At 43.6% G+C, this 288,358-nt stretch overlaps 6 protein-coding genes across 7 annotated transcripts; 3 read left to right on the top strand and 3 right to left on the bottom strand.

Annotated features, from left to right (window-relative positions):
• Positions 1 to 37,327: 37,327 nt before the first annotated feature.
• il21 (interleukin 21) lies at positions 37,328 to 41,340 on the bottom strand. Its single transcript, XM_039011921.1, has 6 exons — positions 41,212 to 41,340; positions 40,871 to 40,912; positions 38,401 to 38,511; positions 37,773 to 37,811; positions 37,456 to 37,539; positions 37,328 to 37,348 (listed from the first exon to the last, which is right to left on the bottom strand). Exons 1-6 carry the CDS (start codon positions 41,338 to 41,340, stop codon positions 37,328 to 37,330), a joined length of 426 nt encoding a protein of 141 aa, XP_038867849.1.
• Positions 41,341 to 51,362: 10,022 nt separating this feature from the next.
• On the bottom strand, positions 51,363 to 55,559 carry LOC120061995 (caltractin-like). Its single transcript, XM_039011784.1, has 5 exons — positions 55,445 to 55,559; positions 52,262 to 52,417; positions 51,991 to 52,119; positions 51,734 to 51,871; positions 51,363 to 51,633 (listed from the first exon to the last, which is right to left on the bottom strand). Exons 1-5 carry the CDS (start codon positions 55,445 to 55,447, stop codon positions 51,544 to 51,546), a joined length of 516 nt encoding a protein of 171 aa, XP_038867712.1. The 5' UTR covers positions 55,448 to 55,559; the 3' UTR covers positions 51,363 to 51,543.
• A 12,948-nt stretch (positions 55,560 to 68,507) lies between these two features.
• On the top strand, positions 68,508 to 80,545 carry LOC120062265 (fibroblast growth factor 2-like). Its single transcript, XM_039012097.1, has 3 exons — positions 68,508 to 69,175; positions 72,048 to 72,151; positions 77,850 to 80,545. Exons 1-3 carry the CDS (start codon positions 68,998 to 69,000, stop codon positions 78,033 to 78,035), a joined length of 468 nt encoding a protein of 155 aa, XP_038868025.1. The 5' UTR covers positions 68,508 to 68,997; the 3' UTR covers positions 78,036 to 80,545.
• On the bottom strand, positions 77,618 to 93,737 carry LOC120062264 (nucleoside diphosphate-linked moiety X motif 6-like). Of its 2 annotated transcripts, none has more exons than XM_039012096.1 (5): positions 93,184 to 93,737; positions 92,557 to 92,760; positions 82,559 to 82,614; positions 80,023 to 80,077; positions 77,618 to 79,522 (listed from the first exon to the last, which is right to left on the bottom strand). In XM_039012096.1, exons 1-5 carry the CDS (start codon positions 93,449 to 93,451, stop codon positions 79,134 to 79,136), a joined length of 972 nt encoding a protein of 323 aa, XP_038868024.1. In that variant the 5' UTR covers positions 93,452 to 93,737; the 3' UTR covers positions 77,618 to 79,133. The 2 variants fall into 2 exon arrangements, with proteins under 2 accessions (XP_038868024.1, XP_038868023.1); XM_039012095.1 differs by having other exon boundaries at positions 92,548 to 92,760.
• Positions 93,738 to 93,792: 55 nt separating this feature from the next.
• On the top strand, positions 93,793 to 221,336 carry spata5 (spermatogenesis associated 5). The gene is made up of 17 exons (XM_039012098.1): positions 93,793 to 94,030; positions 95,320 to 95,444; positions 95,635 to 95,792; positions 96,205 to 96,263; positions 96,376 to 97,047; positions 97,192 to 97,321; positions 97,462 to 97,518; positions 97,664 to 97,787; positions 98,772 to 98,873; positions 100,002 to 100,155; positions 113,790 to 113,944; positions 116,305 to 116,514; positions 119,087 to 119,140; positions 119,521 to 119,600; positions 122,654 to 122,780; positions 197,516 to 197,680; positions 220,631 to 221,336. The coding sequence occupies exons 1-17, from the start codon at positions 93,862 to 93,864 to the stop codon at positions 220,805 to 220,807; spliced, it is 2,718 nt and encodes a 905-aa protein (XP_038868026.1). The 5' UTR covers positions 93,793 to 93,861; the 3' UTR covers positions 220,808 to 221,336.
• Positions 221,337 to 222,872: 1,536 nt separating this feature from the next.
• LOC120062267 (protein sprouty homolog 1-like) lies at positions 222,873 to 227,129 on the top strand. The gene is made up of 2 exons (XM_039012099.1): positions 222,873 to 223,411; positions 225,066 to 227,129. Exon 2 carries the CDS (start codon positions 225,121 to 225,123, stop codon positions 226,168 to 226,170), a length of 1,050 nt encoding a protein of 349 aa, XP_038868027.1. The 5' UTR covers positions 222,873 to 223,411; positions 225,066 to 225,120; the 3' UTR covers positions 226,171 to 227,129.
• Positions 227,130 to 288,358: the final 61,229 nt, after the last annotated feature.

Below are 288,358 nucleotides of genomic sequence, written 5' to 3' on the forward strand. Positions count from 1 at the left end.
TTAAACTCTCAAATCGTTTTTAGCCACTGTCCCCGCTGTTTTCCTCAGGGCGTACGGACGCTGGGTACGCATATGCTGTAGCTTCTACACTGACGACCACCTACACTACGGGCTACACTATGAGCTCTCGTGTTCAGGGTGCCCGGTGGCTTGGGACTCCTCCCTGGCAATCGGGATCTACGCAGCCTTCTCCCCAGCCGATTTCTGCGGATCCTGTCGCTGATCGGAGATACGGTAGCGGGGGGATCCGACCGGCGCTCATCATTGGAAGTTCAATGGTAAGGAACATCTCCTTGCCAGCAATTAAAACGCTATGCTATCCGGGTGCAAAAGTTAAGGATATCACTACGCCACTTCCTGAAGCCATAAACCAAAATCCACAGACGGCTACTGTTATAGTACATGTGGGATTTAATGACACTAAGTTGGCCAGCTCTGAACTGCTTAAACGTTACTTAATGGAACTAATTGCAAAACTGAAATAACTAAACAAGCGCCTCATTATATCGGGTCCCATAACCACGATGAGACGTGGATACGGTAGATACAGTAGGTTGCTATCACTTCAGGTCTGGCTAAAGAGTTATTGTAACTCTGTCAATGTGGTCTTTATTGATACAGAGAAAATGCGGAGGGGTGCTGATGTATGTGAAATCCACTTTTGTAGCATCATGTGCTCTTAATGTCACTATACCACAGAAATTTGAAATCCTGGTTTTAGATGTGACCATGAGCCAAAATGTGCATGTATTTGTTGCTGGAGTGTGTAGGCCTCCTGCTGCTTTAGTTGATGCGATTAGTACCATAGCTGAGCATTTAGAACAATCATCTATCTATCATCTGAACTGATGGTCTTAGGTGACTTTAACCTGGACTGGCTGACACATCTCGGATAACTTACTTCCTACCCAAGCAAGTTATACTGAACTCTGACATAATTATACTTTTTTTTATGAGATAGGTCATGCTTTTAATCAACATTCTATGTCCTCTGTTTTTTTGTTTGAAAGAAATCTTGGTTTAATAGATCCAGGTCAGTCAGTATACTGCTCATCCCTCTCCCAGCCGCTAGTCGACTTGAAAGAGGACCAGACAACCCCCAGTGAATCATTGTACTCTCTGGAGCAACTGTCTACTTCTGATGTATTGGAACAACTACTTATGATTGATGTTAAAAAAAATATGATATGCTTGATTCCTTATTACAGCTTTCTGCTCCATTGATTGTGGAAGCATTAACACATATGTTTAACTTGACAATTATATCCAGTACTATCCCTAGAGTTTGGGAGGCAGCCCATGTGCTTCTTCTACGTAAAGGTGGTGACCCTAGTGATCTAAATTATTATCGTCCCATTTCCAAACTCTCTTGCCTAGCAAAAATCCTGGAATCATTGTTTAATACTCAGCTTAGATCCCTTTTAACTGCTACATCTTTTCTGTAAAACAGTCAGAGTTCAGACCAGGTCATAGTACCATCTCTGCTACTTCTATGGTTTTATATTATGTTATAAATAGTTTGGATATGAAGAAACACTGTGCTGTCCTCTTCATTGACCTGTCCAAGTTATTCGACTCTGTGGATCACACTTTACTTATTCAGAAACTCTCTATGATTGGCTTCGATCAGGCTGCTTGTAGCTGGGTTGAGAATTTTTTTTTAATACAGAATACAGTGTGTACTTACTGATGCCGTTAAATCAGGATTTCTACATACATATACATAACAAAAGGTGTCGCACATGGTTCGAATCTTGGTCCAGTTCTTTTCACTATTTCTATTAACAGCATTGGTTTATGTGTACAAAACTGTAACTTTCATCTGTAGCATATGACACTGTTATATACGCTACTGCCCCCACAGCAGCTCAGGCTCTGTTGACTCTTCAATCTGCTTTTACTACCTTGCAGAAAGCCTTGGTTGACCTGAAGTTAGTACTAAATGCTGGTATAACCAAGTACATGTTATTTTCCAAATCATGTAGTAAGTAAAAGTAATTTAGATGGTGCCCCCATTGATTGTGTCCGCGCCTATAAATATCTGGACATCTGGATTGACGAAAAGCTTTAAAAAGCACGTTGACGAGTTAGTCAAGAAATTAAGAATTAGGTTGGGCTTCTTCTATAGGAATAGGGCTTGCCTTTCATTAAATAGTAGAAAACAGATCATTCAGTCCACATTTATTCCTGTTCTAGATTATGGCGATATTATATACATAAATGCAGCTACCAGTGTTTTGAAGCCCTTGGACACAATTTATCGTAGCGCACTTCGTTTTATAACATCTGATAGTTTTGACACTCACCACTGCATCGTTTATCATCAAGTTGTGGCCTCCCGGGTGGCGCAGTGGTCTAGGGCACTGCATCGCAGTGCTAGCTGCGCCACCAGAGTCTCTGGGTTCGCGCCCAGGCTCTGTCGCAGCCGGCCGCAACCGGGAGGTCCGTGGGGCGACGCACAATTGGCATAGCGTCGTCCGGGTTAGGGAGGGTTTGGCCGGTAGGGATATCCTTGTCTCAGTATGTAAAATGTAATGAAATGTAAAAAAAAATGTAATAAAATGTATGCACTCTACTGTAAGTCGCTCTGGATAAGAGCGTCTGCTAAATGACTAAAATGTAAATGTAAAAGTTGGTTGGACCTCGCTAAACACATGTAGGTCACTTCATCATTCTGTTTTTGTTTATAAAGCCTTACTCTATAAACTACCAATTTACTTAACTTCATTGTTGAAATATAGAAACTGGGGTTACAACACTAGATCACAGGGTTGGTTAACTTCTTGACGGAAACTTCACATGTATCCACAGAGTTCGGTAAATCTGCCTTTTCCTACCAGGTCCCTGTCATGTGGAATAATCTCCAAGTAAACTTTCATTTGGATGGGAGACCACATGCTGCTGGAAGTGGTGTTGCAGGGCCAGCAGGAGGCATTCTTTCCTCTGGTCTAAAAATATCCCAATGCCCCAGGGCAGTGATTGGGGACATTGCCCTGTGTAGGGTGCTGTCTTTTGGATGGGATGTTAAACGGGTGTCCTGACTCTCTGAGGTCATTAAAGATCCCATGGCACTTATTGTAAGTGTAGGGGTGTTAACCCCGGTGTCCTGGCTAATTCCCAAGCTGTACCTCATACCGTCACGGTCACCTAATCATCCCCAGCTTCCAATTGGCTCATTCATCCCCCTCCTCTCCCCTGTAACTATTCCCCAGGTTGTTGCTGTAAATGAGAATGTGTTCTCAGTCAACTTAACTGGTTAATATAAAAATAAATGTGTTTGATTGTGTATATAATATTTGCTATTTATTTTGTGTTTTAAATTGTGTATAATTTTATTTTCTGTAATGTTCCCAGGACACATTTGCAAATGAGACCTAGGTCTCAATGTGTTTTTCCCTAGTTAAATAAAGTGAATAAAACATATCTGTATTGCCAGTCATGAGAAATCCATAGATTAGCGCCTAATGAATTTATTTGACTGATTTCCTGATATGAACTGTAACTCCACAAAATCTTTGAAATTGTTGCATGTTGCGTTTATATTTTTGTAGATTACTAATGCATTAATTCAACGGATAGAGGACATTATTCTGGTCAGCACTACTTTATTTAGTCTTCTGAGGCAACAAGTTATGACAGAAGAGAAGTTGTATGTATCAAACTGTTGTTGACAAACAAATGTCATACCAAATGTCGGAAATTATAATATAGCCTAACAAATGTCTGAAATTATAAGTAAATGTATTACAATTTTAGTAAATTAATAATAGTAGGTTAAATTATAATGGAATTATTATGGCGGATTGAACTGCGACAATTTTTTGAAGTGATTTGTTTGCCAATCAGATGAAAACATCACACAACACTCATGATATGCGAAACAGCCTACGCAGACCGCAAAAATAACAGTAAACGGGATAAAATGTTTACATGCCACAGTATCCCGTTTTAGAACTGCATATCCCAGGCATCTAATATGGGTTTCTTATAACTGGGATACAAGTTTTTTGGGGTTATTGTAAATGGGATGTGATGTTTATATGCATCAACTCAAAAACAGAATACTTGACTTTACCGAATAATAGAGGGATATTGGTGTGCATGTAAACATTGTCAGTGTTCATATATACTGAACAAAAATATAAACACAACATGCAACAATTCCAAATATTTTACTGAGTTACAGTTCATACAGTGTAAGGAAATCATTCAATTTAAATAAATTACTTTGGCCCTAATTTATGGATTTCACATGACTGGGAATACAGATATGCATCAATTGGTCACAGATAACTTTTTTTTTAAGTAGGGGCGTGTATCAGAAAACCAGTCCAGTATCTGTTGTGACCACAATTTGCTTCATGCAGCGCGACACGTCTCCTTTGCATAGACTTGATCAGGCTGTTGATTGTGGCCTGTGGAATGTTTTCCCGCTCTTCGAAGGCTGTGCAAAGTTGCTGGATATTGGCGTAAACTCAATCACGCTGTTGATCCAGAGCATTCCAGACTTGTTCTCGGAGACATGTCTGGTAAGTATGCAGGCCTTGGAAGAATTGGGACATTTTCAGCTTCCAGGAATTGTGTACAGATCCTTACGACATGGGGCTGTGCTTAATCATGCTGAAACATGAGGTGATGGCGGCGGATGAATTGTATGACAATGAGCTTCAGGATCTCGTCACAGTAGATCAAATGCAATTGTGTTTGTTGTCCGTAGTTTATGCCTGCCCATACCATAACCCCACCGCTACCATGGGGCATTCTGTTCACAACTTTGAAATCAGCAAACCACTCGCCCACACAACTCCATACACATGGTCTAAGGTTATGAGGCCGGTTGGATGTACTGTAAAATTCTATAAAATGAAGTTGGCGGTGGCGTCGAGAAATTACCATTATATTATCTGGCAACATCTCTGGTGTACATTCCTGCAGTCAGCATGACAATTGCACACTGCCTCAAAACTTGAGACATTTGTGGTGTTGTGTGACAAAACTGCACATTTAAGAGTGGCCTTTTATTGTCCCCAGCACAAGGTGCGCCTGTGCAATAATCATGCTGTTTAATCAGCTTCTTGATATGCCACACCTGTCAGGTGGATGGATTATCTTGGCAAAGTTTACATGCTCACTAACAGGGATGTAAACAAATTTGTGTGCCAAATTTCAGAGAAATAAGCTTTTGTATGTATGGAACATTTCTGGGATCTTTTATTTCAGCTCATGAAACATGGGACCAACACTTTACATATTGCATTTATATTTTTGTCAGTGTAAATCAGGGCTCTCCAACCCTGTTCCTGGAGAGCTACCATCCTGTAGGTTTTATCTCCACACCTAATCTAGCGCACCTGGTTCTAATAATTTGCTGATTGATAAGCTGAATTAGGTTAGTTATAACTGGGGTTTGCGCAAAAACCTACAGGTTAGTTCTCCAGGAACAGGGTTGGAGAGCAGGCCTTCATTGTAAATAAGAATTAGCGCTTAACTGGCACGCCTGGATAAAAAAAAATATATATATAGTTGAATAAGCTAACATTTCTGAAAATACATGTGTTGAATTAGTCAGCTAAGTTGGCCATAAATGTAATATATATGTAGTTTCCCTTCAGGCAAAGGTGAGAGTCAGGGGTGTTCAGCTTTGTCATAGTGAAAAAATCTTCCTGCATGGTTACCACCACGTTTGACCACTCATAATGGGTGGACTACTTCATTTGTGTAGGTGTTGTCATTTGGATTGAACATAAAACTGAAAGGTCAGTGTGCGGTGTCCAACCTTCAGTGGACAGTTGATGTTCAATTGAATACAAGAAAAACAGATCTAATTCCAACTGTCTTTAATTTTCTGTTCTTGATAGTGAGGCTTGAGAGGAAGAGTTGAGGGAAGCTTCAAACCACAGACCACTGCACAGTCACATACTCAGGTGGTGACTTTGTCGCAGCTACTATGTATGTGTCATTAAAGAACACCACATCATGAATTAAAGTGTGGGCTGTTGGGTGGATGCTTCACTCCACGATTTTGTTCAAGGTGCCCACACATTTGCGTCAATCAGTTGTACCTGAAACTTTGTGTAGGTCAGCTATCTTGTCCCTTTTGGGGCCTTTACTTGAAGTGTGGAAGGGTTTATAATGCCACCAAATTTCACACACAGCTAGGTCAAAACCTTAGAAGTGTTTCTAGCTATAGTGCCATTTCAGATGTGTTATATTCCCCTTCTAATATGGCCGCCAATTAGCGCCATTGGGCCATATTAGACAAGTGTCACATGGCCATATTTCCATAAATAATAGATACATACAGCCTAATGAGGGCTTAAAATGTTTGAGGGTGTCTAGTGAACACAATAAGATGGCCCAAATATGCCATTTATATATCCTTTAAAATTTTAGTAGAAGAGTGATGATAAAGTGCCCAAAATACATTTAAAAATATATATATATTCAATACAATAGTTCAATATTTTACATGTAAACACTGTGTTCCCTGAAGTCTGCTGATTACAATGATACATAATATGATAATGCATTCCTATGGGATTTTATGTAATATGTCCAGCAGGGAGACGGGTAACCCATTTTAACCAAAGGCCTTTGACACCATTCAACCTTTACAAAAAGCAATTAAAAGGTCCAAATAAAGATGTCTAGCAATAGTGCCATTGCAGATTTAGCCCATTATAGTCTAAAGAACCATTTTTCTAGAATGTCTGGATTCACATTGCCGTATCTCCATAAATAATTGGTACATTCAGCCCAATGATGGATAAAAATACTGGTGTTGGAAAATGTATAATGTCCTAAGTATGCCAGATATATGTATCCTTTAAAATATATGCACAATAGTGGTCAAAAGCTGCCATCAAATTGCTGTTTTGTCATTTTCAACTGACCGTAACTTCGTCAATAAGTGGTACATTAAGTCTATTGATGGCCACACCAGTAGAAATCCACTTTTTAGAGCTCAAAGGTGGTCAGAGCTTAACCATGATGTTGCACAACAATGTAAGACAAGTTATCACTTTAGTCAAAGTATGATATATTTTGGCTTGAAGTGCCAAATCCGAATGTGTCACTTCTGATGTTTCCGTGAGTCTTGCGTGTCTTTTCCTATAACATGACGTACAAAATCTTTTCATCCTATGTTTAGTTTCAGGGCTGGGTTTTATTTAAATGTTAACACCCACCGGAATGGCAATGTTTATTAATCAGAAACACCTGCTGCAAAGTTCTTCCTATTCGTGAGTCGTCTGAGAGCCATGGAGCAAATTAAAACAGGGGTTGCAAGTGCAAGCTGTTTTTGCACATTTTAGTACCCTACTCCCAGCATTGGTGAGGTCGGGCACTGATATTGAGCGATTAGGCCTGGCTCGCAGTCGGTGTTCCAATTCAGCCCAAAAGATGTTCAGTGGGGTTGAGGTCAGGGCTCTGTTCTTCCACACCGATCTCGACAAACCATTACTGTATAGACCAGAGAACCATTACTGTCACTCCAGAGAAAGCGTTTCCACTGCTCCAGAGTCCAATGGAGGCGAGCTTTATACCACTCCAGCCGATGCTTTGCATTGCTCATGGTGATCTTAGGCTTGTGTGTGGCTGGTCAGCCATGGAAACCCATTTCATGAAGCTCCCGACAAACAGTTTGTGTGCTGACGTTGCTTCCAGAGGCAGTTTGGAACTCGGTAGTGAGTGTTGCAAACGAGGACAGACGTTTTTTACGCGCTTCAACACTCAGTGGTCCCAATCTGTGGGCTTGTGGCCTACCACTTTGCCGTTGCTCCTCAACATTTCCACTTCACAATAACAGCACATACAGTTGACCGGGGCAGTTCCAGCAAGGCAGAAATTTGACGAACCGACGTGTTGGAAAGGTGGCATCCTATGACATTGCCACGTTGAAAGTCACTGAGATCTTCAGTATGGGCCATTCTACTGCCAATGTCTATGGAGATTTCATGGCTGTGTGCTCAATTTTATACACCTGTCAGCAATGGGAGTGGCTGAAATAGCCGAATCCACAAATTTGAAGGGGTGTCTAGAAACCTTTGGCCATGTAATATACACTGCTCAAAAAAATAAAGGGAACACTTAAACAACACAATGTAACTCCAAGTCAATCACACTTCTGTGAAATCAAACTGTCAGGGTTTACCAAAATTGGACCCAGAAGCAGACCAGGACAAGGTGAGTATGAAGATGGTGAGTATTTATTAATAAATGAGAACGTGGAGGTAGATAGTTCCAGGTGGTGGAGCGGGCAGCGGAGGTGTGTTGATGGGATTGGATAGGCAGATCCAAGGGATAAACAAAAACTGGTGACGAGCAGACAGGGATGGGATATGGGTTCCGGGTGAATGGTGTTCATGGCTAACGATCCGGCAGGGAATGGATGTCAGGTCCGGGCTTAAGAAGAGGAGAGATGATGATCAGGACCAGGTGTGCAGATAGCTGATGGGATACAGGTGCGGGTAATCAGAACTCTCCCAACTGGCTACATTGCCCGGCAACCAGACAGGGTGCGTTCCAGGACGCCGGAAAAAACACTCCAGGACAGAACACAGGCAAAAAACAGACTCAGGAAACGGGATTCGTGACAGTACCCCCCCTCAGACGAACGCCACCGGGCGGACTACCCGGAGCGCCAGGGTGGAGGCGGTAAAAGTCACGAAGCAGGTCATCGTCAAGGATCTGACGCCGAGGAATCCAACTCCTCTCCTCTGGACCATATCCTTCCCAATCCACTAAATACTGGAACCCTCGACCCCGCCGTCTGGAGTCCATGATACGGCGCACCGTGTAGGCAGGACCACCTCCGATCATCCGAGGAGGAGGAGGACGAGGAGGAGGGGGCAACAGAGGACTGAGAAGAACCGGCTTGAGGCAGGAGACATGAAAGGTGGGGTGTACTCTAAGCGTTGCCGGCAATTTGAGTCGGACCACAACAGGGTTAATGATTCTCTCCACCACAAACGGACCAATGAACCTTGGTGACAGTTTCCTCGACTCAGTCCGTAGAGGAAGATCCCGTGTAGCCAACCAAACCTTATCTCCGATGGTAGAAGCGGGAGCAGGAATACGGCGACGATTCACCTGGATCTGATACCGGTCAGAAACTCTAAGGAGGACCTTCCTGGCCCGATGCCAGGTCCGGTGGCAACGACGAATGTGGGCCTGGACAGAAGGAACCGAGAGATCCCTCTCCTGAGAAGGAAACAAGGGAGGTTGGTATCCGTACAGGCATTGGAAGGGGGACATCCCAGTGGCAGATGAAGGAAGGGTATTATGGGCATACTCGACCCAGGGTAATTGAGATGACCAAGAGGTGGGATCAGAGGAGACAAGACAACGTAGCGTAGACTCCATCTTCTGGTTGGCTCTCTCCGCCTGACCATTAGATTGTGGGTGAAATCCAGAAGTGAGACTGACTGTAGCTCCAATGGCCAAACAGAAGGATCTCCAGACAGCAGAGGTAAACTGAGGACCACGGTCAGAAACAATGTCACTGGGCAACCCGTGGACCCTGAAAACCTCCCTAACAAGGATCTCGGACGTCTCCGTGGCAGATGGAAGCTTGGAGAGAGGGACAAAATGAGCAAACTTGCTGAATCTGTCCACAATGGTCAGAATGACCGTGTTCCCAACAGAAGAGGGCAATCCCGTGACAAAATCCAGGGCCAGATGCGACCAAGGTCGCCAAGGAATAGGTAGGGGGTGAAGAAGCCCAGAGCTGGGCCGATTGGTACTCTTGTTCTGCGCACAAACAGGACATGCGGCAACAAACCTCCGGGTATCTTCTCCCATGGCAGGCCACCAAAATCGTCTGCGCAGTAGCGCCATAGTCCGAGCAACGCCAGGGTGACAAGCTATCTTGCTGGCGTGGGACCACTGAAGGACAGCAGAACGGACCGACTCAGGCACGAACAACCGACCGGGTGGACCGTTACCGGGGCCGGGCTGCGTCCGAAGGGCCGCCATCACATCCTCCTCAATCCTCCATGTAACGGCTCCCATGACAAGGTTCTGGGGAAGAATCGTCTCAGTCTTGGCCCCACTCTCATCCGTCTTGGAGAACATCCGGGACAAGGCGTCCGCTTTGCCGTTCTTCGACCCAGGTCGGAACGTCAGGGAAAAATTGAAACGTCCAAAAAAACAACGCCCACCTGGCCTGACGGGAGTTGAGACGTTTAGCCGATTGCACGTAAGCCAGATTCTTGTGGTCCGTCCAGACCACAAACGGTTGCTCCGCTCCCTCCAACCAGTGACGCCACTCCTCCAAGGCAAGCTTCACAGCGAGAAGCTCCCGGTTACCCACATCGTAGTTTCTCTCAGCTGGTGAAAGACGACAAGAGTAGAAGGCGCAGGGATGGAGTTTACCGTCAGTAGAGCTACGCTGGGACAGGATGGCGCCCACCCCCACATCAGACGCGTCCACCTCAACAACAAACTGACGGGAAGTGTCAGGTTGAGAGAGAATCGGGGCGTTGGTGAATCGGCTCTTCAAGTCCAGAAATGCTCGGTCTGCCTCAGGAGTCCAACAGAAATTCCTGGTACAAGACGTCAAGGCAGTAAGAGGAGCGGCCACCCGGCTGTAATCCCGGATAAACCTCCGATAGAAGTTCGCAAATCCCAGGAATCTCTGGAGCTGCAATCTCGTACCGGGCTGGCCCCAATCCCGAACCGCCCGAACCTTCTCTTGGTCCATCTTGATCTCTCCCCTGGAGATGATGTACCCGAGGAAGGACGTAGTGTGGGCGTGAAAATCACACTTCTCAGCCTTCACGAACAGACGGTTCTCCAAGAACCGCTGCAGGACCTGCTTGACATGCTGGACGTGGCTAGAAAGCTCCCTCGAGAAGATGAGGATATCATCCAGGTAAACGAACACAAAAATACCAATCATATCTCTCAGCACGTCATTCACCATACTTTGGAACACAGCAGGAGCGTTGGTCAGTTCAAACGGCATCACCTGGTACTCGAAATGTCCCATAGGTGTATTGAACCCAGTCAACCACTCGTCCCCCTCTTTGATCCGAACCAAATGATAAGCATTGCGTAGGTCAAGCTTCGTAAACACCGTAGCACCCTGTAATGAGTCGAACGCAGAGCTCATCAAGGGCAGGGGATACTTGTTTTTGACCGTAATATCATATCATTCAAACCCCGATAATCAATACACGGTCGAAGTGAGCCATCCTTCTTGCTCACAAAAAAGAATCCTGCTCCCAGAGGTGATGACGAGGGGCGAATGAGACCTGCAGCTAGAGACTCCTTGATGTAGGTCTCCAAGGCCTCACGCTCAGGTCGAGAGATACTGTATAATCGTCCCTTGGGAAAGGCAGCTCCAGGGAACAGCTTAATCGCACAGTCATAAGGTCGGTGGGGAGGAAGTGACAGAGCCTTCTGCTTACTGAATACTTCACCCAAATCGTGATATATTTCTGGAACCAGGGACAAATCAGGGGGAGCAGACTCACTGCCCTGACTGGGGATAGCATGAGAACAGGCAGTCCTAAGGCAGTTAGCATGACACTCAATGCTCCAACTAGTTACCCTACCCGTCACCCAATCAACCGAGGGATTGTGTTCTCTCAGCCAGGGGTAACCAAGAACCAGGGGAACATGGGGCGAGGACAAAATGAAGAAGGAGATAACCTCTGAATGATTCCCCGACAACAACATCTTAACCAGTTCAGTCCTCATAGTGATCCGTGCCAGACTACTGCCGTTCAGAGTGGTAGCTTCAATGGCTTCCGGCAATTGCTCCTTGGAAAGCCCCAGCTGTTCCACCAAATCGGCATCAATAAAGCTGCCATCGGCACCTGAATCGATAAAAGCGTTCATCGCTAAACTCTGATTCTTATTCATGAGGGTCGCAGGAAAACAGGGTCTGACAGGGTTCTTGAGAGGTTGAAACTGGCTCGCTAAAAGACCTCCCAAAACTAGCGAGCCGGGCAGTTTAACGGGTGCTGAGGACAAGCGGAGATGTAATGTCCCGAGCTACCACAGTAGAGGCAGCTGTTGGTCTCACGTCTACGTTGGCGCTCCACCTTAGTTAACCCGTGTCGCCCTATAAGCATGGGTTCAGGATCTGACGGCAAGACCCCTCCACTAATCCTGTGTGGGGAATAATGATCAACACGTTCTGGTCCACTTCCTGACCCGAATGGTAACCGAGTCTCAGATTGATTAGACGGACACCACTGCTTCTCCCTCCTTCTCTCTCGGACTCTATTATCTACCCGAATAGCTAAGGTGACCAAACTGTCTAGGTCACTAGGCTCTGGATAGGAGATCAGCTCGTCCTTGAGTTGCTCCGACAACCCCTGCTAAAAAGCCGCTTGTAGTGATTCCTCATTCCAACCACTCTCCACAGCCAATGTCCTGAATTCAATCACAAAGTCTGCCACACTGCGAGCTCCTTGGCGAAGAGAGAACAAACGTTTAGCTGCGTCCTTACCTCGGACTGGATGGTCAAAAAGCTTTCTCATCTCTGCCGTGAAACCCTGGTATGACGTCATGCAGGTGTCCCGTCGTTCCCAAACGGCTGAAGCCCATTCCAGAGCTCTACCACGCAGCAGCTCAATAACAAAAGCTATCCTAGCCTTATCTGTGGCGTAAGAGTAGGGCTGCAGATCAAAAACTAACCCACACTGCAAAAGAAATGAACGGCATCCTCCCAAATCTCCCTCGTACTTATCCGGTGTCGGAACCTTGGGCTCACGGAAGGAACCCGCTCCCGAATCGGCAGGTGATATGGGTGAAACAGGTGGTGGATGATCCGCCGGCAAACTGAGCTGATCCTGGATACTCGTTAAGCTAGCCGATAAGTTCCGGATTGAACCCGCTATCTCGTGTAGCGCCGTGTTGTGTTGTCCCAACATCTTCTCCTGCTGGGTAATTGCATGGCAAACGGAGTCCAGGTCCGCTGGGTTCATCGCTGGCCGGATCGTTCTGTCAGGGTTTACCAAATTGGACCCAGAAGCAGACCAGGACAAGGTGAGTATGAAGATGGTGAGTATTTATTAATAAATGAGAACGTGGAGGTAGATAGTTCCAGGTGGTGGAGCGGGCAGCGGAGGTGTGTTGATGGGATTGGATAGGCAGATCCAAGGGATAAACAAAAACTGGCGACGAGCAGACAGGGATGGGATATGGGTTCCGGGTGAATGGTGTTCATGGCTAACGATCCGGCAGGGAATGGATGTCAGGTCCGGGCTTAAGAAGAGGAGAGATGATGATCAGGACCAGGTGTGCAGATCGCTGATGGGATACAGGTGCGGGTAATCAGAACTCTCCCAACTGGCTACATTGCCCGGCAACCAGACAGGGTGCGTTCCAGGATGCCGGAAAAAACACTCCAGGACAGAACACAGGCAAAAAACAGACTCAGGAAACGGGATTCGTGACACAAACTGTCCACTTAGGAAGCAACACTGATTGACAATACATTTCACATGCTGTTGTGCAAATGGAATAGACAAAAGGTGGAAATTATAGGCAATTAGCAAGACACCCCCAATAAAGGAATGGTTCTGCAGGTGGTGACCACAGACCACTTCTCAGTTCCTATGCTTCCTGGCTGATGTTTTGGTCACTTTTGAATGCTGGCGGTGCTTTCACTCTAGTGGTAGCATGAGACGGAGTCTACAACCCACACAAGTGGCTCAGGTAGTGCAGTTCATCCAGGATGGCACATCAATGCGAGCTGTGGCAAAAAGGTTTGCTGTGTCTGTCAGCGTAGTGTCCAGAGCATGGAGGCGCTACCAGGAGACAGGCCAGTACATCAGGAGACGTGGAGGAGGCCGTAGGAGGGCAACAACCCAGCAGCAGGACCGCTACCTTCGCCTTTGTGCAAGGAGGTGCACTGCCAGAGCCCTGCAAAATGACCTCCAGCAGGCCACAAATGTGCATGTGTCAGCATATGGTCTCACAAGGGGTCTGAGGATCTCATCTCTGTACCTAATGGCAGTCAGGCTACCTCTAGCGAGCACATGGAGGGCTGTGCGGCCCCACAAAGAAATGCCACCCCACACCATGACTGACCCATCGCCAAACCGGTCATGCTGGAGGATGTTGCAGGCAGCAGAACGTTCTCCACGGCGTCTCCAGACTCTGTCACGTCTGTCACATGTGCTCATGTGCTCAGTGTGAACCTGCTTTCATCTGTGAAGAGCACAGGGCACCAGTGGCGAATTTGCCAATCTTGGTGTTCTCTGGCAAATGCCAAACGTCCTGCACGGTGTTGGGCTGTAAGCACAACCCCCACCTGTGGACGTCGGGCCCTCATACCACCCTCATGGAGTCTGTTTCTGACCGTTTGAGCAGACACATGCACATTTGTGGCCTGCTGGAGGTCATTTTGCAGGGCTCTGGCAGTGCTCCCCCTTGCACAAAGGCGGAGGTAGCGGTCCTGCTGCTGGGTTGTTGCCCTCCTACGGCCTCCTCCACGTCTCTTGATGTACTGGCCTGTCTCCTGGTAGCGCCTCCATGCTCTGGACACTACGCTGACAGACACAGCAAACCTTCTTGCCACAGCTCGCATTGATGTGCCATCCTGGATGAGCTGCACTACCTGAGCCACTTGTGTGGGTTGTAGACTCCGTCTCATGCTACCACTAGAGTGAAAGCACCGCCAGCATTCAAAAGTGACCAAAACATCAGCCAGGAAGCATAGGAACTGAGAAGTGGTCTGTGGTCACCACCTGCAGAATCACTCCTTTATTGGGGGTGTCTTGCTAATTGCCTATAATTTCCACCTTTTGTCTATTCCATTTGCACAACAGCATGTGAAATTTATTGTCAATCAGTGTTGCTTCCTAAGTGGACAGTTTGATTTCACAGAAGTGTGATTGACTTGGAGTTACATTGTGTTGTTTAAGTGTTCCCTTTATTTTTTTGAGCAGTGTATATAGCTAGCTAGCTTGCTGGAATGATAACAGAGAACATACCTATTTGATCATATCCGTGTGCATGTCCAAATATGAATGATGTATGGAATCGGACACAGTTTCCTGGAATTATCAAATGGCAAGAGTCAGACAAATGTCAACATGTCAACAGCTCGTATAGGCAAGGTTTAGCTGACTCATCTCTGGGCAGGTAGGCTGGTAGTCATTTTCGGAAATAATCATTTTCACCTGACTTAGTCTGTGTTAAAGCAGAATTCCGGAGGGCGTGGGTGACACTATGCCGCCCCACTTGTGTAGTGTTTTCACTTTGAACGAAAACAATGGGTTAGAGCCCTGAGCCGCCTTCGGCTGGCCTTCTGGGCTAGGTGTGTCTTTGCACTAATCCCGCCTACTCGAGTGACCCCGCTGCCCCATAGCTGGAGAGGAAGTGAAAGTAATTTGCAACCTAACATTACAGCCGCCAGAAACAAAAAGAGCAGACGAAGCCAACAAGCATCATTCTCTGTTCTTGGATCTGAATCAACTTGACCCTAAAAGAGGAAAAGAAGAAAGAAAAAGACTGCTCATGACCAATCCGTAAATCGGACAAACATTGGAATTCATTTTGAAAGGTGGAAGAGTGACACAGAAATGGCCACCGTTCTCATGGACTGGTAACGTTAGGTAAGAGTTGGGTTGCGCTTTTAACCTGCTAACTACGTTAGCTGCTAAACTTAGTGTGTTCAATGTTCAAGCCATCTAACATGGCTACTTAGCTAGCTAGCTAATGGTTAGATTAATTTGAGTACAAAACAGTCCGAATGCAGAAGATGTTAGCTAGCTAAGTAGCCTTGTTAGGGAATGAACATTATTTATACTCTGAGAAAAACTATAAATGCAAGATGTAAAGTGTTGGTCCCATGTTTCATGAGCTGAAATAAACATCCCAGAAATATTCCATAAGCACAAACAACTTGTCTCTCAAATTCTGTGCTGAAATTTGTTTACATCCCTGTTAGTGAGCATTTATCCTTTGCCCTAATCCATCCACCTGACAGGTGTGGCATATCAAGAAGCTGACTAAACTGCATGATCATTACACAGATGCACCTTGTGCTGGGGATAATAAAAGGCCACTCTAAAATGTGCTGTTTTGTCACACAACACAATGCCACAGATGTCTCAAGGTTTGAGGGAGCGTGCAATTGGTATGCTGACTGCAGGAATGTTCACCAGAGCTTTTGCCAGAGAATTTAATGTTAATATATCTACCATAAGCCACCTCCAACGTTGTTTTAGAGAATTTGGCAGTACGTCCAACCGGCCTCACAACCTCTGACCACGTGTAACCACACAAGCCCAGGATCTCCACATCCGGCTTCTTCACCTGCGGGATCGTCTGAGACAGCTGAGGAAACTGTAGGTTTGCACAACTGAAGAATATCTGCACAAGCTGTCAAAAACCATCTCAGAGCTCATCTGAGTTCGGCATTGTAACCAACTTCAGTGGGCAAATGCTACTTTCAATGGCTACTGGCACGCTGGAACACGGTACCGGGCAGTTGGCTGACAGCGAAAATGGCGTCGTGTGGGCGAGCGGTTTGCTGATGTCAACTTTGTGAACAGAGTGCCCCAGAGTTGCGGTGGGGTTATGGTATGGGCAGGTATCAGCTATGGACAAGGAACACAATTGCATTTTATAGCAATTTGAATGCACAGATACAGTACATTCGGAAAGTATTCAGGCCCCTTCCCTTTTTCCACATTTTGTTAGGTTATAGACTAAATCTAAAATGAATTAAATATAAAAAATACTCATCAATCTACACACAATATCCCAGTTTTTTATAAATGTTTGCAAAAAACAGAAATACCTTATTTACACAAGTTTTTTTTTTTAAAGACCCATTGCTATGAGACTCGAAATTGAGCTCAGGTGCATCCTGTTTCCATTGATCATCCTTGAGATGTTTCTCCAACTTGATCGGAGTCCACCTGTGGTAAATTCAATGGATTTGGAAAGGCACACCTGTCTATATAAGGTCCCACGGTTGACAGTGCATGTCAGAGCAAAAACCAAACCATGGCATCAAAGTTATTGTTCGTAGAGCTCCGAGACAGGATTGTGTCAAGGCACAGATCTGGGGAAGGGTACCAAAAAATGTCTGCAGCATTGAAGGTCCCCAAGAACACAGTGGCCTCCATCATTCTCCATCATTCTTCCTAGAGCTGGCCGCCCTGCAATTGGGGGATGGCCTTTGACAGGGAGTTGATCAAGAACCCGATGGTCACTCTGACAGCTCCAGTGTTCCTCTGTGGAGATGGAAGAACCTTCCAGGACAACCATCTCTGCAGCACTCCACCAATCAGGCGTTTATGGTAGAGTGGCCAGACGGAAGCCACTCCTCAGTAAAAGGCACATGACAGCCCGCTTGGAGTTTGCCGAAAGGCACCTAAAGGACTCTCAGTCCATGAGAAACAAGATTCTCTGGTCTGATGAAACCAAGATTGAACTTTGACCTGAATGCAAAGCGTCACGTCTGGAGGAAACCTGCCACCATCTCTACGGTGAAGCATGGTGGTGGCAGCATCATGCTGTGAGGATGTTTATCTGCGTCAGGGACTGGGATACTAGTAAGGATCATGGGAAAGATGAACGGAGCAAAGTACAGAGAGATCCTTGATGAAAACCTGATCCAGAGCTCTCAGGACCTCAGACTGGGATGAAGGTTCACATTCCAACAGGACAACGACCCTAAGCACACAATCAAGACAATGCAGGAGAGGCTTCGGGACAGGTCTCTGAATCTCTGGAGAGACCTGAAAATAGCTGTGCAGCGATGCTCCCCATCCATCCTGGCAGAACTTTGATAGGATCTGCGGAGAAGAATGGGAGAAACTACCCAAATACAGGTGTGCCAAGCTTGTAGCGTCATACCCAAGAAGACTCGAGGCTGTAATCGCTGCCAAAGGTGTTTCAACAAAGTACTGAGTAAAGCGTCTGAATTCTTATGTAAATGTGATCTTTCAGTTTTCAATTTCAATTTCTAAAAACCTGTTTTTGCTTTGTGATTATTGGGTACTGTGTGTAGATTGTTGAAGGGGGAAAAAAACTATTTAATCAATTTTAAAATAAGGCTGTAACGTAACAAAAAAATTGAAAAATGTCAAGGGGTCTGAATACTTTCCGAATGCACTGTATTGTAGGCTACAATATGAGGAGGAAATCATAGTCCTAAACGTGCTTTCCAGTTTCACTGACACGCCCAATGATGTGCAGCTCACTCGCCGGTGATGGTTGATGCTTTCCTGCCAAAAAACGTATCTCGCTCTTTGAAAAACTTCCAAATATTGTTTTACAAAGTTAATAAAATATTTTGTTAGCTTACAGCAGACAGATTAGAGTCTTCTATTTTCAACAGGAGCCATTTGGTTTTCAAGTTGTGTTTTCCCGTGATTGCATTTGAAATATTGCGAAAGGCCTGTTTTGTCTGCATGCTGTTGTTCACTGACAGACTTGCCGCACGTTCCCGACTGTAGGCCGTGCCATGTTATTGGGCTACACACAATCCACAGCTAGTACATTTTTTAAAAAGAAGCTATGTTCTTCTGTGGATAAATGATGGGCATTTTCATGGTGTAGTAGGCTATTCTGAATTATTACATTTCTTTCTGAACAGACAGTAGTTATTCTATAACTTTGGCAAATGTATTTCAATTCATCAGGCGTGCCACATCTCCTCCAGAACCCTTCGCGTGGCTATGATTCTACAAAGAAATAAATGATGAAGTGCAATGCGGGAGAGATTAGTTACAGGCTCATGTCCATCAGAGCAGATAGAGGGAGAGAGATCATAGAAAGTGAATCTCATTCTAGTTCTGTGAGAGATAAAGGCATGCTACTCACACAGCCATGGTCACGCATTGGTCTCAAACATACAGTTGAAGTCGGACGTTTACCTACACTTAGGTTGGAGTAATTAAAACTCGTTTTTCAACCACTCCACAAATTTCTTGTCAACAAACTATAGTTTTGGCAAGTCGGTTAGGACATCTACTTTGTGCATGACACAAGTCATTTTTACAACAATTGTTTACAGACAGATTATTTCACTTATAATTCACTGTATCACAATTCCAGTGGGTCAGATGTTTACATACACTAAGTTGACTGTGCCTTTAAAGAGCTTGGAAAATTCAGTGCCTTTTTACTTGACATCATTGGAAAATCAAAAGAAATCAGCCGAGACCTAAGAATTTTTTTTGTAAACCTCCACCAGTCTGGTTCATCCTTGGGAGCAATTTCCAAACGCCTGACGGTACCAAGTTCATCTGTACAAACAATAGTATGCAAGTATAAACACCATGGGACCACACAGCCGTCATACCGCTCTGGAAGGAGACGCGTTCTGTCTCCTAGAGATGAACGTACTTTGGTGCCTGAAAAGTGCAAAACAATCCCAGAACAACAGCAAAGGACCTTGTGAAGATGCTGGAGGAAACAGGTACAAAAGTATCTATATCCACAGTAAAACGAGTCCTATATCGACATAACCTGAAAGGCCGCTCAGCAAGGAAGTAGCCACTGCTCCAAAACCGCCATAAACAAGCCAAACAGATCGTACTTTTTGGAGAAATGCCCTCTGGTCTGATGAAACAGAAATTGAACTGTTTGGCCATAATGACCATCGATATGTTTGGAGGAAAAAGGGGGAGGCTTGCAAGCCAAAGAAGTGGCAGCATCATGTTCAAATCAGTTCACAGGGTTCAATTCTCGGGCCGACTCTCTTCTCTGTATACATCAATGATGTCGCTCTCGCTGCTGGTGATTCTTTGATCCACCTCTACGCAGACGACACCATTCTGTATACCTCTGGCCCTTCGTTGGACACTGTATTAACTAACCTCCAGATGAGCTTCAATGCCATACAACTCTCCTTCCGTGGCCTCCAACTGCTCTTAAATGCAAATAAAACTAAATGCATGCTCTTCAACCGATCGCTGCCTGCACCTGCACACCCCGTCCAGCATCACTACTCTGGACGGTTCTGACTTAGAATATGTGGACAACTATAAATACCTAGGTGTCTGGTTAGACTGTGAACTCTCCTTCCAGACTCACATTAAACATCTCCAATCCAAAATTAGATCTAGAATCAGCTTCCTATTTTGCAACAAAGCATTCTTCACTCATGCTGCCAAACATACCCTCGTAAAACTGACCACCCTACCGATCCTCGACTTCGGCGATGTCATTTACAAAATAGCCTCCAACACTCTACTCAACAAATTGGATGCAGTCTATCACAGTGCCATCCGTTTTGTCACCAAAGCCCCATATACTACCCACCACTGCGACCTGTATGATCTCGTTGGCTGTCCCTCGCTTCATACTCGTCGCCAGACCCACTGGCTCCAGGTCATCTATAAGTCTCTGCTAGGTAAAGCCCCGCCTTATCTCAGCTCACTGGTCACCATAGCAGCACCCACCCGTAGCACGCACTCCAGCAAGTATATCTCACTGGTCACCCCCAAAGCCAATTCTTCCTTTGTCCGCCTCTCCTTCCAGTTCTCTGCTGCCAATGACTGGAACGAACTGCAAAAATATCTGAAGCTGGAGACTCTTACCTCCCTCACTAGCTTTAAGCACCAGCTGTCAGAGCAGCTCACAGATCACTGCACCTGTACATAGCTCATCTGTAAGTAGCCCATCCAATCTACCTCATCCCCATACTGTATGTATTTATTTATTTATTTACTTATCTTGGTCCTTTGCACCCCAGTATCTCAACTTGCACATTCATCTTCTGCACATGCTACCATTCCAGTGTTTAATTGCTATATTGTAATTACTTTGCCACCATGGCCTATTTCTTGCCTTACCTCTCTTATCCTACCTCATTTGCACATGCTGTATATATATTTTTCTACAGTATTATTGTAACGGATTTCCTCCTCCTCTTCATCCGAAGAGGAGGAGCAAGGATTCGACCAAAATGCAGCGTTGGAATAGGACATAATGAATTTATTTAAACAAGACAAAAACGAACTATACTTGAATAACTAACAAAATAACAAACGACGTAGACAGACCTGGACATGCGAACTTACATGTAACGAAGAACTCACGAACAGGAAAATGACTACACAAAAGAACGAACGTACAAACAAACCGAGACAGTCCCGTGTGGCGCGACAAACACAGACACAGGAGACAACCACCCACAACAATCAATGTGAAAACACCTACCTTAATATGGCTCTCAATCAGAGGAAATGAAAACCACCTGCCTCTAATTGAGAGCCATATCAGGTCACCCTTTAACCAACATAGAAACACATAACATAGACTACCCACCCAAACTCACGCCCTGACCGTCAAACACATACAAAATAACAGAAAACCGGTCAGGAACGTGACATAACCCCCCCCTCAAGGTGCGTACTCCGAACGCACCACCAAAAAGTCTAGGGGAGGGTCTGGGTGGGCGTCTGACCACGGTGGTGGCTCAGGCTCTGGGCGAGGTCCCCACCCCACCATAGTCAATCCCAGCTTACGTCTCCCCCTTAGAATGACCACCCTCATCTTACACCCACTTAATTTAAATGTTAACCTTAAGATAAGGGGCAGCACCGGGACAAGGGGCAGCCCCGGGATAAGGTAGCTCAGGACAGAGATATAGCTCAGGACAGAGAGGTAGGTCAGGATAGAGAGGTAGCTCAGGATAGAGGGGCAACTCCGGACTGAAGGGCAGCTCCGGACAGAGAGACAGCTCTGGACTGAGGGGCAGTTCTGGATAAATGACCGCTCTGGGCTGAGGGGCAGCTCATGACTGGCTGACGGTTCTGGACGCTCATGGCTAGCTGACGGCTCTGGACGCTCATGGCTAGCTGACGGCTCTGGACGCTCATGGCTGGCTGACGGCTCTGGACGCTCATGGCTGGCTGACGGCTCTGGACGCTCATGGCTGGCTGACGGCTCTGGACGCTCATGGCTGGCTGACGGCTCTGGACGCTCATGGCTGGCTGACGGCTCTGGACGCTCATGGCTGGCTGACGGCTCTGGACGCTCATGGCTGGCTGACGGCTCTGGACGCTCATGGCTGGTTGGCGGCTCTGGACGCTCATGGCTGGTTGGCGGCTCTGGCAGATCCTGTCTGGTTGGCGGCTCTGGCAGATCCTGTCTGGTTGGCGGCTCTGGCAGATCCTGTCTGGTTGGCGGCTCTGGCAGATCCTGTCTGATTGGCGGCTCTGGCAGATCCTGTCTGGTTGGCGGCTCTGGCAGATCCTGTCTGGTTGGCGGCTCTGGCAGATCCTGTCTGGTTGGCGGCTCTGGCAGATCCTGTCTGGTTGGCGGCTCTGGCAGATCCTGTCTGGTTGGCGGCTCTGGCAGATCCTGACTGACGAATGGCTCTAGCGGCTCCTGACTGACTAACGGCTCTGACGGCTCGGGACAGACGGGCGGCTCTGACGGCTCGGGACAGACGGGCGGCTCTAATGGCTCGGGACAGACGGATGGCTCAGACGGCACTGGGCAGACGGATGGCTCAGATAGCGCTGGGGAGACGGATGGCTCAGATGGCGCTGGGGAGACGGATGGCTCAGATGGCGCTGGGGAGACGGATGGCTCAGATGGCGCTGGGGAGACGGATGGCTCAGATGGCGCTGGGGAGACGGATGGCTCTGGCCGGATGAGGCGCACTGTAGGCCTGGTGCGTGGTGCCGGAACTGGAGGCACCGGGCTAAGGACACGCACCTTCAGGCTAGTGCGGGGAGCAGGGACAGGGCACACTGACCTCTCGAAGCGCACTATAGGCCTGGTGCGTGGTACCGGCACTGGTGGTACCGGGCTAAGGGCACGCACCTCAGGGCGAGTGCGGGGAGAAGGAACAGTGCGTACAGGGCTCTGGAGACGCACAGGTGGCTTAGTGCGTGGTGCCGGAACTGGAGGCACTGGGCTGGAGACACGCACCATAGGGAGAGTGCGTGGAGGAGGAACAGGGCTCTGGAGACGCACAGGAAGCCTGGTGCGTGGTGTAGGCACTGGTGGTACTGGGCTGGGGCGGGGAGGTGGCGCCGGAAATACCGGACCGTGCAGGCGTACTGGCTCCCTTGAGCATTGAGCCTGCCCAACCTTACCTGGCTGAATGCTCCCCGTCGCCCGACCAGTGCGGGGAGGTGGAATAACCCGCACCGGGCTATGTAGGCGAACCGGGGACACCATGCGTAAGGCTGGTGCCATGTAAGCCGGCCCGAGGAGACGTACTGGTGGCCAGATATGTAGGGCCGGCTTCATGACATCCGGCTCAACGCTCAATCTAGCCCTACCAGTGCGGGGAGGTGGAATAACCAGCACCGGGCTATGCACACGTACAGGAGACACCGTGCGCTCTACTGCGTAACACGGTGTCTGCCCGTACTCCCGCTCTCCACGGTTAGCCTGAGAAGTGGGCGCAGGTCTCCTACCTGCCCTTGGCCCACTACCTCTTAGCCCCCCCCCCCCCCCCAAGAAATTTTTGGGGTTTCTTCACGGGCTTCCGTGCTAGCCGCGTACCTTCATAACTCCGGTCTTGAGCTTGATTCTCCGGCTTCCAGCCACGTCTCCTTGCTGCCTCCTCATACCACCGCTCCTGGGCTCTCGCTGCTTCCATCTCCTCACGAGCGCGGCGATATTCCCCAATATGAGCCCAGTGTCCTTTTCCCTCCAATACTTCTTCCCATGTCCAGGATTCCTGTTTCCTAGGCCACTGCTCGAACTCACGCTGCTTGGTTCTGGTTCGGTGGGTGGTTCTGTAACGGCTTTCCTCTTCCTCTTCATCCGAAGAGGAGGAGCAAGGATTCGACCAAAATGCAGCGTTGGAATAGGACATAATTTATTTATTTAAACAAGACAAAAACGAACTATACTTGAATAACTAACAAAATAACAAACGACGTAGACAGACCTGGACATGCGAACTTACATGTAACGAAGAACTCACGAACAGGAAAATGACTACACAAAAGAACGAACGTACAAACAAACCGAGACAGTCCCGTGTGGCGCGACAAACACAGACACAGGAGACAACCACCCACAACAATCAATGTGAAAACACCTACCTTAATATGGCTCTCAATCAGAGGAAATGAAAACCACCTGCCTCTAATTGAGAGCCATATCAGGTCACCCTTTAACCAACATAGAAACACATAACATAGACTACCCACCCAAACTCACGCCCTGACCGTCAAACACATACAAAATAACAGAAAACCGGTCAGGAACGTGACAATTATTGATTGTATGTTTGTTTATTCCATGTGTAACTCTGTGTTATTGTATGTGTCGAACTGCTTTGCTTTATCTTGGCCAGGTCGCAGTTGCAAATGAGAACTTGTTCTCAACTAGCCTACCTGGTTAAATAAAGGTGAAATAAAAATACTGTGGGGGTGCTTTTCTGCAGGAGGGACTGGTGCACTTCACAAAACAGATGGCATCATGAGGATGGAAAATGATGTGGATATATTGAACTAACATCTCAAGACATCAGTCAGGAAGTTAAAGCTTGGTTGCAAAAAGGGTCTTCCAAATGGATAATGACCACAAGCATACTTCCAAAGTTGTGGCAAAATGGCTTAAGGACAACAAAGTCAAGGTACTGGAGTGGGCATCACAAAGCCCTGACCTCAATCCTATAGAAAATGTGTGAGCAGAACTGAAAAAGCGTGTGCGAGCAAGGAGGCCTACAAACCTGACTCAGTTACACCAGCTCTGTCAGGAGGAATGGGCGAAAATTCACCCAACTTATTGTAGGTAGCTTGTGGAAGGCTACCTGAAACGTTTGACCCAAGTTAAACAATTTAAAGGAAATGCTACCAAATACTAATTGAGTGTATGTAAACTTCTGACACACTGGGAATGTGATGAAAGAAATAAAAGCTGAAATAAATCATTATCTCTACTATTATTCTGACGTTTCACTTTCTTAAAATAAAGTGGTGATCCTATCTGACCTAATACAGGAAATCTTTACTCAGATTAAATGTCAGGAATTGTGAAAAACGGAGTTTAAATGTATTTGGCAAAGATGTATGTAAACTTCCGACTTCAACTGTAGGTGACAATGTTATGCAAACCATAAGCCCGGGGGGGGGGGGGGTGACAATTAACAAAGATGCATTTTTTCATGCCATGAGTGGTACCGGATCCGGATAGATTCCAGAACAAAACAGTCCCAAACAGAGAAGTGCAGGATCCTGTTCCGGCAAGATCCGGCTCAAATTAAGCACTGGGTTTATAGGGCTCGAATTTCTTGGGAAAATGAATATTTTTGTCACGCATCCCGCTTCCTGAGTCTGTTTTTGCCTGTGTTCTGTCCTGGAGTGTTTTTCCGGTGTCCTGGAACGCACCCTGTCTGGTTGCCGGGCGACGTAGCTAGTTGGGAGATCTCTGATTACCCGCACCTGTATCCCATCAGCTATCTGCACACCTGGTCCTGATCATCACCCCTCCACTTCATAAGCACTGACCTGACATCCATTCCCTGCCGGATCGTTAGCCATGAACAGTATGTTGTGCCAGCGTATCAGCCTCCAGTTTGATAGAGTTTGTTTTGTAGTTTTGTACGTCTTGCTTGCCTTGAACTTACCTCCGTTTGTTCTGTCTACAGTCATTCACCCGGAACACTCACCCCATCCCTGCCTGGTCGTCGGTGGCTTCTGTTACTCCCTTGGATCTGCCTATTCACTCCCATCAACTCACCTCCGCTGCCCGCTCCGCCACCTGGATCTTTCTACCTCTACGTTTAAACTTGTAAATAAATACTCACCTTCGTCCTACTCTCCTTGTCCTGGTCTGCTTCTGGGTTCTACTTTAGAAAACCGTGACAATTTTAAGATTGGGATGCCATGAAATAAAATTTTACATACGGTAATAGTCCTCCTTTCTGTAATCTGTTACATCTAAATACATTATCATAATAATTTTCTTCAATGTCTTTATCCGAGACAGAACCATTTAGCCATGTTTTCCGAGAGAACCAGAATGTCTGGACACATGTCCTATACCCAAATGTCAATTGTGTCCATTTTTTTTGTTATCATACTTGGCACATTTAGATGCATTAGCTCAAGCCCCCTACAAGATTTAAAGTCAGATGGGGTATTCCGCTCATTCCCATAAGACCTAACAGGCATACAGTACGGTCATCTGCAGCTATTTGTTGAGTGAGCTGAGACTTTGCCAAGGTCCCTAGCCAACCACGTGAGAGCCGAGCAGACTGAGCATTCGACAGACCTCCCTTAAAGTCGCTGGATGCAGGGGCTGGGGCGGGAACTAGGTGAGCAATGTTGGCAGAGCTCAGTCCACCCGGATGAAGCTCCCTCCAAAGGAGTGGAGCTGCTGCAGTGGACCGGAGTGGCTGCCAATGCTCCATTCTGGGTGTGCACAGGAGGCCTTGGTGTGGCTCCTGTTGCATGGTTGGGGCAGGAGTGTCTCAGGCCTGTCCTGGGGATGGGAGTAGGGAGGGTAACCAAAACTAGCCTGAGAGGGAGGTTGTGGGAGGAATTGAGGAGGGTGGTGTGGAGGGCAGTGTAGCTGGAAAAGCTCCGAACTCAGAATATGAGGGCTGATGATGTGAGTGATCCATGGTGTGGACTGCATCATGTGGTGCACTACCCTCAACAGTGTTTTGGTCTGGTAGAGCTCTAATGTGCAGGGTCTGGTTGTGCTGTGCTGTGATGGGCCGGGTCTGGTTGTGCTGTGATGTGATGGCTCGGGTTTAGTAGAGCTGTGGTGGGCCTGGTCTGGTCGTGCTGTGCTGAGGCGGGCTCGGTCTGGTAACATGGGAGGGAGGTTGTGGGAGGAATTGAATTGAGTGGTGTGGATGTCAGTGTGGCCGGCTGTTCTCCAGTCTCTGTGAGGCACCACCACATGCAGATCTATTGGAGCATCTGATTTGTCTCAGGGAGTTGCTGGCTGGTCTGCTGATCCTGTGGGGTGAGGTGGACTAGCCACCCAGAGAAACATTCTTTAACGTCCTGGCAAAGTGTACATTATCATACAGACAGTCCAGACTAATGGTGGGCCAATTTTACATTTTGCTATTTAGCACAGTCCCAGAAGAGGCTCGCATTTATCCTCTCGATTGTGGCAGGGTGAAAATCTCTCCTCTGAAGCAGGGTGGACATGGACCCTGGCATCTGGGAAGGTGGTAGAGGCCCTCTCCATCACCCTCCTAAGTGATGTGGCCACCTTTTCCTGTTGAGCATGCAAGTCATTGTTTCCAGCATGTAAAATGATAAGGCTTGGTGAGCCAAGCTGGGCCGCAGTCAGAAGCTCCATGGCTCTCTCAGATGGGGGGCACCATTAACACTAGAACTGCTAAAGCAGTAATTTTGACTGCTCTGGATTTTTATTTTTTTATTACTCTTACTCTCATTTAAGTCATGCCCCACACTGTCCTTGACGTTTTTTAAATAAATCTATATAGCACACCGCCATTGTCAGAATCTTAATATCACAAACAGAACTGTAGTTATAACCAGTTTTAGGAAGGCAGGTTTACCCCCATTGCCCCCCCTTCTCCCAACAGTAGGGCCTGCTCTGCTCCTTCTTCAGACAGTTGAAAGTGCAGTGCCCAGCTGATAATCACCCTGACAATTGCCCCTTAATTGAACCTAAACTATACCTAACAAATATAAACACAACATGTAAAGTGTTGGTCCCATGTTTCATGACAGTACATCCAACCAGCCTCACAACCTCAGACCATGTGTAACCACGCCAGCCCAGGACCTCCACATCCGGAGTCTACACCTGTGGGATCGTCAGAAACCAGCCACCCGGACAGTTGATGAAACTGAGGAGTATTTTTGTCTGTATTAAAGCCCTTAAAAAAATAAAATTAAAATAAAGCCCTTTTGTAGGGAAAAAACTAATTCTGATTGGCTAGGCCTTGCCCTCCCAGGCCCACCCCGTGGCTGTGCCCCTGCTCAGTAATGTGAAATCCATAGATTAAGGCCTAATGAATTTATTTCAATTGACTGATTTCCTTACATGAACTGTAACACTGTAACTGTAAGTAAAATCGTTGAAATTGTTGCACGTTGCGTTTATATTCTTGTTCAGTATAACTTCACACAACAGATTCAATAAAGTATGTATAGGATGATGGGGAGAATGGGGGAGTTGATGAGCAGGGGAAGCGAACGATGCATAATGTAATCACGAATTGTGAATAAAGAACAGGCGGCTATTCTATTGTATTGATCCATTCTAATTATAGGCCTAATCTTAAAATGGTATGTTACCTATATCAGTTCACCGAATCAAAGCACTCCTATCAGTCTCCTCTGGCTTACTTGGAGTAGGCTACACAATGAGAGCGGGGTAATTGTACATGCTGAACAGCTTTCAATATCGGGCAGCAGGCGAGAGTGTCGGGGGATGTGGTGATGAGGCTTGTGGTATCTTACCTTGACAAGGGGAGCAATGCAACTTGAACAAAGTGAGACATCTGCACAGCTGCGGAAGAATGACAAGACAACGCGACCAGTGGAGATTTTAGCATGTAAATCTTGGTAGGGCAAACCCATTTTTTTTTTTAGATGCATGCCAGCAAAGCCACTACACAACACATTAATTGCACTATAATGGTGACAAACGGTGCTCACAAACTGTTAGGGCCTACATAAAGCTGTCCCAACACCTTACCACTGCTACACCTGGCTATCAGCGGAGCCTTGTCTGGCAGCTAAACAGTTAATTCAGCCTCATTTAATGCCTTTTTAAAAAACAGCTGATATAGCTGACTTGCTTAAACAAATGTGGTTTATAGTTACAATTGAGATATACAAATTATGCAGTGGTGATTTTAGCATGTAAATCTTGGTGGGGCAAAAAATATATATATTTGGGATGCATGCCAGCAAAGCCACTACACAACACTAAACAATACATTAATATCACTATAATGGTGACAAACGGTGCCCACATACTGTTAGAGCCTATATAAAGCTGTCCCAACAGCAGAGTCCCAACAGCAGTCCCAACACCTTACCACTGCTACACCTGGCTAGCAGTGGAGCCTTGTCGGGCAGCGAAACAGTTCATTCAGCCTCATTTACTGCCTTTAAAAAAAACATAGCTGATATGGCTGAGTTGCTTAAACAAATGTGGTTTCTACTGACAATTGAGATGTACAAACTATAGCATATGGGGGCGACAAGTGGATAAGAGGCAATCCGTAATTTCGTTAGAGACATTAATGAGCGAGATAGGACGGACGTAGTCAATATAACTGTTTGTCCAACACTTTTGAAATGTACAGCGACATAATTCAGAACATGGGCCATTCTTACAGTATTCTCCCTTTACACCAAGTCAGAACCGTAAGATAAATAAAGGGGGCATATTTTTATTTTACCTTTATATAACTAGGCAAGTCAGTTATGAACAAATTCTTATTTTCAATGACAGCCTGGGAAAAGTGGGTTAACTGCCTTGTTCAGGGTGCAGAACGACAGATTTTTACCTTGTCAGCTCCGGGATTCAATCTAGCAACCTTTTGGGTTACTGGTCCAACCCTCTAACCACTATGCTACCTGCAGGCAATGAATATTACAATATTCTATGATTAAATTTCTCTAATAAAGGTTATAGGCTGCATGTGCACCACCAAGTCAGAACAGTAGGCGAAATTAAGAGGGGAAAATAGACCAATGACCTTGAGCCTTCTTGGATGGGCACTGCTAATGTAACTCTATGGCAGCACCCAAAGGGCTTGAATTTTCTAGTTCTACTCTTAGATTTGGTGGTGACGTAGTGTCCCCATGAGTGACACTTTGATTTGTTTAGCACCTTTTTGGTTACTACATGATTCCATATGTGTTATTTCATAGTTTTGATGTCTTCACTATTATTCTACAATGTAGAAAATAGTAAAAAGAAAGAAAAACCCTTGAATGAGTAGGTGTGTCCAAACTTTTGACTGGTACTGTATACTAACTGCAAAATAGCTGGTTATAAAGTGGTGGAATTGTCCTTTAAGTATGTAGTGATATCTGACCACAGTGGGAATTCTGCAAAAACCAACAAGGGAAAACCCACCATCTCCAACCACCACTGGAGAGACCGCTAGGGGTTTACCAAAACCACTTGTAACATGTTGTGGCATGTCAGGCTCAGGCATACTTCTGTGGTCGAATGGATAATGTTTTTCATTGCTGTGAACTGAAACAATTTGTTAAGTCACGTGTACTGTGATATGACAGGAAAATGAGGCCAGAGATGATGCTTGTGCAAGTTGACCTGCTTCTGCTCATCACAGGACCCTCAGTTGCCACTGAAGATCCCCTTCTATTGACCACTGTAGTATGTTTGAAAAGCCACGTTGGTCTAAGTGTTTCAAGTATTTGAGCTAGCAGATGTGGTATGGTGCACACCTCGTAGAGGTTGAAGACGTTTTGGCTGCCTTGAAAACATGAAACTTGAAATCCCCTCCATGGCTGCTGGGAAGTCCACCGTGCTGTTGTTGTCATCATAGTTCAAAAAAATGCTGCACCTGTTAACTTGAGAACTGACAGGGTGACCTGGGTTAACCTCGTTGCATGATTTTGCAAAGAAAAGTCAAGTTCATGTTTACTCCCATGTCATGTGTAAATGCATACATTGGAAACCTTGGAGCATGTTTAAAATAGTACATTGGCTAAATAAGGAGCAGCTACCACTCAGATGTCGCTGTTTTCAAAGATTCCAGTCATCTTTACATTTTCTGTCAAATTTATTGAGACTTTTTAATATTGTTCTTTTCATTATTTATTTTTTATATTAACTTACAGGAGGAGCTCCTATGGCCTCTGCATTTTGCTCCCCATGCTGTTGGAGAGTTGAACCCTGTTCAACACCCAGACTCAGGTCTTTCTACCGTTCCTCTCAGCGCAACAGTTTGCACTTAAGTTCACTGGGTTTAGAAATTATAGCTCAAACGAATGCTGGAAAGAGAAACAAACGTCATTTAGGCAATTCAATGCATAAATTCAATAGGCAACTTGGGCTATTTCAAAAGCACAGTTAGAGTTTATACCTATTTTTACTCTAATTTAGGACTATAGAACACAGTAGCGGTGCGTGGGTAAAATCACCAGGGCAGCCAATCCAGAAAAATAAACATATTACAACCTATGTGTTGTGATAATTGCGTTGTTTGCTCCATAACCTGTTAGTTCATATGCCTCTATAACCTGTTAGTTCATATGCCTTGACACCATGATATATGGGCCTAAAGTCGAGACAATAAGAAGACACAGTGGCAGAATAAATTCAACCATACATTTGTTTCATTACAAAACCGGAGAGCAACATCTGTCCGGTGAAGTCCACAAAACATATTTCATGTAACAAACAGTTACATTACCTACAGCATTGTCAAGCGAGGTAATGTTCCCGACATTTTCAGACTACTAAACAACTATTGATTTCGAGAGTTACTGCAAGTAGCAAAGAAAACAGGAGCTGCCTCCACTGTTCATGCACCATTTCAGCTTCAACATTTCAACATCATCTATGTCACGCCCTGACCTTAGAGAGACTTTTTATGTCTCTATTTGATTTGGTCAGGGTGTGATTTGGGGTGGGCATTCTATGTTTTGTTTTCTATGAGTTTGTGCTTCTATGTTTTGGCCGGGTATGGTTCTCAATCAGGGACAGCTGTCTATCGTTGTCTCTGATTGGGAACCATACTTAGGTAGCCCTTTTTCCCTCCTTTCATTGTGGGTAGTTGTCTTTGTTTGTGGCACTATAGCCCTTCAGCTTCACGGTAGTTTTGTATGGTTTATTGTTTTTGTTGGCGTCCTTTTAAATAAAGGGAAAATGTATGCTCACCACGCTGCGCTTTGGTCCAGTTCTTTCGACGGCCGTGACAATCTAATCATCTATGCTTAGTCTAATACAGTGATAACTAAAAGATAACAAAACAAATTTAGTCCAATCAACATAAGCTAAATATGATGTGGCTGTCCATGGTACGGATGTTGACTCACCCTACTTGTAAAGAAATGCCAATGTCATCCTCCTCTCTTTCATGTTGCCTAAACGGTCTATGACTCTGTCATACAGTACACACTTTTAGTTTTTGTTGTCCTAGGCTACCTGGCAAAAATTCTTGCTCGCTAGCCTAACTTCCTGTCATGGACAACGATACACCAGGCCAGCTAGTTAACATTAGCATACATCCTATGTTGAACTTCCATCCTCTCAGGCCATGGCACAATATATGAATTCATGGTTAGATCAGAATCGCTGTTATAATCATTGGCCAGTATGGAGAATTAAGTAAAACCATAAGTCCAAATCCCTATCTCTAGAGGGACAATTTTAGCTAACTAGCTAGCTAGCCACCGGAGGACAACAGCACAACGAGATGCAACAATTCAAGTTTTTTCCTGTCAATAATGACATTTGGCTTATTATGTAATTGGTCAGAAGCCAAATCCAAACTGGCTTCCCTTGACACTTTTTTTTTTGGTGCGCCAGGACCATTCCCAGCTGAGCTCACTCAGTTTAGCTAAATACTGATTGGCTATTATTTTTTAAATTATTATCAATGGAGGCCAAATGCTGGCTGGATCCCCTTGCATTCTATGCTACGGGCGGTAACAATGTCATGCTCTTTCTGACCAGACGGTATCAGATAGATACGCTACACATACAGAGACAGAGGGTTTCGCTCGCTCGGATGCTTTAACCGGAGAGATACAGCCTCTCGCAAATTGAAGGACGTGTGAAACACAGAGAGACGAAATATACATTATTTTGTATTTTCTTGGTCAGTTTTTGGGTGAAGCCTGGCTTCCATTGGCCTCCATGAATACAAGCAACTGGTCGAACGTGTTTTAACCCTCAGCTGCTGCTGGGGAATGAATGGCATAAATCAGGGGTGTCAAACATGCATATATACAGTATATACAGTTGCAGCCAAATAAACTCGGCAAAAAAAGAAACGTCCCTTTTTTAGGACCCTGTCTTTCAAAGATAATTCATAACAATCAACATAACTTCACAGATCTTCATTGTAAAGGGTTTAAACACTGTTTCCCATGCTTGTTCAAAGAACCATAAACAATTAATGAACATGCACCTGTGGAACGGTCGTTAAGACACTAACAGCTTACAGACGGTAGGCAATTAAGGTCACAGTTATGAAAACTTAGGACACTAAAGAGGCCTTTCTACTGACTCTGAAAAACACCAAAAGAAAGATTCCCAGGGTCTCTGCTCATCTGCGTGAACATGCCTTAGGCATGCTGCAAGGAGGCATAAGGACTGCAGATGTGGCCAGGGCAATAAATTGCAATGTCCGTACTGTGAGATGCCTAAGACAGCACTACAGGGAGACAGGACAGACAGCTGATCGTCCTGACAGTGGCAGACCACGTGTAACAACACCTGCACAGGATCGGTACATCCGAACATCACACCTGCGGGACAGGTACAGGATGGCAACAACAACTGCCCGAGTTACACCAGGAACGCACAATCCCTCCATCAGTGCTCAGACTGGTCGGGGTGACTTGTAAGGATCCGATGGCGAGTGAGTAATCCCCCTCTACCATCAGTCCTATTAGCCAACGTCCAATCATTGGATAATAAAATGGATGAGCTCCGATCAAGACTATCCTACCAAGGGGACATTAAAAACTGTAATATCTTATGTTTCATCAGCAAGACAGAACAGCTGCCTCCGGTAAGACAAGGGCTGGCGGTCTGGGTCTATTTGTAACTAACAGCTGGTGCTCAAATTCTCGAGGTTTTCCTCGCCTGAGGTAGAGTATCTCATAATAAGCTGTAGACCACACTATTTACAAAGAGATTTTTCATCTATATATATTTCGTAGCTGTTTATTTACCACCGTAAACCAATGCTGGCACTAAGACAGCACTCAAAGAGCTGTATAAGGCCATAAGCAAACAAGAAAAATGCTCGTCCAGGGGCGGCGCTCCTAGTGGCCGGGGACATTAATGCAGGGAAACTTAAATCCGTTTTACCTCATTTCTACCAGCATGTTAAATGTGCAACCAGAGGGAAAAAAACTCTAGACCACCTTTACTCCACAGACAGAGACGTGTACAAAGCTCTCCCTCGCCCTTCATTTGGCAAACCTTACCTTAACTCTATCCTCCTGATTCCTGCTTTCAAGCTAAAATGTAAGCAGGAAGTACCAGTGACTCGCTCAATAAGGAAGTGGTCAGATGACGCAGATGCTAAGCTACAGGACTGTTTTGCTACCACAGACTGGAATATGTTCTGGGATTCATCCGATGGCAATGAGGAGTACACCACATCAGTCACTGGCTTCATCAATAAGTGCATCGATGATGTCGTCCCCACAGTGACCAAACGTACCCCAACCAGAAGCCATGGATTACAGACAACATCCGCACTGAGCTAAAGGGTAGAGCTGCCGCTTTCAAGGATTGGGACTCGAACCCGGATGCTTATAAGAAATCCCGCTATGCCCTCAGATGAACCATCAAACAGGCAAAGTGTCAATACAGGACTAAGATTGAATTGTACTACACCGGTTCCGGCGCTCGTCGGATTTGGCAAGGCTTACAAACTATTATAGACACAAGCCTCTAGATGAGATAAATAACTTCCATGCTCGCTTTGAGGAAAGAAACACGGAAGCATGCATGAGAACATCAGCTGCTACAAACGACTGTGTGGTCACAGTAAGTAAGACCTTTAAACAGGTCAACATTCACAAAGCTCCAGGGCCAGACGGATTACCAGGATGTGTACTCTGAGCATGCGCTGACCAACTGGCAAGTGTCTTCACTGACATTTTTAACCTGTCCCTGACCGAGTCTGTAATACCAACATGCTTCAAGCAGACCACCATATTCCCTGTGCCCAAGAACACCAAGGTAACCTGCCTAAACGACTACCGACCCGTAGGACTCACGTCTGTAGCCATGAAGTGCATTGAAAGGCTGGTCATGGCTCACATCAACACCATTATTTCAGAAACCATAGACCCAATTTGCATACCGCCCCAACAGATCCACAGATGATGCAATCTCTATTGCACTCCACACTGCCCTTTCACACCTGGACAAAAGGAACACCTACGTGACTACAGCTCAGTGTTCAACACCATAGTGCCCTCAAAGTATATCAATAAGCTAAGGACCCTGGGACTAAACACCTCCCTCTGGAACTGGATCCCGGACTTCCTGACAGGCTGCCCCCAGGTGGTAAGGGTAGGTAACAACACATCTGCCATAATGATCCTCAACACGGGGCCCCTCAGGGGTGTGTGCTCAGTCCCCTCCTGTACTCCCTGTTCACCTATGACTGCATGGCCAAGCACGAATCCAACACCATCATTAAGTTTTCCGACAACATAACAGTGGTAGGCCTGATCACCGACAACGATGAGACAGCCTATAAGGAGGAGGTCAGAAACCTGGCAGTGTGGTGCCAGGATAACAACCTCTCTCTCAACGTGATCAAGATAAAGGAGCTGATTGTGGACAAGAAAAGGAGGACCGAGCACGCCCCCATTCTCATCAACGGGGCTGTAGTGGAGCAGGTTGAGAGCTTCCTTGGTGTCCACATCCCCAACAAACTACCATTGTCCAAGCACACCAAGACAGTCATGAAGAGGGAACGACAAAGCCTATTCCCCCTCAGGAAACTGAAAAGATTTGGCATGGGTCCTCAGATCCTCAACAAGTTCTACAGCTGCGCCATCGAGAGCATCCTGACTGGTTGCATCACCGCCTGGTATGGCAACTGCTCAGCCTCCAACCGCAAGGCACTACAGAGGGTAGTGTGTATGGCCCAGTACATCACTGGGGCCAAGCTTCCTGCCATCCAGGACCTCTATACCAGGCGGTGTCAGAGGAAGGCCCAAAAAATTGCCAGACTCCAGCCACCCTAGTCAAGGACTGTTCTCTCTGTTCTCTCTGCTACCGCACAGTAAGCAGTACCGGAGTGCCGGTACCTGTACCAGTAAGCAGTACCTGTAACACTACGGACCCCACCCGTTTACCTCTCAACGGTTTCACGCCCTCTTGAACTCTCTCTTCAAAGTTCTTTTCAACTTTCCCTCAGAGTACCGGAGTGCCAAGTCTATGTCCTGTTCATAACAGCTTCTACCTCCAAGCCGTTAGATTCCTGAACAGCTAGTCAAATGGCTACCTGGACTATTTGCATTGCACCCCCCCCCCCACACACACACACACACTGCTGCTACTTTCTGTTTATTATCCATGCATAGTCACTTTACCTCTATCTTCATGTACATATTACCTCAATTACCTGGACTAACTGGTTCCCCCACACATTGACTCTGTACCGGTACCCCCTGTATATAGCCTCGCTACTGTTATTTTATTGTTGCTCCTTAATTATTTGCGCAACGCTGTCATCAAGGGAAAGGGTGGCTACTTTGAAGAATCTCAAATAAAAAATATATTTTGATTTGTTTTACACTTTTTTGGTTACTACATTATTCCATATTTGTTATTTCATAGTTTTGATGTCTTCACTATTATTCTACAATGTAGAAAATAGTAAAAAATAAATTAAAACCCTTGAATGTATAGGTGTGTCCAGACACAAGAAATAAAATATATTTTAAGTGCGACACTCCAGACCTCAGTGAGGACCGAATGTGTTTGCAGGGGAACATTTATGGACACCCCTGGCCTAAATTGTCTTTGTTATTCAAATGGACTCAAAATAATCATTGTCAGAACACAAATACAGTATTAGTTATTTAATATTCTCACATTCAATGAAATGTTTTTGATAAAATACAAATACAAAAAGCAACAGTAATTTCATTACCTTTTCAAGCGATTTAATCTCATTGTGAGATACTTAATTTTGATATAATAAAATGCATAGTTTGGCGTATAGCTTTGAGAGCTAACAATGTTAAATATATAGTATACAAACATACAAATAGGTTCATGTGAATAAATAAAGAAATATTAAAACGTCAATGATAAACTGCATGGATGTCTTTTTTACACTAGGTGGCACCAAGGCAGCTTTCTTGTGGGAATTAAATAATTATTTAGCTCTTGAGTAGGATAACACCATTTCATAAATAAATATTAAATAAATATTATTATTAAATATAATTATAACTTAATCAATATGATCATTTCTCTGTCTGTATTTCTTACTTTTGTTTTTCTTTTGAGGGGCAGTCCACGGGTACATGTGATATGAAATTATATATGATTTGATATAAATATTGTACCTGTAACCCCCCCAACAAAATAATGACAAAACAAATATAATCTTGGCCACAAAAATAAAATAACAAATGACATAGAATAGTAGGATGGCCAGAATGGCCATAGCCATGTCTCTGATGTGTTCACAGAGTAGTGTCTTCTACACATTCCCATGTCACGGTTTGTTCCAGTCATATCCTCACACCAGTCTATTCATAGCCTGAAAATCATATTTTTGTAGTTAGCACACTGCACACTACCACCATTTTCTCTCATTGAAGTGTAGATTGTTGTTAAAAGTCTGACTTATTCATAATAACCTGTTACCTTTTGAAGAAGAGATTCCAACTGTTGTACAAATTCCCTGCTGTCCTTCATTGGGTAGGAATCACATCCTTGGCAGACTTTGTTCTGAGGGAATAAAGGAACACCGAAAATGTTAACATAGTTGGCCCACACAATTTAACTTTTAAAAGTTAAAATACAAATTTCAAGTTACTCTTAGATTTGGACTGAACATAGGCCTAGTAAAGTAACTACTACCCCTAACTTACTTTCCACATTCCCTCACATAATTCTTATGTGATTATGTTTAATAATGATAACGCTATTAATGTCATTTGGAAAATAATGGCAAGGCTCACCTCTCTCTCCTCCTGACTGCAGGAGTCCACACCTCTAAACTAAAACCAGAACAAAGCAACATGTTAATATTTTACCACAATCTTGCTATGTACATTTCTAAACATTAAGAACACCGGTGCTTGACCATGACATAGACTGATCAGGTGACTCGAGATGAACACTATGATCCCTTATTGATGTAACAAGTTAAATAAGGATTTTTAAGCCTTGAGAAAATTGTGACATGGATTGTGTATGTGTGCCATTCAGAGGGTGAATGGGCAAGACAAGACTTAAGTGTCTTTGAACAGGGTATGGTAGTAGGTGCCAGGCGCACCGGTTTGTGTCACGAACTGCAACGCTGCTGGGTTTTTCACGCTCAACAGTTTCCCATGTGTATCAAGAATGGTCCAGCACCCAAAGGACACCCAACCAAATTCACACAACTGTGGGAAGCATTGGAGTCAAATGGGCCAGCATCCCTGTGGAACGCTTTCGACACCTTGTAGAGTCCAGTCCATGCCCGCATGAATTGTGAATTGAAGCTGTTCTGAGGGCAAACGGAGGGGGGTGCAACTCAATATTAGGAAGGTGTTAATGTTTTGTTCAACTCAGTGTACATTATTCTTGTTTTCTGAAGTGACTCACAGTCAGTGGGCTGAGGTTTTTGATAACTTTACGCTGCAATTTCTTTAGTTTGGCGTTGAGACGAGGTACCATCTTCTGGAAGCACTCCAAGGCAGATAGGAAACAGCACTCCTGTAAAAAGCAAAATGACACACTAAATGATGGATGTTGGATAAAACAAGACTGCTTATTTTCCACTAATGAAACAAGTTGAGGCAAATCATTTGAATGTCTTTTGATACTTTTTTACACACACATCAAAACGTTGTAATGTGGAATGAGAACCACTGGAAAGAGCTGCTGTATAGTAAATTAACCCACATACTATCTTCAAGATGAGTTAGACATTTGACACACTTCTACATTTGAGCATATTTCATTAACCTGAACCTCAACCAGAATATATACAATATTTTCCAGTTCATACCAGCCAAATGTATTCTATTGAGCCACATACAACACCTGATTCCCATATAATAACATGAGCCGCTCTCAAGTATGATACTCCTCTCAGAGACATAGTTAAGTTGTAGTAATTTTAATTACAATTTATATAACTTTTTAAAAAACATTTTAGTAATTTAGCAGATGCTCTTATCCAGAGTGACTTGCAGGACCAATTAGGGTGCCTTGCTCAAGGGCACATCGACAGATTTTTCACCTAGTCGGCTCTGGGATTCGAACCAGCAACTATTTGGTTACTGGCCCAACGCACTTAACCGCTAGGCTACCCTCCACCCTATACTGATGGTCTTATCATTTCCTATAAAACTGTGACTCACAAGTCATATTCTGTTTATCAGAGTAAGACTTTCTCATTCTACACACTAGCACGTCCAAACTCCGACAAAGCCAAAGCGATCAAGAAACAATGTTTCCACCAACGTATCTCATACAGAAACATGTCTTTCCCAGCTTCACTGAGATTAAGTAGACATTTTCACTGTTTTAACTTGCTGCCTGTTTCCAGTTTCCCCACTTTGGCTGGGCGTTTCACAGAATAGATAGAAAATAGCTCTCTCTTTGACATGAAAACACATTTTCCAGGTTGAGGCTTTCGTTTGTCTCTACCATTAGGCAATGATATTTTCCCCATGCTGTGGGCCTCAAACTCTTGAGTTGTCAAACAATAACTGACCAACGTTAGTTAGACAGCTAGTGTAAAAACGAGAGCATGGCAACCTTTGATCAAGCGTTCACCCGTGGAATATTGGTAACAGACTGGTTCCATGGTATACTAATGAATTATTTGGTCCAGTTTAGGACAACCATGTTCAACTAACTTCAAGATATAGTCAAACATTTTCTAAAGCAGTAGCACAGTTTGTCTCTCGGGTAAAAGCCACAGAGACGTGAGTGCGATTACTCATCACATTTCTCCTAAATGTGCACAAGTAACTCCAAGAGACATGGAGATCACTCTCACATTGACTCATTCATGCACAGAACTCTGACAAAAACACATGCCAAACTGGATTGACTGTTAGTGCAACTGAAAAATAGCTGAAAGAAATACTGATCTCTTATCAAGTGGATGTTTTCTTAAGTTACATCCATAGTGTTGTTTTTTGGACGAAAGAGTGATTCTGACGAGTGTGTGTCCCTCTACTCGCTACAATCATCTTATGTTAACACTGTAAATGTACTCCACCTACTAAGATAAAACAAACATTTGTAATTAGGTAGACTGTCCATTAAAGTAATTGTCCAGTGTTTCCAGATTTCTATGAAATATGACCTATAATTAATTACAATGAGTGAAATAGTTTTCCTTCCCCCCCTTTTTTTAATTAGGTATGCTAAAAGCAGTTTTTCTGTGTTGGAATGGTGGTGAGTGTATACATGTCATTACAAATATTCATGTGAGTAGATCGCTGGTTGGCCAGCTAACAACATTATTTGGGTATGAGTTAGTAGAATATGAACTTTTAAAAGTGACATTTTCACCAGACGGTTACTTTAATACCGTCAGTTAGTTTATTTGGTTAAGTTTCAAGTAATTCACATATTGTCAAATCAATCGGCCCTACCCATGCTAGTAATTTACCTGAAACTATTTCTAGTTCAACAAATTCATTTTGCGTAAAAATAAGTAATACTGTGCACCTTTCCTTTCTTTAATGACAAAAGGATTACTGAACATATTAATACAAATTAGACTATATGAAACTAAGTATTTACTAATTATTGGTGATATAAACAATTAACTATACACATCATTTATGCAACTCTATTACAAATGTAATTGCTTTATACTATTGATGATTATAATTTTTACCATAAGATCATTATTTCTTGACCTCACAAGACCACATTCGCCGGCTATAGAACTAGCGTGCTACATTATGCGATATACAGTACAGTAGGTGTGAGAGCAAGACTAATAGCAATCACAATAACAGAGGTCATTCCTTGTCTGCGAGTTTTCTGACAATGTTTTGCTTGTAAAGTAAATAAGGTATAGTAGATTTTCTTGAGAAAAAGGGCTTACCTCTATATCCAGGGTAGGAGTGTTCAACTTCACGCCGTTGTGCTGCAAGAACACCAAAAAACAGAGGTGTTGGTACTGAGGTTGCATCTTATACATATCAACCCCCCAAAAATAGAGGGGTGAGAAATTGTGGTAATACTTTCTATGAACCATTTACAGCCTTTATAAATGTAAAAAGGCAATAGATGCATTCCATCACACAGTTAGTATAATGCATAATAAAACGTGCTATGATCATTAGTAAAAGCTCATGGTTTCTTGCAAGAATCCATGAAATACATAAGTGCTGACAACGCATAAGCTTCGAGAAAAGGTGTTCGATAAATTGCAGATTGACCTACCTCCACACTTTTGTTCAGATGTCTTAACTCCTTTAGTACTTCAGTCAGCTTCATTATTCTCTCGACCTTGTCTACATTCGCCAAAACACAACAGGTGATGGCTAGGAGGCAACAAACAAGCAGCTTCATCCTTTCTTAACCTGCTTTAACGATGGCACAAATTACCCAAAGGATGCTGTTCAAAACGTTTACTGGTAATGTGGACAGGTGTTTAACTTACCTATATATTTGTCCATCAGGACACAGGAAAACCACATTTGAGAGATTGGAAAACTGCTGAAAGTATGAATGAATGAGTAATGACTTTTTCTTTTCCACTGGCCACTACGTGAGCTCAGAGTTGTGCATGCGTGGGGCGTAGGGATGCAAGTGCGTGAACGAAAACATACTTTCTGCACACAAGGCAGGAAACTACAGAGCACCGTTAGTTCACATTTTCACTTTGAATCAGAGGACCTATAGCTGGCTATACAGTATGTATCATTGGTGACAACCTGAACGTACAAAACATTATGAACACCTGCACTTTCCTTGACTAACCAGGTGAATCCAGGTGAAAGCTATGAAACCTTATTGATGTCACTTTTTAAATCCACTTCAATCAGTGTAGATGAAGTGGAAGGGACAGGTTAAAGAGGGATTTTGAAGCCTTGAGACAATTGAGACATGGATTGTGTATGTGTGCCATTCAGAGGGTGAAAGGGCGAGACATAAAATTGAAGTGCCTTTGAAGGGAGTATGGTAGTAGGTGCCAGGCGCACCGGTTTATGTCAAGAACTGAAACGCTGCTAGATTTTTTTTATGCTCAAGTTTTTGGTGTTTATCAAGAATGGTCCACCACCCAAAGGACATTCAGCCAACTTCGACACAACTGTGGGAAGCATTGGAGTCAACAAGGGCCAGCATCCCTGTGGAACGCTTTTGACGCCTTGTAGAGATGCCCTGACAGATTGAGGCTGTTCTGAGGGGAAAAGGAGGGGTGGGGGGGTGCAACTCAATATTAGGAAGGTGTCCTTAATGTTTTGTACACTCAGTGTATCTACAGACACACCAAAGAGATATTTGTGTGTGTTTGTGTGTGTGTGTGTGTGTGTGTGTGTGTGTGTGTGTGTGTGTGTGTGTGTGTGTGTGTGTGTGTGTGTGTGTGTGTGTGTGTGTGTGTGTGTGTGTGGTTGGCTTCCTACACGAACATAACCTGTAAGAACAACAGGAAATTCTTTGAAGGACTACAGCAATGACAGTACAAAGGCCAAGGGCACTTCGCAATATTTCCTTCTTCTGGGAGGATATCCTTTTGCACCAAAACAGAAAGGAAGCCTTGAAACCGAATTCCGGTGACTCCCACCTGAAACCTATCCCGAGACTGAGGCCGGCTGTTTATTACTCCTGAAACCTAATTCAAATTAAACTTATATGAATTCAGTTTCTGTCCTTATAGTATTGCTCATTTTGGGAATTGTACAATATTTGTGAATTTTGGGAAATTCTGCATCAGTCTCAAACAAACAATTGAATAGGTACCAGTCAAAACTGGAGACAGAGCTTTGCAGGAGACTGTTGATTTCAATTAAAGACAGTGGGTGTGGGTGATGGGGATGGGTGTGTAACGTCCGTCGTTAAATGAAGACCAAGGTGCAGCGTGGTAGGCGTACATTTTTTTTCATTTTAAATGTTCCACCAAAAACAATAAACAACTCAACGAACGTAAAGCTAGGAGTGCAACACCTGCAACAAACAAAGACAAGATCCCACAACAGAAGGTGGGAAAAAGGGCTGCCTAAGTATGATCCCCAATCAGAGACGATAGACAGCTGCCTCTGATTGGGAACCATACTCGGCCAACAAAGAAATATAAACATAGATTTCCCACCCTAGTCACACCCTGACCTACCAAATAGAGAATTTAAAGGATCTCTAAGGTCAGGGCGTGACAGTGTGTGGGTGATGTTACCAGTGTGTGTAGGTCCCTAGCTAAAGTTCAGCAGCAACAATATTTTTGCTATGTATTGTTGTGTGTAATGATTGCATCTTTAGGTTGGTGTGTGGGTCGCTGAATCATAGACTCACTAGTCAATGAAGATGAATAGCAAGTAATGAAAGTAGTCTTAAAACATCTGCGGTGGCTGAGTGTATGGCAAAACTGTGATCATAATCTATTTATGGCACTTAACTCATACATTTGAAATGGAACAAATACACAGAGTATACAAAACATTAGGAACACCTGCTCTTTCCATGACATAGACTGACCAGGTGAAATCCAGGTGAAAAGCTATGATCTGTTATTGATGTCACTTGTTAGATCCACTTCAATCGGTGTAGATGAAGGAGAGGAGACAGGTTAAAGAAGGATTTATAAGCCTAGAGACAATTGAGACATGGACTGTGTATTTGTGCCATTCAGAGGGAGAATGTGCGAGACAAAATATTTAAGTGCCTTTGAACAGGGTATGGTAGTAGGTGCCAGGCGCACCGGTTTAAGTGTGTCAAGAATTGCAAAGCTGCTGGGGTTCCCCCGCTCAACAGTTTCCCGTGTGTATCAAGAATGGTCCACCACTCAAAGGACATCCAGCCAACTTGACACAACTGTGGGAAGCATTGGAGTCAACATACAGTAGGCCAGCATCCCTGTGGAACGCTTTTGACACCTTGTAGAGTCCATGCCCCGACGAATTGAGGCTGTTCTGAGGGCTTAAAGGGGTGCAACTTGTCTGGTCACAAATCATACCTTTTCATTTGATAATCAAAATGGGAAAAGTATTTTTAATTAACACTATTTGCCATTATCTTAGCGCTCCTTTTAACACTTCACGTGTTCTTTTTAACCTCTGTGTCATCTTATTTAATTATTTTATTCCAAACAGTGTCATAATAATTCCCTGTTGGGGGGGAATCCTCCCCATGATTTCATTTGATATAACCTCTCGTGTTAGTCAGACAGGAAGCAGTGTAGTGTCCAAGTGTACTTAACCCAGTTTCTGCAGCGTCAGCATTCTTAGTTTACCAAAGGAGTTCCATCCTCTCACGGAGCGGAAGCTATACTACTGGCTGCTATCTTGAGAGGAGGAAGTGAGCTTGTGACAGATTAGAGAGAACCCCTCCTTCTCTGTCTCCCTGGTCATTGTTTCAGCATAAAGGAAATAGTGGGTGGGGACTGTGCCTACGAGCTGTGAAGCAACAAACACTAGTACTACACATAGTGACACCGTATAGGGGAAAGGCCCTCACGAGCCTCCCTTATCATCCTGCGGTAAGGTGTATCTCTGTGGAACTGGCTATTCCATTACTAAAGGAGTCTGAGAGTTGGTTATGACACATGGAAGGGATTTGTGTCCTCAGGTAGATATGAGACGAATCAGAACTTTCCTTGTCCAGTCATATACCAATACGACCTGGTGTGATAGTGTGGGATATGCCTGTGCGAGCCATTTGGCATTGAGTAAAGGTGGGTGTCGGGGAGAACTCTGTCACTCTGAAATCAGAAAGGGAGAGTTGTTTGGCTAAATTACAGCCGTACAGATATTGTTCCTTAACTGTGATAATGAACTAAATAATGATCTACTTTTATTTTGTAACATTTTATTTTCTGATTGTTTATTGAACGTGAACTATCAAAATTAGGGGCTTAGTATACAGTGCATTCGGAAAGTATTCCGACCCCTTTACTTTTTCCACATTTTGTTACGTTACAGCCTTATTGTAAAATGTATTTTAAAAATCCTTATCAAGCTATATACACCATAATGACAAAGCGAAAACAGGTTTTTTGAATTTTTTTGTAAATGTATAAAACTTAAAAAAACAGAAATAGCTTATTTACATAAGTATTCAGACCCTTTGCTATGAGACTCGAATTTGAGCTCAGGTGCATCCTGTTTCCATTGATCATCCTTGAGATGTTTCTACAACTTGATTGGAGTCCACCTGTGGTAATTTCAATTGATTGCACATGATTTGGAAAGGCGCACACCTGTCTATATAAGGCCCCACAGTTGACAAGTCATGTCAGAGCAAAAACCAAGCCACGAGGTCGAAGGAATTGTCGTAGAGTCCGAGACAGGAAGCCGGAAGCCACTCCTCAGTAAAATGCACGACAGCCTGCTTGGAGTTTGCCGAAAGGCACCTAAAGACTCTCAGACCATAAGAAACTAAATTCTCTGGTCTGATGAAACCAAGATTGAACTCTTTGGCCTGAATGCCAAGCGTCACGTCTGGAGGAAACCTGGCACCATCCCTACTACGGTGAAGCATGGTGGTGGCAGCATCATTCTGTGGGGATGTTTTTCAGTGGCAGGGACTTTGAGACTAGAGCAAAGTACAGAGAAATATCCTTGATGAAAACCTGCTCCAGAGTGCTCAGGACCTCAGACTGGGGCGAAGGTTGACCTTCCAACATGACAACGACCCTAAGCACACAGCCAAAACAATGCAGGAGTGACTTTGGGACAAGTGTCTGAATGTCATTGTGGCCCAACCAGAGCCTATATTTGAACCCGATCGAACATCTCTGGAGAGACCTGAAAATAGCTGTGCAGTGATGCTCCCCATCTAACCTGACAGAGCTTGAGAGGATCTGCAGAGAAGAATGGGCACCCCAAATACAGGTCTGCTAAGCTTGTAGCGTCCTATCCAAGAAGACTCGAGGCTATAATCGCTGCCAAAGATGCTTCAACAAAGTACTGAGTATAGGGTCTGAATACTTATGTAAATGTGATATTTACATTTTAAATTTGTACTGTTTTTGCTTTGTCATTATGGGGTATTGTGTATAGATTGGTGAGGAAAAACATATATTCAATCAATTTCATAATAAGGCCGTAACGTATCAAAATGTGGGAAAAGTCAAGGGGTCTGAATACTTTACGAATGCACTGTACCCTTTTTTTCACAAGAATACCGAAAGAATACCATCATGTCTGTGTATTGACAAATGACAAATTAATTCAAAATACAACTGTATGGTTCTTTCTCCAGGGATAACATGTTTTGTCATCTGTTATTATCAGGTGCTTTTCTGTAATCTGCTGGGGACTACAGATGGAAATGAGCGGTTAGCTAAATCTGGTTCAACGCATAATATCTCTCTGAGACTTATGTTTTAGTTGTATACAATTTTATCCCTGAAGGGAGGGTATAAAATAAGTGACCTGCTACTGAGAAATATTATGTACCACTTTCTTGACAATCAACCCTTTGATGGTAAAATAATTGTAAATGTTATTTATTATTTGAGCTTTATATCAACTAAAGTTTATGGTAGATTTAAGCAACCTTAAACAGAATACAATCTAACAGCTAAAATCAAACTGTGGAATTCACTGCAATTCTTTATTTTTTTTATGTATATCGGTTGCATTGGATAATCATATCATCATTGGACGAGGACAGGCTGTTTCATTATGTTATAAATAATGATCATTCATGAAATACAAAACACTCAATTGTGACAGATACTCTGTACACCCACTTACAGTGTTGATATTTCCAACACTGCGGTCTCCTCGCTGTAGAGTGTTAATGAGCATTTCCGGAGGGGCTGACGATAACGCTCAACACACTGGGCATGTAGCCAAGTTGATTGTTCAAGATTGTTTATTTGTTTCTTTTGTTATGAATATTCTGAAAAGAGAAAATTGTCACAGTTTGAAACATATGGTTAAATTAAATAACAGGACTATGCAATCTGGAACAATTACATTTACATTTTTTACATTTTAGTCATTTAGCAGACGCTCTTATCCAGAGCGACTTACAGTAGAGTTCATACATTTTATTACATTTACATACTGAGACAAGGATATCCCTACCGGCCAAACCCTCCCTAACCCGGACGACGCTATGCCAATTGTGCGTCGCCCCACGGACCTGGGTTGGTTAAAGGTGGTGTACCTGCTTTTAGGATGATTCAAAATGAGAAAACAGAACAACAAATTGACAATAATACGGTAAGTATACATGCAGGAAGAAGAAATGCCGTGGGTGGGGGATCGCCTCTGTTGGTCCTCCACATCAAAAGGAAGCCATTGATTCAACCTATTGTTGTAACAATGCCAACCTGTTACTGTAAAATTTAACTCAGTAACATACATTTATTGACATAATAGGCACATATGAGTTCCCCCAAAAAGGTTATCAAGATGAAGGCATGCTTGACTGAGATCAAATCTAAAAGGCAAACATATCGAAAATATTTTTGTTATTGACCTGAAACAAATTGTATTACTTTCAATAAGTAGGAGTAACACATTCTACTCCAGCCTACTTTGTTTGATCACATATTGTTGTTATTTTCCTTTATGCTCAACAGTGTCAACTTCTTTTGACCCTAAACTGAACATTCATAAATTACACGTATAGAATATTTGTGATGATTTGTGATATTATAAAAAATATTATATGAACATATGTGTTCTTACATTTTTTTATGCTTCCCTTTACTTACTGTAATCTGATTTTTCTTATGTTTTATTGTGAAAGGAAAGGGTGAAATTCACACGGTTTAAACAACAACATCCATAAGAAATCCATCATGGGAGACTCTTTTTTAAAGATGGATCATGTTGTATGTTTTAATTCTGTAATGTATTGATTGTTGCTGCCTTCTTGGCCAGGTCTCAATGGGATTTTTCCTGGTTAAATAAAGGTTAAATAAAATATTAATGAAACATGATACTTTGATACACCTTTATTGATTAAAGATTCATATTAATAAAATATTTCATAATTGTTCAACCTCTTGCAAAAGTGGTTTGATAAACACCTCAAACTACACTGAATTCTACCACTTTACAATTCCAAATCTGTTTCTAAATACTTTAATTCAGCAATTGTAATATATTCCGAATAACGATAAATCTCCAATGTCTTAATACAGAGCTTGATTAAAATCACCTGGTGCCCTTCAAGAATGTCACATTCAGTACTTTCTATTCAAAAGACTTCATTCAGCTACTCTAGGAGGTTCAAATAAAGATGTACATACCATTAAGGTAATCAACCTTCGTAAACCTCAACCAAGACCAATGTGATCTCTTTCACTTTAACTTATGCTTAGACCACTGATTAAATAATGGCACCTTCTAAATAGTCATAAGAATGACACATACTTGACCTTTGGAGTCAACGGTTACCATCTTTAACAAGTAAAGATGAAAGGGCATTAAGAGCTTTGGTAATTGGTCGATTTATGGGAATAGAGCAAAAGCAGCCTGGGTGTGGGAGTATTTCAACAAATGAAGACAAGTTTTCTGAACAGATCTTCAACCACAAGAATAGGGGAATAACACTCAATGGGGGGCTGAATTCAACCAGTCTTGTGTATCGACAGTACAATGGTTCTCGTCAGGGGCGTTAAAAGGCTGCCTTCAAGATGTTTACCGTCTAATACTAGCTATTAGGCCTATATTTCCATTTATCCACTAACTAGACATTATTATGGGATAACAACAAGATATGGCTGAGGCCATGGTGACTGTTCACTAAACACTAAACAGTGATGTTTCCTTTCTCAATCTCACTTTGGTCAAGTTGAGAAAGTGGACTGACTAATTTGACTCATGGACCTATTCTCAAAATGTGATATTCTCTGCTGGTTTGTTATACACTTAGGTTACTTGATTAATACACATCTGTAATTACAAACATAATTAGATCCTAGGTACATTTCCTAAGACATACTACAGTGCCTCAGAAAGTATTCATACCCCTCAACTTATTCCACATTTTGTTGTTTCAAAATAGATTTAAAAAACATTTTCTCTCACCCATCTACACACAATACCCCATAACGACAAAGTGAAAACGTGTTTTTAGAAATGTTTGCAAATTTATTAAATAGTCAATACTTTGTAGAAGCATATTTGGCAGTGATTACAGCTGTGAGTCTTTCTGGATAAGTCTCAAAGAGTTTTCCACACCCATTATTATTTTCTAAATTATTCACACTCTGTCAAATTGGTTGTTCATCATTGATAGACAGCCACAGCCATTGTCAGGTCTTACCATAGATGTTCAAGTAGATTTAAGTCAAAACTGTAACTACGCCACTCAGAAACATTCACATTCTTCTTGGTAAGCAACTCCAGTGTAGATTGGCCTAGTTCTTTAGGTTATTGTCCTGCTGAAAGGTGAATCCATCTCCCAGTGTCTAGTGTAAAGCAGACTGAACCAGGTTTTACTCTTTTGCTTGTGCTTAGCTCCATTCGGTTTCTTTTTTATCCTGGAAAACTCCTTAACGATTACAAGCATACCCATAACATGATGCAGCCACCACTATGCTTGAAAATATGGAGAGTGGTACACAGTAATGTGTTGTATTGGATTTTCCCCAAACATAACACTGTATTCAGGACAAATAAATGTATTCCTTTGCCACATTTTTTGCAGTATAACTTTAGTGCCTTGTGGCAAAGGATGATTCCAAATCAGGATGCATGTTTTTGAATATTTGTATTCTGTACAGACTGCGTTCTTTTCACTCTGTCAGTTAGGTTAGTATTGTGGAGTAACTACAATTTTGTTGATCCATCCTTAGTTTTCTCATATCACAGCCATTAAACTCTGTAAATATTTTAAAGTCACCATTGGCCTCAGATTGAAATCCCTGAGCCGTTCCTTGCTCTCCGACAACTGAGTTAGGAAGGACGCCTGTATCTTTGTAGTGACTGGGTGTATTGCTACACCATCCAAAGTGTAATTAATAATTACAACACCATCCAAAGTGTAATTAATAATTACAACATGCTCTAAGGGATATTCAATGTCGTTTTTTATATATATATTATTTGCAAGGCATTGGAAAACCTCCCTGGTCTTTGTGGTTGAATCTGTGTTGGAAATTCACGGCTCGACTGAGGGACCTTACAGAAATTGTATGTGTGGAGTACAGAGATGAGGTAGTCATTACAAAAATCTTGTCAAACACTATTATTGCACACAGAGTGAGTCCATGCAACTTATTATGTGACTTGTTAAGAAAATGTTTACTTTAGGCTTGTCATAAATTATTTGATTACTTTTTGACTCAAGACATTTAAGCTTTATCTTAATTCATTAATAAAAATGTCAAAATACATAATTTGACACTTTGACATTATGGGCTATTGTGTGCAGGCCAGGGACCCCAAAAAATCTAATGTATGTAATGTAAATGTAATAAATATTATATTTAGGCTGTAACACAACAAAACTTGGGAAAAGGGATGTGAATACTTTCTGAAGGCACTGGATGTTTACTAATGCAATAACATGTTAGAAGCTTGAGGCACATTTAATATAAATTGCTTCCATTCATGTTTTCCATCTGATTCTCTCTGAATCAGGTTATCAGAACTTTGACGATAAGAAGCATCGTCAAAATAATACAGTTGTACGAGGCTCGGAAAAATACGTCAGCATTATATCCTGTTTATTAGGGCAGAGCAGAATGGTACATTTTCTTAGACTCCTACGTGTCATGCTTTATCTGAGTGCCTGATCATCTCATCTCTCGTCTCTGTGTTACCATACTTGTATTCATGTCATTCAAACTTTGTTGTCCATGTTTCGGTTTTAATACTACCGTCGTGTTTTTGGCTTGAATGTTTACATAAGTCAAAAGGCCAAGACCCTGTAAATGTTCAAGTCATGGTGATGTTATGCGGTCAATACACGAGGAAGCAGGATGGCAGTCTGCCATTGGCAGAATAAGCCAGATCAAATGAATTATGGTTACTGACTCACCAAGTGATCACTTTTACTGACAGTTAGTCATCTTAAATTCAACCCAGTCATTTCTTATACCGTGCATTGAGTTATCCGAGAGTGACTTAGTCATAACTAATTCAGCCAGTCTTAGCATATGTTCATCCAATTTCTTGGATTCAGAGCAGTGAGTTTGTCTCTAGATAAGGCGAAGGGTATAATCAAAATATATTTGGATGATCGAACTGTTACACTGAGCTTGAGAAAAAGGCAAAATCATGTAAGTCTAAGTCAAGACAATTATAGCTGCACTTCATTTTATGTGTCACAAGAGGGAACTAAATAGCCATACAGTAATGTTAGGTGCAAGGGTGTTTGAATAAACTTGATAATTTCACTTCCATGGTAAATAGGAGACATTAACTTAGATAAAAGCTATGATTTAATTGAAAAAGTCTAGATACATTTGAAATTATTAAATATGTTTTATTTTTTCTCAAATATCATACAATCGGTGTATTGAGCTGTTAAAATAATTTACAACCCATATGAAAAAAGCCACTATATCATAAAGTACCCTTAAAAGAATCAAAGACATATAAGTGAGAGCGTTCCAGCAGTGGAAAATAAACGTTGGGAAACATAAGACATTCAATATAGACTTGTCTTTTTCATTATCCTTAGAAACTCCTGCTCGTTGATCTCTCCATCTCCATCTCGGTCTGCTTCGTCAATCATTTCCTTTGAAAGATACATTGTTTTAACAGTAGGATTGCTGCATTGAATATGTTTAGGAGGTGAAACGGAAGATCAACAAGTTACAAGTTAGGATATAACATACCTGCAATTCCTCATCTGTCAGGTTTTCGCCTAGCTCCTTGGCAACTCTCTTTAGATTTTTGAAGGAGATTTTGCCCGTGCCGTCATCATCAAATAAGCGGAAAGCCTTCAGAATTTCTTCTTTTGAGTCTTTTTCACTCTAACAAAAAAAAAAGAATAAAAATCTAATGAACTCTATCAAGATCATGTAGGAGAGACCAAGTCCAACCAAAGATCTGCAAAAGATTTCATCTCTTCTCGACTAAAAGAAATACATACCATTTTCTGTGTCATCATACAGAGAAAGTCATTAAAATCAATGGTCCCAGAGCCCTCCTTGTCAATGTCTGCAATCATCTTCTTGATCTCTTCTTTCTTTGGTTCAAAGCCAAGGGCACGCATGGCAACCTGGAGCAGCAGAAATAAATGAATTGGTTATATTCAATAAAAGAAAGAAAAACGTTTTCACAAAAAAATGAAGCATACTCTGAACCAGTAGATGGCATTATGGTGACTAGTTGAGTGTGCTGTTCATATTGGTATAGCCTACCTTGAGTTCCTTCACGTCAATTGTGCCCGACCCATCTGTATCAAACAAGTCAAAGGCCTCTCTGATCTCCTGCTTTTGGTCCTCTGTCAAGTCTGGTTTAGGACCTGCCTTTTTCCTCTGGTTGGAAGTGGTGTTGGGTTTTCTGTAGCCTGAAGCCTGTAACATAACAACAAGCCGACAGTTTAACTTTGTAAAGCTGAACATGAGACAAACATGAACTAGAATCACTATTACCTCCACAGTTCATTGTAGATGGCTAGCTGTTGTTATACCCTAGCTGTAGATAAGGTGCAGGTCCTGAAATTAGTCTAGTGGTAACTGGTCAGATTTAGCCAACACCGTTTATTCATAGCAGATTTAGCTTGATGCACTGTTTACAGCATTTATGAAGTGCATATACATTTCCATTAATAAAATATATGTTAGCTACCTATTTAGCTAAATGCCCTGTGGCTGGTCAAAATGTATGGATGGTTCGTTTTGGGCCCTGCTCAGTGAGATGTAACACATTCTTCTTCCTAGCTAAAACTGAAGATAGCGCATGGAGCAGGGGGACATTTTTGATTTTTGATTTAACCTTTATTTAATTAGGCAAGTCAGTTAAGAACAAAATCTTATTTACAATGACGGCCTACACCGGCCAAACCCGGACGACGCTGGGCCAATTGTGCTCCGCCCTATGGGACTCCCAATCATGACCGGTTGTGATACAGCCTGGAAATCAGCCATTGTAATCCTTGGGTGGGCCGCCTTAGCGTTTTTTCGGGTCGCCTAAATTCAAACGGTGTAAATATACAGTACCAGTCAAAGGTTTGGACACACCTACTCATTTTTCTTTATTTTTTATTATTTTCTTCATTGTAGAATAATAGTGAAGACATCAAAACTATGAAATAACATATATGGAATCATGTAGTATTTTGTAGTGTTAAACAAATCAAAATATATTTGAGATTTTTCAAAGTAGCCACCCTTTGCCTTGATGACAGCTTTGCCTACTCTTGGCATTCTCTCAACCAGCTTCACCTGGAATGCTTTTCCAACAGTCTTGGAGTTCGCACCTATGCTGAGCACTTGTTAGCTGCTTTTCCCTCCCTCTGTGGTCCAACTTATCCCAAACCATCTCAATTAGGTTGAGGTCGGGTGATTGTGGAGGCCAGGTCATCTGATGCAGCCCTCCATCACTCTCCTTTCTCAAATAGCCCTTACACAGCCTAGGTCATTGTCCTGTTGAAAAACTAATGATAGTCCTACTAAGCGCAAACCAGATGGGATGTCTTCACTATTATTCTACAATGTAGAAAATAGTACATATGAAGAAAATCCCTGGAATGAGTAGGTGTGTCCAAACTTTTGACTGGTATTGTATATAATTAATTGTATACATTTTCGAGAGGGAAAAACGCTTTAAGTGTAAACCTATACAACTAAAACCAGATAACGTATGCAGAAAAGATAATGGACCTATATATCTTTTTATTATATAATCTTTGAGAACTAATAATTACCAAAAAAAAGCTTGACAGTCAGGGAGAATTACAAATTCCAAAACAATACATTTAGCAGTATTAATTTTTGTTATTATGTTTAAGCAAACGAACACGGCATTATCCATGGCAGAATACGTCAAATTGCAGGAAATTTGCTTTAACAATGCAACACTGTCTCTCAGCTGCATGGCAAAATGTGTAGCATTGCAGGAAATTAGCTTTAAAAAAAGCTCCATGGAGAAATTGGCTTTAAAATGCTACAATTTCTCTACAGAGCACCAAGATGGGGGGGCTCTAAAATGTTCTCTAAAATGTAGCCGCGCCAAAGGCCGACCCCACACATTGCCACGCCCCCTACCACACCCACCACCTAAGCCCCTTTTTGATCCAGAAATTAACCTGGAAATATCAAGGAATGAATACCATGACCTAGCCCAAGTCAATGAAGCTAACACAATATAAGTCAACTTAGATACATAGAAAAGTTAAGCAAGCAGAAACATCGTAGCTGGGTCATTCCACCAATTAGGTGCCTTTTGAGTAGTGTAACTTTGTGAAAAAAACTTTCACCTAATTTTAACATTCTGTCACAAAGAGCACATGTTCAACTTAATAAAAAACATATTTCCCATCTCAGTAGGTTAAATTTAAAAAATACTATATATTTTTTGTATGGTCATTAGCAAAGTATACATGATCCCAATTTTAGGGCAATTTGAATACCGGAAAAATGTATTGTGCTGATTTATTGGAACATTGAACCATATCGTGCGCCATAGTTTTAAAACTCAGTGGATAGAGTTTAAACAATTATGTCATATCTGAATTCTGCAATCCTTATGCACGTCTGCCATTGAATGCAAGCTCACCCCCAAAAATATTTGTGGAAACATTGACCAGATCAGTTTTCCACCATGAAACACCAGATTTTTTATTTTTTTTAACCAGTAGAACCACCTCACCTGCTTTTACACCATGATTTGACTATTAGATGTTCAATGTTTCTCGAGGAAAAATATATTTAAAAGGGAATAGTTTCACCATATTAAAAGGAGAGTTCAGTTCATGTAGCTGGGTTGACCTCAAAATGAGGGACAGGTTAAAAAAAAAATACAATTAATCACATTAAATGAATAATAATCTTCAAAAATTACTCTGTCAAAGCAAAAAATTACTTTACAACGATGGTGTAAACTTGGAGAAATGCTGGGGTTAAGAGTGTTAAAATCGTACTTGAAGTCAGAGGATGCACAGAGTGACATATCAAAAAGCTGAATTTTGGTACTTCTTTAGCAAGTCTTTCTTCAATCAGATGTATTGAATTTTCCATGTGGTCTACCATCATAATTAAAGGGCACTACATTTAATATAGAATTCAATATGTGCACAATTTCTAAATAAAATATCAAAGCGACGCAAAAGGTACTCATTTCGTGGAACGACCCAGCTAAACCCTGTGAATGTGATCTTGAAAAGCTACAGCTATATTCCAGCTACGTCCGCTAGCTAGACAGATGAGTTTCTAGCTAACGTTAGTAACTTAGCGAAAGTAGCTGTTTACTAAGATAGGTACTGTAGCTAGGTAACGAGCTAACGTTAGCTACCTTGAAATCCATCTAGCTAGCTCAACTGAAAAAATATGAAACTGACTAGAAAGCTATAGACATTAGTTAGTAAAGCAGAGTTTACATACCATCTCGAAATATCAACCCTGCCACGAACAAAATAGATGTATTGCAACTTGAATTCAACAAGGTAAAGCTAGAACAGTATCAGGCGGCAGGTAAACAAAGGTTGCCTGAAACTACAGTAGGAGAGTATTTTAAATTACAAGGGAACAGTCCAATAGAAAATGAGTAAATCTTCACGAAAATACGGAATGGCTTGCCTTGACCAATAGTGGAGTACGTGGGTGGAACATAAGTGCTGGCCAGTTCGTATGGCTCTTTTCCTGTCTCCTAGCAACAAACGTGCAAACTGGCGTTTGTTTGCGCACGCGCTCACACATAACTGGAACAGAGCGTGAGCTGCCCGGGACTGCTGAATACAAACAAGTTGTTAGAAAACATTTCATCGTTGTGTCGTGCAATTATTTGCGATTTGCAAATTCATATCATCTTCCATTGAATGTAAGTTTCCCTTCAATATACATTATCTGATGTTTTAGTGCAGCAGAACCCGATTTTCATGCGAATATTCTAAAATCCACATAAAAACAATATGCGCATTTTCCCAACAGAGATGTTTATATCAAATCGACGTCTAATAACAGTCTGCGTGATGATGTGGTGCAAATATAAATAACTTTTACGGTTAAATTCCCATGTACTGAATAAAAAAGTTAAACGGGTTTCCATTGTATTTTCAACACCAAGAAGATGTTGCATTATAAGCGAATACGTTATTGTATCACGTGCCCTCTAGCCAACAGCTCACAGATAAAATACGGGTATACATGATGAGAGAGATTTACATTTATTTGTCAAACGGCAGCCAAGCATCGATCATCACCACATAAGACCCTCGATATTTATTGGAAAGGAGCATCAAGTTCATCACAGTGCAGTTTCACTACCCTGTGAAGTTCATCATCATTTATTTAATCTAGCCTAATAAACTGCATGCTTTCCCGAGTCATAGTGGGAAGACCAAACAATATCATCATGTGACTCCAAGTTCACTTTCATATGATGGTTATTATATCAATATTTGCACTTAAAGGCATTTCCACCGACATTTCTTGCATAATTAATTTTAGACACAAAAAGATCCCACCATGTCTAGCGTATTTTGTTTTCTCGACATTTGGAAAGTTTACCAACAAATTTACTGTTTCCATCAGGCCTGTCTTCAAATGTTTTTATCAGACATGTACTTTACTTGCATAAAAAGGTTGGATGGAAACCTGTTTTATGATACTAATTCTTGGTATACAGTCTGAACAAAACTGCAAAAACTTGAAAAGTTTCCTTACTAGCCAAAATATTTAATAAAATTACATTATCTGTATGGTTGGTGCTTCAGCTGGTTGAATTAAGAGCCTAAATATCCACAGCAATGTACTTCCATCTTTTACAAGTGCCAAACACATCTTGATTGCCACACACAGTGACCCGCGTTTTAAAGACGGGTTTAATAACACTTTCCTGTGGATATTTTGGCTAAAATATTGACCAGTTGAAGAACCAACCCCACAGCCAATCGGCAGAGTAAGTAAAACAATTATTGTATTCAACATTCATGACAGACGAGATGTTTAGGGTTTTGTTTGATGTCAATGTGTGTGACTATGCTGTACACAATGGAACGCTTCGCCACATTCAGGACTAGCTAGCTACTAGACAACTACACTGCAGAACTAGCTACACCAAAGGTATTCATTGCTGTAGCTCTCACTGTATTTTGACAGAATGAATTATCCTTCTGGTAAATAGTTTGGACAGGTGTTCTATTTTCCCCCAGAATTACCCTAACATCAAAATCCAATCTTACTGGTATTACAGGAAATGGGAATTACAGTAATTAATCAGAGACTTCATAATGGACTGCAGCAGCTCACAGGTTTGGCGGCTGTCACACATTCCTTTTTGGGCCCCAATAAAACATTTTTTTAAGACGAGTCAACAGGCGAGTCGTCCTTGGTGTGCACATGTTTCCACGTCAAGGAGCTCTTAAACCTGACCTGCTTCATAGGTCATCTGGCCAATGAGACAATCCAAGCTCACCAGAAGGTCTTCCACTCAGGCACAGGATGCCTGCTGTTTCTGGCTGGCGTCTGGAGCAAGGCTGCTCTCTGGATAGACCTGAAAATAGCTGTGCAGCAGCGCTCCCCATCCAACCTGGCAGAGCTTGAGAATATCTGCAGAGAAGAATGGGAGAAACTCCCCAAATACAGTGATATTTCTGTTTTTTATTTTGAATGAATTTGCACAAGTTTAAATTTGCTTTGTCATTATGGGGTATTATGTGTAGATTGATGAGGAAAAAATGATGTAATCTGATGTAATTCATTTTAGAACAAGGCTGTCACGTAATAAAATGTGTAAAAAGTCAAGGGGTCTGAATACTTTCCGAATCTACTGTATGTTGGGACGTCTGCAGGTCAAACAGTGTGTCGATTGAAGATGTTAGAGCGGTTGCTTCTTATAGTGGCACATCAGTATTTCAGGGTTCTCCATACACAGTGTTACAGAAACCTGTCGCGGTCCCTTCACCTTTGTCCAGTCATAGAATAGTGATAAGCTCTAGCCATGGGGCCTTCGACAACAAGTCTTCCCTTGTTCATCACATGAAAGAGCAGAGGTGGCAAGTTGTTCTCATTTATAGAGATCTCTGTGAAAAATACCACCATCTTGGTTTCAATAATAAAACTGACATCAGCCATAAGACTGACAAGTTGGACTTGAACAGTCTCAGCAAAGAAGATGATTGGCAAAAGAAAGTTTTAACAACTCTGTTGAAAAACAATGTGAATCTAGTTTTGGTCAATGGTGAGGCAAGTGAAAGACTAACCCAGCGCTGCTTAAGACACTATACTTGTGGAGACAAAATGGCGCCGTGGAGACAAAATGGCGCCGTAGAGAGAACACTGTGTTTCAGCGAGCTCCCGTGGCATTTGTAAATTTATATTTTTACATTAATCTCCTAGCTTGAAAAAGTGGTAGAATTGGCTAAATAAGTTATCCTACAATGAGTCTTGACGGATATTTCTCAAAAATCTCTGACAACATGCCCAACAGAACTACTAAGAACTCGACCAAAACCACCATCCCTGTAGATGTGCAGGAGGAGCTAGCTAACGTTAGCGAAGCTAACACCATTGCGGATCCAGGCACAATGGACCTGGTGATTCAAAAGATGACGGATAACATTACTAAAGTGATCAATGTTAAGATAAGAACGGTCTTGGAAGCAATAGCAGGCCATTCAGCTGAACTACAGAGGGTTGTCAAAGGTGTTGATGAGGCGGAAGGAAGAATTGCTACAGTGGAAACTTCAACTACATCTATGGACACTAAGATAAAAGCACTTGAGAAACAGGTGCGTGAAATGGCGGAGCACATTGACGACTTGGATAATCGAGGACGCAGACGCAATATTCGTGTTGTGGGACTCCCGGAAAATTCTGAAGGGACAGGTTCAGTATTTTTTTTTTAGGAATGGATCCCTGACTACCTACAAATGGACACTAAGGCTGGTCGTGTGAAGCTGGACAGAGCCCATCGCTCTCAAGCACCGATACCCGGTCCCAACCAGCACCCATAGCCAGTGGTTATAAAGTTCCACAACTTCACCGACAAGCAGCGCGTCATGGATGCGGCTAGAAACATCGGTTCTGACGGTAGTCAACGTATAGGTCCAAAGGTCTCCTTCTTCAATGATCATTCCACAGCGGTTGTGCGAAGACGCAAAGGGTTTGATGAGGCGAAGGCTCGACTCAAGAGAATGAAGATGGACTACGCACTGCTGTACCCGGCCACATTGAAGATTATGGTCAACGGATCGCCTAAAAAACTCTACACACCTGAAGAGGCTGCTGCGTTTATTGACTCTCTCGGGTAAATAACTTTAAGCTGCACCTCTGCAGCATTGGATAACTTTTTTTTATTTGAATCTGATCATGAAACAGTGGTGTGAGTTCTCACGTACTCCGGTTCAGTAATATTCGTATCTTTATTATTTTTCTTGCTAAAGTAACTGCCGCTATAGCTCAGGCTGAGATATGTGTGAATCTATATTGGTGCCCAGGCTTGGTTTTAGGTGGAAGAGCCTCAATCTTCTTCTATTGATTTTCATTTCCATATATATAAAGGATGAGGCTATTGAGTGGCATTGCGGACTTAAGAGTCTACATTGGAAAGTTGAAATCCCCTGCATGTTAGCTAGTGGGAAAACCCCCTTTTGGATCTTTACATGTTTAATTTTTGTGTTTAGTATAGTTCGAGTTCAGGGTTCATATCGTTTGTTTATGCTCGGTGAGATAGAAGAGAGTTCAACACATGGAAAAAGGTACCACCCCACTTTTACAATAAGATTCAGTCTGGATATTGAATGGTCAAAGTGCAATGGCAGGTAACAGACTGCGTGTATGTACATGGAACATTAGAGGGAGCCATAACCCCATTAAAAGGAAGAAGGTACTGTCTTTTTTGATAAAATAAAATATTGATATTGCCCTGTTGCAAGAAACTCATTTGGATGATAAGGAGCATCTGAAATTACAACAAGGGGGGTTTGGTCAAGTGTTTTTCTCATCATCTACATCCAGAAGTAGAGGTGTAGCAATTCTTGTGAAAAAGAACTTACCACTTAAGGTCTTGAATTGTGTGAAAGATACATTTGGTCGCTTTGTTATAATTAATGGTACTTTACAAGGGCAGAACATTTCCATAATGAATATTTACTTCCCCCCTTCCCACCCCCCTGATTTCCTCACTAAGGTATTTCTAGACTTTTCAGAATTAAACTCAGACACTGCAGTGGTTGGAGGAGATTTTAATTGTTTGTTGAACCCCCTTATTGATAAGTTTCCCAGTGGTATAGCTTCACTCTCTCCTCAAGCTAAGTCACTTAAAGCTATTTGTGATGATCTGGGGTATGCTGATGTTTGGAGAACTTTTCATCCCTCTAACAGAGAGTTCACTTTTTTCTCTGCACCTCATGGATGTCAGACTAGAATAGATTACTTTTTTATGCCCAGGACGTCTTTGCAGTCTGTTTTATCCGCTAGGATAGGAAGCATAGTCATATCTGATCATGCAGAGGTGATCCTGGACATAAAACTCAACGGGGCATTCAATCTGTCAAGACATTGGAGGTTGAATACAACCATCCTTAAAGACCATACATTCACATCATATTTTATTACAGGGTTTAAAGCATTTTTCCTCTATTAACTCTCAATCAACAGATAACCCCTCGCTCCTTTGGGAAACCTGTAAAGCGTACGCCAGGGGTCTGATTATGTCATACACAGCCACTAAGAGGTGGAAAAAGCGTGAAAAGCAAAAAACGTTACAGGGTGAATTAGGAACTAAAGAGAAGGACTATATTAAAACTCCCACTCCTGCCCTATTAAAGGAAATATCAGTCCTTAGATCAACGTTGGACTCTCCTAACACAGGACGCTGAAAATAAAATTAGATGTGTCAGGCAAAAGCTATATGAACATGGCGATAAGCCAGGAAAGTACTTGGCGTACCTAGCTAAAAAGAGAGCTGACTCAAAGTCAATTGCTACTATTACTGATTCTGATGACAATCATTTATATGAAAATAAATTGATAAATTACTAATTTAAGAAATTTTATGCAAATCTTTATGCCTCAGAACTGCCAAATGATGCACCCAAATTAATGGAGAACTTATTTTCTAAGATTGAGCTCCCTACTATCTCCGAAGAACAGAGGTCTCTCCTTAATGCCCCTATTACAGAGGAAGAGATAATGTTCGCAATTAAGAATCTGCAAAATGGTAAGGCCCCAGGACCAGACGGGTTTTGTAGTGAGTTCTATAAAGAGTTCCATGGCCTGATCCTTGAGCCATTGCGTGATATGTTTAACCACTCATTTTCAAATGACCAGCTCCCTCAAACGCTGAGAGAAGCCAATTCTCAAAAAGGGAAAAGGTCCAGAGTCTTGTTCCTCGTACAGACCAATTTCCCTTCTGAATGTGGATAGAAAATTGCTTTCTAAAATACTTCCACTAATTGTGAAAGGAGACCAAACTGGCTTCATTAAGGGCCGTAAGTCATGCAACAATGTAAGGCGGCTTCTTAATGTAATTCAAGCCTACCAACAAAGTGCTATGGATGGTCTTGTGCTCTCCCTAGATGCTGAGAAAGCATTTGATCGTGTGGGGTGGTCTTACCTATTCTTTGCTCTAAATAAATTTGGTCTAGGGGACAACTTTATAAAATGGGTGAAAGTTTTATATGATGATCCTCAGGCTGCTGTCCTTACTAATGGGCTAAGGTCAAATAGCTTCTCTATATACAGAGGTACCAGACAGGGCTGTCCTTTGTCCCCTCTCCTATTTGCACTCGTTATGGAACCACTGGCCGAGGCCATCAGGGTAACACCTGCTATACAGGGGTTGCTCATTGGTGATGTTCACCATAAAATAAGCTTGTATGCTGATGATGTCCTGATATTCATCTCTAGTCCCGAGACTTCAATTACATCTCTTATTAATATTATTGAATTATTCAGTGAATTCTCAGGCTACAAGATTAACTTAACTAAATCAGAGGCTATGCCACTTGGTAACCTTCACTCTGTACCTAATACTTCTCCCCCTTCCCTTTTAAATGGTCTCCCTCAGGTTTTACGTATCTGGGTATATTTGTAACTCCTAAATTCCAGCAAATGTACAAAGCCAATTTTGTTCCCTTGTTTGATACAATAAGACAGGATCTGGATCTCTGGAACTCTCTCCCGATTTCTTGGTTGGGTAGAATATCCCTCTTGAAAATGAACATTTTACCTAGACTACTTTACCCAATCCAAATGATCCCAGTATTACTCCAATACGGTAATAAAGGATGTAAATGGATGGCTAAGTTCCTTTATATGGAGTAAACTCAAGCCAAGTTCTATGGGTGGCTTGGATATCAGGTTCTATCAGTGGTGTGCCCACCTATGTTATATTTCTGACTGGATCACAAAGGATGACTCCTCTATTTGGTTAGACATTGTGACTTCTCTTTCAAAATACCCCTTACAGGATCTTTTGTTTCAGAAGTTTCAAGTCTGTAGAAGATCACTGCAATAATCCACTTAACACACTCAAAGTATGGAGGTCAGTTCAACGCTTCCTGGGAAGGTCCAAACTAACCTCTGCTCTTACCCCAATTCTTAACAACCCAGATTTTGGTCCAGGATTGCTGGATGCTGGCTTTAACTTTTGGCTTAAGGGCATACGCAGACTAAATGACTTATTTGCGGATAAGATTTTATTGTCATTTGAGCAGATGGTCGAGAAATATCGACTCCCAAAGCAGGACTTTTTCCGCTTCCTACAAGTAAGACATTATATTCTGAAGAGCACCACCTTAATTGGTAACCCTGATATGTCTGTCATTGAAATAATGTTTTTTTTCCCACAAAGGAAAATGTCTGTAAGTCTGTTTTATGATGCTTCAAGGTCCTTTTCTGCTGTCGACACACAGAGGGTGAAACAAGTGTGGGAGAAATAATTGTCTGTTACTATTGACGAAGAGATGTGGGAGGACATTTGGAGATATGCAAAAACAATATCTATATGTAATCGTACTAGAGCAATCCAATTAAGAATAATACACAGATTGCATATATCCCCAAATCGCACACATGCTTTTAGCCCCTCTTCCTCTTCTCCTCAGTGTCTTAACTGTAAAACTGATACAGGCACCCTAACACATTGTTTATGGTCATGTACCAAAATACAAAGATACTGGTCTGGTATTCTGCAAGAAATTGAAAAGATCCTAGGGGTTGATCTATAATTGGACCCAGTTTCTTTACTGTTGGGTCTCCCTAGTAGGCATGTTACTTCTGTGGGTAAGAGGAGGCTTTACAACATCCTTACCTTCGCAGTGAGGAAAAACATCCTTTTACAGTGGATTAGTGATAAGGTTCCTTCTATTAAAGATTGGCATAAGATACTATTTGAATGGGTGCCTCTGGAATATCTGACATGTACATTGCATTCTAAAACAGATCAGTTCTACAAAGTATGGGAACCTTATCTAAATTACATAGAACCTGAGGTATCAGCTATTATGCTGCAAGGATTCTCTTAGAATGGTGGTGATCTATGTATTTCAGAATTACACTGTACGTTCCATGTGTGGAACCTAACTTGGTTTAAACTGAGCTTTTTTGGTTTAATTTCTGTTTGTAAGTTTGTTTAAAATGTATGTATTGAGAGATGCAATGATGGGGATGGGGTGAGAGAAGCGCCGAGCAGGGAGAGTAAAATGGTGTACGTATGTATGTGTATGTATATATATATACGCAGGTATGTGTAAGTGAATGCTGTTTTTTTTGTTGCTTTGTCTCTGTTGTTGTATCTCTTAATATGGGTGAAAATTGTGAAATTCCAATAAAAATACTGTTACAAAAAAAAAGACACTATACTTGTGGTTGACAGGGTGAAGCCCGCCATTTTGAAGGACTTAGCAGAAACAACAAGAGCTGTCCCTGTCACCTATGCCACACAATTGAGTAAGCACTGCGTCGGCACCGGAGTAGAAGTCTCCATGTGAAGAGACTGCAGTGGCAACGGAAGGAGAGCATCAATGGCTGTGAACATTTTTGCTGATTGCATTGCGCTAGTCACAGTGGTCCTCACAAGCTCTTTGCACGGCAAGCTGCAGGCCTTGGACTGGTTCTGGGGCTGTGCATATCGTCTATACACCACACAATGAAAGACAGGAATCTGCTCCCCGGTGCTGGAACAACTGAATTTCTTTGCGTCCATCACCTTCAAAAGCAATTTTTTTGTAAAAATGTTATTTCACCTTTATTTAACCAGGTAGGCTAGTTGAGAAAAAGTTCTCATTTGCAACTGCGACCTGGCCAAGATAAAGCATAGCAATTCGACACATACAACAACACAGAGTTACACATGGAATAAACAAAACATACAGTCAATAATACAGTAGAAATAAGTCTATATACAATGTGAGCAAATGAGGTGAGATAAGGGAGGTAAAGGCAAAAAAAAAGGCCATAGTGGCGAGGTAAATAATATATAGCAAGTAAAACACTGGAATGGTAGATTTGCTGTGGAAGAATGTGCAAAGTAGAAATAGAAATAATGGGGTGCAAAGGAGCAAAATAAATACAGTAGGGGAAGAGGTAGTTGTTTGGGCTAAATTATAGATGGGCTATGTACAGGTGCTGTAATCTGTGAGCTGCTCTGACACCTGGTGCTTAAAGCTAGTGAGGGAGATAAGTGTTTCCAGCTTCAGAGACTTTTGCAGTTCGTTCCAATCATTGGCAGCAGAGAACTGGAAGGAAAGATGACCAAAGGAGGAATTGGCTTTGGGGGTGACCAGTGAGATATACCTGCTGGAGCGCGTGCTACGAGTGGGTGCTGCTATGGTGACCAGTGAGCTGAGATAAGGCGGGGCTTTACCTAGCAGAGACTTGTAGATAACCTGTAGCCAGTGGGTTTGGCGACGAGTATGAAGCGAGTGCCAACCAACGAGAGCGTACAGGTCGCAATGGTGGGTAGTGTATGGGGCTTTGGTGACAAAACGGATGGCACTGTGATAGACTGCATCCAGTTTGTTGAGTAGAGTGTTGGAGGCTATTTTATAGATGACTTCCCCGAAGTCGAGGATCGGTAGGATGGTCAGTTTTACGAGGGTATGTTTGGCAGCATGAGTGAAGGATGCTTTGTTGCGATATAGGAAGCCGATTCTAGATTTAATTTTGTATTGGAGATGCTTAATGTGAGTCTGGAAGGAGAGTTTTCAGTCTAACCAGACACCTAGGTATTTGTAGTTGTCCACGTATTCTAAGTCAGAGCCATCCAGAGTAGTGATGCTGGATGGGCGAGCAGGTGTGGGCAGTGATCGGTTGAATAGCATGCATTTAGTTTTACTTGCGTTTAAGAGCAGTTGGAGTCCACGGAAGGAGAGTTGTATGGCATTGAAGCTCGTCTGGAGGTTAGTTAACACAGTGTCCAAAGAGGGGCCAGAAGTATACAGAATGGTGTTGTTTGCGTAGAGGTGTATCAGATAATCACCAGCAGCAAGAGCAACATCATTGATGTATACAGAGAAGAGAATCAGCCCGAGGATTGAACCCTGTGGCACCCCCATAGAGACTGCCAGAGGTCCGGACAACAGGCCCTCCGATTTGACACACTGAACTCTATCAGAGAAGTAGTTGGTAAACCAGGCGAGGCAATCATTTGAGAAACCAAGGCTGTCGAGTCTGCTAAAAAGAATGTGGTGATTGACAGAGTCGAAAGCCTTGGCCAGGTCGATGAGTACGGCTGCGCAGTAATGTCTCTTATCGATGGCGGTTATGATGTCGTTTAGGACCTTGAGCGTGGCTGAGGTGCACCCGTGACCAGCTCTGAAACCAGATTGCATAGCGGAGAAGGTACGGTGGGATTCGAAATGGTCGGTAATCTGTTTGTTAACTTGGCTTTCAAAGACCTTAGAAAGACAGGGTAGGATAGATATAGGTCTGTAGCAGTTTGGGTCTAGAGTGTCACCCCCTTTGAAGAGGGGGATGACCGCAGCAGCTTTCCAATCTTTGGGAATCTCAGACGATACGAAAGAGAGGTTGAACAGGCTACTAATAGGGGTTGCAACAATTTCGGCAGATAATTTTAGAGAGGGTCCAGATTGTCTAGCCCGGGCTGATTTGTAGGGGTCCAGATTTTGCAGCTCTTTCAGAACATCAGCTATCTGGATTTGTGTGAAGGAGAAATGGTGGGGGCTTTGGCGGGTTGCTGTGGAGGGTGCCATTGAAGATAATGGTGAGTAAACAACAGGAAAAGATGGAGCCTCTGTCCCACAAGATTGACAAGGAAGAGCAGGAAACCCATACAGGGCTGATGTGCTTGAACTCATGGCACTTGGACTACAATCAATTAGCACCTGAAAGATTTGAATGAAGGATCATCTCTAGATGCTAATTTCTCAAGACTGCTATTGAGAGATGACACCGAGGATGGGTTGATGTCCCAAGATATGAAGCACAGTGCTGGGAAAGTCTATGACAATGTGACGTTGAAGTTGGAAGCATGGAGGAAAGCCCTGGATTTTGTCTTCCTTGTGTTGCAGACAGACAGAGATCATTACTGGTATAGATCCTAAACAAGTGGAAGGGCAATAGAATGTTATGGCGATATGATGGTTTTTAGTTGAACACAGTTTTGTGTACTATAATTTTTTTTATATTGAAAATAGTGTGATGTAATGCATATATAATGTTTTATTCTTTGAATCCAAATATGCTGAAAACTTTATAAACTGTTGCGATTTCAGAGATATTAAGTTATTAGAGCTTGTTAGATGGCCCGGCAGAATTTTACCACATGGGGGAGACAAAGGATATGAACATTGCGCTCTGTCACTTCATGGTTTCCTTGTGTGTTGAGCTCAGTAAATGTTTTCATGATTATCCCCATCCTAGAATTACATGTTGATCGTCTCACATCACACCTCATGCACATTGTATATGATACATTCCACCCAGAGCCAAAGTTACAGAACAAGCATAGAATGTGTGACATCATTTTATCAACCTCATCACTGACTACAAAGTGAGCATTATAGGCTATTGAGGTGATGCTCGCGGTATTCAACATGGAAGATTAAACACGAGAGTCCAGTCTCGACCCTTTAACATCTTGCCACCAATGACATGTAACAGGCTACTTCACAGATGAGCTCATCTTCTAAAACCCAATGAATAATGTACTGTTGAAGTGTCACTGATGGGCCAAAGGAAAATGTCATTTTTTTTTGTCAGTGTTTACCTGAGTCTCGATTTGCTTCCTATGTGTCTCAACTTTGGACACTGCCTAAGTCCCAGCCAACAGGGCATGGTTTCATGACTTGCTTGGTCCTGTTTGTCATAACATAGGAAGAGTTTGCAGAAAAGGACATTTCCTAGACAAAGTAAATGTCTCTCAGGTCTGACTAATCCAAAACCCTGCTAAAAAGGTTAAAGAAATATCAAAATGTCTCACTAGGTCCCAGAAGCTGTCTTGTTTTTATGTAACAATGAACTTAATTATGAACTAGAACTTACCATATTTATTTCCATTGGTCATATTCTAACAGACTGTGATGGCTGTATTTTGGAATCCAAGTTATTTTAACTGTAGCATCACTCAGTGTTTGTGTTTCTGTGAATTGGTTGGGGTGTGATGATGACCAATGAAAACATGACAACTGAGATGGAAACGGGTAAGGTCAAACTAGTGACACATTTTGAAGGTCAAACTAGACAATTTTTTTTATTTTTTATGTCTGCTCACAACCCAACTTATGTTTGAGGAGTGTCTGGAGGAATCCAAGGCCTAATACTTCGTCAAGGCAAACAGAGTTAGACAGTGTACCTGGAATTAGATGAAAGCATTTGTATTTGAAGTACTGTCTGAAAATGATGTCCATGGCACACAAAGCCCACACAAGACCTACTGTTTTAACTCAGTATGATTCTAAAATTATCATCAGTCCGTGTGAGGATAGTCAAGTGAACAGGAAGTATTATTTTGTGCTGAGTCATTGTTGTCTGGCTGTGGTTACATTTTTCATTGATATTCATGCATCCAAATACGGTGGTATTATCAACCATAATCTGAGTTTTAGATGTGTGAAGCTCTGTTCTTTCTAGTCTGTGTCCAGTGGTTACTTTGAAAACAGACATTCATGGCTTTGAATCAGGTTAAAATTGATTAGACAAAATATCTAAATGGCATACTTTATAGAAACAGCTTTTATGCAATTCACGACTTAACGCAGAGTTTCTGTTTGAAGGGGCCATTCAAATAGTCAATTTCCTTTCGTTAAATTAGACAAGCCATTGTAATTTACTGTTGCACTTTCTGCTGCATTTTTGTTGTTGTTCTTCAATAGCATAGCACAGAATCACTGATTCTGCTCAAAAGTTCTTCCAAGCTGTGGTGCTAAGCTGAAGCCTCTACTGGTCTCAGGTTGCACCAGCCCAGGGTCTTTTATGACGCAGGTCTGTCAGTAAGCCCAGTCTTTTCTCTGCTAGTGCTGTGTAGGGTTGGCTGGTTCAGTTAGAACGTCAAAGTGGGCTTGTGCAAGTGTCAGTGTGTCTGTACTCGCATTGGAGGGCGCATGTTATCTGAGGCCCACAGGGGAAGCCTCCAGATTTCAGCCAGCTGCCCTGCTATAAACATTTCAGAGTGGAGGAAGAAGACTATGGAGGGGGGAACACGCAAATCTCCATTCAAACTACCTTCGAATATCAACTCTTAGGCTTTCTTAAAGGAACGAGAAGAGGCCAGAGAGGGGTGGACCTTGCCGTGGAGGATAACAAGCACCTTTCCAAGTGTTGTTCGCGCTTCATTTCCTCTCGGCTTGGGAGTAGAGGGCATGCTGCACCAGAGGGGGGGGGTTCTCAAACAAACTATCTGACCCTGGTGGTTAACTAAAATCAGGCTCTGTGAGGCTTGCTGGAGGAGGGAGGGAACAGCAGTTAGCGTGAGGCCACCGTAGGGCTGCTGCACTGCTAACACACAGCAGCAGCAGGGAAAAAGGGAAGAGATGGCCACAGGAGAAATCACCACTCTACCTGCCACACCTGACGATGGAGGCAGTGGCGGCTTCCCTCCAGGAAACTTTAAGGAGCCCAAGAGGCTGTACTGTAAAAACGGGGGCTACTTCTTGAGGATAAACTCTAATGGAAGCGTGGACGGGATCCGAGAGAAGAACGACCCCCACAGTAAGTGGTTCCAGTCCATTGCACGGCAGACAAAGCTTCTTTATGCTTTATAAGGGCGACAGGGAAGTAACCGGGAAATCATGGAGGACTAAAGTGAATTTAACTGCATGCGTTTATGGCTTCTCCAACATTCAAATCAAATAAGTTTGTCTAGTTCTTGTACATTAGCCTTTGCAAGTGCATTCATGAATGTGGTAAGTGTATATTTTGATCTCATTCAAGTCACCTGGGTGTGTAACACTGCCATACATTAAAAAGGCACTGCTATTACGTCACTTGTAATTCAAATGTCCAGAAATAAAATATGACATAGCTTTCGTGTGAAATGTGTATTAATACATAGACCAACTCTTGAGTTCACATAAGTAAAGGCCATTGATAGTAATTGAGGATCTAGGTTTGTGTTTTTATCACTTCAGTATAATATATATTGGAGTGTCATTGATTAGCTTTATAACATGCAACAAGTAATATGTAAGGTTTGCCCTTGACACATTTAAACCACCTCATCACTCACGATCTAGTTGTTTTTTTCTTCAATGTATGTATCTCAGATTGCATCAGTAATTGGTAGGAGGAGAAGGGGCCCATGTCGAAGAGGGGGTTTTCATCACAGGAAGCACTGCTCAGTAGATCCTTGGGTGATAAGGGATGGGACTTGGAACAGGTGCACTCAAACAGCTGTCCAAAATCACAAGCAATTAACTACTAAGAGTGGAGACGAGAGACAGACATTAGTCATTTCAATTACTGCCCAAAAATTGGCATCATGTGCTTTACCACTTATCTTTAATCAATAAGGCATATATTCTATAAGTGTATGTAATAACAAATACACTAAACTGGAAGAGAAGCTCATTTTCTGTTATGACCATTCATTCAAATAGAACACTGTTGACGTGCCCATTTGCATTCTCCGTATGATTTAAAGCAAGGGATGATGAAATTAACCATGGCTGAAAGAGAAAGTTTCACTTAGAGATGTGATCACGAGACCTATTGCACAGATGTTCAGTAAACTTTCATGCTCCCTTGCACGTAACAACTACTAATTATGTATTCATTCAGAGAGGAATGGATCTTCATGACATTAGTCATTACACAAACCCTAAGTGCATACAGATGCCTCTGATATATATATATATATACATATATATATATATATATATATATATATATATATATATATATACACACACACGTTTACAATGTACTGTCTTGCCATTTTGCCTTATGAGGCCTGTTTGATAGGAACTCATTTAGTTTTTTGAACTATGCGAAAAAATATGTTATTGAAATATGCTCCGTTGGCACAGCACATGTAGGCTTATCTGACTACAAAAAGTATTATAATCTGGGTGCTTCTACTCAACCAAATACTTGACTTACAATAAACCACTACTGCAATATAAAAATATTGTTACATCGTAATTTCATTTTCATATTTTGAGTATCTTGCTTATTTGATGCTTTATAAAAATATTTTCTCAATATATTTTTGGACCTCTGATATAATATTTGTCTGCTATATCCGTCTCTTTTCAACACCATTAATAACATACACTGACTGTACCAAACATTAAGAACATCTTACTAATATTGAGTTGCACCCCCCCCTTTTGCCCCCAGAACAGCCTCAATTTGTCAGGGCATGGACTCTACAAGGTGTCAAACGTTCCACAGGGATGCTGGCCTATGTTAACTCCAACGCTTCCCACAATTGTGTCAAGGTGGCTGGATGTCCTTTGGGAGATGGAGTATTCTTAATACACACGGGAAACCCAGTTCTTGGCACAAACCGCTGCGCCTGGCACGTACTACCATCGCCGTTCAAAGGCACTGAAATATTTTGTCTTGCCTATTCACCCTCTGAATGGCACACATACACAATCTATGTCTCAAGGCTTAAAAATACTTATTTAACCTGTCTCCTCTCCTTCATCTACACTGATTGAAGTGGATTGAACAAGTGGCATCAATAATGGATCATAGTTATCACCTGGTCAGTCTGTCATGGAAATAGCAGGCGTTCTTAATGTTTTCTACACTCAGTGTATAAGATCTATTCTATACTGAACAAAAATGTAAACACAACATGTAAAGTGTTGGTCCCATGTTTCATGAACTGAAATAAAAGATCGCAGAAATGTTCCATATGCACAAAAAGCTTATTTCTCCTAAATTTTGTGCACAAACTTATTTATATCCCTGTTAGTAAGAATTTATAATTTTCCAAGATAATCCATCCACCTGACAGGTGTGGCATATCAAGAAGCTGATTAAACAGCATGATCATTATACAGGTGCACCTTCTACTGGGGACAATGAAGGCCACTCGACACAATGCCACAGACGTTTTCAAGATTTGAGGGAGCGTGCAATTGGCATGCTGACTGCAGGAACGTCCACCAGAGCTGTTGCCAGTGAATTGAATGTTCATTTCTCTACCATAAGCCGCCTCCAACGTCGTTTTAGAGAATTTGGCAGTATGTCCAACCGGCCTCATAACCGCAGACCACGTGTGACTACGCCAGCCCAGGACCTCCACATCCGGCTTCTTCATCTACGGGATCGTCTGAAACAAGCCACCCGGACAGCTGATGAAACTGAGGAGTATTTCTGTCTGTAATAAAGCTCTTTTGTGGGGAAAAACTCATTCTGATTGGCAGGTCCTGGCTACCATGGCTGCGCCCCTGCCCAGTTGTGAAATCCATAGATTAAGGCCTAATGAATTTATTTCAATTGACTGATTTCCTTATATGAGCTGTATCTCAGTAAAATCGTTGAAATTGTTGCATGCTGCGTTTATATTTTTGTTCAGTATAGAATCAATGGAGTTTACTGTGACACTAAAACATTTTCCCCTCCTCAGTCAAGCTTCAACTCCAGGCGACCTCAGTGGGGGAGGTAGTGATCAAGGGGGTCTCAGCCAACCGTTATCTGGCCATGAATGGAGATGGAAGACTGTTTGGAACGGTGAGTGAGCCTCACCTTCCTTTAAGCAGCACCGTTCACAAGGAAACTCCATTCCATTTGCTTTGATATTGTCATGGTCAACAACTCATGCTTTATTATAACAGGGACAGTATCATGCCTAAGATAAAGTGTTTTAATTAAGTTATGCTGAAAGCAAATATTATGTTGTCATACTGTTACAGGTTTTGGTTTTTCCATTTATGTTATGAGGTTTGACTTTTAGCACATTAGCACGTAGGACGCATCGATTGGTGTCACCTCACTAGTCAGCACGTGTTACACCTGTGCTGGCTTGTCCATCTTGTTAGAGGGAAGGTGTTTCACCTATGCTGTCCCAGGTGCTATTTAACAGTGGCTGGCCCAGTGCTCCAGTTGTCTTGAGAGATGTGTAGGGTTAACACCTTTAGTTTGCGCTTCTGATTTGATTTCTAGACAAACAATCCTTTACCTGATCTTTCCTGTTTTTGTTTTGCTCTACTTTTTGGTTTGCTTCCTGTCTTTAAGCTTGGTGTGGGCTTTAATGTTAGCCTGTTCTTGGGCAAATTTAGTGGACACTCACAATTGGTCTTTTAGGTCCCAGTTGTTGTTGCTAGTCAACTTTCAGTGGACACCCCCATGAGTGTCTTTTGTTTTAGTTTTTGTCAGTGACTCTTTGTTCGTTTCTCTTTCTGTTTGAGCAACAATTTTTGGTTTTCTTACTGGGGAACGTAACAAAATAGGGGTTAGTCCGGAATTTGAACCCAGGACCTCTCGCACCCGAAGCGAGAATTATAGTCCTAGACACCCTGTGTCTGTGGGACGGCTGAGTAATTTAGAGATTCTGTCTTTTTGGCACACTTGTCTCCGGCGAAAAAGCAGGGCAACAATGTTGCCTTTTTAGAATACCAGGGTTTATTCTCAATGTGCCAATTCAGTAGTGGTGGAAAAAGTACCCAATTGTCATACTTGAGTAAAAGTAAAGATACCTTAATAGAAAAGTCACCTAGTAAAATACTACTTGAGTAAAAGTCAAAAAGTATTTGGTTTAAAATATACTTAAGTATCAAAAGTAAATGTAATTTCAAAAATATAGTTAAGTATGAAATAATACATTATTTCAAGTTTCTTATATTAAGCAAACCAGACAGCACCATTTTCCCCCCCAAAATTAATTTACGGATAGCCAGGGGCACACTCCAACACTTGTTGGAGTGTGTTTAGTGAGTCCGCCAGATCAGTGGCAGTAGGGATGACCAGGGATGTTCTGTTGATAAGTGTGTGAATTGGACCATTTTCCTGTCCTGCTAAGCATTCAAAATATAACAAGTACTTTTAGGTGTCAGGGAAAATGTATGGAGTAAAAAGTACAATATTTTCTCTAGGAATGTAGTGAAGTAAATGTAGATGCCTATCGAGTGAATCCTGAAAAGAGAAAGAAACTCCGCAGTGAGGTACAGTATATTCTTGAGCACGGCATTGCACAATATGGTAACAGTCCGTGGAGTTTGCCCTGTATATTAGTACCTAAGGCGGATGGGTCCCTTCGGTTTTGTTCTGATTTTCGGAAACTCCACGCCGTTACAAAGTCGGACTCGTACCCTTTGCTCAGGGTCGACGTGTGGACCGTGTTGGCGCTGCTAAGTACGTTAGCAAGTTGGATCGGCTGAAGGAATATTGGCAGGCCCCAGCACCCTCAGGATATTGAGTCTGTTCAGGCGTTTCGCAGCTGCCAACCTGACAGTTATCCTGTCAAAGAGCAAAATTGCCTGAGCAACAGTTAAATATCTCGGGAAGGTGGTGGGGCAAGGGAAAGTCCGACCGGTCCTGGTAAAAGTGGAGACCATCAATAACTTCCCAGTGCCAGCTTCTTGCCAGGAACTGTGCTGATTCTTGGGAATGCCTGGCTACGACCAGGCTTTTTGCAAGAACTTTGCCAAGGTTGTTGCGCCACTTACAAATTTGACCAGTCCGAAAGTCGTTTTCTGTTGTAGCCCCGACTGTTAGGAGGCTTTTGAGAAGACAAAGACCCTTTTGGTCTCTGTTCCGGTGCTATCTGCTTGCTCCGGATTTCCAGCTTCTGTTTTGTCTGTACACTGATGTAGGTGCAGGGTCTGTGCTCCGAGAGAAAGACAATAACAATGTTGAGCAGCCTGCGGGGTACTTTTCAAAGAAATTGGCCTCATATCAAAAACACTACTAATGAGAAGGACTTACGAGAAGGAGACGCTCGCTTTGGTACAGGCTCTTCAGCACTTTGAGGTTTATGTATCGGTCTCTGCACCTCTGGTGTATACCAATTATAACCCTTTCGTTTTCCTGAAAATATTATCTATCTTTGTGTAGAATAACATTAATCGACCAATCAATACAAAAACACAGAAATTGAAACAAACAATTCTGAAAATCAACCTGCAATAGAGCATGCTGGGAAATATGATAATGATGGGCATGGTTTTGAGTGTTTTACTCTATCACACTCAACTCTGCTTACTAAGACCAAGACTGGAGTAGAAAATAGTACAAATAAAGAAAACCCCTTGAATGAGTAGGTGTTTTTAAACTTTTGACTGGTAGTGTACGTAAATAAGGTTTTTCTGTTTTTAATAAATTTGGAAAACAAAAAAAAAGTTTTTGCTTTGTCATTATGGGGTATTGTGTGTAGATTGAGGATCTTTTTAGAATAAGGCTGTAATGTAACAAAATGTGGAAAAAGTGAATGGGGTCTGAGTACTTTCCGAATGCACTGTATATACAAAAGTATGTGGACACCCCTTCAAATTAGTGGATTTGGCTATTTTAGCCATACCTGTTGCTGACAAGTGTTTAAAATGGAGCACACCGCCATGTAATCTCCATAGACACACATTGGCAGTAGAATGTCCTTACTGAAGAGCTCAGTGACTTTCAAAGTGGCACTGTCATAGGATGCCACCTTTCCAACAAGTCAGTTTGTCAAATTTCTGCCTTGGTCAACTGTAAGTGCTGTTATTGGAAACGTCTAGGAGCAACAACGGCTCAGCCACGAAGTGGTAGGCCACACAAGCTCACAGAATGGGACCACTGAGTGCTGAACCGCGTCCTCGGTTGCAACACACTACCGAGTTCCAAACTGCCTCTGGAAGCAACGTCAACACAACAACTGTTCGTCGGGAGCTTTAGGAAATTAGTTTCCATGGCCGTGCAGCCGCTCACAAGCCTAAGATCACCATGCTGAAGTGGTGTAAAGCTCGCCACCATTGAACTCTGGAGCAGTGGAAACACGTCTCTGGAGTGATGAATCATGCTTCACCATCTGGCAGTCCGACAGACTAATCTGGGTTTTGTGAATGCCAGGAGAACGCTACCTGCCCGAACACATAGTCCCAATTGTAAAGTTTGGTGGAGGAGAAATAATGATCTGGGTCTGTTTTTCATGGTTCAGGCTAGGCCCCTTAGTTCCATTGAAGATAAATCTTAACACTATATTATTGACACAATGACATTCCAGACGATTCTGTGCTTCCAACTTTTCCCCAACAGTTTGGGGAAGGCCCTTTCCTGTTTCAGCATGACAATGCCCCGTGCACAAAGCGATGTCCATACAGAAATGGTTTGTCGGGATCGGTGTGGAAGAACTTGACTTGCCTGCACAGAGCCCTGACCTCAACCCCATCAAACACATTTGGGATGAATTGGAACGCCGACTGTGAGCCAGGCCTAATCTCCCAACATCAGTGCCCGACATCACTAATGCTCTTGTGGCTGAATGGAAGCAAGTCTCAGCAGCAATGTTTCAACATTGAGTGGAAAGCCTTCCCAGAAGAGTGGAGGCTGTTATAGCAGCAAAGACCAACTCCATATTAATGCCCATTATTTTGGAATGAGATGTTCGAGCAGGTGTCCACATACTTTTGGTCATGTAGTGTACATGCACAAATATTCCAATAATATAGGTACAGTTTCAAACATTCTCACACCTACCGTTTTAAACTTATCAGATTAGCTAAACTGCTGATGTTAAAATGTAAACACTAATACTCAGGTACTATTTAAAAGGGGGGGGGGGGGGACTCTTACAGAGAACCCTCTTTTTCCAAAAAGTGTTCTTCAGATAAAAATGCTTTTGTTAGAAAAACGTTTGGAACCCTTTTTTTCTCCAAGTGTGTGTTAGCAGTGAATGTAGGTACTTCTGGACTACTGTAGAAGTGTGAGCAGCGATGACTGACTTATGTGGTTTCGTGGTTCAGAGGGCTCCTCCACAGTGTATTTAAACCCCAGGAAGTGTTTCCTGTCACTTCCTAATGAGTAACCAGGCTAGCCGCTGGGCACTCACTGGTAGACACATTACAGGCACTGCACCGTCACTGATGTGGTCAATCACTCAGAAGCTGCTCGCAGGGTGAGGGAAAGCTCCAGTTTAGTTGTAGCCTGCTGGAAGTAGGTTGTTATGTGTTTGGGGATTGTATTATTCGTCCTTACTTAGTCCCGCTCACCAGTCTTATGTACAGGGTCACAAGCTGCTGTACAAGCATTGTTCTTTTCACCTCAAATCTCTTTCCCCTAATAATATATCTATTCCCGAGCAAAGTTTCCATGATATCACTGTCATATGTCAATGTTTGGATAGACTATATTCATACAATATATTTAGAAAATATTAGGTCATGGGGATTGATTTGAGTTAAATATAAATTAATACAGTTACTGTATCCCTAACCTCTGAATTGAACTTCCTATTGGGTTCTCCCATGCCTGTTGTAAGTGCCAGGAAATGCTTCCATGTCAGGTTAGTTAAGGCCATAACAGTTCTCCTTTATAGGTAGCCATGGTTGAATGGAAAACAGGCCCCCTCTTGTTGGATAGGACATGGGCAGAGAATTCAGCTGGCAACATAGATTTGAGACCGATGTGATTGATGTCATCAGGTCTTCCACATTGTGGAAACAGTGTGAGTTTTCCCATTCATACTCATGTAATGAAAAAACGTACATACAGGAAATCTATTATTGAACACGGAATACGGATTTGTCCACTTGAAATTAAGTTACTTCAAAAAGAAATTCACACCTCTTTGGCTTGGCAGAATTTCTGTTGAACTACTGAAGAATATCTTCATTAGTGTGTGACATTAAACAGCAGTTGACTGCTCTGGAGTCTCCACTGAAACAATGGGGGGTATTGAGGTCTGAGGTGTTTTACAGAGTGAATCAACATCAATAAAATGTCAACATTACAAGCTTTTTCTCTTTCTCCACAGAGCATGTAAAAAGGAACTATATTAAATGCTGTCAACATTAAATGGCTTATTTTCATTAAATGTCATAAGGACCGAGACAGAGCTTTGATTAAACATTTTGTTAACATTACAACTGTTAGTATTTCCACGTCCCCCCCTGGTAGCTAGGACCTAGGCTAAGTTATGTACATGACATGAGTTATTGTTTAATATTATGAATAAACATCATTGCCCAAAGCTTGGCACTGGTGAACATTTCCTATTGAACATGGTTTTTAATCCAGGAGTAGATTTATTAATCTGGGTCTGGGAAACCGGACCATTGTGTTTCATTGCATAAGACAAACACAAACAGTGTTTCATTGACATTCATCATTGGTTCAGTATACAATATGAAACTGGATCAAGCGTATCCAAGAATAACACAACTGGACCAACAAGTGTATTAAATGAACCTCTAGATATTAAATTCATGTTTTTCCTTCGTTCTCTCTCTCTCTTCAGAGACGGACAACAGATGAATGCTACTTCATGGAGAGGTTGGAGAGTAACAACTACAACACCTACCGCTCTCGGAAGTACCCTGACATGTATGTGGCGTTGAAAAGGACTGGCCAGTACAAGTCAGGATCCAAAACTGGACCGGGCCAAAAAGCCATTCTCTTTCTCCCCATGTCAGCCAGACGCTGAGCTGAGCTCACCTTGTCTTACTCATCTTAAAACTCAGCGAGATATGAAAAAGACAGAGCTCACTCATCCTCAGTGACATCATCCCTGTAGTTGGGTTCTTCAACGGCAGGCATTTCAATCAATGGTGAAGGTGCATAAAGTTGGTGGCCCCCATGTATTTTTACATTATTTTTTGCTGGCCCTCCGTGTACTTACAAACACCTAATATGCTAAATTCGCCGTATTGTACAGTGCTCTCCATTTACTATTTTTTTTATATTGGCATTAGTACAGTATACATGATACCAATTCTAGCTCCAAGAAGGCGGCAATTTGAAAAAACTAAAAAGTAGATTGTGCTGATTTATTGGTGCGTTGAACCATGTCACGCACCGTAGTTTAAAAACTCTGGATAGTGCTCAAACAATGTCATATCTGAATTCCTCCATCTTTATGCACCTTCGCCATTCAGCTATATAAATGTGAGTTTAACTAAGGCTGCTTCAAATATTGTATTGTACTTTGATAATTTGCTTATTTTTCCTCTTAACAATTTTGAAATACATCATTTTAGACAAAAGTGAAATGCCACTTAGTAGTTCTGGGCTTTAAAAAGTAAAGTTTTACTGCACGGCAGTAAAGGTCAGCTTTTATGCCCAGAACTTTACTTGATAAAACCTTCAAATAGAACATTGGGTTGGCAAAGCTAAATCGAGCACACCATTACACTAAACTCATTGCAAGACAAACAGTAGACCTAGTACATATTTTACCTCTCTATCTTAAAATATAAATGAGTTGTTTGATTTTAGAACTTAGTGGCCCTGAGGTTCTTCCCAAACAGAGTTGCCAATTTCTTCAAATTGTGTATTTTTATTAGATTTTTTACAGACGAGGAACATCTTGTGATTTGTGCAAAATGTCCTTTACAGTGGTCATCATCGGTACCATTTGCTACACCCTCCTTCCCTAGTAACAGTTTATAAAAACATATTCCAGTCTGCCATAAATATACACTTCCTAGTATTATGGTAGAACACCATCCACACACTAATATGACAAGCACTGACGTGCTAGTGCAATTAGCATCGTTGTGCTAAGTAAGGCCGGACCCTGTCCTCAGGCCTTGTGTTTTAGCACCTGCGGCAGCTCCCTGTGGTACAGCTGGTAGAACCTCCCTGAGTAGACAGCTGGCAGCTCCTCCATAGCCAGATCAATCTTGTCAAAGCCCTGGTTTAGGCCGTGAAGCAGGAGGCTGGCTAGGCGGCTAGTGATGGGTGTTGTGGCGTGTGTCTTGGCCAGCTCGGTTAGCTCCAGCCACTCGCAGCGCAGGCACTCCTGGGTGCAGAAGTTGATGTCATGAGTGAGAGGGCTGAGGCGGCAGATGATGTACATGTCGGACATACCAAAAGCACCCGGGTGGTTGTGCTGCTGCCGGATGCTCAGAAGGGACTTGAACTCAGAGCGGACTCCAGTCTCCTCAAAGACCTCTCGGACCGCAGTGGTGCCTTGAAGAGAATGAAGGAAAGGGGAAAAAAAGATGAGGATACATGGATTTTATGTTTGTACTGTTCTTTAAAAAATCTTTGTCAAGAAAACTCCAGTACTGTATATCTATCTGACTGTATGATAATGCTCACAGAATAACTGACCTTTCATTATCAACATTTTTTGTACGATACGCATGCAAGTACAAAAATGGAACATTAAGTCATGAAAATGAAATGGTTAAAAAAATCTATTTTATGTATTTTAGTCACATACGCTGCTTCAGAGGGTGGGTCTATGTATCAAAGCTGCTTCAAAAAGTTAAACAAGTTGAACTTGTAACTAGTAAAAGTTTTATTTGAAGTCGTTGTTTTAAGTAAAATTGTTTAGATACTGTTATACTTGAGTGTAGCTCACATGAAGGTCTGAGATGGCTGTTTCTCTGTGTATGGTATACCTTAATGTATTGTGTACAGTCAGTTACTATACAGGATTATGAAGTTGTGGTTGCATCACTCACCAACGTTTTCTCCTGGATCGGAGAGCCCTCCAGGGAACTTCCATGCATTTACTGTCTGAAATAAAGTCACAACAATACATTTTGTATTAGGACTCAAATTTGGGCTGCATTCAAGTATTTTATTTGTGAAAGTGTCCTTCAGCATTAATAAGTATTTTACAACTGTATGTGCATAGGGCCAAATCCAAACTTAAATCCACACTTTCGTAAAATGTGTGCATTGATGTTATAAGTTAGGCACTCAGATCTTCCCTATGAGTTTAATATTCATTTTGATGTGATTGTATGCTATTCTTGAAAAAAATAGAAGCAATTAAGTTTGGTGTTTTCACCACTCTTTAAATATATTTAAAGACAGATCGCTGCTGGTTAAATTATGTAGTTATTGAATACATTTATTGTAGTTTTTGATACATTTTTTATTCAAAATATACTTTTGCTATTGAAAAACAATTGTTTTATTTTTGGAGCTACTTGTTTTACAACAATGTAGGAAAATGTAAGAATAAACTTATCATTTAACAATATACACCATGTTTTGTGTGGTTTACCTAATTGTGCTCTGGCAATGTGGCTGTGATTCTATATATGGGTAATCTGATACAGTCTAGGTATTGAATTCATGTGGAGAGCGTGGCTATGAGCAGATAAGTAAAAAAAGAATAACAACAAATGGACCGATTAGCAAATAAGAACCATGACTAACTTGCACTCGTAATTCTTAATCGTAAACAACCAATGACTCCTATTGTTCTAAAAACATACATCAACCCATTACACATTACTTCATCAGATTTCAACACGGCAAATTGTATCTTGTTTCAGCCACAAGTCACCTAGCTACAATGCAATTACCCAGCATCCCTTTCATTTGCTGTCTTGGTGCAGGAGTCAGTGATAATGAACCAGAGGGGTTCACTTTCAGGAAACACAACCCCAGAGCGGCTCTGGATGGGCTTAGCCTGCCAAACTTTGCTGATGGCCAAAGGCCAGACAGAGTGCATGAGGCCCTCTTCCAGTAAATGACGAGGAGGAGAGAGGAGATTAAAAAAACACTCCTCTCACTTCCCAAACACTAACTGCTCGCTGCTGTTTCCTAAAATAACTAACACGCAAGCACCACTCTTGATATCTATTGTAGTGATTGGGAACACAGATAAATATTCAACCAAAGAGTTGCCATTGAGTGAGGTTTTGATTCTTCCACACTGCAAATTGCTTTAGAAATACAGGGGAATTCTTTGCGTCCACACTTTATTGTAATGTATGAAATGTTGTGTGGCGTACTCGGCATGGGTTAAGAATGTTTGCTTGAGGTTGCGTAATGTTGTGAGGAGCTATGCTAAGTGAGATGGTGCCGCAGCAGAAGTCAAGGTAAAGTCTGAGAGGAGAATAACTCTCCCCATGGAGAGGGACAGACAGAGGGGCAGCAGACGCCAGGAAAACCGCCTAAATAAAGACATAACGAGACCAATTCATAGCAGTGGGAAGGAAGGAAACAACTACTGCCATTCACCCCTCTGTGTCGATTGGGGATTATGAGACTTAGATGAAGCACATTGAGGTCCAGAGGTTGGACTGTGACTGAAAAGTTGTATTTTTCCATAATATATCTTACAATGGTTTAGCTTTGCTTCCCTAGATAGACACCATTTAGATCACTAGAATACAAGTCGATTTTTCTTCTGCAATGGTGAACTAAAAAACTAAAACTTTTTTTGTTGCCTTATATGGACATTTTAAAAGCAACTGAAGGCAATAAATAATTTATCTGGTAGAAAACGGATTATCTAGAGTCCAAATTTAGAACAAAGTGTAAATAGGATATTTTTGGTCATAAAGTCAGTCTCGTCAGTCTTTGCGAGATAACTAGGAAAAAAATGGGATACCGTAACAGTTTTCCTTGGGTTGGGTTTATTTCATCCTGCCCAAAGTAATAATCAATTCGGAGCGCAGCTGCACACGACCCAATTATAATGCCCACGGTCAATTTGGTTTGACATTCAATATCCCTATGGGGGCTAGTTAGGGACCATCAAGTAAATTACACAATGTACATGGGAAAATATTTCTAAATGTCAATAGCTCTAAATTTCAATGATTTAAAAACCTCAAACACACTATAAATTGTAGAAATTCACATACAGATATTAAAAGCACTTAATGAGACAACTAAAAGGTGTGCAACATGAAAATATTGTCCCATTTACAAAGTGTAATTTATTGATGGTCCCTAACTAGTCCCGTAGATAGGCTATCCAAAGTCAAACCAACAAAAGACCTGGTTAGACTGTTTCAAGTTATCTAGAAGGGTGAGTGACTAACTGTGTACTGTTTTGGCTGAGAGAATGTACAAACGCTTGCCACATGTGAACATACACACAAGAGACACCCACATTAAACCACACACCCAAGACAACTCGTTTGGCTTCAGTCATGGCCGCTGCATTTCATCATGAGAAAGCTAAGTAAAAACGAGGCCAATCAGGAAGTTCAGTCCCCCTTTATGATAAAATACAGAGAAGCAGTACAATACCTTGTTTTTGTCTTGAACAACGAGAACCTTTCCATTTGACTCATCAACGACTGCACCTTTATAGACAAAATTAAATAAGTTACTAGCCAGGTACACTACAGTAAATACCAACATAACAGCATGATAATGAAAGTGTTATTAAGCAAATTATTCAATCATTGCTGGTGTGTAAGCCAAAGAACTTTGAAGACAGCTTCCAGAAAACTGACTAGAAACCAGTTGGCATTGAGTTGAGCGGTAATTATTGGGTTTGAGAGAACATGAAAGGTTTCATTAAACTGACCCATGTGGAGTGAGCAGTGAGTGGCCTGAGGCTGGACTTTAGCTATGCTGCCAGAGAGAGGGGCCACCACCACAACTCAAAAAACAATCGGAGACTTGAGAGAAATGTTGACTGTATTCTGAGGCTACATTTTTAGAAATTTAGACAACAAGAAACCTGCAATAATCATGAAATGATTGCTCTTGCTGTGAATGTGTTATGCTGTACCAACTCTCGCTCTAATTTGGCAAGGAGGACAATCCATTCCCCTATAGTGAGGTAGTACACCGATAATTCTGGACCATCATAAACCACCTTGGCTTGTGATTACAGACTAAAAGGTCTCAATTGTAAAATGGATTTTCCTGATTAAATAAAAGGTGAGATACAGTTTGTGTGACCAAGTTTTCCAAACATCTACTCTGAATTAAGATTAAAAGATGTCTGCAGAAAGAATGGGGTATCAGCTATGACATGAAACCTTGAGTTAGATTTTTTTTAAATTGTGGTTAATGAATTACAGTAAGTGAAGTGAATTAACACCCAGTAACAGAATGACATCATGGGTCTCTGATCTGTACTATACAGAAATGCATAATTATAAATGTCATTATCTTCATGGTGATTTATCCTAAATAATCTCAGCAAAAAAACAAACGTCCTCTCACTTTCAACTGCGTTCATTTTCAGCAAACTTAACATGTGTAAATATTTGTATGAACGTAACAAGATTCAACAACAGTAACATAAACTGAACATGTTCCACAGACATGTGACTAACAGAAATGGAATAATGTGTCCCTGAACAAAGGGGAGGTCAAAATCAAAAGTAACAGTCAGTATCTGCTGTGGCCACCAGCTGCATTAAGTACTGCAGTGCATCTCCTCCTCATGGACTGCACCAGATTTGCCAGTTCTTGCTGTGAGATGTTACCCCACTCTTCCACCAAGGCACCTGCAAGTTCCCGGACATTTCTGGGGGGAATGCCCCTAGCCCTCACCCTCCGTTCCAACAGGTCTCAGACGTGCTCAATGGGATTGATATCTGGGCTCTTCGCTGGCCATGGCAGGACACTGACATTCCTGTCTTGCATGAAATCATGCACAGAACAAGGAGTATGGCTGGTGGCATTGTCATGCTGGAGGGTCATGTCAGGATGAACCTGCAGGAAGGGTACCACATGAGGGAGGAGGATGTCTTCCCTGTAACACACAGCGTTGAGATTGCCTGCAATGACAACAAGCTCAGTCCGATGATGCTGTGACACACCACCCCAGACCATGACGGATCCTCCACCTCCAAATCGATCCCGCTCCAGAGTACAGGCCTCGGTGTAACGCTCATTCCATCGACGATAAACTCAAATCCGACCATCGTCCCTGGTGAGACAAAACCGCGACTCATCAGTGAAGAGCACTTTTTGCCAGTCCTGTCTGGTCCAGCGACGGTGGGTTTGTGCCCATAGGCGATGTTGTTGCCGGTGAAGTCTGGTGAGGACCTGCCTTACAACAGGCCTACAAGGCCTCAGTCCAGCCTCTCTCAGCCTATTACTGACAGTCTGAGCACTGATGGAGGGATTGTGCGTTCGTGGTGTAACTTGGGCAGTTGTTGCCATCCTGTACCTGTCCCGCAGGTGTGATGTTCGGATGTACCGATCCTGTGCAGGTGTTGTTACATTGTGGTCTGCCACTGCGAGGACAATCAGCTGTCCGTCCTGTCTCCCTATAGCGCTGTCTTAGGCGTCTCACAGTACGGACATGGCAATTTATTGCCCTGGCCACATCTGCAGTCCTCATGCCTCCTTGCAGCATGCCTAAGGCACATTCACGCAGATGAGCAGGGACCCTGGGCATCTTGCTTTTGGTGTTTTTCAGAGTCAGTAGAAAGGCCTCTTTAGTGTCCTAAGTTTTCATAACTGTGACCTTAATTGCCTACCGTCTGTAAGCTGTTAGTGTCTTAACGACCGTTCCACAGGTGCATGTTCATTAATTGTTTATGGTTCATTGAACAAGCATGGGAAACGGTGTTTAAACCCTTTACAATGAAGATCTGTGAAGTTGTTTGGATTTTTACGAATTATCTTTGAAAGACAGGGTCCTGAAAAAGGGACGTTTCTTTTTTTGCCGAGTTTAGGTACAGGTAGAAAAATGTATTATTCTACACCCCGGTTATTATTTTAATGAGCTCCACCCCCAAACAAGATCAAATCTGTGCCATTCACAGACTTACATGTTTCACAAGTTTGGACATCAAATTAAATCAAATTTTATTAGTCACATGCGCCGAATACAACAGGTAGACCTTACAGTGAAATGCTTACTTACGAGCCCCTAACCAACAATGCAGTTTAAAAAAATAAAGATAAGAATAAGAAATAAAAGTAACAAGTAATTAAAGAGCAGCAGTAAAATAACAATAGCTAGACTATATACAAGGGGGTACTGGTACAGAGTCAATGTGTGGGGGCACCGGTTAGTTGAGGTAATATGTACATGTAGATAGAGTTTTACAAGTGACTATGCATAGATGATAACAACAGAGAGTAGCAGCAGTGTAAAAGAGGGGCGGGCAAGGCAAATATAGAGGTCCTGGAGGGCAGGAAGCTTGGCCCCAGTGATGTACTGGGCCATTCGCACTACCCTCTGTAGTGCCTTGCGGTCGGAGGCCGAGCAGTTGCCACACCAGGCAGTGATGCAACCAGTTAGGATGCTCTCGATGGTGCAGCTGTAGTAGAGTAGAGTTCAAAGTAGAGTAGAGTTCAATACAGTACACTACAGTAAGTTATACTGTACTGACCTATATTTTACTTTTCTGTATTGTACTGTGCTGTCCAAACTTATGAAATAGACGTCTAAGATTGGTTCAGATTTGGACTGACCAAATTGCAATGGTCTGTGAGGGGACTGGTTACAGTAAATGGAAAGAGGGGACTCGTGGGTAGGTGTCAGTAATAGCCGGGAGAGGTGACATAAACTGGAGAGAGCGGGGTAGGGGTTTCCAGACTGTTTTCACACTCTTGCTTTGACCACTAGACGACAGAAAGAAAACCGTTATGAGCTGAGCATAACAGTATGCCAGTGGAAGGGAAGACAGTAACAACAGTGGACCAAACTGTGATTTGTGACTACTATGATTTCCCATTGTAGCCAATTCAGTTGCAGTCATTTTGTCACAGATTTTTTGGTAACTCTGATGCCAATTATTTTATAAAGACTTCCTCATATGCACTCTCCTGTTCTATTGGTTTTAAACTTTAATGAATTGCCTAGCAGCCAAAGGCATTATCCTAGTCATATTAGCAACCCGTGATAGTTGTTGCATCTTTAGATCTCCCCCTTTCTACATTTCTAACCGATATTTCCATCTCTGTCCATGAATCTGCTCGCATGTGCAGTGTGCATTTTAGAACGGTGTTTCCTGCAAATTGTATTTTTGAACACTTGCGCATAGGCCTGCGCCGTATCCCTGGGGACTTTCATTCCTGTCCTGCAGCTCAGTTCAGAAGGACAACTGTATATTTGATGTGTCTGGGTGGTTTAATACATTATCCACAGCATAATTATTAACTTGGACATGCTTAAAGAGATGTTCAATGACTGATTTGTTATTGTTACCCATCTACCATGTTAACCTTCAAAGTTCCCTGGTCTTTGAATCTGTGCTTGATTTTCAATACTTGACTGAAGGACCTTACAGATGGAAAGGGGACAGAAGAAGGGTGTCATTCCAAAATCATGCCTACCCCTATTATTTCACACATAGTGCGTCCATGATTTGTTAAGCCACATTCTATTCCTGAACTAATTTAGGCTTGCCTAAACAAAGGGTCTGAATACTTATGCAATGACTATATTTTAGTTATGTATTTTTTAAAGATAAATAAAAAATGAATATCCTAAAATGTATTCCACTTTGACATTAGGAGTATTTTGTTTAGATTGTTGACCGAAATGACAATTAAATCCATTTTAATCCCACTTTGTAACAACATTTTATGAAATCCAAGGGGTCTGAATGCTTTTGCAAGGCACTGTATGTGGGTTTTTGGTAAGAGAATGACACTAGGCAATAATTCTTAAATGTACAGAAGGCAAATAATTTCAGCAAAAAACAAAATATAAAATGTTGATATTAGTTGGCAGGGGTCTTTACCTTGATGTATTTCTAATACCTTTTAAGACTGTTGCTGCTAGATGTCGTCTAAGACCCCCTTTCCATCTCTTTGACCAGCAATCAAAGCCTTTGCTTGTATGTATGCCTCACTTTCTCAAAAATATAGCTATCAATTTGACACCAAATTTGATGTGCTCCTACGAACTTCACAGTGCCTTTTACAAGGAATTAACAAGTATAGTCTATAGTGAAACAGAAAGGGTGACTCAGCAATAGTTGTGGAATGTTTGCCATCCCATTCGGCCTAGTGGGAGCAGTCTTTTTTTGACAACTAAATAACTTTTTTTCCAACAGGTTGTGACTAAGACGGCCAACTATTTGCTTCTGTTGACAGCTCCGGGGGGAAGGAAATGGGCCCTTATTTTTCCGTCTGGCGTCTCACCAGGACACCATCTAGTCCTTGAATGAATTTCCCAGATGTGTGGCGAGGGATGGGTTGTCTAATCCTCAACTTGGCCTTCCGTGTGGAAATTGATGTCATCCCCAGCCAACCACATCACAAGAGATTTCCCGGGTACCAGACTGAAAAGTCATCATTAGGTTAGCCTGTGGAGGGGAAAAGTTTCCTCCAAATGCAGACTGGGTCCGTCCGTAAGCTCGGGAATGAGGCAGCAAACCAAGTAATCAACAGAGGGGAATTGTGGGTCATGTAAAATTATTGGCTGCTGCAGTTGACAGCTTGGATACTGATATACTCTATGGGTGAGACTGTTCTTCCGTAGGGTAGGTTGGTGTGGAGTCACTGCACATGCGGGGTGTGTGTGCTACGCCTACGATGAACAAGTGGTCTGACATACAGTTCCGACCAATTATATGGGCACCCTTGTACCTTTATTGAATAATTCCCCATTTCTTCTAAAAAAAAAAAAAAAAACTTTTGGTCACTGCTGTGTTATTGGATTTTTAACACCGAAGAACCAATTTTATTTTGGTAAACTTAAGTTCACAATTTTAATTGATAAAATAAAGACAAATGGCACGGACAAAATTATAGTTACCCCAGAGCAAGCACTTGGTTACACAGCCTTTGGCCAAGATAGCTGCAGACAAATGCTTCTTGTAGCCATCAATGAGCTTGCTGCACCTTTCTACTGGAAGTTTGGCCCACTTTTCATCAGCAAACTGCTTTAATTCTTCAATGTTTGTCGGGTGCCCTCCAACTGCTGTTCTCAGCTCTCTCCATAGGTTATGGATGTGATTCAGATCTGTAATCTTGGCTGGTCACTCCAGAACAGTCCAGTATTTCTTCTTGAATCTTTCCTGGGTGGTTTTTGATGTGGGTTTGAGGTCGTTGTCCTGCTGGATGACCCACAGCCTTCAATGGAAACAGTTTTTGGACACTGGGTTGAACATTGGACTCCAAAACACCTGATAATCTGCTGATATCATGATGCCTTGCACATATACACAGGCAGTTAGGAAAGCTAAGGCTAGCTTTTTCAAACAGAAATTTGCATCCTGTAGCACAAACTCAAAAAAGTTCTGGGACACTGTAAAGTCCATGGAGAATAAGAGCACCTTCTCCCAGCTGCCCACTGCACTGAGCCTAGGAAACAATGTCACCACCGATAAATCCACTATAATTGAGAATTTACATTTACATTTAAGTCATTTAGCAGACACTCTTATCCAGAGCGACTTACAAGTACATACATTTTTTTTTTTGTAATTTCAATTAGCATTTTTCTACGGCTGCCCATGCTTTCCACCTGGCTATCCCTACCCCGGTCAACTGCCCTGCACCCCCCACAGCAACTCGCCCAAGCCTCCCCATTTCTCCTTCACCAAAATCCAGATAGCTGATGATCCGAAAGAGCTGCAAAATCTGGACCCCTACAAATCAGCCGGGCTAGACAATCTGAACCCTCTCTTTCTAAAATGATCTGCCGAAATTGTTGCAACCCCTATTACTAGCCTGTTCAACCTCTCTTTCGTATCGTCTGAGATTCCCATAGATTGGAAGGTTGCCGCGGTCATCCCCCTCTTCAAAGGGGGGGGGGGACACTCTAGACCCAAACTGCTACAGACCTATATCTATCCTACCCTGCCTTTCTAAGGTCTTCGAAAGCCAAGTTAACAAACAGATTACCGACCATTTAGAATCCCAGAGTACCTTCTCCGCTATGCAATCTGGTATCAGAGCTGGTTATGGGTGCACCTCAGCCATGCTCAAGGTCCTAAACGATATCATAACCGCCATCGATAAGAGACAATACTGTGCAGCGGTATTCATCGACCTGGCCAAGGCTTTCGACTCTGTCAATCACCACATTCTTATCGGCAGACTCAACAGCCTTGGTTTCTCAAATGACTGCCTCGCCTGGTTCACCAACTACTTCTCTGATAGAGTCCAGTGTGTCAAATCGGAGGGCCTGTTGTTCGGACCTCTGGCAGTCTCTATGGGGGTGCCACAGGGTTCAATTCTCGGGCCGACTTTCTTCTCTGTATTTATTTTTTATATTTTTTTATTTCACCTTTATTTAACCAGGTAGGCAAGTTGAGAACAAGTTCTCATTTACAACTGCGACCTGGCCAAGATAAAGCAAAGCAGTTCGACACATAACAACACAGAGTTACACATGGAGTAAAACAAACATACAGTCAATAATACAGTAGAAAAATAAGTCTATATACAATGTGAGCAAATGAGGTGAGATAAGGGAGGTAAAGGCAATAAATAGGCCATGGTGGTGAAGTAAATACAATATAGCAATTAAAACACTGGAATGGTAGATTTGACAGTAGATGATGAGTGTGCAAAGTAGAAATACTGGGGTGCAAAGTAGAAAAATAAATAAATAAATACATTAGGGGAAGAGGTAGTTGTTTGGGCTATTTATAGATGGGCTATGTACAGGTGCAGTGATCTGTGAGCTGCTCTGACAGCTGGTGCTTAAAGCTAGTGAGGAGATAAGTGTTTCCAGTTTCAGAGATTTTTGTAGTTCGTTCCAGTCATTGGCAGCAGAGAACTGGAAGGAAAGGCGGCCAAAAGAGAAATTGGCTTTGGGGGTGACAAGTGAGATATACCTGCTGGAACGCGTGCTACGGGTGGGTGCAGCTAAGGTGACCAGCGAGCAGAGATAAGGCGGGACTTTACCTAGCAGGCCAACGTGAGCGTACAGGTCGCAGTGGTGGGTAGTATATGGGGCTTTGGTGACAAAATGGATGGCACTGTGATAGACTGCATCCAATTTGTTGAGTAGGGTGTTGGAGGCTATTTTGTAAATGACATCGCCAAAGTCGAGGATCGGTAAGATGGTCAGTTTTACGAGCGTATGTTTGGCAGCATGAGTGAAGAATGCTTTGTTGCGAAATAGGAAGCCAATTCTAGATTTAACTTTGGATTGGAGATGTTTTATGTGAGTCTGGAAGAAGAGTTTACAGTCTAACCAGACACCTAGGTATTTGTAGTTGTCCACATATTCTAAGTCAGAGTCCAGAGTAGTGATGCTGGACGGGCATGCAGGTGCAGGCAGCGATCGGTTGAAGAGCATGTCTCGGTTCAACCCAGTGTCCAAAAACAGTCTTGGTTTTCCAGCAGGACAAAGACAGAAAACCTACATAACATTCCTGGGTGCTTTTTTCAAGAACAAGACTGTTCTGGAGTGGCCAGAGAAGAGTCCCGATCTGAATCACATCCATATGGCGAGAGCTGAATTTTTTTAATTGAACCTTTATTTAACGAGGCAAGTCAGTTAAGAACAAATTCTTATTTAGAATGACAGCCTACCGGGGAACTGCCTTGTTCAGGGGCAGAACGACAGATTTTTTAACTTGTCAGCTCTGGGATTCGATCCAGCAACCTTTCGGTTACTGGTCCAACGCTCTAACCACTAGGCTACCTGCTGCCCCACAGCAGATGGTGGGGAGCACCCCTCAAACATTGAAAATTTAGAGCAGTTTGGTGCTGAAGAGTGGGCCAAATTGCCAGTAGAAAGGTATATGATTTCATGTAGCCCCATGAAATTAGTCTCAATAACTCAATGCATGCACACACTCCTATTGAATATGCATTGACCTGTATTGTGGATAGGCCTAGGCTACATCTTGATTTACCCAGTTTATAAAAGAGATTTACCATTCAAGTAAATTACCATTATTTTGTTATGTAGTTAGATTGTTTTTACCAAAGTCAAATTGATTGTATGACTGTATAATTGATTCACTAATGCATACATGGCTGTCTCAGAACATTTTTGAGGTAAAACAATTAAAATGCAAGGATATTAAACTCAAAAGATTCCCAACGATTGAAAAGAGCAGTAGCACTGCATCAAGTGCCATTGTGACTTTGGCTAATATGCCTTTCTTTCGCCGTGGTATCGTTTTAGTATAGAGTATCGTGATGGTATCGCGTATTGTGATAGTAAACCTGTATTCGGTGTTAAAGTCAAAATTCTGGTATCATGAGAACACTAACACACAATAGGCGGATCTTCTCACGGTTCAATTGCTGTTTAAGTGAGGTAACGAAGGAACCATCAAAGTACTTAAGTAAAAATACTTGAAAGTACTAAAGTTGTTTTTAGGGGTTATTTGTACTTTACTATTTATATTTTATACAACTTTTACTTCACTACATCCCTAAAGAAAATAATGTACTTTTTACTCCATACATTTTCCCTGACACCCAAAAGTATTCATTACATTTTGAATGCTTAGCAGGACAGGAAAATGGTCTAATTCATACACTTAACAAGAGAACATCCCTGGTCATCCCTACTGCCTCTGATCTGGCGGACTCACTAAAACACATGGTTCGTTTGTAAATTATATCTGAGTGTTGGAGCGTGCCCCTGGCTATCCGTAAATTAAACAAAACAAGAAAATTGTGCAGTCGGGTTTGCTTAATAAGGAATTTGAAATGATTTATACGTGTACTTTTGATCAAGTATATTTTTAGCAATTACATTTACTTTTGATACTTAAGTATATTTAAAACCAAATACTTTTAGACTTTTACTCAGGTAGTATTTTACTGGGTGACTTTCATTTGAGTCATTTTCTATTAAGGTATCTTTACTTGTACTCAAATAAGACAATTAGTTACTTTTTCCACCACTGGGAACTATGTGCGTTGTGTTGGTACAAATACTCTTCATCAAGTACAAAAACTCTTCAATTTGTGGAAGAAATAAATGGTGGGGTATTCAAAGTCACTGTTGGAAACATGCCATCAGACCATGTGCACCAGGTTTTGGCCATCCTCTTTCCACAGACATGTTCTGACATGCTTGCGTCCACTTTTGGGGAGGAATAAAGTCAACAGCATGCCACCTGGTGGTTGACTGGTGGTGATTTAAAAAAATCTGCCATCAAAATGTTCTCTATCACAGACATTGTTTGCAACTCAAACACAAACTAGATTTGTAGTGCATCCAGTGACAAGTGAAAATAACTGATGGTTTGCCTTACCTGTATTTTTACACAAGTAAGGCATGAGAGTGTGTGCAGAAGGCTTCAAGAAACCTGAAGCACACCGTACCTAGAGGTCTGAACCTAACACCTGATCCTGAGCAGTATGAATCTGTGATATAGGTCAGGACAGTAGACCTGGGGTACCTGCCACTCCAATCTGATGAGTAGCAAACCCAGGCAGCCTGCTCTGCCCATCTCCCAGCCACAGAGCCAGAATGGCTTGGTCCTGTTTGGCGTGATGGTAGGTGAAGCCATGAGCAGAAGCTGCCGCGGCACAGCGGCTCAAAGAGATGGGCACATGAAGCCAGACTGCCACCCGGCCCTCTGTCCTCCACTGAGCCAAAGAGTCTGAAAAACAAACAAAACATCAGTCGGAGGGTGTCAATGAGCATGTCTGACTAGATTCATCATTCAATGTCCGTGTAGATTTATCAAAGTCTAATATTAATTAGAATTAATCTGATTCAGAATTATTTGTATTAGTTTTTAACAAGTGCCACTGAGTCATTGATTGTTTCCCCTACTGCTGGTACTGTGCATCATGACTTATTAACCAGGATGTGTGCCCTCTTTGGCCCTCAAACTAGCTGGGCTATAAGGCAATATGCATTGTTTCATGCATTTTCAAGGTTCTTGCATGTCATGCATGTTTGCTTCTTTTCTGTCCAAGTCAAGAAGGTGCCTGCATGCAATGTCTAACGTTACACATTCAGTGTCTACACCAATGACCTATCTATCTATCTATCTATCTATCTATCTATCTATACTAACCTCGCAGTAGATTACTAAATACTCCTTCGCTGATATCCGACGGGAAATCACTGTCACCGATGTTCACTGTCACTCCGCCGAATCTGTCCACTTTCCCAGTCAAAACATGGGCATTTGTCCCATGCTCATTCTGTAGTTGTAACACGCTTGCTGAGCATGTGAATGCTCGAACATCCCTCATTGACCCTGTATGTGCGTATGCGAGGCGCGTTTGATTTGAAAGCGCGTTTCTTACAAGAGGTAATAGTTTGCGAGTAAGCGTTGCCATGTTACCAAAGCCTTTAAATATATTTAAATGAAAACGCGTCCGTGAAATATGAATTTACTCGCCGGTTACATAAAAGTCAACACTGAAGTTGCATAAACACCGTAATACACTAGTACTTCGAATTTATTTGGACATATTTGCTACATGCTGTGTTTTTGTAAGTAGCTAACAACTAAAAGCATACCATACATAGCTATATAATATATATTTCAATACATCGTTCGTTTTTTCGCAAAATTGTAAACAGAGTGGCTAAGCAGCATTTACTACGTCATTTAGCTATACGCTTTACGGTAAAAGAGGAGGAACTGAACTTTCACCAGGAAGTGTATATTAGCGGATTCACCCATGCTTGTGATGAAAGTTATGTTATACATGTAGCTATGGTATTGCAAAATTGAATTAGAGAAATGTCTTCAAAGAAAAACAAAAGCAAAGTTAGGAGAGTCATTGAAGGTGACAACTCAAGCGGACTGAGAGATGGCTCCAGTGACTCAACTAGCTTGGAAAGTTCGGGGCACGAGGGGGGAGGCATCAAGAATCTCAACTCATTCACTGTCATTGAATTCATTGAGAAAGGTAGCTAGCTACTGTATCTTGTTAGCTGGTTTTGCTGCACTTATGATACTATCATGATAACATGTCTGAATACAATGTAAATGTCATTTACCATAAAGATTTCATGAATTATACACACCATTGAACAAGAGCTCTAGCACTGCGTATGCACTTACCTGATGGTTGCATGGTGTAGCTCAGGGCTCGCTAACCCTATTCCTGGAGAGCTAACGTCCTGTAGGTTTTCTCTCCAACCCAAATCTAGCGCCCCATATTCTAATAATTAGCTGGTTTATAAACTGAATCAGGTTAGTTACAACTGGGATTTAAACGAAAGCCCACAGGAGGGTAGTGCTCCAGGAACAAGGTTAGAGGGCCCTGGTGTAGCTTGATACACAGACCCATCTTGGTTAAGTTGCATATGGGTACACATAGCCCAATAATGAACTAAAGGAGCCTAACGTTACTCCTAATAGTCCAAGGACCATACCTGTTCTGTTTGAAGGCGAATTGGCTCTGAAAGCCAAATACTCAATCTAAACTAGAATCATTTCTTAAGTTTGGTATATTCTAGAAACATAAATCCCTCTACTTTCATATCAGGTCAAAATAATTTAACAAATGGAAAATACACGCTTACTGTAAACCACAGGAGGTTGGTGGCACCTTAATTGGGGAGGATGGGCTTGTGGTAATGGCTGGAACAGAATTAGGGGAATGATATCAAATACATCACACACACAGTTGCCATGTGTTTGATGCCATTCAATTTGCTCCGTTCCGGCCATTATTATGAGCCGTCCTCCCCTCAGCAGACTCCTGTACAGGACACTGTTTTAACCGGTTTAAACACAGTTGTAGCCAACAATATTCTTCAGTGACATCAAGTTTGTGGTGACCGTTTTCCATTTACACACGTGTTAGGAAACACAGAGAGCTATATAATTAGCACAGGTAGTCAACATTGTTTTCTGTAAACACGCGCTGTAACTTGGAGATATGGCCGTGTGGGAACACAAACCGTGTAAAGGTGTGCATCAATTTAATCTTTTGTTTAAAAAAAATAAGGATTTCTCGCTCATATGAAAGATAAGGTCCTTATGTTTCCTAAACCGTACCACAGGTGATGCGTGTTAATGTTCAGACTGAGCGTCGGGGCGCTTAACAGAACTCCCCTGTACAAAAGACGTCTTCGTCCAATGACTTATGTGTAATGTGGTGGAACTAAGAGTCATGATCACACAGCTTTTGCCATGCGTGTTACCCTCTATTGTCTTACATGTCACCCCCATGTCAACGTTTGTATACAGCGGATGATAAGCTTTCCAAAAGATGCAGAGCATTCCTTGTCCAGCTGAGCATAAATGCAATGAAGTCTGGTAACATTTGCATTGGAAGACCAGTCCTATTGTCGAGCAATACTGGGCAACAAGAGGTATGTCAACAATGTGTTCATCAACGTAATAGAATATTGTATATGTGCATGTACTTATTGACTATGAATTGAACAATCGGGAGACAATATCAGCAGTTGACCCAGAAACAGTCGATCTTGAATAATATTAGACTAACACAAATGCTGTCGGGTAATTTCCAGGCCAAGTTTATATGCTGTTTTTTTCCAGGTGTGTCTGGCCTGGCCGGCAGCGTCTTTCCCTGGCGGTAAAGTTGGCCTACTGAAAAGTACTCAGAACAGCCTGAAAGTGAAGCCTGGGGATGGAGTTACTGTTCATCCCCTGACAGGACCTGTGCTACAGGCAGAAGAGGTGCTTCTCTCCACCAGGTAAAGCAGTAGAGCTAAAGCTACTTGTGAATCCATAAATATGATGAACAATGATGTATTAGTCTGCCATTGCTGTCATATTCCCCTTGGGTTTTTAGAAGTGTTGGTACATTGGGAGGAAGGACAACTTCACGACAGGAAATATTTGTTTTTGATACTCCCATTAAGTCAAAGATGTCTGAATCCTGCTTACAAAAGACACATACACCCATGGCAGCACAAAGTATAACAGTTTCCTTGCTGTCAGGTGATGAAGTTTTATACTATAGGTTAATGTCGCCATCTGCTGTTGAGGCACTTCCAAGAACAGTTTTATAGTCAATTCAGTGAAGAGTCAGAAATTCCTTCACAGTTATGTTAATTGCATGATGAATATTACATTTTGTCTTTTGCTTTTCATTTATCAATGCAGACTAAAGGATGATGCGCTCAATTCGGAGGAATTCAGTAACTTCTTCCTCCGATCTTTGGGTAAGCCAGTTTATTTTTCATGGGGCTATATAGCAAGGGATATGCAACTTTTCAATGTAAAACTTTACATGGCATTACCTTCATAGTAAGAGTCCAAATGTTTATATTTTAGATGGAAAGATCCCACTCCCTGGAAACTCCCTATCCCTGACGTACTTTGGGCGAGCGTGCAGTCTGCGGGTGGAGCGGGTGACAGGGGTGGACGGCCTCTCCCTGGAGAGACCCCCGCCTTCCCCAGGACTGGAGCCTGACCCGAAGGACACCTCTCTGATGAGCTCTGCACTGCGCTTTACCTCCGCCCTGGGCTCCACCTCCATGGACCTGTCCCTGCAGCTCAGCTTCCTGACCATGGAGGAGCAGGCCGGGGATCCGGGGGAGCCTGGTCCTGCAGCCAGTACCCCCTGCAGGCCCTTTTGTGTGCCATGTGTCCCCCCAACTCCCCCCTGCAACCCCCAGACTTCCACTGAGCCCAAGGAGGGCAGCCTCAGTCTGGAGATGGAGGATAGGAGTGCCCTCAGCCCAGAGCCGACCAACACAGACAAACAGTTCACTACTCCCCCTGGTGGAGCTCTGAGCACTGACACCTTCTACTGCCTCTCCTTTTCCACTAAGGTGAAGTTCAGAGACAGATACAAAAAGGCTCAAGAGGAGCAGATGGAGGATACAGCGGCCCAGAGGTCAAAGGTCACATATAGTATGATTGGGGGCCTCAGCAGCCAGTTGAACGTCATCCGAGAGACCATTGAACTGCCTCTCAAACACCCAGAGCTCTTCTCCAACTACGGTACACAGATATGTTATTCCTTTCAAGGTGGCACTCTGTACCGAGTTGAATTGGAAAATTCTTAATTGAAAACAATTTGCTGTAGCTCAAACTCATGAAAACTCAACTCTGATTGTATGCATTTTTGTGCTTTTGATGAAACAGGAATCACACCTCCTAGGGGAGTTCTCCTTTATGGCCCCCCAGGAACAGGAAAGACTATGATTGGACGAGCCATAGCCAATGAGGTCGGGGCACACATGACTGTAATCAACGGTCCAGAAATCATGAGCAAGTATGGTCACATTATTCCTACCTAATGAAATGTGGTCGGGTACCAAGTATAAGTTAAAGATCATATATTGAGGGTTAGTGATGCTCGTACAGCCAAACCAAGTGACCTTTGTTTATTTTGTGTTCAACCTGTCTTTACAGGTTTTATGGCGAAACAGAGGCCAGACTGAGACAGATATTCACAGAAGCCTCTCAAAGGTAAATAATGAAAACAAGTGTCCCGCATTTGTGCCCTTTTTGTATGTGTCTTTCTAAATCCTATCATCAATATACATTTCACTGCACAAAAAGTAGAGTATTCTAAGAAGTGTTCAACAACTAAGGCTTTGCATTGTTTACACAGGCAACCTGCAATCATTTTCATCGATGAGTTAGATGCGCTGTGTCCCAAACGAGAGGGGGCTCAGAACGAGGTGGAGAAGCGCGTTGTGGCCTCCCTCCTCACTCTCATGGATGGGATTGGTTCAGTGAGTACAATTACAGGGTATACGCACAATCTTTACAGTGCTACTTTTATTTTATAAACACATCAACCTTGAAAGTGCAGACTGACATCCAAAACCTCCCGCTCTCTCCTGGTCATCCTTCAGACATTCTCTCTCTTTCTGTATCGCCTGAGTGTCTGCTGAATCTTGAGTGTTCTGTCAGCGAACCATGCTAATGAGAAAAAGAGAGCTCAGGCCCACGATCAGAGATGGCTCGACAGCCGCCCTCCTCCCCCTTAGAGAACACAGGGAGCCTGGGAAACCCATCACCGCCGGTCTCCATGACGTGCCAAATTAGCAGCACGTTATCGCCAAGTACATATTCATCTCCCCAGCCCAGCTCCTTGGTGCAGATGGTGCACTGAAGCAGCTGCTCTCCCTCCTGCTGTCTGTTTTCCAGACCGATGCTAAGGCTTGTTGTATAATCCAACCACCATGGGCCTGCTGCTGTGGAATGTGGAGAAAGCACTTCCTGCACCCACACGGAATTCCTCTCTCACTGTAATCTATTTGTGTTTTGGCCCCCCTGATAGCCCTGTGGTATTGGAGGGAGGCGGCGGGGAAGGTGGAAATGGAATCAATTCTCCTCTCTCAGCCGGACCACCCTCAGAAAACACAGCAGCGTGTAAACTAGCTAGGGACGTTCATTTTCGCATATAGCACAAGGAACTCTGTTAAAGTATTAATGTTTCATTGCCAGATAATGCCTGATGGTTTCAGAAGATGTAAACTAGTAAGTTATTAAGCCTTAGACACATTTACAGTCTGAAAATGTTTATGTTTGATGAACTTTTAGTGTCGGTGTCATCGGTTAGGGCTATGATTAATGATTTATTACACCTACTGTTCCAATCCCTCTCTTACATTCAAACGCCTCGTTTATTGATTATCAATCTATATTATTATTTATATTATATCATCTAATATTATTAGTTATTCCCTGACCTGGTTTGTCTCTTCCTCCAGGAGGGCCACTCAGGCCAACTGCTGGTCCTAGGGGCCACCAACCGGCCCCACGCCCTGGACCCCGCCCTCCGCCGGCCCGGACGCTTCGACAAGGAACTGGAGGTGGGTAATTCAGCTTAGCCAGAGTGAAGGGGTTATGCAGGGGTCAAAGTTCTCAGTCACTGCGACATATTTCTGTCACATGGATTCTGGTGAGGTTGTTTTTGAGATCATTGTAGAATCGCTATGAGAGCGTAATATTCCTCTCGAGGCGCATTCAAGTTGGGAGAGCCATGGGAGGAAACATGTATTCTGACAAGCAGTCAATGCACAACAATTCTTAATGCAATCGCGGGGGGGAAACACTTTTGAAAACAGTTTTGGCAAATGTATTTTGAAAGTAGTTTTGGCCTCTGTTAAAAAAGAGGGGGATCCCAGTTTTCCATTGATACCATGTTTATTTCTCTACTCCTTCAATTGCGCACGTGGCATCGTTTTCACAAATGCAGATTTGTGCAGCCGCACAACAGAGCTCTTAAAGGGGCAATGGCGTCTTAAAAGGGCAACGACTTACTTTGCAAGAGAAACAAAAAAAGTCTATATTATTTTAGTAAATAAGTATTAATAATAACAATCAGGATGTTGTGTCCAATGGGGTATTTATATCTACTATTCTCATCAGTTAGGCTACAGGTGATAATGCTTATTGCTAATAGCACATCTGATAATATAGACCATGCATAGGCTAGGCTATATGCATGGTCCAATATGTTATTGTGTCCATTTCTGGAGGTGAAAGTTATATTTTAGATGGTATCAGCATGATTTTATTTTCATACATTTTGGAGTAGAATATCCTTTTTAAAAAAGTCACCAGAACTGAGCTTCTCCGTCCTTCTACATAAAAATATTCCCAGGGAGGACCCTGCACCCCCTAAGCACGGGGACTGGAATTGGTCAAACTCGCAGTTTAATACATGTACAAAATGATCCTCTTTCCATAAAAGCTTGATGGTCATGACTTTCTTGCATGAAATGGGGAGGTTAACTTGGCCTCTGAAAGCAGAATCCGCCTCATCAGTAGTCTGACATCATTGAAGCATCTGTTGACAGAGAAACCCAACCTCCATTTTTGTTACTACGCAAGCTGGCTGTTAGTAGTTGTTCTTTCTTAACAACACTTCCTTGTATTTCAATCAGGATTAGCTAGCTGATGCACTATAAACTCGCTAAACTAGTGTACGGTTACAGGTGGGCGTACCAAGCGCGGAGGAGCGAGCGGACATCCTACGGAAGCTGCTGACCTCTGTGCCCTGTAGGCTGACCCCCGACGAGGTAACCCAGCTAGCGGACGCCGCTCATGGATATGTCGGGGCAGACCTGGCCGCCGTCTGCAATGAGGCAGGCAAGTAACGCTAGGCTAACCGCAAGCAAAGGCTACGTGATGTTTCTGTATGCTTGGCCCAATCCAGGAGCAACTTCTAGCCCACTATAGCCAATGGGAGGCCTAAGAATTGAGGTGAGGGATTGGTATATGATACAGTAGCTTATTCGTTATACTAATGTCCACCAATGTAGCTATCACCATTTAGCTGGTTACGCTATGAAAAAGCCATTTGTCTCACCACCGTATTGTAGCTTCTCATTATCTGAAACTGAGTGGCTCACCACACCAACCCTTTGAGACTCTCCTGACCTAAGGATGTGGGCTTTTACTTTGGCTTGTGGATCCCATTGAGAAAACTCTTTTTATAGTAAAAAACAAACTTGTTGTGAAATTCCTCATGGCCCACATAGCCTTAACCCTGCAACCCAATCCCCCTAGCCAGTAAACAGTGTCAGGATAACAGGATGTTGGGGTGATTCTGTGGCCGTTGGTTAAGAGGCCCTGTTGTGTGTGTGTGTGGTGTGTGTGACCCTCAGAGCCTCTTGGGTGGTCTCGGGGACGTGGCGTATTGCATTTCCAGTTGAGGAGGGCTACTACTTCGGCTCACGGAAGCGCTCTGGTGAAGAGAGTGATTTACTGTCCGCAGAGGCCAGACGTGACTGGCAGTGTTTTCAGAGAAAAGCCCTGGAGGGAAGATTCCTCCCCCCTCTCTCTCCGATGCTGAAACCCAAAGCACTAGACAAACACAGAACCTCACATGTGCACCACAGGAAAAACTAACCGTCTCCAGAGAAGATTGGATCTCTCTATCCGACCGTATCAAGGCTATCAATGCTATGGATCCATACATAATGGTAGTTCAGATACAGTATCGGTCACAAAAACCCATTTCAACCCATTCCACATTTTTCTCCACTGTCCACACAGTGTGTGTGTGTGTGTGTGTGTGTGTGTGTTTATGTTTGAGTTAAGGGACAGTCAACTCTAATAGACCCTGTCCAACACCACAATGTTGATGTGTGTTTTTTCCTCTGTTGCTGTCTGCGACAACAACATACGGTCATGAAAACTTCTCAAGGAACCCCAGTTGTTTCCCCCAATTCCCAGTCCTCTTCAGGTAACAATGACCTGCGAGGGGGAACGTGGCTCGCTGCATCGTCTCTTCCTGTAAATAGAAGGGCAGTGAGGGTGTCATGCACACGACCGGACCGACCTCACGACCAGCTGCTCACCCCCCCCCCCTCCCCCTGCCTTTCCCTTCTCACCCCAGGACAGGGTCAGGGGCTTCTGACATCCTTCCCCCAGTCCCCAGCAGTACAATGGTGCCCTGCTTGCTGTAGGCTAGACCTGACCCGGCTGCAGAAGGCTATTTGTAGCTTCTCCTGGTCTCTCTCTCTCTCTCTCTTTCTCTCTCTCTTTCCTTTTTTAAAATTCTTTCTTTCTTTTTCGCACCTGAGACGGACACTCTGTAGACAAAGGGAAAGATGGCAAGGCCAAGACGGCCGTCTGCACATTTGTGTGCTCTGTGTTAGGTTAGCATGAAAAGCAGATGTGAATAGGGAAGTGAGTTATTTTTGTGTGCATCGAGTTCAATATGTTTTTGTCTAATTTAACGCGGCAATCAGCAGTTGCTACATCAATTTTGATATGTCTCATGACCTTAGGTCAACTGTCGTACCCCATCGGAACCCAAAATATAAGCTTGTTTTACGCCAATGTTTCTAAACAAATTAAATGTAAACAAACACCATATAGCCTCAACATGGTTAAAATTAGACTTTTTTGATATCATGGAAGATCAGTCCTTGCAGTCAAGTGTGATCAAACCCACATCCTTTAAGTGGGGTGGTGAAAAAAAGTCAGTATAAACGAAATAGAGGCCGCACACTCAGAAGCTCTACCACATACTTTCATGAATATATAAACAACGTTTCCACCCTGCAGGGATCTTCGTCAGGTCATTTCACCGGGAGTGTACCACACCCATATTTATAGACATAAGACAAACACCAATTAGAGCGGTCTATACATATTCTCTTTGCAATACAAGTCTATCGATGTCCCCCCTTCACCTCAGGACTTTGATATACTCGATACCCATGTACTTTAATGAGGCAGCATTGTGTCTGGCAGTCATAAAGTGCATAGCGACTGGACTTTTGGGGTCTTGGTATCTGATTCTACTCCCATGTTCGGATATGTGTTTCTTGAGTGCCCGGTGTGTCTTGCCCACATAGGCCAGGCCACAAGTGTATTTCAATAGGTAGACTACATGATTCTTATGACATTGTCAGCAGTTAGGTTTGAGTTACATTTCCATAACGACAAGGGCTGGAGCTTTCAAATGATATGTCACTTTTTATTTTGTGACCAAATATTTTTCTGGGGGTACCCTTAAAACCTTAGCTCAGAGTTTAACAGGTTTTAAAAACGCGTAAAGGGAGAAATCAATGATGGCGAAGAGTTAATTATGTATAGTCATTTAAAAGGGCAGTGCATTTAAGTGTTTTTTCACACTATAAGGTCAAATTAACACTCAAAATGATGATAATGTCCTTTTTGTGTAAGGGCTGTTTTTTTTTTTTTTTTTTTTAATTGCTTGGAATTTCAGCCTGTTCAGGTGGGGTGGAACTTTTGGCCCACATCATGACATCACAATATGATCTGATTATAATAGATCAATGACTGTTCATCTAGGTAAGGGGGAAGGTCTAGACCATCCTGTCATCCAATCAAAATGTATTTCCTAACGCCCACTTGATCAGACTGAGCATGTCAAGGGCCAAAGGAAGTGTGATTACAAATATATTTTGGAGTTATTTTTGTATTAATGAAATAACCACAGTGATTTATTAGATGTTTTAAGAATTCAATTACAAAGGTGGCCTATTGTAGACCTTTTAATGTAAGTTTCTATAAATATTACTCTATTGTCTCCATCTGTGATCAACCCTAGGTGTTTTTCACTGTTTTGAATGGAGACCTGTCGGCCTGTCCCGGCATGCTGTCTCTCCCAGGGTTTTTAGGCGTCTTTATGTTGTCGTTATGATGGTGAACTGATCCTAGTGGTGGCAGATGAGTCATTTCCTCAGTCTAAACAGTGTAAATTGCTGTGTGCCACATCCGGACCAACTATTTACAAAGCCTTCTAAACAGGGGAAGCCCTTTGGAAAATGCAGGAGAATAGGAAGCCTGTACTGTTCTTAAAATGTTGGTTTTTAAGATATATTTTTTTATTGCCATGTATGCATTTTTTTTCTCTCCAAAAAGTAGTTACATTTTGTATTAAGCTTCATGTATGACTAGCTAGCTTGGTTGATGCCTCAATGTAATCCATTTTAGAATAAGGCTGTAACATAACAAAATGTGGAAAAGGGGAAGGGGTCTGAATACTTTCCGAATCCACTGTAGATTTGATGTGCTATGAGTATTATTTTTGTAACTCTAGACCTTTTAGTTCTAAAATTTGGAATTCATTCTTTGAAGATAGTTCATTTGAAACTTGCTGACCAAAGAGAGATGGCGCCAACAGACAAGGACGCCCTGGTTTTAGCTCCTAGCCAGCTTTGTAGTATTTTGGTTTTTTCCAGTGTTATTTCTTACATTATTTGCTCAGAACGTTTCTTGTATTATTATCTACAGACGTAAATAACTTTTGGATATTAGATTGGCGGTCACTCACCAGAAATTCAAGCAGAAATTAGACTTCCCTGACCTGGATCCTTTGTTTGAACTTCCGAGGCAGCTCTATTCATCCCGGGGGCTGCACCGAAACGCAAATGCTGGATAACAGGTAGGAAGGAGTAGGGCCCTAGTTAAACTTGGGCAGTGTGCATACCATCCATCGCTTCAGAGTATAGTATTCGCTAACGCTCAGTCCCTGGACAATAAAGTAGACGAGCTCAGAGCGAGGATCTCCTTCCAGAGAGACATCGGGGACTGTAACATAGTTTTACAGAATCTTAGCTTTCTCTGGATATATTGTCCCTGTCCATTCAGCCAGCGGGGCTCTCCATCCATCGCACGAACAGGAAGAAAGAACTCTATGGAAATAAGAAAGGCGGAGGGGTTTGTTTCATGGTTAACAACTCATGGTGTGATTGTGGTTACATTTAGGAACTCAAGTCCTTTTGTTCTCCCGATCTGGAATACCTCACCATCAAATGCCGACGGTATTACCTCCCGGAAATCTGGGGGAAAAGCTACCGAAATTCTAGGAACACATCTGCTGTGCTACACGCGCAACACAGACCCTGGTTCATTGCTACTCTCCTTTCCGGGATGGCTACAAGGCCCTCCCCTGCCTCCATTCTGCTCCTCCCCACCTATAGGCAAAATCTTAAACAGGACGCTCTCGTGGTAAGGACTGTTCAATGTTGGTCTGACCAATCGGAATCTATGCTTCAAGATTGTTTTGATTAAGCGGACAGGGAAATGTTCCGGGTCGCCTCTCAGAATAGTATCGATGTATACACTGACTCGTTGACTGGGTTCATCAGGAAGTGCATAGAGGATGTTGTTCCCACTGTGACGATTAGAATTTATCCAAACCAGAAGACGTGGATAGATGGCGTCATTCGCGCTAAACAGAAAGCGCGAACCACCACATTTAACCATGGCAAGGTGACTGGGAACATGGAGGTTTACAAACAGACCAGCTAGGACCTCCATAAGGCAATCAAAGAGGTAAAACGACAATACAGGAACAAAGTGGAGTAGTAATTCAACGGCTCAGACACAAGATGTATGTGGCAGAGACTCCAGATAATCACAGATTACAAAGGGAAAGCCAGCCACGTCGCGGTCACCGACGCCTCACTCCTGGATGATCTAAACACCTTCACCCTCTTCGAGTAAAACAACATCGAGCCGCCGACTGTCATGAGGACTGTGGGCTCTCGTTCTCCATGGCTGACATGAGTAAGTAATTTAAGTGCGTTAACCCTTGCAAGGCTGCCGGCCCAGATGGCATCCCAAGCCGCATCATCAGAGCATATGCAGACCAGCTGGCTGGAGTGTTTACTGACATAATCAATCTCTGCATATCCCAGTCTGTCCCCACTTGCTTCAAGATGTCCGCCATTGTTCCTTTACCCAGGAAAGTAAAGTTAACTAACGAAATGACTAGCGCCCCGTAGCACTCACTTTTGTCATCATAAAGTGCTTTGAGAGGCTAGTTATTGATCATATCACCTCCATCTTGCCCGACACCTTAGACCCACTACAATTCACATATCACCCCAACAGATCCACGGATGACGCAATCGCCATTATACTGCACACTGCCTTATCCCACCTGGACAAGAGAAATACCTATGTAAGAATGTTGTTCATCGACTACAGCTCAGTTTTCAACACAGAAGTGCCCTCCAAGCTCATCACTAAGCTCATGGGCCCTGGGTCTGAACACCTTCATGTGCAACTGGGTACTGGACTTGCTGAGGAGTCGACATCAAGTGGTGACGGTAGGCAACAACACCTCCGCCCCTATGATCCTCAACACAGGGGCACCTAGTGGTTAGAGCGTTGGGCCACTAACCGAAACGTTGCTGGATCGAATCCCCGAGCTGACAAGGTAACAATCTGTCATTCTTAACCCACTGTTCCCCGGGCCCCAAAGACGTGGATGTTGATTAAGGCAGCTCCCCGCACCTCTCCGATTCAGAGGGGTTGGGTTAAATGTGGAAGACACATTTCAGTTCAAGGAATTCAGTTGTACAACTGACTAGGTATTCCCCTTTCCCTTTCCCACAGGGGTGTGGGCTCAATCCCATCCTGTACTCCCTGTTCACCAATGACTGCATGTCCATGCATATCTCCAACTCAATCATCAAGTTTGCTGATGACACAATAGGGGTAGCCCAACTGCCTACAGGGAGGAGGTGAGAGCCCTAGCGGAGTGAAAATAACCTCTCCCTCAACGTCAACAAAACAACAAAGCTGATTGTGGATTACAAGAGAGCAGAGAGAGCACGCCCCCCCCAAAAGTTTAAAGTTCCCCAAGGACCTTGTGAAGATGCTGGAGGAAGCAGGTACAAAAGTATCTATATCCACAGTAAAACGAGTCCTATATCGACATAACCTGAAAGGCCGCTCAGCAAGGAAGAAGCCACTGCTCCAAAACCAGCATAAAAAAGCCAGACTACGGTTTGCAACTGCACATGGGTACAAAGATCGTACTTTTTGGAGAAATGTCCTCTGGTCTGATGAAACCAAAATATAACTTTTTGGACATAATGACCATCGTTATGTTTGGAGGAAAAAGGGGGAGGCTTGCAAGCCGAAGAACACCATCCCAACCATGAAGCACGGGGGTGGCAGCATCATGTTGTGGTGCTTTACTGCCTGGAGGGACTGATGCACTTCACAAAATAGATGGCATCATGAGGAAGACAATTATGTGGATATATTGATGCAACATCTCAAGACATCAGTCGGGAAGATAATGCTTGGTCGCAAATGGGTCTTCCAAATGGACAATGACCCAGAGCACACTTCCAAAGTTGTGGCAAAATGGCTTAAGGACAACAAAGTCAAGGTATTGGAGTGTGCTTCACGAAGCCCTGACCTCAATCCTATAGAAAATGTGTGGGCAGAACTGAAAGTGTGTGTGCGAGCAAGGAGGCCTACAAACCTGACTCAGTTACACCAGCTCTGTCAGGAGGAATGGGCCAACTTATTGTGGGAAGCTTGTGGAAGTCTACCCAAAACGTTTGACCCAAGTTAAACAATTTAAAGGCAATGCTACCAAATACTAATTGAGTGTATGTAAACTTCTGACCCACTGGGAATGTGATGAAAGAAATAAAAGCTGAAATAAATAATTCCCTCTACTATTATTCTGACATTTCACATTCTTAAAATAAAGTAATGATCCCAACTGACCTAAAACTGAATTTTTACTACGATTAAATGTCAGGAATTGTGAAAAACTGAGTTCAAATGTATTTGGCTAAGGTGTATGTAAACTTCCAACTTCAACTGTTCATACATACATACAGTACCAGTCAAAAGTTTGGACACACCTACTCATTCAAGTATTTTTCTTTTCTTTTTACAATTTTCTACATTGTAGACTATTAGTGAAGACATCAAAACAATGATATAACAAATATAGAATCATGTAGTAACCAAAAATGTGTTAAACAAATATATTTTATTTTAGATTCCTCATAGTAGCCACCCTTTGCCTTGATGACAGCTTTGCACACTCTTGGCATTCTCTCAACCAGCTTCATGAGGAATACTTTTCCAACAGTCTTGAAGGAGTTCCCACATGCTGAGCACTTGTTGGCTCCTTTTCCTTCATTCTGCGGTCCAACTCATCCCAAACCATCTCAATTGGGTTGAGGTCGGGTGATTGTGGAGGCCAGGTCATCTGATGCAGCACTTCATCACTCTCCTTCTTGTTCAAATGCCCTTACACAGCCTGGAGGTGTGTTTAGGGTCATTGTCCTGTTGAAAAACAAATGATAATCCCACTAAGCGCAAACCAGATGGGATTGCGTATCGCTGCAGAATGCTGTGGTAGCCATGCTGGTTAAGTGTGCCTTGAATTCTAAATAAATCACAGACAGTGTCACCAGCAAAGCACCATCACACCTCCTCTTCCATGCTTCACGGTGGGAACCACACATGTGGAGATCATCCGTTCACCTACTCTGTGTCTCACAAAGACACGGTGGTTGGAACCAAAAATCTCAAATTTGGACTCATCATACCAAAGGACAGATTTCCACCAGTCTAATGTTCATTGCTCGCGTTTCTTGGCCCAAGCAAATATCTTCTTCTTATGGGTGTCCTTTAGTAGTGGTTTCTTTGCAGCAATTTGACCATGGAAGGCCTGATTCACGCAGTCTCCTCTGAACAGTTGATGTTGAGATATGTCTGTTACTTGTTCTGTGAAGCATTTATTTGGGCTGCATTCGGAGGTGCAGTTTACTCTAATGAACTTATCCTCTGCAGCAGAGGTAACTCTGGGGCTTCCTTTCCTGTGTCGGTCCTCATGAGAGCCAGTTTCATCATAGAGCTTGATCAGTTTTGCGACTGCACTTGAAGAAACTTTCAAAGTTCTTGAAATGTTCTGGATTCACTGACCTTCATGTCTTTAAAGTAGTGATGGACTGTTGTTTCTCTTTGCTTTTTTGAGCTGTTCTTGCCATAATAGGGTCTTTTACCAAATAGGGCTGGAAACCTGGCACCATCCCTACCGTGAAGCATGGTGGTGGCAGCATCATGCTGTGCGGATGTTTTTCAGTGGCAGGGACTGGGAGACTAGTCAGGATCGAGGCAAAGATGAACGGAGCAAAGTACAGAGAGATCCTTGATGAAAACCTGCTCCAGAGTGCTCAGGACCTCAGACTGGGGCGAAGGTTCACTTTCCAACAGGACAATGACCCTAAGCACACTGACAGGGCAGGAGTGGCTTCGGACAAGTCTCTGAATGTCCTTGAGTGGCCCAGCCAGAGCCCGGACTCTGATCGAACATCTCTGGAGAGACCTGAAGAGCTGTGCAGCAACTCTGGAGAGCTGTGCAGCAACTCTCCCCATCCAACCTGACAGAGCTTGAGAGGATCTGCAGAGAAGATTGGGAGAAACTCCCTATATACAGGTTTGCCAAGCTTATAGTGTCATACCTAAGAAGACTCGATGCTGTTATCGCTGCCAAAGGTGCTTCAACAAGTACTGAGTAAAGGGTCTGAATACTTATGTAAATGTGATATTTCAGCTAAAAAAATATCTAAATCATCAAAACAGTTCTAAAACCTGTTTTTGCTTTGTCATTGTGTGGGAATTTGTGTCGATTGATGAGGAGACAACATTTGAATCAATTTTAGAATAAAGCTGTAACATAACAAAATATGGAAAAAGTCAAAGAGTCTGAATACTTTCCCGAAGGCACTGTATGTGTATGTATGTATTTATTTATATACTCTGGTTTCTGACTTTGCTCGTTGTGATATTTCTTAATTTCTTTATTTTGTAAATTAGTGTATTTTATTTGTATTGCTTGGTATTACTGCACTGTTGGAGCTAGAAACACAAGTATAACACAAGTAGTACCTGACCATTTTATTTATTTTAACATTTTTTATTTAACCTTTATATTATTAGGCAAGTCAGTTAAGAACAAATTCTTATTTACAGTGACGGCCTACACTGGCCAAACCCAGACGACGCTGGGCAAATTTTGCGTCACCCTATGGGACTCCCAATCACAGACGGTTGTGATACAGCCTGGAATCGAACCAGGGTGTCTGTAGTGACGTCTCTAGCACTGAGATGCAGTGCCTTAGACCACTACACCACTCGGGAACCCAAACCTTAAAGTTTGATTTAGTTTTTGGAATGCCGATTTATTTTATTGCGTAAGTATGAGTGGAAAAAATGGCAGGGAAAAATGAGGCGAGTATTGTTTGACATAAATCTTGCTGCAAAGACATGAATGAGATCAACAGTGGTAAATGCATGATGTGTGTTTACAGAGGAAGCCTTCCATATAAAGCACTTTTCCTGACTCCACAGTCCTTTTAAAGGCACTTTTGGAATTTTAGGACAGGCTACATAAATATTGCCAGATCAGTATGTGACGTTTATTTGCCGGCTCTGTTTATAAAATCCGGAAATGTTCGCCTTGTACTATTTATCCTCGGTCCTTACCTTTATTAATGGCAGCTTGCGCGCTCGCTCGCTCGTTCCTTCCCTCCCTTTCCCAGTGTGTGTGTTTAAGAGCACATATTATTGCAGCCTTTCAGTGCTGGAACAGATGTTGGGTATTGTAAATACAGGTGCAAAGAGCGTTCCGGAAGCCCCTCAGAGTAATGAAAATGTTCCTGTTTTTTTTATGGTGTAGAGCCAAAAGTATTTCACAATTCATTTGAGGACAACGTCGCTCGAGACCCACACAGCTCTGCTGACAAGTGCCCCGGGTCGGGGGGGTGAAGGTGTTACGGAAGGGTTTTTCTTGTTTAAATAAGTTTTGGAACATGTTGTAGGAGTGCAGATGGATCACAGATGGAGTTCCATAAATTACCTACTGTTGTTGTCGTATCAAGACAATAGAGCTGTATAAGAAGCCCATGAATTCGGCAGGGGGAACTTTTACTTTACCTCTACTAGAGTTACCTCAGTGTCCTCTGCCTGTCTTTGTAGCAAAGTTGAAAACTGCCCAAATTCATCCAAGCTAGTCGTTTTTGAAGGTAGTTATAGTAGAACGCACCGGTGTCTTAGATATGTTGATCTGTGGACTTGGCTCACATTCTCTTACAGATCCGGGCTGGTGGAGGTGGCCCTGGAAAAAGGGCCTCGAGTCGGGGAGGGCCTGTTTTGGTGCCAGATAATTGTGAACATCCCTTCTTCTTTTTACCAGCCCACAGTCCCCTGCTTTCACCTTGTCTCTTCCTCCCCAAGCCAGGGGCACCCCATTCTCAATTTCCCGCAGATTGCTGGTAAATTTGAAGCATTCGGGAAAGAACAAGTGGAAAAAAAGAGAATCCACATAAGGTTCAGATTAAACCTTGTTGTGTCGCTTCTTTTTCCTCTTCTAACAGTGCATCGGATGTTTTCATAACTAAACCAAATGTGTGCTCGGATCGAGCCAAGCCTAGCCAGGGGATATAATCCCTGAAGCGGAAATGCTGGAGTCGCATTGTTGAATTACATTTCCTTTTGCCTTTGGGCTATCCAGATTCCAGGCTGGATACTACATTAATCTGCTTCATGAATGTACTTGCTAACTAAGCATTTGTTTAGGTTGTGTAGACACCCATCAGTTGCTCATACTGACAATGGGTAGTGAGTTGGTCTGACTTTCATTAGGTCAATTTTGTTCTGTAGGTTATTCCTCAGCAACTGTAGTATGTTGTATCCAGCGATTGGTTAGAGAAAGATCCTTAGCTGGACGAAACGTTTGTCGATCCAGGAAGACAGCATTTCTGGGCTTTTTGAGCTCTTCAGCGTTATGAGTGCAGACTTTTTTCTTTCTTATACTGTCTAGAATTGCGGGTTAACGCACCACAGACAAACATCGTTTTTTACGATGCACTGGAACAGGTAAGATGCTTTCATGGTCACCCGACTGTCAAGTGGGCTTCTTTTTCAAAGGTAAATAGACTAGGGCTGGGAATTCACCAGGGACCTCACGGTACGATATTATCACAATACTTAGTTGCCGACACTATATGTATCGCGATTCTCACGATTCTGTATGTATGCGATTCGATACTGTGATTTTGTTGGGATTCCATGGTCCTAAATAATTGCTCATATTGCCCACCATATGTCTGCTGCAGAGGGACAAGAGAGAGCCATGAGAAAACGAGTTTTGTTCAGTCAGGGAACGAAAAGTGCAGGAAACAAATTGTTTCCCTATTTAAAAAGAAGATTCAGGACAAGCTATGAAGGAAATATACTGGAGTTTTTGTACAGGTACAGCCACCTAGCGCAAAAATAATATTGCGATTTTGTCAAAACTATACGATATATAATCAAAAATAATATCCAGATATTTAACTATATAGATTTTCTTCTCCCCCATCACTGAAGTAGACAATGCCTGATGAACCAAGCCCTAACCTCCATTACCCTTTGAACATCCCTCTATCCCTCTTAATGCGATGAGGCTGAGCAGTGGAGAAGAGGAGGAGGAGTAAAGAGTCCCCCTGGTAGCACATGTGGTAGCCCCCGTTTCCCCCCTCTCCCCAGAAAAATATGCTTGCCCCCTCCCCTCCTTCCTACCCTGTGCATGGTCTCAGGCTCCAGGCTGAGGCAGATGTTTTTGTACTGCTAGTCGAAGAGCCCTGGAGCTTTGAATGGAGAAGAGATGGCCATGTCATCGGGCAGGGCCAGGTCAGGCGGGATTGATGTGATGTGGGGGGACTCTGGGGAGGGGAGACGGGACACAGCGAGAGCAGAGCCCAGGACCTGGAACACACTGACCTTGGCCTGATCCGCTCACGGACGCTCTCTCTCTCCACATTGTGCTTTTCTTTTTTCCTCTGTCCCTTTTTTCAGTCTTCTCGAATCCTGGAAAATATAAACAGGATGGAGTCTTGTCTGATCGTAAATCCCCTCTTGTCTGCCCTGGCCCACAGCCCCAACCCCCCCAGTCCCTGGCCCCAGCTCGGAGGAGAGGTGGAAGCCTCCAGTAATCATGCGCTCAGCCACTGTATCATTTGTTCATCAAATGCCTGTTATCCTACATGCATGGCTTGAATCTATACAACTGGATATGAGCGGTGGCTACTCTAGTCGAGTGCAGGTTTTTCTGCAATGTCATGCGGTAGGGTTCTTTAAAAATGAGGCTGATTTACTCCTAGCACCAGCTTTTCATTCAGGATTTTCCCGTTCATTTTTGTATCTACTATCTATTGCACAGAGTTCAACCAGCCTTATTCAGAATTTTCTTTGCCCTTGATCCTTACACATAATTTGACTTATCTTGTATTGACTGGACACGTGACATGTTTATCTAGTCTCAGAGATTTATCTATTTCCTTTTGTATGATGTATTTGACATAGACTGTTTAAGACAAATTACACATGACAAATATGCCACAGCCCACACGAAGCCCAATTTCTCCTTTGTATTAGACACGCACTGTGAGGACTTTTGTTTTATTTTCCCGAAACCATGTTCAAGAAAAGCCAGTTCAGAATTCTAATGCCACAGTATTCCAAGAGACACTCTTGGAAAACAAGGCTTTATCCTTGTTCTAATCCTTCCCTGTCGGTGATACTGATGTAGGCCGTAATCCCTATTCTCGCTCCCTTCCTCCTGTTGTTACGCCTTCTAGCGTGCTCCCTGTCCCTTCACCAGCGCCGATGTGGCCTATTCATGAGCTATCATCACCCCGGCCCCTTGGAATGCTGATTGTACACGGGCCTATTTCTCTCCGTGGCTCACTCTTTTGTGGCCCTGCTCTGCAAGGCCCAACACGAACTCAAAATCCAACCCCAATTTTAATGCACAGATTACGTTATTTGTACCGTTGTCCTTTTTATACTCGGCAGGTAACAGAATCGCCTCTAGTCACGAGAGAGTTAATCTCAAACATAACGCGTCAATCACAGTTCCTCTGCAGCTTTTCTTCTTGGCTATGCGTGTCCAATGTTCCCTGTTGAATTGAAAGAGTGAAGGGAACTAGTGTTCATTTGGAGATTAGGCATTCGTTAGGGATTCGTCATCACGACATGTAGGAGCCTGAGAGGTGAGGTGAAAGTAAGTGTGTGTTTGGAGTCGTGGAGCGGCTGCCAAGGACTTATGGGAAACTGTCCATCACTGTATGGCCTGTCGTTTTGAAAAAGGAGGAAAGTGAGGCTTAGCCTATTGTTGACATTTTGACAATGGCGTGTTGCTGAACGACAATGTATTGATTTTCAGAAAACATGACTTGTTTTGCAGCTTGGGGCATCTTTCCTCCTAGTAACTGTACACGTCATCAACTCATCTTAGACTTGCTAAATGTCCATCCTGTGTGAATTTTGCATTTCTCTAACGTGACAATGTTATTTTTCAGAATGTTCTACCTCTTATTACCCACCATGCACTATTTGCCAAAATATCACCCAACAGGAAATTGCCAACTAAACCTAGACATTTTGAAAACCTGTACGTTTAACAAATATGTTTATCAATCTGGTCTTTTTTACAGGGCTGCATGCGTTAAGGCGTGCTCTCGGCAGTAGCTCCCAGCCATCAGACCTCCAATTGATGGGGACAGTGACGGTCACTCTCCAGGACCTTCAGTGGGCCATGTCAGAGGTCAAACCAAGTGCCATGAGGGAGGTCGCCATCGATGTCCCCAAGGTATGTCTGGATTATAGCCCCTTGGACTCTTTTTGAAGGTCGGCATGAAAATTGTCGGCATATAAGGTCGGCATATAAACTGTAATTCGATCTATCGGGTACCACCAAAGATGGAACAACAGTTCTGCTGATGTCACCGGCACAACGGAAAGTGTCTTCTAGTCTCATGTTCTGAAACGTCAACAAATCTTCTCAGGAGCGCAAATCGCTTAATTACTCATTGGACTACCAGTCAATGTATTATGTCAACAGTACGGTGAGTAATCAAGTGAGGCATTAAGTATTTTGGAGAAGATACTTTCAGATCCCCAGTTACTTTTGTTGACGTGCGGTTTTCACCGAGGGTTCAAACCGAGGAAGCGTCGGATGGAAATGACCCCCAGCCATACTGCTGCCCTCCCTGAAACGGAGATGAATCACACACTCAGTGGAGGGGGAGGTGGGGGGGACAGTGGTGAGACTGCAGGATGTTTTGGAGTTTGCATGTGCAAGACATAACGGACAGGAAGAGGCTAACATCATCTCCAGCACTAATTGGAAGCAGATCGGGTCGACATCGGTTCCTGCGAGAGAGAGAGAGAGAAAAAAATAGAAAAAAGTCCGTTCTCCTTCCTCCTAATGCTCCTCTGCACTGAGCTCACCCCGAGACATTCAGTTCTTGCGGCCAGTTCCTGGAAACAAAAGATGGGCTTGAGTTTTTTTCCTTCCCTCAGTGCACTGCAGCTGAAGGGTCGGCCACAGAGCTCCGACTTGATTATATCCATATGAGTGCAAAACATTTGTTTCTAATCCATTTATATAAGAAACCTTCAGTGGAGCCAGGCCCGGCGAGAGCAAGAGCAGAGCACACCTCTCTCTCAGGCCGACCGGACCTTTTAATATTTGGATCTGGCTGCTGCAGCCGAGAGCTCCGTTCCCCTTTTTCGACTTCCTCTCCTCCAAGTTCTTGTCTGGAGAAGTACCCACCACAACTACTGTCGCACCCATCCTCCTCTCCCACATCCCAGGCAACCCCATCAAAGCCTGGGCCCTAAGAGGTCCCTTGTAAACTTCAGACAACAACAGTAAAAGATAATAACTGGGTTCCGGAGAGAGAAAAAGAGGCATGGGGAGTAAAATCAACGCAGCAAGGTGTGACTCAAACTGCACCCTCTAATTCCACATCCGCCGTGTTCGTGACAAAAGCACCTTGCAATTAATGATGCCTTTGTTTACTGTCATTCACGCCAGCACCATGTTCATTTTGTCTGCAGAAAACTTGAACAGAAACACAACAAAATAGGTTCAGGGGGAGAAAAGGGATATAATACTTTGCTGTGCACATCTGCTGCTAGCCTGGTAGGGTAGAGGCACCTGAAACTGCCTGATTGATTTACACCCCATAGATTCTGGCAAGGGGAAGCTGTGCCTCTCTCTTTCTCTCGCTTTCTCTTGTCTCATGCTCTCTTCCCATCTCCCTTTCACCGTCTTTCTCTCTCTCTCTCTTTCCTCACCCACCATCCTCTCTCTATCTATCTATCTATCTATAAATTGTTCAACGTGTGGTATTTACAGTATGTGGCCGGACGCCAAGTTTCCATTAGGTGCTCTGTTCCCGGGAGACGGCGCCGCTGGCCTGGGATGTGTTACTTCGGGCAGAGAAAGGAGGAGGGAGGTGGAGATGGAAGGAGAAAGAGAAGGAGAGCGAGAGAGGAAAAGTCATGCTGATGTAGTGAAAGGTGGAGGAAAGGGGGGCTATTGCTCTGTCCAACCCCTGCTCTCCTTATCGGTTTTATCTCCTGGAGTCGCGCGCCTCTGCCCATTATCCGTCAAAGTGACAGCTGCTGTCCGACTCTCTGTGTTGTCTGCCGAGTCACTCTCCGCCCAGATCTGGCACAATGCTTTTCCTGTCGTGTATCTCAACTTTTTCTTGTACTGTATTATTACAAATCATTTGCCCAGATCAAAAATACAAACAGTATTTCAGTGATTGATTGATTAATTACAGCTGTAGAGAGAAATAATCACTGGACACACAGAACCCACAACTTTGTTGCCCCACAATAAGGATATTACTTTTGACTTGAAAACATTTTATCCTCTCAAACCTGGGTTTTCTTGAAGCTACCATAACACCGCTAGATACCAAGCCCCATTGAAACTGCCATCCTATACAGCCCATTGGGGACATCTCTCTTTCCATTGTCTATAAAACTTCTGTATCTAGGAACACATATTCTTCTCTGTTACCAGTTGTGTCCAAATGGTTTGACTGTCTCCCTTGCAGACTGTCTCCCTTGCAGATTCTCTCCCTTGCAGATTCTCTCCCTTGCAGATTCTCTCCCTTGCTGACTCTCCCTTGCTGACTGTTTCCCTTGCAGGTTCGTTGGTCGGACGTGGGAGGCATGGAGCAGGTGAAGCTGAAACTGAAGCAGGCGGTGGAGTGGCCCCTCAGGCACCCTGAGGCCTTCACCCGCATGGGCATCCAGCCCCCTAAAGGGGTGCTCCTCTACGGACCCCCAGGCTGCTCCAAGACCATGATCGCCAAGGCTCTGGCCAATGAGAGCGGACTCAACTTTCTCGCCATCAAGGTGATGATCATTTAACATTTGATTGTTGCCTGCATTCTCTCCAAATAGTCAATGTATGGGCAGGGAGGTGTCCTTTTTACACCTACAAGTTTCCCTAAATCCAACCCTGTGATGCATACTTTTGTAATGCATCAGTTTTGCAGCTGCATCGCCTTTAAGCACAGTTCCTTTAGTTATGGCTGACCCTAGCATGGACCTTTGTCGTTTCCACAACATTAAGTAAATAATGCTACAACTATAGCTAGTAACACTATCACCACATTTTTCTGTTGTCCCAAAAATACTTTGCGGGTCTCCCGAGTGTCGCAGCGGTCTAAGGCACTGCATTGCAGTGGGGTTGGATCCCAGGCTGTGTCACAACCGGCTGTGAACGGGAGTCCCATAGGGCGGCGCACAATTGGCCCAGCGTCTTCTGGGTTAGGGGAGGGTTTGGCAGGGGGGGCTTTACTTGGCTCATCGTGCTCTACTGACTCCTTGTGGTGGGCCGGGCACCTGCAGGCTGACTTCGGTCATCAGTTCAACGGTGTTTCCTCCGACACATTGGTGCAGCTGGCTTCCAGGTTAAGCGAGTTGGTGTTAAGAAGCATGGCTTGGCGGGTCATGTTTCGGAGGACGCTTGACTCGATCTTTGCCTCTCCCTAACCCGTTGGGGATTTGCAGCAATGAGACAAGATCGTAATCACAAAATTGGTGAGAAATATTTAGCCATGCCTATTTACATATACCAGCAGCTATTCCCTTGGCTTTAACCCAGTTAAAAAACAAAGGGATATGTCCCTGATTATCTCAAGGACCTCAGACTCTCTGGCTTCCTTGGCGGCAGACCTACAGGCCTCCTCACTTGACCCCTCCAACCCTGTCTTTGTCCTCTTCATTCATCACCCCATCCCCTCTACCCCCCTCTCCCTCCACCCCAATTCAACACTCGCCCCTACACCTTCCTTCTTCCTACCCCTCGCCCTGCTCTCTCCAGGCCTCTTGATGGAGATTGATTGATCAGCTCAGCAATCGTTGATTGGCGCTTATTTTGGAAGCTGTTGCCGGGTGCAATGGGGCCGTGACAGAAGCTGTCAGCCAGCCTGATTTAGAGGGGGCCAGTGGTAAAAGATGGTGGATAGGCTGTTATATTAGAAAGAAAAGACAGAAAGACTGTGTAAAAGTCTCTCAAAAGAGGCAATTTTTCTCGTAGATGTTGTTTGGGAATAAAGTCCAGGCTAGTACTTTTACAATTACAAAATCATGATGTATTTTCCCCTAGTGTGTTGGTAGCTTTGACTCTGATACATTATCCGTGCTTTACTATACTTTGTACTACTTCTGTCATGTACAGTAAAACCCTAACACTACATTATCATGTTGTCTCACACACACCAATTTTTTATTTAACCTTTATTTAACTAGGCAAGTCAGTTAAGAGCAAAATCTTATTTTCAATGACGGCCTACCCTGGCCAAAGCTGGAAGACGCTGGGCCAATTGTGCTCCGCCCTATGTTGTGATACAGGATCGAACCAGGGTCTGTAGTGACGCCTCTAGCACTGAGATGCAGCGCCTTAGACCGCTACGCCACTCGGGAGCCAATAGAAGCATTTATCTAATACATAACTACATAGAAATGTACCTACACTAATCAAAAAATAAACGCAACATGTAAAGTGTTGGTTTCATGAGCTGAAATAAAAAAAATCCCTGACAATTTCCATATGCACAAACATCTTATTTATCTCCAATATTGTGCACAAATTTGTTGACATCCCTGTTAGTGAGCAATTCTCCTTTGCCAAGATAATCTATCCAATCCACTTGACAGGTGTGGCATATCAAGAAGCTGATTGTATTTATTTATTTTATTTAACCTTTATTTAACTTAAACAGCATGATCATTACACAGGTGCACCTTGTGCTGTGGGCAATAAAAGGACACTTTAAAATGTGCTGTTTTAGCTGGTCAAATAAATACACTTCATACATTATCAAGCCCAGACCCGGCCTGGCCACACCACCACAGAGGAACTGGGGATAAATGAGTCAGTCTCCACAACGCTGTCGTGTTCTGAGGAGACAAAAGGGCTGCCGTTTAAGTGTTGTGTCCCTGCCAACTCAGAGGTGTTGAAAAGGGTGGATTGCAGGGGAAGGAAGTGCGTCCTGACGGCCTGAGTGGATGTTTATCTGCCTCGGATGGAGGGTGCAGAGTGTCCACAGCAGCTTTACTTACCCTACCTCCTTGGTCCTCTTTGCCTTCCTTCTCAATTATTGTTTTTCTTTTTTTTTCCTCCCTTCCCCTCTATCCCTTAAATAACTATCCCTTTCATGTCTGAAAGATTTCTTGGCGGGCTGTTAATAACTTCTCAGTGGTTTGTTCATTGTTGTTTTGGTGTGTTCCTGTCAGAAATTAGTGGTGAGGCTAGCTTGTAGCTAGGTAAACAGTGTTATTAGGTGTATCATTAGTGTTTATATTGATATTAATAGTTGTACTGTATAATTACGGTAAAAAGTGTTCCCTCGTACGGAACACTCCTGGTCCTATAATGAATCACTGGACAGGAGAACCAACTTCCCTCTGTCTCTTTCAGGGTCCAGAGTTACTGAGTAAATATGTAGGGGAGTCTGAGAGAGCTGTCAGAGAGGTGAGTACCAGGCCAACTTTCATTGTCTGTCATACAGTATACCCAATACACTGAATATGTGGACTACTTCCATTTAAAATAAATGTATTTAATATCCTACAGCAGTGGTGTCAAACTCATTCCACAGAGGGCCGAGTGTCCGCAGGTTTTGTGTTTTTCCTTTCAATTCAGACCTAGACAACCAGGTGAGGGGAGATTCCTACTAATTAGTGACCTTAATTCATCAATCAAGAACAAGGGTGGAGCGAAAACCCGCGGACACTCGGCCCTCCGTGGAATGAGTTTGACACATGTTCTACAGTACAATGTATATGCAGAATCGGGGTCGACTATATATTAATGCGTGTCTCTCTCTATATATTGGCATATGTCAATACCAGTTGTTTAGGAAGGCCAGAGCTGTTGCACCCTCCATTGTGTTCTTCGATGAGATTGACGCTCTTGCTGGAGAAAGAGGAAGGTAGGTATTTCTTCTCAGAAATGAGAACAATGACTCTTTGAATGACTGACTGTCTATAGTCCCCATGTCTGTACAATAATTACACTGATAAAGCCGGCTGTGGAGTTCCCATGGAGACAGTTCACTAGCGCACGCACACCCGCATGCACACACAGGCATGCACGTACACACTGACAAACAGAAGAGCCAGTCTGTCCGGAGGCAGTGCCAGTGCCATCAATGGGATGGCACTGGGAACATCTGTGGCTTCAGGAAGAAGAAGAAATGGACAGAGAGAGGACACAGGCCGCGGCAGACAAGCGCTTCATTGTGCACGCCACAGCAGATGGGGGAAGCTAAATATGAGGCGTACTTCCCGATAAACCCCCACTGAAAGTCAATGGTTTAGGACCAGACAAAAGACCACTCCAGATATGGTTCAAACATGGCCTTCTCTCAAGCCTAATTGGACAGAGCCTGGGATGGGTCACAGTGTCTATTCTTTCCAAAACCATTTTGCCATTTAGTGCATGTAGGGTGACATTTTGTGTCTGCTGAAGTACATGCAATACTTGAAGTGGGATTTAGCTCCAAACTTCTCTTATGATGTCCATGACATCACAAAACTAAACAGTGTGCATAACTCATACATGCGATTCAACTGCGACCTGCAGTGTCATATGGCCCAAGGGTACAGGCTACAGTTGAAGTCGGAAGTTTACACACACCTTAGCCAAATACATTTAAACTCAGTTTTTCACAATTCCTGACATTTAATCCAAGTAAAAATTCCCTGTCTTAGGTCAGTTAGGATCACCACTTTTTTTTAAGAATGTGAAATGTCAGAATAATAGTTGAGAGAATGATTTATTTAAGCTTTTATTTCTTTCATCACATTCCCAGTGGGTCAGAAGTTTACATACACTCAATTAGTATTTGGTAGCATTGCCTTTAAATTGTTTAATTTGGGTCAAACATTTTGGGTAGCCTTCCACAAGCTTCCCACAATAAGTTGGGTGAATTTTGGCCCATTCCTCCTGACAGAGCTGGTGTAACTGAGTCAGGTTTGTAGGCCTCCTTGCTCGCACATGCTTTTTCAGTTCTGCCCACAAATTTTCTATGGGATTGAGGTCAGGGCTTTGTGATGGCCACTCTAATATCTTGACTTTGTTGTCCTTAAGCCATTTTGCCACAACTTTGTAAGTATGCTTGGGGTCATTGTCCATTTGGAAGACCCATTTGCGACCAAGCTTTAACTTCCTGACTGATGTCTTGAGATGTTGCTTCAATATATCTACATAATTTTCCTGCCTCATGATGCCATCTATTTTGTGAAGTGCACCAGTCCCTCCTGCAGCAAAGCAGCCACACAACATGATGATGCCACCCCCGTGCTTCACGGTTGGGATGGTGTTCTTCGGCTTGCAAGCCTCCCCCTTTTTCCTCCAAACATAACGATGGTCATTATGGCCAAACAGTTCGATTTTGGTTTCCTCAGACCAGAGGAAATTTCTCCAAAAAGTACGTGTTTGTCCACATGTGCAGTTGCAAACCGTAGTCTGGCTTTCTTATGGCGGTTTTGGCGCAGTGGCTTGCGGCCTTTCAGGTTATGTCGATATAGGACTCGTTTTACTATGGATATAGATCATTTTGTACCTGTTTCCTCCAGCATCTTCACAAGGTCCTTTGCTGTTCTGGGATTAATTTGCACTTTTCGGCACCAAAGTACGTTCATCTCTAGGAGACAGAACGCGTCTCCTTCCTGAGCGGTATGACGTCTGCGTGGTCCCATGGTGTTTATACTTGCGTACTATTGTTTGTACAGATGAACGTGGTAACTTCAGGCGTTTGGAAATTGCTCCCAAGGATGAACCAGACTTGTGGAGGTCTAAACATTTTTTTTCTGAGGTCTTGGCTGATTTCTTTTCATTTTCCCATGATGTCAAACAAAGAGTTTGAAGGTAGGCCTTGAAATACATCCACAGGTACACCTCCAATTGACTCAAATTATGTCAATTAGCTTATCAGAAGCTTCTAAAGCATTGCCATCATTTTCTGGAATTTTCCAAGCTGTTTAAAGGCACAGTCAACTTAGTGTATGTAAACGTCTGACCCACTGGAATTGTGATACAGTGAATTATAAGTGAAATAATCTGTCTGTAAACAATTGTTGGAAAAATTACATGTGTCATGCACGAAGTAGATGTCCTAACCGACTTTCTGACTTTCGAGTTTGTTAACAAGAAATTTGTGGAGTGGTTGAAAAACGAGTTTTAATGACTCCAACCTAAGTCTATGTAAACTTCCAATTTCAACTGTATGTATCAGTTCGGGGGTCAACTTAAGTCAACTCAGGAATGGACTGGATATGGTATTCGACCTGACAAAATGACAAAATGCCCCACTTACACTAGAGATTTTCTAATTTAACTGCATGCCCGAATTGACCGGATTTTATGCAATTCTTTGACCCCTGCCTTTCAAATTTGCTTGATGCAGGGGCGTCTGTCGGAATGAGTTTTCTGATACTGAGACAGAGACAGAGAAAAGAAGAGAGAGAGAGGCCGAGAGACCGTTGGAGACAGGCGCATAAAGAGAAAGGGGAGAGAGGAAAAGATGGGAGGCATTGGGTCCATAGGGAATGAAAGAGAAAGGAACAGACCTTGGATGAAAGGTGGAAGCAGCATGGCAGATTTCTCTCTTAGTCGCAAGGCCTTTTTTCTCTTCCTCCCAGGGTCATAACACAGTGACAGGTCTCTTTTGTGTTCCTCTGAGTCCTTGTCTGTGGTAATGACGTGTGGCACTTCCGCTGGCCCTGTGAACAGAGACAGAGAGAGAGTGTGTGCGTGTGTCTGACAGAGGTGGGGAGTGGAAACGGGAGGGAAAGACACTACACTGTGCTATGGAAAATAAACACCTTATTACTTCTCAGTGCAGGGACTGGGACATGACAACTTGAACAGACACATTTTTGGTTAAAGGTCTTTTCATATCTCCTCTCTCCTCCCTCTATCACCCCCCACCCACCTCTCCGTTTGTACTCCCCCTCCTCTCTCTCCCTTTCGCTCTCTCAGCTCCTCGGGGTCTGGTGGCGTAGGGGACCGGGTCCTGGCCCAGCTCCTGACAGAGATGGACGGCATCGAGCAACTCAGGGACGTCACCGTGCTGGCCGCCACCAACCGGCCCGACATGATAGATAAGGTAGATCCAGCAGAGTTCCTGCTCCCTCTCCCTCCCTCTCTTTCTTTCTGCTTCCCATCCTCTTTATCCTCCATCTATCTCTTAATGAAACTTCATGAGTGCTGATCAAAGACAGAGCCTGGGCCCTGTCAAAACACACCCAGGAAAAAATGGCCTGGCGCTACACAGGCACTATGGGCTTTTACAGCTCGCTCTTCCTCATTCTTGCTCTCTGTAGCCTTCCCTCATCTCCCTCTTTTCCGTCTTCCTCTCTCCTCCATTTATGTATGCACTTGCTCTTTATGAACATACTCTGCTTTCTGAAATGTAATCGTCTCTGCTCTTATCAGAAAGTAGAGTGATTAGGAGGGGAAAAACTTAAAACTGAAGATATCCTTTAGTCCAGTGCCTAGGGGGAACTTCCTCCTGCTCCCACTTTGCCAGGTGTCTGTTGAGGCCCCATGGTGGGATAAACCCTCACAGTGCTTCCTTATGGACAGCTGAACAGCTGGAAGTCTCCTCCAGGGCCACTGGTGGAGAATTGACACATCCCTGGCCTGCCTAGCAACTGAAGACCATTTCCTTCCTTCCTCCTCCCCTGCTACTGCCTGGCCTGCCACTCCAAGCTCTGTTAGCAGTTGGGGTTCGAGCCCCTGGGAGAGGTGCATGAGAAACCCCAGGCATCCTCAGCAGCCCCATCAAGCCAACCATGCTGCTGCTGTCAGGAAGCAGGGGTCCCAGACAGCTGAGAAATCAGATTAGCCTGCCCCCCTACCAAGGGGGTAGTAGGGGGTGCTATTTGAATGCGAAACACATTAGGCGTGATGGGAAACGCAAGCCGCCAAATGGAGTGGCACTTTCTATGGTCCCCCTTCCCTTGGTCTGGCACCCTACTTACACACCACCACCCCCAAACTGTCAACACACAGGAGTAGGCGGCCATTTCCATGAGAATGGCAGGATATGATGAGACAAATGAAGATTAATGGGATGTTTGGGTGTCAATGAGGCACATTGTCGGCAGATTGATGGAGCACAGGGACTTCTTAGTTTGATGGACCGAGTGGGGGGAGAGAGAAGGACATGGAAAGACAGGGAGTATGCATGTACTTATGGGGCATAATGTAGTTTGGGTGGGTCTGCTTTTGTCTCTCAGCCACTAACAGAGTCAAGTGTCTACTTCCTACTTATCTACCTCCTTAAGCCAGCTTTTAGAACTGGCTCCACCGTGGACAGGGAGCAAAACATTTGACCTATAAAATGCATGTTGTCTTTCTCTCACAAATAATTCCAACAAATACAGCTTAGACTGTTTACACAACCTGTTTGTGTTAAATAACTATGACTTTCATACCGAAAATAATCATACAAAATTCCCACAGTTCAACAGGCCTTTGTATTGCACAATTCGCCCCATCCCGCCTTTTGACCCATTTTGAGTCTCCTGTGACGATTGATGAGTGGCACTATTCTATTTACCCAGCCTGCTTTGGAGGAGAGCCCCCTAGCCTTGTGTCAGTCTGTTTTTGTAGCAGCTGTCCATCTAAAACAGCCCCCCCCCCCGACCCACCCCTTCACACACACGTGCACACTTTTTCCTCGAGGAAGGATAATGTTGGTTTGTTGTTCCACTGAATAGCCTATTTATTGAACACAATATGTGTCGAGCTCCCACCCTTCTATCAGGAGGTGGGAATGCTACAGTATATGTGATTACTGCCAGATGGAGTTTGTTTTTAACCAGACGTTACCAACTGGGCTCTTATCAGGTCTGTGGATAACAGATGTGTGGTGTTTCATGCTTCTTTTAATAATCCCCTCCCTCCACTCAACACAGGGCTTGTGTAGTTTATTTTGTGAACAGGAGATGGCGCCACATCAGGTGCTGTTCCGCCATAAACAAGTATGTCGAGGTAGTCCTGTGGACTTTTGTTTTACATATTTTATTCTAAACGTGTTAGTGTTTTGCTGGTTCCATTGGCTATTAGGTTGTTCTACACAATGCCATTTAGCATTCTACGATGGCAAGAGTGAAGGCTAAGGCCTATGAGTGCAAAAATAAAGGCACACATGCAGGAGATTGCAACGTTATTCTGGAGGTTGGAACCCCAACACATACTGCCCTCAGACGCATTTAGTTCTCTCTGAACACTGTACTTTTACACAGTCTACATGTCACCATTGGTAATTGGTATGCCTCCCTTGTGTATCTTGAAAGAGTCCTTATCAGCGTTTTAATCTGTGGCCTAATACTTGCAGCTTCCCAAAGAGCAGTGTTTAAACCTCCTAAATGGACCAAACTACCTCCCCCCAGTAATTTAAAATTTGCCACACAAGATTGCAAAATTACGGAATCTGACCCCCCTCACCTTTTCTTCTCAGAATTTTGTTAATAACCGTAGGGTGGAAAAAAGGTTTATATCTAATATAAGGTTTATATCTACCTCCTAGTGTCTTTAAGGGGGAACAAAAAAACAGAAATAAAAGCAAAGGTTTTTAATTTGAAAACTCCACCACCACATCTCAACATTAGTCATGCCTTGTGTTTGTTAATGTTTTAGAGGAGCTGGACTTGGGCTGTTGATTTATATGCAAACAGACACACGACAGCAGAATATGAGCTCACTGAACATCTGTCAGTATTTTTCAAGCCAATGGTCAACGTTGGACATTTCTAATCGTAATCAGAGTCTAATTGCCCTAGTCTGTAATTTGTGGGCCAGTTTGTAAATATCTGAATACTAGCCTTTATTTATAGCTTCAGATTCCCAAGCCTATAAAAAGCCCTTAGCCATAAATGTGCCTTGACGTTTTTTATAAATTTTCTTGTAGTCTTTGGTGTATCTGTGAAAAGGATTGTATCACAGAGTTGCCTGCTGACGTCAATTTTGTTTTGCCTTGGAAACCTACCACATCGCCAATCACCATTCAACCAGATGGCATTCCCAGACATCCCATCATAGACTTTGCTTTTAAGTGCCATTGTTTTGGGCGACAGCAGTGCATTTAGTCTTTGAAACAAGAACAGTCTGTTGTGAAAATGTGTCTTCAACTCTTCATTGACCTTTGACCAGACGTAAACATTCTCACGTTTTATAAATGTGTCTCCTTTGGCTCTTCACCCCAACATGGGGAACTATCAACTATATCCACCTAGCAGACACTGGTCATGGGCGACTCTCACAGTTTGAATGATGCACTCCCGTGTTGCCACTCATCCAACAGAAGCCTACCTGGGCCCAACCTTGACCTGGCAAGAAATGTAATATTAGCCAAAAGAGCGCGGTAATAAGCCCTTCAGTCAAAACAGGCCATATTTTATTGTGTTTTGGTTATCTTCTCCGAGCTTTACCTATTTTCTATCCATTTCTCTTTCTTGTTCTATCTCTGCCTCACTGCCTCTCTCTCACTCTCTCTCTGTCTCTCACTCAAGGTGAGCCAACCATGATGGAATTTCTATTTGTGCTGTCTTAAAGGATTAGAGTTCATTCACTGTTTTCCTGACTGTACACTTCTCAATAGGGTGGTGCTGCACAGCACAGGATGTCTCTCTGAAAGCTTGGCTGTCAATGTTATTTCAAAGTATTAGTATCTCTGTTTACTGGTAAATGATACAGCATTTTACCCCAGTTCTCACTCTTTCGCCCGTCGAAATCAGTTACGTGAAAAGACACCAGCTACAGATGTAGCTCAGTGGCAAACGAAAACAAATGGGAGATTTTGTGTGTGTCTGTGTGTGTGTGTGTGTACACCCAGGCAATGGGATACCAGCAGGGGAGGGATGAGCTCTAGGAGGAGATGGGGGGGGGGGGGGGGGGGGGTTATGATCCCCAGGCAAGTATCAAACTTCAAGGGCTGTATTAGTGTCAGATTACACAGTGTACGTCTTAGAATACCATCAAGCAAATCAACAGAACCCGAGCAAATCAGTATTTCCACTGTAATAGAACTGACAACATCAGTCAAGCCCCCCCCCCCCCCCAGGATACCAAAAACTGATCACGCATGCACCAGATTACGCTGATTTAAATTTATAATTATGAGGACAGTTTAATGTGATTCATCACATTTTTGCTCCTTTTCATGCGGTGGCAGTGTATTAAACATAGTCCTGGTCGTTGCATGCTTCTTTTCAACTTGAAAGGCGGTTGATAATGTGCTCTCCACATTGGGAGTAGCAGAGCATGCATAGATAATACAAAATAATAAATGACAATGAACTAATGCGCACATTCCACTTTCACCGGCTGCTCCTCTGTTTTTGTGAGCGAGCGAGAGAGGGAGGGTGAGGGAGACATCTCCAGCGTGTGTCGTCTTGCCTCTTGGCGAGCAGAGACCACCAGGGCCTTGGAATGCTTTCAGTTCAGGAAATCTCGTTTATTCTCATAAATGCTGTGCCTAAACCCCTCCACAATCCCACTGGAGAGCTTCTCTTCCCCGCTCTCTCATTGGAGCTTTGTCGAGTCTAACGGGAAATGTGTAAATCAATGTACTCATTGAGGTGTAGGTTTTTAGGTTTAAAGTACATATACCACGGTACATGTTGAGGTGAAGGTCTACTTCTTTTGGTGTGAAGTCTTGAGGTGACGAGTGGAGAGCACGGTAGGTTGGTGTAGCATTTAGTGCTAAGACTGTGGTAACATTGAGCGAACCTTTCCTCCTCTTGCATTTGGTGTATTTGTGCATAGAAGAGAAAGCGTTTTGTTGTCACATTTAATTCACTTCACTTTAAGCCTCAGTAGTGCAGTGGAAGTTTGGGCTTGATATTTTCAAGAGGGCAGGGACCTTATTTGACATGTGCAAAGACAAAAACACCTAAACGACCCCACTCTTCTCTACTTCCCAGTGCTCCCCACACTAACAGCCAGGGAGCTGGGAGCTGCATGAATCATCAGTGCTCACCTCCATCATACAGCCATACATCCAGGTCCACAGCAGCCCAACAGGGGACCTGGGAGGGGCTACCTCCTAATAATACCCACTTTGTGTTTCTCCAAAAAAAAAAAAGAATAGATCACCCTGGCCGGGGGATCCCGACACCACATTAAGAGTCGCTTACAGGTGGATTAGGTGTAAGTTTAGGGGATTTAAATGGGAGCGGAGTATAGTAACATGCTACTGAGGGTATTGCTGTCCATTCATAAACGGGACAGGTTTTTTTTTATTCAACAAGGGCTAGTGCTGTTTGGGCAGCTAACAAATGAGCTATTATCTGAGCGACGATTTGGAGGCGCTGCCGGAGAGATGGTAACGGTATCCCAAAGTATATCCTCAATCAGCCCAGTCATCTTCGTCAAGTTTTAAGTTACCCATTGTAAGTGAAATGAAATCAAACCAAGCCTCTTCTGCTAGGCCCATTTGGCTGTCAGAGCGGGAGTAATGTTTCCATGTTCTGGAGCTGTATATATCTTAACTACACTCTCCTTCATATGTATTTGGACAGTCACCTTTTATTTGAGGTTATTTTAATCTGTTTTACCATTTAGAAATGAAAACACTTTATGTATCTAGTCCCCCCATTTGAAGAAGTCCTAAGTATTTGGACAAATTCACTTAGTGTATTAAAGTAGTCAAACGTTTTGTATTTGGTCCCATATCCCTAAATCAAGCGTGTAACTCTACAAACTTGTTGGATGCGTTTGCGGTTTGTTTTGGTTGTGTTAGGGATTATGTTTTGCCCAAAAGGAACCGAATAGGGAATAGTGTGTTTTTATTGTAAGTAGAAGATGTTTCTGAACACTTTTATATTCATGTGGATGCTACCATGATTATGGATAAGCATACAGAGGCACAAAGATACTCCTCAAAAAATGCTAACCTGCCCTGTTATTGGTAATGGTGAGTGGTTAACATGTTTTGTTGTAGCCTCTGAATGGTATCTCACTCATCATCATTCATGATTAATTCATGATTTTTCTTAGTCATGGTATTATCAAGATTAATTTAGAAGTGTTTAGAAACATCTTATCTACTCACTTAGAAAGAAAATTACTTCATTCACCATTCAGTTAATATTGGGCAAAACATAACACAAGCAAAAATCTAGCCTTTTGGGGTCCTAAGTGAGATTTGGTTGGGGGGAGGGTGGTTAGTTGTCCCCCTCTTGACAGTGGAGAAAAATTAAAGGTTTAAAGTTATTTTCATGCAATTCTACACATTTTGCCATGGGCTGTAGAGAAAATGGAGCCATTTTAAAGCAAGTTTGCTGCAATTCTACAAATTTTCCCATGGGGAGGAGAGAAGAAATGTTCAGTTTTACAGCTTGATGTAGTCATTGCGTGCTAGGAATATGGGACCAAATACAAAACCTTTCGCTACTTTGATACACTATAAGTGCATTTGTCCAAATACTTATGACTTCTTCACATGGGGGGGACCAGATACATAAAGTACTTTCATTTCTAAATAATAAAACGAATATGTATGTAGATACCCTCAAATAAAAGGTGACATTCTGTACTATCACCTCGTATGAAACATTAGATCTCAAATCCATAATGCTGGAATATAAAGCCACATTTTTATGTTAGTTTCACTGTGCAAATACATAAAAAAAACATATATTGGGGTTCTATGTGTTTTAACATGTTTGCAGAGGAAATGGGGACAGTTGTGTTGCTTTTCTGAAGTGAGGTTAAATCCATGTTCTGACATGGGTTGTTCTTGTAGTGCAATTATTGCACAAACTGCTTAGTGACTTTTTCAAGTGGGGATTTTCCTGAACGTTTCGTATGAGGCAATTTGACATCAATTTGAGATTGGATCCTGTGGTCATAGATTGCTTAAGGGTAGTTTTCATTATCCTAGGTTTCAAGAAAGAAACCCATTCCTTTAAAGGCTTTCTAACAAATGAAATGCAATGTGCTTACGTAGCTTAGCATTGTAATTCATTATTTCCTTGAGTCTTAAAACAACAGACTAGTTGTATCCACTTTTTCTTTTTTTAAAGGAACATTTCTTTCCATGAAATTCCTCAATTCGGTGCTAGTGTCCACTGGCAGTGGCTTGTGAAAGTGGAATCATCATTAAATCACCTTCAAAGTAGGGGAACCCTGGGGTCAGGCGTGGCAAGGGCCGGTAATAAACCACGGAACAAATATGTTGGAGGTCTGTTGCTGGGACTTTGCAGCCACACTGGAAAGAGGACATGCCAACACATTTACTCTCTTAAAGGGAGTGTAGCACTTATTTCTTAATGCCAGAACCACATATAATAGGAACTTAGAGCACCCCAAGAAAAAGTTCCCAAATTATAAACTCTTAAATCAATTGTTATATTATAATGTTGTTCTAAAAGTTGGGTCTGAGGTTTTCTCCAAATCAACTCTAATTTCGGAAAAAGTAATACCACAATGCCCCTCGGTCAGCATCACATTGTGAATTAAAAACGTTAAAGAAATACATTTGTGAGAATGAGGTGGTCAAATTGGTCCCTTTAACCACACTGCTAACATTATGCCTAACCCTAACCTTAAATGTGGCTGTGGTAACTAGTGGAAACCGGATGAATTGGGTATCTACTCAGCAATCTGCAGGGCACATTTCATCCCTGAGAACTTCCATGGCTATCAACAATGGAAGGAGTGCTTCAACACGAAGTTGCTTCTCAAAGAGGATTCTGTCCCTACCATCAATGTGGCTTCTAAAGCATCTCAAACAGCCAGCAGCACCAGCAAAGACAGAGCATTATCATGGGTTTCAGTGATCATGGAGGTCAACTGGGTAAGTGAAAGAGCTAGCTTGCTACCTCTATGCTAGCTATTGCACATTTAGCTCCATCTAAATAACACTGATACAACTAACCAAATGTAAAAATGTCTGCCAGCTAACTGCTGATTCTGTCATACTATAGACAGTACAAGCCTACAGGAAAGAGTAGTTTTGGCTGCGACGAAGGTCACTTACTGTACAGAGCAAGTTTTCAAGGTGTTTGTGGGGGCTGCGCATTGCCCTAATTCGGCCATTTTGTGGCTCCAGGGGAGTTTTCTTTACAACCTGTGAAGTTCCACTTACAGTTTACCATGTACAGTTCAGTAGGCGACAGACAATAATTTGTGGAATTTCTTTCCTAATGCGTTTGAGCCAATCAGTTGTGTAATGAAAATCTATTTATTTTATCTTTATTTAACTAGGCAAGTCAGTTAAGAACAAATTCTTATTTTCAATGACGGCCTAGGAACAGTGGGTTAACTGCCTTGTTCAGGGGCAGAACGACAGATTTTTACCTTGTCAGCTCGGGGATTTGATCTTGCAACCTTTCGGTTACTAGTCCAACGCTCTAACCATTAGGTTACCTGCCGCCCCTATAGGGGTGGTATACAGAAGATAGCCCTATTTGGTAAAAGACCAAGTCCATATTATGGCTGGTCAGTCAATCAGAAAAATGACAAGAACTTTGAAAGTTTCTTCAAGTGCAGTCGCAAAAACCATCAAGCGCTATGATGTAACTTGCTCTCCTGAGGACCGCCACAGCAAAGGAAGACCCACATTTACCTCTTCTGCAGAGGATAAGTTCATTAGAGTTACCAGCCTCAGAAATTGCAGCCCAAATAAATGCTTCGCAGAGTTCAAGTAACAGACACATCTCAACATCAAATGTTCAGAGGAGACTGTGAATCGGGCCTTCCATGGTCAAATTGCTGCAAAGAAACCACTACTAAAGGACACCAATAATAAGAAGAGACTTGCTTGGGCCAAGAAACACGAGCAATGGACAATAGACAGGTGGAAATCTGTCCTTTGGTCTGATGAGTCCAAATTGGAGATTTTTGGTTTCAACCTCCGTGTCCTTGTGAGACGCAGAGTAGGTGAACGGATGATCTCCGCATGTGTGGTTCCCATTGTGAAGCATGGAGGTGGAGGTGTGTTGGTGTGCTTTGCTGGTGACACTGTGTGATTTATTTAGAATTCAAGGCACACTTAACCAGCATGGCTACCACAGCATTCTGCAGCGCTACGCCATCCCATCTGGTTTGTGCTTAGTGGGACTATAATTTGTTTTTCAACAGGACAATGATCCAACACACCTCCAGGCTGTGTAAGGGCTATTTGACCAAGGAGAGTGATGGAGTGCTGCATCAGATGACCTGGCCTCCACAATCACACAACCTCAACCCAATTGAGATGGTTTGAGATGAGTTGGACCGCAGAGTGAAGGAAAAGCAGCCAACAAGTGCTCAGCATATGTGGGAACTCCTTCAAGACTGTTGGAAAAGCGTTCCAGATTAAGCTGGTTGAGATAATGCCAAGATGGTGCAAAGCTGTCATCAATGCATAGGGTGGCTACTTTGAAGAATCTAACATATAAAATGTAGTTAACAAAAAGTATTTTTTGGTTACTACATGATTCCATATGTGTTATTTCATAGTTTTGATGTCTTCACTATTATTCTACAATGTAGAAAATAGTAAACATCAAGCAAAGCCCTTGAATGAGTAGGTGTGTTCAAACTTTTGACAGGTACTGTACATTAGGGCTGACCCCATTTAGTCAACTGGTCAATTGTTTGGTCAATAGGCTGTTGATCAACCAAGATTTTTTGTTGTTGAGCAGTGGCAAATATATTAAAAATAAATGTATAGCACACGAGACACCTGTCTGATTCATGCCTGTCTGAGTGGACTTATCCATTGTGCAGGCCACAGAGATGGCTCAACAGAAGTACATTTAGCCTTTATCTGATTGTCTTAACCCGCTGTCACTGTAAAGTAATTTAAAGTAATTTGTTCTTCGTCTCAAACAGCAAGGTAACAAAGTCTGTTTTTACCTATTTGAAAAATCTTTCCAGCTCTCTCCCTTTCGATAAAAAAATGTCATGCTCTGATCCGGTGGAAACGTAATAAAATAGGGCTACCTGATTACTTCTTATCCCTTGTGCAAATAGCCTACAGCTGTTTCTGTCTGTCTGGAACTCGCTGGTGTGAAACTCTTGAGGGCCCAGAATATTTTATACAATGTTGCAAGTTTGCTAACACTAGCTTTGGGCCAGACCAAATTAATAGTTGATACAATGTGTCAAGTTCCTTGCAGACAGGCAATGCGTAGCCAATGTGATTTATAGGATATTTATTTTCATCACAATATTTTCTAACTTCGGACTGCAATGTTTTTCTTTGTTGGATTTATGTAGGCTATTTTTACATATTGGCAATGGCAATATAAGTTACTTTTAAATGTGTATCATGTTCATTTGATACAATTTTGATTAACCACATGACATTGATTTTGAGATGTTATGATTTTATTATGAATGAAATTAAACTGTTCCATGAAAATATGAAAGTCATAACTGCCACGCAGAACGGTAGAAATGGTACGATAACTTGTCACTTAAAATGGAAAAGGTTGTCAACCGCTGGTGTAGCCTATTACCGGCAACTTCAGGAGCATAATGGCAGAATCTGCGAAGGCCAGCAGCAGCGGGCAGTGGGAGGAGTTTTTTTTCTTCTGGTTTGGCTATATTGATCTTTTGCTCCCTCTTTAGTAATTTGTGTGTCTTAATTTTTAATTGCAGTGCTTAAAGCATCAGACAAGCTTAGTAGCCTACATATAGTTGATTTTATTCAAACATAGTGTGTTTCTATATATGGAAAAATACCTGTTTTAATATTCCGACCAATCAATTGGTCGAAAGAACAGACTCTCAGTCTGTTCTTTTTTACATTGCGGACAGACACTACATAAATATCTGTTGTGGGGTACATTAGCTGCTACCTGGACTTTAACTTGATAAATGGTCCTGTGAAATGTGCCTGGGTCATAAGTATAAGACTGTGTGTGTTCACTCTCATATGTGTACAGTATGTGTGTTCTTTTCTCAACGCTATTTCACTGTTTCATGTCTCTGTGTAAGCATTGGTTTGTCACTTTTCTCACTAGTTGCATGAGCACCAATTGGTATAGTTTGGCCCCAACTTCTTATTTGTCAAAGAGTTTTCATCTAATCTGTTAAAGTTTTACCTAGCTGTCACAAACAGTCCGTGTCAGACTTCAGGTTGAGATGGCTTATAGTTTGAGAAGCTCCTTGGAGTCGGTACTGAAATCTGAATATGTTTTTTCACACATCTTCATACAAATTGTGTATGCGCGTGTGCATCCTGCCAACCGTAATTTACGGTTGGCAGGAAACACCAGAAGTTGTCTCATGCACCAAACCCCCGACTTGGACAGTGCCCCGCAAAATATTTTCATGTATTTACCACCTCTAAAGGACATAGGGTCCCATCCTAAATCCTGTTGCCTGAGAAATGAAGCATTTCAGATGTTCACCAGTCCACTGTCCTCCGGGCCAGACCCAGAACTAATCTCTTTCATCTCTGGTTGCTGGGGGGGAGAAAGTGGAGAGCGCACTTCCCTCCTCCAGGATCTCTTCTGTTAAAGACATCACCTCGGGGGGATGCAGCTGAGCCCTCCTCCCTCCCTCCCTCCCTGGGCCTCTGAGCTGGCCTGCCTTCCCTTTGGCTTTCCCCTTTTCCTTCCTTCCTCAATTCCTCCACTAATAGCTCCCTTGTTCCTGAGGAGTCAGTGCTGCCAGTTAAGCAGTCATTCGTGGAAGATTCATTAGTGGCTGGGTAATTGTGAACAGACCGAGAAGAGAGGCGGGCTCACATTCGCGTTCATGCTCCAGGGCAAAGTGGTCGCAGACAGCAGGCACAAGAGGAACACAGAAAGCCTCTATCTTTCCTCCCTCTCTCTTTCTGTCTTTCTCTTTTTTCTGTCTCCCTCCTCTCTTCCCTCATTTTCTTTTACATCCCTCTTCCCGCTTCTTAATAATTCAGCCCTCTCTTTTCAATGGGTTTTGGTGTCATGTTTCATTGATAAATGTTGCATGGAATTGGCCTACCTTCAAACTCAGTGCCTCTTTGCTTGACATCATAGGAAAATCAAAAGAAATCAGCCAAGACCTCAGAAAAAAGTTGTAGACCTCCACAAGTCTGCTTCATCCTTGGGAGCAATTTCCAAACGCCTGAAGGTACCACGTTCATCTGTACAAACAATAGTACGCAAGTATAAACACCATGGGACCACGCAGCCGTCATACCGCTCAGGAAGGAGAGATGAACGTACTTTGGTGCCGAAAAGTGCAAATCAATCCCAGAACAACAGCAAAGGACCCTGTGAAGATGCTGGAGGAAACAGGTACAAAAGTATCTATATCCACAGTAAAATTAGTCCTATATCGACATAACCTGAAAGGCCGCTCAGCAAGGAAGAAGCCACTGCTCCAAAACCACCATAAAAAAGCCAGACTACGATTTGCAACTGCACACGGGGACAAAGATCATACTTTTTGGAAAAATGTCCTCTCGTCGGATGAAACAAAAATAGAACAATTGGCCATAATGACCATCGCTATGTTTGGAGGAAAAAGGGGGAGGCTTGCGTACCAAAGAACACCATCCCTTCCGTGAAGCACGGGGGAGGTAGCATCATGTTGTGGGGGTGCTTTGCTGCAGGAGCGACTGGTGCACTTCACAAAATAGATGGCATCATGAGGAAGAACAATTATGTGGATATATTGAAGCAACATCTCAAGACATCAGTCAGGAAATTAAAGCTTGGTCGCAAATGGGTCTTCCAAATGTACAAGGACCCCAAGCAAATATCGTGTGCGAGCAAGGAGGCCTAAAATCCTGACTCAGTTACACCAGCTCTGTCAGGAGGAATGGGCCAAAATTCACCCAACTTATTGTGGGAAGCTTGTGGAAGGCTACCCAAAATGTTTGACCCAAGTTAAACAATTTAAAGGCAATGCTACCAAATACTAATTGAGTGTATGTACACTTCTGACCCACTGAGAATGTGATGAAATAATTAAAAGCTGAAATAAATAATTCTCTCTACTATTATTCTGCCATTTCACATTCATAAAATAAAGTGGTGATCCCAACTGACCTAAAACAGGGAATTTTTACTAGGATTAAATGTCAGGAATTGTGAAAACTGAGTTTAAATGTATTTGGCTAAGGTGTATGTAAACTTCCGACTTCAACTGTACATCCACAGGTACACCTCCAATTGACTCAAATTATGTCATTTAGCTTATCAGAAGCTTCTAAAGCAATGCCATCATTTTCATGGAATTTTCCAAACTGTTTAAAGGCACAGTGAACTTAGTGTATGTAAACTTCTGACCCACTGGAATTGTGATACAGTGAATTATAAGTGAAATAATCTGTCTGTAAATAATTGTTGGAAAAATGACTTGTGTCATGCACAAAGTAGATGTCCTTACCGACTTGCCAAAACTATAGTTTGTTAACAAGAAATTTGTGGAGTGGTTGAAAAACGAGTTTTATTGACTCCAACCTAAGTGTAAGTAAACATCCGACTTCAACTCTATATCATTATATGCATGCTAGTTGCGTCTGATTTCTGTTTGAAGCGTCCTCACAGTATTTCCTGTAGCTTTGCTTTGGTGCACACACTGTGTTTCCTCTAGGATTATTTTCTTATTAAAGGCCCTCTTCTTGGCCGCAGAGACTAAATTAATTTATCCTGTTGACTAGTCACTTTACACCTACCTACAGTACATTCGGAAAGTTTTCCGACCTCTTGACCTTTTCCACATTTTGTTATGTTACAGCCTTATTCTAAAATTGATTAAATAAATTGTTTTCCTCATCAATCTACACACAATACCCCATGATGATGGCGAAAACAGGTTTTTAGAATTTTTTACAAATGTATAAAATAAATACATTTTTTACGTAAGTATTCAGTCCCTTTGCTATGAGACTAGAAATTGAGCTCAGGTGCATCCGGTTTCCTTTGATCATCCTTGAGATCTTTCTACAACTTGATTGGACATGGATTTGGAAAGGCACTCACCTGTCTGTATGGTCCCACAGTTGACAGTGCATGTCAGAGCAAAAACCAAGCCATGAGGTTGAAGGAGTTGTCCGTAGAGCCCCAAGACAAGATTGTGTCGAGGCACAGATCTGGAGAAGGGTACCAGAAAATGTCTGCTGCATTGAAGGTCCCCAAGAACACAGTGCCCTCCATCATTCTTAAATGAAAGAAGTTTGGAACCACAAATACTCTTCCTGGAGCTGGCAACCTGGCCAAATTGAGCAATCGGGGGAGAAGGGCCTTGGTCAGGGAGGTGACCAAGAACCCGATGGTCACTTTGGCAGAGCTCCAGAGTTCCTCTGTGGAGATGGGAGAACCTTCCAGAAGGACAACCATCTCTGCAGCACTCCACCAATCAGGCCTTTATGGTAAAGTGGCCAGATGGAAGCCAATTCTCACTAAAAGGTACATGAGTGTTTGCCAAAGGGGTCCTAAAGGATTCTCAGACCATGAGGAACAAGATTCTCTGGTCTGATGAAACCAAGAATGAACTCTTTGGCCTAAATGCCAAGCGTCACGTCTGGAGGAAACCTGGCACCATCCCTACAGTGAAGCGTGGGGATGTTTTTCAGCGGCAGAGACTGGGGTCTAGTCAGGATTGAGGGAAAGATGAACAGAGCAAAGTACGGAAAGATCCTTAATGAATATCTGCTCCAGAGTGCTCAGGTCCTCAGACTGGGGGGAAGGTTCACCTTCCAACAGGACAACAATCCTAAGCACACAGCCTAGACAATGCAGGAGTGGCTTCGGGACAAGTCTCTGAATGTCCTTGAGTGGCTCAGCTAGATCCCAGACTTGAACCTGATCCAACATCTCTGGAGAGACCTGAAAATTGCTGTGCAGCGACGCTCCCCATCCAACCTGACAGAGCTTGAGAGGATATGCAGAGTAGAATGGGAGAAACTCCCCAAATACAGGTGGGCCAAGCTTGTAGCATGATAGTCAATAAGACGTGAGACTGTAATCTCTGCCAATGGTGCTTCAATACATTTTCAAAATGTTGCTCCGTCATTATGGGGTATTTTGTGTAGATTGATGAAAAACAGCAACAATTTAATCGATTTTAGAATAAGGCTGTAACGTAACAAATTGTGAAAAAAATCAAGGGGTCGGAATACTTTCCGAATGCACTGTATATGTACATAGCTACCTCAATATATGCGTTATAAGTTCTTCTTATCTGAAATGGTACACTGTTAAGACATAATATAATATCACTTTGTTGAATTCATCTTCCAAATTAATTCAAATAACTTGTAAAATATGCTAACATTTTTTTATTTGAATAGTCATTGCTGTGTTTAATGTCAAGCAACAGATAGCACATGTAATGGTAGTTGAAGGTTTGTGAAGTCATCTGATATCTTGTTTCTGCACAAATTTCTTGAAAGTTGCCCTGGCAACTGGAAAACGTGGTGTTGATTAGGAGTTACAGTAAACAAGGTGGGCAGGGGGATATCCAGGGGAGACGCAGGGGGAGAAGGGATGGTCACGTTCCAGTGTTACCCAGCAGCACTGAGCAACCAGACCTGTCTCTGACCTCAAAGGGTTTGCCTTTTTATGATGGAGTCACAAGCCAGGCTGCAGTCACCACAAACCCTCACTACAAAGGCATGCTAACTCGCTTCCTTGTGCTGCCTCTCTGTTTCTTTTTCTCTCTCTGTTTCTCTCTCCAACTCTGTCTCTCTCTCTTTCTCTCGCCGTCTTTTCCTTTTTCCTCCTCTCCCTGTGACAGTTTGACAGCACCTTGTCAAAATACACACCATCTCTTCTAAGACTCAACGTGCCAAAATGGATTATTATTTAAAAAATTCAACACATCTACTAGCTTCACTTCCATCACTTCAACCCACAGAGATAGCTGCCACTTCGTTTATTTATTCAACCTTTTATGCTCAGTGACACTTTCTCATTATCTATCTTTATCTCCCTCTTCCTCCGTCTCTGCTTTCCTCCTCCGTCTCTGTTTCTGTCTCTCACTTTTGGTTTCCCACAAGTGGGAAACAGAGAGCCCGCGTTGTTTAGGAGCAAATTTGATTGGAGTTATCGACTGGCCATGTCCACAACCAATGGTTTATCTCCCCTTGTCAGCATCAATAAGACAGAGGGAGATGCGATCCAGGTCTGTTTTTATGTCTTCAGCGAGGGAACACACAACATTAGTGGGAAAGAGCCGGAGAAGTGTACCATTAGTTTGCTCACGTCCTGTGTCATGGAGAAACAACAGCGCCAACAGAACAGCAACATGGGAGTGTTTACTTGCAGAGTTTCTGACAACAACAAAAAACACGAGGTTATACACGCAGTTATAAGCATGCCATAGTAAACTTTAGCCTTGTGGCATTCTGTGTTTTTACTAGTTTGATACGGTTGTTGTATCCAAAGAACATGGCTCGGTTGTAAGGTGGACTGTAAACATTTGCATTTGAATAATATACTTTCCAGCAGCCATTTTGCATTGTGTTCCATACAGCTGTTGTAGTTAGCTTTTACACAAATTAAGCTCTACTTGTTTTTTCCTTGCAGCAATAGTGTCCAGTATATGCACCCATCATCTATGAATTAAATGTTTTTTATCTGTTACAATTGCTACAGCAGAAAAGTGCATTTTAAATCTGAGGTGCTGCAGCAGAGCTGTTTTCCACCAGAGGACCTTGAGACTGCACAGTAAAATTAACTTTCACTGAGGTTGTGTTTGCTAACACAGATTGCTTGTGTTGCCCTTAAAACGTTCATTCCGGCCCTTGATTACGGTGTACGGTTTCTCCTAAGACCAACAAAGCCTACTAAATACAGCACAGCCAATTGGTCGGATCCTAAATTAGGGTGGGGGAAACTTAGAGAAACCAATTAGGAGGCGGAAGCCACTAATTAAAAGCTACATGGTCTACAGATTGCATCAATTAAATTTTCTTTAGCGATGGCGAGGGCCATAATTTCAGAGCTTGGTTTGTACACCAGTGCACATTCCAAGACTGCTGCTGCCTCTGTGTTTGGAAAGTCTCTAACAACATACCAGCACTACTATAAATGTCTCTTCTCGTACAGAATCGAGAATTTGACAAATCTCAGAGAATATGCAGCGTTTAGAATCGACAAGAAACCATTCACCCAAATTCCTCAGCAGAGGTTTGTTGTAGCATTTTCGTTCTCTGACTTGGATTTGTGTTGTGGACAGCTGCCAATACGTTGTGAGTGTTATGAATAGAAGATTGCATTATGCTCAAGTGGTTAGTTGGTTAACCAAAACGGTTGCTTCGGAGAACTCACAGGGAATACTGAGTACCTGAGGAAAACCACAGGTTGCCGGGCCGACTCGAGGATCAGGGCCTTTTTTATGATCCAATTTCCTGATTGAGCTTGTTGCTCTGTGTCTCGGTGGTTACCTAACCTCTTGGCAACAAACAAATAACCTTTTGCCTCAAGCAGTCATACAGTCAGACTTCCTCTCCCTTTTAAAGTGGCTCACCAGCCAAAACAGGTTAGTGCAAGATGAATGTGATCGTCCAACAGTGTGTGACTGACATTGGCAGTTTTTGTTTTGTCGTAATGCTAGTCGAAGCACCCCATGCAGATTCAAGAGGTCTGATTCCTGCAATCACTGAGAGGTTGTCTTTATGTTGTGGATTAGTATGTTTGAATGTGTTAACACACTTTCAATTAATGCGTAGAAGGTTCTGGTTGGTTTTTAGTGTTTATTTGATCGTCTTGTTTGCATTTTTTCCCTTAAGTCAACACTCAAGAAATGAAATCAAGTTTTTATCAAGAGTAGTTATGGGACACACAGACACACACACATGCGCGTGCACGCACACAAATGTTCACCTCCGCTCTCTGGCCTTGGAGCCAGATGCACATAGCCTTGGAGTATTGTATGGCACACCAGTGTGTCCTCAGCCCTTGTCATTGCTTCCTGTCCACGAATGGCAGTACCCACACTGCAAGGAGGAAAAATGTAGTTTTCCCCCTGCAAATTATGAAAAGAAAAAGAGAGGAAATAACTTAGACCTTGTAACTTCCCTCTCATTTCAACTAATGTTTTTTCCAGACTGGGAGAGCTGAAGGCCGTCCATCCCACTCCTGTTGGATTTTTCCTGTACCTTACACATTGCATTTCAGGAAATGTACAAAACAGGATAGCACAGCACAACATATATCAACATTTTTGAAGGACCTGGAAGGGACTAGGCCGCTCTGATAATCCAGTGAATTTGTCAGTTTATGGGAAAATGATATAAGAATGATATATTTTACGTATGACGGTATTCTGTATAAATGTCTGTGTGATCGCTTGTTGGGTTGTTTGTTGGTCTTTGTATGAGTCTGTGACTTAAATACAAGCAAATATACTAGGTAACTAACTAGTGAGATTGCTGTTCATTGACTACAGCTCAGCATTCAACACAATAGTCCCCTCCAAGCTCATCACCAAGCTTGGGACCCTCGTACTCAACACCTCCCTCTGTAACTGGATCCTTGACTTTCTGACGGGCCAACCTCAGTTGGTGAGGGTAGGCAACATTACCTCTGCCATGCTGACCCTCAACATGGGGGCCCCACAGGGGTGTGTGCTTAGTCCACTCTTGTACTTCCTGTGTGGCCACGCATGACATGATCACCGGTGAAGATGAGACAGCCTACAGGAAGGAGGTCAGTGACCTGGCAGTGTGGTTTCAGGACAACAACATCTCCCTCAATGTCAGTAAGACCAAGGAGCTTAAACGTGCACTACAGGAAATGCAGGAGTGAGCACGCCCCAATCTACATCGACGGGGCTGCATTGAAGAGGGTCAAGAGCTTCTAGTTCCTCGTGTCCAACTGACTAAGGACTTGCAATGGTCCACACACACACAAACAGTCGTGAAGAAGGCGCAACAGCACCTCTTCCACCTCAGGAGGTTGAAAAGATTTGGCATGAGCCCTCAAATTCTCAAAAAGTTCTACAGCTGCACCATTGAGAGCATCTTGACTGGCTGTATCAATGCTTGGTATGGCAATTGCACTACCCTCGATCACATGGCGCTACAGAGGGTGGTGCGGACAGCCCAGTAATTCACTGGGGTCGAGCTCCCTGCCATCCAGGACCTCCAAATCAGGCAGTGTGAAGGGAAGGGCCGGAAATGTTTTGACTCCAGCCACCCAAGCCATAGACTGTTCCCTCTGGTTCCGCACGGCAAGCAGTACCTGAGCATCAAGTCTGACACCAACAGGCTCCTGAACAGCTTCTATCCCCAAGCCATAAGACTGCTAAATAGCTAACAAAATGGCTACACATCTGTTTTGACCTTTTCTATTTTATTTTTATTTTTGCACTCTCTCTATGCACACTCACTCACACTTAATTTTCTCTCACACAAAAGGATGGGCAAAAATTACAAAATCCAATTACAAAATACCATAAAGATCAATGTATCAAAAATAATCTACAAAATACTTTTTTGAACTGTATTTAATTAAAATAAATGTATTTTGAATTTTAAAATACAGAAATACATTTGCAAGTAGCCGGCCCAAACAGCAACCACATTCTCAGTAATGCTTACAGAAACGTTTTACTTGCTATAACCAGGTTTAAATCCAACCATTTAATGCGGATGAATGAACTGACGATTGAAAAAATATCACGACCGTCTGATTGGAACAGGATATGCCGTTACAATTTTATAAATGCCGACAGACAATTTCGTTGTTCGACATGGTGGGATCATGGTCTCTGTAAAATGTATGCGAGAAATGACGGTGGAAATGCCTTTATGCGCAAATATTGATATAATAACCATCATATTGAAGTAAACTTGGAGTCACACGATGGTACGTTCTGTGGTCCTTCCATTACCATGCAATTTATTAGACTACAAATAGAATAAATTATGATGAACTTCACAGGGTGGTGAAAGTGCACATGATGAGCTTGAGGCTCCTTTCCAATAAATATCTTATTGGACATGATGATTGACGCTTGGCTGCCGTTTAACCCTCCCTAAAAATGTAACGCTCTTATCCATAATAATCTAATAATGCAGGTAGCTTAACCGCACTTTGTCTGCGAGCTGACGGCTAGAGCGCACGTACCAAAACCAGAGTGGGCACAGATCGCTATATAACACAACAGTGTTTGTGACAAAAACCATCAGTAGAGTTGAAAATGCGATGGAAACTCTTAACTTGTATTTTTTTATTTGGTACATAGAAATTTTACCACAAAAGTAATTGTTATGTGCATAACGTCATCACACACAGTATTTTATCCACAATAAGTCAATTTGATTGGAACATATCTCTGATGGGAAAATGCGCATATTGTTTTATGCAGATTTTAGAATATTTGCATGAAAATCTGTCACAAATTGGATGGAAATTTAGTTTATGACTGTATTCTGTGTTGTTTATCTACCTAAATTGTTGGCACTGAGTGTAAGTCACTCTGGATAAGAGAGTCTGTTAAATGACCAAAATGTGAATGTTTATGTGAAAATGAACATACCAAAATGTACTGCAAAGCACACTGGGTATTATTATTGGCCTTGTTTTGGGGTCATGTCTAGATTGGATACAGTTTCTCCTAATTCTTCTAACCTGCTATGTTAATTATCCTATCCTGCTGCGTAAATTCTCCTGAACCTGCTACGACAAGTACATTTTGATCAAATCTGTAACTCTTCTACACAAAACCTTGTTTTGGGGCGGAGCTCATTAGACTAATGCTCAGCATACTTTGCAATTGTCCATTTTTACATTATAGTAGCGCCGAGCGGTAGGGGTTGATTTGAAGCTCAATGTTAATTTCCAATCTAAGCCAATATAACACCAATGTCGATGAAAATTCGCAAATCAACTTCATTGGAGGTACACAACACACTCCCCGCCTCACGTCATGATCCATCCAGCGTTTACCAAGAACCACTATGCCAGATTTTTGACACGGTTATTAGCATTAGGGTTGTCAAGAGTTTTCTTTACCCAAATCTAGCAACATTTATAGACATCAGATTAAAACGAGGCTACAGCGTCCATAAGGTGACAATTAGACTTGGATCCATTTGAACTGAATACCTTTGTTGGTGCAACAGTTTTTAGAAAATGTATATTTTATTGCTTTTCACGTGTACATTTCAGTCCATTTAAGAACCAATGATTTACTACTTTTTTATAGCATTTCTGACTATGCTAAAATATTTTTGGGACCAACAACTCCGTTGCTGCGCAACAGCAGCAGCTAGCTAGTAGCATACTAGCAGCTGTAGCTATCTAGGTAGCTAACACCAGTAAATAAGAAGCAAGCTGCATGAAAAGGAATCTAGCTAGCTAGGTATATTTTAGCTAGGTATATGCTATTTTGCTAAGTCATCTGTGTAAACTAAATCCTAGCACAAACAAATAATCTAGTGAAAGTCCTTGGCTGCTATTATATCCAGTTAGCTAGCCAACTAGTCAGTTACAAGCTAACGCGACTGTACCATAGCTGTATAGATTGTGCACCAACCACAACTCAATGTTGACAATATATCATAGCTTGCTACATTCTTCCATAAAGCGTAGCTATCTAGATAGCTAAGTAAAGTTAATAGTCAATACCAATCTTTGGGAAACTGCCACACTGTTAACGTATTATACATGCAATGGCCTGGGCATTGCCCATCTAGCTACTCCATCATGATAGCTACGTGTGCAGCCAGATGCCAGTTTCATCACAAACCATGCTAGCTTGCCTACATTTCCTCAACCAAGACCAGCCTCTCACAACACAAACTGATAAAACAAATTTCCTTGATAAGAAACAGTTAGCTATGTTTAATCTAAACTCTGCCAATGCACATGCAAGTAGCACGTCAGCTGTGCGTTGCAGTGAATGTACACATGCTAGCTAGCGAATTAGTTAGATCAACACACGAGCATCCAGAACAAATTCCAGCCCTTGCCTTATGATGCATTCATTCAGTACACCGTCCTCTGTCAATGCAATTTTCTTCATGCCATTTTAACCCACATTTTGCTGACTGACCAACAGTGTCAAGTTAGATTTCAGTGTGTTCCCAAAGATCTGAACCCAGTAAACAAAATTACGTTTAAAATATGTATTTTCCAGACGTTGAATTTTAGGTTCTGAATGAAAGGTGAAAATAAGTATTTTCAGGGTGTTTAAAACATGTATTTTCCGGACGTTGAAAATACATATTTTTTGGGATGTCAAAAAATACGTATTTTCCAGACATTAAAAAAATAAAAATATTCCGGGCATTGAAATTAAGTTCATTTTTGGTTCTGAATGAATGTTGGAAATACTTCCTGTAATTGTTTGTACTCTAATGTACTGCCATCTGCTGTGCTCTACTGAAGTGGTTCTCAAACCTCCTCGGGGATCCCCAGATGTTTCACTATTTTGATGTAGCTCCGAACTAGCTATTGGAGAGCATGAGGATTAGTTGACAAGTTAAATCAGGTGTGCTAGCTCTGGAATAGATCAATTACATGGAATGGCCTGGGTTTCCCATGGAGGTTTGAGAGCCACTACTCTACTGTGTTGCTCTGTACTGTGCTTTCCAAACTGGTGAACCATAGATCTATATGATTGGTTCAGATTTGGTCCAGTCCAGACAGGACCAAATCTGAAGCAAACATTGTTTGGGCCAAATCAAGGTCGGTCCTAAACCAAACAGATGTCTATGATTGGTTCAGATTTTATCCGGAAGAGAACAAAAATCAACGTCCGTGGATGAGATTCCCTAAAGCCTCGCTACATCTTTTTCGTAACAGATTTATAGAACAAACACAGCAGGTTAGGAGAATTAACACAGCAGGTTAGGAGAATTAACGTAACAAGTTAGGAGAATTGGATTAAGGTTAGGAAAAAGGTTAAAGTTAACGAAAATACACTCCTAACCTCCTATGAAACGTTGCTTGTATCGAAGTAGAGTGTTTTTAGGGAGTCTCATCCATGGACGTTGAAGTCTAGGCTGGTCTGGACTGCACAAAACAAAGAGAGAAAGACGTCCAAAAGATGTCGGCGTAGGACCCCTTAGTGGGAAGTAGCTATCAACAAGCAAAAAAATAGAGGGGGGTCACTCAGCCAACTTATTCCGTACTTTGAATCACTTGCTTAATGTAAAGCAGCTGTTGATATTCACCTCCCTCCGCTGTTTAAAGGGAGAATCCATATGTTTGCAAATATGCAAATAGCCATGTCTATGAAGTAATAGGCAGGGTCCGTTTTCCCGATAGCGATGGAACTTATGCCAACCAGTGTTCTAACGATACATTGTTTCTATAACGGCCTAAGAACTCATATATACGTTTCCCAAAATACCACGTGGGAAGAACTTTCGATAAGTACGTCGTTAGAGCATGTGTCGATGCTGATAGGATCGAAAGAAAGGCAGCTCTGCTCATGAATCAGCGTTCTCCATTCAAATCTTACCTTAACATTAGGTACATACTGACAACAGATCAACTCCAAGAAATAAATTATCTTTGGCTTATTCTAATGCTTTAGGCTATGCACTAATTCAAATATTTTGCATATCATTGCGTGCATGTTGTTAGGCGTACACATCATGAAATTGAGGTAAAAATTACAGACAGTAGCCTACAATTAGGAAAATAGAACTCAATTGATTGAACATGAAATTGAGTTCAATATGATTTAAATATATAGGCCTATGTAGGCTACTGTATTGATATTTTAATGGAGTCATCTCAGTTTTCATTTGAATTATCGTTTTACCCTTTGCTTGTTTATAACAATTGCAAACACATTAGCAACTTTGTATTGTAGTCAACTTCATTCTGAAGTTATTGGCGGTGACAGTGAGACAGATAAACATCTTGATACTAGGTTTAGCAGAGATCTTCTGTGTACAAAGTGACTCGGAAGGGCAAAAAAGCATCTAATGACCCAGTTAGCTGTTCTACGAGTGGTCTGAGGCAGGTAAATAATGAGTTTTTTCAAGTGCATCTTTAGTGATGACGGTTTTGTGAAACAGCTCTGGGATTTAATGAAGCGCCTACGGATGCTCTAACAATGAACTTAGCCTTCAGATGCTTTTGGGAAACTGGGTCCTGGACAATAAATCACATTTTTCAGGTGGAAATGTTGTAAAATCAATCACCTTCCAGTGTAAAAACCATTGAAATGAAAAACAAAAAAACAAAGTTTTAAGTAGGCATTGGTCTGAAGCCAAAAAAGAAAGGAAATTCACATGAGCACCACAATACCTACTCCACCCATGCTCTACTAAGGTTTTACAGCAAACCGTATTGAGCTACTACGGTTGTTATGTTGTACTTCAAACAATGTGTATGCAAGTTGCTTTGGATTCAAACCTCAAACAGCCTAATGCAACTGCTCTCTATCCCGCTTGATCATGCAGTTTCTGTCCCACACTATCCTAACATAGTAGGTGTAAAGTAAACACACAGACCGGACAAGTAGGTGTTCAATGGATTATGGTCATTGTAGTTAATTACCACATTCTCTGCGCTAAACTATGTAGAATATTGGCATGTTGGAAACTACAAATCCTTACTTCATCACACAGTTTGGACATGACCTGATTTATCTTTAGAGAAACTGAGCGTTGACTTCACAACAAAAGAAAACTAACAAAATGAAATTAAAATAATTGAACCTACGTTGGTCAATTAGTTGTTTAAATAATGAAAAATAACCAAAATGTTGGTTAATCGCTCAGCACTAAACCCTACCACTCCAGTATTCCTGCACATTGTAAATATGGTATTGGCACTGACCCCGGAACTGACCCTGTATATAGCTTACTTACTTTCTCGTGTTCTTCTTATTTCTATTTCTTGTGTGTTTCTTGCTTCACAGGCCAGGCACAGGCCTCTGCACATTGTTGTAGAGGGAACTAGGACTGCACGATATGGGCAGATAATATAATAGCGTCTAATTTTTTTTACCAAATATTGCGATTTTTACTCACTATTTCGATCAAAACACTTGGGTGAACTGTTGGAATCATAGAAAAATGAATTAGTATTCCGATACAATGGTTAGTATTGTTTGGCATGACAACTAATGAAAAAGCCATTAGAAGTTGTTGTTACAGGGTAGGAACCAAAGTGTTGGACAGAGATTGCCAGGGAACCCTTATCACATTTGAATGTTACATTCATGGCGTTGAAAAAAAATGCAGCCTCTTGCGATATGGATATTGCACATGCCAATATTGCAATTTCGATTCAAATTTAATTAATTGTGCAGCCCTAAAGGGAACCATTGAAGCTTGAGACAGAGGTGACTCTGTTCCTGTCGCAGTCACAATCACAGGCGGCTATTGAGTGGCTGCCCGGTCTGAGATCAATGTTCTCCTTTGTCCATCTTGCCAAATGTTGTTTACATACCTTTTATGTAAACAACAAAATCATACAGTTGCATAACCGAGACTGACAGTCAGGAGCAGATGATTAGCCAAACACATTTTATGCATACTATTTGTAAAAATAAAAAAAAATAAAAAAAATCTCTTGCAAGATGAGGATGCAGTGAGTTTTGTGTCTACTCAGGACTACATGTCATGCATAAGGAGAGGACTACATGACATATTTTAGTTGTTGGACAATTTAATTTAATTGTCCTATGGCGACGAAGAAAGTAGATGGGTGCAAATATCTTGTGCACCTGTCGTTGTTCACGTCAAGATGTGGCACGTGCTTTTGCACACTGTGCACCAACCATATTACTTTTTGAGACTCGTTTGTTGCCCTGCAATGTTTGCTTTCTCTGTGTTTTTTCTTCTCCACAATCAACAGGGAATTGTCTACTTTCTGGAAAAAGAGGCAGCAACTAATTTTAGATTGATTTGATTGAGCCTGGAGGCCAAAGGGATCAAACCCACATCCGTTGAAAACCAAAGATGCTAATTCTAACCATAACACAGCTAACATATGTTTTGCTCTCCCGGAGCACTGATTGGAGACCTGCTCTGAGTTGCGCTGCGGGACCTGTCTCCTCCTCCATGGTCTCTGTAAGGCCACTCTTTCTTGTGGCATGTTCTGTGGCCATTTGGACTGGATGTGTGTATTTATAGAGTCCCGGCCCACACTACACAAAGACTGGCTGTTCTCTGGTTAGGACATGGAGAGTCCATGCTAGAAAATGTTCAATGTCTTAACACAGTACTTTTGGTAATGTTGAATTGTGTACACATCTTACCACTGTACTCTTAGGGTCCTGTTATTAAATCAAACTACATTCAGTACCGACATTATTCTTCTGTGTAAGAATGTGCGCCTGGATCCATATACTCAATTAAACATTGTTTACAATGTGAAACAAAAAACACAATCACAACATGCTGTCTTGCTGTGCTGAAATAATATTATTTTTTGGACTTATCTGAAGAACTGGTTTTGATTCTGACCTGATCAGAACCGACTGGATCAGACACTCTCTCCTTCCCAATAACACAGAAGTGGGAAGGAGAGAGTGGGACTGAAGTTTGGTTCTTCAAAGGCAGTGGTTTAATGACAGTGCTGAGCTTGTTGCTCCCTGTCACCCAGGGTCACTAGAGACAGCTGTCAGTGGCTAACTACCAGTCCACGTCTGACAAAGACGACCCCGGGACTAGAAACTCGACTCCGCTGTCATAGGAACACGGCTTCCCGTCTTTGTGAGGAGTGGTTCCAACTCCAAAGCCTGATCCACTGGAGCAGTTGCCTCCGGCCTATTCCGAATCCCAAATCCAGATTCCCACAACTCTCTTCCTGTTATGGCTATTCTGGCCAGCTTTGGTTTGGGAAACTGGATTTTTGACTGTTTAATTTGCTAAGTTTGACATATCGTATTTTTTTTTGTTCTTGCGAACTATAAGAACAATTTTTATGTTTCCCATACAGTGTGTGTACAGGAGGAGGCGATTGCTTGCAGACAGGAAATGGTTCATTACATTAAACATCCGTCATGCATTTTCCTTAACCGATAGGAGTTGGGTTCACCACTAAAAGCAGTTCAGTACAGTTCAAGGCTCTCAATTTATCAGAGAATGCCCTTGTATTTTCTCAGATTCATATTCCTATTGTTCTTCAAAAATGGGACAGATATTTTCTATACCTGAAAATAACATAGTTTAGTTTTGTGATGTTTGTTTAAACCATGACACAGTGATTCTGGATCTATCACCTCACTGGTCTTCCCAAGGCAAGCAGGGCAGTGTGGGCGGGATTACACACATTCATAGTGAATCAGGAAAGGGTCTAGGTAGTATTCACTCTCTAAAGCGCTCTGCCAAGGAGACTACACTGAGGCTGTTCACCAGCTCCAGCCGTAGGCTTATTCCTTGAGTCCTCCGCAATCCATGGCTTAGCCTCCATCTGGGCAGCGGGTCCGTACTAAAGCCTGGAGATGTGTAGCCCCTAATTCCTACATGCTGAAGCATTACTGTCCGTCCACCCCAGAGACAAGATGGTCGCCAGGTGTCTTCCTGTCTTCAAAGTGTCGGCATCGTTAATCATCAGTGCCCCCCTTCTATTTGGCGTCGCCTCACATGTGTTTTATTTTGCTTACCCCCCTCCTCCCCAACCCCCCCAACCCCTCTCTCTTTATTTTTGGACAGTCTGTCACCCAGCTGCATTTCCTGTGGGTTTTATTTACAGTTTACCCCGATTAGAACCACATTGGCAACAGCGCGCCATCCTAATGAAATCACTGTGATCCGGCCGGGTGGGTAATGCGAGAAGCAGCCCCCGCAGGGCCAACGGACAGTAAGCCCCCTACACCCCTCACCCCCCGCTCACTCCCCACCACACTCCACAGTTCTAATGTGGCCACTTTTATTCCACCACCCCTTCAAAGGCAGATTCATCTTTCATCTATCTTTGCTAATGGTATTAACACTGCTCGAGCTTGTGAACACGGCCCGTGCAGCTGCTAGCCCTTAAACAGTTTGAGAGGAGAATTACTACCAGAAAGGCCCACTTTTCTGATGTTGTAATGTTTCCAATTGAAACCAAATGAAGGTAATTATTTAATGGGCGGGGCAATAGTGCTAGGTGGGGGGCATCACCTAAGTAGTGGCAGGGGAAAGACAAAGCATTGATAATCAGGCGTAGGGCTGTGACTGTCATGGAATTCTGGATGATGGTAATTGGCCAGCCAAATGACCGGGGTCAACGTAATAACCGTTCGAATAACAAAAATGTTGTTGTGTTTTTAAGAACATTTTGTCCTCTCTGCCTGTGCTGCTATAGAAATAGAATGAAAAGAAGGGGAAATCCCCATTCAAGTCAATAATGGCATAATTGGACTGGCGGCCATTTCGAGTGTACCCATAGGAGTAAAGCAGGAAATTGATGATTCAGCTCAACTGAAAAATATATTCCATTGCATGAACCACATCAGATTTATGAGACTTTGAGCGGCTCTGGACTGGTTCCGACTGACATTTTATTGTACAGAGCACTCTGTGAATGTCGCAGGGTCCAGTGCCTTAAGCATGAAACACACAGAGAATCTGACTGCCGATAGACTGCCGATAGGTACTTATCACAGTAGGAGGCCATTCCTTCTCTTGCTAGAACAAAATAAGTATCTGCTGTCTACTGACCTGGTACTGACGAAACTGACGTTTCTACCTGTAGGTATTGCAACGCTCGGCAGTGGCTGACAACTTGCCTTTGAGCCTATCAGAGAAACAATCTGACCTAATTCACCATTTTCATTAGAATCAGAACTAAAACAATAAAGCATAATATTTTTTTTTCTAGAGCAAGTCTTTACATCGATTACATCTAGCTAAGGAGTTTTGTGCTTTTTGTTAGGTTTGTTAAGGTGCACTAGCTTATTAGCTAGCAAGCTAGCTATTCAGCTAGTGTTAGCTTGCTAACTGAGCCAGGCAGTCACACACACTTCATGTGAAACAAATGGGGTGTTAAGTGCAGCACAATGCACACAACAAGCTTTACCAAGCTAGCTTTACCAACCTAGCTATCTGGCCACTGAGTAAGTAACATTATAATAAATCACAATGGATTAGTTGCTGTAGCTGCCTGTAGCTGGCTGATGAGAGTCAATGCAGTGTCTTTACTTTGCCTAGCTAGCACAACGGCTAGCTAGCTAACAAATAATGCTAACAATTTAACTAACGTTAGCCAGCTAACTAAACATGTACAGTGGCTTGCGAAACTATTCACCCCCTTGTCATTTTTCCTATTTTGTTGCCTTACAACCTGGAATTAAAATGGATTTTTGGGGGATTTGTATCATTTGATATACACAACATGCCTACTACATTAAATATGTTTTATTGTGAAACCGAAAAACAGAACTTGAGCGTGCATAACTATTCACCCCCCCAAAGTCAATACTTTGTAAAGCCACATTTTGCAGCAATTACAGCTGCAAGTCTTTTGGGATATGTCTCTATTATCTTGGCACATCTAGCCACTGGGATTTTTGCCCATTCTTCAAGGCAAAACTGCTCAAGCTCCTTCAAGTTGGATGGGTTCTGCTGATGTACAGCAATCTTTAAGTCATACCACAGATTCTCAATTGGATTGAGGTCTGGGCTTTGACCAGGCTATTCCAAGACATTTAAATGTTTCCCCTTAAACCACTCGAATGTTGCTTTAGCAGTATGCTTAGGGTCATTGTCCTGCTGGAAGGTGAACCTCCGTCCCAGTCTCATATCTGGAAGACTGAAACAGGTTTCACTCAAGAATTTCCCTGTATTTAGCGCCGTCCATCATAACTTCAATTCTGACCAGTTTCCCAGTCCCTGCCGATGAAAAACATCCCCCACAGTATGATGCTGCCACCACCATGCTTCACTGTTGGGGATGGTGTTCTCTGGGTGATGCGAGGTGTTGGGTTTGCGCCAGACATAGCGTTTTCCTTGATGGCCAAAAAGCTCAATTTTAGACTCATCTGACCAGAGTACATTCTTCCATATGTTTGGGGAGTCTCCCACATGCGAACACCAAAAGTTTTTGCTTATTCTTTTCTTTAAGCAATGTCTTTTTTCTGGCCACTCTTCCGTAAAGCACAGCACTGCGGACTGTACGGCTTAAAGTGATCCTATGGACAGATACTCCAATCTCCACTGTGGAGTTTTGGTGGTTGGCCCTCTCTTGGCAGGTTTGATGCGTCCCCTCCTTCAGTGTCGAACTAAGCGTGTAACTGTGTTGACAGTCATTGACCTACATGTCATTTTTGCATGCCAAACAACCATAGGGAATATCAGTAGCCTAGTCCAGTGGTTCCCAACTCCGGTCTTTGAATACTCCCAACAGTACATATTTTTGTGGCCCCGGACAAGCACACCTGTTTCTACTTGTCAACTAATCATCAAGCCTTTGGTAAGTTGAATGAGGTGCTACAACATCAAAAATGTGTGCTGTTGGGGGTACTCGAGGACCATTTTACTTGGAATAAAAGTAAGCTATCGGAGACACAACTCTCATTTTCTGTGTCCAAATCAGTAAAGGCTTACAATGGTCCAAACACACGGGCACTGTACTGAAGAAGGCGTGACAGCGCCTCGTCCCCCTCAGGAAGTTGAAAAAGTTTGGCATGGGGTCTCAAATCCTCAAAAAGATTTACAGCTGTACCATAGAGAGTATCTTGACTGGCTGCATCACTGCCTGGTATGACCATAGCACCACCTTCGATCGCATGGCGCTACAGAACTCCTTGCCATCCAGGACATCTATATCAGGTGGCGTAGAAGGAAAGCCCAGAAAATCGTTAAAAACTCCAACCACCCAAGCCATAGACTATTCTCTCTGCTTCTGCACGGCAAGCAGTACCGGTGCATCAAGTCTGACACCAACAGGCTCTTGAACAGCTTCTATCCCAATACAATAAGCTCCATCAGCAGCAGATTTTAAATTAGAATTGAAAATGAATATATTTATGCAACAACTGTTAGTACATCGAATCGTGTCGCATCAAAGCGAATCGCATTGATTCGTTCTCTAGTCAAACTGACGTCAGTTATATGAAATGGGGCCAAATATGTACGGTTACTAAATATGATCATTTTTATTATAAGTCGTTTATAATTTGATTGTTACTATATTTAGAAAGCAATTTGTCATTTCAAGCCCACTTTCATTGAGTAAGAAAATAATCATATATGATATTTTCAAAATTTGTGTGCTGTGTACTTGGGCTTGTGTTCTCAAAAGTGAGTACATTGCAGCAATTTTTGACTATTTTTACCAGAAAGGTGAGCTCCAGACCTTTCTAGAACTATGCAGCATTTTTAGTTATTGTTTATGGCCATCTCATGAAAAGTAATTACTTTTGGATATGTCTATTTATGCGTAAATATACATTTTACCAAAACTTTCAAGACGTTTTAATATCATTTGAATTAACATTCTACATCTCCATGGAAATGATCATGTCACAATACCAGGCAGCCATTGCGAAGGTATCCATGAGTTTACAAGTCAAATCGCCAGGGTTAGAGGTTCCAAGCCCATTCTATCCACCTCCCGGGTGGCGCAGTGGTCTAGGGCACTGCATCGCAGAGTCTCTGGGTTCGCGCCCAGGCTGGGCTGGGTTCGCGCCCAGGCTCTGTCGCAGCCGGCCGCAACCGGGAGGTCCGTGGGGCGACGCACAATTGGCATAGCGTCGTCCGGGTTAGGGAGGGTTTGGCCGGTAGGGATATCCTTGTCTCAGTATGTAAAAAATGTAATAAAATGTATGCACTCTACTGTAAGTCGCTCTGGATAAGAGCGTCTGCTAAATGACTAAAATGTAAAATGTAAAAATATTCATTATATTTCTATGTGTGCTGCTACTGCATTGTGTGGTGTGTTGCCTAGGCAACCCAAAAGCTTGTTTGCTTGTTTCAGCAAGGACTGACAAAGTTTCTTCACATTGTTAAGAGTCTGTGCACAAATGCCCGGCCGTCCCGTCTTCAGTCAGTTGTTATTTTTAGTCAGCTGTTCAGTTTTTTTTATTTCCATGACGGTCTTTATCCAGAACCGTCGGTTACACAGTTAAAGTCTCTGCATGGTCAATCCAGCATCTGAAGTGGCCATACATTATTTACTGCGATGCAGCCTCTGCAGACTTCAGGACTTTCATACTTCTTGCGCTTAGTGGAGCAGAGCAGAGCTATTGTGAAGGAAGTTTTCAAGGAAATGAATTTGTGTTTATACAGGAGGTACCGCCCCAACTTACCGTCAACCAATCATGTCAATGCGGATCTATACGGAGCCCTCCAGCATTGTAAAAAAATAGAGAGGCGATGCGGTACGCTGCTTGATTTGGCCTTTGCATACCACTTGATTTGGCCTTTGCATACCACTTGATTTGGCATTTGCATGCTTTCAGAGGCTCCGCAATTGCAACACACCTTCCCTGCAAAGACTCCGACCACATTTTTTGATCAAGCATAAATGGTCTTTTATATGGTAATTGTGCCAGCCCTAATCGGGCTTCCTTAAATCCCCCAAACAAAACAAGATGATACAGTCTCTACCTTGCATTGGCTTGATTATCAGTGTTTGTTTGCTTCTCCTAATGTGTTAGCGCTGGATTCTTTTGGGGCTGTTGGCTCCCGAGGCCCCATTTTTATTAACCGTTTGGTGGGTTCACTCTCCGTGCCCTCTGACGCAAAACTGAGAAAGGAAAACATTTTATTTCCTCTGGAAAAGCACCACGGTGAGTATTTATCTTTTAAATTGTTAGGAGGGGGTTGGGCGGGGGGAAGAGAAGGAGAGGGGGGAAAATAACTTTGAGCGGCGGACAGTTTGACGTTGCCAGCTCTGTAATGTGTTCCTTTGCACTGGGAACATGGTGAACCCTTGGACAGCCAAGCTCCAGGATGAAGTCCCAAGCCTGGGGAGCTCCAGACATCCTGTTGTGGAACAGCCTGCGGCCCGGGTATCGCACGGCACCTGCGGACGACGCCATCGCGTCTGCCAGCGCAGGGGACAGCGTCAGGGACCTCCAGTGTTTTGACTTGGCTGGCCTCTTTCTCTCTTCCCCAGTTGCATTGGCTCCCCAAGCCCCCTGTGGATTATCTTGTTTCACCATGCAAGAATGTGTCTTGGTGAAGCAACAGAGAACTAGTAGTCTCTGAAAACAAATGTATGAAAAAGTTTTCTATCAGAAATAATATTTTGTTGAACAATATCTTTATCCCTTCACTCTTTGTCGTCTGGGGTTTTGATAAGTACTGGCTCAAACATACACACACCCATAACTCCATTCTGTTCTAATCTTCTGTTGTTCACTTGACTGTGATTATAATACTTCACTATTGTCCAAAGTGTTGCCAGTGATATGCTGTGCTGTATATTTATTTTCTTTCCTCCTACTCCACTAGTCAGATTTTCTTGAGAAGCTGATATAACAGGAAGCTTGGGGAGATGGCGCTCCCTTGTTTGTTGCTATTTAGGACAACAGGAAGGAGCCTGCGTCTGTCACAACCCCCTCCGGATTGCCCAGTCTGATTCTGTTCTCACCAACCAGCCTTGTGGAGTGGCCTGTTTTGTTGTCTAAATGGGCTACCTGTGAACCCTGGAGTCGGCACACTGTCACTGTGTCTCTCTCTGGACATCAATCACTCTGAATTAGCTACATGTTTTGCCAGGGGAGTGTCCCTTCAATTTTGCAGGATTGCATTTTCCCACTGTATGTCAATAATGTTATTTGATTTACAATGTTATCAGGGCCCAGGTTTGACCACTACTACATCCCTTGCTCTGACAGACAGCAGACCTAAAGTAATATATTGTTGACGGTTTGGTCATGCAGGCTCAAAATGGTGGCCATGTCATTGTTATCGCCCATGAAGAAGTGTTTTGAGGAGGCTTTAATTTGCATTAGGATGTTTATTTATGAAACTCCTTGGCTAGTGATTTGGATTGTTGTCCAGGATGGAGACCAGGATTGGTTTATGAGAGACTTCGTATCGTCATACAGAAATATAAAGAAGTGCTTGCCAGTCAAAATCAAACATGGAATTCCTGCAGGTCTTCTTATAGAGCACAGGTGTCAAACTCATTCCACGGGGGGCCAAGTGTCTGCGGGTTTTCGCTCCTCCCTTGTACTTGATTGATGAATTAACATCACTAATTAGTTAGGAACTCCCCACACCTGGTTGTCTAGGGCTTTATTGAAAGGAAAAACCAAAAACCTGCAGACACTAGGCCCTCCGTGGAATGAGTTTGACACCCCTGTTATAGAGGGACACATGCACACATAAACACATAAAAAAACGTCCTCTCACTGTCAACTGCGTTTATTTTCAGCAAACTTAACATGTGTAAATATTTGTATGAACATAAAAAGATTCAACAACTGAGACATAAACTGAACAAGTTCCATTTATGTTAGTCACATGTCTGATGTGACTAACAGAAATGGAATAATGTGTCCCTGAACAAAGGGGGGGTCAAAATCAAAAGTAACAGTCAGTATCTGCTGTGGCCACCAGCTGCATTAAGTACTGCAGTGCATCTCCTCCTCATGGACTGCACCAGATTTGCCAGTTCTTGCTGTGAGATGTTACCCCACTATTCCACCAAGGCACCTGCAAGTTCCCAGACATTTCTGGGGGGAATGGCCCTAGCCCTCACCCTCCAATCCAACAGGTCCCAGACGTGCTCAATGGGATTGAGATCCGGGCTCTTCACTGGCCATGGAAGGACACTGCCATTCCTGTCTTGCAGGAAATCATGCACAGAACGAGCAGTATGGCTGGTGGCATTGTCATGCTGGAGGGATGAGCTTGCAGGAAGGGTACCACATGAGGGAGGAGGATGTCTTCCGTGTAATGCACAGCTGTTGAGATTGCCTGCAATGACAACAAGTTCAGTCCGATGATGCTGTGACACACCGCCCCCAGACCATGACACACCCTCCACCTCCAAATCGATTCTGCTCCAGAGTACAGGCCTCGGTGTAACGCTCATTCCATCGACGATAAACGCAAATCCGACCATCACCCCTGGTGAGACACAACGGCGACTCGTCAGTGAAGAGCACTTTTTGCCAGTCCCGTCTGGTCAAGCGGCGGTGGGTTTGTGCCCATAGGCGACGTTGTTGCCGGTGATGTCCGGTGAGGACCTGCCTTACAAAAGGCCTACAAGCCCTCAGTCCAGCCTCTCTCAGCCTATTGCGGACAGTCTGAGCACTGATGGAGTGATTGTGCGTTCCTGGTGTAACTCGGGCAGTTGTTGTTGCCATCCTGTACCTGTCCCGCAGGTGTGATGTTCGGATGTACCGATACCGTGCAGGTGTTACACAGGTGTTACACGTGGTCTGCCACTGCGAGGGCGATCAGAAGTCCGTCCTGTCTCCCTGTAGCGCTGTCTTAGGCGTCTCACAGTACGGACGTTGCAATTGCCTGGCCACATCTGCAGTCCTCATGCCTCCTTGCAGCATGCCTAAGGCACGTTCACGCAGATAAGCAGGGACCCTGGGCATCTTTCTTTTGGTGTTTTTCAGAGTCAGTAGAAAGGCCTCTTTAGTGTCCTAAGTTTTCATAACTGTGACCTTAATTGCATACCGTCTGTAAGCTGGTAGTGTCTTAACGACCGTTCCACAGGTGCATGTTCATGGGTTGTTAATGGTTCATTGAACAAGCATGGGAAACAATGTTTAAACCCTTTGCAATGACGATATGTGAAGTTATTTGGATTTTACAAATTATCTTTGAAAGACAGGGTCCTGAAGAAGGGCCGTTTCTTTTTTTGCTGAGTTTACTACTGGCACTCACCTCCCTTATTCCCAGATGCTGGATACTCATCTGGCATCCTTTACCAGCCTTGCACAAGTTATAAATGCTATGGGCTCAACTTCTAACCCTTGGAAAAGACCAATAGACCCTAGGCTGACATCAAAGGACCTGTACATCAAACACAAACCAAGCACATAGATGTTCATTCAGGATAAAACGAACATGAACCCCACCATTTGTCAGTACCATGATTTATTAGCATTTGTAGAAAAAAGGCCATTGTGTTTGGTCGGGTTTTGCAGAGGTCAGAGATAACACAAGGATTCTGTCATTGTGCTGATTGTGCATGCTAGTTTTGTTTGTTTAGAGTGAAAATTAGGAGAGTACAGTGCTTTTGGTGGCATTTTAGGGTTGTTGAGAATTACTGAAGTATTCTGTGGAAGCCTTGGAGATTTGAAATGTTATGTCATGAACAGTCCTTGCTTTAGAGATAATCAGGGACATGTATTATTTCTCTCTCTCTCTCTCTCTCTCTCTCTCTCTCTCTCTCTCTCTCTCTCTCTCTCTCACTCACTCTCTCACACCTCCTCCTGACGCTAGCTTGTCTGAGTGGCCTTTTGCCATGCATTCCTCCCTTCCCTATTTGGCCGCAGCTTCAGGAAGTGGCCCAATTAGTGCATAAACAACATGAAGGGGGGGAAGCACCAATTAGTGCTCTTTGAGCTCTGTCCGTCAGACCCACAACTGTGCTGTGCAGACCCGCTCACAGGCCCTGCAAACAAGGAAGAAAAGGAGGGGGAAGGGGGGAGCGGAAGGCAAACAAATAAACAAATAATTAAAATTCCAAAGTACAATGGACCTATGCTATGACACTTGCAATGCTCGCCTGCGTTTTTGAAAGTCACTTGTATACAGTAAAGTAGGCCAGGATGCAAACAAATTAGCAACCAAGGCTAACGTTGTGGGCTCACATGATAGGTGAAAAAAGCTCTGGGTTGTGATGGGATGTGTATAAAAGCGTCCGCATGCTTCCCAGACTAATGGCTTCTCAAGATGGACAAACAGTTATTGTCGCTTTTTTCTCGTTTTTCAAGCGAAGGTTTTTTAAGGGAGTATGCAAGCACACTTGTTAACCGACTTCGGTTAACCGCCAGCCGAACTGAAGCATGCTGACTGCCTTTAACCAGTGTTTATTTGTAAATCGGGAGGTGCTGGAATAAAAAGTGAGAGCAAGAGGGGGTTGATCGGAACGCATTAAAAAAAAATCGCCTTTAATCAAGCATTGCATGTATATCATGGCATTTGCGTAGTGGCATAGAGTAGAGCAGAGGTGCTAACAGAATTTGCACACATGGGGAAAATGTTTTTTATATTGCATGTCATGCAATTCTACGTCATTTTACATGACTGGAGACTTTAGCAGAATCTGTTTTAAAACCACGCAAATGATCAAAATGTCAGGCTACTCTGACACTGACAGAGATCAATCAAAACAGCCTCATCTTGAATGCAAACAATAGCCTAGGCCAACAAAAAGAGTGGAGTGGAGAGAGATGGTAGATAAAATATGACATAGGACATTTTCCAGTGTCACTGACTCACCCAATGATGCGCGGCGCACTGACCAGTGTTTTACTTTTTAAAACGATGCTGTTCGTCAATCAGACTATTTGGGAGTTGATACAATATTTTGGTATCTACAGACAGATTAGAGTGTTCTATTAGACAGATTAGGTTTTCAGCAGGAGCCATTTGCTTTACAACGTGTGGTTTTCCCGGGATTGTATTTTAAATATTGTGAAAAGCCTGTTTTGACTGCTGATTGGTAGCCTATTGCCGCGCTTTCCCGACTGTAGGCTATTCTTTAGGATTGGGCTACACTTTTTACATGATCCACAGCTATGTTTTAAAAGAAAGGGAGGGAGGGGATACCTAGTCAGTTGTACAACTGAATGCCTTCAACTGAAATATGTCTTCTGCATTTAACCCAACCCCTCTGAATCAGAGAGGTGCGGGGGCCTGCCTTAATCGAAATCCACGTCTTCGGCGCCCGGGAAACAGTGGGTTAACTGCCTTGCTCATGGGCAGAACGACAGCTTTTTACCTTGTCAGCTCGGGGATTCGATTCAGCATCTTTTAGCTAGGCTATTGATCCTCTGTAGCTAAATTATAGACCTACTTTCTGGTGTAGTATTTTGGATTTCATTTATTTATGTAGGCTACAGACAGGAGTAGCTAATTCTATAATTTTAGCAAATGTATTTAAACGCAGCACCTCCACGACCCTTCCCGCGGCTGTATGATTTTTAAAAATGAATTTGCATATTAAATAACTTTAAAATAAATGATGAAGTGCAACGCTGGAGAGATGAGTTGCAGGCTCATGTTTATTAGAGCAGAGTGTGGTAGAGAGAAGAAATTGCAATTCATTCTACACTGAACCAAAATATAAATGCAACATGTAAAGTGTTGGTCCCATGTTTCATGAAATAAAACATCCCCGAAAATGTTAATTCACACAAAAGCATATTTATCTCAAATTTAAGGCACAAATTTGTTTACATCCCTGTTAGTAAGCATTTCTCTTTTACCAAGATAATCCATCCCCCTGAGAGGTGTGGCATATCAAGAAGCTGATTAAACAGCATGATCATTACACAAGGGCACCTTGTGCTGGGGACAATAAAGGGCCACTCTAGAATGAGCACAGGTGTCTCAAGTTTTGAGGGAGCATGCAGTTGGCATGCTGACTGCAAGAATGTCCACCAGAGCTGTTGTCAGATAATTTAATGTTAATTTCTCTACCATAACATGGTGACCAGACTACTAGCACACATGTTGAGTTTGTCCACCCACACCAGATGCGATCAGGACACGCAGTTTGAAATATCATAACAAACTCTTAACCAACTATGTTAATTTGGGGACAGGTTGAAAAGCATTAAACATTTAAGGCAATTTAGCTAGCTAGCTTCCTGCCAATTTGTCATGGGATATAAACATTGGGTTGTTATTTTACCTGAAATGCACAAGGTTATCTACTCTGACAATTAATCCACAGATAAAAGGGTAAACCAAGTTTGTTTCTACTAATCTCTCCTCCTTCAGTCTTCTTCTTCTTTGGACTTTATATGGCAGTTGGCAACCAACTTTAAAGTGATTACCACTCCCAACTGGAGTGTGGACCTCAGTTCATCTTTTAATCACCCATATGGGTAATTGCTCCTAAAAACCATTGAGGAGATGGGAGAGGTGGGACTTGTAGCGCGCCAAGCGTAAAAAATAGAACCAAGTTCTATTTTAGCGCCTGGCTATGCAGACACGTGTCAGCAGTGTGGGTGCAATGATTGAATAACATGTATGTGTTATATTGTGCGCGAGTGGTGTGGTCAGCATGTAAGCCGCCTCCAACGTCGCTTTAGAGAATTTGGCATTACGTCCAACCGGCCTTGCAGACCACGTGTATGTCGTCATGTGGGCGAGCAGTTGGTGGTGGTGGTGGTGGTGGTGGTGGTGGTGGTGGTGGGGTTATGGTATGGGCAGGCATAGGCTACGGATGACGACCACAATTACATTGTATCGATGGCAATTTGAATGCACAGAGGTACAGTGACGAGATCTTAAGGCCCATTGCCGTGCCTTTTTTTTTAAAGGTATCTGTCAGCAACAAATGCATATCTACATTCCTAGTCATGTGAAATCCATAGATTAGGGCCTAATGAATTTATTTCAATTGACTAATTTCCTTATATGAATACCAAAACATACAAGTAACTACTAGTTATACAACCTGTGTACAGATTAAGCAATAGTTGTAGTCAGTATTGTAGTTCAAAAGTATCTGTAGTACATCATTGTATGAGAGAATGCCATTTCAAAAGTTAAACGTTGACAAATATATTGCCTGTAGCATTTATAGTTCCATCTATTCTGCGAAACTCGAAGACGGTAGCCACTTCTGGGAAAATAAGAACTGGTGCTCAATGAGATTCATGCTCGGCTTTGACTTTGGAAATATGAATCACTGAGGCCTGAATTCGGACTCAAGATGCATGGAGCTCCAACTGAAACTGTAAATCATATCACACCCTCGTGTCAATGGAGAATTTGTGTGAAAATGAGTAAATGAAAGGATAATTGTGGATTTCCGCTGTACAATTGGTCTCCCCCGCTCTGAGCCTTGTCATTATTTTATTGGTTTGGATTATGTGGTGCTAGCTGTTACTAGCAGAAGTTTCTGTGGTTAATGGTTTCATCCAATGATGAAATCCAAGCTAAGAACACCAGGGTTTAACTGAGTAGGCTAATGTTTCCACTGGGCAGCTATTTAATCACTGGTAAATCTTAGTAAAATTATAATGTGTGCACTGCTGCCCCCCCCACCCCAGGCGTAATGGTATTTAGTGAGGTATGATTTACAGTTGACACCTCTGGTGTTTGCACATGGCCAACTCAAGGAAGCACTTCTATGGCTGACACATACAGTTGAAGTCGGAAGTTTACATACACCTTAGCCAAATACATTTAAACTCAGTTTTTCACAATTCCTAACATTTAATTGTAGTAAAAATTCCCTGTCTTAGGTCAGTTAGGATCACCACTTTATTTTAAGAATGTGAATTGTCAGAATAATAGAAGAGAGAATTATTTATTTCAGCTTTTATTTCTTTCATCACATTCCCAGTGGTTCAGAAGTTTACATACAGTGGGGAGAACAAGTATTTGATACACTGCCGATTTTGCAGGTTTTCCTACTAACAAAGCATGTAGAGGTCTGTAATTTTTATCATAGGTACACTTCAACTGTGAGAGACGGAATCTAAAACAAAATTCCAGAAAATCACATTGTATGATTTTTAAGTAATTAATTTGCATTTTATTGCATGACATAAGTATTTGATACATCAGAAAAGCAGAACTTAATATTTGGTACAGAAACCTTTGTTTACAATTACAGAGATCATACGTTTCCTGTAGTTCTTGACCAGGTTTGCACACACTGCAGCAGGGATTTTGGCTCACTCCTCCATACAGACCTTCTCCAGATCCTTCAGGTTTCGGGGCTGTCGCTGGGCAATACGGACTTTCAGCTCCCTCCAAAGATTTTCTATTGGGTTCAGGTCTGGAGACTGGCTAGGCCACTCCAGGACCTTGAGATTCTTCTTACGGAGCCACTCCTTAGTTGCCCTGGCTGTGTGTTTCAGGTCGTTGTCATGCTGGAAGACCCAGCCACGACCCATCTTCAATGCTCTTACTGAGGGAAGGAGGTTGTTGGCCAAGATCTCGCGATACATGGCCCCATCCATCCTCCCCTCAATACGGTGCAGTCGTCCTGTCCCCTTTGCAGAAAAGCATCCCCAAAGAATGATGTTTCCACCTCCATGCTTCACGGTTGGAATGGTGTTCTTGGGGTTGTACTCATCCTTCTTCTTCCTCCAAACACGGCGAGTGGAGTTTAGACCAAAAAGCTCTATTTTTGTCTCATCAGACCACATGACCTTCTCCCATTCCTCCTCTGGATCATCCAGATGGTCATTGGCAAACTTCAGACGGGCCTGGACATGCGCTGGCTTGAGCAGGGGGACCTTGCGTGTGCTGCAGGATTTTAATCCATGACGGCGTAGTGTGTTACTAATGGTTTTCTTTGAGACTGTGGTCCCAGCTCTCTTCAGGTCATTGACGTGTAGTTCTGGGCTGATCCCTCACCTTCCTCATGATCATTGATGCCCCACGAGGTGAGATCTTGCATGGAGCCCCAGACCGAGGGTGATTGACCATCATCTTGAACTTCTTCCATTTTCTAATAATTGCGCCAACGGTTGTTGCCTTCTCACCAAGCTGCTTGCCTATTGTCCTGTAGCCCATCCCAGCCTTGTGCAGGTCTACAATTTTATCCCTGATGTCCTTACACAGCTCTTTGGTCTTGGCCATTGTGGAGAGGTTGGAGTCTGTTTGATTGAGTGTGTGGACAGGTGTCTTTTATACAGGTAACGAGTTCAAACAGGTGCAGTTAATACAGGTAATGAGTGGAGAACAGGAGGGCTTCTTATAGAAAAACGAACAGGTCTGTGAGAGCCGGAATTCTTACTGGTTGGTAGGTGATCAAATACTTATGTCATGCAATAAAATGCAAATTAATTACTTAAAAATCATACAATGTGATTTTCTGGATTTTTGTTTTAGTTTGTCTCTCACAGTTGAAGTGTACCTATGATAAAAAATTACAGATCTCTACATGCTTTGTAAGTAGGAAAACCTGCAAAATCGGCAGTATCAAATACATGTTCTCCCCACTGTACACTCAATTAAAATTTGGTAGCATTGCCTTTCAATTGTTTAACTTGGGTCAAACATTTCGGTTAGCCTTCCACAAGCTTCCCACAATAAGTTGGGTGAATTTTGGCCCATTCCTCCTGACAGAGCTGGTGTAACTGAGTCAGGTTTGTAGGCCTCCTTGCTCGCACATGCTTTTACAGTTCTGCCCACAAATGTTCTATAGGATTTAGGTCAGGGCTTTGTGATGGCCACTCCAATACCTTGACTTTGTTGTCCTTAAGCTATTTTGCCACAACTTCGGAAGTATGTTTGGGTCATTATACATTTGGAAGACCCATTTGCGACCAAGCTTTAACGTCTGGACTGATGCCTTGAGATGTTGCTTCAATATATACACATAATTGTCCTGCCTCATGATGCCATCTATTTTGTGAAGTGCACCTCATGACGCATTATATTTTGTGAAGTGCACCACTCCCTCCTGAAGCAAAGCACCCCCACAACACTGATGCTGCCACCCCTGTGCTTCACGTTTGGGATGGTGTTCTTCAGCTTGCAAGCCTCCCCGTTTTTCCTCCAAACATAACGAAGGTCATTATGACCAAACAGTTCTATTTTTGTTTCATCAGACCAAAGGCCATTTCTCCAAAAAGTACGATCTTCGTCCCCATGTTCAGTTGCAAACCGTAGTCTGGCTTTTTTATGGCAATTTTGGATCAGTGGCTTCTTCCTTGCTGAGCGGCCTTTCAGATTATGTCGATATAGGACTCGTTTTACTGTGGATATAGATACTTTTGTACCTGTGTCCTCCAGCATCTTCAAAAGGTCCTTTGTTGTTGTTCTGGGATTGATTTGCACTTTTTGCACCAAAGTACATCCATCTTTAGGAGACAGAACGCGTCTCCTTCCTGAGCGGTATGACGTCTGCGTGGTCCCATGGTGTTTATACTTGCGTACTATTGTTTTTACAGATGAACTTGGTACCTTCAGGCATTTGGAAATTGCTCCCAAGGATGAACCAGACTTGTGGAGGTCTACAATTTTTTTCTGAGGTCTTGGCTGATTTCTTTTGATTTTTCCATGATGTCACGCAAAGAGGCACTGAGTTTGAAGCTAGGCCTTGAAATACATCCACAGGTACACCTCCAATTGACTCAGATTATGTCAATTAGCCTATCAGAAGCTTCTAAAGCCATGACATCATTTTCTGGAATTTTCCAAGCTGTTTGAAGGCACAGTCAACTTAGTGTATGTAAACTTCTGACCCACTGTGATACAGTGAATTATAAGTGAAATAATCTGTCTGTAAACAATTGTTGGAAAAATGACTTGTGTCATGCACAAAGTTGATGTCCTAACCGACTTGCCAAAACTATAGTTTGTTAACAAGAAATTTGTGGAGTGGTTGAAAAACGAGTTTTAATGACTCCAACCTAAGTGTATGTAAATTTCCGACTTCAACTGTACGTGAGATTTGACAATTTTAATTGGCTGAGCATGGACATTTTGTTAAGAAAATGGCACTGGAATAGGGCAGGGAGATATATTGAAATTTAGTTTTTGCGCAATATTCCAAATGCCTGCATTGCAAGAATCAATGTTATTTTTTTAATTCGCTTTTATGTTTGCTTGTTTTCATGTTGTCTTTTTGGTCTCGTTTTCTTCACTCCTTTTGTGCTGCGTGCACCTTCCCCTTTACAACAGAGATCTGTATATAATGATGAAATGCACATGTCTCCGCTCTGACAATGTGAGTCGTTCCAATGGCAGGAAGGCAGGGCGACAAGCTTAGGTTCAAAAGAGGACCATAAAAACTCATTGGGCTTGTTTTGGACAGATTTTGTCGAGTTTGAAACCTCTCGCTTTGCCTCTTCCTCTATGGTTTCCCCTCCCCCTGATCACATCTTCCTCTAACAAACAGTTTTAACTGGCTATTTGCATTTGAAGTCTGGTCCAACAGAATAAGAATCATTATATTACTGTAATATTTTTATTTGACCCCCTTTTTCTCCCCATTTCGATCTTGTCTCATCGCTTGCGTACTATTGCGTTCTTCGCTTCCGTACTTCGCCTCCTGCAGCTCCCCAACGGGCGCAGGAGGCGAAGGTCGAGTCATGCGTACTCCGAAACATGACCCGCCAAACCGCGCTTCTTAACACCCGCCCGCTTAACCCGGAAGCCAGCCTCACCAATGTGTCGGAGGAAACACCGTTCAACTGACGACTGAGGTCAGCCAACATTTTCTAAATAAAATAATTAAATTATTAGTAGGTCTTATGGTTGTGGAAGGTTTATATTTAGTCAAGGTGTAATTTCACAAGCCCTGAATTCATTAGGTTATTGTTGACTGTTTGAAATGCAGTGTGTTTGACCTTTAGTTGTACAAATCTTATTTCGAGAGAAGTTGTGAATCGCCCCATAAGTTTGAAAAAAGTCAAGATATGATTTTTAGACCATATCGCCCAGACCTACGCTGGAATGTATAGCAGCCTTTTTACGGGCTCCTGACCAATTCGTTTTTTGCTCTAATCTTTTTATGTACATAATGTTTCCGCCATCGTTTCCTATGACCAAAAAGAGGTTCTGGAAATCAGAACAGCGATCACTAACTTCAATTAGGATAAAGATTTCTACTTCAACGGATCAGTGGCGCACGACATACTTCTCACAAGGACCAGGCCCTTATCCCCGACACTCGGCAGCAAATAAATAAACCGCCTCTACTGAAATCCGTCTTACTTCATTTCTACCAGCATGTCACCTGAGGTGAAAAAACCCTAGATGACCTTTACACCATAAACAGAGACACATACAAAGCTCTCCCTCGCTGTCCATTTGGCAAATCTAACCATAACTCTATCCTCCTGATTCCTGCTTACAAGCATAAACTCAAACCGGAACTAACAGTGACACGTTCAATATGGAAGTGGTCTGATGAAGCAGATGCAAAGCAACAGGACTGTTTCGCTACCACAGACTGCAACACGTTCCCGGACTCATCCGATGGCATTGAGGAGTTTACCACATCAGTCACCGACTTCATTAATAAGTGCCGTCGTCCCCACAGTAACCGTACATACATATCCCAACCAGAAGCCATGGATTACAGGCAACATCTCCAGTGAGCAATAGGTTAGGGCTACTGCTTTCAAGGAGCGGGACACTAACCTGGACGCTTATAAGAAATCCCGCTATGCTCTCCGACAAACCATCAAACAGGCAAAGCGACAATACAGGAATAAGATCGAATCATACTCAAATCAAATCAAATTGTATTTCTCACATGTTTCTGAATACAACATGTGTAGACCTTACAGTGAAATGCATAACCAACAATGCAGTTTCAAGAAAAATAATTGTTAAGTAAAAAATAAAAATGTAAATTAATTAAATAGCAGCAGTAAAATAATAGTAGCAAGGCTATATACAGGAGGTACCGGTACAGAGTCTATGTGCGGGGGGGCACAAGTTAGTCGAGGTAATTGAGGTAATATGTACATGTAGGTAGAATTAAAGTGACTGTGCATAGATCATTTTAAAAAATAGACGCGTAAAAGAGGGGGGTGGACTGTGCAAATAGTCTGGGTAGCCATTTGATTAGCTGTTCAGGAGTCTTATGGCTTGGGGGTAGAAGCTGTTAAGAAGCCTTTTGGACCTAGACTTGGCGCTCCGGTACCGCTTGCCGTGCGTTAGCAGAGAGAACAGTCTATGACTAGGGTGGCTGGAGTCTGACAATTTTTAGTACAGTGGCTCTGACGCTCGTCGGATGTGGCAGGGCTTACAAACTATCACGGATAACAAAGGAAAACCCAGCAGCGAGCTGCTCAGTGATGCGAGCCTACCAGATTATCTAATTGCCTTCTATACTCGCTTCAAGACAAGCAACACTGAACCATGCATCAGAGCACCTGCCGTATCCAATGTGAGTAAGACCTTTAACTTCATTTTCACGTTTGGATGAAAAGCTTGCCCAGAGTAAACTGCCTCCTACTCAGTCCCAGATGCTAATATATGCATATTATTATTAGCAGTGTATAGAAAACACTCTGAAGTTTCTAAAACTGTTTGAATCATGTCTGTGACTATAACAGAACTTATTTGGCAGGCAAAACCCCGAGGACAAACCATTCAGATTTTGAGGTCACTCTCTTTTCAATGGGATTTCATTGGGAATCCAGATTTCTAAGGGACCTTCCTGCAGTTCCTATCGCTTCCACTGGATGTCAACAGTCTTTAGAAATTGGTTAAGGTTTTTCCTTTGAGAAATGAAGAAGTAGCCCTGTTCAGAACGAGGGTCGAGTGAAGTGTACTGTTTGTTAGAGGCGTGTGACCAGAAAGCATGCTACACATTGTTTTCCTCCAGTATTGAACACAGATCATCCCGTCTTCAATTTTATCGATTATTTACGTTAAAAAATACCTAAAGTTGTATTACAAAAGTAGTTTGAAATGTTTGGACAAAGCTTACAGGTAACTTTTGTAGTCATGTTGAGCGAGTTGGAACCGGTGTTTTTCTGGATCAAACGCGCCAAATAAATGGACATTTTGGATATATATCGACGGAATTAATCGAACAAAAGGACCATTTGTGATATTTATGGGACATATTGGAGTGCCAACAGAAGAAGCTCATCAAAGGTAAGGGATGAATTAAATCTTTATTTCTGCGTTTTGTGTCGCGCCGGGAGGGTTGAAATATGATGGTCTGTGATTGTTTGCTGGGGTGCTATCCTCAGATAATAGCATTGTTTGCTTTCGCCGTGAAGCATTTTTGAAATTTGACACGTTGTCTGGATTCACAACAAGTGTAGCTTTAATTTGGTATATTGAATGTGTGATTTCATGAAAGTTTAGTTTTTATAGTAATTTATTTGAATTTGGCGCTCTGCATTTTCACTGGATGTTGGCCAGGTGGGATGCTACCGTCCCACATATCCCAGGTAGGTTAAGAAGGCCACCAAAGATTCTGAAATTTCCATCCCCAACTACAACATTTTCTGCCAAGATAGAACTGCCAAAGGGGGTGGTGTTGCAATCTACTGCAGAGACAGCCTGCAGAGTTCTGTCATGCTATCCAGGTCTGTGCCCTAACAGTTCGAGCTTCTACTTTTAAAAATCCACCTTTCCAGAAATAAGTCTCTCACTGTTGCCGCTTGTTATAGACGCCCCTCAGCCCCCAGCTGTGCCCTGGACACCATATGTGAATTAATCGCTCCCCATTTATCTTCAGAGTTTATACTGTTAGGTGGCCTAAACTGGGATATGCTTAACACCCCGGGCGTCCTACAATCTAAGCTAGATGCCCTCAATCTCACACAAATTATCATGGAACCTACCAGGTACAACTCATAGATATATCATCCTATGATATCATCCTGACCAACCTGTCCTCTAAATACATCTCTGCTGTCTTCAACTAGGATCTCAGCGATCACTGCCTCATTGCCTGCGTCCGTAATGGGTCCGTAATGCGTCAAATGACCACCCCTCATCACTGTCAAATGCTCCCTAAAACACTTCAGCGAGCAGTCCTTTCTAATTGACCTGGCCTGGGTATCCTGGAAGGATATTGACCTCATTCCGTTAGTAGAGGATGCCTGGTTATTCTTTAAAAGTGCTTTCCTCACCATCTTAAATAAGCATGCCCCATTCAAAAAAAAATGTAAAAGTACACCTGGATGTTCCACAGCGCTACTGGCATTCTGTGGACAGATGAAACTACAGTTGAGTTGTTTGGAAGGAACACACAACACTACAGTATGTGTGGAGAAAAAAAGGCACAGCACACCAACATCAAAACCTCATCCCAACATTAAAGTATGGTGGAGGGAGCATCATGGTTTGGGGCTGCTTTGCTGCCTCAGGGCCTGGACAGCTTGCTATCATTGACAGAAAAATGAATTCCCATGAACTAAACAACTGCATATGGATTCAAACTTTCATCCTCATTGAATGGGGCCTCTTGTTTTTTCCCAGTTATATAAGCAAGTATAAGGTAAATATGTACTCTACATTCCACCTCCGCTGGTGACACCAGGACACGCTGTGCTACTCCAGCTTAGCACTCACCAACAGTACAATTATGCTCTGCCTATCCCTAAACAGTGTCAAAATTGACAGTTAGACAAACAAATGATACCCGTTAGATATAAATTAAGTGAGCTGTTCACTGTTTCCAATTTCGTGGGGCAACTGTAGAGAAACCCATATTTCAAACTTCTGGTCAATGTCTGCGTATGTCGTTTTCCAACGTGTCTCAAAATGTTTGCATTCTTATTGAGATACCAGAGGAAAGGCTCACCGGGGTATAAAAAAAATACTGTGCTTTGTGGCTCTGAGTTTGAAGTGTGTTTTGCGGAGCAAAGCAAGGGAGAGCATTATTCCATATGGTTGTCAATATGCATGAGTTAATGCACGAGGTCCCACAGAGAAGTGTGGAGATGCATACTGACAACTGGAAAAACAGTTTGCTCTGGGTCCTTTGATTGAGAAATATTTTGCTGAAAAATGTTAAAAAGGGAAATGAGTTATTTGAGTTTGTTTTGGGGGGAAATTGATATGTACACTTGATATCTGCTACATAGATATTGTGCTAAAATGTCTTAAACAGTGCAACAGCAACCGGCCATTGAGAGTTTTTTAATTATAGTTTTAACTACTTTGCATAAAGAGTAGCGACAATTATACTGTAGGTAGCTAGTGTGTCGTGAAATAATAAACAAAGTCATCTGAGTGGTTGATGTTAGACTCTAAGATTTGGAGAGTGAACATTGACTTTGAGATGACAAAGACCGAATTTTTCCTCACAAAAATATATATAAACAGGTGTGTGCTTTTCCAAATCATGTTCAATCAATTGAATTTACCACAGGTGGACTCCAATCAAGTTGTAGAAACACCTCAAGGATGATCAATGGAAACAGGTAAAGGGTCTGAAAACTTATGTAAATAAGGTATTTCAGTTTTTTTTTTTTTTATAAATGTGCAAACATTTCTAAACCTGTTTTCGCTTTGCCATTATGGGGTATTGTGTGTGGATTGATGAGGAAAAACACTGTAACATGACAAAATGGGGAAAAGTCAAGGGGTTGAACAAGCTGTTGATTTTGGCCTGTGGAATGTTGTCTCACTCCTCTATAATGGCTGTGCTAAATTGCTGAATATTGGTGGGAACTGGAACACCCTGTCGTACACGTCGATCCAGAGCATCTGAAACATGCTCAATGGGTGACATGTCTGGTGAGAATGCAGGCCATGGAAGATTTGGGACATTTTCAGCTTCCAGGAATTGTGTACAGATCCTTGCGACATAGGGCCGTGCATTGTCATGCTGAAATATGAGGTGATGGCGGCGGATAAATGACACAACAATGGGCCTCAGGATCTCATCACGGTATCTCTGTGCATTAAAATTGCCATCGATAAAATGCAATTGTGTTCGTTGTCCGTAGCTTATGCCTGGCCATACCATAACCTCACTGCCACCATGGGGCACTCTGTTCACAACGTTGACATCAGCAAACCACTCACCCACACGAAGCCATATACAGTATGTGGTCTGTGGTTGTGAGGCCAGTTGGACGTACTGCCAAATTCTCTAAAACTACGTTGGAGGCGGCTTATGGTAGAGAAATGAACATTAAATTGTCTGGCAACTGCTCTGGTGTACATTCCTGCAGTCAGCATGCCAATTGCACAATCCCTCAAAATTTGAGATATCTTTGGCATTGTGTTGTGTGACAAAATTGCACATTTTATAGTGGACTTTTATTTTCCCCAGCCCAAGGTGCACCTGTGTAATGAGCATGCTGTTTAATCAGTTTCTTGATATGCCACACCTGTCAGCTGAATGGATATTTATTTATACACAAAATTTGAGAGAAATACGTTTTTTGTGCGTATGGAACATTTCTGGAATCTTTTCTTTCAGCTCATGAAACATGGGACCAGCGCTTTATATTTTTGTTCAGTGTATGTTGAACTACAAAACAATAAAATGGGTGAGTTTTCATGACTTTTATGACGGGGCGGCAGGTAGCCTAGTGTTTAGAGCGTTGGACTAGTAACCGGAAGGTTGCAAGATCGAATCCCCGAGCTGAGAAGGTAAAAATCTGTCGTTCTGCCCCTGAACAAGGCAGTTAACCCACTGTTCCTAGGCTGTCATTGAAAATAAGAATTTGTTCTTAACTGACTTCTAGTTAAATAAAGGTAAAATATAAACATGTTGGTGATTTGTTGGATGTGAGTATTGTAGTTCCATCTGCCACTGAGAGGCTATCAAAGATAGTCAGCTTGAAATAAGAGCTCAAATGACTTGTTTTTGGTGCTCCTATAGCCTAGCCGTTTCTGTATTTTGTACCTCTCACAGAAAATTATATAACTATCCGTAAAAGTAGAACTGTACACTGCACTCATTCCTTTTCTTCAAACACAGTAAAAGCCACCTCGAGTCAAAACCGATACCCAAGATTAATTTTGACAGGCAAATAGCCACTCTTAAGTCATGTTGGCTCCTCTGCTGTTTTAGCAGACGTAGGAAGCCCTGGGTTCTCTTTGAGAGATTTACAAGCCCACAAGTGCTTTAGTATTACAGTATAGCGGGGCCCAGCGCAGAAAGAGCCCAGAGTGCAGGTTGGGCTGAAGCAGGGGCTCTAAAAAGGTTGTAGGTTATAAATACTCGACGGGGCGTCCTTCCTGAAGCACATAACACCGGGCTTTGAACAGGGCCCATCCGCTGTGACCTCCTCCTGTCTCTTTCCTATCCCTTCTTGTCCTCACTCCCCCTGCCCCTTCTCTTTGGCCTAACAGCAGTTTGCCTACTGGGTAAACAGGAAGTTTGATGGTGGAGGCTGTACCTGTATGTCTGTCTCTCACTTACTCACACACAACACACACACACACACACACACACACACAGTCTCTTCTCAGCAGACCTGCATGGGGGTCATCACATGAAGGTGGTGTGCAATTTGATGCGCCACGTTGATAGCTTTAATATCAATAGGTCTGGGGGCATTACAACAACATCCTGGCTTTTACAAAGGATTAGAGAGGAGGGCTGCTTTTTCTAGTACAGGTACCTGTATTGGTGTGTGAAAGGAGCTTCATCATCTTCAGCGCTCACCGTGTTCTGATGTTCTGGTCCTTTCCTCCTCTTTTGAATGCACCAGAACAAAATGCCTGTTTAGTCATTTTCTCATGTTTTCTTTCTTTTATGATTATCATTTGAAAAGCCGAAGGAAGAAGGGCTACGGCTCTGCACTGTTTGGCATCTCTGATTCCTCTGAATTTGACCTCAGTTCGCTATAACAATGGCTGAGGTACACATCTCTGCTTGCCTGGTAAATATCTCAACTTGGATGTCTGCCCACCACCTCAAGCTCAACCTCAACAAGTCGGAGCTGCTCTTTCTCCCGGGGAAGGCCTGCCCGTTCCAAGACCTCCATCACGGTTAACAACTCCACGGTGTCCCCCTCCCAGAGTGCAAAGAACCTTGGCGTGACCCTGGACAACACCCTGTTGTTCTCTGCAAACATCAAAGTAGTGACTTGCTCCTTACAGATTCATGCTCTACAACATCCGTAGAGTAGGACCCAACCTCACTCAGGAAGGCTCCCATGTTTAGGGTCAGCGTAGTGGATGTGTTTTTGCCTACCCTCACCACCTGGGGGCATCCGTCAGGAAGTCCAGGATCCAGTTGCAGAGGGAGATGTTCAGTCCCAGGGTCATGAGCTTAGTGATGAGCTTGGAGAGCACTATGGTGTTGAATGCTAAGCTGTAGTCTATAAACAGCATTCTCACAAGTGTTCCTCTTGTCCATGTGGGAGAGTGCAGTGTGGAGTGGCATAGAGATTGCGTCATCTGGGGATCTGTTGGGGTGGTATGCGAATTGGAGTGGGTCCAGGGTGTCTGGGATGATGGTGTTAAGCCATGACCAGCCTTTCAAAGTATTTCATGGCTACATATGTGAGTGCTTATGGGGCAATATTTATTAAACATGTAGGTATTACAAACTGGGTCAGGGAGAGGTTGAAAATGTCAGTAAAGACACCCGCTAGCTGGTCAGCACATGGTCAGAGTATGTGTCCTGGTAATCCATCTGGCCCTACGGCCTTGTGAATGCTTACCGATTTAAAGGTCTTACTCACATCTGCTACGGTAGCAAGATCATACAGTTGTCCGGAACTGCTGGTGATCTCATGCATTGTTCAATATTGCTTGCCTCAGAGCCAGCATAGAAGGCTTTTAGCTCGTCTGGCGTCACTGGGCAGCTCGCGGCTGGGTTTCCCTTTGTAATACGTGAACGTTTGCAAGTCCTGCCACATCCGACGAATGTCAGAGCCGGCGTAGTAGGATTCGGTCTTAGTCCTGTATTGGCGCTTTGCCTGTTTGATGGCTCGTCAAAGGTTCGTAGCGGGACGTCTTATAAGCATCCAGATTAGGGTCCTGTTCCTTGAAAGCAGCAGCTCTAGCCTCTAGCTCAGTGTGGATGTTGCCTGTAATACATGGCTTTTGGTTGGGATATGTACATACGGTCACTGTGGAGGGTACTGTCCCTATTAATAATGTGGTAAACTCCTCAATGTTATCGGTTGAATCCTGGAACATATTCCAGTCTGTGCTAGCGAAACAGTCCTGTTGCCTTGCATCTGCTTCATTGGACCACTTTCGTATTGAGCGTGTCACTGGTTCTTCCTGACTGGTAGTGTACTTTATTGAGTAAAAATGTACTTACTATTACTGAGATATGTGGTTGTCCCACCTAGCTATCTTAAGATGAATGCACTAACTGTAAGTCACGCTGAATAAGAGCGTCTGCTAAATGACTGAAATGTAAATGTTAACTGTGATTTCGATCAAAGGGACAGTGTGAGATTCTAGGCTGTTGCTAGGTAGTTATTTTAACACTGTTGTGATAAACAATTAACCAAAATATAACCGCAACATGTAAAGTGTCTGTCACATGTTTCATGAGCTGAAATCAAATTTTGTGCACAAATTAGTTTACGCCCCTGTTAGTTAGCATTTCTCCTTTGCCAAGATAATCCCTCCACCTGACAGGTGTGGCATATCAGAAGCTGATTTAACACAATGCCACAGGTGTCTCAAGTTTTGAGGGAGCGTGCAGTTGGCATGGTGACTGCAAGAATGTCTACCAGGGCTGTTGCCAGAGTTTTAATGTTAATTTCCCTACCATAAGCTGCCTCCAACATCGTTTTAGAGAAGTATGTCTAACCGGCCTCAGAACTGCAGACCACATATATGGTGTTGTGTGGGAAATCGGTTTGCTAACGTCAACGTTGTGAACAGAGTGCCCCATGGTGGCGTTTGGGGTATGGTATGGGCAGGAATAAGCTACGGACAACAAAATCAATTGCATGTTATCGATGGCAATTTGAACGCATAGAGATACAGTGGCTTGCGAAAGTATTCACTCCCCTTGGCATTTTTCCTATTTTGTTGCCTTACAACCTGGAATTAATATGGATTTTTGGGGGGTTTGTATCATTTGATTTGCACAACATAACTACCACTTTGAAGATGCAAAATAGTTTTTCTTGTGAAACAAACAACAAATAACACACACAAAAAAACAACTTGAGCGTCCATAACTATTCACCTCCCCAAAGTCAATACTTTGTAGAGACACCTTCTGCAGCAATTCCAGCTGCAAGTCTCTTGGGGTATGTCTTTATAAGCTTGGCACATCTAGCCACTGGTATTTTTGCCCATTCTTCAAGGCAAAACTGCTCAAGCTCCTTCAAGTTGGATGGGTTCCACTGATGTACAGCAATCTTTAAGTCATACCACAGATTCTCAATTGGATTGAGGTCTGGGCTTTGACCAGGCCATTCCAAGACATTTAAATGTTTCACCTTAAGCGATTTGAGTGTTGCTTTAGCAGTATGCTTAGGGTCATTGTCCTGCTGGAAGGTGAACCTCCGTCCCAGTCTCAAATCTCTGGAAGACTGAAACAGGTTTCCCTCAAGAATTTCCCTGTATTTAGCACCATCAATCAATTCTGACCAGTTTCTCAGTCCCTGCCAATGAAAAACATCCCCACAGCATGGTGCTGCCACCATGCGGATGGTGTTCGCGAGGTGTTGGGTTTGCGCCAGACATAGTGTTTTCCTTGATGGCCAAAAATATCAATTTTAGTCTCATCTGACCAGAGTACCTTCTTCCATATGTGTGGGGAGTCTCGCACATGCCTTTTGGCAAACACCAAACATGTTTGCTCATTTTTTTCTGGCCACTCTTCCGTAAAGCCCAGCTCTGTGGAGTGTGCGGCTTAAAGTGGTCGTATGGACAGATACTCCAATCTCCACTGTGGAGTTTTGCAGCTCCTTCAGGGTTATCTTTGGTCTCTTTGTTGCCTCTCTGATTAATGCCCTCCTTACCTGGTTTGTGAGTTTTGGTGGTTGGCCCTCTCTTGGCAGGTTTGTTGTGGTGCCATAATATATTTTTTAAATTATAATGGATATAATGGTGCTCCGTGGGACATTCAAGGTTTCTGATATTTTCTTATAACCAACCCTGATCTGAACTTCTCCACAACTTTGTCCCTGACATGTTTGGAGAGCTCCTTGGTCTTAGTGCTTGGTGGTGCCCCTTGCTTAGTGGTTTTGCAGACTCTGGGGCCTTTCAGAACAGGTGTATATATACTGAGATTATGTGACAGATCATGTGACACTTAGATTGCATACAGGTGGACTTTATTTAACAAATTATGTAACTTCTGAAGGTAGTTGGTTGCACCAGATCTTATTTATTTTTCTATTTTTTAAATAATTTTTTTAAACAAGTTATATTTTTTGTTTCACTTCACCAATTTAGGCTGTTTTGTGTATGTCCATTACATGAAATCCAAATAAAAATCAATTTAAATTACAGTTTGTAATGCAACAAAATAGGAAAAACGCCAAGGGGGTGAATACTTTTGCAAGGCACTGTACTATGACTAGATCCTGAGGCCCATTGTCGTGCCATTCATGCGCCACCACCGTTCATGCGCCACCACCATGTTTCAGCATGATAATGCACGGCCCCATGTCGCAAGGATCTGTACACAGTTCCTGGAAGGTTAAAATGTCAATTTCTTCCATGGCCTGCAAACTCACCATACATGTCACCCATTGAGCATTTTTTGGGGGGGATGTTCTGGATCGACGTGTACGACATTGTGTTCCAGTTCTCGCCAATATCCAGCAACTTCGCAAAGCCATTGAAAAGAAGTGAGACAACATTCCACAGGCCACAATCTACAGCCTGATCAACTCTATGCGAAGATGTGTCGTACATGAGGCAAATGGTGGTCATACCAGATAGTGACAGTTTTTTTTATCCACACCCCTACCTTTTCTTTTAAGGTATCTGTGAGCATCAGATGCATATCTGTATTCCCAGTCATGTGAAATCCATAGATTAGGGCCTAATTCATTTATTTCAATTGACTGATTTCCTCATATGAACTGTAACTGAATAAATTCTTAGAAATTGTTGCATGCTGTGTTTAAGTTTTTGTTCAGTATTTGTTCGAAATAGTTTGTAGAATGCTTTGAAACGTCAAGATCCAATCTTTATTTGCTGTATGTTGACGGTCTGTGCATCAGGTGTCTTTGACATGCCTTCTTTGACTCTGAGGGAATAAATATCTAGGCTTTTTGCCCATTTTAATTTAAGGTATAGTACATCTGGTTCTTAGAATGTTGTGTCTGAGGAGTTGGTGAATCGTGAATGTTCCGTAGACATGGATGCATTGACTTTGCTCAAGGATAAATAGTAGACCAAACAGTTGAAAGCTGACTCATACTCTGTACTACACAGTGTATGTTGTTTTTGATTTTGTGCATTTTTTGAATGCATTTTTAAAATTACGATATTGAACTCTGCACTGTGTGAAGTGTGTCTTCTTATGAATCAAACCTTTCTAGACTAACTATTAGCCAACTAAAATACCTACTGCTTGCTGTACACACTCTCTCTCTCTCCCCCCGTTTCTCCTCTTCCCTCTCCCTACATCCCTCCCCTTTATCCCCCTCCCGCTTTTATCTATCTTCATCCCTTTTCTCTCTCCTCTCGCGCTCTAAATTCAATTCAAAGGGCTTTATTGCTCTCTTCTCTCTCTCTCTCTTTCTCTCTCTCTCTCTCTCTCTCATATATATACACAGTGCATTCAGGAAAGTATTCAGACCCCTTGACTTTTTCCACATTTTGTTACGTTACAGCCTTATTCTAAAATTGATTAAATTGTTTTTTTACCCTCTTCAATCTACACACAATACCCCATAAGGACAAAGCAAAAATGCCATCTAAGTATTCAGATCCTTTACTCAGTACTTTGTTGAAGCACCTTTGCTAGCGATTACAGCCTCGATTCTTCTTGGGTATGACGCTACAAACTTGGCACACCTATATTTGGGGAGTTTTTCCCATTCTCTCTGCAGAGAGAAGCTCTGTCAGGTTGGATGGGGAGCGTCACTGCACAGCTATTTTCAGGTCTCTCCAGAGATGTTCGATACGGTTCAAGTCCGGGCTCTGGCTGGGCCACTCAAGGACATTCAGAGACTTGTCCCGAAGCCACTCATGCGTTGTCTTGGCTGTGTGCTTAGGGTCGTTGTCCTGTTGGAAGGTGAACCTTTGCCCCAGTCTGAGGTCCTGAGCGCTCTGGAGCAGGTTTTCATAAAGGATCTCTCTGTACTTTACGCCATTCATCTTTCTCTCGATCCTGACCATTCTCATAGTCCCTGCCACCACCATGCTTCACCATAGGGATGGTATTGACCAGGTGATGAGCGTGACGCTTGGCTATCAGGCCAAAGAGTTCAATCTTGGTTTCATCAGACCAGACAATGTTGTTTCTCATGGACTGAGAGTCCTTTAGGTGCCTTTTGGTAAACTCAAAGCGGGCTGTCATGTGCCTTTCACTGAGGAGTGGCTTCCGTCTGGCCACTCTACCATAAAGGCCTGATTGGTGGAGTGCTGCAGAGATAGTTGTCCTTCTGGAAGGTTCTCCCATTTCCACAGAGGAACTCTGGAGCTCAGTTTGGCGCTGCGGCCAGCCGTAGGAAGAGTATTGGTGGTTCCAAATTTCTTCCATTTAAAAATGATGGAGGCCACTGTGTTCTTGGAGACCTTCAATGCTACAGAAATTTGTTGGTACCCTTCCCCAGATCTGTGCCTCGACACAATCCTGTCTCGGAGTTCTACAATTCCTTCCATCTCATGGCTTGGTTTTATCTCTGACATCCACTGTCAACTGGGGGACCTTATATAGACGGGTGTGTGCCTTTCCAAATCATAGCAAAGGGTCTGAAGGCGTTTTTGCTATTTTATACATTTGCAAAATGTTCTCAAAACCAGTTTTTTGCTTTTTCCTTGTGGGGTATTTTGTGTAGTTTGATGAGGGGAAAATAATAATTTAATCAATTTTAGAATAAGGCTGTAACAAAATGTGGAAAAAGTGAAGGGGTCTGAATACATTTCCTGAATGCACTGTATATCCCTGTTTCTCTCTTTCCTCTCCCTACCTCCCTCCTTTTATCCTCCTCCATCCCCCCTTTTATCTCTCTTTCTCCCATTCTGCCTCACTCACTCACACATACACACACATTCACTCACTCACTTTTTCACCCAGACGTAGGTGTTTCTGGAGGAGTGAGTGGGACATGTAGATGCAGCTCCTGGGTCTGAATGCCACTTCCTGTCGTGTGAAAGGCGAGCCTGGGGAGCCGGAGCCCTCCTGAAAGTCTTGTTTGCCATTCCTGTGGCTGTGGGGCCGAGCGCCTCTGAAAAGGGAGTCGGGGGGGCGAGGGTGGCTACATCCGTGTTTGCCAGGTGTTCCTTTTGTGATCCTCACCTTGCGTCGAAGTACAGAGAGAGGGAGGAGAGTAGGTGTGGGGGGGGATAGGTAGGGGGAGAGAGGGAGGAGGGTAGGTTGTGGGAAGAAGGGTGGGAGAGAGAGGGAGGAGGATGGGGGGAAGGGTAGGTGGTTGGAAAGAGGAAGGAAGGTAGGTGGTTGGAGAGGGGGAGGAGGGTAGGTGGGGGATGAGGGGGAATTGGGGGGGAGAGAGGGATGAGGGTAGGTGGGGGGAGAGAGGAAGGATGGTAGGTGGTTGGAGAGGGGGATGAGGGTAGGTGGGGGAGAGAGGGAGGAGGGTAGGTAGGTGGGGGGAGAGAGGGAGGAGGGTAGGTGGGGGTGGGGAGGGGAAAAGATCCTGCCATTCTTCTAGTGAGATAATCTGCTGCCGGAGCAGGAAATGGGCTGTGAGGTGTTGTGAAAAGGTGTGTGTGTGTGTGCCGCGTGTATCTTTGCGTGTGTGTCGAAGGGTGTGTGTGTCGAAGGGTGTGTACTGGGTCTCTACCTGTTTACTTTGTGCAGGTTCATGGGTTATGTGCCTGCTGTTATGCTCAGGTGGTAAAACATTTTTTCACAGCCCATCAATGCTGTATTATCAACACTGTATTATCAAAGTCATCATCATTCCACAGAATAACAGCCCTCCCTGCAATAGCATGTAGGAGTGTAGACTATATCCTATTTTTCACATGTTTAATTGTGTACACTATTGTCTTTTGCATGTATTAGTGCACCATAACATAATGTTGCTCACACTATCCGTGTTGCTCAAGAGAGATTCGAAGAGGATTAATATTACTGGGAAAAGACAGACTTTTGGGTTTGTTTGTTTTGAGATGAAGCATTTGACAGCATGCGAATAGGCCAGTTTATCTATCTTTAGAAACGCAGGGTGTTTTTTTATGCCGAAAGGAATCACCTAGATCCGGAGTGTTACACAACTGGAGGTGCGGTTAGTTGGCAGAGTTTTAAATGAGCGTACATGACAGAATGTCAGACGGCAAGTGCTGCTGCACTTGCACCATTAACCCAGCCATTAGCAACCAGAGCTGGCCACCACACAGATATACAGTTAGCCTGTAGCTTTTAGCTAGCCACTACCTATCTAATGAAAAATAATTATCAGACAGTTCCTTCTTGTACATTTCAATAAGCATCTACTTTTGTGTCTATATACACCACTATTCATGTCACAGACCAGGAGTGTATAATTAAATTGCAAGGAGTTTACAGTAAGACAAATACAGAAATAGACTTGTGTATGGTGTTGTGTTTCACGCACAGTGCCCAAGGTCAGGAAAGTTTCAACTAATATCTTCTTGTAAAATAGAAGATGTAAGTCTCTGAAAACAGGATTTACGACTATTGCTGGTTTGAGTCTAGTGTACTGAGAGTGAGTGTCTTGGAAAGAGCAGTGTCAGATTATTCAGATGGTCCTGGTCGGTCCCTGGATTGGAGATGCTGCTGGAAGTGGTGTTGGAGGGTCAGTAGGAGGCACTCAATGCCCCCAGGGCAGCGATTGGGGACATTGCCCTGTGTAGGCAGCCGTCTTTTGGGTGGAGACGTTAAACGGGTGTCCTGACTCTCTTTGGTCACTAAAGATCCCATGGCACTTATCATAAGAGTAGGGGTGTTAACCCCGGTGTCCTGGCTAAATTCCCAATCTGGCCCTCAAACCATAACGGTCACCTAATAATCCCCAGTTTACGATTGGCTCATCCTCTCCCCTCTAACTATTTCCCAGGTTGTTGCTGTAAATGAGAATGTGTTCTCAGTCAACTTACCTGGTAAAATAATGGTTAAATAAATCAAATACAAATCGACATTGCATTTCTTTAAATAACTATACAGTATGGACAATTGTAGGCTCTACCACATTGGTTATGTTCATAATGGTGGTATTCCATAGGTTCTTTGGCCAGCACTGAAAGGGAGATCTATCAAATCAAATCAAATGTATTTATATAGCCCTTCTTACATCAGCTGATATCTCAAAGTGCTGTACAGAAACCCAGCCTAAAACCCCAAACAGCAAGCAATGCAGGTGTAGAAGCACGGTGGCTAGGAAAAACTCCCTAGAAAGGCCAAAACCTAGGAAGAAACCTAGAGAGGAACCAGGCTATGAGGGGTGGGCCAGTCCTCTTTTGGCTGTGCCGGATGGAGATTATAACAGAACATGACCAAGATCTTCAAATGTTCATAAATGACCAACATGGTCAAATAATAATAATCACAGTAGTTGTCGAGGGCGCGACAGTATACCACAGGCACATATTGATTAGGTAATTAATACCGAAGTAAATGAATATGGATTAGAGGGGTACTGGTATTAGGTCAATGACACAATATGAGTGTTTCGGTTTGTATTGTAAATATGTCCGCTATGAGTTTTACTCTGTTGTAATCCAATATTGTCTGTCTGGCGTAAAGAATGATAATGCTAGTTGGAATGATTGACCTTGCGGCTGGAGTCTGTTTTGTAGCTTGTGGCGCAGTCTGTCACTATATCTGTTGCCGGGTCCACTCTCTCCTGCGTTGTCCAAGCTTGCCCCCTCAGTCATCACCATGGCGACAGCCAGTCTGATCTGGAATGTTGCTCAGCACTAGTGAGGCTTTGCTACCACCACCCAACCCCACCCCTAACCCCTGAAAAGTATCAAAGTATAAATTAGGGCCACCCTCCACCCGCTTGCCCTTCACATACCTCATGCGATCGAAACTCGGAACACACCAATTCGACCAGATTCCACTTTCTCAAATTGCAGAAAAATGCTTCTCTTACGGGCCTCCTCCTCCTCTTGAGTGGGGCTATTGTTTCACGCCTTAACCCTCCCTCCTCCCTGTGCTGTCTGCCCCTCTTTACCATTGCTTGACAATAAACACACCTTTCTCCAAGCCAGAGTCCTTGGACAGGTAACTCCCTGGCAACACTGCAGAAGTGCTTTGTCTCTGTATGTGTAGACAGAGATAAAAAAGGAAATGTGCTATATGAAATGAAAAACGTTTATTGGATCGTTCTTTCACGAGATGGAATGATGTGGTCTGGACTTCCACTATCCAGATGCACACATACAAGATGTTAATACATACAAGATGTCTTCGTGTTGATACTTTTGATTGAACGACATGTGCTTTCTAACGACTCCTGATAAGTTTTTGCGATGAATGACCTTGTCGTCTATCTATCGGAATATGCTGGTCATGCTAGCCACGTTATAAGGAAAACGATCTAATGCTATTGAGTTGTCCTTGATGAAAATAAACGTTGGTGACAGGCGGTTGGTTTAGGATAGACAGAAAGGGAGGCGGAAAGAAACCCGGGGGGAGAAAAGTGGAGGAGCGAGAGGGCAAGTAGAGAGTGAAGGGGTACGGAATAAAGAGAGACCGAGGTGCAAATCACTCTGAATGACAGGACACAATTAGACAACAGCTGGTGCCGCACACCCAGTGAGGTCATTTAGTGCCCTCCTCCCCTCAGCTGTGATTCAGCATTGCCTTCCTGATCCCCACATCCATGTCCTTTCCTCATTGCGCACTTTTCCTAGACCCATCCCAATTCCTGTTCCAATCCCCATTCTCCTCACTGTGGTATCTACGTAGCACCAATCCCAGACCATATTTTCAATTTGTTTCACAGGGCTCTGTTCTGGGAACTCTTCTGTTTGCATTTGTATCTTTACTCTTCGTCTACTTTGGAGTCTTCCTTCAGACCTTGAAGTCGGTAGTGTACAGATGTAGCAATGGCATCAGTAAAACACTGTCAAGATCCTGTGAACTCGTATTGTGCAAGTCAAACTGTGAAGGAATTCTCTTTGTGTGCTCGTAGTCATCTCTGCTCACCAAAAGACTAGCCAAGTAACTCAGCTCATCTTAGCTGCATTATATTTCAATGGGAAGTTCCTAAAAAAAGATCAATGATTTAGGAAAGAGGTCAATGATCACCACATAAATCATGTTCCACTGCAAAGGAGGGTTCGGGAGCAGATGTGTCTTCAGCACTTGGCAGAGGGTTGCTTACCCGGATCAAAAAAGGCCCAACCCTCCGACCATAAACATGTCCTCCCTCAACCCCAAACGGTGGCTACACAGGACCAGCCCTGGTGCACAGCACGCCTCCCCCTCCTTCCTTCTCTCTCTTTCAACACATCCCTCTCTCAACTTCCTTCCTGTCCCGCCCTCTGAATTTTAATACCTGCCTGTCATGTTTTCTTCCCTTCACCAGACCCTTGCTGCGCATCTAGTAATTACCACAGCACCAAGAAAACCCTTTCATTTAAAGGATTGGCAATTATCTCAGAGAACACAATGAAATTGCTTCCCCTTTGGAGGAAGGGGATGTTTGAACCCGTACGGTGCAGAATGTTGCGCCGCCTTGCTCTTGAAGCAGAGGAGCGGAGGTGGAGACAGGGAAAAGGGCTTTGTAGATGCTTTTTTTTTCACATGCTCAGATATGTGATTATCACAAAGAGGCTGGGATAGAACGAAGGTCAGGTGTTAGGCATTTATTGCTCAGATTTGTTCCTTGTTGTAAAGTCACAGGAGGCCCGGTCCTGGCCGATACGCCGCCCTAGGCGAGACAAAAAAAATTGTCGTCCTCCTATCCCGAAAAAGTAGAATAGTAACCTAGGCTATACAGTGTCGCCCCGCAATGCACTTTTATGAATGCCTATCCGTGTGGTTTGTAGTTGCATTGGCGTTATAGTCCAGATACCTGACAGAGCATGCGTGGCAATAGGCCTAGCTGATTGAGTTGAGGCTGTCAGTGAAAAGCATCTGAAATATGTGTAAAGATAATGTGTCTTTGAGTATAATTTGAAATGTTGAGACAAGAAGAAAGGGAGGGATGGGTGGAGGTGATATAGACGCATATCTCTGAGAATTCATAATGTAGGATTCCTGGCCTGTTGTGCGCAAAGTGCCCATTTGGGGATGTCTGATTTCTGACCACCGCTACTGAGCTTCTCAGTCATTTTTTCTTCGCCTTACAGAGTAAGTAAACAAAGTCTGTTTTTTTTTACATCCATTGCGAATGACAGGCTAATTGTTCCTCATAGTATTTGAAAAATCTTTCCCACACTCCCCCTCAATAGTCATCAAGCCATGGTGTGAAAGAGCAAAATATCATTCTCTGAGGATCCCGTATATCCAGTGGAAATGTCATAAAATGCCTGAACAGTTTTCCATAGTGTAAAACAGTTGTATGTCCCGAGCTCACTGGCACAGGAAACTCTGAGGGCCAGGAATAGGCAAGTTGATACAATGTTGCAAGTTTGCTATTGACAGCTTTGGGACTAACCCAGTTGATTGATTTGATACAATGTTGCACTTCACTAGCGATAGCTCAAGTCAAGACAGATAGAAAGGGAGGCAGACAGGCGGAGTAGATAGATGAATGTGATTGAAAGAACCTGAATTTTCATCAGGATATTTTCTACTGTTTTTATTTGTCAGCTTTATGCATTTTTTTACTTAGTTGACGATGGAAGTTATTTGGCCTATAGGCTATCTCTGAGTTCCATGCGCTCATTTCTTTAGCTGCAAATGGCTCACGGTGGAGGCCTATCAATGTGTCCATATGGTAGAGTCCGGTGCACTCGCATTAGTTGAATTTTACAGTGCCTTGCAAGATTTCTTCACAATTTGCTATATTACAAAGTGGGATTAAAATGGATATAATTGTCATTTTTTTGGTCAACAATCTGCTCAAAATACTCTGTCAAAGTGGAAGAAAACATTTTTAAAAGATTAATAAAATATGTATCACTCAAATATAGTCGTTGCATAATTATTCAGCCTCTTTGTTTAGGCAAGCCTAAATTAGTTCAGGAGTAAAATATGGCTTAACAAATCACATAATAAGTTACATGGACTAAGATTAGGGGTCGACATTATTTTTTAAAGTTGTACAGATCAGGGTTGGGTTATAAAAAAATATCAAAAACTTTGAACATCCCATGGAGCACCATTAAATGCTAAGAGAGGGCTGCCCACCAAAACTCACGGACCAGGCAAGGAGGGCATTGATCAGAGTGGCAACAAAGAGACCAAGGATAACCCTGATGGAGCTGCAAAGCTCCACAGCGGAGATTTGAGTACCTGTCCATAGGACCACTTTAAGCCGTACACTCCACAGAGCTGGGCTTTATGGAAGAGTGGCCAGAAAAAAGCCATTGCTTAAAGACAAATATAAGCAACCATGTTTGGTGTTCGCCAAAAGGCATGTGGGAGACTCTCCAAACATATGGAAGAATGTACTCTGGTCAGATGAGACTAAAATGTTGCTTTTTGGCCATCAAGGAAAACGCTATGTCTGGCGCATACCCAACACCTCGCATCACCCCGAGTACACCATCCCAACAGTGAAGCATGGTGGTGGCAGCATCATGCTGTGGGGATGTTTTTCATCAACAAGGACTGGGAAACTGGTCAGAATTGAAGGAATGATGGATGGCGCTAAATACAGGGAAATTCTTGAGGGAAACCTGTTTCAGTCTTCCAGAGATTTGAGACTGGGACAGAGGTTCACCTTCCAGCAGGACAATGACCCTGAGCGTACTGCTAAAGCAACACTCGAGTGGTTTAAGGGGAAACATTTAAATGTCTTGGAATGGCCTAGTCAAAGCCCAGACCTCAATCCAATTGAGAATCTATGGTATAACTTAAAGATTGCTGTACATCAGCGGAACCCATCCAACTTGAAGGAGCTGGAGCAGTTTTGCCTTGAAGAATGGGCAAAAATCCCAGTGGCTAGATGTGCCAAGCTTATAGAGACATACCCCAAGAGACTTGCAGCTGTATTTGCTGAATAGTTGTGAATAGTTATGCACGCTCAAGTTTTCTGTTTTTTTGTATAATTTCTTGTTTGTTTCAAAATAAAAAAAATATTTTGCATCTTCAAAGTGGTAGTTATGTTGTGTAAATCAAATGATACAAACCCCCCAAAAATCTATTTTAATTCCAGTTTGTAAGACAACAAAGTAGGAAAAATGCCACGGTGGGTGAATACTTTCGCAAGCTGCTGTAAATCTTTTGTCTTGCCCGTTCACCCTCTGAATGGCACACATACACAATCCATGTCTTAATTGTCTCAAGTCTTAAAAATCCATATTTTTTTCATCTACACCGATTGAAGTGGCTTTAGCAAGTGACATCAATAGGGGATCATAGCTTTCACCAGCATTCATACCTGGTCAGTCTATGTCATGTGTTCTTAATGTTTTGTACAGTAGATGTATATACTCTTTCTAACGTATAGGCTCCATGATTTATGTTAGATGACTTTGACGGAGCGTTGGTGGAGCGCCACAGCCCTGCGTTACTCCAACCGCACCATGGAGTGGCGCGCTGGGAATGGATGAGATGCATATTTTGCGCCCCTGCCTTTGGCAAAGTGGGCACTTCTTATCATGGGGCGGCATCAGCGCTCACCTTTATAGCCCATATACCACGGGGTGAGAGAAGTTTTCATTGTTTTGGAGCAGAATTATGTAAAGTGTTGTTGGAGGTGCGTCTTGGTCAGTTTAGCTCTGGGCGGCTGCCTAATCCTGCCTAATGGGCGGGCCGGCCCTGAGTCACAGCTCTTAAAATATGAATGTGGTTGGGAGAAAGAGGCTGAAATAGCTACCTTTGCACAGCTTGATTTAGTGGCATGGCCTCCTGTTAACCTCAGCCGGAACCTATATAGTTGTTAAGGCCATTGTAAATAATAGCTTTATGGTACCATGGGCCGCTCAATGGATGCCAACCAAACTTGATCCTTACAGTGCCATGACATTCGGATGCTACCCCACGCACACTGGAGGCAAATCGACAAACCTACTACTCTACGATTGGTGTTGTCTTTTCAGTTAACGTGTCAGTATGTGGAGGGTTGGGGAGCTGAATGCATGAACAGTCGGTCGCAGGCTTGCACAACTTTAACCAACATTATTTTGTACAAAATAACAGCAATGGAGCTTAGCACAGTGAAAAATAGCTGAAAGAAGTTCTAAATTGTACCTTTATTGATATTAATTTGGGTACTCCGTACTTGATATGAGTACAGGAGTAACATGGCTAGTATAGCAAGGCACTGTGCTGGATGGGGTCTTCAACTTATTCCGCCTGCTGTATGTTTTGCCCCACCGCCACAGTGTTCGGTTTGTGAGGTGCCCCTACTGTGCCTATCTGGAAGTTCCACCTGTTGTTTTACGCCTCCTGCCCTCCCATCTGTGGGGAGAAGAGTTTGGCCGGAACACCCGGTTGCCTCGGCAACACTGCAAGCACACACTGCTACCGCAGCGGATTGGAACAGGAACCAACCTATCCATGTCAGTCTGCAGGCAGGATCTGGGCCATTCCTTGTGTTAACAGATTATCTGGTTTCCATTCAAACGGGTCGGGTATCGCAGCTTGGCTTTCTGGGAAAGCGACCCCAGCCAGCCTGCTTCTCTTTTTCTTTTTACCCCAGAGCTCCCTCTCCTACCATATCCTGTCCTAATTATGCACTCTTTTGTGCGTACATTTTTTGTTGTGCTTCTCTTTCTCAATTCACTCTCTCCTTCTTGCTCTCTACTTGAAGATATGAGGAAAGAGATTTTGAAGTTTGGAGTCTGTCAAGGTGCTGTCCTTGATCCCCCCCCCCCCCCCCCCCCCCCCATCCTCTCTGTGGCTGAAAGGGAATACTGTGTTTTCAGTGCATAAAAGGCTTGGCACTGTCAACAGGGTGTATCCACCGGGGCCCGTTGAACACACTTGGAGTGGAGCTTCAGTGTTTCTGCAGTACGGGGGGAGGGAGGGTTGGAGTGGGCCAGGAAAAACGGGGGAGGGAGGGAGGCAGCTGGTAGGGATTACCAGCCGGAATGATAGGGTACACAATTACAAACATACTGAGCGTTGTACGGATGTACGGAGCAACACTCTGCCAATGATATTTTGCGGCTTTGGAAAGGGGGGCAGGTTCTCTGGTTGGTGGCATGGGGTGGGATGGTGTGTGGTGGAGGAATAGCTAGACAGGTAAGTGTCAGGCGTCAGGAGGAAGATGGAGGTTGGGGGTGGGGTGTGTTTGGGGAGGGCAGGAGAAGGGCAGAGGTGTTGTGTACACAATGGGCATGTAAACCAAGTGGGCACTCCGTTGTGACAAAAACAGGTTTGTCGCCCTCGCGCAGGGTCTGATTACGGGGCCGAGCCATTGAAAACAGGGAGAAGATGACCTTGTCTACCTCGAAATCTGACACAGGTCTTCACATGCAGGGGGATTTTTTAATGTCTTTCATTCTCTCACTCCCTCTCTTTTTCTGGATGTTCAAACACTGGGGCAGCTAATTGCTATTTTGAGAGCTAGATATAGCCCAGATATTTTTTTTCTTAATTAAGCCTGTTGACAGGGTTTCCCGGTCTACTTGCCCCCACCCACCCCCTTCTGCCTCCTACATCCACAGGTACCCACCCCTTTGGATGCTCCCCCTGTCCCTCCGTCCACCCCTGTCCTTGCCTGGCAGACTCAATTGGTGCTCATGGACTCCTGCCAGACCAAAGGAAGGGGACAGGATGGAAGGATTATGGAGTGGGAGAAAGAGTACTCTTTATGTCATCTCTCTCTCTCGCACTCTATCTCACACACACACACACACACACACACACACACACACACACACACACACACACACACACACACACACACACACACACACACACACACAGGACTCTCACCATAGTCTCAGCTTGGGATAAAGCAGTGGTATTCAAAGTCGGGGTCATGACCCCTGGTGGGGTCGTGGGGGAACTGCAGTGGAGTCACCAAAATAAAATACATGTTTTTTTACGTGTTTTTTTTTTTAAGAAACAAAAAATGAAGTGTACAGATTATTGTGTGGGACAATTTACAAACGTTTTTTAGCAAAGATACGGTTTATGGAGTAAATATATTAATTGGTTTCTTTTAATTTGATAAGAGATGAAAATATAATTAATTTAATGTTATTTGTTAAATGTAAAAATCTAAATTAACCAATTTTAAGGTTGTGTCATTAGATTTGGGGTGGGGTCGCGAGAAAGTCTTGCTAAAAAAATCGGTTCCCTAAAATGAGTGCAGAAAAAATGGGGTCCCTGCTGAAAAAGTTTGAATACCACTGGGGTAAAGGGTAAACAAGCTAATGTTTATATTTCACGGAAGTGGAAACTGATCCGACTGAGTCAGCCTCGTCACTCAGCAATGTGTGTGTTTATGTTTGTCTCTCTGTGTGTATGCACGTAAGTAGGTCTCGATTTGTGAGTGAGAGCGCGTGTGTTGCAAGTGCGTGCCTGTGTGTGTGTGTGTGTGTGTGCGTGTGTGCAAGCTTGAGGCTGTATGTGTTTCACAGGTATGTTTTCGAAACTATTGAGTGTGTGCGTGTATTCAGGAAGCTGAGGTGATTCTTTCAGCACCCTGCCAGCAGGCTGACCTGTGTCTGATGCCGGTGATGACTGTGACGATAATGGCGTCTGGGAGCACGAGGGAGTGCTGGTGTGAAAGACACAAAACAAATGCAAACCAAGGTGATAGCCACCAAGACTACATCACACCTGAAGCCTTCATATTAAAACACCAAATGAAGAAAAAGAAAACCCCTTGAACTCCTACTCTTAAAAGTCCTCTTTTTCCATCACTCCTACATGGCTGAGAGAAGGAGGAGGAGGACAAGGGCCGCCAGAGAAACACAATGCGCTCAGGGTTGCGTGTTAGGAGCCAGCTGAATGGCACCGGGCTTAATGAGAGCCTGGCGGGGACGCTGAGGTGGGCTGGCACCTGCAGTCTGGCTGGAGGGGAAGGGGGAGCAGGGAGGGTTGGGGAGAGCTGGGTCACCCCCCCCCCCACCCCTGTACCCAGGCCCGGTCCACGTCCCCCCTGTCCCCCACAACAGCACTTCCTCCTTCTTCCCATGCCCTATTAGCAGTCTTGGCGGGGTGGCCACCCCTCTCGCCTCTCCCCCTCGTTAGATCTTTACCCCTCATGCAGCTCTTGACTCCGCTTGGCATTTGGAACCTCGGGTGCGTAGTTATATTTTGTTGAGTTTGCCATGCCAAACGATATCTAACCCTCCCACTCCAGTGTCCATGCACATTGTAAACACGGTATTTGCGCTGACCCAGTATATATAGCTTACTTACTTTCTCGTGTTCTTCTTATTTTTATTTCTCATGTTTAATTTTTTATTTATTTATTACTGCATTGTTGGGAAAGAGCCAGCAAGAAAGGCATTTCACTGTAGTTGTGCATGTGACCATAAAAACGTAAAACTTGAAATCTTGACAGTCAGATTTTCTGTACTTCGGTTTGAGAGCTTTTCCACGTTATTTGCATATCTCAAAAACAGTCAGCACTGTACTGTACTTTCAGCAGTCAGTTTTATGAATAGTTGTTTAATTTCTCCCCGAAGACTCCCCCCACTTACACCCCCCCCCAACCCACACACAAGCTGAGGCATACAACGGGACATCGCAGTGTGACAGAAGTTATGAGGACCTTGAATGTACCAAAAGGGGGAGATGGAGGAAAATAAATCTGTGGTTGTGTCCGTCTGTCTGCAGGGTTATGTGACAGGTCTGGCTGGAGTGGCAGTTCTGCACACACCATAGGGGACTGTCAACCCTCTAATTAGAACTTGTAAAGGGGAGGCGGGGGTACGTTTCCACGAGGGGGTCTGTGGCTGAGAGGATGGTGAAGTGCAACCTGCAGCACTTGTACTAAATGTATTTTTTATGTTTGGTTATCATGAGGGGGGAGCCACAGGGGGGCGGGGGGGTTGTAACTATTCACAGCTGTGAAGACATTTCCTTCGCCCCCTGTACCCAGCACCCTCAGATCCGCTCTGTTTGTTGTCACTGGACTTTTGCTTGTTAAATGAAATTCGGAAGCCCTTGCTTTCGTCCGTCATCCCCCATACCCCCCAGAAGGAGGCTGGTACTGTAAAAAGGGGGACAGTTTTGAGGGGGGGAGCACTGAAAGCATTTATGTTTGACAAGACCGAGAGAGAGAGGGAGAGGCGGGTGAACAGAGAAAGAAGCAAGGCAGAGTAGTGAAAGACAAGATAAATATTTCTGACATTTTGAGAGGGGAGGCGCTGGTAACGAGTTGGCCGGCGCAAGGGCCACCACGTCAAACCAGGCCACTTTATGGGTTCTGACGGATTATGGAAACCAGACATTGATAGTTTACACCTAACGCAATACCCTTATAATTATACTGTGAACTGTGGACAGGACAGCTCACAGGATACACCTCTCTGGTAAGCAAACATACATGTATTTTATGGCAGCCGCTTTACTGCTATTTTATTCCGGGCTCCAGTGACCTGACATTTCAACGGGGCTCAGCCTAATTTCCTCTCCTTTTCTTCACCTTTTCTTTGGTGGCTCACTCCCCCACTCCCACTTAACCCACATGTCCCTTTATTTCTGTGTTTAACGTTTGTTTTGGCTATTTTTGTGTCCTATCCAAATAAATGTAGACACTTTTTGACAGCGGCCATTTTGTGTGAGTGTTGCAAGAGGTGTGAGGTGCTCAGGGGGTTGTTTAGAGCCTGGCAATTTAACTACACACCCAGCAGCTGTGGCCGTGTTAGCTCGGACCTCCCCCGCCCCCCCTAGGAGGCATCCCCATAACAGTGGGATGCAGCTGCTACCATCCTACCAGCCCACCCTCTCACCTGGTCCGCACCCGGTATGTGACAGTGAACCCCACCTGTCACATATACACACACACACACACCTCCTAAAAGAGGGGCCTATGTTAACGTGGTGCTTCCATTAATTCCCAAACACTCTAAGACAGACCAAGGAACATGACAGGTGTTTGTGGTCAGCTGTGAACCAATGCGTCCTGTGGTTCTGGTCCTGCAAGATCTAATCACAATGGCTAGATGTAAACATTCTGCAACAGACTGTGATTGGGGCAGCAGGTGCCATAAGGGGTTGACAGGTACCGGAGCAATCACTTCTTGGACATTGTGGCGTCGCCTGACATAAGCAAGTCAGTAAGCAAAATAAGCAAAATCAGACTGAAAGCCTCTAATATTTTGATCTGATCCCAATTCTCGGTTGCTTCTCCCTTCCTCTGCCTCTCTCTCTTTTCTAACCCTCTCCACAATGTTATTGGGTGGCACCAACTCCTACTGCCTGCCCCCCACTCCTGTCCCCTGCCCTCCCTGAAGACACCATCTCCTATGCACCCCCCTGGTCTGATGGTGTGGACCAGCTGCACGGTGTGCATTGTTGTGGTCCCACTTTATCTCTGTAGTGTCCCCAGCCAGCATAGTTGCAGGGTGGCCCATGTATCTCCACCGTGGAAGTGAGTGAGTCACCGGGGCCTCTGCGGATTGCAGACTGACAGGTTTAGGAAACCACATAGAGCGGATGCCTTTGGGGCAGGGAACAGACTCAACTAATGTCTCAGCCAGCCATACTCCCAGCCAACCAGCGTTGGGAAATGTCCCTTTCAAAGAAGAAGATAACAATCGAGCATAAAAAAAGGATGTGGCATGAAAAAAGGATTCTGTATGTGGATTTGATGGCTCAGTTGATTGGAGCATGATGCATGGTAACACCAGGATTGTGAGTTTGATTCCTGCATTGGACCACATATAACCGTACTGAACCACATATAACCCTACTGAACCACATATAGGCCTACTGAACCACATATAGGCCTACTGAACCACATATAGGTCTACTGAACCACATATAGGCCTAACCACATAAGCCTACTGAACCACATATAATGTAGGTCTACTGAACCACATATAGGCCTACTGAACCACATATAAGCCTACCGAACCACATATACTGTAGGCCTACTGAACCACATACAATGCATTCGGAAAGTATTCAGACCACTTGACTTTTTCCAAATTTTGTTACATTAAAGCCTTATTCAAAAATGTATTACATTTTTTTAAATCCTCATCAATCTACACACAATACCCCATAATGACAAAGCGATCTTTGAGATTTTTGCACATTTATAATTTTTTTTAAACGAAAATACATTAGTTACGTAATTATTCAGACCCTTTGCTATGAGACTCGAAATTGAGCTCAGGTGCATCCTGTTTCCATTGATCATCCTTGAGCTGTTTCTACAACTTGGACTTCACCAGTCGTAAATTCAATTTATTGGACATGATTTGGAAAGGTTCAGTGCATTTGTTCAACACTTTTTTGGTTACTACATGATTCCATATGTGTTATTTCATAGTTTTGATGTCTTCACTATTATTCTACAATGCAGAAAATAGTAAAAAAAAAAAAAAATAAGAAAAACCCTTGAAAGAGTAGGTGTGTCCCAACTTTTGACTGGAAATGTTCAGAGGCTTGGATTCCCAGCATTTTTCACCGGTTATAGAGAGGTAGTGGCCTTCAGAGATAGGAAGTCATCTGTCGTTACAGCGTATTCACTTCTAGAGGAGGATCGCAATCTCTGGAATGATTACTGTTGTTATCGGCAGTGAAGCTTGGCTGGCAGAGCGAGGCTTTTTTTCGCCCTGTTTTGATCAGGCGGACTGAAGCCACTATACTGTATCCTGACTTTTTTTCTGCGATTGGAAAGTATTTTGAAGTACTTTTTTTCTAAGTACCTGGTGGAAAGTTCCCATTCGATGTCACCATGTTGAGATGCAGAGGTTCATGATCAGTGTGACTATTTCTCTTAATAGTTAACTCAGAGAAGAATATGGGCTACTGTGATAACCTCATACTTTGAATATAGGTACCTTATTCACCAATAACTGCAGTGTTTCTTCTCTGTGACGTCTGAGAGTTGTTAGCATGAGGTTATAGTGGGTTTTGTCAGTGTCCTCTGCTCCAGCTGTCTGTATACTTCTCTGTCTCTCCTCCCGTCCCCGTCCCCCCCTCGTCCCCCCTCCATCACAGTCTTTCTGCTGTCAAGCCAAGGCTTCAGGTGGAAGGATGGCGTTACGAAAGAGCCCGTCAACGCTTGCCCGACATGCCAAGCCAAGTATTTTTCTTTTGGGGTCCTGCACCACACCCCCCGGATCCTTGAAAACAGGAAGTGTATCTTGTTAAGTGATGGATGGGCCCCTGCTCTTCCTGAGAGGACCAGAAAAAAGACCTTTGCCTCCAGGGAAGTCAAATGAGTTTAGCAGTCTCAACAGCCCAGAGTTGGTCTGTTTGTGTGAGCACCTGGATAGTTGGGAGTGTGCATGTGTAGCTTTTTGTACACGTGTGAATGTGTGTGTCTTTATGGTAGAGAAAGCGTGCAACTTTGCTTGTAGGAAATACCCCGATAATCTGTTGCAAGCAACATCTAGGGTTAACAAACGTAAATGGATTTAGCATGTTGAGCTAGATCATCTTAACACTCAGTTCTTCCCGGTGTGCCCTGTTAGGGTAGTTGTATTGTGGAGGCCCTGTAGGTTGTGTGTCTGTCTGCCTGTGTGTGTGTGTGAGGGGTCGGCAAGTTTGCGCTGGCATGCGGCCGCCACATACTTCCAGGGAGAGCAACTCCGGAAGTGTCCCTGGCACGTCCACAGTGGAGCGGAGTACGCACTTCGGCGACAATCAACCACAGGCCCCCCTCTGTCCCCCTCGTGGGAAGAGAGATGACAAAGAAGAGAGAGCCTCACGTGTTTTTGTTCCAGACACACGTTGTCAAGCTACTCTGTCCCCTAGCCAGCATGGACCTTTATTATTTTCCTTTGGCAGTGGCCCTGGGGCCTATTCATCTCCCCATCCTAATCACAGTGACATTGTTGTCCTCCTATTCATGTTGTTAGCGCATAGCAGGGCGGATCCAAGTGGAGGAATCTGGACAACAAAAAAATGATCCTCTCGTGATACATCGTTAATTTGTTAGCCAGACTGTTATGGTTACGTAAATTTTTTCCCCCCATTTGCAAACATTCCGCACAGGGAAGCGCAGACAGATTTTAAATATGTACATATAGGAAGGAAGTCTCTGGGCTTGAAAGTCCTTTGTATATCCAGAAGGTTATAGCAGGGGATGTGACGAGGATGTAAACAACAAGTTGAAAGGCGGTGGGCTAGGCCACTGCTCACCAGAGGCACAGACATTACTTCCACCTCTGCAGGCCCGTCTGTCTGTCTGTGCTGAGCAGCCAGCTGTCCCTCTATGCCATCAGGGAAGAGAGACCGCAGTGGTTGGAGGGATATTTTTGGGTCGTTGGGATGCACTAGGCCAGGGGTCGGCAACATATTTTTTATATATTTTTTTTTCGGATTTTAGTTTTTGGTAAAATAATTGGAATTTAGCTTTGAGTTTCGTGTCACAATGTAATCAAGATATGAAATGTTTGTTATTTTCAAATACAATCTCTGTTTAGGATTAGTGGTGGTCAATTTACAGTGTACAAATTATTATAATTATTTTCCAGCGCCGACTATTCGCTCCAAACAAAAGTCGACCCGCGGCTAAATCTAGTTCCCCACCCACCCGTGCACTAGGTTGTGGGGAGGGAAGTTATTCTGTTTGCCCCTGCGACTGATGATCCTGCTGTGTTTAGCCATGTTGACTTCCTTTCCAAGAGCAATGACGGCCTTCAGTCAATATTGAAGGACTAAATGCCTTCCTAACAAACTAGTTCAGAATAGTTCCCTTCATCTTTTCTTTCTCAGAGATAAACCAAAACAGTATTCTTACCTCTACTGCAAGACAACGTGTTAGAACTAATATTCAGTTGCGATTTTCTTTCTTCTGTTTCACATGGTAAACAATAGTTCAAATGTGCATTTTTTTCATCCAGTGTTGTTTTTCTGTACCTTGGAAACCAGCGTATGGTGTGGACTTTGATTGAATATGGTCCTCCTGAGACTGCACATGGCCTCCATTTGGAATAATAATCTTCACGCTTGATATGAACTGAGGTAAATTGTGCAAATCAGGCCTTGCTTCAGGGCAAGTTTACCACACCTGCAATCAGTGCATGGAATTCTTCTAGTCTCAGGTTCCTAACAAGAGAGATGGATGGAGGGAGTAAGAGAGAAGGATAGGTGGAAAGATGTATTTATTGATTGATTGATTGATGAAGACTCCATCCTCAAAGGGATGTTTGTCACCCAGCAGCAGAGACAATCACACACACATGACTAACAGCTCATTTCCCTCACTTCTGTTGCCTAGGCCCTGATGCGTCCGGGTCGACTGGACCGGATAGTGTACGTCCCTCTACCGGACGGCCCCACGCGACGGGAAATCTTCACGCTGCAGCTCCGCAGCATGCCAGTGGACCAGGACATGTGTCTGGATGACCTGGTGACCCGAACGGAAAAGTACTCCGGAGCAGAGGTGAGACAAACAGTACTGATTATGGTTGCAAATAAACAACACGTACTCTATAATAGTACTTTTATGGTAGAATACATAGAAGATGCAGGATGTAATACACATTGTAATGTAATAACAATTCTGGGGCTAATCTCCCATTGACATCAATGCGTAGTTTACGTGAATATCTAAGTTACACATAAGCAGATTTCAAGTTAGGATTTCACCCATTGTGATTAGTATTGAGAATGTGATATTGAATGTAAGAATATCAGCACTAGTGACAGTACGTGTTTTTATAACAAATATAAAGGACAAGTCCAGGAACAATTCTACCATTTAGTCATGAATGGCGGCAACTTGTTTTCTATTGGACAAATGATCGAGGATTTTAGTCCAGGTTTGAATCAATTCCTTCAAGTGAGATTTATCGAAGGCATGCTACCTGATTCATGGTTGGCCACCCTGGCAAGAGCCGGACTGTCAAATAAAAATCGGCTAAGACAAACCCAACCCTGTCGTGGCACACTCAACACGGAGACCGTAAAGTCAAGTTCAACGTGGGAAAAAAAATATTGAGGTGAAGGACTCTCTCTCTCCTCATTGTTATTGTTTTAAGCCTACCTTTTAACGATTACAGGAAATAAGTGAGAGGTGGCCAGCGTTCGCAAGGAGATGTTGTTCGCCTTCCACTGTCTGTTTTATGTCTGTGCTGTGTCAAGGCCCTCGTGATCTCACAGCTGGCGGACTCGCAGCGAGCACACAAACACTCCATTGTGTGACAGACTTGTCTCTTTGGGCTGGGGTGTGAATCACGTTGTCTTGACAGAGAAACAGTGCGGTGCCGTTGAAGCCCTGACAAGCCCTACCTGTCAAGATGTTTTTCATGCTTTTTGTGGTTTAATGATGACACATCCTTCAGTGGCTATAAAATCAACTCCGGTTGTCCAAAATGTTACAGTCGATCAAAATGTGGTTGCAAGGCCGGCCACATGGGTATTATGAAGAGGATTTGTCAATTCTGTGTCTAGGACCTTTTGGCCACTAACTTTTTCTCTGGCTATTCTCCTGGAGATCTGATCAGAGGAACACAGCTGTCGAGGAATTTGCTTCTCTTACATTACCTTTTAGGGATTTGTAGAGATCTGTTGAAAACATGTACCCCCACCCTCCTTCCCTCCATAGTTCCCCCACCCAAAAGCAGCTTAGAGCAGGCACCTGGAGAAGGTATGTACTAGAAACCGATCCCTTGGTATCAGGTGTTGCGTTTTACATCGGGGTGTTTGGGATAGAGCTTTCACCTCCCAGTGGAAAGTTTGCTATCTCTGTTTGCAGGTTCACTCTCGGTAACCCACAAACCCCCCCCCAGAAGTATGTGCTGCTTCGCACAACATGCACAAGCTTAAAGTCAATGGTCTGTGAGCTGTTACACACTTTATTGTTGCCAGCGCTTTTGTAGTAACTTTGTATGTCAGGGGACATTTGGAAGCCATTTTCATGCTCCTCAATGCTCTAACTTAATAAGATAAATAACATGAACAAACATTAATATAGCAAATCGTTAGATGTAGTAATTCGATGAAACGGCTTGTAAAATAAGTAGCTCTTGTGGTCCAGTGTCTTTTGGTGGCTGTAAGGTGGGATATATAGGTGGAATGGAGTGCTTAAAGGCATCTTGTCTAAACTAAATATACTATAGCTCTCCTGAGGGTATGTGAACGTGAATACTCCTGGCATGGCAGGCCATAAAAGTCTGCCGTGGTGCTATGCATCTGTTTGATATGCTACTGAGCGGGCGTATTTGTCTTGGCACGGCGGGATTTCTGCAGAGGGCGGTGAGGCGTGCCATGGCGGATGGGCATCGGTCGTGTATCAAGCCCACGCTTCAGGGGAACAAGCTCGATGAGGGGCCCTTGTAAATCGTCCGGGCTCTTATTGAAATTGGAGGCCGGTTTGCCGAGTCATATTTCTCTCGCTCACACACAGCCTTCTCCCTCTCTCTCCTCTCTCTGCCAACTGAAGTACTAGGAACTCTTAAGAGAATGAGCAAGGACATTACTAAGCATTGAGTCTTGCGTTAGTTATCGGACTTTGTGAGGAGAGAATATGATTTTGGCTTACACTTCACATAAAGTTGCAACCGTGTCATTAATGTGAAGTGTTGCCTAATTTTGTGTTTCTTATACGGTTAGGTTGAATGGACTGGTAGAGTGACAAGACTGGCAGTTGTTGTCATGTCAGCTCCGAGCCAGAAGCCTTGTTAAAATCACGTCTTCCACCCGGCAGGTTCCTGCCCAGAGTGACATCTGTTTTCCCCAAGTTTACACCCCACTACCCCCCACCACCATACCCGTCCATCAGCACTGCTCCTGCCTTCACCATCCGCCTTCAGCCGTCCAACAAAGTAACATTCGATACTGTAATTGCATTGTGTTGTCATAAAGAGGGATTGCTGCTAGTCCGGAGGGAACGATGACGCGTTTCTTTTTCTCTTTTTTATGATCAAGCCCTGACAGGAAGAACCCGAGGATTTATGTACTCCATCACATGTCCCGAGTCAGAGAGAGGCCAGCTCCTTCAGCCTGGTGGAGACCTGTTGGCTCATTTAGCTTTGATAGAGGACGCTTCTTTACTAGGAGTCAGCATTGTTTCCCCAGTTAGCCTGCGGAAGATTGCACGGGTGTCACGGAGAGGACGCATGTCAATAAGGGGCTATCAGTTTTCCGGAGGACTCTGTGAACTTGGTTTACTCATAAATGGGCAGAGGTACATTGTGTGGATATCATATAGGCCCAGTATGGGGACATTGTGGGGACATCACATAGGCCCAGTATGGGGACATTGTGTGAACATCATACAGGCCCAGTATGGGGACATTGTGGGGACATCATATAGGCCCAGTATGGAGACATTGTGGGGACATCATATAGGCCCAGTATGGAGACATTGTGGGGACATCATATAGGCCCAGTATGGAGACATTGTGGGGACATCATATAGGCCCAGTATGGAGACATTGTGGGGACATCATATAGGCCCAGTATGGAGTCATTGTGGGGACATCATACAGGCCCAGTATGGGGACATTGTGGGGACATCATACAGGCCCAGTATGGAGACATTGTGGGGACATCATACAGGCCCAGTATGGAGACATTGTGGGGACATCATATAGGCCCAGTATGGAGACATTGTGGGGACATCATATAGGCCCAGTATGGAGACATTGTGGGGACATCATACAGGCCCAGTATGGGGACATTGTGGGGACATCATACAGGCCCAGTATGGAGACATTGTGGGGACATCATACAGGCCCAGTATGGAGACATTGTGGGGACATCATACAGGCCCAGTATGGAGACATTGTGGGGACATCATATAGGCCCAGTATGGAGACATTGTGGGGACATCATATAGGCCCAGTATGGAGACATTGTGGGGACATCATATAGGCCCAGTATGGAGATATTGTGGGGACATCATACAGGCCCAGTATGGGGACATTGTGGGGACATCATACAGGCCCAGTATGGGGACATTGTGGGGACATCATACAGGCCCAGTATGGGGACATTGTGGGGACATCATACAGGCCCAGTATGGAGACATTGTGGGGACATCATACAGGCCCAGTATGGGGACATTGTGGGGACATCATATAGGCCTACTGTGGGGACATTGTGGTTGATTAGGTGGATCCACATTTCATAGTTTAACTGTTTACAGAAGGTAATTTATCCACGAAATCCCCTGCTGTCAAAATATCCACCATGTGTTGTGGACGTTCTGATGGCGCCGACATCAGAATGGCGCCGATGTATTATTTCTTACATTGTTACCCCAGGAAATCTTAAGTCTTAATATATACAGCCGGGAAGAACTATTGGATATAAGAGCAACGTCAACTTGCCAACATTACGATCAGGAATACGACTGTCCCGAAGCGGACCTCTGTTTGGACCACCACCCAGGACAATGGATCGGATCCCAGTAGGCGACCCAAAACAACGGCGCCGCAGAAGGGGCAGAGCATACTACTCGCCAATGTCCAGTCTCTTGACAACAAGGTAGACGAAGTCCAAGCAAGGGTTGCCTTCCAGAGAGACATCAGAGATTGTAACATTCTCTGTTTCACGGAAACATGGCTCACTCAGGACATGTTATCAGAGTCGGTACAGCCACCCGGTTTCTTCACTCATCGCACCGACAGAAACAAACATCTCTCTGGTAAGAAGAAGGGGGGGGGGGGGGGGGGGGGGGGGGGGGGGGGGGGGGTGTGTATGCTTTATGATTAACGAGTTGTGGTGTGATCATAACAACATACAGGAACTCAAGTCCTTTTGTTCACCTGACCTAGAATTGCTGACAATCAAATGCCGACGGCATTATCTACCAAGAGAATTCTTTTCGATTATAATCACAGCCGTGTACATCCCCCCCAAGCAGAAACCTCAACGGTCCTGAAAGAACTTCATTAGCCTCTATGTAAACTGGAAACCACACATCCTGAGGGTGCATTTATTGTAGCTGGGGATTTTAAGAAGGCTAATCTGAAAACAAGGCTCCCTAAATTTTATCAGCATATCGAATGCGCGACCCGGGCTGGCAAAATTCTGGATCATTGCCACTCTAACTTCCGCAATGCATACAAAGCCCTCCCTCGCCCTCCTTTCGGCAAATCTGACCACGACTCCATTTTGTTGCTCCCAGCCTATAGACAGAAACTAAAACAGGAAACGCCCGTGCTCGGGTCTGTTCAACGCTGGTCCGACCAATCTGATTCCATGGGATATGTTCCGGATAGCCTCAGACAACAACATTGATGTATACGCTGATTCAGTGAGCGAGTTTATTAGCAAGTGCATCGGCGATATTGTACCCATGGTGACAATTAAAACATTCCCCAACCAGAAACCGTGGATTGATGGCAGCATTTGCGCAAAACTGAAAGCGCGAACCACTGCTTTTCATCATGGCAAGGCGACCGGAAACATGTCCAAATACAAACAGTGTAGCTATTCCCTCCAAGGCAATCAAACAAGCTAAGCGTCAGTATAGAGACAAAGTAGAGTCATAATTCAACGGCTCAGACACGAGATGTATGTGGCAGGGTCTATAGTCAATCACGGATTACAAAAGGAAAACCAGCCCCGTCGCGGACCCCGGTGTCTTGCTCCCAGACAAACTAAACAACTTCTTTGCTCGCTTTGAGGACAGTACAGTGCCACTGACACGGCCCGCTACCAAAACCTACGGGCTCTCCTTCACCGCAGCCAACGTGAGTAAAACAATTAAATGTGTTAACCCTCGCAGGGCTGCCGGCCCAGACGGCATCCCTATCTCTATCCCAGACTGCTGTTCCCACATGCTTCAAGAGGGCCACCATTGTTCCTGTTCCCAAGAAAGCTAAGGTAACTGAGCTAAACGACTATTGTCCCGTAGCACTCACTTCCATCATCATGAAGTGCTTTGAGAGACTAGTCAAGGATCATATCACCTCCACCCTACCTGACACCCTAGATCCACTCCAATTTGCTTACCGCCCCAATAGGTCCACAGACGACGCAATCACACTGCACTCTGCCCTAACCCATCTGGACAAGAGGAATATGTAAGAATGCTGTTCATCGATTACAGCTCGGCATTTAACACCATAGTACCCTCCAAACGGGCCGCCCCCAGATGGCTTGATTACCAACAACGACGAGATGGCCTACAGGGAGGAAGTGAGGGCCCTCGGAGTGTGGTGTCAGGAAAATAACCTCACACTCAACGTCAACAAAGCAAAGGAGATGATCGTGGACTTCAGGAAACAGCAGAGGGAGCACCCCCCTATCCACATCGACGGGACAGTAGTGGAGAAGATGGAAAGTTTTAAGTTCCTCGGCGTACACATCACGGACAAACTGAAATGGTACACCCACACAGACAGCGTGGTGAAGAAGGCGCAACCCCGCCTCTTCAACCTCAGGAGGCTGAAGAAATTTGGTTTGTCACCAAAAACACTCACAAACTTTTACAGATGCACAATCGAGAGCATCCTGTCGGGCTGTATCACCGCCTGGTACGGCAACTGCTGAGCCCACAACCGGAAGGCTCTCCAGAGAGTAGTGCGGTCTGCACAACGCATCACCGGGGGCAAACTACCTGCTCTTCAGGACACCTACACCACCCGATGTCACAGGAAGGCCAAAAAGATCATCAAGGACAACAACCACCCGAGCCACTGCCTGTTCACCCCGCTATCATCCAGAAGGCGAGGTCAGTACAGGTGCATCAAAGCTGGGACCGAGAGACTGAAAAACAGCTTCTATCTCAAGGCCATCAGACTGTTAAACAGCCATGACTAACATTGAGTGGCTGCTGCCAACAAGTGAAATTGTAAGATTACTTGTTAGATATTACTGCACGGTCGGACCTAGAAGCACAAGCATTTCACTACACTCGCATTAACATCTGCTAACCATGTGTGTGTGACCAATAACATTTGATTTCATTTGATTTAGATTTATTTGAGGAAACGGTAAAGATTGCTTAACATTACCAGCCATCCAAAACCAATGTATGGCTTCGAAATATCAAAATGCCTCGTATACTCTGTCAATCTGTAGGTAGAAAGACTTTGAAATAACATTGATGTTATGGAGGGGGAGAAAGAAAACCACAAAAAACACCATAATATATTTTGTTTTCCAAGCAGGAAGATAAATGGCTTCCTCTTAACACCTGTTGTGGTTGTTCTTCTGCCCTGTTCCCCGCCAAAGATTTATGACCCCATATTTGTTGTTGCAAAGATTTTTTATTATCAAGGACACCCAGAAGAATGCATCAACAAAGCTGTTGCTATTTTAATAGCATTAAGATTCAATGTAAAGACTCAATGACACAAGTGTACGTCTGGCCTCTGCTGATCAGAGATTGATAGATTAAATCACAATGTTGATCAAGAAAATATGCATATGTTGCGTTTGTTCGAGGCCAAAACATAGGTGAGTTTTATAAATCTGTGAGCTTTTAAATGCACAGTATAATTTTGCCACAGCGAACCACTATTGTTTTGACATTTTCCTACCATAGGAAGCAGGAAGAGATTGCCAAAAAATATGTGCATATAATATTCAGTTTACTACCCAGGCAAGTATGTCAGATTGTCTCTGGAACGAATAGCTGTTTACCTCTCTAATTTTTGTTATAAAGTCATCTTTTACCTTTTCAAGTGAGCAGCCTTTCAGAGTCCTGGCTGTCAAAATGGGAGATGTATGAAAAGGAAAGACTTCCAGCTCTGCCTTTTTGCATTTATATATAAAGACCTTGCTGTGGTCTAGGTCCAAGTACACGCGTGGCACAAATTACATTTTTCCTGGGAAATATGAACCACTCAAGTGTACTCATTGTAATGTTTCTCTTGGCTTGGGTGTAGAGGCAGGAGGGAGGGAAAGGGCGGAGGGAGAGCAGGAAGGATAGAGAAGGATGTTTACCCCTCCAGCATTAAGGAACCAGTAAAAAAAAAAAGTCCTAGGGCCTTTTGGATGGGAGAGGAGGCAAACTACAGTGAGTGAGAGAGAGATTGAGAAAGAGAGAAAAAAGAAGGAAAAAAGAAGACCAGCGCTTCAGCAATAGAAACTCCAGGAACCTGTAAAAAAAAGTTTATTGAGTTGTCCCCCGGATCTTCCTCTCCTTACCCTGGCCTTAGGCCGCATAGGCCACTGTCGGGAGGAGGTGTGCCTGTTTCAGAGGCCCACACAGGCCGAGAGGTCAGGTGTCTGTAGTTAAACGCTGCACTGAGCAGCCCAACAGGAAGGCCAATCTCTCGTTTAACACCTCGCAAATGGCTGTGGATTGGCCACTCCTTTGCCTTAAAAATCCTGCTTTAACCCGTCTCCTCCCCTTCATCTACACTGATTGAAGTGGATTTAACAAGTGACATCAATAAGGGATCATAGCTTTCACCTGGATTCACCTGGTCACTCTATGTCATGGAAAGAGCAGGTGTCCTTAATGTTTTATACACTCAGTGTATGTCAAGAGTCCTTCCTCCAAAGGGCCATTACATTTTGTGAAATTCCCTAAAATCATGGTATTTTCCTTGTCCTGGTTTCATGAGGAATTACTCTATTGGGATTGTGAGAATATTGGTGATACTGTTGTCTTACTCTTACTTTTGAAGGGTGTTCCACTTAGCCATTGCTTTGAAAATGTTTGTGTCTCTGGGTGCCAACATGTTCCCATTCAAAATGTAATTGTACCCTTATGTCTATGCCTTTTAGCCATACTCTTATTCAGCTGTACTGGCCAGAACAATTGGGATCAAATGTCTTTATCAAGGGCCGAATAGCCGCATTCCCCCTACTCCTAGACACAATATCAAACATCTCTCAACATTAAGGTTTCCATGACTCCAGTGGATCATCCAGAGGTTGGTCATCCAGAGATTCTTTGAGGTTGGTCATCCAGAGATTCTTCAACGTAGCCACTATGTGCCTTGATGACAGCTTTGCAAACTCTTTGCATTCTCTCAACCAGCTTCATGAGGTAGTCACCTGGAATGCATTTCAATTAACAGGTGTGCCTTGTTAAAAGTGATTCCATATTTGCTATTTCATAGTTTTGATGTCTTCACTATTATTCTACAATGTAGAAAATAGTAAAAATAAAGAAAAACCCTTGAATGAGTAGGTGTGTCCAAACGTTTGATTGGTACTGTACATACATGCATAATGTGCTGTATGTCAACGTGATACTAACAGAAATAGAGATTAGCCTACTGCATCGGATTCAATACAGTGATCGTCTTGCTACAGTAACCTCTGATTGCCTCCAGGTTATTGAACCTTCTTGTAATTTATATGCTATGGCATAGAATGGAGCATGTATGATAGGGAGCAGAGTCTATTTTTGCAACTTTTTAACTGTCATGTAAAGCTTTATATTTAGCTATCACCTCGTAAATATGACTTTACATGTTGTTTTCCTACTGTTAACTGCCTGTCAACAACGGAGCTTTGCGTTCGTCACCGTCATAGTTCATCAGAGGAAGCAGCGGTGATGGGACAAGGCGGGGCTAAGAATCATGCCTTCTCAGCCCTACCAGACTGATATCTATGCAGCGTTTAATGTAATTAGACGGCTTGTGAGGCTACCATGTTACCCATACGATTTAACGCAATTTTAGAGTAGAGGATGGGCATGGACGTTGTGAATTTTGCTTACCGTGTGATCAGGACTGTGTAAACATGTGAGCACACACGCATACACAAACACACACACACTCATAGGCAGAGTAGTGCACAAGAATACACACACACAGAGCCATAGAGAGCGGTCTCCAGGTCGCTCCAGTGTGGGCATGTTTAGTAAATATGCCATCTCTTCCTTCCCAGTGCTGGGGAGAATGTGCCGCTTTCATTCGCCTGATTAACCAGCGAGGACAAATATGCCCTTAAAATTGAGGCCCTGTTTTCCCCCTTACACGCCACGGCCGTCTCGTCCCAGAGCCTCGACACAGGTGCTATTCCACACGGGCCTTTGCTAAACAGTGTAGAGGTGAGGATGGGGGTGACCCTTCTGAAAGAGTTTCATAATCTCAACTGATTGGTCCACATCATGGGTTAGCTATGACAGATGTTTTATAGGTTCTGGATTAGAGCGATTGTTGTTATGGTGGTAGTAATGATCTAGGGATGGACTTCATAACAGCCAAGTCACCCCTGCTTTGAAAGTTATTCTGGGGGGCGATAGAGAGAACCTAACGCTGTGTGGTCTTGAAACGAGCACCCGTCCCATTTTTCAGCCATGTTTTCTATGGAATCGGAATCCCTTGACTCAATCACTGCATGCCAAAAAGCCATACCCCTTCTCCTTCTCCTTTATGGTCGTGCGGCATGTTTCCATTCACGTCTCCTTCCCCCCCACGTAACTCCATAACCCCCCCAACACACACACTCCCCACCGCTCTCCTCTCCCCTATCCTGAACTTTAGCATCACCCCCCTGCCTTGTAATCTTAAATACTGTAGGTTTCAAGTGGGTTGTGGTCAGGCCTTATTTCTCTTGGCAGCCTGCTGTCACTGCAGACACTTCCTCTTTGACATTCTTGGAAAATGAAATGTTTTATTTCTGGTCGGAGCGTGACGCTGTTTGATTTCTATATTATTTCATTTCCTCGGATGCAGTGGGGACTATTTTTCTTTTAAAGGGGGAGTCAATATTTTTGGCGTTGGCCTAATAACTTCTTCATGAGCCAATAACATCACTGGCTGTGTGTGTGTGTGTGTGTGTGTGTGTGTGTGTGTGTGTGTGTGTGTGTGTGTGTGTGTGTGTGTGTGTGTGTGTGTGTGTGTGTGTGTGTGTGTGTGTGTGTGTGTGTGTGTGTGTGTGTGTGTTCGATCGCAAGAGAGCTGGGGCAAGTGTTGGCGTAATGCAGAGCCATTTGTGGGGGGGGAATGGACCCAGGCTGCTGAGGACACAGGGACGGCTCGATAGTAACCACGCCGCCTGGCCTCGTTGATATACTGCAGGAGCAGGTAGCCACCAAACCAGCCCCTAATTAAGGCTTTTTGATACTGGAACTGAGCGGCTTTGTTGAAGTAGGAAGCGACGGCATACTAGGTGGATTTGACCTGAGCCCGTTGGTATGCGCTGCCAGTTAGCTTCTTCATCCAATCCTGAAAACATTTCTGTGCACACTTGTTTTACTGAAACTGGAATGGAAACTAAAAATGTTGTTGAATGTTATGAAACGAAATGGAGAGAGTTTTTCGTACAACTGACACATGACAAATATGAGAATCCGCGAGGCCACATTTTCTATGTAAAGGAACACCGACAGAATCCCAATGAATACAGTCTGTAGTGTGTGTGTACATAAGGGTGTGTCTGAATGTCTGTAAGTGTGCATTGAGTGTTAGGCAGGTGTTACTTCCATTACAAGGCAGGGAATCGGATGGGCATAACACACACACAGCCAACAGCCAGTGGAGGAGGGAAGCGGTTGCAGGAGCATGTCCAGAGGCCACTGAAGTATCTGGGGCTCGTGTTGTGGCGGTCTGACTCCAAGCAAGGGAAATGAGAAAAGCCTCAAGCCTGAAGGAAAAATGCCCGTGCGCGTGCCAAAGCTGATGTCATGGCGTTAAACAGCTCCTCACAGCAGCACTGAGGGCCGGCCGCCCTCCCTGCACTGGGCTAAAAAGACCATGCTTAGCCCTATGCCATTTAAGCCGGAGATCCAAATTGCTTTTCCTGCCCCTTCCAATTAAATGACCAACAAAGAACCGAACTAAATGTGACTACCAACCTGCAGCAACGTATCATTATGGTCTACCAGAGGGCTTTTTCCCCCATCTCGCCTCTTACGGTCGGGAAATATGATGACAGATTGTAAATCGTCTGCGTAATCACTTCTTCGGATCGCATTTTCCTTATTTTCGCGCACGACAGGCATCATTCGCAAGAGGGGTTTTGGGAGCAGCAAAAAAAAAGCAGTTGAACGAGTGGAAACAAGGATGTGGTCGAAGTTCAATCAGGCAGTTGTGTGTCTTTTCCCTTTTCCAGTGTCCTGTCCAGTGTCCTGTCTAGTGTCCTGTCTAGTGTCCTGTCTAGTGTCCTGTCTAGTGTCCTGTCCAGTGTCCTGTCTAGTGTCCTGTCTAGTGTCCTGTCTAGTGTCCTGTCTAGTGTCCTGTCCAGTGTCCTGTCCAGTGTCCTGTCCAGTGTCCTGTCTAGTGTCCTGTCCAGTGTCCTGTCCAGTGTCCTGTCTAGTGTCCTGTCTAGTGTCCTGTCTAGTGTCCTGTCTAGTGTCCTGTCCAGTGTCCTGTCCAGTGTCCTGTCTAGTGTCCTGTCTAGTGTCCTGTCTAGTGTCCTGTCCAGTGTCCTGTCTAGTGTCCTGTCCAGTGTCCTGTCCAGTGTCCTGTCTAGTGTCCTGTCTAGTGTCCTGTCCAGTGTCCTGTCTAGTGTCCTGTCTAGTGTCCTGTCTAGTGTCCTGTCTAGTGTCCTGTCCAGTGTCCTGTCTAGTGTCCTGTCTAGTGTCCTGTCTAGTGTCCTGTCTAGTGTCCTGTCTAGTGTCCTGTCCAGTGTCCTGTCCAGTGTCCTGTCTAGTGTCCTGTCCAGTGTCCTGTCTAGTGTCCTGTCCAGTGTCCTGTCTAGTGTCCTGTCTAGTGTCCTGTCCAGTGTCCTGTCTAGTGTCCTGTCCAGTGTCCTGTCTAGATCACTGGGGTCTAGGCCACTCTAATGACATCTTATTTCACCACTTTGACTGACGTGGAGAGTTCCAGAGCCTCCCTAAGTAGAAGTACGTTGTGGTTGGTATTCAAACATGGCTGCCAAGAGTGTATGTGCATGAGTGCGTTACACTCATAAGGTGTTTGTTGTGGCATATAAGGTGTGTTGTGAGGCCACGACTACTCCATATAAACGATCTTTCATCAGAAATAAATATCTGTGTGTGTGGAACAGATTTCATGAAAGTGATATTAACAAAGGGTTATTAACGTCATGGTTACAGAACGTGTATATTTAGGTTGTGATCTAATAGAAGAACAAGAACTTGTGATTGGACAGATACAGTATATAGGCTACATTTAAAACTAACGCATTGGCTTACTGTGTATCGAGTACTCTTTACAGTTGTTGTTTTTGTAGTCGTAACCTGTTTTTGGAAAATGTTACTAAATAGACCTGGTCCTAGGTGGCCTTTGATGGCTCTTACTGCACCGCCAGCCAGCCAGATATCCAAAGTACTCGCCACATCTCCAGCGAATGGCTGCTGCAATGCATCAGTTTAGTCCCTCCATATATTTAAGTGATTGCTGACATAATTTATGAAGGGAATGAAAAATAAAGTCTGCATTGCAATAAAACCCCCCGATCCATAATTTAGCCTGGGCTAAATTTCATTGCTGAGCGTTTGCAGTTTTTTTAAGCCCTCTCTCTGAAGGCGGGGGGCCCAGCTTTAAGGGGTTGTGTTGGCTCGGGGCCTGGAATTTCTTCACGTTTACAAACAAACTGCTTTTTGCTCACCCTGTTTGCCTTTATGGCTTTTCAAATTGCGCATGGTAAACACACATGCAAAAAAACCAACTGCCGCGTTCAGCAGTGTATAGAGACCCCTCCTAAATGAGAAAGATGAATACGTCAGTGTGTGCTGCTATTGCTACAGTATATACTTGTTAGCAGCTCTGTTGGTTTGTCGAACTGGGTGGGGGGGGGCGACCGGCGTAAATAGCCAAATTATTTGTTGTTGAGTAATGGGATTGAGACGAGGCCCTTAACATGTCCCCTATGTCGGGAACAAAGTAAAAAAAAGAAATTGAAGACAATTGAGTTTGTGTTTTTGGGTCCATGTGTTTGTACGTGTTGCATAGAAACTTCCTTCAATCATATTGTTGAAGTCGCTCGCACACCCTCTTCCCCCCTCTCTCTATTTCAACGTTCTCCCTCCTTAATTGTGGCCTGTGTTGCAAACCTTCATTGTTTCACATCACCATTGACAACAAGCAAAATTATTTGAATGATGGGAAACCCTCTAAGACATTTAGTCCCGGACGCTGTTTACAGTGTCTGAATCATGTTGTTCGGCTGGCCCTGAACAAAAGAAATAGCTCACTTCCTGACATCTGCCTAGCACCTGCCTTAGCCAAGTGAGCTAGCCCTGTCTTACACAACCGACATACATCCTTGTACATACTCATCTCAAAAACTCCCCTTCCTGTCTTAAGATTCCAAACCATCTTATCACCATCAAATATATCAAATCAAATGTTATTGGTCACATACACATGGTTAGCAGATGTTAATGCAAGTGTAGCGAAATGCTTGTGCTTCTAGTTCCGACCATGCAGTAATATCTAGCAAGTAATCTAACAATTTCACAACAACTACCTTATACACAAATCAAATCAAGTTTATTTTATATAGCCCTTCGTACATCAGCTAATATCTCGAAGTGCTGTACAGAAACCCAGCCTAAAACCCCAAACAGCAAGCAATGCAGGTGTAGAAGCACGGTGGCTAGGAAACACACAAGTTTAAAGGAATGAATAAGAATATGTACATATAAATATATGGATGAGTGATGGCCGAACGGCACAGGCAAGATGCAGTAGATGGTATAGAGTACAGAATATACATATGAGAAATGTAGGGTATGTAAACATTATATAAAGTGGAATTGTTTAAAGTGATTAGTGACTCATTTATTACATCCAATTTTCAATTATTAAAGTGGCTAGAGATTTGAGTCAGTATGTTGACAGCAGCCACTCAATGTTAGTGATGGCTGTGTAACAGTCTGATGGCCTTGAGATAGAAGCTGTTTTTCAGTCTCTCGGTCCCAGCTTTGATGCACCTGTACTGACCTCACCTTCTGGGTGATAGCGGGGTGAACAGGCCATGACTAGGGTGGATGTTGTCCTTAATGATCTTTTTGGCCTTCCTGTGACATCGGGTGCTGTAGGTGTCCTGGAGGGCAGGTAGTTTGCCCCCAGTGATGCGTTGTGCAGACCGCACTACCCTCTGGAGAGCCAGAGGTTGTGGGCGGAGCAGTTGCCGTACCAGGCGGTGATACAGCCCGACAGGATGCTCTCGATTGTGCATCTGTAAAAGTTTGTGAGTGTTTTTGGTGACAAGCCAAATTTCTTCAGCCTCCTGAGGTTGAAGAGGCGCTGTTGCGCCTTCTTCACCACGCTGTCTGTGTGGGTGGACCATTTCAGTTTGTCAGTGATGTGTACGCCGAGGAACTTAAAACTTTCCACCTTCTCCACTACTGTCCCGTCGATGTGGATAGGGGGGTGCTCCCTCTGCTGTTTCCTGAAGTCCACGATCATCTCCTTTGTTTTGTTGACGTTGAGGTTATTTTCCTGACACCACACTCCGAGGGCCCTCACCTCCTCCCTGTAGGCCGTCTCATCGTTGTTGGTAATCAAGCCTACTACTGTTGTGTCGTCTGCAAACTTGATGATTGAGTTGGAGGCTTGCATGGCCACGCAGTCATGGGTGAACAGGGAGTACAGGAGATGGCTGAGAACGCCACCTTGTGGGGCCCCAGTGTTGAGGATCAGCGGGGTGGAGATGTTGTTTCCTACCCTCACCACCTGGGGGCGGCCCATCAGAAAGTCCAGGACCCAGTTGCACAGGGCGGGGTCGAGACCCAGGGTCTTCGAGCTTAATGACGAGTTTGGAGGGTACTATGGTTTTAAATGCTGAGCTTTAGTCGATGATCAGCATTCTTACATAGGTATTCCTCTTGTCCAGATGGGTTAGGGCAGTGTGATTGCGATTGCGTCATCTGTTGACCTATTGGAGTGGGTCTAGGGTGTCAGGTAGGGTGGAGGTGATATGATCCTTGACTAATCTCTCAAAGCACTTCATGATGACGGAAGTTAGTGCTACGGGGCGATAGTCGTTTAGCTCAGTTACCTTAGCTTTCTTGGGAACAGGAACAATGGTGACCCTGCATGTGGGAACAGCAGACTGGGATAGGGATTGATTGAATATGTCCGTAAACAACCCAGCCAGCTGGTCTGCGCATGCTTTGAGGACGTGGCTAGGGATGCCGTCTGGGCCGGCAGCCTTGCGAGGGTTAACATGTTTAAATGTTTTACTCACGTTGGCTGCGGTGAAGGAGAGTCTGCAGGTTTTGGTAGCGGGCCGTGTCGGTGGCACTGTATTGTCCTCAAAGCAAGCAAAGAAGTTGTTTAGTTTGTCTGGGAGCAAGACATTGGGGTCCGCGACGGGACTTTTCTTTTTGTAGTCCGTGATTGACTGTAGACCCTGCCACATACGTCTTGTGCCTGAGCCGTTGAATTGTGACTCTACTTTGTCTCTATACTGACGCTTAGCTTGTTTGATTGCCTTGCAGAGGGAATAGCTACACTGTTTGTATTTGGTCATGTTTCCGGTCGCCTTGCCCTGATTAAAAGCAGTGGTTCGCGCTTTCAGTTTTGAGCGAATGCTGACATCAATCCCCAACCAGTTTCTGGTTGGGGAAGGTTTTAATTGTCGCCGTGGGTACAATATCACCGATGCACTTTCTAATAAACTCGCTCACCGAATCAGAGTATATATCAATGTTGTTGTTCGACGCTATCCGGAAAACATATCCCAGTCTACGTGATCGAAGCAATCTTGAAGCGTGGAATCAGATTGGTCGGACCAGCATTGAACAGACCTGAGCACGGACGTTTCCTGTTTTAGTTTCTGTTTATAGGCTGGGAGCAACAAAATTGAGTTGTGGTCAGATTTGCTGAAAGGAGGGCGAGGGAGGGCTTTGTATGCGGAAGTTAGAGTAACAATGATTCAGAATTTTTCCAGCCCGGGTCGCGCTTTCGATATGCTGATAAAATTTAGGGAGCCTTGTTTTCAGATTAGCCTTGTTAAAATCCCCAGCTACAGTAAATGCAGCCTCGGGATATGTAGTTTCCAGTTTACATAGAGTCCAATTAAGTTCTTTCAGGGCCATCGAGGTGTCTGCTTGGGGGGGATGTACACGACTGTGATTATAATCGAAGAGAATTATCTTTGTAGATAATGCGGTCGGCATTTGATTGTAAGGAATTCTAGGTCAGGTGAACAAAAGGACTTGAGTTCCTGTATGTTGTTATGATCACACCACAACTCGTTAATCATAAGGCATACACCCCCCCCCCCCCTTTCTTCTTACCAGACAGATGTTTGTTTCTGTCGGCGCGATGCGTGAAGAAACCAGGTGGCTGTACCGACTCCGACAACATATCCCGAGTGAGCCATGTTTCCGTGAAACAGAGAATGTTACAATCTCTGATGCCTCTCTGGAAGGCAACCCTTGCTCGGATTTTTTCTACCTTGTTGTCAAGAGACTGGACATTGGCTAGTAGTATACTCGGGAGTTGTGGGCGATGTGCCCGTCTACGGCGCCTAACCAGAAGACCGCTCCATCTGCCCCTTCTGCGGCGCCGTTGTTTTGGGTCGCCTGCTGGGATCCGATCCATTGTCCTGGGTGGTGGACCAAACAGAGGATCCGCTTCAGGAAAGTCGTATTCCTGGTTGTAATGTTGGTAAGTTGACGTTGCTCTTATATCCAATAGTTCCTCCCGGCTGTATGTAATAAGACTTAAGATTTCCTGGGGTAACAGTGTAAGAAATAATACATCAAAATACTGAATCGTTTCCTAAGAACGCGAAGCGAGGCGGCCATCTCTGTCGGCGCCAGATGTCATGTCACTTGTGTATAATACTTGGAAGTACTAGCTACTCTTAACATTTTGGTTAATTCTGTTAAACCTCTCAGGAGATATTTAAATGTGTCTCTATATGCGACATAGGACTTGGCTTCTCTTTCTACTCAACTATGTTGAGTAGTAGTTGAACTAGCAAAAACAGGCAACAGTGCACACACAGATCTTTAGTGAGTCGTCGGAGAAGTGGATACTGATGGGTTATTACCATACCTGTAACGGTTCTCCTCTTCCTCTTCATCCGAAGAGGAGGAGCATGGATTGAACCAAGACGCAGCGTGATACTTAGACATGATATTTATTTAGACAGGACAAAACAACGAAGACAAAAAACGAACTATACTTGAATTAACTAACAAAATAACAAAACGAATGTAGACAAACCTGGACGTAAGAACTTACATGTAACACGAAGAACGCACGAACAGGGAAATGACTACATAAAAACCGAACGAACAAAATGAACAAACAAACCGAAACAGTCCCGTATGGTGCAACATAGACAGACACTAACACAGGAGACAACCACCCACAACAAACAGTGTGAAAACACCTACCTTAATATGACTCTCAATCAGAGGAAATGAAAACCACCTGCCTCTAATTGAGAGCCATATCAGGTCACCCTTTAAACCAACATAGAAACAGAAAACATAGACTGCCCACCCAAACTCACGTCCTGACCAACTAACACATACAAAAACTAACAGAAAACAGGTCAGGAACGTGACATAACCCCCCCCTTAAGGTGCGAACTCCGGGCGCACCAGCACAAAGTTTAGGGGAGGGTCTGGGTGGGCATCTGACCACGGTGGTGGCTCAGGCTCTGGGCGAGGTCCCCACCCCACCATAGTCAATCCCAGCTTACGTTTCCCCCTACGACTGACCACCCTCCTATTCCACCCACTTACTTTTAATGGTAACCTTACGATAAGAGGCAGCACCGTGACAAGGGGCAGCACCGGGATAGAGAGATAGCTCAAGACAGAGAGGTAGGTCAGGATAGAGAGGTAGCTCAGGATAGAGGGGCAACTCCGGACTGAAAGGCAGCTCCGGACAGAGAGACAGCTCTGGACTGAGGGGCAGTTCTGGATTAATGGCCACTCTGGGCTGAGGGGCAGCTCATGACTGGCTGACGGCTCTGGACGCTCATGGCTGGCTGACGGCTCTGGACGCTCAGGTCGGGACGCTCATGGCTGGCTGACGGCTCTGGACGCTCATGGCTGGCTGACGGCTCTGGACGCTCATGGCTGGCTGACGGCTCTGGACGCTCATGGCTGGCTGACGGCTCTGGACGCTCATGGCTGGCTGACGGCTCTGGACGCTCATGGCTGGCTGACGGCTCTGGACGCTCATGGCTGGCTGACGGCTCTGGACGCTCATGGCTGGCTGGCGGCTCTGGCAGATCCTGTCTGGTTGGCGGCTCTGGCAGATCCAGTCTGGTTGGCGGCTCTGGCAGATCCTGTCTGGTTGGCGGCTCTGGCAGATCCTGTCTGGTTGGCGGCTCTGGCAGATCCTGACTGACAAATGGCTCTAGCGGCTCCTGACTGACTAACGGCTCTAACGGCTCGGGACAGACGGGCGGCTCTAATGGCTCGGGACAGACGGATGGCTCAGACGGCACTGGGCAGACGGATGGCTCAGACGGCGCTGGGGAGACGGATGGCTCAGACGGCGCTGGGGAGACAGATGGCTCAGATGGCGCTGGGGAGACGGATGGCTCAGATGGCGCTGGTGAGACGGATGGCTCTGGCCGGATGAGACGCACTGTAGGCCTGGTGCGTGGTGCCGGAACTGGAGGCACCGGACTGGAGACACGCACTTCAAGGCTAGTGCGGGGAGCAGGGACAGGGCACACTGGACTCTCAAAACGTACTATAAGCCTGGTGTGTGGTACCGGCACTGGTGGCACCGGGCTGAGGGCACGCACATCAGGACGAGTACGGGGAGAAGGAACAGTGCGTACAGGGCTCTGGAGACGCACAGGAGGCTTAGTGCGTGGTGCCGGAACTGGAAGCACTGAGCTGGAGACACGCACCATAGGAAGAGTGCGTGGAGGAGGAACAGGGCTCTGGAAACGCACTGGAAGCCTGGTGCGTGGTGTAGGCACTGGTGGTACTGGGCTGGAGCGGGGAGGTGGCGCCGGAAATACCGGACCGTGCAAGCGTACTGGCTCCCTTGAGCATTGAGCCTGCCCAACCTTACCTGGTTGAATGCTCCCCGTCGCCCGACCAGTGCGGGGAGGTGGAATAACCCGCACCGGGCTATGTAGGCGAACCGGGGACACCATGCGTAAGGCTGGTGCCATGTATGCCGGCCCGAGGAGACGTACTGGTGGCCAGATATGTAGAGCCGGCTTCATGGCACTTGGCTCAATGCTCAATCTAGCCCTACCAGTGCGGGGAGGTGGAATAACCCGCACCGGGCTATGAACACGTACAGGAGACACCGTGCGCTCTACTGCGTAACACGGTGTCTGCCCGTACTCCCGCTCTCCACGGTTAGCCTGAGAAGTGGGCGCAGGTCTCCTACCTGCCCTTGACCCACTACCTCTTAGCCCCCCCCCAAGAAATTTTTGGGGTTTCTTCACGGGCTTCCGTGCTAGCCGCGTACCTTCATATCTCCGGTCTTGAGCTTGATTCTCCGGCTTCCAGCCACGTCTCCTTGCTGCCTCCTCATACCACCGCTCCTGGGCTCTCGCTGCTTCCATCTCCTCACGAGCGCGGCGATATTCCCCAATATGAGCCCAGTGTCCTTTTCCCTCCAATACTTCATCCCATGTCCAGGATTCCTGTGTAGCAGGCCACTGCTCGAATTCATGCTGCTTGGTTCTGGTGTGGTGGGTGGTTCTGTAACGTTCGTCTGGTGGTGTATGAATGGACCAAGGCGCAGCGGGTGATGAATACATAACTATTTATTACAAACAGACGAAACACTGACAAAACACTAGAACAAACTACAAAACAATAAACGAAGGCAACAGACCTGAAACAAACGAACTTACATATAGACGAAGAACGCACGAACAGGGAAATGACTACATAAAAACCGAACGAACAAAATGAACAAACAAACCGAAACAGTCCCGTATGGTGCAACATAGACAGACACTAACACAGGAGACAACCACCCACAACAAACAGTGTGAAAACACCTACCTTAATATGACTCTCAATCAGAGGAAATGAAAACCACCTGCCTCTAATTGAGAGCCATATCAGGTCACCCTTTAAACCAACATAGAAACAGAAAACATAGACTGCCCACCCAAACTCACGTCCTGACCAACTAACACATACAAAAACTAACAGAAAACAGGTCAGGAACGTGACAATACCTGAGCGAATATGTGACCCTGGTGCATGCTGGTACCACAACTAATCTGTCAAAGTAGAAGTACTTTAGTAATTTAGCAGACGCTCTTACCCAGAGCGACTAAAAGTAGCAATTAGGGTTAAGTGCTTTGTTCAAGGGCACATCAACATATTTTTCACCTAGTCGGCTCTGAGATTCGAACCAGCAACCTGGCCCAATATACACACAGACAAAGTGGCTACCGAGATTCTCCAGCACTTTTGTATACTTTTTAGCCGGTAGTTCTGAAAGTTGCGCTCACGAGCCAAAAGTGGTCCCCGAAAATTGCCTACCACGTCACATTTATGCAGATATATGCACCACATCATTGCTGTCCCTCTCTCTCTCGCTCTGCTGTGTATGTATCTTACTAGCTGTCACTCAAATGGTGAGGCGCTGAAGCTCAATGGCTAGAACTCAAATTGCTAGGGGGCTGGCCCACATCAGGGAAAATGGTGCAGCACATCTTCCCAAAATGTTTGGGGGGGTTTCTTGGCTAATTGAGGTAAGACAGTAATTATACTCATAGATTATGCATGTATGAACTACACATTGACACATTCAGTCCAAAGCGAGAGGTTTAAAAAATGATTAGCAGTCACCAAAGTTCTGGAGCATGTCTTTAAGCAGCTATGGAGCTATTTTGCTACGAATACACTTTAGCTACAATATAAATTAATAAATATTCTCGTTGGCTGCTGCAACCCTCCTCCATTGTTGTTTTTCTGATCTAAGATCTGTTTTGTGGTTTTCTACATAATGGTTAAGATGAGGAATTGAGATCTGTACCTTTCGCCGACTTCTACCCGGCAATGTCTGTCAATGTCAACAGTCTGCCATCTTGTTGCCAGCCTCTGTCCCATGGATGAGTTTAAGGGGAACCACTATTTTTATTTTCTCTTCGCCCTTCCCATTGCAATAAGGGGGTTATTCCTTTTAGGAAAACTTTTTTTTCCGCCTCTTTAAGTTCTTTGAATCCTTAATTGTAGGGTACCCATTTGTGCTGTCCCCTTCTTGGAATGGGGAAAATATGCCAAGGGAATTTGTGAGGTCACCTTCCAAATTGTTCAGTTTCCTCCGCTTGAAATAGATTGAATACATTCGCAGCCCCCGCAGGTGTAATTATGCCCTCAACGTTTCAGTTCTGCTGTTACGGGCCGTCCGGATTTACAAAGCACCTCATAGTAGGAGTGCTGATCTAGGATCAGGTCCCGCCATGTCCTTATAATCATAATCTAAAAGGCAGAACTGACCCTAGATCACCACGCATACACTGAGGGGCTTTATGAATATGGACCCAGATGGTTTGTGGAGGAAACCAGGACACCGTATAAGCCTACATTTAGAATTGGGACGGGCATATCCGGTCCTGTAGGGCCAATGTGCACACAGGCTTTTGTTCCAGCCCAGCACTAACTCGCCTCCAGTGAGATTTCCATATATAGGTCTGGTTTTCCGAACACATTGAGCCCTTTGTGGTTTCCCCTGGCGTGGAGGGAGGTGGCGGTGTCAGTAGACCCACCCCCCCACCACCACCTCCCACACCTGTTTTATAATTTCCCCCTGAATTAACGGTGATAAGACTAAGGCCTGGTGACTTTTGGAGGAGATTCTGTACACGCCATGGGAGTGAGTCGTTTCCGAAAGTCCAGCGATGGCTGATGAACGCCAGACACCTTTTTCCTCACCCATGCCACCCTCTCTTCCAGAACTAGCGCTCTGTTCTACGGCACGACCTGCTCCAAAGGAAACCAATATGTCTTTCCAGTGACTGATAGCACTGTGTTGAGATTTGCAGGATATGCAACGTCAGTTCGCTCCACGGAACGACCCGAACCCTGAGCAACGTAAAGTGTGTGTGTGTGTGTGTGTGTGTGTGTGTGTGTGTGTGTGTGTGTGTGTGTGTGTGTGTGTGTGTGTGTGTGTGTGTGTGTGTAACCCTGTAATAACCGTAGGCTAAGCATAAAAAGCTTGTAGCTATTGTGTAATATTACACATGGCTTAATACAAACTGTTACAAATGTGTAAATTCAACTATTAGATCACAACCTAAATTCAATTTTTATTCCAATGGTCTTGATTTGGTCAACCTCGTTTTGTAGAGATTCATTATTGACCTGCTCACCACAGCCTAGGGCGGTGTTTCCCAACTCCAGTCCTCAAGTATCCCCAACAGTACTCATTTTTATTTTTGCCCTGGACGAGCACACCTGATTCAACTCAGCTACTCATTAAGCCCTAAATGAGTTGAATGAGGTATGTTTGTCCCGGCTACAACAAAAATGTGTGCTGTTGGGGCTACTCGAGGACTGGCGGTGGGAAACACTGGCCTAGTGGCTGTGGATGCTAGCATGATTTTAAGTAGTCGTGATCTGGCCGCCTGACACCCCTGTATCTGTTTCCTGTCGCAGATAACGGCAGTATGCAGAGAGGCTGCCCTGCTGGCCCTGCAAGAGGACATCAAAGCACAGCTCATCATGGGGAGACACTTTGAAAGCGCCCTGAACGCCGTGAAGCCAAGAGTTCCAGACGCTCTCATCCAGTCGTATATCAACTATCAACAGCAACGCGGCCTGCGCTTCTTCTGACGTCGGCGTGGAGAAATTCCAAACCTGCGAGAGGAGTCTTTGCTAGAATAAGCAGTAGGCCTCCAGGACCGACTGCATATGGTTACTGTAAATGCAGTTATCCACTGAAGTCGCAAGGGTTTCCAAATGGACATTACATCAGTGAATAGGCTGCAGCGTTTCCCAAACTCGGTCCTGGGGACCCCAAGGGCTGCACATTTAGTTTTTGTTCCATAGCACTACACAGCTGATTCAAATAATCAACTCATCATCATGCTTTGATTATTTGATTCAGCTGTGTAGTGCTAGGGCAAAAACCAATATGTGCGCCCTTGGGGTCCCTAGGACCGAGTTGGGGAAACACTGGATTAGGGGGAAACAATAGGCGAGAATAGCCCATGTGATTTAACCATTATGCTACTTTGTAATGTGCTCATTTATTCTTGGTCACCAAAAATAACCAAAATTCTCTACAAAATTGTTATTTACAAACCTGTGCTCCCTGAAATGCAATATTAGGCTACAATGTAATAAAGGAATTGTTTCTCTATATGCTTGTTAATGCTTTTTTTTATGTTATCCTCATAAGACAAATTGAATATATTAGGCATGGGTACACACACAGAAAGATTACAATGCAGAAAAATAACCAACATTCATACATTTTTCAAAGGCTCTTCCTTGGGCAATTTTCAAAACAAAAGTTATGAAAATATAAAACTCAACACTTAGGGAAAGATTGGAATTTACTGGGGGGGGGGGGTCTAAATCAAGGTGTCCTAAAAAAGTGGTGATCCTAACTGACCTAAAACAGGGGCTTTTTACTAGGATTAAATGTCAGGAATTTTGAAAAACTGAGTTGAAATGTATTTGGCTAAGGTGTATGTAAACTTCCGACTTCAACTGTATGTCAGATGCCTACTGCATCTGCTATACAGATATAGACAACAGACAGGAGGGTAATTCGTTAATGTTCTATTAACACACGACCCTCCCCAGCCCTCCCCCCATTACATTTCGATCTGCCCCTTTGATTATTGCATTGGGTGGAAAATTTGAAGGAAACTTTTGCATTCAACTTTAATAATGTGCTTTACATTTGGTTTGCATTTGCGTATTGAATATATCCAGGGGGAGAAAAGGAAGTACGGATGGTATATTAATCATTGCATCCATGGAAAATCTGTTAATTACTGTAATCCTAAAATTTCCAACCGCTTTCCGCACTTCCGACCACAATGAAGAGGTTCCCATCTGTCGTTTGCGAATCCAGCAGGAGTTGCTTTATCATCAAGCATGAAGCTCCAAACTACTTTTTTATATAGCCTATCCAGCCCAAACATCAGAGACATAGGCCTACAGATGCATTTATCAGTCCGTTAATGTAGAAGTATTGTGGAATTTTCTGACCCGAGATGGTAATGAGGTCATTCATCTATTGATTTTTCCATTTGAAGAGGATAAATTGACTTTGTATTGAACTTCCTTTTCTCATGGATCCGGATGTAGCGCATCCGCGACACCAATCAAACCAGACAGTCAAGAACAGAGGGGGGGATGCGGCGGGTGGGGGAATCTTTCCCCTCGCTTGCGGGGTGCCTTTTTCTTAAGGTGGCTCCGAAGTTATGTTTAGGCCCACTGTTTCACTGGAGTTATAATACAACGGAGTAATGAAGGGGTTGTCATTTCATTTTCTATATATCAAATTTTATTATTGTATTTTAGATTTAGGTCTTAGGCCAACAGTATTCCAGTAGGTCGTCAATAAATAATAATTTGTTCTTAACTGACTTAACTGACTGTCTTGCGTTTGATTTCTAACTATGCTATGCGTAATTAGAATGGTGAGACGTCGTGGAATGCCGTGGAATTAAATAAAACAACGTTATAAAATTGATACTTCTGTTGTCACTGTTCCACAGTTTGTAAGCACAAGAACAACATTTGCTTTCTCTGCTATTTCAAACAGCTCCACCTTAACTGCTGCACACATCTCTATCGCCCGGCCTTCCACATCTGCCCAATGAATTAAGAGCGGATGCGATGTATCCTTTTTCAGTGGAGTGAATGGCCAATGGGAGTTGGCTTGTCGAGCAAACACTGAGCTCTACGTTCTCATTCATTCAGAGTTAGACAGGCATGCAGTGTTGAAGAGAGCACGTCCTCGATTAGCGCTTGCTTTTGAGCATTCCGCCTAACAAAAACCGTATTTTACTACTATTTACTCATTAGAATTCGAAGACGGAAGCCATTGGATATATAATTATTTGTTTTCATATTGTAAATTAATTAAAGTGTGATTTTTCAGAATCCTAAAGAAGATTCTTCCTGCAATTGTTACTCCGCTCTAGGACTAAACTGGGTTGTCTGACTAGATCGGCTTCAAGTGCGCAACCTTTATTGGGTGCATCAAGAAGCGTGGATTTACAATTTCTGGAACACAGTGTGTAATGCACCAGAGTTTAAGAAGGAATAACGAAAGAAGATAAGCTACAACATCGTATCAGGATTTAACGCAATCGTTACGAATGTTAAGAGCTAATTAAAATACGCTTGGACAATTTACTTGGATGGAGTTTTTGTATATTGGTTGATGGAATCGACGTTATGGATGGTTGCAGATGGGTGCGTATCTCCCCCTCAATGCGTGAAACACATTTGAAATGTCGGGTTTGGTCATCGATTCTTTGTTGCTTAAATGTAGACTGGATAATTCAAACCTGATGCAAGTAGGCTATGCGCATAGTGTTCAGAACTCCGGTTTTGGGAACATTGTTGTCACTGTAGTTGCATGGAATAGGCTTGTGTCGATGGGTGTCCTTGGGAACACTCATTTGGTGCTCGAATCTGTAGAGTTGGCTTAACATTCTTCACACGCGTGTGTCCTCTACTCGGTGTGTCTATTTAACACAGGTCATTCGACTTTCGAAAGGAATCAAAACGGTCATAGTAGGGTTGTCAGAGTAGAGCATCTCACGCGCAAGCACCCCTCCCCCACGATAGCCTAGTTTTCATTCATAAGGTTTCCCCCCTTATTTCGATTCATCTCTATCACATGGGCGGTTGCTCGGTCAACTAAACCCGATGGCATAGACATGTTTGAGGTATGATATGGCTAAAAACGGCGTATTTATGTCCCTTTTAAAAAAATATAATAATTATGCTACCATCCAAATAATAGCTCAAACTAGTTATTGTGCTCCGTGCGAGCTACTCTGGATTTTCATGAAGAAGTGTCAATAAATTAGAGCCCTGATCATAAGCAAGCTGTCCTCACGTAGAGAATTCCTGTCTGTAAATTGTATCGGTTTTTTAACTTGCTTGCGTCATGCTGATTACACCTTGCCAATATGTGTTTACTGATCAGTCCCATTTGCACTCCGGTTTCGACGGATACGCGTTTATAGCTAGACATGATACCTCGGCTAATTCCAGAAGATGTTAGTATCCAATAGACCCACGAGTAACGGTATTATGTTTAATTCGATTGTAAAATGTGCTTTTGACGTTCTTGAGAAGCACAATAACTTAAACATTTGCTTGAAATTACATGGACATAAAGTCGACACTGATGTTGTGGCATTTTGTCGCGACCCTAGTTTTTTTTTTACCCTATTGTCTTCACATTTCCTTCAAACCGTCTTCCGTTTAGTAATAGAATAATAAGTGAGGCAGCTCATTTTGTCCTCTTGGATCGTGGCCTCGTTCCGTCGCCGTGGCGCTTTATAATGTTAACTAGTCATACATATGTAAATTAGACCGGGAAGTATTTGTACTGAAGTTTGGATGTGTGCTTATTGAGGAAGCTACAAAACAAGTTAATAGTATACTTTTCCACGGCTTGCTTCGCCCAGAGCATTAAAATGTGCCATTGTAAAGGGGATGTTGATCAAATAAAATAGTTGGGCTAAGTGAACATGTTCTTAACATTGTTGAAGGTAGGCCTGCTGAAGTGTTAAACAGTTATATCTATTTTTAAAAGCACTAAACAGCCTAAACCACAAAATAGCATACAATAATAATCGCCTCAATAGACTGCTCTTAACCTGTATTATAACAGATGATCATTGCTGAAAACTATTTGAACTATATAGAGACCATCCAGGGATCTGTTGATGGTTCTACTTTGTCAGCTCTTTAGCCTTTCCCATCATGTGGCGAATCTAAAATGCTATGGGAACAGTATTCAAAACCTCCACCATCCTAGTTCACATTTACAAACTGCATCCTGTCTTTACTGATGGCCCTTCTCTGTGTCTCCCTTTCCGCCCCCTTGCAGGTTTTCTGATGCATGCCAAGTCCACGGTGAATGTCGGAAGTGGTGATCACCCCAGATGGCGCTCCAAAGTCAACATGGCCCTGGCGGTTCATTAGTGGTGATCCAGCAGCCTTCCCTGGAGGGCCGGCAGAGGTCAGATTACGAGCGGGAGCTCCATCATGCCGCCATCCTCTCCCTGGACCAAATCAAGGCCATTCGCTCCAGCAACGAGTACACAGAGGGGCCGTCGGTGGTCCGGAGGCCCCCTGCGCCCCGCATGGCACCCAGGCCCGACAAGCAGCAGGAGAGGACTCACGAGGTAATCCTCGTCAATGTGAACAACAACTATGAGCACCGGCCGGTAGGGCATGGCCACCACGGTGGGGTGGTGGTAGTAGCCGGAGGCCAGCAGTGTAGCTCCAGGGCCCCGGGCCTTAATCGCTCCACCAGTACGGGCAGCGCGGCCAGCTCCGGGAGCAACAGCAGTGCATCCTCTGAGCAGGGACTCCTGGCCCGCTCACCTCCTTCTAGACCGGGGATGGTGGCCCTCCACCAGCACCACCACAGAGCCGAGAGGACTCAGCCTGTTCGGGCTCAGCCCAAGGCGCTGCTAGCCCCCCAGCATGGCTCTCACCCGCCGCCGCCACTGGAGGCACCGCTCAAGCCCTCAGGGAAAGGGGACGTGGCGTCTGGCCACCAGTTCATCTGCGAGCGCTGCGGGAAGTGCAAGTGCGGGGACTGCACAACCCCAAGGACCCTGCCCTCGTGCCTGGCCTGCAACGGGCAGTGCCTGTGCTCGGCGGAGAGCGCCCTGGAGCATGGCACGTGCATGTGCCTGGTCAAGGGCGTCTTCTACCACTGTTCCAACGACGACGAGGGAGACTCGTGCGCCGACAACCCTTGCTCGCTGTCGCGCTCCCACTGCTGCTCACGCTTCCTCTGCATGGGATTACTGTCGGTACTGTTCCCCTGTTTGCTGTGCTATCCGCCCGTCAAGGGGTGCCTGAAGGCGTGCCAGGGCTGCTACGACCAAGTCAACAGGCCCGGCTGCCGCTGCAAGAACTCCAACACTGTCTATTGCAAAATGGAGAGCTGGTCCCCACAGACCCTGGAAAAGCCTTCCTGATCCCGTGTGTGTGTAGGAAGAGGGGCAGTCGATCCCCGTGCGGTTCTGACGATGATAATAATATTCACTATTGATGTTAATCAAACTTTTGAAGCACCTCCCATCCGCCTCCCTTTCTCCAACGGGGAATCCTGCTAGGAGTAAAGCACGGAATATGAAAACCACTCAATTATTTTTTATATTTCCTTCCTTTTTTTCTGACAGGACCATGTTTTTACAGACCAGTGTTTTGTCTGAACTGTTTCTGTCTCTCTTCAGCTACTCATTAAGAATATTCTGTTAGCTAGGCAGTTTCCCTGGTGCTTTAAGCTTCAAGTGAGAGCAGCCTCTTACCAAATCTGTGAAGGACTATCTAGCCAGGCAATATGTAGCTGTTACCACGTGTTCATAGCAAACGAGGATTGTTTGAATTCCCAGTTGCTACCACACTAAGACCATGGTTATCTGGGTTTCTGTGCTCGAGTTGCATTATGGAAAGCACATCCATCTCATAGTATTCTGTTGGATATGTTTCTCTCCCCCCCCCCCCCCACTCATCATTCACACATTCTGTGGCATTCTTCCCTTTTTTTGTTTTCATTTTGTAAACTGTTTTGCTCAAATCCATAAGAGTAAATTCTTGCTATTTTTTTGAAAGAAAATGTCTGTTAAAACATTTTTTTTTTTTTTGTGTGTAAAAATATTTATTATGTGAAGCTCTATTTTATGATATTTATTGCAAAAGACAGTCTTAAATGTACTCATGTCTGAATATAACAAAATATCAATACTTACTGAAAAATTAAAGGGTGGCACAAAAGAAAAAGCTATGTTAACTTTAATGCAGAAAATATATTAATAATGAAAAAAAAAATGTTGTCTTGATTATCCTCATTACATTGACCCTTGAGTGATTTGCGCTGGTTTGAATGCTTTCAAAGTATTGAGATGTTTCATAAGCAGTGAATGGGTCTGGTTCTTGCATACACCATAGAGTACAATTCTGAAACTGAGAACAGACTTTGGTTGATTTATTTCAAGCAAGTGGTGCTTTTCTTTGCAAAACTTGGAATACTTTGGTCAACAGCAAGTTGATATTTACTCATTTGGAATTCTGCTAAAAAAAAAAAAAATACTTAGTGAGTCATAGGTATGTCAGCAATCAAGTTTTCAAGATATAGAACTTTCAAAATATAGTAAGTGCAAAACGCATCATACTTTCTGTATTTTAATGTTCTATATCAACTTGATTGTTGACATGCAAAACATTTTGGGACTGTATCAATAGTGGACTAATGTAACAAATACCAAAAGAGTTTGAGTGGTATTTTCTTTTAAGAAACTTCATTCCAGCCAAGAGGTCACCACCAAACTTAGTAATAGCTTCATTCCTTTGTTTAAAAAGTTGCTAGATCGGGATGTTCCCAACTCCTAAATGGTCTCCATATTGAGGCCACTGTGTGTGTCTGAGAAATGAGAGCCACCATTATGACTACCCAAGGCCACCTGTTCAAAGATAATAAACCAGCTATCAATGCTGAGCTTTTATGGCATGTTCCTGCACTAAAGGCAAAGATGGGGCAGATACAGACCCCATTTGGCTGCCTCTTTTTGTCATTGAATTTATCACTCTGGAAGTTTTCTGACCCCCAGGGGGTAAGTACATCACTTCTAAAGTTGGTGGGCCTGAAATGGCAGACCGGCAACAGGAAATGCAGTGAAATAATAGGGTTTAACTTTGAGTGGGCAGTTAGTCTGAAATACTATGTTTCAGTTTAGCTGGAGCAGGAAACTCTTGACCTCGAGTAAAACAAGCACAGTTATTCAGGGAGGTAATATGTGTAATATAACTAGGTTGTGTGGTAAACATTGAGAAGGGGGTATTTTTGTCGAAAACCAAGTGGCATTTTATGATTTAGCTGACTAGGCTCTTGCTGGACCCAACCTGTAGGATTCCCTGTCACTATGGTTCAACAGAACAACCCTTCCAGATGTCTCCTTTTATTTAATGTGCTTTTTCACATTTTGGGTCTGGAATGTTCATTTTTGTTACATTGAATTAAGAGTGAGTTAGTGATTTGTCAATTTCTGTTACCTTTTAGAGCTTGAATTTGAGCCCCATTTTCTCATGGCTCCTGGACATTTGCAAATGTTTTTTTCTTCAGGTTTCACTTTAGATCCCTGACATCGAGGACAGAGCTAAAACTGAATTCAGGAGGCGGCCAACATGAAGCTAATATTTACTTTATATTTTCCAGCCTGATCCAAATAAGGAAACCTCTTCGCTCCGCATTTCCAGTTCTCAGATTTTAACAAGAGACCCTTAAAAACCTTCCTTTTTTTCAATCAGATGAAATGCCTAGCGGTTAAGAGTGTTCCGCCAGTAACCGAAAGGTCGCTGGTTCTAATCCTCGACCTGACTAGGTGAAAAATCTGTCGATGTGCCCTTGAGCAATGTACTTCACCTTAATTGCTCCTGTAAATTGCTCTGGATAAGAGTGACTAAAATATAAATACCAAAATAATTTAAGGGTCTTAATATTTGTTTTCTATTTCAAGGATCCCACTCTAAGAGATTATTTGTCATCATCGCCCCTACAAGCTTCCATATTATTCATCATTCTCGTGTCAAGTCCCACACTGGGGTGAAAGTCAATCTGAGTCAGTGAAGTCATTCCATGGCACAAGTCGCCACAAAGCGAACTGGCACCCTCGCACTTGATGCAGAGTAAATTTAGCAGCACCACACGCCCACGGGGTGCTATTTTTGAGTGTGTCAAGCTTGGCGGCCCTTCTCCCGGGGCCCTCTGACAGCATTGGGGCCTTGAGAGTGCAAACATGCATGACTACCCTGTGAGTCACCACGGTGGAACCCACAAGCTCTGCTGCCGGCCGGGGCTGTCCTTAGCCAGGGCACTGCTGCTGCCTCTGAAGCTTTTCTATAAACACTTCCCGGAGCATTCGTCACCAAAGGCAAAGCTCAGCTTTCAGTGAGCCTAACCTCAGTGCCTTTCCATCATTTTCTTAATAACATCTAAATGGAAATTAGCATTCATGGACTTTGTTGGGTGAAACCGTTTCTGAGAGATGGAGGGAACCATATGGTGGTGAATGTAGACAAGTTTCTGGTTCAATGTTTTTGGAAATATTTTTTCCCATAGCATTGGAAATCTAATGAAATCTGATGAATCTTCATTCATCTGGATGGAGTAAAAGTTCAAGATAACATAACACAGAACACCTGCTACAATCAAATCAACATTTATTTGTCACATGCTTTGTAAACAACAGGCGTAGACTAACAGTGACATGCTTACTTATGGGTCATTTTCCAACAATGCAGAGTTAAGAGAAAATAGTGACACAAGGAGTAAATACACTAAATAACAATAACGAGTAAAAGTAACAAGGCTATATGCAGGGAGTACCAGTACCGAGTCGATGTGCAGGGGTGCGAGGTAATTGAGGTAGCTACGTACATACAGGTAGGGTTAACGTGACTAGGCAACAGGATAGACAGTTGCAGCAGCATATGTGGTGAGTGTGGGGCGTCAGTATGCACGTGTGCGTATGTAGTGTGTGTTGGGATGTCAGTGTAAGTATGTGTGAGTGTGCATAGAGTCAGGGCAAGAGAGATTGTGCCAAAAAGGGTAAATGCAGGTAGTCTGGGTAGCCATTTGATTAGCTATTTAGAAGTATTTTCTTAGCAGTCTTACGGCTTGGGGGGTAGTAGCTGTTCAGGGTCCTGTTGGTTCCAGACTTGGTGCACTAATACCGCTTGATGTGCAGTAGCAGAGATAACAGACTATGGCTTGGGTGGCTGGAGACTTTGACCATTTTTTGTGTAGAGGTCCTGAATGGCAGGGAGTTCAGCCCCAGTGATGTACTGGGCCATACTCATTACCCTCTGTAATGCCTTGCGGTCAGGTACCTTGCATTAGCCGTACCAAGCGGTGATGCAGCCAGTCAAGATGCTCTCAATGGTGCAGCTGTAGAACTTTTTGAGGATCTGAGTGCCCATGCCAAATCTATTCAGCCTCCTGAGGGGCAAGGGGCGCTAATGTGCCCTCTTCACAACTGTGTGGGTGTGTGTGGACTATGTTAATTCCTTAGTGATGTGGACACCTAGGACCTTGAAGCTCTCGACCCGCTCAACTACAGCCCCATCAATGTGGATGGGGGCCTGCTCCGTTTCCTGTAGTCCATGATCAGCTCCTTTGTTTTGCTTATGTTGAGGGAGATGCTGTTGTCCCGACACCACACTGCCAGATCTCTGACCTTCTCCCAATACGCTACCTCGTCGTCGGTGATCAGTCTTACCACCGTTGTGTCGTCAACAAACTTGAAGGTGTTGGAGTCATGTGCAGCCATGCAGTTGTGGATGAACAGGGAGTACAGGAGGGGACTGAGCACACACCCCTGAGGGGCCCCCGTGTTGATGGTCAGTGTGGCGGAGGTGTTGTGTTGTGGCGGATGTGTCTGGTTTCTATTCTGAGGCTGGTTGGTTACAAGGAAAACACATTTACTTTAGTGACCTTTTTATAATTCACATATTAGTAATAAACAATGTTTTATCAGGTGCTGGGACTACTTTGGCAGAGGTGTTCCATTGGAACCAAGCCTCTTTGCATTTTCTCCTTGGTTTCACACACAGGGCCAGGGTGTAAACCCTTCACACATTGTTCCCAACTGCTGTGTGTCTATGCAGCGTTACTGCCATCTGATACCACACATTATTCCCAAGCCCCTCTTCCTGTCTGTCTTTGTCTGCCATTTTATGGACAAAGGCCAGTAGGGTATACGGAGGAGAAGGCGGGGGTTGAGTGAGAGGGTCAATAACCGAGCCTTGGCAATCATTCAGAGGGATCCTATTGTAATTAATGGCCAGGCACGTTTGAGAGATGAGCTTTGCGCTAGATCAATAGCTTTTATTTCATCACCGGGATTGATTCATCAGCATGCAGAAGGCCACTTCCTCCCAGACTGATCACAAAGTCACGGCTAATACCTTCTAACCAACGATAAGTATGTTTCCTACTAACGCCAAATTCAATCAAATCCAAGTGGCCGATGCGTTAATCTAACAAATGTAACTAGAAGTGAAGACGGTTTGATAATTCTGTCAAGAAATTCTCATTTGGGTCTGGGAAGGCGTAGAAAAGAGAATTACATCTAGATATTTTAAAGCAACAGTTGGATGGCTAAATGTTCTGATAAATACACCAACAAAATATCCACCTATTTTCTCAAACTGTGTAGGCTACAGAGTTACAGTACTGTGTACTTCATGAGCCACAGTACATTAGCTATGTATACTGCTCTTCCTTCTGGCCGGATGGGCCCACATTGATAAGATCATGTCCTTGCTCCTTTCTTAACACCCCCAGAGCTATGTACAACCCCCCCCCCCCCCCTTCTCCTTTCCTTTTTTCCTTGATATCTCAACCAAGGAAAAAAATGCCTTCCAAAACGTCAAAAAATAAAAGAGCTTGAATCATTCTTTGGAGGCAATGGCCCCTTTCGGAGTGTGTGTGTGTGTGTGTGTGTTTGTGTTTGGTGGGGGGTTGCTCCCCCCTTCTCTTTTCACCCTATTTTTTTAAAGATTAGACTGCATCCAGCCAGATGGTTCCCGTCTGCTGACTTTTTTCAATTCACTTCCTCTCCTCACAGACAGTCTGTTCCCCTCCCCTGCTCTCTTTCTCTCTCTCCTTGCCTTCCCCCTTCCCTCCTTTCCTCCCTCCCTCCCTCCCTCCCCAATGGCTCCTCTGTTATGCGACTGGAAATAATCTTTTATTGCCCAGTTGTTCGGAAGTGACCTCCTGCCCTTGATTAGATAGGGCCAAGTCCTATCACACGATTGTGTTTGAGCTGGCAGCCCCCCCCCCCCCCCCCACCTCTCCTCCCACTTTTCACTGGCAGGCTTGGTGATCCTGTGTAAGGGACAACAATGGGGGGCTTTAGTCTGTCCGGCTCTCGGCTGGGGGGATCGGGTGGGGGTCATGTCCTTTTTTTTTTTTTTTTATTGTGGCGGGAGGGAGATGGTTTGCCCTTCCTCCCTTCCTTTCCTCCCTCCTTCTTGATGACCCTCAATAGGGGCCTCAAATGTTCCCTTTTAATCTCTACTATTAGTGGACCCTTGAGTCAACTGTGAGTGGTCAACAGGTGAGCAACAGTTCAGTGATGGCTGCTCAGATATTTGGCCTTTGATGGGTCCCTATTTGGTTACCTACTTTAATTGATCTTCATTTGCGCCTTGTTAAGAATTCACATTTCCAATGTGCATTGATCACAGGGATTCCATTTCACTGCTCTGTCAAAAGTGGAATTCCAAATACCAAAGCATTTCTTTAGAGGATCAAGATAGAGGTTTAAACAGTTAGTCACTTGATTGTTCAAAATGACCAATTCGTTTTTTTAGGTTCCTTCTAAACCAGATCAAAGCAATAGTTTCTCCAACGACAAAGATACCTAATATTATGGATAACCACCATATGAAACCCAAGAATCTGCAACTAAATGTGTACCAAACCACAGCGTAGCATTGCAAGAAAAACAACCACAGCGTAGCATTGCAAGAAAAACAACAGCAAATAGGTTTGGAGGAATGTTGTGTATTCTCGTTCTGTCAGTTGGACACAAAACATAGTATTTGGCAGTTAGAAAGCATATCAGGAGAGGGATCTCTCGGTTCCCTCTGTCCAGGCCCACATTCGTCGTTGCCACCGGACCTGGCATCGGGCCAGGAAGGCCCTCCTTAGAGTTTCTGACCGGTATCAGATCCAGGCGAATCGTCGCCGTATTCCTGCCCCCGCTTATACCGTCGGAGATAAGGTTTGGTTGGCTACACGGGATCTTCCTCTACGGACTGAGTCGAGGAAACTGTCACAGAAGTTCATTGGTCCGTTTGTGGTGGAGAGAATCATTAATCCTGTTGTGGTTCGACTCAAGTTGCCTGCAACGCTTAGAGTACACCCCACCTTTCATGTCTCCTGCCTCAAGCCGGTTCTCCTCAGTCCTCTGTTGCCCCCTCCTCCTCGTCCTCCTCCTCCTCGGATGATCGGAGGTGGTCCTGTCTACACGGTGCGCCGCATCATGGACTCCAGACGGCGGGGTAGAGGGTTCCAGTATCTCGTGGATTGGGAAGGATATGGTCCAGAGGAGAGGAGTTGGATTCCTCGGCGTCAGATCCTTGATGCTGACCTGCTTCGTGACTTCTACCGCCTCCACCCTGGCGCTCCGGGTAGTACGCCCGGTGGCGTTCGTCGGAGGGGGGGTACTGTCACGAATCCCGCTTCCTGAGTCTGTTTTTGCCTGTGTTCTGTCCTGGAGTGTTTTTTCCGGTGTCCTGGAACGCACCCTGTCTGGTTGCCGGGCGACGTAGCTGGTTGGGAGATCTCTGATTTACCGCACCTGTTTCCAATCCGCTATCTGCACACCTGGTCCTGATCATCACCCCTCCACTTCATAAGCACTGACCTGACATCCATTCCCTGCCGGATCGTTAGCCATGAACAGTATGTTGTGCCAGTGTATCAGCCTCCAGTTTGATAGAGTTTGTTTTGTTGTTTTGTACGTTTTGCTTGCCTTGAACTCACCTCCGTTTTTTCTGTCTACAGTCATTCACCCGGAACACTCATCTCATCCCTACCTGGTCGTCGATGACTTCAGTTACTTCATTGGATCTGCCTATTCAATCCCATCAACTCACCTCCGCTGCCCGCTCCGTCACTTGGATTTTTCTATCACTACATTCAAACTTGTAAATAAATACTCACCTTCGTCTTACTCTCCTTGTCCTGGTCTGCTTCTGGGTTCAACTTTAGAAAACCGTGACAATTGTATGTGACATCAAAGAGGGCCAACCAACTTTCTGGTAGAGAATGCCGTGATGAGTACTTAAACTGTTACCCGTAATAAAGCGCAGTGCGCTATGAGAAACTGCATCTAACGGCTTTAAATGAAGTGGCAGCAGCGTGCATATATTTTGCCAATTGGATTGGTCCCCTCTACCACACGGAACCCCACTAATCTTCAAACGGAAACACACAAGGTGGCTAGAAACAGACCTCCATCTTCTGCCAGCTTGCTACCCATGGCCCGGCTAGCTGACACGGATGTCCTAGCCGTGTCTGAATCCTGAATCCCCAGCCATCCTACAATCTAAGCTTGATGCCCTCAATCTCACACAAATTATCAATGAACCTACCAGGTACCACCCCAAAGCCGTAAACACGGGCACCCTCATAGATATCATCCTAACCAACTTGCCCTCTAAATACACCTCTGCTGTTTTCAACCAAGACCCCAGCGATCACTGCCTCATTGCCTGCATCCGTAATGGGCTAGCAGTCAAACGACCTCCACTCATCACTGTCAAACGCTCCCTGAAACACTTCAGCGAGCAGGCCTTTCTAATCGACCTGGCCCGGGTATCCTGGAAGGATATTGACCTCATTCCGTCAGTAGAGGATGCCTGTTTTTTTTATTTTATTGCCTTCCTCACCATCTTAAATAAGCATGCCCCATTCAAGAAATTGAGTACCAGGAACAGATATAGCCCTGGGTTCTCTCCAGACCTGACTGCCCTTAACCAACACAAAAACATCCTGTGGCGTTCTGCATTAGCATCAAACAGCCCCCGTGATATGCAACTTTTCAGGGAAGTTAGAAACCAATATACACAGGCAGTTAGAAAAGCCAAGACTAGCTTTTTCAAACAGAAATTTGCTTCCTGCAACACAAACTCAAAAAAGTTCTGGGACACTGTAAAGTCCATGGAGAATAAGAGCACCTCCTCCCAGCTGCCCACTGCACTGAGGATAGGAAACTCTGTCACCACCGATAAATCCACTACAATTGAGAATTTCAATAAGCATTTTTCTACGGCTGGCCATGCTTTCCACCTGGCTACCCCTACCCCGGTCAACAGCAATGCACAGCAACTCGCCCAAGCCTTCCCCATTTCTCCTTCTCCCAAATCCAGTCAGCTGATGTTCTGAAAAATCTGGACCCCTACAAATCAGCCGGGCTAGATCTGGACCCCTACAAATCAGCCGGGCTAGACAATCTGGACCCTCTCTTTCTAAAATGATCTGCAGAAATTGTTGCAACCCCTATTACTAGCCTGTTCAACCTCTCTTTCGTATCGTCTGAGATTCCCAAAGATTGGAAAGCAGCTGCGGTCATCCCCCTCTTCAAAGGGGGAGACACTCTGGACCCAAACTGCTACAGACCTATATCTATCCTACCCTGCCTTTCTAAGGTCTTCGAAAGCCAAGTCAACAAACAGATTACCGACCATTTCGAATCCCACCGCACCTTTTCCGCTATGCAATCTGGTTTCAGAGCTGGTCATGGGTGCACCTCAGCCACGCTCAAGGTCCTAAACTATATCTTAACCGCCATCGATAAGAAACAATACTGTGCAGCCGTATTCATTGACCTGGCCAAGGCTTTCAATTCCCTACTCAATAAATTGGATGCAGTCTATCACAGTGCCATCCGTTTTGTCACCAAAGCCCCATATACTACCCACCACTGCGACCTGTACACTCTCGTTGGCTGGCCCTCGCTTCATACTCGTCGCCAAACTCACTGGCTCTAGGTCATCTACAAAACCCTGCTAGGTAAAGTCCCCCCTTATCTCAGCTCGCTGGTCACCATAGCAGCACCCACCTGTAGCACGCGCTCCAGCAGGTATATTTCTCTGGTCACCCCCAAAGCCAATTCCTCCTTTAGCCGCCTCTCCTTCCAGTTCTCTGCTGCCACTGACTGGAACGAACTACAAAAATCTCTGAAACTGGAAACACTTATCTCCCTCACTAGCTTTAAGCACCAGCTGTCAGAGCAGCTCACAGATTACTGCACCTGTACATAGCCCATCTATAATTTAGCCCAAACAACTACCTCTTCCCCTACTGTATTTATGTATTTATTTATTTATTTTGCTCCTTTGCACCCCATTATTTATATTTCTACTTTGCACATTCTTCCACTGCAAATTTACCATTCCAATGTTTTACTTGCTATATTGTATTTATCTCGCCACCATGGCCTTTTTTGCCTTTACCTCCCTTATCTCACCTCATTTGCTCACATTGTATATAGACTTATTTTTCTACTGTATTATTGACTGTATGTTTGTTTTACTCCATGTGTAACTCTGTGTTGTTGTATGTGTCGAACTGCTTTGCTTTATCTTGGCCAGGTCGCAATTGTAAATGAGAACTTGTTCTCAACTTGCCTACCTGGTTAAATAAAGGTGAAATAAAATAAATAAAAAATATAGATAATGTCACCATAGTTTAGTACCGATATGAACGGCGACTGAACAATCTTCTTTCTACTGTTAAGCGAGAGGCAGGACCTATTTCTTAACTAACTCATCAATATGCGTTTTAAAAGACAGCTTTTCATCTACGCAGATGCCCAGTTATTTGTAAGCAGGGACACAATCAATATAAAATCAAATCAAATACATTTTTATTAGTCACATGTGCCGAATACAACATCAACCTTACAGTGAAATGCTTACTTACAAGCCCTTAACCAACAATGCAGTTTTAAGAAAAATACCCCCAAAAAATAAGAAATAAAAGTAACAAATAATTAAAGAGCAGCAGTAAAATAACAATAGCGAGGCTATATACAGGGGGTACCGGTACAGAGTCAATGTGTGGGAGCACCGGTTAGTCGAGGTAATTGAGGTAATATGTACATGTAGGTAGAGTTATTAGTGTGACTATCCATAGATAATAACAGAGAGTAACAGCAGTGTAAAGGGGGGGGGGGGGGGGCAATGCAAATAGTCTGGGTAGCCATTTGATTAGATGTTCAGGAGTCTTATGGCTTGGGGGTAGAAGCTGTTTAGAAGCCTCTTGGACCTAGATTTGGCGCTCTGGTACGGCTTTCCATGCGGTAGCAGAGAGAACAGTCTATGACTAGGGTGGCTGGAGTCTTTGACAATTTTTAGGGCCTTCCTCTGACACCGCCTGGTATAGAGGTCCTGGATGGCAGGAAGCTTGGCCCCAGTGATGTACAGGGTCGTACGCACTACCCTCTGTAGTACCTTGCGGTTGGAGGCCGAACAGTTGCCATACCAGGCACTGATGCAACCCATCACTATGCTCTCGATGGTACAGCTGTAAAACCTTTTGAGGATCTGAGGATCCATGCCAAATCTTGTCAGTCTCCTGAGGGGGAATAGGTTTTGTTGTGCCCTCTTCACGACTGTCTTGGTGTGTTTGGACCATGATAGTTTGTTGGTGATGTGGACACCAAGGAACTTGAAGCTCTCAACCTCCTCCACTACAGCCCCGTCAATGAGAATGGGGGCATGCTCGGTCCTCCTTTTCCTATAGTCCACAATCATCTCCTTTGTCTTGGTTACGTTGAGGGAGAGGTTGTTGTCCTGGCACCACACAGCCAGGTCTCTGACCTCCTCCCTATAGGCTGTCTCGTCGTTGTCAGTGATCAGGCCTACCACTGTTGTGTCATCGGCAAACTTAGTGATGGTGTTGGAGTCATACCTGGCCGTGCAGTCATGAGTGAACAGGGAGTACAGGAGGGGACTGAGCATGCACCCCTGAGGGGCCCCCGTGTTGAGGATCAGCGTGGCGGATGTGTTGTTACCTACCCTTACCACCTGGCGGCAGCCCCTCAGGAAGTCCAGGATCCAGTTGCAGAGAGAGGTGTTTAGTCCCAGGGTCCTTAGCATAGTGATGAGCTTTGAGGGCACTATGGTGTTGAACTCTAAGCTGTAGTCAATGAATAGCACTCTCAAATAGTTGTTCCCTTTGTCCAGGTGTGAAAGGGCAGTGTGGAGTGCAATAGAGATGGCATCGTCTGTGGATCTGTTGGGGCGGTATGCAAATTGGAGTGTGTCTATGGTTTCTGGGATAAGGGTGTTGATGTGTACACCATCCAATATGGACACCATCCACAGTACGTATGCTTAAATAATCAGACCTATTTTTATGTGCTCTAGAAAACAACATATAATCAGTTTAACCTGCATTCAGTAATAATTTCAGGTCAATAAAGTTTTCTGTAACACAATGAAGGCAGACTGTAGTTTAAATAGAGCCTGCTCAACTGTGGGGGCAATAGCATACACAACAGTATAATTTGCATAGAATTGCAGGTTATACTTTTTTTACGGACACGTCAATATTGTTAATAGTACAAGACCCAGAATCGACCCCGGCGGCACACCTTTCGTAATATCCAGGAAAGCCGGTGTAACACCATCAGTAGATTTACATTGTCAAGTAACATCTGCCAAGTAATTTTTAAACCAGTTACATGCAGCCTGGTCTAGGCCAACCGAGGAAAGCCTCTGAATTAGCATTGGGTGATGAAAAGTATGGAAAGCCTTTGACAGGTCAATGAAGAGGGTAGCACAATGTTGCCTTTTATCCATACAGTTAGCCACATCTATAACTAGGGATGCAGCAGAGATAGTGCTATGACCTGGTCTAAAACCTGGCTTGATGTACATTTGGAATACATTTCAAAGATAAGAAAGATCCTAGCTGAGAATTAATCAATGATTCTAATGTTTTAGCTAGGCAAGAAAGTTTAGAAATAGGCCAACAATTATTTAGGTCACAACAGGCACCACCTTTGTGAAGGGGGAGTACATGGGCCACCTTCCAAATCTTGGGGATAGTACCAGATATAATTGTCAGGTTAAAAATATGCGTTAATGGTTCAGCAATCGGGGGGCAGAGAGCTGCAGCAAAAATGGAATAAGCATATCAGCTTCAGTGGATGTTTTTACATACATTTTAAGCAAGGCATCTATCAAATCACATATAGTAAATTGTTGAAATGAAAACAAATGTTGACAGGTTCACCATCGTGTCAGCTAGAGGTTGGCAGAGGAAAGAGCAGTTGATTGACTGACCAGAGTCAACTACACCACCATTGCTCTCAAATAAAAAGCCTGCTGTGATATAATTATGATTAAAAGCATAATTTATCCCATTCTTCTCAGTTATGATGCCAGAGTCAGGCAGAACCTGCTTAGACAGGGAAGAATAGGAATTTGTACGCTTCAGTGCATTTACTCTCAAACATTTAGAAGGATCACCAGCAGAGATAGAGCTTTAAAAGTAGCTTGATTTAGCTTTCTTAATCGAGATAGTACATCTGTTTCTCAGTTGTCTGAAAGATTGTGTCACGGCATTCATCGGAAGAAGAAGAGGAATCGTCAGACCAAAATGCAGCGTGTTCATCTTTATTCGCTTAACTGACTGAACACTGAATACAAAATAACAAAAAGAATAGTCGAAACAGTTCTGCAAGGTGCAACCAACACTAAACAGAAAATAACCACCCACAACTAACAGTGGGAAAACAGGCTACCTAAGTATGGTTCTCAATCAGAGACAACGAAAGACAGCTGTCCCTGATTAAGAACCATACCCGGCCAAAACATAGAAATACAAAACCTAGACATACAAACATAGAATGCCCACCCACATCACACCCTGACCAAACAAAAAATAGAAACATACAAAGCAATCTACGGTCAGGGCGTGACAGTATCCCCCCCCCCCCCCCCCCCCCCCAAAGGTGCGGACACCGGCCACAAAACCTGAACCTATAGGGGAGGGTCTGGGTGGGCATTACTCCGCGGTGGCGGTTCTGATGAGGGACGTGGACCCCGCTCCACTTCTGGCTCGGCCCACTTTAGTAATGCCTCTGGAGCGGGAACCCTCACCGCCGACCCCGGACTAGAGGACGCCACTGGACTGATGGTCGAGTCTGGAGTGAGTGGCGCCTCCGGACTGACGGGCGGCTCTGGCGCCTCCGGACAGGAGGGCGGCTCTGGCGGCGCCGGACAGGAGGGAGACTCTGGCGGCGCCGGACAGGCGGGAGACTCTGGCGGCGCCGGACAGGAGGGAGACTCTGGCGGCTACAGACAGGAGGGAGACTCTGGCGGCTACGGACAGGAGGGAGACTCTGGCGGCTCCGGACAGGAGGGCGGCTCTGGCGGCGCCGGACAGGAGGGCGGCTCTGGCGGCGCCGGACAGGAGGGAGACTCTGGCGGCTCCGGACAGGAGGGAGACTCTGGCGGCTCCGGACAGGAGGGCGGCTCTGGCGGCGCCGGACAGGAGGGCGGCTCTGGCGGCGCCGGACAGGAGGGAGACTCTGGCGGCGCCGGACAGGCGGGAGACTCTGGCGGCGCCGGACAGGAGGGAGACTCTGGCGGCTACAGACAGGAGGGAGACTCTGGCGGCTACGGACAGGAGGGAGACTCTGGCGGCTCCGGACAGGAGGGAGACTCTGGCGGCTCCGGACAGGAGGGAGACTCAGGCAGCTCCGGACAGGAGCCCGTCGCTGGAGGCTCCGGACTAGAGGGCGACGCTGGAGGCTCCGGTCTAGAGGGCGACGCTGGAGGCTCCGGACTAGAGGGCATTGCTGGAGGCTCCGGACTAGAGGGCGTTGCTGGAGGCTCCGGACTGATGGCCTTCGTTGGAGGCCTCGTGCCATAACTCCTCACTGGAGGTTTCTTGCCATAGATCCTCACTGGAGGCCTCGTGCCATGGATCATCACTGGAGGCTTCGTGCCATGGATCATCACTGGAGGCTTCGTGCCATGGATCATCACTGGAGGCTTCGTACCATGGATCATCACTGGAGGCTTCGTGCCATGGATCATCACTGGAGGCTTCGTGCCATGGATCATCATTGGAGGCTTCGTGCCATGGATCATCACTGGACAGGCGGGAGACTCTGGCGGCGCCGGACAGGAGGGAGACTCTGGCGGCTACAGACAGGAGGGAGACTCTGGCGGCTACGGACAGGAGGGAGACTCTGGCGGCTCCGGACAGGAGGGCGGCTCTGGCGGCGCCGGACAGGAGGGCGGCTCTGGCGGCGCCGGACAGGAGGGAGACTCTGGCGGCGCCGGACAGGCGGGAGACTCTGGCGGCGCCGGACAGGAGGGAGACTCTGGCGGCTACAGACAGGAGGGAGACTCTGGCGGCTACGGACAGGAGGGAGACTCTGGCGGCTCCGGACAGGAGGGAGACTCTGGCGGCTCCGGACAGGAGGGAGACTCAGGCAGCTCCGGACAGGAGCCCGTCGCTGGAGGCTCCGGACTAGAGGGCGACGCTGGAGGCTCCGGTCTAGAGGGCGACGCTGGAGGCCTCGTGCCATAACTCCTCACTGGAGGTTTCTTGCCATAGATCCTCACTGGAGGCCTCGTGCCATGGATCATCACTGGAGGCTTCTTGCCATGGATCATCACTGGAGGCTTCGTGCCATGGATCATCACTGGAGGCTTCGTACCATGGATCATCACTGGAGGCTTCGTGCCATGGATCATCACTGGAGGCTTCGTGCCATGGATCATCATTGGAGGCTTCGTGCCATGGATCATCACTGGAGGCTTCGTGCCATGGATCATCACTGGAGGCTTCTTGCCATGGATCATCACTGGAGGCTTCGTGCCATGGATCACCACTGGAGGCTTCGTGCCATGGATCATCACTGGAGGCTTCGTGCCATGGATCATCACTGGAGGCTTCTTGCCATGGATCATCACTGGAGGCTTCGTGCCATGGATCATCACTGGAGGCTTCGTGCCATGGATCACCACTGGAGGCTTCTTGCCATGGATCATCACTGGAGGCTTTGTGCCATGGATCATCACTGGAGGCTTCTTGCCATGGATCATCACTCGAGTGGAGAGACACACAGGAGGCCTGGCTCTGGGAGAAGGCACAGGACTCACCAGGCTGGGGAGACATGCAGGAGGGTTAGGGCTTAGCACAGGCACAGGACTCACCAGGCTGGGGAGACATGCAGGAGGCCTTTTCCTTGGCCGAGGCACTGGATACACTGGGCCGTGGAGGCGCACTGGAGGTCTCGAGCAAAAAGCCTGCACAACCCGTCCTGGCTGTATGGTGACTTTGGCCCTGCACGTGCGGGGAGCAGGCACAGGACGCACTGGGCTGTGCAGACGCACTGGAGACACCCAGGCCGAGGAGACGCACTGGAGACCAGATGCACTGAGCCGGCATCATCCCTCCTGGCTCGATGCCCACTCTAGCCCGGCCGATGCGAGGAGCTGCGATGTAGCGCACCGGGCTATGCGTGCGCACTGGGGACACCGTGCGCTTCACCGCATAACACGGTGCCTGCCCGGTCACTCTCTCGCCACGGTAAGCACGGGGAGTTGGCTCAGGTCTCCTACCTGACTCCGCCAATCTCCCCATGTCCCTCCCCCCCCAAAAAAATTCTGGGGCTGCCTCTCGTGCACGTTACCTCGAGCCAATTCCTCATAGCGTCGCCGCTCTGCTCTAGCTGCCTCCAGCTCCTCTTTCGGACGGCGATACTCTCCTGGCTGTGCCCAGGGTCCCTTGCCGTCCAATATTTCCTCCCATGTCCAGGAGTCCATTCCACACTGCTCTCTGTTACCCCGCTGCTTGGTCCGTTTGTGGTGGGTGGTTCTATCACGGCATTCATCGGAAGAAGAAGAGGAATCGTCAGACCAAAATGCAGCGGGGTACGTGTTCATCTTTATTCGCTTAACTGACTGAACACTGAATACAAAATAACAAAAAGAATAGCCGAAACAGTTCTGCAGGGGGCAACCAACACTAAACAGAAAATAACCACCCACAACTAACAGTGGGAAAACAGGATACCTAAGTATGGTTCTCAATCAGAGACAGCGAAAGACAGCTGTCCCTGGTTAAGAACCATACCCGGCCAAAACATAGAAATACAAAACCTAGACATACAAACATAGAACGCCCACCCACATCACACCCTGACCAAACAAAAAATAGAAACATACAAAGCAATCTACGGTCAGGGCGTGACAGATTGCCAGTCCGCGACAGAGTCAGTTTTCCTTGTTTTGGCCCAGGCCTGACTTCTCATCTGAATGAGCTCAGATAACACAGAAGAAAACCAAGGGTTCGATCTATCTTTGACTCTGAATTGTTTAAAAGGGGCGTGTTTATGTGCCAGAGGAATAAATATGGAGGAGACATTTTCTAGAGCCAACTCAGGGTCAGGAATACAGGAGACAGTGGCTAAATCAGAGTAGAACATGTCGTGTAAAAACCCTTGCGCAGATAACTTAAAAAATGTATATTCTTCATTAAACGAGGATTAGTGCTTTGCTGTTTCGTATGTCTAATACATACTATGGGACAATGATCACTGAGATCATATGCAAATACTCCAGTAGACAAATATTTATAGGGGTAAGAATTGAATCAATCAATGAAGGGTTAACAATTGTTGATGGTTATAGTCCACACACACCTAAGATCAATTGAGTCAGATTAAAATATGTGCTCTTAAATTGATCTGAGGCCAGGGATAGCCAATCCAGATTCAAATCCCCTAAAATGACCAACTCCAAGGACAGAAAATTATTACTTTGTAGTTTAACATAGGAGACATGAGTCATTTTTCGCTAGTCTCCTTCTCTTATGTTACTATAACCTATAACAAAACCCCTGTTTAACCATGTTAATGAAGGCCAGCCATTTGAATAGGTGACATTAGACAGCAACAGCACTCTGATAACAGCACTCCTACTTCCATTGAGGAACTGAGCTCATGTTGTTGTTTCCCCCCCCCCCCAAAAGAAATCCTTACCTAATATATAATGTAAACTACTTATATGCATTTGCTAGGCTAACTAGCTAGCTATCTCTTAAAATGCAATGTAGACAAAATGTTGCTATGCAAATCTACCTACTGGTAAGTTAGAGATTGTTTTGCTTAGTGGGGAGCCCCTCTAACTGCCTACAGGGGTTCTGGAGCAGGGGGGGTCCCCGAACAGGAAGCATTGAGTCCCCCTCTTCTCTATGCGCTTGAGGGGACCCCCAGATCAAAGGCGAGGCACACAGAAAAGGCTTATCTGTTGTTGATTTTGGGCTTTTAGTGAAGCACAGGGTTCTAGAAATGTGTCTAGGAATTACAGGGCCAGATCATAGAATCCCTCTTTACATCTTGTTATGCTTTTGTTCTTCGAGGGCTTTGAAATGGGGGGCTCCGCTCACTATTCGGTGCCTTTAAAGTGTACGGGAAAAAAATTGTAAAAAAAAAAGGGAAAAGCCTTTCTTCTAGGCGACAAGGAAGTGACTTAACAAAAACAAATGCCCAGACTGTATAAAAAGGGGAAATAAAAATCACATCCTAGAGACATTTCGATGAAGCCGGGTTTCTTTCAACTTTTTCTTCTGGAATTCCTCAATATCGAGCACAGTTTAAACGGTGGCTGGTGTGTAGGCTAGGTGCAACAGGATCCAGTTCCATATCTTTCTCCTCTCTGTAAAAGTTGCATTAACATTTCAATTTCGATCTCTGCAAGAGGCTCGATTCGATCTTCGATTGTGTTCAATAGTGGCATTATGCTAGAGGGGTAACAGAAGCTGGAGGGCAGCCTTTCTTCCAGCTGTAAGTTCTTATTAACTTTGTCCCCTCCATAATACACTCCAGCTTGATTTGTTGAGATCACATCCCCTTCATTGAAACAGCCATGTCAATCAAAGCCGGGGCTCCACTTGGTCGAAGTACACTGCCGGATGATTGACACCTCAGACTGTGTGTGTGGATTCTACAGAGCCGGTTGTCAGCCCACCACCAGGACAAATTATTTTAACCTGTGTGTTTTGTTTATCTCCGTTGGAGATGCTGAATATTGCAGGTAGAACAAACGTGTGACACGTTGAATAACTAACTCCTTGATCCTGATTTCCATTCTTGTGTTAAGATGGATATTTTGGGGAAAATATCTTACATTTCAAGTTGTATCGTTTTAACCATTTTTTGAGGAAGAGTCAGTTTGTCTTCAAGCTTATTAGAGTTTTGTCATATCTTAAGACAGAGTTATAACAGGGTTGTAGGTTACAGTAGGTCTCCTAGTTTATTCTTCTTGTTCTATTATGTAGCAGGGGAACAATTCTTACTTCAATAACTTTATATCTGAGTTCAACACAGTATGTCTTCTGTGGCTCTTATGTTCAGGCTTCAAATCTAATAGGCTTCAAATCTAACAGGCTTCAAATCTAGCAAGCTTCAAATATGGCAGAGAGCATAACGCCTTCCCAGACAGGCCCTTTTCTCTACATCTGTTTTGGTGTGCTCTTGAGGAATAGCTGGGTGGGTTATGTGTGGGTGAGAAGTTGAAAGGAAACTGCAGCCACCCTCGCCTGCGAATCTCACACCATCACTCAGGATGAATCGAACGGCAACGCTTTGGAGAAACAAAAGGAAAGAGAGAGAGGGATAGAACGTGAGGAAAAAAAGTGAAACCAGCTGTTTGGAAGTGCCTCATCTTTACGACGTTGCAGCGACGCGGGCTCATAACCGAGTCCAAGTTTTGCCACAATCAAACGCTCCATTTGCCTTTACCGGAATATTACAGAAGTTATGCGGTGGTCTTTTTCGGGGGGGGGGGGGTTCTCGTGTATTTACACCCTCCAATATATATATGCGATATGGCATGTACGTAGTGTAGCATAGATGTAGACAACAAAGGGTTCGCTAATGTTTTCCTGCCTGAGGGAATAGTACACACTGGACCCACATCAAGCCTCCAGTCTGCTCCGCTATGTCATGCTACCAGGTGCACACTTAAAAGACCTTTGGTGGGCGAGCCCAGAGCCCAGCCCGTACTAAAACAGCCCCCACATAATCACCAATGGTGCTTGACTGGATGGGCTTTGGGATTGGGAGGTTCAAATTTTGGCTATATGTTAAAATAGTGATCTTTTACCACAGGCTTTTCCTGTACTTTCTATGAGCGTTGAGTGATCATGGGGCTCAAAGTATTGTTGCACTGCTAAAAAGTGACTTTGTGTTACAGCTCCTTAAAGATATAATGTGTGGAGAAATGTGTAACTGTGACGTAAAAGTTGCCAACCTTAGGTACACATGGGGTATAAATTCTTTGGACTTTCTGACCATTTTGGACACACATTTTCTTTATTTTTACTATTTTCTACATTGCATTCCAGGTGAAGCTGGTTGAGAGAATGCCATAGTGTGCAAAGCTGTCATCAAGGCAAAGGGTGGCTACTTTGAACAATCTCAAATAGAAAATATATTTTGTTTTGTTTAAAACCTGTTGAGGACAGAGGGCGCTGTTTTCACTTTGCGGGAAAATCGTGCCCAATTTAAACGGCCTCATACTCAATTCTTGCTCGTACAATATGCATATTATTATTACTATTGGATAGAAAACACTCTCTAGTTTCTAAAACCGTTTGAATTATATCTGTGAGTAAAACAGAACTCCTTTTGCAGCAAACTTCCTGACAGGAAGTGGAAAATCTGAAATCGATGCACTGTTCTAGGGCCTGCCTATTAATGTCCTTGATATTTATTAGAATACATGCACTTCATACGTCTTCCACTAGATGTCGACAAGCAGTGAGAGAAGAAATTGAGTGTGTAACTTGATCTGGGGTCGAATAATAGCTCTTGGCATGACGTGTCACCAGTTTCCTGTTTTCTGGAGAGCGCGAGAAGGGACCTGCATTTGCCTTCTGATAAGCTGTCGTTATGGATGACTAATATCTCCGGCTTTGATTTTATTTGATACATGTGACAATATCATCGTAAAGTATGTTTTTTCAATATAGTTTTATTAGATTATTGAAATTTATTCGGGACGTTAGGCGTGTTGCGTTGTGTGCCTTTGTTCAGGAAGGAGAGCTTAGCGCCACTTTGCTAGCTTTCCGTGCTAATTGACTGGAGAAGAGGACATTCTAAATCCAAACAACGATTGTTCCCGACAAAGGACCCCTTGTACAACATTCTGATGAAAGATCATCAAAAGTAGGACCCATTTTATGATGCTATTTCATATATCTGTCGAACATGTGAAATAGTCGTTTGCGCCCAGAGTTTGGGCACTCTCTCGCTATACCTAAGCTGGATGTCGTAATGAAGTTATTTTTAGAATTCTAACACGGCGATTGCATTAAGAACTAGTGTATCTATCATTTCCTATACAACATGTATTTTCTAGTAACGTTTATGAATAGTTATTTGGTCAGAATAGTTGGAGTGTCATAAAAATATCCGCACATTCTGGGAAAAAGATGCTACGTTAGCACAATGTATAACCACTGATTTCAGCTCTAAATATGCACATTTTCAAACAAAACATAAGTGTATGTATAACCTGATGTTATAGGACTGTCATCTGATGAAGGTTTATGAAGGTTAGTGAAAATTAATATCTTTTGCTGGTTTATTCCCTATCGCTAACGTGCCTATTGCTATCGCTAACGTGCCTTGATGAATGAATGCGGTAGTGTGGTAGGCTATTGTAGTAAGCTAATATAATGCTATATTGTGTTTTCGCTGTAAAACACTTAAAAAATCGGAAATATTGGCTGGATTCACAAGATGTTTGTCTTTAATTTGCTGTACACCATCGATTTTTCAGAAATGTTTTATGATGAATATTTAGGTATTTGACGTTGGTGTCTGTAATTACTCTGGCTGCTTCGGTTCTATTTCTGACGGTAGCTGTGATGGTAGCTGCAATGTAAAACTGATTTATACTTCAAATATGCACATTTTTCGAACAAAACATAGATTTATTGTATAACATGTTATAAGACTCATCTGATGAAGTTGTTTCTTGGTTAGTTTGGTTGGTTCTTGGTTAGTTAGGTTGGCTTTGTGCATGCTACCTGTGCTGTGAAAAATGTCTGTCCTTTTTTGTATTTGGTGGTGAGCTAACATAAATATATGTGGTGTTTTCGCTGTAAAACATTTTAAAAATCGGACATGTTGACTGGATTCACAAGATGTGTATCTTTCATTTGCTGTATTGGACTTGTTAATGTGTGAAAGTTAAATATTTCTAAAAAATATCTTTTGAATTTTGCGCTCTGCCTTTTCAGTGGAATGTGGGAGGAGTTCCGCTAGCGGAACTCCAGAGCCAGACAGGTTAACACTTTTTTGGTTACTACATGAGTCCATATGTGTTATTTCATAGTTTTGATGTCTTCACTATTATTCTACAATGTAGAAAATAGTACAAATACAGAAAACCCCTTGAATGAGTAGGTGTGTCCAAGTTTTGACTGGTACTGTAAACTCATAGAGATAAGAAAGCTGTCAAGACTTGTAAAATGGCAATAAATCGGCTTCCTGATTATGGAAAATTATTTGCATTCATACTAAAGGTCATTTCCTGCTTACAGGCTTATATAAGTAGTCGTTGCATATCTGGAAACAACATCTCAACTGTGGGTGTTCCCTATGTGTTAATGAGTCAAATTGAACTACATAAATCAACTTTCATTCTGCCAAAGTTCATGCTCTTGCAAAGGAAGTGCACTGCATCGTCAATCTGGTGAAAAGCCTGGAGGTCGTGGGTGGGGTTGAAAGTTTAGAGCACTGTAGGTGCTGATGAGTACTTCCCCCCACACCCCCATCATCTACATGTGAATGGAACCTGCTCGTTGACTTGGTATACCCCACCACCGTGGAGGCCCCTGGGTATAAGAGTGTAAGCTTTGTTGTTTTCATTTGTTTTTCCTTTTTCAGTTCTGATCAAGTCGGCTGGGCTCTTTCAGGAGGGGGCCCCTTGGTCGGGGGGAGGAGAGGAGAAGGGGAGGAGGGGATTGACCGAGACACATTGAGTTTGCTAAATCAGGCAGAACACTCGACAGGAAGGAAGGAAGGAAGGAAGAAGAAACTCTCTCCTAAGTGCCATTGTTTAGGTGACATGGCTTGAGCAGCCAAAATGACCGTTTCAGACCGGAGGGGTCCTCTTCAGGAGTGACCCACTCCTCAGAGAAGGATAAAGGCAAAAAAACATTCTCAGGCTGGAGAGGGATGTGGTGTCTGTGATTCTTTCATAATGCCGTTTAGAATACAAAATGCCTCACATTTGGCTTATGAGGCAGACTCCTAGGTTTAAAGAAGAAAAAAAATGACAGGTTAATAATAGATACAAGCATTGCACTGGAGAAAATGCAACTCTTTATTAGTGCAGGTGATAAGAAAATAATAACATTAATACAGTTTGAATTAATCAACAATTTCCAACATATTCTCAGTGATCTGGTTTGGTGTGCTTCGTCTAGAGCAGTGCTCTCTAACCCTGTTCCTGGAGAGCTAACCTCCTGTAGGTTTTCACTCCAACCCCAGTTGTAACTAACATGATTCAGCTTATCAACCAGCTAATTATTAGATTCAGGTGTGCCAGACAGGATAGTAGCTCTCCAGGAACAGGGTTAGAGAGCCCTGGTTTAGAGAGTCTGTTTGGACTTCTGGATGACACGGAAGCAGTGTTGGGGAAGTTACTTTGAAAATACAGTTTACCAAGCTACCAATTACTTCACACTGGAATAAGTTAAGCTACACTAAAGCTCCCCTTAAGAAAAAGATAGTTTGCTACTTTGTGAAAAATTATCAAATGTAAATCTGAAATGCCATTGATTACAATTTGCATGAATAGATCACTTGGGATCAAATGCTACCCGAATGTGTAATTTAACCTATTTAACACAAAAACTATGTTTCAAGTGAGAATTAGACACATCTGATGCCAAAAAATAGTAGACAGCTACATGGCTACATGGCAACAAAGTAATTAACTACTGAAAACACTGCCTAGATTTGAATTTAGTTCAGCTACCACCAAGCTCAATTTCAATTATTCCCTAACACTGGACAGAGGCTGTAGACTTCGCCAGCTAGGCTACATCTGCACACCAGTCCACTTATGGAACAATTTTCTGGCCCCAGTGCGCTTTTGGCCGTGTCCTCCATGATTGAAGATCAGCCAGATAACATTATCTGGTGACCAATCAAAGGCTGGGATACCTACCTAATCCCACAGGTGGGTCTTCCAAGAGGCTGCTGGAGGAAAGAATGCTTTTATTATAAGCCAACCAATCAAAAGTCCCAGAGATGATCCAATCCTACAGTGGGCCAACCTACAGCTGTGGTGTTTGAGGGGTTGCTTGGAGGGGGATATTGCCATTATTATTTCTACTGTCTCTGGACAGACTGAAATTCACATCACCTTCACAAAGATTGCCAAAACATATTTTTTGTGTGAAATGAACAATCAATATACAGTTCACCAACCATCCAAATATTCAGACTACACTATTGGAACCAAATAATGTTCTTCAGAGCAATGCCATTGGAGAACCATTTCAGGTTCTCTGAAGAACTTTAAATGGGATGGCTTTTTGAAAAACCATACAAAATAATTGATAAATGCAATTGGGTGTTGTTTTAAAGGAAAATTCCAACCCAAAATATTTATTTTGGTATTTATTTCTTTAGTCCATTGTTGATATAGTCCCAACATGTTTTGCATGTCAGCAATCATGTTTTCAAGATACATAACTTTCAAAATACAGAAATATAGCAAAATGCATCGTACCGGCTGTATTTCTGTATTTCGAAAGTGATATAGCTTGATAACTTGATTGCTGACATGCAAAACATTTTGGGACTATATCAACAATGGACTAATGAAACAAATACCAAAAGATAGTTCTTGGGTGGAGTTTTCCTTTAACACTGTAGGGTGTTGAGCCTTATTTGCATATTTCCCAGTGTGCCATTCAAGTGATTCTTTTGGTTACCAGTACCATTCATGACTGTGTTTGCTAGTGACAGAGACCTGGTTGTTGCATTCATTCATTTTCAGTCATGTGGCCTTCACCAAGTGAGATCCTAAGTGAATATGTAATAATTAAAATACAATTATTTAAGACAATACAATACATATTTTAGAAGGCTTTATTTTGAGGGCCTAGTTATACCTAATACAGTGGCCTGAAAGCCACATCAGGCCTGCAAGTCACATTATGATGGTTTGTAAAGTGATGTATAATTCCTATCGGAATGCACACTGTGTGGGACTATGCAATTATTTAATCAAATGTATTTACCCACAACCTGCATTCAGAATGACTACCAGTGATGGGAGAACTATGAAATGAGAATTAAAATGTCTAAGCTGGAACAACCAGTTCAGTAACGGGTGCAATAAATCCAAGTCACAGATTGGATTTAGAATTTGTATTTATTTATATTTGAGTAGCATAAGATTAATGAATCAATGTACATTCAAAAACATAAATCTTGAAACAAAATTCAAAAACATCTACCTGCAATAGAGCATGCTGGGAAATATGACGGGCATGGTTTTGATTCAACTCTGGTTATATGCTGCATTCAGAACCAAGTGGAAAGGTGGTAATTACCAGTTATGATGCTGTAATTAATGGGTTGGATGCATTCACGTGCTTTGAACTTGATTGGCTAATGGCAATCAAGCTGCGTCAACCATAAACTAAAAGTACAGTTATCATGCTCGCAAACAAATTATAGTGTTCAAAAACCATATTAATAGATTGCTTTAAATTTCCCACTAGTACTTACAAATTGGAGGACCGTTCAACTGAATTTTTCCCAGTTGCCTCTTCTTGGGCAAATTTAGTGGGCGCTCATGGTGGGTGTATTTTTTTAGGATGAAGTTGTTGCTTGACACCCCCATGAGTCTTTCAAAACCCCACGTTTTGTGTTTTGGTTGTTGGTCAGTGACTATTAGTTCCCCCTTCTGTTTGAGCAACATTTTTTGTTTTCTTGCTGGGGAACGTAACAGTTCTACTTATTTAAAGTTGTTCTCAGAACGTTAAGAAAAACATTTCAGTACTTCAGTATGTTTTCTGCAGGTTTCCTCATGGTTCTATTTAAAGTCCATGTTCTCAGTACATTAAGATAAGTTTTCATAAAAACCACAGCATTAATAGCATTCAAAGAAAGTTATATAAAAACATGCATTCTGTTATCAAAATCAATAAAACTCTTGTTTAGTGTGTTCCACGCCCTCTAATTGGCCACACCTGATCTTAATGAGTGCTTATTTCCTTTTGAAGTGGGGTCTGTTTAGTGACCTCCCAAGTGGCACAGCAGTGCTTGAGGCGTTACTACAGGCCCGGGTTCCATCACAGGCTGTGTCACAACTGACCTTGAACAGGAGTCCCATAGGGCGGTGCACAATTGGCCCAGCGTCCAGGTTAGGGGACGGTTTGGTCGGGGGGGCTTTACTTGGCTCATCGCGCTCTAGCGACTCCTTGTGGCGGGCCGGGCACCTGCAGGCTGACTTCGGTCATCAGTTGAATGGTATTTCCTCTGACACATTGGTGCTACTGGCTTCCGGGTTAAGCGGGGAATTTTAGGGAGCGCAGTTTGGCGGGTCATGTTTCGGAGGACACATGACTCGACCTTCGCCTCTCCCTAGCCCGTTGGGGAGTTGCAGCGATGAGACAAGATCGCAATTGGATATCTCGAAAAAGTGGGTAAAATACAAAAAATGAACAGCTTCGTATGAGTTAGAAAAACATTGCATGCTACGTCCATCCTGGTGGCGCAGTGGGCTAATTCCGTGTATGGGTCTTTCAATAAAAAAAGGGGCCAATGTGTGACATCAGGGTCAATTTCAGAATGGTTTGATATATATTTAAATGTGATTTTCTTGTAGCTTCACATGTGTAGTTACAGAAATAAAAGTATAGATAGGCACAATGAGACCATAACTCCACCTATAGCAACTACATAACACCTACTGTACATGTCATTCAAAACGTCACAAGAAACATGGACACTGCATGTTTCTTTGTCATACCAAGTTGCCAGGTCTTTTGTGCTTTAGTCAACTTCTCTATCATTTATAGCCATGCTAAACATTCCTGAAGAAGGAAAAAGATAAACAGCATTTATATATGTTTTAATAGTTATTAATATAATACAATAATATAATACAATGGTTTCTGTCAACTAAATCATTGATAATAATAATATTGAAATCATTATCGGTAAAGTCTTCAAGCATTGTATGCGTGCGAGAGTCTGTGTCTGAAAACTAGCTGACAAATTCTTGCCAATGTCCTTGTTTCCTTCACTCCTTGCCTCTCCTTGATAGTGCATTGTAGCCCAAAGGGAGGAACCTTTACTCCTCTCTCCCAATGAGGGAGGTGAGGAGTAGGGGAAACTAAGGGTGAATCTCACTTGAATTTCCTTGGTTCCTCACGTCCTCTCTCCTCGCCTCCTTTTCAAAACCCATAGGATAAGAAGGTGAGAGGGGAAGGACCTCTGACCTTGTCATCCAAAGGTTTTTGAGAAGGAGATGAGGAGAGTGGATGCGACGAATCAAGGAAATGCAATTGAGATTCTCCCAAGGACAGAGGAAGTATTTGACAGCTATTAACCTTTTACTGCAGTGGGTTAAATCAAGTGTTTCTTGTTAGTTTTAAGCAAACCTACTTTGAAACAAAAGTATACACCTCACACACATAGTTATGGGCTTAAAAAAAAGATGACACCTGTACCATGTCAGATATAGAGTTGAAATGTATTTAATTTTATTATAATCAGATCACATTGTGATGTCATGATGTGGGCCAAAAGTTCCATCTCACCTGAACAGGCTGAAATTCCAGGTATTTTTTTCAAACAGCTCTTTTTTATATATTTTTATTTTATTTATTGAATATTCGAAACATACAATATACTTGCAGTGAAGCCGCTCAACAACTACATCATACCAGTCATCCAACAGATTCCCATTCAGAGCGACACACAGAAGCATCCAGGGTCAATGCCCTGCTCAAGGGCATGTTGACCGATCTACCACCAGGCCAAAAAACGTGAACCCCAACCCTCCAAGATCCCCCCACAGTTCCCCAATAGCTGTCCCTCAACCATTCGAGACCCCTCCCACAGTCCCCCCCAGGAAGAAAAATATAAAATACAATGAATTCCATTCCCCACCCACAAGAACCCCCAATGCACCAACAACTAAGAGAATGAACTAAAGAGAAAAAAGGAAAAGACAGAAGAAAACAGCAAACAATGCAATTTTTATTTTATTTTAAATAATATATTTTAAACAAAGGACATCAAGGACAACAAAAATCATAACAGCAATGCCAACTGTATATTCAAACAGCTCGTACACAAAAAGGGCATTCTCCTCATTTTCACAATTTTAGAGTGTTATTTAGACCTTATAGTAGGGCCGTGAAGATACCAGTATCGCGATACTCGTTAGTATTGTGATAAGGAAACCAAACACTTAGCGGGTTTCACTTCTTTAGGAAAACAGCCCTAATGTTAGCAATAAATATCATTATGTTGTCATCCAGAGTCACTTATATTTATTTCCCAAGCTATAGCACACAATATTTTACATACAGCAGGTTTTTAAAGGACAAAAGATTTCGGTCTGTTTCGTGTTTTCATTTTTGCCATGGAAAACATATTGCGATACTGATATTCCGGCCAAACAGAGAATCTTGTTTTTAACTGCACTGCCCTGTTAACAGTTTTAGACAGTGCCAGACTGACTGACTGACTGCGCTACCATAATACACTTGGCCTGTCCAGAAACAACCCATAGCCCCTACTGCCTATAGTCTAGACATTTGTGGAGATCTGAGTGGGATTGATGGGTGGTGACTTGGTGAATGCTCCACCTTACCCTCTGAAAGGCTTGGTAGAATTTAGTCAGGTATAGCTTTCCCCAGTCCAATCCTCACATATCTCCACAGGTGTCTAGGGGTTGCTTCTGGACAGCATCCCACAACTCTCCGGGTGTGGGGTGGACCTACAGCACAACTCAAGTTATTGGATGGATGCTTCATTCCATTTTTAGGTACCTAGGATATATCAGTCAGCTAACTATTTACAGTAACAGCAGTTCATTCATTAATAAGTGACTACACACTAAATCGTATGGGGGGGGGGGGGGGGGGGTCGTGGTGGTAAAAAATTTTTTTAATCCAAAGTAAGTGTGAAGAATTGTAAGAGTAGTGTTTTAATGGCAATGCCCTTAGTCCATCTATATCGTGTCTGCTCTCCTTCTCCCTTCGGACACCTTCCTGTAAGTGTTGCAACACTGTCTTCTATGTATGATTGAAGCAAATGTATCTTGTCAGCGTCCCTTTAAACGCAAAATCATTGTCTTGTACAACATTTGAGCTCTTATTGAAAAAACGGATTATTGTGCATTAGAGAGCTAAGACACTGAAAATGCCCCTGATGTTTTACGAACCTATTGTAACGACCCTGGGTTTATAAGCGCGGAAATCGACTCTGCCACACGAGCGTGCTTTTGCGGCACAGTCGATAGCGCGCCGGACCTCGAGACCCGCTCCCTGCTGTTTCATTACACTATTTTACCTAAGTATTACTTCGTTGTTTACCAGAGGACCTCGCCTCTTTAAACCAGGTGGTGTAGATTGGCTGCAAACCTTCATAGCGACAGTTATAAGACCTCTATGATTCATTTAGTCACTTCTAGCAACTCATCAGTGAGACTTTTGGATTTGATAACACAGTTTAAGGGCCTCTGCACGTGAACAATTGTATTAAACTTTTTTTTGTTTTTTTTGTTTACATATACAGTAGCCGCATATAGCCTATATGGAACTAAAAGACCGGAGCCAAGCATGTTTACCCTGTAGAATGGAAAATATCATGACTTATCAACATCCTTAGCTAGCCCATTCAATAAATATATACTGTTAAATAACTTCGACTGACAACCGATAGCTTATGGTTGCTGGGTGCTAATACAAGCTTATTAGCATTAGCCACTCCTAATGCTGAGAGAGACTAACGTTAGTTAGCAACCACAAACCCTGCACAAACCTGTGGCTAACTCTGCTGCTGCACTGACTTTCTGGCTGTTCTGCACTCTCCACCTCTTTCACTGCTACCTGCTGTTGTTCTAAGTGCTCCACTAGCCTGCTGTTCTCATCTGTCCTCCTCCTTTTCTCATCTGCAAGGTAGCGGTGCTACATGACATTAGTTAGTTACTGTATACTGACACGACCAGGGCAACTCAACTGTAAAAAAGTGTCCGCATAACAGAGCAACACAACTCCAAACATGTCAGATAAGATGCTACATAGCCCCTAGGCTAAATTAATATGAAGAGACATGGGCCAAAGAAATACCGTAGAATGGAATAGGTTATAAAAGCTCTATGATTAATCTCATCGGTTCTAACAGCACAATTTAAGGGCCTAAGTATTTTCAATGTTTTGTTCACCTACAATCTTACCACAGCGGTGGCCATCTTTTGCCCTCTTTCTGGCTGCCCTCCCTGTTCCCTTTCAAGTTCACGTTAGTTTATTTGTCATCTACAGATGACATACATGGAATATACAGTGCAATGAAATTCTTACTTTCAGTTTCACCTCTCAACAATGCAATAGAAAAAGTTATTAAAAAGAGCAAGATAGTTACAATAGTTACATTGCTAATATGGAAATTACAGACATGAGCCAATCATGTTCACCTGTAGAATGGAATTGGTTATAAGACTTCTATGATTCATTTAATTTCGTCAGCTGTAAAGTTCAGATTCATTCCACAGGGGGGCACCGTGTCACTGTCAGATATGTGTTACAGTCAGAAAAACGATCTCATCTCTTCGGTCTCAGCTAGCTAGCCAGTCATTAGCTACCGAAGTCGCTAGCCAGCCAAGCTAGCTACAGCAGAAAACGAAACCCATCAAATACAGTTGCTGGAAACATTTTTCCTCATATCCTGACTTATCAACATCCTAAGCGTGCCAATTCACTAAATATACTGTTAAATAACCGACTGATAACCAATGGACGCTGAGTGCTAACGCTAGTTTATTAGCATTACCCAACCCTTATGCTGAGGGAGACTACAGTAGCTACTGTTGACTAACCCCATTCCATACAAATTTGAGCAACCGCGGCATTCAAACGAGGCTGCAATGAAAACTAATGTAACTGTAGCGACTGTGTTGGCATCAACATCTGGGGTGTGAACTACGTTTCTATTCAAGCATTGATTGGCATGGTAATGGCCCGATAGTATTGGAGAAAAGTTGAAAAAACGGACCCCTCAGTGTCATGACGTAACGTACAGCACGCATAATGCAACCCATTCTGTGTTGTACTGCCTCTCTCCACCAGGTGTAGCGCTTTTCTCGCAGATTAAAAACAAGAAAGGGACAGGGACAGGGTTAGGGGGATACCTAGTCTATTGTACAATTGAATGCATTCATTTTTTCGTCATCACTGCAAGCCATCCTGACTCTCAAAAGCCACGACAGCCGCTGTTTACTTCTGAAGATAACTTTAGCACCGCCCTAAATACCTGATTCAAATTCGACACAAACCTTCAAATAGGTATGTCATGACACATTATATAAACTCTTTATAGTGTTTTGTTTATATTTTAGAGGTGATAAATTGGACAGATTGGGTGAAAAAAGCAGTTTTCCCACATGGTTTATCTCCCCTTTCCCTATCACACAGTAGGTTTCGCTTCCCCACCCGCCGTTTTTAAAAAGACCAGAGGGAGCTCATTGCCTTCTTCAATCATGCAGAGATGGGCAGCATGAAGGTCTCATTATTGATTTTGTTGGAAAGGGGAGAAATTGTGCATTACAATGGTATTCATATTACTGCTGTCCTGGAAGTATTATGTTTTTTGGGGCGCTAAAATAAAGTAAACTGTACGTTACAGCGCAATGTACAAAAGTGCGTTAGCTAACTATAGCTTGTTATCTACCACCAACATTGCACAAACCTGTGGCCAACTCTGCTGCTGCACTTTAACTTTCTGGCATTTCTGCCCTCTCCACCTCATTCACTGCTGCCTGCTCAACCTGCTCGCTTTCTTTGCCTCTCTTTCAGGAAGATGTTCTGAATATCCATATTTACTGTGCTATGCTGCAGACTTTGAGTGACAGGCATTTTGCTGAGTGATGACTTGACATCTAACCAGTACTGTGGCGGTTGGGTCAAGGGACCTGAGCGGCCCAGCGTGTTGTGAAATTTTTACTAGGATTAAATGTCAGGAATTGGGAAAAACTGAGTTTAAATGTATTTGGCTAAGGTGTATGTAAACTTTCGACTTCAACTGTATGTCAGATGGCTACTACATCTGCTATACAGATATAGACAACAGACAGGAGGGTAACTCGTTCATTTTCTATTAACACACGACCCTCCCCAGCCCTCCCCCATTACATTTTGATCACTTTATTTTAAGAATGTGAAATGTCAGAATAATAGCAGAGAGAATAATGTCTTTCAGCTTTTATTTCTTTCATCACATTCCCAGTGGGTCAGAAGTTTACACACACTCAATAGGTATTTGGTAGCATTGCCTTTAAATTGTTTAACTTGTGTCAAATTTTTTGGTTAGCCTTCCATAAGCTTCCGACAATAAGTTGGGTGAATTTTGGCCCATTACTGCTGACAAAGCTGGTGTAACTGAGTCAGGTATGTAGGCCTCCTTGCTCGCACACGCTTTTTCAGTTCTGCCCACACATTTTCTATAGGATTGAGGTCAGGGCTTTGTGATGGCCACTCCAGTACCTTGACTTCATTGTCCATTTGGAAGACCCATTTGCGACCAAGCTTTAACTTCCTGACTGATTGATGCCTTGAGATGTTGCTTCAATATATCCACATCATTTTCCTGCCTCATGATGCCATCTATTTTGTGAAGTGCACCTCATGACGCCATCTATTTTGTGAAGTGCACCAGTCCCTCCTGCAGCAAAGCACCCCCACAACATGATGCTGCCACCCCCTGTGCTTCACGGTTGGGATGGTGTTCTTCGGCTTGCAAAGCCTCCCCCTTTTTCCACCAAACATAATGATGGTCATTATGGCCTAACAGTTCTTTTTTGTTTCATCAGACCAAAGGCCATTTCTCCAAAAAGTAAGATCTTTGTCCCCATGTGCAGTTGCAAACCGTAGTCTGGCTTTTTTATGGTGGTTTTGGAGCAGTGTCTTCTTCCTTGCTGAGCGGCCTTTCAGGTTATGTCGATATAGGACTCGTTTTACTGTGGATATAGATACTTTTGTACCTGTTTCCTCCAGCATCTTCACAAGGTCCTTTGCTGTTGTTCTGGGATTGATTTGCACTTTTCGCACCAAAGTATGTTCATCTCTAGGAGACAGAACACGTCTCCTTCCTGAGTGGTATGACGGCTGCATCGTCCCATGGTGTTTATACTTGCATACTATCGTTTGTACAGATTAACGTGGTACCTTCAGGCATTTGGAAATTGCTCCCAAGGATGAACCAGACTTGTGGAGGTCTGATTTCTTTTGATTTTCCCATAATGCGAGGCACTGAATTTGAAGGTAGGCCTTCACATACATCCACAGGTACACCTCCAATTGACTCAAATGATGTCAATTAGCCTATCAGAAGCTTCTAAAGCCATGACATCATTTTCTGGAATTTTCCAAGCTGTATAAAGACAATGTCAACTTAGTGTATGTAAACTTCTGACCCACTGGAATTGTGATACAGTGAATTATAAGTGAAATAATCTGTCTCTAAACAATTGTTGGAAAAAATTACTTGTGTCATGCACAAAGTAGATGTCCTAACCGACTTGCCAAAACTTTAGTTTGTTAACAAGACATTTGTGGAGTGGTTGAGAAACGAGTTTTAATGACTCCAACCTAAGTGTATATATACTCCCGACTTCAACTGTAGTTATATATACACTAACTATATAGGTAGTGTATTAGTTATATACATTAACTATATAGTTAGTTTATTAGTTATATATATTAACTATAAAGTTAGTGTATTAGTTTATATATATATATATATATATCATTCCTGATTGCACGACCATGCAAATTCCGTCCTCCCTCTAATCTAGCCCATTTCAAGACTGCCCCAAATAAACGAGAAACCCATTTGACACATGCTTCCACTTTCCGTGCTTTCTCGTTCTTGTTCGCTTAATTCGTACAATTTTGCCTTCATTAGGCTAGGTTTCAGGTTGCAGGGTACAGGTAATGTAAAGCATTTCCCCCAAAATTGTGGGCCCAAGCCCCGGTTGCTAGGAAGTGGAAGAGCCTAAATTGCAGCCATTTCCTCGCCATTGTACTGAGAGGTCTTATTACAGCATTTAGGTCGGCAATTGGCGTCATTACTTGCAGCCAACTTCCTCTGCGAGTAAGGAATTAGCTGGAGCTATTTGGCTGTATGAGTGCAGTTGCCAGGGGAGATGAGTATGAAGGGGATAATTATGGCATGTATTGTGGAGCGGATGTGTGCTAGCTAGGGCTGTCGGCCGGGTGGCTCAGAACTTTGTAATGTGTAATGTTGCCAATGCTGACTGAGGCGGCTAATGTCAAAAGGTGCCAAAGTGTTGTGTCCCTGGACTGTGACGAGTCATGCTAACACATTTCCACCAGGGTTTAAGTGCATAACGTAATTATTGGGTCTGAAACAGTACATTGTCAAGACAACAACAAACACTCTGACTGATGAGAGGTCTGGTGTGCTCATCGAATGCATCTTCAGTCAGTCATGGATCTCTTCTGTTTGCACTTGAATAGTTGGAAAATCTCAAATTAAAAAAAGAACTGCAGTTCAAATAGGAAGTGATACATCCGTAACTTTCAGACTGGCATTAATTTACCCACAATAAAACAATTGGAAACTTTACTTATACAGACCAATCATAAAACAAAAACAATAATCAAAAACAGTGATGCAACCAATAAACAGCTGTTACAACGTATTTTACAGCATCAATCAACCTGAGGGGAAGCCCTAAAGGAACCTCAATGTGGATTGATTTGTGTTTGTACTCTACCTACAACAGGTTTAATTTTGAGCACCAAGAGAAATGACTATGGGCAGAAAATAGTCGTGACTAGTTTCCTGAGGAAAAACAGGGCCTAAAAACCAAGGCAACCGAGGCATCTTAGCAGTCATTGCTAGTCGAGCAGAAAGATGAGTGCCATGCTTGACGACGGAGGAGCCTGCATGTTTTCTCAATGGAGAGTTCAGCCTGCAATAGGAACTCTGCCAAAAAAAACATTTACCAAACAGAGGCCAGTAGGAAATAATACTGGTTGAGGCTTGTTTGGCTCTACGGGCTAAATTCCAAGCTGCTGTAACTAGCTATAAGTCTTTTTATAGGGACACCCCCAAAGAGGGGGCCCCAAGGAGGAGAGAGGAACTTTTTACATTTCTGTTTGAATGGGAGCTCTGCCAGTGGCTGAGTTCAAAGTGCAGTTTCCAGTCACTTGATTTAACTACTTTGTGTATTTGATAGGCCAAGGTAGAACAAATGACCTGAAGTAATATTTAGATAATTTTTCTGAGGCTTGCACCAAAGGGGGAACGCAGGACAAATCAGCAAGAACCCCCCCCCTCCAACTACTCCTCTTTTTCACTCTCTCACACACTCTCACAAATTCACCCGAGCGAACACACATTACATTTTTTTGGCACTCAAACCCTCTGGTTTTCTTCTCCATTCTGCAGATCATTATCTCATGTCACTGAGATCTGAAAAAATGCATGGCGATTATTTCTCAGTACAAATGCTATGTGTCTGCAGGAGCATAAGGAACGTATCTGCACTATATCCTGTTTCCTCCAAATATTTAGCAGTATACACACAAACCATCAGCCCTTACATCAACTTTTAGCACACCTTATTAGGCTAATTGCAGACATACTTCAATAACATTATAACAGAAACTCACCTGCTAAGATATTATTGTTATGTTGTTGGATCTATGGATTGCACAAAATGTAACTCAAATCCTACTCTACTGTATATATTGTTACCCACTATTGTTTTCTCAAATCCCACACATGGGATCAGTTTTGTTCTGGATTTGCACATACCGTTCCTTAAAACCTCCTGTCTTGCCAGTCCAGACTGAATCATTGTGAGCCAAGTTTTTCCCTCTCACCTCTTTGGTGAATCACTGTAGATGTTGACAGGTCAAATGGCTTCCACTAACTACCACAGCCACGAAGTCAGATTCCACAGCCACGAAGTAGGCATAAGTTTAGCAGTGTGGTTAAGGTTAGGATTAGATTTAAAATAACATTTGAAGAACAGAAATTGTAGAAATGGGCAGGGTTTATGACTTTGTGGCTATGGAACCAAGTAATGACCAGGTCAAATGGTTCCAAGGTAGTGATTGAACCTGTTGAGCGCCACCTGGTGGTTCCTGCCTGGTTTGGTGCAGGTTGGGGAACTGAAAAACACCTGTGGATTTAATTTCCTGTAGATTTAATTTACCTGTAGATGTGAAACATAAGGTCATTTGCAAATTAAAGGGCCAATGATTCTTGAAGAACTTAAATTATAAATGCCTCATGAGCTTAGTCCAACTGTCACACTCCATGAGAACCCACAATATAAGTTTTTTTTGCTCCAATGTTTGTAAACAGCATAAATGTAAACACACACTGTATAGCCTAACATGGTTAAAACTATAATTTTGATCTCCTGGATGGTCAGTATTTGCATCCATAGCTCTGTCTATGAATTTGAGAGTGGTTACATTTCTCCAGACCCATCCCTGAGCTTTTTAGTGAAACAGGGGCAGGGAGAACGCTTTGTTATTGTTTCAGCTGCTGATTGCCACTTAAGAACATTTCATATTTTGGGGTTGGACTGCATTTAATTGAGCTTTTCTGGAATATTGATTAACTACTGATTGAACTTACTAATGACAGAAGGCCTTTTTCACGGCCGTCGTCGGAAGGAGACCAAGGTGCAGCGTGGTGAGCGTACATTTTCTTTTATTTGTAAAATGTCACCAACAAAACAAGAAACAAAATAAACGACCGTGAAGCTTACGAGGGCTAAGTGCCACTAACAAAAGTCAACTTCCCACAATGACAAAAGGGAAAAAGGCTGCCTAAGTATGATTCCCAATCAGAGACAACGATAGACAGCTGTCCCTGATTGAGAACCATACCCGGCCAACACATAGAAAAACAAAAACATAGAAATCAGAACATAGAATGCCCACCCCAAATCACACCCTGACCAAACCAAAATAGAGACATAAAAAGGCTCTCTAAGGTCAGGGCGTGACAGCCTTATTGCAAATACATGTTTAGTTTGGTTTATGTTTCTGTTGCTGCTGCACTATTACGGCCATTTTCAAAATATATACTACAAAATATATACTACATGATTTTTTATAAAGCACCTCTTGTTCAGGAAAATAACAGATTGATTGTTATAAGGCTACAGATGAAATCAATGTAAACCTTTTGGTTTGTTTCATTAATTAAACTGCTGTACAACAAGGCCCATCTGGAGACAAATGTTTCCATAAGGTTTGCAGTGTAAATAGTGCCATCCACGGCCATTTATTGGGGAATTAGACAATGGTCAGTATACTCATGCAGTTGATTCACAACTCTCATAAGCCAAATCCTGACTTGATATTGGTGTGTAGAACAAACTGTACAACTATACAAGCAACAGTTTGCCCTCCATGGCTTTCAGACCAGTACTTCAGCCATAATATTTCCACAGTATCTCCTCATACCTTGGAGAGGGGCTGATGTTAACCTGACAGTATGATGGATTGCCTGTTGTGTACAGGCGGCTTGTGGAACAGGATGATTTAATGTGATCGTGAGACCACAGTGTTCTCACAGCTTCACACTAATTAGAACAATCACTGATTACATGCACCATGTCATAGAGCCTGTCTAGCTGTGTATGTGTATGTGTGTGTGTGTGTGTGTGTGTGTGTGTGTGTGTGGTGAACCTCAGGAAATGTTTTGTTTCCATGGCCACACTCAGCCAGTTTGGCAAGACTGCATAAATTGTACTCAACCTATATGACAACTAAAATAAATAAATGTAAAAAGCTGATAGATAACATGTTTGTATTTGTGCCACGTGAGATAATCGAATAAACTACTTACTTGTAAGATATTATTTCTATTGAAACCTCATAATACTCCATCATAATAAGAATTTAAACCTCCTTTAAGTTGAATAACTATCAGTTTAACATCAACAACATCCACTGTGAGTGTGGTGGCCGTCTCTCCTCTTCTCGGTCTATGTCCAAGGGGGTTCCAGCCGACTGGATTTTTGGCGCAGGCAGCGCTACACCTATCCTTCAGTCATTTGACACTGCAGGAGACGCCAGGCATTCAGGACATTCTTTGTCCCGGAGAAAGACGGGGGGGGGGGGGGGGGGACACAATACAAGAGGTTCCACTCCGTTCACTTTCAATAAGGGCTCGCCCCCTCCGACTGCATCGCCGTGCACGGAAGGGGCGGAGCCGAGTCAGAGGGCCGGCCAGCAGTGAAGTGCTGTGAAGTGAGAGGGCTAAGAAAAAAATATCTGTGGGATGCCAAAGTATCCCAAGTCTTTTTTCCCACAGGAAGAAAAATAACCCTCCCCCAAACCACCACTGCCCCTTCCCATAAACCTCCTCCTTCCCTTTCCTTCATTGACTGAGATTGACTTTGCCATCAAAGCTTTTGATTTGAGTAATAGGGGCAAAATTCCCCACTGTCCCCTCTCAATGGTTATTTACTTGCTGTACTGAGGTGATGCCAATAGTGTGTCCAAGCATTGTTTCGTGTTGCTTCATGACTCGGGATGATTTCGTATTGTATAATTCTCCTCACTAAAGGCGACTATATCCTTATTCCCTTTGTGTTGAATAGCTAAAGGTTATAAGACACTAACATTTATTCAAAACATTATGAAGAAACTTGGAGCATAGGAACAAAATGGACGGTCTTAATGCTGTGTTAGTACTCCGAAATTACCAGATCCTCAACTGGACTATAAAAATAGTCAAACATTAAATAATCTCCTCTAAATGGACTTTTAAAGACATTGTGAAAGCAGTAATCATGAATATTAGTGGTACGTTGAGCTTTACTTCTACGGGGATATCCATAGTCGCTTACCCCAGGTTTGTGGTGCAAAATTACAGTTGTGGTCGGAAACTGAGGGTCACATTTTTATCTGACATAAATATAAAAATGTATCTGGGGCTTTTGGCACAAACATTAAGCCTATTTTTAACACACATGTTCCAAAGCTACTGAGAGGCAGGGATCTCATAAACGACCCAGTGTAACGTTTAGCTTTGTGATTCATACCTCTTCACATGAGTTGGGCTCTTGTTGACCTTGGCAACCGTTTTAGCCACTGCTCACCTTTTGTGGCTTGCCTGATATGTCTGAAATTCCCCATGGCTATGGAAGCCTTTTTGATGGCACAGTTGAAGGAATTGCATGCAGGTACAAGTTTTGTACTCAGTATTTGAACATCCGAAAATGGTAACCACAGAATACTTTATTACAGATTATAAGATGATATATGGGATAATGCTGGCTAGACTCATATTTCATATTGACTTCAAAAGAGTAAAACAAACTTTTTAGCTCATTTATGAAAGGTTTGAGGTTATATTTCAGCTATCTGTGAATTGGCAACAACACAGCAAATACCTTTTGATTAGCTAGCATGCAACCACACTCAATCAGCTCAGAAAAGAAACACGACATACTGTACAAGAACCTCACTACTTATTAGACACTGTATGTTTCTTACTTTTCAGCTCACTAGCAAACTTTTATTTTGCTTAATTAAATAGTAGCTTCGAGTAAAGTTCAGTTCTTTAAATGTCACGGTACACATTTTTCTACAGCAGCTTCAGCATGTGAAGGGTCAACAACAAACTCGTCTGAAGATAAACCACCATCAGAAACTAGCTTCGGTTCTGAATCCCTGCAATTTATTAGATAATCATGTGGTCAAGTGTTCCATTTTCCAGAGAGTGGCTCTGTGTGCTCCAGGCCTAGGGTGAACAGGATGTGTGGGAGAGAGGACTCTAGAATCAGTCCCACAGGCTCTTAGATAACAACTACATGGGAGACCAGGGCCGCCTGCGTTCTGGAACAGTTTATTAGAGGGAAGTCCGCAATTACATATTTCTGGGTAAACATTAACTACCACTGTATCGTGTGGCCCTCGAGAAAATACAGGTTTGCGATCTTGCCTTCCGTTGAGAAAACTAGGTTTTGGGAAACCAATGAGCGAAAAAAGGGTGTATGAAGAGTTTTCATTCAGTGGTAAATAATGACTTCAAGTCATTGCGCTAATACCAGTTAGCATTGTCTCGCCAAACTACCATCAACTTCCAATCTGCATGCAGAGACATCAAAATGGTATCCATGAGTTCACCTGACTCTGGGTAAGTAGCTAAATGTAATTGCCAGAATCTCACATGATCCCTTTAATTGAAAAGTGAATTAGAAAGGCCTAAGACCATAGGCCAGAATAAACATGCCCTGAATGACAAGCTGAACTAGTACATTGCAACAGATCTGAGATGGAATGGCTCGCCTGAAGGGAGGGAGGAAATTAGGAAGAGCCAGTAATGACCGTCTCGGCAGATTTGAATTCTGTTTATGTTGACGTCTATAAACAGGAAGTCACCCAGCTGAACATACCATTAGAACACACGCACGCACACACGCTCAAACAAACTTTTTTTGCATGTTCCCGTTCTCCCCTATGGTGCTTTAAGATGCTTAGCAGCACAGATGCATGGGATATTTGGTGTCGCCACATCCTGCATTACCATCAAGAGAGCAGGGAACAGAGAAAAAAATTATAGTGGTAATAGTTAGCAAATGTGGCTCTTCTCAATGTGCCCATCTGAGGGCAATTTTCAGCCCAGGCAGCCGTGATGGATCTCTGCCTTTCAGGTGTAATTATTTTAAGAGAGATTGAGCATTTAAGCACTCTAAAACATCACAGAGGACTAATGAATGTTTATGTTCCCTTTCCTGTCTCTCTGGCTGTATAGGGCACACTCAACCAGAACATTCACCTTATGTTGTGTTGGAGATGTCAAACTCCTCATCTTGTTGGGTTGGTGTATGTTGAAATCCACATATATATTTTTTAACTGCAATAGTGGCCAATTAAATGCAAATTGGTATTTGAATGCATTCTCTCCTCCTGTCTCACCCCCGTTACCATGGCCCGTTACCATGGTTGCCCTGTGTGTATCCTTCCACCCTGAACACTGGGCCTGGGCATTTCCATGTAAAAGGCCCTATAAGCACTAACATTAAGTTAATGAGAGTACATTAGAAAACATCTAGGAGAAAAATATTAAAAGGCATTAGAAATACATCAGAACATAATGTAGAAGTAACGACCCATGCCAAATAATATCAAGACTTACATTAAGTTTTGGAGAAATTATTTGCCTTCTCTGAGTTTAAGGAAAATTGCCTTGTGCCTTGTCATTCCGTTTACTGATATCAATTTATGTTTATGAATTATTAAGTGATTAAAATGTACAGTTATGAATATAACTACTGTTCCCGGAATGAGTGAATGAGGTACAGTGAGCTCCAAAAGTATTGGGACAGTGACACATTTTTTGTTGTTTTGGCTCTGTACTCCAGCTCTTTGGATTTGAAATTATACAAGGAGGTTAAAGTGCAGACTGACAGCTTTAATTTGAGGGTATTTTCATCCATATCAGGTGAACCGTTTATAAATAACAGCACTTTTTGTACTTAGTACCCACATTTTAGGGGACCAAAAGTGTTGGGACAAATTCACGTATACACTATGTATACAAAAGTATGTGGATACCCCTTCAAATTAGTGGATTTGGCTATTTCAGCCACACCCGTTGCTGACAGGTGTATAAAATCAAGCATACAGCCATGCAATCTCCATAGACAAACATTGGCAGTAGAATGACCTTACTGAAGAACTCAATGTCTTTTGACGTGGCACCATAATAGGATGCCACCTTTCCAACAAGTCAGTTCGTCAAATTTCTACCCTGCTAGAGCTGCCCCGGTCAACTGTAAGTACTGTTATTGTGAAGTGGAAACATCTAGGAGCAACAACGGCTCAGCTGCAAAGTGGTAGGCCACACAAGCTCACAGAACGGGAACGCGGTGTGCTGAAGTGTGTATTGTGTAAAAATTGTCTGTCCTCAGTTGCAACACTCACTACTGAGTTCCAAACTGCCTCTCCAAGCAACGTCAGCACAATAACTGTTTGTTGGAAACTTCATGAAATGGGTTTCCATGGCCGAGCAGCCGCACACAAGCCTAAGATCACGATGCGCAATGCCAAGGGTCGACTGGAGTGGTGTAAAGCCTGCCGCCATTGGAGTCTGGAGCAGTGGAAACGCGTTATCTGGAGTGATGAATCATGCTTCATCATCTGGCAGATGAATCAGAAACAGATGAATCTGGGTTTGGCAGATGCCAAGAGAACGCTACCTGCCCCAATGCATAGTGCCAACTGTAACGTTTGATGGAGGAGGAATAATGGTCTGGGGCTGTTTTTCATGGTTCAGGCTCCTTAGTTCCAGTGTAGGGAAATCTTAATGCTACAGCATACAATGACATTCTAGACGATTCTCTTCTTCCAACTTTGTGGCAACAGTTTGGGGAAGGCCCTTTCCTGTTTCAGCATGACCATGACCCATGCCCCTGAAGAAAACAAAAAAACACGCCCAACGGGCCAATGAATGCAGAGCCCGTCCTTGGGAGCACTCGCCTTCCTGGCTATAACGCTTGGGTTCACATTAATTTCCTCAATTCAGTACCGCTCTTCAGTGAGCCCAGACCCCCTGACGGCACAGGGCCAAAATATGTTATACCTTGTTCCTTCCTTCAGGGAACAGTAGTTATGTTCATTATAGTTATAGGTAGTTATATTATATTCAAAACGCTGCCTAACATTGACCATGGCGGCCCAAGTCCATAGACTTTACTGGTTCCAATAAGGCTCACACAGAGACCTAAGGAGTCTGAAATGCCAAAATTCACACAAGGAACCGCAAGTCCAAAACAACATGCACCTGCTGTGACTTGATGTAATGTGCATTTGCGCGCCGCCTCATCAACGAATCACGGCAGCCCAAGGTTCAAATCCACAGGGAAACTGTGGTAACCAGGATTAATGCGCAACCTGCAAGCTGCCTAACAACCCCTCCAGGATCCAGCCATAAGAACACTATGAGCCACACTGGGAGCAGTTACAGTACATCCAAGCGATAAAACCTCACAAAGGTATGTGGGGACCCAACTCGCAGCAGCACAGATATCACCAATCATCTTGCCCCTGAACAATGCCCAAGAAGCCACCACACCCCAAGTAGAGTGAGCATGCACACCGCTAGGCAACCCTTGTCCTTTGCTGTCAAATGCTAGGTAGATCACCTCCACATTCAATTGAGTAAGAAGCTTCTTAGAATGCACCTTACCCCGATCTGGATTATCCTTGTTCCTATCCATATACGTGCGTCAAGCGCGCACTGGACACAGGCCATGCAACCTCCGTTGTTCACTGGAAGCAAACGGAAGAAGTGAGAAAGGGAAAGCTCGAAAGCCCGAGACCTGTAAGACATAGGCATAACCTTGGGATCAAAATGTATTAGGCGCAAACTCCAAACAGGAAGGGTGTACTGATAGCGCGTGGAGATCCCCAACATGCTTGGCTGACACCAAGGCCATGAGCAAGGCAGTCTAGTAGGAAAGGACCTTCAAGTCCACAGAGTCTAGTGGTTCAAACAGAGGCTCACGCAGAGCACCCAGGACCAAAGCCAGGTCCCAGGTTGGTGCCATAGGCTTATACACTAGTTTGAGCCGACACACCCCTTACAGGAACCGCATCACAAGAGGATGAGACCCCAGGGTAGAGCCGTCAATCCCTACATGACACGTCGAAATGGCTGCTATATAAACCTTCAATGTGGAAAAAGAAATGCCCTGCTAAAAAAACTCTTGCAAGAACATCAAAATGTCCACCAAAGAGCTCTGAAAAGGAAAAACTCCTTTAACCTGACACTAACCCTCAAACACGCGTCACTTTTATATGTAGAATCCTCTCGTTATAGTCGTAATCACATTCGAGAGGAAAACCCCCAGCTGTCAAATTCAACCTTTCAGGGGCCAAACCTACAGATCCCCTGTCTGCAGTTGTGGGTGCCATATCCTCCAGTCTGCCTGGGACAATAGATCCTGACGACCAACAGGCAGATGATCTCCGGGAGCCAGGGTTGTCTGGGCCAACGGGCAGCCACCAGAATCAACAACAGACCCTCCTGACGGACCCTCTCCATGGTGGCCTGAATCAGGTCCACCGGAGGAGTGCATAGAGCAGGGTTCGAGGCCACTGATACGCCAAAGCTTCCGTTCCCAGATCCCCTAATGAGAAGAACAGACGGCGATGCACATTTTCTCGTGACGCGTAATATCTACATCGGCCCTGCCGAACCGGTCCTATATCTGAGCCACCACTGAGGGGTGCAATCTCCACTCTGTAGAGATAGGACCCCCCAGGAAAGTAGATCTGCACCCACATTGAGAGAAGATACATTGCCCTGAGAGACAGGAAATGTGCACTGTTCCATACGAGCAGATAATGGGTCAGGTTTAGGACAGAGAGAGACCCAGCACTGAGGCAGACACATCAACAGAAGTCCCAGAGGCACCACAGCTATCATAGAGGCCATCATACCCAATAACCACAGGCACAAGCAAAAAGGCACCAAGTGCCCCAGCTGGACCCATGCCAGACAAAGCCTGAATGCGACCCTCCTCTGTTGGGAAAAAATGCATGATTCAAAACCGAGTCCAGAACAAAACCCAGAAACTGAATGTGCTGAGCTAGAGTCAAACAACTTTTCTTGTGAATCACTATGGACCCCAGAGACTGAATATGAGAAACCAGCATGGCAGTGTGGAGCTCCACTAGCCAATCATCCAGATGGGCCAATAATCTAATCCCCTGTCACCATAGAAAAGGTGCGGAGGCAAAAGTGAGAGCCCAAAGGCAGGACCAGGAACACGTAAATCCACACCCTCGAAATGAAACCTTCAGAAACCTTCTGTGGTGAGGATGTATGGCCACATGAAAATAGGGATCCTCAGATCGGTGGACGTGAACCAATCTCTGGGATGCACCGACTGTATTAGCTGCCAAAGCATGGGCATTTTGATCTTGCACACGTTAAGGTGCTTGTCCAAACCACAGTCCAGGATGGGATGCAGCGTTCCATTGCTCTTGGGAACTAGGAAATACCGACTGTACCAACCACTTCGTATTTCCGACACGGGCACTACCTGAATAACCGGCTTCCAAAGAAGAGAGGAAATCTCTTCTCTTAAAACAGCTGCTAGGACACACCCATGGTCACACCTCGCATGCCCGCCACTGGGTGGAGCATGCAGCCAACCTCCCATGCATTGTCATCTAAAGGGGCGGAGCACCACCTTGAGGACTGTCATCTCCTCTCACACCCGCCACTCCCGACAACCTTGTGTCCGACTGCGGGGAAGAGACTGATTTATGCTCACATATGCTATACTTGGTGATGCTATACTTTCAATACCCTTGGACACCATAGGAACTTGGGTAGAAGCACTGCACTAATGCATGTTGCTCTGGATAAGAGCTTCCACCAAATGAGGCTGCACCCGCTTTCAGTTACAGTTATAACAGTGACCAAGTTGGCTACTGTGGCTATTTGATCATAATGTAGGCCTATCAGAGTGGCATACTATCAACAACAATGGAGAAACACATCCCATAACATTTTAACATGGAAATAGCTGTTCTATCACTCAGCCTACAGTAGCAGCCAATGTGTGTTGTTCAATGTAGGCCTACATTCCATGATACTTATGGAAAAAATATGCACTTGTCCTACAGACAAGGAGGTGACGGAAAATGTGTTGATGCAAGAAACCACTTTACAAAATAAAGTTAATTATTATTACCGTAACATTATTACAGAGAATCAGACAAATGATGCTACCCTCTGCCTATTGGCTACTTATCTTATTCAAGCCTGTCTCAAAATACAACACCACCTTTTTAAGACAGAAAAAATGCTCTTTACCTGACTCACTTTTCAAAGATTGATAGAAATGCATGTTTTGTGCTCTTGTAGGAAGCAACCACTCCCCCATTGCAGACTAGAAATTAGCTATAACTGGGCTAAAAACTCACTAGTAGCAAAGAATTTGAACAAAGCGCATCTACTCCCGACCACTCATGCTGTAAACACAGTCCAGTTCAAAGTGAATGCCACAGATCTATATGGCAATGGTCTATTTGCATGTAGGGATACTGTAGCTCTGAATGGTTATGCTGCACCTGTCTGTAGAATATGGCTGAGTCATGCCTGTCAGTGCAATAGAATCCTACTCTTTCAAGTTTGTTTTGTTACGGTATGTTGCATTGAAAGTGGCTAATATTGGCGAATTCCCACAGTATAGGGAAACGTTGGTAGTGTTAACTAAAGGGGAAAACTAGAAAGTTGAGTGACGTTCAATCTCGTGCTTCCCCGTGTGCAGCTTAGAGGGAACATTGCTTGTGAGTATCTGTAATTTTCATAGTTTCATTGTTCGTTGCTTTAGTGCACTGTCAGAGGTTCAAATCTGGCTGGTTAGCCTTTTTGAACATACTCTTTCCACTGGCCATCTTACTCAAGCAAGGAAGCACTGGCTTCACAAACAGAGCAGAAGGGATAGGCTTTTTAGCAAACACAAATCTTACCCAACCAAGGAAGCATTAGCTACACAAACAGATCGGAAACTGGTTAGCTTTTAGCAAACACAAAAACCAATACCAAGACCAAAACTCGCAACATCTAGGGGGACGAGAACTCTCTCCCCCCCTAACAGACACCTAAAATGGATCCAAATCTAGTAGTCTTCGCGTGCTTACAAAAAAAAAGTAAATTGCATGACATGTTCTTCTTCAGCTGAGCTGAAGAGTGAAGAATGGAGGAAATGAATGCTAACCCGAGCGTTATAGCCAGGAAGGCAGGGCTTCCGAGGGCGGGCTCTGCATTCATTGGCCCGTTGGGTGTGTTTTTAGTTTTCAGGTGAAAATGATTGGTTATGGACTTCCCATAGTATGTTATACCGAGTGACCGACTGAAAGGGAACTCATAATTATTTATATATTTTTTTACCCCTTTTTCATGGTATCCAATTGGTAGTTACAGTCTTGTCTCATCACTACAACTCCCGTACGGACTTGGGAGAGGCGAAGGTCGAGAGCTGCGCGTCCTCCAAAACACAACCCAACCAAGCCGCACTGCTTCTTGACACAATGCCCACTTAACCCGGAACCAGCCACACCAATGTGTCGGAGAAAACACCATACACCTGGCAAACGTGTCAGTGTGCACTGCGCCCAGCCCGCCACAGGAGTCACTAGTGTGCGATGGGACAAGGACATCCCTGCCAGCCAAACCCTCCCCTAACTCAGACGACGCTGGGCCAATTGTGCGCAGCCCCATGGGTCTGCCGGTCACGGCCGACTGCGACAGAGCCTGGACTCGAAGCCAGAATCTCTAGTGGCACAGCTAGCACTGCGATGTAGTGCCTTAGACCACTGCGCCATTCAGTAGGCCTGGGAACTCATAATTCTGTCACCAAGTAATAATGGAATTACTGCAATTGAATTGGCTACAATGGGAAATCATAGGTATCACAAACCACAGTTGCATCACCTGCTACCGTCTTTCTTTCCACTGGCATACTGTTATGTTCAGCTCATATCTGTTTTCTTTCTCTTTCTGTCATCTGGTGGTCAAAGCAAGAATGTGAAAACAGTCTGGAAACCCCTCCCCCTCTCTCTCTCTCTCTGCATCTCTCTTCAGTTAATGTCACCTCTCCAATCTCTTACTGACACCTACCCATGAGCCCCCTCTCTTTCCATTTCCTGTAACCAGCCCACCTCACCCACTAATCACCGACCGACATCCATGGATGTTGAACAGTTGTTGAAATTGGGTCATCCAAATTTCAACCAATCATAGATGTCTTTTCCACTACTTTGTACAGTACAGTAACGAAAAGTAGAGGTCAGTACAAAACACTGAATTTCACCATGGCAAGGTGACTGGGAACATGGACATGTACAAACATACTAGCTATGACCTCTTTAAGGCAATCAAAGAGGCAAAAAAAGACAGTACAGGAACATGTTCTTATGAACTGATCCAAGTACAGGACCACTACAATACAGAAGTACAATACAATGCTGTAAAATACAATACACAATTACAGTACTGCCGGATGATGTATGATTGCCATCCCTACGAGCGTACCACCCTCCTTGAGGCCATGGATGAGGCATGCAATGATTTCAATCCAGACCTTTGTCAGGCTTGGATTCACCATACCAAAAGGTTTTTCCCCAAGTGCATGAACAATGAGGATATTTACTGCGATTTAATTTGATTACATTTTGAAAGATTTATTCAATGATCGCATCTTTGATCACACATGGGATAGAAAAAAAAAACATTTGAGAGAGAGAGAGAGAGAGAGAGAGAGAGAGAGAGAGAGAGAGAGAGAGACGAAAACAGCAGGTCCGGGACAAGGTAGCATAAACAAAATGAATGCACAATGAAAGGTTTTGAATGCAAGACTGGCTGCATTACAAGTGTTACCAGTTTAGAGTTTCAGAGTTTAAAATACACCACATAATTGTGAAAAGAGTACCAAACTTTACATCTGCACTGTTCTTCGATTAAATGTGTTTTTGTAAAATGTTCTGTGGAAATTGTTAAAAGTAGTCATTGTGCATAGAGTTCTATGATTTGTTGTAACTTTGCAATCAATGTTTTTTGTTTGGCATACTTTTAAAGTGAAAAACCGGTATTAGCATCATTTTGACCGGCTCTTACTCCCTGCCGGAATTACTCTCATTCAACCTGACATAATACAATCCATAAAAGATTTAATTTGGCCGATGTTATCTCTACCAAGAGGAAATTGGCCTTGATGACTTCCAAAACTGAAAGAAGATGTCAGATAAATGTGATATTCTTTCTCCCTCTGCCTCCATAGTTTTATTGGTGGGGCAGCCAGCAGCAGGTATTACATGTGACAGGGCAAATAGACGTGTGATGACGGCCTAATGAGCCTGGCGTGCAGGAGAAGGCTTTCGACTCTGCCATGACTCAGACGTCCTCACAGGCATTTAGGAGGGCCTGCCTCAGCATATGAAATGCACAATAAGCAAAATGTATAACGAAGAGCCTGCGCAGGTCAAAATGTCACTGTTTAATGAGGAAAGTGAGTACAGGTTAACAGAACTCATTATTGTGTGGCTACATGGCTGAGCAAAGTTTTCTTCATGTTTTTTGTGGATATTGTTTATTTTAAAGGTGCAGTTTGTCATTTGTTCCGGGAGAAGTAAGGGAGAGGTATCTTTGTGAATGTACTGTGCACGGATTGGTTTGCATGAAACTAAGTTTGTTTTCGTGTTTGTGTGCATGTTTTAGTTTTAGACTTGACTGTTTGCGCAATTTATTGCACAGCCACAGGGGACAAATAAATTATGGATTGTGCCTTCAAACATGAGTTTTATGGTGATATGGAGATTAATTTGCTTGGCAAGTCATTTTCTCTATCATATTGATGTCCTGGCAGATGCAAAGTGAGAGGAGTCCACGTCCGCAGGTGAAGGGACCACCCATATTAGGTCGTAAACAGAGGCAACATGTTTATGCATATCTTCATGGCTGCTCATGTTGCATAATGGCAGAAGGATGTGAAATCATTCCAAATCTGACTTTACTGTGGTAGATGCTATATGGATACCGTAACGGCAAAGTCTGCCATTCAACAGTCTTTACCAGCTGGTTTCTTGGAAATACTTCTGCCGCTGTATTACCTCTGCAACAATAAGAAAGCCCTATAGAATGGCTACTAGAATAAGCTTAGCCCTTTGTCGTGCTGCATAATTGCTGTTTCCAGCCACCTGAGTCCATCACAGGGGATCAAGGTCGCTCCATAGAAAGTCAAAATCATTCCATTAATAAGTCACCTCAGCTGTATTTACGGGGAGCCTGGGATTTAAAACTTCCTCTTTGCTCGGTGGAATTCCTGGAGACCTTTGGAGCTCCCTTTGTATGACTTATGTGCCTCCGGGGGATTAGAAGTACTCAAAAGCCATTTAAATTACAATTTTGAAGTTCCAAGCGGACGCGGGAAGTACAATGAACAGCAGCAAAAAAGCTAACAAGTATGTGGCTCCCTGGAATGATAAAGCAGCCATATTTCAATGCAGGCCCATGAATAAATGTACAAAACCCACTATTAGAGGGATGTGCCTAAACTTGAGCTGGAATGTTTTGGATTCAAAGGGGTCTTGTGTGTGTGTAGGCTCTGATGTGATCCCTACTGAATAGGCTGGATAAGACTGACCCGAGATCAAGATTAGGGAAAAAAGGCCTCAACAAATCTCATGCAATATTCACATCCTGATTAATAAGGTTAAACAGTTAGTTTGAAACTCTTGTCAATTGGCAGAATGTGAAACGCAACATCCCCTTAACTTGGGTTAGTAAAACTGGATTTAGTGAGGATGTTAGTAAAATATTCCCCAATTAAAATGATACAAGTTACCCTTACATCATTACAGTATTAGGCCTACCCTAGTTTATGCATATCTATTTTTACCATAAGAGCGTGTATGTGTCTTGTTTCACAAGACTGTGTTTGTGTGCGAATATGTACGTGTGGCCAAAAGCGACGCAGTTTACATCTGAACTGCCCGAGATGGACATAAATCTCGTCAGGCCCCCTGTGAGACAGATGGAAAAACTAGACCTAAAGACACCGAGGGCATTGCAAATATCAATCGTCCAATCCAAACGTGGCTGTGTCCCGTCGGATGCTAAGCCAGGCAGGAAGTATGGGGCTCCTTTAAAATACTTACCAAGCTCCCTCTGGGTGGAAACGGGCAATAAATAGCAGGGTATCTCTTGGCCGCATTCCAGCTACCGGGCCTGGCAAGGAAGTAACTCATTTCATTGGAAAAAGAAACGGATACAAGGATTTTTGTGTCTGTTATTATCAGTCAGCCAAGGGAAACCACACTGCCACTTGGACAATTGAAGAAGCCAGAGAGCTCTTACTATTTATACGGCTGCTGGTTTGCTCTTAAAGTTGCAGTGGCCATTATCATGTAAAGTATGTTATGTAGCCTTTTAAGGAACATAAATTTCCCCCTTTGGTTCCCCCTGCCATAAAATAACGCAAACAGAGGGGGTCACACATGTTTGCACCTGAGTGATATATTCTTCACATGTACAGGGTAACTGCCAAAATAAAGGAAACACGAACATAAAGTGCCTTAATAGGGTGTTGGACCACAACAAGCCTCGAGAACAGCTTCAATGCACCTTGGCATAGATTCTACAAGTGTCTGGAACTCTATTGGAGGGATGCAACACCCTTCGTCCACCAGAAATTCTATAATTTGTTGTTTTGTTTATGGTGCTGAAAAACGCGGTCTCAGGCGCCAGTCCAGAATCTCCCATAAGCGTTCAATTGGGTTGAGATTTGATGACACACGCACGCACGCACACACACACACACACACACACACACACACACACACACACACACACACACACACACACACACACACACACACACACACACACACACACACACACACACACACACACACACACACATCCTTTAAACCCCCTATGCTCCTTTGAGACCCTTCTTTCAAAGTCACCAACCAGGTTTCCATCAAACCTTTTTATGAGTAAAGCACATGTTGGATAAAAATTGTCATGACAGTCCTGACAATTTTTTAAAAATAAATAAATTGTAGACCTCCAAGTCTGGTTCATCCTTTGGAGCAATTTCCAAATACCTGAAGGTACCAAGTTCATCTGTACAAACAATAGTACGCAAGTATAAACACCATGGGACCACGCAGACGTCATACCGCTCAGGAAGGTCTCCTAGAGATGAACTTACTTTAGTGCGAAAAGTGCAAATCAATCCCAGAACAACAGCAAAGGACGTTGTGAAGATGCTGGAGGAAACAGGTACAAAAGTATCTATATCCACAGTAAAACGAGTCCTATATCGACATAATCTGAAAGGCCGCTCAGCAAGGAAGAAGCCACTGCTCCAAAACTGCCATAAAAAAAGCCAGATTACAATTTGCAACTGCACATGGGGACAAAGATCATACTTTTTGGAGAAATGTCCTCTGGTCTGATGAAACAAAAATAGAACTGTTTGGCCATAATAACCATCGTTATGTTTGGAGGAAAAAGGGGGAGGCTTGCAAGCCGAAGAACACCATCCCAACCGTGAAGCACGGGGGTGGCACCATGTTGTGGGGTTGCTTTACTGCAGGGGGGACTGGTGCACTTCACAAAATAGATGGCATCATGAGGGTGGAAAATGATGTGGATATATTGAAGCAACATCTCAAGACATCAGTCAGGAAGTTAAAGCTTGGTCGCAAATGGGTCTTCCAAATGGACAATGACCCCAAGCATACTTCCAAAGTTGTGGCAAAATGGCGTAAGGACAACAAAGTCAAGGTATTGGAGTGGCCATCACAAAGCCCTGACCTCAATCCTATAGAAAATGTGTGGGCAGAACTGAATACCGTGTGCGAACAAGGAGGCCTACAAACCTGACTCAGTTACACCAGCTCTGTCAGGAGGAATGGGCCAAAATTCACCCAACTTATTGTGGGAAGCTTGTGGAAGGCTACCCAAAACGTTTGACACAAGTTAAACAATTTAAAGGCAATGCTACCAAATACTAATTGAGTGTACGTAAACTTCTGACCCACTGGGAATGTGATAAAAGATTAAATAAATCATTCTCTCTACTATTATTCTGACATTTCACATTCTTAAAATAAAGTGGTGATTCTAACTGACCTAAGACAGGGAATTGTTACTAGGATTAAATGTCAGGAATTGTGAAAAACTGAGTTTAAATGTATTTGGCGTATGTAAACTTCCGAATTCAACTGTATGTTCCTTTGGCAGCGATTAACGCCTCAAGTCTTTTTGGATATGCTTGGCACACCTGTATTTGGGGAGTTTCTCCCATTCTTCTCTGCAGATCATCTCAAGCTATTTTCACAGCTATTTTCAGGTCTCTCCAGAGATGTTCGATCAGGTTCAAGTCCAGGCTCTGGCTGGACCACTCATGTACATGGAACTTGGAAGGTGAATCTTCGCCCCAGTCTGAGGTCCTGAGCACTCTGGAGCAGGTTTTCATCAAGGATCTCTCTATACTTTGCTCCGTTCATCTTTCCTTCGATCCTAACTAGTCTCCCAGTCCCTGCCGCAGAAAAACATCCACACATAATTATGCTGCCACCACCATCCTTCACCGTAGGGATGGTGCCAGGTTTCCTCCAGACGTGACGCTTGGCATTCAGGCCAATGAGTTCAATCTTGGTTCCATCAGACCATAGATTCTTGTTTCTCATGGTCTGAGAGTCCTTTAGGTGTCTTTTGGCAAACTCCAAGCGTGCTATCATGTGCCTTTTACTGAGGAGTGGCTTCCGTCTGGCCACTCTACCATAAAGGCCTGATTGGTGTAGTGCTGCAGAGATGTTTGTTTTTCTGGAAGGTTCTCCCATCTCCACAGATGAATTCTGGAGCTCTGTCAGTGACCATCTGGTTCTTGGTCCCCTCCCTGACAGGTGTATGCCTTCCCGAAATCATGCCCAATCAATTGAATTTACCATAGATGGACTCCAATCAAATTGTAGAAACAGGATGCACCTGAGCTCAATTTCGGGTCTCATAGCAAAGGGTCTGAATACATATGTAAATAAGGTATTTCAGTTTTTTTTATTTAATACATTTGCAAAAAGGTCTAAACCTGTTTTTGCTTTGTCACTATGGACATTGTGTGTAGATTGATGAGGAAAAACATTAATTTAATCAGAAAAAGGCTGTAGCATAACAAAATGTGAAAAAAGTCAAGGTGTCTGAATACTTTCCGAATGCACTGTAGGCCAACTCCCACAGTGCCTTCCAAAGTAAACAAATAGTCATTGTGGATTGCAAATGCTCCTGTTGCACCATTTGAACAAATGTGCTTATGAAAAACCTTATGCTGTATGCTTTATACCTTTTGGCATCAAATAAAATTCTATCAAATTCTCTTGTAGGGTGCTTAGTATCATTTTCCCCCACAGAAGAATGATCTGCTTAAAAAAAAATATGTATGCATGCCCTCTTATCCCTCGTAACTCATTAATCAGTGCGGACCAGCCAGCATCACTGAAATGTTTGTAATATTTTCACGGGCTTGACTTTGGTCCACTAAAGACAGTGTCGAACCTAGAATCTTCTGATCTGTAGTCAGACGCGTTATCCATAGCGCAACTGTCCCCGAGAATGATCTGCTTCTATTCAGTCTGGTGATGAACTTCTACCCCATCCCAGCTGAGAGAAGAAAAGGTGGGCGTGTGATATCACAGACCTTTGTTCCGTCTGTGTGGAAAATCACAAACTGTCAACATCAGAGTAAAGCTAATATTTACCACGTACAGACGGGTTTTAATATTAGCACGGGATGCCGGGTGCAGTACAACAGAGGCCTCACTTTGGGGCTTAGACCATGACTGCAGTACAACTTCTACCCGAGCTGCAGTACAACTATCTCCCGTGTCGTTTAATCTTTTTATGAATCAAAGATGTGACATTTGTGTTTGGTTGCTCTTTTCTATAAACCAAGTCAGGCAGAGCGGCTAAGAAACTTGCCTGTAGTTTGGAAACTCTGCAGCTCTTGCAGCACTAGCAACTCTTGGGTAACAATAATGAATAAAGTTTCATATTGATAACAACCAGGGCAACTGCTGTCCTATGTCACTTTTTAACAGGGGTTGGAACCACTGTTCCGAACAGAAAAATAAAGTTCTGTACCGGTTTATATTGTTCCTTTCTGCTCTCCTTTATCACTTCTGATATATACATTTATTTTTACCATTAGCTTAACATTAAATGACTTCACCAATCAGTGCAGATAGAGCAGGTCTAATCTGTATAGGAAAGTCATTAAGAGCAAATTGTATTTTGCCGTAACAGCATGGTTCAATGATAACGAAATACAAACACACACACTGTGCTGCCAGTCATAGTGTAGGGCGCGAGATGCAACTGAAATTTCAAGGGTGACGAGAGAGCGAGAGAGGATGGAAGAAGCTTGCCTTAAAGCTCTGTGCATCTTGTTATGACATGTATTATCTGAATTAGGCCCACAGAATTATACCTACGGAGGAGTGGCTTCTATGGGGGAACTTTGAATGTCTTTGAACTACTGAGTTGGTTTAACGTTGGACCAAAGCAAACGTTAGCTAGCTAGCTAAAAAGCTTGTGCGTACAGTGCAGCACTAGAATTAACAACACGTCTTACACATCTTAAATCCCAAACCATAGTATCTTTAACTAACATTAAAAAAGTAAATCCATTCTTCTCTAATTAAACATCTCTACCTAATTTCTGAATTACGCTTGTAATGTCGTCAGTAGGCTACTGTAACTTATGCTTCAGAGGGGAGGTTCAGGTAGCCTACACACACGCACACCCACTGGCAAAGATTTCCAGCTGGCAGGCAGACGCTGAAATACGTTTCTGAGTGACAGAGGGCATTGCATAGGCGCTTTGTTGCAATTTCTGTGGGACTTGAAAAAAATGCTGTAATGTGAAAGAATGTTATTAACCAGTTCCCATGCTTTTACAATAACGGTTCTGTTCTGGAACAATATAGATCACTTTCGTTTTCGGTTCGGGTTCTGTTCCTCAAATAATTTCGTTATTTTACGGTTTTTGGTTCTGTTCCTTGAACCGGTTCCAACACTTGCTTTTTAATGTTGGTAACAAAGTGATACAAATAAGTTTGAAACCAACATGCTTTTAACATTCAGAACTTTCCACTGGAGCTTTTGGAGGATATTTGTTTCCCAACAGGAAGTCCCAACAGGAAATTATCCTATGGCATTTCCATCAGTTTGAGTCTGACCAGTTGTGTGTATCTAAGACATGCTGGCTATGTCGCTGTCTCAATCCAGACAAGTTCTTGTCCAAGCATCTTGGCTATAATATTGCATGAAATTGTTTAAAAGATTCCACATGATTTGAGCTGAGGGGCTGGCTGGGAACCACGTCAATATCATATTTACGCTGATGGCCAGGTGTCTGGAAACTTTTTATGGAATATCCTGCAACTTCTGGGGGCCATTGCTAAGGGGCAGACATATCTCGTGCAGATATTAATTTCTCCTCTTGCTGTGCACCCGTCTCCTCTCTTTCCATCTTGTTTTTAGCATTCCTCTGGTCCGAAAGGACTGCAGTCTGCTCCCACTTGCACACCTGTCACTGTGAAACAGCTGTGGACAACACAACATCATTAGGGCAGCTGAAAGAGAAGGAAAGGCCTGCATAGCCCATTCTCTACTGTTTACTTTCTCCCAGAGTTCAACTCCAGGGCATCTGTAAAATGGAGAAACATCTCTTATAGAAACGAGCAGAAAAACTCCTATGGGTCGGATATGTAATAGGATCGTAACGCAAAGCTGGGGGAGAGTAGGGTGTTGAGAGAAAAGGTTATACTTCAAGATAAATATGTCATGTTAGAATGCCCCCTTCCCCACAGCTGTATCGCAGGACTACCGCCATCCATACCAGATGTGACATGGATAATGCTGGTATATTTCAACAATGATCAATTGAATGTGTTACATTAGCTAACTGTTTCAATGCACTATTGACAAGGTTCTCTAGCTAATAGTTCACATCACCAGATTTACTACATTGAACCTGGAAGCATCATTGACGGAGACATGGCTGAGTAATACAAAAATAACCCCCTTTAGCCATTCTAGAGGGCAACAAAAAAGGAAGTGTTTGAATTGATTGGTCCTGACACCCTCCGTTGCTGACTCTCGGCCGTGGCGTGTTGTATTGAGGTATATGAGAGATTTGACCCTGGGCACCAAGGGCCAGCACGGAGATGGGACCCTAGACTGGAGACTCCTGCTGGAGAAAATCAATCCATCACCACGCACACAGGAAGGAAGCCAGGAGGGGAGATAGTATACGGCTGTTAATGACATGTATCTCTGTGCCTCAGCGAGACAGGAAGTAACAGGATATTTAAACAGAGATAAGAGTGTGTGCCAAAGGGGCTGGGACACAACCCATGGCAACCGGGGCTATCGGATATGGAAAGATAAATACAGTCGCAGCAGTTTTTAATTTCCTCGTTTCTCCTCCATCTGGGAGCTTATCTGTCATGCATTTACTTGAATTAGAGATTGCGAATCTGGTTCCGCAACTTTTCAATGGCGTTCCTTCAGACACTCTACTCATAAAAATAGACCAAATACAATAGACTGGCTATTATCATGGTTTCGTTCCTTTCTCCATGGATGAATCAGTTGTTTGCTCTCTAAGGTTGAAATATTCTAATCTTGTCCATCACTATTTTGATAAAGACCTGCTCCAGGTGTTTGAGGTGGCTGTCAAAACAGGGAAAATAAACTAAATTATAAATTGGGTGGTTCGAGCCCTGAATGCTGATTGGCTGACAGCTATGGTATATCGGACTGTATACCACGAGTATGACAAAACATGCATTTTTACTGTTCTAATTACGCTGGTAACCACTTTATAATAGCAATAAAGCACCTCAGGGGTTTGTGGTATATTGCCAATATACGGCGTTGCGTCGTCCCTAAGAACAGCTTTTAGCCGTGGTATGTTGGCCATATACCACACCCGCTCATGCCTCATTGCTTAAATGTAATCCAGATAGCTCAACAACAATCCTTTATTTCCCCTCGAAGCAACACAAGGTCCTGGAAGATGGCAGAAGCCATGCATAGGCCGAATGGCACCAACTCAAACTGGTGAAAGCCCAGAGTTGTAGTAATGGCTGTTTTCTCTTGATCTAGTAGTTGCTAGTGGTGGAGTGTTGTAATGGTGAATGCCGGTCCATGTCTGTTGTCCCCCTCACCTGTCAGTTCTCACGCCACTTCCTTGCCGCTCAAAGCTTTGGACCAATCGGCAAACCACCTCTTGTCATATGACAGGAGGCTTGGGGTGGCTTGGCGAATCACATATTGCCGCCTCCTGAGGACACAGAGGTCATAGGAGAGGCTAGGTTCCAAGTCAGACTGACTCATTAGAAACTCTCCAGTGTTTGGGCTGCATCAGCAGATCAAATTACCTCTCTCAAGATTACCACACAAAAAAAATTGGTTTGTAACTGGAGCTACATAGTGTTGCAGATATGGTTAAAGGCATGTAACTTATAACATAGAAAAAGTGCATAGAAAAAATGACTATAGTTTGAAACCCCCCCCCCCCAATGCACTTTGAAAACCCCCCAATGCATACTTCAACAAAGGAAATGACGTGTTTACACACACTATGTTTTGTGTCAGCCATCAAATCATTAGCTTTGAAGAAGAGGAGAGAAGGAGGAAGAAGAAGAGGAGAGAAGGAGGAAGAAGAAGAAGAGAGAAGAAGAAGAGAGAAGAAGGAAGAAGAATAGGAGAGAAAGAGGAAGAAGAAGAAGAGAGAAGAAGAAGAGGAGAGAAGGAGGAAGAAGAAGAGGAGTGAAGGAGGAAGAAGAAGAAGGAAGAAGAAGAGGAGACAAGGAAGAAGAAGAGGAGAGAAAAAGGAAAAGGAAGTGAATAGGAGTGACATGAACCCAGATGTCTCACCCCCCCCCCCCCCCCCCACCAGCTCCAACCATTGGCAGGACCGCAGTCATAACTTCTGCAGGCCCCTGGGATCGAGTGATGCTCTGCAAAAGGATTAGCAGCAACTGGATCCTTTTGGCACAGGCACAGGAATTTTAATTACAATGATCTTGGGTGTGGTGCGCCAGGAATGTATCCTGAATGGAGGAGAACACACCGAGGCAAAGTAAGGGTGGGAGTTTCAGCTCTGTACCTTCCCCTCGTTCCCTATCTACTTCCCTCCCCTCATACGCAGTCACGCTCAGACATGTTCCTAAAAAGCCATCTCCTCCCCTGCACTACTCTATCCTCCAGTGCACAGTGCACCAAGTTACTGTCAAAAGCCATCCCTGTACTACCACACATGATTAACCAGTGATCCAAATGTTGAACCTATTTGCCTATAAAATGATTTGGGGGAGGTTGTTTACAGGAGTCATGAACAACAAAAATGGCACAATGTTAGAATTTGTACATTGAATTACCACAATCAGCAGGAAGTTGACTAAATGTCAAGTAACCAACGCAAAGATTATGATGGAAAAACATGGTATTTATATTTCAATAGTGCTTCAGCATTGTTACTGTACTTCTTGTGGCCCCTTGTTTGCTGATAAAAATATGTTTTTCTTAAAAACAGATTTTTACAATCCGCTTGACTAATAAATAATGTTCAGGTTTGCCATGGAATCTTCATTCCCTTTGCTTCCTGCGTTAGAATCTAAAATCTTACTCTTCGGTAATGTAAACCCATTATCGCAGTGTGCTCACAGGCTGACGCTTCAGGGAAGTGTGGCCGAGAGGTCTTTCTGATTGCAGGTCACGATTCGGAGGAAAAACCCATTGGGCACTGCTCTGGAATTACCTCCACAATTGCAAAGTGAAAGCCATTCTTAGGGGCAACAAAGAGGCCTCTGTTTAGGCTGTGCCTTTTGGCCCTGGAGAAATACAATCTGCTGCCACTGCCCAAAGCAACTTTTTTTCTCTGTGCTGATTACGCCAATGGGGTGTGCAAAGAATGCCCCACAGTGCCACGTCCCACAACCCCATTGACATTTGTTCCGGGGTGTCCTCTTCCATTCACTGAAGGAGAGTCACCAGATCAAGAGGGGGACAGAAGTACTTCTGATCCATCCTATTAACATTGTAAAACGTGTATTATTGACAACATATTATATACACTGCCTTCAGAAAGTATTCATACCCCTTGACTTTTCCCACATTTTGTTGTGTTACAGCCTGAATTTAAAATGGATTAAGTTGAGATTTTGTGTCACTGATCTACACACAATATCCCATAAAGTCGAAGTGGAATTTTGTTTGTAGAACACTTTTGAAATTACAAACAAATGAAAAGCTTAAATGTCTTGATTCAATAAGTTTTCAACCTCTTTGTTATGGGAAGCCTAAATAAGTTTAGGAGTAAAAATGTGCATAACAAATGGCATAAGATGTTGCATGGACTCATTCCGTGTTCAATAATAGTGGTTAACATGATTTTTGAATGACTGTACCCCACAAATACAATTATCTGTAAAGTCCCGCAATCGAGTAGTGAATATCAAGCACAGATTCAACCACAAAGACCAGGGAGGTTTTTCAATGCATCACAAAGAAGGACACCTATTGGTAGATGTGTAAAAATAAAAATAGAAAACACTGAATATCCCTTTGAGCATGGATAAGTTATTAATTACACTTTGGATGGTGCACACCCAGTCAATACAAAGAAACAGGTGCCCTTCCTAACTCAGTTGCCGGAGAGGAAAGAAACTGCTCAGGGTTTTCACCATGAAGCCAATGGTAATTTTTAAATCAATCAATCAAATGTATTTATAAAGCCCTTTTTACATCAGCCGATGTCACAAAGTGCTGTACAGAAACCCAGCCTAAAACCCCAAACAACAAGCAATGCAGATGTAGAAGCACGGTGGCTAGGAAAAAACAGTTACAGAGTTGAATGGTTGTGATATGAGAAAACTGAGGATAGATCAACAAAATTGTAGTTACTCCACAATAATAAACTAATTGACAGTGAAAAGATGGAAGCCTGTACAGAATAAAAATATTCAAAAACTTGCATCCTGTTTGCAACAAGGTACTTAAGTAATACTGCACAAAATGTGGCAAAGAAATTAACTCTCTCTCTCTCTCTTAAATCTCTCCTGGCTCTTATTGACACCTACCATGACACCTACCACTGACCCTCTTTCCATTAACTGTAACAGGCATCCTCACCCACTGAGCACTGACCGGCACCGGACGTCCATGGACATTGAAGATTTGTCCTGGCCGGAACAAATCTAAACCAATCATAAATCTCTATTTTTCACAAGTTTGGACAGTTTCACTATGTTTCAGGCCCCAGGAAGACTAGCTGTCGCCATTGGCGTCGGCTAATGGGGGTCCTAATATAATAATAGACCAAATGTGACCAAATGTGACCTTCTTCTTCCTCCTTCTCTCCTCTTCTTCTTCCTCCTTCTCTCCTCTTCTTCTTCTCTCTTCTTCTTCTTCCTCTTTCTCTCCTATTCTTCTTCCTTCTTCTCTCTTCTTCTTCTCTCTTCTTCTCCTTCCTCCTTCTCTCCTCTTCTTCTTCCTCCTTCTCTCCTCTTCTTCTTCTTCCTTCTCTCCTATTCTTCTTCCTCCTTCTCTCCTCTTCTTCTCTCTTCTTCTTCTCTCCTCTTCTTCTCTCTTCTTCTTCTTCCTCCTTCTCTCCTATTCTTCTTCCTTCTTCTCTCCTCTTCTTCTTCTCCCTTCTTCTTCCTTCTCTCCTCTTCTTCTTCCTCCTTCTCTCCTCCTCTTCTTCCTCCTCTCCTCTTCTTCGTCTTCCTTTTTCTCTCCTTTTCTTCTTCCTTCTTCTCTTCTCTCCTCTTCTTCCTCCTTCTCTCCTCTTCTTCTTCGTTCTTCTCTCCTCTCTCTCTGGTCCCTTTCTCAGACTTGCATTGATTGAGTGCTTTTTCTTTGAGGCATTTCCTTTCTCCCCTGAAAAGCTAATGATTTGATGGCTGACACAAAACATAGTGTGTGTAAACACGTCATTTCCTTTGTTGAAGTATGCATTGGGGGGTTTTCAAACTTTTGGGGGGGGGGGGGTTCAAACTATAGTCATTTTTTCTATGCGCTTTCTATGCACTTTTTCTATGTTATAAGTTACATGCCTTTAACCATATCTGCAACACTATGCAGCTCCAGTTACAAACCAATTTTTTTGTGTGGTAATTTTGAGAGAGGTAATTTGATCTGCTGATGCAGCCCAAACACTGGAGAGCTTCTAATGAGTCAGTCTGACTTGGAACCTAGCCTCTCCTATGACGTCTGTGTCCTCAGGAGGCGGCAATATGCGTAGTCGATCCATTTTTAATTTTCCATTTGTTTTGTCTCGTTTTCCCACACACCTGGTTTTCATTTCCCAATTACTGCTCATGTATTTAACCCTCTGTTTCCCCCATGTCTTTGTGTGTGATTGTTTATTGTTTGGTTGGTACGTTTCCGGCTGTTTTTTTTCGGGTGATGTTTTCACCCGTGTTTTGTGGCAACCGTTATTGTTCGCACATTGGTATTTGTTTACTGTGTGCTATTTTCTTTAGTAAAGTGTGTTGTTCACTCATCTCTGCTCTCCTGCGCCTGACTTCATGCACCAGCTACACCCACCGTCTGACACAACGTGTAGAATAATATGCAAAAGAAGGATATTGCATATTTCTTCCTTTGTGTAGCTATTCAGGATACATCACCATGAAGAGAATGACATTCATATCCATAATTATGCATTTCTGTATAGTACAGATGAGGGACCCATGATGTAATT

This window comes from Salvelinus namaycush, chromosome 17 (assembly GCF_016432855.1).
Source record: "Salvelinus namaycush isolate Seneca chromosome 17, SaNama_1.0, whole genome shotgun sequence".
Lineage (NCBI taxonomy): Eukaryota > Metazoa > Chordata > Actinopteri > Salmoniformes > Salmonidae > Salvelinus > Salvelinus namaycush.

What these genes read in the sequence shown, in the direction of transcription:
- il21 (XM_039011921.1), bottom strand. Translation starts at nt 41,340, where the DNA reads ATGAAGCTGCTTGTTTGTTGCCTCCTAGCCATCACCTGTTGTGTTTTG. An exon ending in ATCTGAACAAAAGTGTGGAG is followed by an intron (nt 40,913 to 41,211) that starts GTAGGTCAATCT and finishes GTGTTCTTGCAG; the next exon opens with CACAACGGCGTGAAGTTGAA. An exon ending in GCAGTCAGGAGGAGAGAGAG is followed by an intron (nt 37,540 to 37,772) that starts GTGAGCCTTGCC and finishes TTATTCCCTCAG; the next exon opens with AACAAAGTCTGCCAAGGATG.
- LOC120061995 (XM_039011784.1), bottom strand. An exon ending in TTGACGTGAAGGAACTCAAG is followed by an intron (nt 52,120 to 52,261) that starts GTAGGCTATACC and finishes CTGCTGCTCCAG; the next exon opens with GTTGCCATGCGTGCCCTTGG. An exon ending in TGACAGATGAGGAATTGCAG is followed by an intron (nt 51,634 to 51,733) that starts GTATGTTATATC and finishes TATCTTTCAAAG; the next exon opens with GAAATGATTGACGAAGCAGA.
- LOC120062265 (XM_039012097.1), top strand. Translation starts at nt 68,998, where the DNA reads ATGGCCACAGGAGAAATCACCACTCTACCTGCCACACCTGACGATGGA. An exon ending in AGAGAAGAACGACCCCCACA is followed by an intron (nt 69,176 to 72,047) that starts GTAAGTGGTTCC and finishes TCCCCTCCTCAG; the next exon opens with TCAAGCTTCAACTCCAGGCG. An exon ending in ATGGAAGACTGTTTGGAACG is followed by an intron (nt 72,152 to 77,849) that starts GTGAGTGAGCCT and finishes CTCTCTCTTCAG; the next exon opens with AGACGGACAACAGATGAATG.
- LOC120062264 (XM_039012095.1), bottom strand. Translation starts at nt 93,451, where the DNA reads ATGGCAACGCTTACTCGCAAACTATTACCTCTTGTAAGAAACGCGCTT. An exon ending in TGGAGTGGCAGGTACCCCAG is followed by an intron (nt 82,615 to 92,547) that starts GTCTACTGTCCT and finishes TTGTCTATAAAG; the next exon opens with GTGCAGTCGTTGATGAGTCA. An exon ending in CGATCCAGGAGAAAACGTTG is followed by an intron (nt 79,523 to 80,022) that starts GTGAGTGATGCA and finishes ATTCTCTTCAAG; the next exon opens with GCACCACTGCGGTCCGAGAG.
- spata5 (XM_039012098.1), top strand. Translation starts at nt 93,862, where the DNA reads ATGTCTTCAAAGAAAAACAAAAGCAAAGTTAGGAGAGTCATTGAAGGT. An exon ending in GGTCCAGAAATCATGAGCAA is followed by an intron (nt 97,322 to 97,461) that starts GTATGGTCACAT and finishes CTGTCTTTACAG; the next exon opens with GTTTTATGGCGAAACAGAGG. An exon ending in AAAAGTACTCCGGAGCAGAG is followed by an intron (nt 197,681 to 220,630) that starts GTGAGACAAACA and finishes TTCCTGTCGCAG; the next exon opens with ATAACGGCAGTATGCAGAGA.
- LOC120062267 (XM_039012099.1), top strand. Translation starts at nt 225,121, where the DNA reads ATGGCGCTCCAAAGTCAACATGGCCCTGGCGGTTCATTAGTGGTGATC.